Source organism: Apus apus, chromosome 12 (assembly GCF_020740795.1).
Source record: "Apus apus isolate bApuApu2 chromosome 12, bApuApu2.pri.cur, whole genome shotgun sequence".
Lineage (NCBI taxonomy): Eukaryota > Metazoa > Chordata > Aves > Apodiformes > Apodidae > Apus > Apus apus.
In genome coordinates this window covers 14,597,659-14,886,016 of record NC_067293.1, presented here as the reverse complement: position 1 = coordinate 14,886,016, position 288,358 = coordinate 14,597,659, and the positions used below count along the sequence as shown (strand labels likewise).

The window sequence follows — 288,358 nt, the reverse complement described above, 5'->3', positions numbered from 1 at the left end:
AGTAAGTTCCCTCTTATCACAATAACATCACATTTCCTCTTAATTCTATGGAGAGTTGAACAAATGCATTGTTAAAAAAGCAAGATTAAGAACAGTGTATCTATTTGCTTTCAGAGGCCTGTAAGTCTTCTTGAGTGATCTGCATGGATTCATCCCCTCCAAGACCTAGCTTAAGCAACACAAGGCCCTACTGATAGGTCCAACTCTCCCTCTTTGATTGCAGGCTCTAGAAGCAATTTAAGATATTACAATATTTATTAAGAAACACACTACTAGAAAACAAATACAAGAATTAAGCAATCTACCTAATAAATACAGAGAATGCTGTCATTTTTTGCAGTAACACACAGTTATAAAGTTATGTGTCATTCTTTAATGTTACACATCACACACAACTCCTATGGAATTACGTCTTGTCACTCCTTAGGTGCTGCTCACAGCCGTGAATGGTTGAGCATGTTGCCATTTAGCCTTTGTAATAGAGAACTGACAAGTGCTGGCAATGAAACAAGAAACCAGAACAAACTACCTGGCTTAGCTGCTTAATAAACTTGAGACTCACACCAAGACTTGGTCCTTTCATAGGCCAAGACAAAGCCTCTGTACTCTCTGCATGAAACCTCTGCTGAGAGCAACAGTATTACCTGTCTAGGGCACAGACTGCTGCCGTGTGGCAAAGGAGCAAAGGGCTCCTTTTCCAAATTGGAACACTGGAAGGTCAGACTGGCAGCTGCTGCTGCTAACAGGGAAGGCTCAGGGTGCTGTAGGGGTGGCCACTACTGCTGGGAAAAAATGACTTTTGTAGACAGCAATCAGCACTCAGTCTGTGTGGGGCAGCAAAGCAGAAATCTCTCTCCACAGCTTTTTTCCTTCCCTTGCAGTTCCCTACCCAGCTTTGACATTTCTCATCCTTACACTTTCATAGCAAGGTTTTATGCACCTGACCCTCTTCTTCCAGAACAATCAAATTCTGCATGTACTGCTGGAAATTCTTGCAACTAGTGTCACACCAAACTAGAACAGCTTGGAGAGGAGTAGCATCCTCTAACAAGATAGAAGCTGAAGCAGGTTCTTGCCAAGAACATCCTAGTTTCAAGATTATGTACTAAGTTGGCCAAAAACCCTAAGAGTGTTTCAAAGCATTTGTAACAGAAAAAAACCATTCCCACTCAGTACATATTTTTAATTTATTTCACAATTCTGCCACAACACACCCTGAGGAATTTATTTCTTCTCTCCATTCTGACTCCAACCTACTATGCAGTGAGGCCAGGCTCTCCCTCTGGACAGTATCTTTCCTCTTAGAAGAGAAAATGATTCATCTTACATTGCTGTTTGTCTAATATGTTTAGGTAGTTGCAAAATATTTTTTCTTAAAAATACATGTCCAATATATGATCACTGTCATTTGTTACATACTGATTTGTCCACTGCTTATTTTTTAACAGCATCTTAAATTTAAGATGGACTAAACAAGTTCTGTTTGTCCTGAGTATCTGTGTTATGTTCCAGAAAAACCTCTGGGTGTTCCATAAGTGTTCCTGGGAAACAACTGAATAATAAGATGCCAGAAACTATGTGGTGTACTGAGAAAGAAAGTCACAGCATGGTGACGCTGAGAAGCCAGAACTCCAGAAGTGACCATGCCTTCCCCTTCCTGGCAAAAGTAGGGGAAAACACATTTCTCAGCAGGAACAAGGAAAATTCCCCCATACCTATACAAGGATGTGTGGAGTTGGCAGGAGAGGAAGCAAGAGGGGACAGACAGATTTATACATCTGTTTCAGTTGTGCTCTATCTCACCTATATATAATGCACTTAAAGAGTCAGGTAATTCAAACTTGACTCGAATAAATCTGGGTTTTTCATTTAAAAACCTCTTGATTTTTTAAGGCCTTCCTATAAGGAAAGGCCTGAATGCACTCACCTCACCGTTCTGGCCACATCATATGGGCACTGCCAAGACTGAATGGTGACAACAGCAGCATCTTCATGCTTCTAATCCAAGGTTACAAATATAGACTGGTCTTATTTCAGCCTTCCATCCAACTATGGAGGAATTGATGAAGTGTTCACAGTAAAGGACTGTAGTTTGAATACTGTCCCACTGGATTTATTGCAATGACTCCTACTGAAGTATCATTTGTCACTAGTTCAATTGAACAGAACATTGTATCAATGACTACTGTTACACCTGTTTGGTCCCTACCCTCAAAGGCAAAAAGCTTTGGCTTGCACATTTTTCTCCTCTTCCATCTATATATGTGTAACAACTACAATTGTGATAAAGCTTGGTCATAGTTCTCATGTCGCTCAAAGCAATTAGACAGTGAAATAGAAAGTTTCTGTATATGCATTAAGAAACAAGGCCACAAAAGACATTTTCTACATGTGCTTTTTTACACAATAAACAGCATTTTCCTGCCAGATACTAATGATTATGTTCATTGCAGTTGCTTTCTGAAATAATAATATGAATCTGTGAGTCACAACTAGTTCATATTTTCTAGTAATCCCATACATTAAAGTCTCCCTGCCCTGTAAATAAGTTCTTACTTATTGCATTATTTTTTCTCTTAAATGGTAGAATCAGTGAAAGGCTACTCAGGGGGCATCACCTACATGAACACCACAGACCCTTGCTCCAAAAAAGGTTTATGTAAGGCCTTGCTTTGGGTACAGTACATTTTTATTTCATTATCATGGTAAAAAGAGGCACACACAGGACCATTTCTGGGGTTTCTGCCTAGAGATAGTACTGGAGTACTGTTGATAAAACTGAAGAAAGATTTATTTCATAATTAATGCATTAAAAAAGTTTTTCAGCCAGGAATAAGAGGAGGAATACTCTGCATACACTACCTTGAATAACAAATTCATCTTAGAAACAATGGACTGCTCTACACCCAGAACTTCCACTGGCCAAAATGTCTCACTATGCAACTATAAGACTAATGGCATCCTTTCATATACTGGAATTGGTTATCTTATCTTCTCACAGGATTAATCTAATTAAGCTTTTAATCTGTTGGGTTGGTATTTTTCCTTTTCTCCAAGGTTCCAAACCTCTAGCAATTGCCTTTTCACCCACTGCTTTCATTCAGCAGCCACATTTTTCACCTGTGGTTCTGTTTATTGGCAGGTTTAGGAATGTGTCTGGAAAGCATTTTGCAGACAAAAGCAGTCTTTATTCCAAATAAACTGGAAGCTGCATGGATTAAGTTAGCACAAAACAGAAATCAAGTCAATAAACCTACTGAAAGGCAAGCTAACATTAACTTAAATTCTGTTTCATATTGCTCATACTGCCACAGCTTCTGGTTGGCTCAGTGCTGTCCTGGCAGACATTCCTGTCTGCCTGAAAAACGCAGGAGACCAGATTTATCTTCTGTTCAGTACCTACGTTCTCCAGAATCTGTTGGTAACAGACTTGTGAGACCAAAAAATGTGAAGATGGAAAAAAAAATATATATCCTAAAAACATTTACTTAAAATACATATTCTTCATATTATGGGTGTGTTCACCTTACCATTTCCATTTGTATGAGAAGCACATTTCTGAAGCAAATCTCCTGATTAGACTACAGCTTATTGGCAGTGCACTGTCCTTAGCACCAGGTTCTAGTCTATGTATTCACTCACACTGCTTGCTAATTGACCCAGTCATTTGTTCTCAGGAGGCTGAAAACTCACCTCTGGTAGAGCCCCCTAGAAAAGAAATCTGTTTTATTATGTCACTATTTATTTATGCCACTACTGAGCAATTTGTTTCTATTACATATTTGGACAAAGGTCTTTCAGCAGCAGTATTGAGGGAAACTTGTTTTTTTTTTTAAAAAAAGTAATATTTTCAGTTGCCATAACCATTTCAAATGTCTAAGTAGCATTTTGTCCATCCCAGCAATTTTTTTTTGCACAAGCTGAATTGGAGAGCTTGAGAAAAAGAAGGGGTTGAACTAAAAGGGGAAAGAAACTCCCAAATATCATTTGTGGCTTCAAGTCTTAGGTCCAAATCTCTACATCACCAAAACCATTGACCAGTACAAGCCTCACATTCCAAACGCCTATCAAGCATTTGCTTACATGGAATCAGTCTCTTCCATCATGCACCCAAAAGCATATTTAGAAGAAAGGAAGGCTGTCAATTAAAAGACCTAATAAATAATAATAAAGTTACAATTCTCTAAGTAACTATTTGACCTCATCCAACCAGTTACAAAAGTGTTCACTAACTTACACATTTAATTCTTCAATTATCTAAAAGCAGCTCCTCATACAAAAAAATTCTCAGATTTTTATTTTCTTTGCATTTATTATTAACATAATTTTACAGTTCCAGGGAAGGCTCAATAATCAGGCAGTAGAACCTTCCTCCATTTCTCCACTACATGACCTCATGATTTTGTTTGTCTTCTTGGTGTAACCACCACCCCCTCACCCTGAGTGGCCCTGCACTGTGTGCTGATATTGAGCCTTTGTTTAAAGGTCAGAGACAGATTCAAAGGCATAGTTATTAAAACAAAGAGAAGATGGCCTAATTTCCATTATCTGAATTATTTTATTTACTATTATTTTGCAGATAAAAGGGCAGAATTATTCATGATAATGGAGAACATTAGGGAAGTCATCTTTCAATTGGTTAAACTAATTTAAGCTTAATTCATTTTCTCACAACAGTTTGCACAGACTCCAAGAAAACATTAACTGTGAATTTCCATTTATTATTTCTTTGTCATTGTTCAGGAATTGGTGTTTTCCTATGAATAACATCATTCCTGATTCTTACAACCAATCTCAGATATGATTCTGATATACGTAATACACTTCTTGCTCACTCTGAAGAGAAGCCCTATGTCTTGAATGGAAAAGAATTAACACAATTTCTCATATATTTAGGACTAACATAGTATCTATATATAGCAACACTCTCAGTATTATTATAACTTCTAAAATTACATATATAGATTATATGCTGTACTCCCTGTACTAGCAAATATTTCCTCTAAACTGCATATCTATATTTTGAAACTATTGACAATACAGTACTCTCACTGAACAACTGATATTATGCCCAAAAATGACCAATGAGTAATACTGCTGTGCACTTACATTTAAACATAATTTATAAAGTCAGAAAATATTACGTAAAAGCTCACTGGGGACTCAGAGCTTCACTCCTGCTCTAGTTGTCTAGCTATGAAATGGTTCTTCTCTGGTATGGTTTGGTCCCTGCTACATGAAGCAGTGTACAGAAACGTATCCTGAGACAGGAGCAGTCAGAACAGGCACTGAAGTCTTGCATGACTGAGAAGGGGAGGCATTTAGAAGCACATTTTCTTCAACACATTCCACCTTGACCTTCAAAGTGAATTCCCACTGACCCAACACTGAGTGCCTCATTTCCCTGTATTCTACTGGGGTTGGAGTCTCTCAATTTGACATACAAGAACTCACCACTACAGAGTATTAAAAGCTTGAAAAACATATATTAAGATAATTAGGTATCAAAACCCCATACTCAGGTCTTTATTAGTTCACTATGTAGAAGAGGGTAGAATCAGATATTAGGAATAATTTTTTTACAATGAGGGTGGTGAAACACTGGCACAGGTTGCCGAGAGAGGTGGTAGATGTCCCATCCCTGGAAACATTCAAGGTGAGGTTGGACTGGGATGTGAGCAACCTGATCTAGTTGAAGATGTCCCTGCCCACTGCAGAGCAGGTTGCCACTAGGTGACCTTTAAAGGCTCCTTCCAACACAAACCATTCTACGATTGCTAGAACAATGTTATAGCAGGCAAGAATATACACTTATTTACCTGGAACTAGATTTTGGTGTTACTTGGACCATTCACCCCTCTCCAAATCAACCCAAACTTGAGAAGATTCTCTTGAAAAACAACTGAAAAAAAACCAACATCATCATTCTTTATGTGGTCAATAAAGTCACTACAGAGAACAAGCACACAAATGGAAGTGAACTCTTACAGAATGTCCCTTTCCTCTGAAAGCAAGCTCAGGAAAGTAACTCTGTTCAGGATGGAAGATGGATTTTTTAAGGCCTTTACAGATGGGGAAGTATGAAAAAATAATTTGTGATGCCAATAATGTTTTGTCTGTGGATATTTTCAACCTTTCTTGTAATGAATCAAAAAAATGACACTCTCAGGACTTGTAAGCTAGTGATAGTGGTAGAAAAGGTGGCACAATACAGCAAAAGTGCTCCAGAGCTGAAGACCAGACTACTGGCCAATAAAAGCCTGTATGCATATTTTAAAAAAAAATGGTGGCCAGATAATAAACCAAGTGATATCTGTGTACATGTTTTATTTTGAGGTCCCTCTACCATGCAGTGCAGATACTCTACCTGTCAAGATCAAGTCCATTCATATGGAGACATCATAATCAGTTTCCCTAGTTACCAAGCCCAGATGTAGAGCTGTTCCAATGCTCATCACACCACTTCTGAATCAGCTAGCTATGGCAAATCTTGATGAAAGATCAAATATAGCATGCATGGTAGTGGTGGGGAAGTCTTTCACAACACTTTTCTCCCTCCTCTTGACAAAATTCAGTGCCTGCCTGTCGTAATACCAGCATAAAAAGAATAAACTTTTCACACTAGGTTTTGGAACATTTTTACTTTGGCAAGACATCAAATGCTTTCATGTCTCACAGTTTCAAAAAGTCAAGTGTTGTGGGATGCATAGGTTACAGTTTCATCAACATTGCCAACTCTGGGCAAATAGATCCAACACAGTAAGACAGAACTGGCAGCATTTTACAAACTGTGTGCCAAAATGACAACGTCAGCCAGTGAGTCAGCTGTACTCTGCTGTGTTCCCTGGCACACAAGAAAAAAAACCCATTATCAGTGCTACTACATGGGGACCAATAATGATATTACTGACACTGCTTTCATGCTCAAAGTCACAGCAGTAGGATCTGTAGCCTTGTATTAGCTTCCCTGTGTTTTCTTACTTCACCCACTGCTGTGCAAGGCAGAGACAAAGGAAGTTGCAGCACATATTATATATTCATCACAGCTAGTGCAGCCTAATACAATAAAGTCAGTGCCACAGTGTCACTTGTCACTTTCAGAGCCTGAGATGAAGTGATGCCATCTGTGAGAGAAAATAAAATGGGGGAGTGACTCACAGCATACTCTGATAAAATGGCACAACCACTTTGGAACTGGAGAGAAAATGGAGGAAGGGCAAAGAGCCACAGTACTAGTGATTACCTCAACTCATAGAAAGACATACTTGGTTGTAGTCTACAGAAGTGTCACTTGATAAACCTATGTACACCTGCACTTTTACCCTAGTTGCATTAGATCTGCTAAACACATGTGCATTTTTCTGACTGTGCTTTTCTGAAGGGCCAAGGAATTAAAAAGTTAGAGTATCATTAAGCAAATTCAAAATCATGTGAACAATCAATAGATCACTAATTAAAATTTAATTAATTAAAAAATATATTTTATAGTTTATGAAACTAATCAAGTACTTACAGCTAGCAAACTTTCAGCATCTGAATTTCCCTTTAGGTAGCTCTCTGACCAAAATGAAAAATTTAGCACAATGTCCATCCTCAAATTAGGCTTTCAAGTGAAAATACGAAGTCTTTATCACTCTGCTTTAACAATTCTACTTTATACAATTCTACAACACCTCTAAGCATACTACAGGTAAAATAGGCCTAAAATTTCAAATACACATAAGCTTTTAAAAAGTGAAAGTGCATTTTTCCATAAATGCAGGGGTTTTTAAATGCTGTAAAAAATGTTTTGTGATATCCAACAACATCTGATATAAAACATGCTTTGTGACTATAGAGGCCAGTGTGCATTTTCTTTATTAACTGACAAAAAAATTATGTTGCCAAATAGGCTTCAGCTTGACCACAGACACTGAACTGGCAAGGTACTAATCCTATCTTTGTTTATAACCAAGAGAAGGCTGCAGCTTTGACCTTCAACTACCAGGTATTCCAGATCTCTAAAGGCAGTATCTCACTGTTTTTCACTGCTGTGCACATCACTAAGAATTTCTGATCCACCTAGTCCCAACAGAAGATCAAATGTGTAGCTTTTTAAGGATACAATTGGTGTAGTGAGAAACATGGACTCCATTGGTTATCTTTGCTAGTCATAGGTAATAGTCAATTTTATCATACTTCATTAGGCTGCTAAAGGACACATTGTTGATCTATTTAGTAACAGACGGTTATTTCTAGAGGTGATGATTTAGATTCCCACATCATTCACCACCAGCAAACTGCAAAAAACCCCACAAACAGCATGTTTTTCTAAAACCTTACCAGCTACTAGCAACTCAATAGAAACAAGTTTGTACAAATATCACTCAACTATATTACACATATGCATTCATGTCAGGTGGTCAGATACTGTAAAATTAATTACTGCTTGTTGCCTGGGTATTTGTTGAGTTCTTCAATACCATGGACACAGAGCAGATTGCTAAACTCTTGCTTGATGTTATGAAAATATTTCTTTTCCCCTGTATGTCAGATGGCATTATTGATTTAGCTTACTAACTTCTTTCAGAAGCACCAAAAAAGGGCTTCCATTCATCCCGATAAAGCCACAGGTCTGCAATTATAGATCTCTTAGAGATACTCAATGTTTCTACCATGACAATGAACACATAACTGAAAAATGGATAACCTGTTTGGCTGCTTTAATAATATTTAATGGTATCCATTTTTATGTCTGCTTATAAGCAGCATAATGACTATCTTTTTTTTCATTCTTGTATCTTATAATTTACAATAATGAAACTACAGATTCTTCATATCTGAATAGAACCATTAAGGTGGTCTAATGATTTGGTCACCTATGGTAAAGTCACCTCAGTCAGAAGAGTTGCTGATCTCAACTAAGCCTATACCAGTGCCCTGAGTGCTCCACATTCAAAATTAAGAGCCCTGGCCAAAGTGCCCCTGCAGTGGAAGGCACATACTTGTTACCTTACAGATCATGTCATTTCTGATTGATGTCAGATCCCTTTCAACTTCCACAAAAGCCAGCTACTGATATCTTTATCCAGTAATAGTGAACTTCAGCAAGTTCAAACTTGGACAAAAGCTACCAGTTCAGCCAAGTAAGCTAGCTGAAAATCCTGCAAGCTGTGGGAAGTAGAAAGGCCCTTACTGAACAGCAAATTTTAAGACACTGAAATCACTACTGTAATTCAGGCTCTCATGCCCCAGTGGGTTTGCTGTATAGCAGTACTTCAGGGTAATATCATTTTTATGTGTCTGCAAAGAACAAGGTTGTCTACCAGTGCTGAACATACAGAGAGAATCAGGAACACCATGCCTGCTGTCCCTCCGCAGGACAAGTCTGTCTTATAGTCACTACTCCTGCCTTGCTGCCTCCCTCTGCCCAAGTCTGTTAATAACTTTCCAAGCAGATGGCTGCTGCTGAAAATTGATAAATTATAGCCAGCAGAAAGCATGAAGCTTGGGATCAGTACCATGGTGAAAAATTGAATCCTCAGGAAACAATATCATATATAGCTAGACACAACACCTAAAAAAATGTAACCTAAATTTTTAGAGCCCAGTATGCTTCACAAAGCTGCTGATTTCCTTACTTATGCCTGAAGCTTTGCAGTCACTGGGTTTTTGCACTCTATTTTTTTCATTAGTCTTATGCTTCCAAATATAATCTATTATTTGGCAGCAAAGGCAGCAAAACATTTGTTCCCTCTCAGTACAGCTGCAACCAATTGGATTTTAAAAAATGGTATCCAAGATCCAACAGTTCTCTATCATCTTGATTTCTCCATGGTAACAAGGTCACACTTTTTTCCTTGGGGAGTAGGGTGGGAACAGGATGAAGAAATGCATTTCCTGTGTTCTCTGCTTTTCCAATTCTGATCCCCCACAGACACTGATAGAAGGGATTAGGCTAGACTCCAGAACTGCATACTGTGAAACTTTTTTAAAGGCGTATTTGTATAAAACAATCTTTAGTTTTCCTCTGAGGCATGCAAATATAAAGACATTCCAAACTATGTCGTTATATGTAAACATGAAGATACATTGGAGAGTTAACTGTGGCCTTTTACTTAGAATCTCTGAAGAGAAACCATGCAAACATGCTCCCCTTTCCTGGACATGACAATATGGTAAGGTTGTACTGCATGTGGGTTACAGTAGTATTTACTTGAGAGAAATTAATTAACAAAAACTTGCTATAAATGACATAAGGACTGATAATGGTGCTAGGCTGGAGTGCTGGCATTGCAAAAACTGTGGACACTGAATTATATGGTCTAATATTTTAAAACAGAAGGTTGTAATTTTTTTACTGTATACAAAATAGAAAAGCCAGCATAGTAGATAGATTAATACAGAGATATGGCATAGTGCCTGCATAACTTAATACATTCAAGTTCTGGCAGAAAACACAAGAAAGCCAGAAATCAGCTGAAAATCTCATTTTCTCAGAAGATGCTAGAGCCAGACCTAGCCTACACTTGCACCTCAGACCAACAGCTGCCCTGTCACATGGCCACCAGCCGCACCAGCCTGAGATCTGTTAAAGGATCCTTCACTTGTCACTCTTACTCCACCAGGCATGGAAGGTTTACCAGCTCAGTCCGACCTGTTTGAAAAACAGAGTTAAGTAAAACCAGAACACAGTCCAGCTGCCTGGTGACTAGTCTTAACACTATAGCCCTTAAACATACTAATACCTGCAATGGCAAATTCATGCTTTATTTCAAATTTGGATTTTCCTATCAGGTATTACTGAGTAAAAAAAATAAAAATCCCAAAGCAGTAGGTAGGTGAGCTGAAAAGCCCCAGATAGGTATATGGGGGAATGAGGAGGCAATTCCTTCACTTCCAAAATACAATTTACCTCTGCAAAACATGCAAGGAAAAACAACAAAAAATCCCTAAGCACACAAAATGCAATATTGGAGAGAATCAAATACAAGGACATTCATTGGAGCCAAGTGCTTCAGCGCAGTAGAATTCATCTATCAAATACAACAGCTGACTTCTGGTTTAATGCAAAACTTAATGTGAAAAAAGCTCTACCCAGTCAAAGCCACAAGAAGCCTGAGTGGCAAACATAATTGCCTTTGATAACACTTCACATGAGGACCAGAAGGGTTAGAAGAGTTGATCTCAAGTGTACAACTAATCAGGGATGCTGTGACAGACCTGTGACCTCTCAGAAAAATGAACGGACAAACTAAAGGTTCTCAACAATTTGTGAATTTTGTGACATGTACTAGATGCATGTTTGGAGCGCAATATATTAGAATTAGTTACATGATTTATTTACGAAGTGAGAGAGAAATGAAATTGTAGTCTGCTGCTTAAAAACCATCCCAGGTCCTAACACTGACTCTTCTGTTTGATTTGATCAATATTTAAACTTAAGATATTTCATAATGTAGTTTCTGGCAATTGTTATCCTTCTCTAGAATAAAATTTCCTTCATATTTTAGTTTGATTAGCTATCCAGAGTACCCTACCAACTGAAAATCAGTAAGACAAGCAGCATTTGACACCAAAATAAGCAAAGACAACATTAGATTTGCAGCCTTCATCACCTATTAGCACTGCAAGTCAGCAGACTCTTTTCATGTGAAAGTAGACCCGTTTCCTAAATTTCAAGCAGCTAGACCAGGACAAACACTGAAAGCATGAGTTTTGCATTAATGCAATTACAGCTTATCTTTCAGTGCTTGACAATAACGTCTTACCAGTCATTTCTTCATTGACTTTTCAAGGGAGGAAATTGAAAGAGTACTAAAAAACCCCAAGAATTAAAAAAAACCCAACCCCCCCCCCCCCAAACAAACAAACAAAAAACAACTCAGCACACTAGATAGTTTTTTTAGTCACTGTATCACATCCATGGAAGCCTATAATAGCATTTTTAAAGTCATTTTGAGGAGCACAAGCTCATAGTAAACAGTGTCATATTCCATGTTTACTAGAGCAAGGGGGATTCACAGCAGATGCCTCATAACTGAGTCTGGGCAAAACACTGCTGGGTCTGGATGTGCCCCGTTAGTATTTTTAAGGAGTTTAAAGCATAAAATACTACAAGGTAAAATTATACAGATAGACAGCATATGATCAATACTGTTACAATAATACATAATCACTTTATTATCTCAGTTGTAACTACTAACTTCAACATGCACAGCAGATCTCATAGCATGTTAAGTGTTTATTCTGCAAAAAAACATCTGACAGCTTGCATTGCAGCCGAAGTCTGAACTTCAATATCCCTGCATTTTTAAAAAAAAACCCTCAGAGCCATCCAAGCACATGCTTATACTCCTGTGAAGTAAAAGCTAAGGTATAAGAGAACGGACATTTGCACAAGTCATGGCATGGATTCACAGGCTTCACTGTTGAGCTACTTGTTTTCAGGTGTAACTAACTCATTTCAGTTGTTTTGAACCCTACATGAAACAATATATACAATGCCACTCAACTTCCTTGAAGAAACATCTACAGATATTAAAACACCAATTTAGCATGACTGTCTTAGTGTAATGCACCATCACATGAAATATATAATTTATAAGAAACTACTAAAAATGTGAGTTTTTGAGGTAAATGTTGAAAAACAAAACTCAAAAAATACCTCTACTTACAAATTAAGCAAACATTTTTTAATAACTTGTCCCCCATCTTCATTTGTTAAAAGTTTATATTTGTTTGTCTTTAAAAATGAGCTTCAGCAATCTTTTGCTATATGGTCATATTTCAGCATAATCTTTGTAAACAGGCTATTCTGAAGGAAAAAAAAGAAACAAAACCAAGGGCTGATGAAAAAAAAAAAAACACAACAAAACACCAAACAAACCCATAAATCAACAAAGGGGGAAGTAAATTTCAGCCACTTTTTGAAGTTGACCAAATGATTCAGTTGTGGCTATGAGACAAAAATGTAGAGATTAAACAGAAACAAGGAACATAATTACATCTTTCAGTCAGAAATCAGAATGTTACAAGTTATCAATATAAAAGGAAAAACTATTGACAATTCTATTCTCCATTTTATTGCTAGAGAAACACTCTAATTAAAGTATGCATAGCTTGCCAAACTTGTAAATAAATGCTTCCTTGGTTATTTATTACATCCTATCTGATGAGAGTTCACTTTGTATGGCAGTAACTTAATGTTTTAAGATTTCAGTTTTGACACACCAGTGAATTATAGAGAGCAATTCCTTCTTCACAGCTGCATCGTAGCACCAGATATACTAAACAAGCACCAAAACCCAATTTTGCCAAAACTAATGCCCCCTACTCTTCAAATTCTGTAATTCAGTATATTAGCATATCTGGCCAAAGGGTATTTGGATGTAATTCACTTGATTCATTCCCCTGCCCTTTTGCTTGGGGTCTCATTGACAAGAGATGTAGAGCATCACATAAACCTGAATTTCTGCTTGTATTAATTTAAAGTCACAGAAGCCTTACATGACTTGCACACACTTAGCAGGTACTCTGATTAGCACCATGGAATTTCACAATTTTTCACATTTCATGAACATCTGACAATCTGACAGTTTCCATAGTACAAGGAATGAAGGACTTTCCCATCTAGAGTAGATATGAGCTATGTACTGCTTATTCACCCATCAGTTAAATGCCTTTATTTCAGGGGTTTGCCTTTTTTGTTTGTTTGTTCTGTTTTTAACCAAATTGTAGCTGGATGCTACAAAAAGTAGAAATCATAGTTGCTTTTGCATAACACTGCATCCCTATTCTGTAGCCTCACCACATCATTAGTGTACTCCAGGACAGAATGGTATTGCTACTAAGACACATCATGTATTATAGATAAATGAAGAAAATCTAACTTTACAACAAAACCTGCAACCTTTAGAACTTCATTAATTGGACACTAGTTACTTGATTATACATCACCCTCTGCAGGGTCTTCTTGTTTCATTAAAATTACATTATTCTACTGTTTGACAACTTAATACAGTTAAGAAGATACAGTCACAATCTTTTCCCTGGTCTCTTCAATTACCATATTTGATGCTCTGTGTCACAACATATTTCTCAGAATCACTGCCTAATTTGCTCAGTTCAAATCACCCTGCTTTTTGACCTTGCTCCATGGTAGGAGCATACTTTAATTCCTAATAATGATGCTGTATTTATATTCTTAAGTGACAAAACTTAAACACAAATGGCAATCAAATCCTTACAGAGTTTTTGAAACTACACAATTTCCTAAGTGCTTTCCCTTCTTTGCTTGCACTCCTCATGCTTCACCAGCCTCTGCCCTCCAGCAGCAGGTATATTCCTATGACCCAATCTCCCAGTACACTATGAGGTACCTAATGAGGTGGCAGGGTCAGCGCTCATCCAATTTTCCTCCCCCTAACCATGTTGTCAACAAGATAAGTAAGTGTTACTGAACAAGTAAGCAAGCAGTTTTTCATTATTCCAGGCCCTCAAAATTAAATTTAGTCGGTCACAGATGCAATTTCTACAGAAAACCCCCATGGTCCCAGCAACAGCCTGCTGCATCCTCCATATAGAAGTTCCTTATGGCTATTATTACTGACAGCTTGTTTGCAATCGCAGCTGTGGCTCTTATCTTCAGAAACATTCTCTTGTTTACTTACACTTTTATGTTACATCCTCTGTATTGACTTCATATATGCAAATCAAAAGGAGCAGTTTCTACCTTCTGTCCAAATTTGCATGCCATAATGTACCAGATGTATTGAAACATGATACATTTTTATACTGAAAAAGTAGCAATTTATTTTCAGATATCATGCTCTAATTTCTATACTGCAGGAATATATCCACAAGACTGATACTTTCCACTTAGGAATAGTGAAACCAGAGTATCTACTGCAAGGACTTTTATGCAGACAAACTAATAATTAGAATTAAAGGTCAGGAACTCAGACTACAAAAACTGGGTATGTTCTCTAATCTCGTAGTGGTGGCCCATCACAACAGTAACCAACATCTCCCTCAAAAGCAGACAAAGTTTAGAATTATTCTAAAGACTGGAATAATACCTCTTATGGCACACAACTATAAGAAACACTTCATTGTAGTTTTGCAATGATTCCGGTTTTACTACATGAAATGCCAAAGCAATGCATGTCATGAGCAATCTGACCATACTTGGGGTGGGGGGAGAACAGCATCTTGACAACTAGAGTTTAGTCACACTTATAAAATACAGCACTCCAGTCTATTACACAACATTCCTTCATTAAAAAGCAATGATAGTTAAGTCTGTTCAAACTATGGCTATATTTAGCAGTTGTTAACAAATCAGTTAGCATAACTACACAAAAGAAAAGCTCTTTTCAAGATATTACTACTTCAAGCTCAGTTCTCAATACAATTACTACATGATTGTACAGTGCTGCAAGCTGCTTGATATTTGTGTGTTCTGGTTGTTTGGGGTTTTTTGATTGATTTTTTAATTAAATTTATAGGATGACTAGCTAAGGAGTAAATATTGTTACCTACATAAGCCAACAGAAAACAAAGTAAGTAATAAACTTCATGCTTACCCTACCACCAGTCCTATACCCATTATTTCTACAGACTACTTGAAATTTTCACCAACACAAATTATTGAACGGGTATTAGAGTATGAAATGCAGCCATATCACTAAAAAGAAAATCCTGCTTCTTGTCTTCCTGTAAAGCTCTAAGTATTCTAGAAATCGCCACACCATGACAAGAAGGGTCCCTAATTCTCAAAACATTGGTACCAAACCAATGAAAGATGTTTGAAGAAAGAAAAAAAAAAAGCTCTAAGATTTCCTCTCCTGGTATCTTATTATTCACATATCTATGAGGCACTTCCCAACATTATTTTAGAAACACAATTCAGCTAAATAGGGGTCCAGTCTAATGACTATGAGAACAGTTCAAGGAGCAGCTTAACTTCTGTTAATGTGTACATTTTTTTCCTAGACTGTCCTATGGAATTTCATTTAAGCATTATTGAACTCGACTTAAAATAGCAGTATTCAAATAATTTACCTTATTTCAGTAGGAAAAAAAAAAATATCAATACTGTTCCTCTTTTTATAAGGCAGTAACTTTCAGAAATCTAAGCTATGCACAGCTGCAAGCAATCCCAGGGATATACTCAAGCACATGATCTGTCTCTGTTGAATAACAAGCTCCATAGAGATTGTTATTAGTCACAGATCATTATTCCCACTGTTACAAAAATCTGAGCTCAAAATAGTACCTCCCAAGGGAAAAAAAAATCATTGTAAAGGCAGTAAGATGACAATCCTCAAGTTGGAGAATAAGGAAGAAAAATTGAGCGCTTGCCCCAAATCATCTGATATTTCAGGAAAAGCAGCAAAGCAATCAAAACTATTTTCTAAATTATGTTGCACATAAGTGACTACAGCAGAGGAGAAATACCCATGTATACTACAGAAAAATGAGTATATTTACCATATTATGATAATTCAACTATGAAAGTTTTGTTTTAAACTCAAAATATTCATGTGCCCTAGATTTTCATCCTAATATGTTAGAAAACAATTTTATGGCTTAAATTTCATAAAACTTGACCAGGATACATTTACAGAAGAAAAATCAGCACATTAGATAGCAATCACTTCCTAGCAAGAGGAACAACTTGAGATGTACGATCTTTGCTGAACTGTGCTTGTATCAAGTATGCCTTAGTGTGTGAAATCTCATTAGCAAGGAATAACTACATGCTTCCCAGAGAGAAACAGGCACTTTTTGTATTTGCTACACAACAAACAAGAACATCCATTGCTGGTACTTCTTAACTTGCCTAACTGAAGAAAAAAGGTACAGAAAAGGTTGATGGCACCATCATCATCAGGACAGATGTTACTTACTTTATAAGGGAATACACAGGAGCATCTCAGCTCTCAGTTTCCAAGCTAGGTTAGCACCAAAGATTTGAGACTAGCCACACTGAATAAAACTAGTAAGGGAAACAAAAACAAAAAAAGGAACATCTTTATTCATGTTTTCTTCCTTTAAGCCCAAAAAACCAAAAGGAGAACACGGTCTCTGCACAAGGTAAATACCTGCTATGAAAATGGTATTAAGATGTATCCATGGCCAATTCTTTCACAGAACTCCACATGATCCATTTAGAAACTCTCTTTCAACAGAAAAAGCAAGCAACCACATACCAAGTTAATCTTGCTAACAAAACAGCTAGTAAGCACACGGACTTGATGGACTAGGATGATTTCTGAAATGTCATCATGTGTACATGATTACTTTGCGGGGCTAGATTAAACAGTGCTTGGTTAAGCAAGATCACTTCGAGAAGACATTGTCCATAATATTTTTGTCAAAACAAATACACCTAGAACAAGTGACGCTTTTACTTGAACTATTATGACAGCAAATGTACCATTCACAAACCCTAAATGACAAGATCTAGAGCCTAAAATTATCCATGCTGTTGTCACAGCATAGAATGGACAAGTACAGCTTGAACAACTGCATTAAACATTCATGACTTTAACTGCAGAAAGACGTGTCTCAGACACCAGAGCTACCTGTGTGTTTACTAGATTGGTGTATCCACATTCCCATTTAGCTCACAGTAGTAAGAAATGTACCTCTTGATCATTCCCACTAGTGGACAGACATTAGTTCACATCTTGAAATTCCAGGTGTATTATTCTGGATTCCTTTTGGATTAAATTAAACAAAAAGGTGTGTTCAAGTAACACAACTTATGTATCCTAATCACTATAAGGTTTTTGAACTTACTGGACCACACCACAATTAGTTCCAAATACACATTCCAACCTCAAATGCAAGGATTATCATCTGCACTGTTTTACTTCACAGAGCTACATCTACTTGACCACAAGAGCTGCTAATGCTCACATCGTCAAAGTTTGATTGTGTTCTGGAACATCTCCAGGACTGAATTTACTTGAGAATCCTGGCACACTTTCTGCAGAAAGCAAGCCTGCTCCAGCAGAACACTAAGCACAAGGTTCAGCTGTCTGGGTGGACTGCAGCAGTACATTGACAATTGATGCCAACGTAGTTACAAGTAAGTATAACGCTTCTGATTGATCATCTTCATTCACTAATCTTGTGTTGCTAAGAGAAGTTATTCTACTGTTCCACACTTACTGCATAAAAAAGATATTTACAGGAAGGGTCATCCAAAGTAGAGGAACTGTTGTGCACCTTTGAGCTAGCATACAGGTGCTTTACAACTCCACAGTTAACTGTCTTACACTAATATGGCTCTTAAAATTACTAAAACACCTTCAGCATTTCAAAGGTAAGCAACCAGCTCCTTTTCCTAGTGCTTTCAGGAAATTACTACATACTTTACTTAAATTAGGTCAAATAAGCTGAATGTTTTTTTTTTTTTATTGCGGCCAAAAAATCCCATGTTGAAACTTTGATCCAATTTAAATCTCATCCTTCTCATCTGAAAATAGATATATTTTTAATTGATCATGACAAAAGTCTACACTACAGCATCCTTCATCTGTAGTTATGTAAACACCCACTGCTCCTGCCTCAAGCCATGTTGGTCATGACTAGACAGAACTTAAAAAAGCATACCCTACTTAATTATTTAATTATCTAGCTGAGATCCACCTATCATGCCTCTTGCCTTCAGACTGCTGGCAGCACTGTTGTTGCTAGGATTGACATCCTGCAGTTCCCTGGCAGTTCACAGCATTTGGATGATAACTTAAAAGCCCCATTATGTTAGAAAAATGAAGAGCTTGAAGTTCTCCTTCACTCTATATGCTCAGAAGAAAACTTGCTACACAGTAACAAAAACCAACCAACCAAGAGAAAACCAGAGACTTTTGGTCTGAGCACATATTAATAGTCATTTATATATAGTTTTGATTCCTTTTGATTTCTCAGTAAATAATAGCAAGCACTGAAAAATACCTACAAAAGACAGAAAAATATGAGTTTCAAGAAGGGGAAAGAAGCAGCAATAGGTTAGTGGAACTAATGTTTTAAAGCTCCTCATGGTAAATTTATTGCCGGAAAAAAGGCTGCTTCCAGCTGAAAAGATCTGTATTGTGACACAAATTACTATATATACATACCAATGAGCCAACGTTTTATGACTCTAGTTCTTAATATTTTTAAAACATTTCCTCAAATACGGTATTCAAACTGAACCATCTTACTGTAATGTGTAAAGTTACCTGTCTGTTTATAATTTACAATTTTATAACTGTCTAGCTTTACAACTCCACTGCTTACATGCAAATATAAGGTAACAGGTTCAGTTTCATGCAACTTTTGGAAGCAGCATGTAATCTCAGTCAGTTTGGAATCTCCATATTTCATCTTCCTCTATTTGCAGCATTGTTTAGTATTTTTTCCAGATTGCTTAGTATCTTGCCTCTGCCAAGTACTACTTTGTGTGTTTGGAAGAACTGCAAGCCCCAAGAAACGGGCAGGCTTTAACAATGCTTTAAGCTTTGCCTTTCTGAATTATTGCAGTTTTTTTCACTAATCTTTTTTAAACAGAAAAATATTGCACAAAAGAGGTGAGAAAAGTACTTTCATTAAAGCCCATATTTTGTGTCTTTTACTTAATGCTTCAAAATCATTTAAAATACTTCAATTATTTCAATGTACTTAATGAAAAGAAACAATTCCCTTAATTTTGCTACTTTTCTCTCCATAAAATAAGTATTTTTATTAGTGTGCTGAAGATCTGCCTCTAAATGTAAATTAAACTCAAAGCCAATCATATTTATTAACCACACAGTATTTTGTTAATATTTCTAGCCTCATTTGTTTTCCGATTTGTTCTTATCAAGTTTTTTGGAATATCAGACTAACTCCAAGGATGTTTTTCTCTTCCACCATTTATGCAGCTCTGTATCCCCAAAAACACAAGAAAAAAATATCCAGACCACAATAGTTGGTAATTCACTCTCATATATATATAAAATGCATAAAAGCATTATGCAAAGCTACCCAAATACATTGACCTTTTCCACTTTTCTCCCTTAATAACATCCTCAGCAGGCTTCCACTGATGTTGCCTTTTCTCTTTTTTTATTCAGTTACCCCTCACTTTGAAGAGTCTGTGTCTGTACCCTAACATATCCCCCCCACATACTTAACACCTTTTTTCATTTTTTTACATCGAAATTCTTATGCAAATAATGACTGAAACTCCTTATCCTACTTCCATAATCACACAAGAGGTATCTCAAGGATCCTGTAAGGACTTCAAAACTATTTACTCTTCTGGTATATGGTAGAACAAGGCACAAGTTTAACAACCACCTCTGCAGTCACACAAGCATCAAGCAACATAGAAGCATTTCTCCTGCAAAAATGCTGAGAAAACACATCTTATTACTCATGTGTCATTTGGATTGTATTCCAAGAAAGATAAGTCAATAAAGTATATAACAACTGCCGAAATTAATGTGACTGCTGCTTACTCTTGTGCATTATAGACAAAAATGGGCTAAACCGCAGCAGGGGATTTTCCATTGACACATTGGGAAACATCTTCCCATGCTAAGGATAATCCAGCCCTACAGAACCTACAAGTGCCTCAACTTTCACTGGATATCTGCATAGCCCCTCAAAGAAAAAGCTGTTATTTTGGCGATTGTTCATTGAAATTCATTTCTGGATGTACATTGCATTGTTCTAAGAATAGCAGCCTGAAATGTAGCCACAAATACATAGTCAGTAATTGAAGTGTCTTCTTATAGGAATAATAAAATGTAAGAAAAACACAATAAAACTAATTCATAACTTTGTGAATGTCTCATCTCAGCATAATAATGAAAACAAGAAAATCAATCAACTTTCAGTCTAAGCCCAACTGGCTGTCCAGCAATGAGTCCATCACTAGGAAAAGAAAACCTTCCAGTTTGCAACAAATCGTTTAGTTGTGCTATCTTGCTTGTCATGTATACTCTCTAATCACATTAATTATAATAATCACCACTTGTGATGGTTCTCACTTTACTGAACTTGCTTTCAAACTGAGCTGCATTATTTTGAGTTAAAATGCTAAGCACCAACAATCAGGATCAAAGACAGCATAGAAATTTACAGTAAGAACACTTCAACATAAATATGATTAAAATAGAATGAGAGCGATTTACCAAGCTTACTGCAGCAGTCATTAAAAGTCATAACTGTATGTACAGGCAATGATTTGAAAGGATTCTTTCTGTTAAATGCATTTTTTAAGAGGATACCCTTTATAATTTGTTGAAAAACCTGGAAAGGGAAGTAAGACTTGGGAGCTTTTTTATAGGCCACGCTGATTCTTTTTTTGCTCTTTAAGTGTATGAGTAATTTTTCAGCAATATGCCTTCAAAGTTAAAAGGATGAACATTAAATTCTGCGCAGAACAATTCAGCAAAGACTGCTCAAGCAGCACACAGGAATAAGAATCTACATTCAGAATTTTATTTAATCGCTGGATTTTAAATTGTGGCAAATAATCTATTGGCTCCTAAATCTGTAGGTGCTCTGCTGCTAAGTGCTTCATTTAATGCCCTTTCCACAGACACTCCCCTTTTTCAGATTTCCATTTAAGAGTTTAAAGAAAATTAAGCTCTACAGGTTCTTGTCAGATAATTTTAAATCCTAGACAGAACCAGCTTCCATATCAAGCATGTGGTCATTTATAAGTCCACAGAGAAAAAAGTCTGTGCAGTTTTCCACTGCTGCCCTCATTCTATCACTGAAGCACAAATCCACTTCAGGGCTTAAATCAAAGAGGAATAGTGATAATTTAACAGTTGGAAACAGAAGAATGAAATCACTCTACCTTAACAAAAAAGATACAGCATTATAAGTGTTTCGGGGATACTAAGACATAATCCTGAATGTAGATGTACTGGGAGACAGTGCAGGTTTTATACATGATGCCATGAGGCTCCTCAAAAATACTGAAATAACGACACTGACTTGTGTGCAGTAGCAGAATGTAAGTCGTCTTACAACAGATAAGAGGTTGGTCTTTGACAGGGTTTTGAAAAGCTGCTCACTCACAAAACACAAAACTCTGCTTCTTGTATACCAACTGCTACAGAAAAGTGGTGACAGTGCCAACATCACAATGTAACCTGAATGGAAGTACAGAACAGCAAGATCAGTCTCAGCCATGAAGTGCACATTGGTTAAGTGAAAAAGAGACCTCTCAGTCAATGTGTAAGTCTGGCAAGGCAGTCTGGCTGTCCATCCAAACAGAGGTATAACAGAAAATGGCAATTATCAGGGATGGTCTCTCCTTAAGATTATTAAAAGGGAGAAAGAATTACAAGTATTCATTCAGTATGGAAAAAAGTTCCTATTTTGAACCTTTGCAGTGAAAGTTGATGAAAATCTATAATGTAAAGATTTTTTTTTTAATAAGGGTGAAAAATTGGAGTTGTACATATTTAGTGGCAAGTCACTTAATAATAGGTGCTGGTTTAAGTGGCCAGTTAACACTGATCTTAAGACAGTAGAGCTCTTTCATTCATACTCTATCAGGGGTCATTATAATAATGTTATAATGAGCCATGGGCAAACTTTCTGAAACTTCCCCTTTTCTAGATATACTTAAGAGCCTATTAACTCCAAGGAGCCTGAAACCCGAAAATTGCAGGAGGATAACAATCACAGAGCTTCTCATTTCTATAAAACTAGCTGTACAGTCACACCATTACTAGAAGTGACAGGAGGTCATTACGAAGTCCGGATGTTCCACTGATCTACACAAAACCTCTTTGGTGGTCTCAGTCTACTTTCTTCCATCATCTGTAACACTAATTGGCTCCTGTCTTGGCAGAATCAAACGAATAAGAGAAATGGAGGCTGAACTGCATTTCACTCATTTCAGAGGCAGAACATTTAAGCCTTTACAACTAGCTCTGAAAATTCCTTTGCAGTTTCCAATTTAAAAGAACAAATCTGAAAAACCTTACATTGATGAATCATACAAGTTCATCTTACTAGCTCTTGCATAAATTGATATTCACAGAGTTTTACCTTGTGCATCCCCCTCCTCTTTTCCTTTATTAGAGAAATTATTTTGGAAGACTAATGGGAATACATCAAACTACTCTTGTGTCTGCAGGGCAAGGGTGGGGTTGGGTACTTTAGGAGCAGCCAGAAAAGGGTTATATTCACACACAGAGAAAAGATGCTGCAGGAGTTTTTATGCTTTGAGAGAAAAAAAACCCAGTCATCCACAGCAGTCCCAAAGTGCAAAGTGAGCTACCTCAGGGCTTTGGTAAGAGGAGAGAAAAAAGCCCCACCAAGAATGCATTTGAGTTAGTTCAGTGTCATGAATGCCATTCTACGACAAACAGTGACAATTACAGTAGTTTGAGAGGCCTGCACTTCTTCCATATGTAACAGCACTAAAAACAGTAAATATATTACAACAGTACATCTACAAAAGCAAATGTGATGCAAAAAAAAATTTAAAAATGAAGTTTTGCCTTTACTGGCAGGTCTTTGTGTGATCATTTCAGAGGAAGGACACAGCAGATCCCTTCAGATGATCAGAATGAACATGACAAAGACTTACAATATTCTCAAGCTGACAAACTTTAGGCTGCTATATTCTAATAATTGATGCAAAGAAGAAGAGCTGAAGTTCCCTGCTCTTCTCTTTTGCCATATTGGAAGATGAACAATTTTATTTGCGATAAAATTCCAGTTTTCACAGGAGGAAAGGGAAAAAAATAAACAACTCAAATCAAAGGAAGAATAAATATTCAGTCAAATCCGTTAATCAGGTAATAGGCTTGAAAGTATCTGAGGCTCTTTTACAACTTATCTAACATTCCCCTGAACCACCATAAAAAACTTCAACACCAACAATTACATAGGATTTTTATAACAATCAAACACACATTTTAAAAGACAAAACAGCACTGTATCAGTGGTTGGTATTTATTGACCACATTTCTCACTAAGCCTAACTTGAAATAGTTTTACTTGAAAGTTTTGAAAGACTTCATGTTCTGCATCATTCCACAAGGCACTCACCTCATTCTCTAAACACTCATTCTGACTTGTTCTCAACTGTTCCCTTCCAAATGGTCAACTTCCCACTGAATAAACACCTGTATGTTTCACAGAGTGTCTTTCTTAATTTATTTTTTCTGGTGAATACCTTGCCATTGAGCTACAGAAGATTATCTGTGACAGCATTACAGTCTTTTCATTTAACAGGAATCATACTCAAAGACTGAATCCAAAAAATGATGTGGCCCTCCATTCAGGTCAACTGTGAGGAGATATTTGTATCACCTTACTCAGTATATATGTTGGAAGCAGAGGAAAAAAAAAAAAAGGAAAGAATAAAAGTCAGCAGGAGGTACAAGAAGCAAGACTACATTAACACCTACATAGGAGTTGGCAGCTAACCTAGCCAGTCCTACACTGTTCCACTTTGTCTGCATTTCCAAGGGGTTCATACTGTGCAAAATAACAGCTCCCACCTTCTCTAACACCCACTTAAGTTTGAAAATGAAAGAAAAGAAATTTTTAATAACTTGCAATTTTGATGAATCATACTGTGCATCTACCTACTATAAAGAAGTTACTTTATGATGCATCCTACAGGAGTAGCTTCACATTATTCTAATGTAAGTTCATGGCAAATAACAATATTCAGATAGTCTCTCTAGGAAAGATTGAAAATATGAGGATCTCTTTGCAAGTCTAAGCCTTCATTTCCACATTATGTTGCACTTGGTAAGTATGGAAGCTGTACAAATAATTTTCAATGTTCTCATTTTCAAAATGAGACCAAGTATCTTCAGCTTAATTAAATTGCAATAAAATTGCTGGGATTCCCTAACTGAAGTCAGTGCATTTACATGTTTTATGTATTTATAATTCTTAAACATTTTTCTTTTAAATTTAAAAGTAGTTCTATTTAATTGGAAGAGTAAATAAAAATTAATAGAGTTTAGGAACCTTCATCTTTTGAGTTCTCTACATGATAGTTCAGAAGGAACATGTGAAAACCAACCTTTTTACAAGACACCTAAAGTAAGATTCAATGAAATACTGCAGAACACAAGAGAAAAGAAACAGACAAAAGCAGCTGAGTGCAAATCTTCTCATGTGTTTTGAATGAAAAGGAAGCATATTTAACAGTACTTGTTTCTTAAACAAACAGCAATGACAGCACAGGACAACGCAGGGGGGCTGTCAGGTACTTGCTGCCCAACAATCTAACACCCCAGATATCACAGAATTGATAATTTCTCTTCTACACTTCTTATCTGATTCAAGGCTGAGGCAGCACCTCTTTCTAAAGCCATTTTGAAATTGAAGATCTCTCTTCCACTGGAACTGCAAAGGATGCAAATATGCAAAACCCTTACTTCAACATTCTATTATACACTTTTTTTTTGCTAGAAGTCTTCTAGAAGAGGAATTATAAAACGTGATTGAGTAAGGTATGTTCAAGACAAAACTCAATTCAAAGGTACTTATTTTACAATAACAAATCAGATCATTTCTGATTTATTTTTTCAACACTGCATGCAAAAATTCCATTTCTAACTATACTGCTAAAACACTTCATGCTCTATTTTGTGAGATTTTAGTAACTGATATTCCTTTCTGTTCCATTCTGCAATTTCCTCCTACCATTCTGCAGTCCTCCCTAAATGACCAGCAGCCAGATAACTATGAAATTCCTTTAAATTGCTGGTAGTTCCTTTACTACCAGCAGTTGGGAGTCACAGTGTCATTTTATAAAATAACAACTAAGATGAACTAGACTGAAACACAAAAGGACTCCTTATATACATATTTTAACAGTAGAATTACTATAGTGTATGTCTGCATAATCTGGAAATCACCTAATTATCTCACCAGGTTTGTCATTTTCTCAAAGGCTTCTTATTCACCCCAACACGGCTGTTCTGCTTATTGTCTGAGCCATTGAAAATCCTACTGAAGCTTCCAGTTTTGCTACACAGCAAAATTGCTACCAATAGGCACTGTAAATACTGAGTGTTTGTCTGGGCAGCCCAGTTCAGACAAAGTTTCCAAGTTTAGTCCCGTATTTTCACAGGTAAAAACAATAGTAATATATAGCCAAGGTACGAAAAACTTTCTGTGAAACAAAGTGGAGACATGTGAGTTTTGCTTGTGTCCCATTCTGGATCAACACCCTGCTTGCTCCCCAACAAGATCCCAAGAAAAAGAACATATTTTCTCAGGTTCAGACTGAAGTAGTCACAGGATACAAATATCAAAGGATCAATTTTGCAATCTGTGTAAAGGACTGATACAATAAAACTACTAAAAGAACTAACTGTCATCTTACCCTTGCCCATCCTCAAGTCAGCCTGACAATTTTTACCCCATGTACTATGCATTTTTCGCATAAGTTCTCTCTCCTCTTTCCTTTAGAGTTTGAGTAAAAATTCCAGATTTTTGCTCCCCCAAATTTTGACTATAAAGAAGTACAAAATTACTCCAAACTGCACTCAAGCGTGATTTTGGCAGTTGCATTAGGAACAATTGCCTCTTAGTTAAAAAAAAAATACCACGATAAAATTGCCTCTGTATTTTCTTTTTAATTCCAGCTTAGACTGCTTCCTGCAGAGAGCACAGTAAGTATTTGCAGAACTAGAAAATCAGTATCGATGATCTGTTAACTTTATCAGTTTTCCAGAGTTTCAAAGACCAGATTAATCACTTTATTTACACACAATTAGTAACCTTGTGCTCTAGCTCAGTAATTTAACTGCATCTGATCAGCTTTCTGGTGTTTCACTTTTGCTTTTTCAGTCAAGTTGGGAGGATATTGTTTCTAGCCTGGAATGATCACCATATAAAGAACATAAAAATGCTTGATTATTAGGATGTTTTTCAGCAAAATTTGCCTGATATTCTAGTAACTAATAAGAAAAGTAGCTTATTGCTGGGCATTCCCAATTTGTACAGAAAAATAACAGGATGCCAAACCCATTAGATATATTCAAGTGAACAAACAAATCTTATAAAAGGCAATCAATCATCAACAGTGCACTGTTGTTAGCAAGGCATAATATCAAAGATCGTATATTGCTTACATGTACTCAATACTAACTGTTGTTATGCAGCTTATAACTGTTGTTTTGAACATTTTTGCAAGGAGGAAGACCAAAACTTCAAGAAACTTACTGGAAATGCATAACTGGAGGTCCAGCATAATTAACTCAGGGCTGTAGAACTAGAATCCAATTAGAGCTGATAAATACCTAAACAAACCAGCTAGCTAGTCATGAATACAGGAACTGGATCTCCAGATTATAACTTTGGATATAGAAACAACAAATATTCTCTACATTACCCGCATCAACTTCATTAAGCAAAGCTGGTGAAAGGAAGGAATAACAATTCATCACCTCAAGCTATATCTGCTCTCATTATGGCAGAACTTCTTAAACATCACAAAGAAATGTAGTTATTCTTTAACAGTTTTAAATCCATGGGTTTCTTCCTTGTCTCATCTTCGAAGCTTGATAATAGAAGCTCTTGCTGCAGTATTAGCTCTAACAGTATTTACCAAATACTAGCCTGTGAGAAATTGAGAAATAAATTTGGAGTTTCACAAAAAAACCCCACACCAACCCACACCTACATTAATTTTATACCTGGATAACATTTTATTCACTACATAAAATTATTTTGATGCATTTATCTGCAGTCTTAGTTGATCGTTTCGGAAGGATCCCTAGACAGAAAATGAAATTATTCCAGGGCAATATTATTTTCCATTTCACAAAGTGATTTGGATTCCTGTCTTTTTTTGCTTCCCTCATTGCTTTAGATAAGATTAAGTATCCAGAAATATAGTTAACCCCAGGGTTGAAGTATTTAGTTCAGAGAAACTCTGATGCTATCAATCAAGTTTTGAACATAGGGAAGCAGGCAAAGGGGAAAGTTTATTTATCATCAGTCAGAAAAACAGTTCTGATACACAATTTGATCGCCTTGTGCATAAAAATCCCTTGATATTTCAAATTCATTACAAAGATAATTGAATTAAATTTCTGCCTGTTGGTATTACACATCCTACATAAGTTAGCTATTTCAAAATACCACTACACCACAACCCTTTACAATTACTTTTGTTAGTTTGCCAGTAAGACAGGTAGACAAACACGTATCTGTGCTATAACCATAAGATAAAAAAACCTGACATTTTTATAAGAAAAACCTGACGTTAATAAGTCTGTATTTCATGAACAAGCCAGTTGAGTTACAGCTGCCAAGAAAATTTTGATCCTGAAACGAAGGAGATTTCAACAAATCAGTTCTGTTCTATAATACTCAGAACAAAGACAATTCTTGTTCTTTAGTGGCGTTTAAAACAAACAAGCAAATATATCCCTAGAACTCATAACCTAGCACAATCCAACTAAAATCAGGTTTCTCACAGCCCAGGAAGTCTCCTCAGCATTCAGTTATTCTCCTGCTCAGAAATTACCCTTCTGACTGAAAAGAAATTCCAACTCACATATCAAAACCATATTTTGCAGCATTCATCTAACTCCTACGTATACAAAATGCTACCATGACAACATGAATGCTGAAATGACATTAAGTAGATCATACTCAGCAGCTAGATACACTGTTCTGGCACACGTGTACGAGTATTTCAGCTTCTATCTAGTGACAACTTTGCAATCCAGTGGAAAAAAGAAATATGTAAGCATAAGAATGCTCTCTTCATGACACACCAGACTCAGTCTTGAGTGTGCTCATTGATGTCACTTACTCGATTAAACAAAGTGAACTATTAGTTTTTACAGGCACAAGTAAACAGTCAACATATTACAAAGAATGATTCAGGCAGTTAGACCCTGGGAGTCACCTGACAGAAGCAAAAAAAAATATATACATATAAAAAAAGGTGAAATTTTACATCCCTGCTATTCCAAAACATGAGAATTATGGACGGAAAAAACTGGAACTAATGGAAGTTGGAATCCCATTCTTTGTCATGACCTGCTGACAGCTTTGAGGAACAATGAACCATATGAGGTACTTCTCACCAGGGGTTCCCGCTGGCTACACACCAGCTACATTCCACCCGTATTGAAAGACCATTGTTTAGGAAACAGGGGGAAAGATCTTGAAACACAGCTGTCACTGATGGCTAAAGCCATCAGATTTCTCACATCCGTACACTGAGGCTTTAATCTCATCCCATCTTCTTTCTAATTTGGCTCAATCAAGAGAAAATAAGTCTCCGTCCACATTGATTTACAAAACTGCAGCAGATTAACCTCTACAAACAAAACTTGAAGGTTGATTTATTGTAGTTCAATAAGGAATAATGCTCAGCTGAGGTTTACTCATCTAAGCAATAATTGCATCATACCATAAATGTTAACAGCTTCTGATTGCTAATGGCTTCCAAATTGCTTTGTAGGAAACGTGTGTTTAAGAATATGTAACTTGCCACCTTGCTTTGATATTGTAGATCATATTTTGTGGTGGAGTTCTGGAAAAGACAAATAGCTACTGATGGCTGCTACCCAACACAGATCAATTTGGTTTTTAGAAAACACAGATTTGGAAGGTACCCTAAGGCAATAATTTAGTCTTATCCCATTCCTTAAGGGACAAGTTTTCTGACAGATAGTTGTGCAACATTTTAAACTCTGGTGAGAGTGCTTCTGATGTTTGCTTTCTTAGGTCCTTCCTGCAAATATTCTCTTGACTACACTATTTAAGACACGTAGAATTATTTCTAATGCTCCAAAACAAGCTACACACATTCCCACTGGCCTTGTATTCATTATCCATTGTTAATTGTTGTTATTATTAAGAAAAGATCAGTCTTAACATCTGTGAAACCCAATTCACTGCATCAGTTGGAAATTCTAGGACACACCAAGTACTCAGTTTTTCTACAATTAGTGGATTCCCATTCCTATTTAACTGGTATTCAAAGTATCATTGTCATGAGCACAGAAGTACTTCCATTGCTGTCTAGTGGAAAAGGGCATTGAACACACTGATCAAACAATGGTGAGCAAAGTAACCAATTATGTGTAAAATGCCCGAGTGCCTTGGAATCTCTGGATGAGTAGCTACAACAGACAGTCAGTGGTAATACGATTAAAATCTGAGCTGCAAGACCATCTGACTAAGCTTTAGATCCTTAGCAGTGTATCTCCAGATTAACAGTAAGAACTATATCCATAACAAGGTCATTTCCCACAGCATGTAGATATTAGCAGTCTGGTATATAATACCTCTCCCACATAGCAAGAACAAAACCCAGCATTTTCTTACTGAGGCTTACTACCACATGAAATATGGAGATATTACCGTTTTCATTGCACAGACTATTGAAAGATAATACAAATTTTTGTATTTATTACCAATTCAGAGACTTAATAATAAGAGGAAATAAATAACTTTGCTATTCACATTTTAGAATAGATAGGAAAGCACAAGATGCTTCAGTGAAACCTTGATACATTTACCAGATCCTATATTTTTATCCCTTTCAAAAACATTTAAGTTCATCTATATTCTCTTCAGTTAGAGAAGAGCCAGCTACACTGGCAAACACACAGCAAAAAATTAGAGTATAACATGCATCTTTATGTTATCATCTTGCCTTTTATATATTTGACATTCAGATCTACTAGTTTAGAAAGTCACTTCTTTACTCACTTCCTCTCCTTCTAGTTTAAATTAGGACATAGACAGTAGTCTGAAGCTATTGCAGATGATGAACTGAAGCACTGCTGCAACACCAGCTATCTACAATTAGAATATACTTCTTCGTTTCCCTTAACTCCTCATTACCAATGGTCAGAGGAAAGCTGGACCATCAGATATCACACGACATTAAAATCTTTTCTGATGCTACTGATGAGATGGGAGAAAAAGCTCCATCCTGCTCCAACAAGAAAGTCATTGATGATCAGTAGCTACTGCACTTGTTACTTGTTTGAGTACCCGCATGGATGTACTCAAAAGAATTAACACCACAACACCCTTTGAACTTCATTCCATATGGCTACTCCCACCATAGCAGATGGTGTAGCTGTTTGTTTTCAGAGTATTCCTGTTGTACTCTTTTCTGTCTTCTGTCAAAGCAACTGTGGCTAAACAGTAAAAATGACAGCTGCCCATTCCTGTTGTCCTTTACTTGCAGCTTGTTATCTTCAAGCTCAAGGAGAACCCTGCTGAAGGAGGAGATTGCTCATAAGCTGCAGGCTCTCCAACTGCTGTTTTTCCTGCCTTCCACTCCTCCACATTGAAGCAGCTTTCTGCTACTCAGTTAGTACAAGACTCCTGAGAGGAGCCAGGGACTTACTGCAGAAGTGATAAGGATGAAATTAATAAATACGTTGGTTTGAAGAACTTTTGCAGTCGTTTTTACCTCAGACAAAAAACTGCATGTACCTCAGTGTGTATATAGCAGGCTTCAGTGACCTTTGTCCTGCTACTTCTCTTCCCTCCATTGCCCAGGACACATCTATTTTTTTATAATCATATAAAAAATTCCATTCCCATTTTTTATAAGTTTTTTAAAACTCCAGTTAGATATATGGGGGGTTTCAAATATATCACCCACATACATTCAAACGATTTCATGTCAACATTATTTGACCTAAGTGTTAATTTTAATACACTTCTCTATTGTGCTCTCTACATGTGTCTGACTGAAGTAACACTATCCGAGATTGCTTTGTAAAAGACCTCAGGTCAGAGCTCTGTGTTTGGTAGGTCACCACTGCTCATATTCACCTCAGTTCCACAAGGTTATGAGTAAATGAGAGAAAAGCAAAACAAAACCAACCAGCCAGACTCCTCACAATTTTGGCATTTCCTCCACAGATGGCTATTCCTGGGGAATCAAGAAAAAACAAACAAACCACAAAAAAAAAAACCCTCTCCTGCCAGTATTCCACACAGAAGCGAGAAACTAATTCACCAGTCACACAATAATCCCTCTTTCCACCCAAACAGAAATGACTACATATTTACCTCTAAGTCACTAGATATTGACCATCAAAACTGATTAACTTTTCCATTGAAAACACATCTTTTCCATTAAAAAATGCCAGTATTCTTGCTTACATTATAACAAAGATAGAATAAGTCTTGAGAAGAGCAGGCAGCATATAGGTCATTAGAATTTATATCAGTTCTCATCTAAAATACAAAAAAAATCTTGTATCATCAGCATTTGACACAAGAGGGCCAAGTCAGTGGCATAAAGAAATAATAAACCTGGGAAAGGATTTTCATGTAATGATAACAGGAATTTTTTAATTTGTTCCCCATAGCAGAAAGTACAGCATTGCAGGCCATAAAATACACCTAAGCCATATAACACAAACAGGAAATTCTAAGGAATCCAAGGAGTAAAAAAAAGGGAGAAAATGGAAAAAAAGGATAAATAGGATACTTTAAGAAAAACAGACAAACACCAAAGAAAAAACAAATCAAAACCAAAAATACTGTCTAGCATAATAAAATTGGATTTTCCTCTCCAGCATACACCTAAAAATGTGCATGCAGACATCCAGAAACTGTAACTAAATACAATACTGAGTGAACATAACAAAGGATGTACTAAACTTCCTCTATTATGAAATAAATGCAAATGAAAAAAAGTTATTAAAAATTTTAAGGGATGCCAGTATCATATTTTCCATGAAGAACTGCTTCTAAACATTTTGAAGTTACTTGAATTTGCTGTTATTCACAACACTTCTTTCGTTGTTCCAGATCAGATACAAATCCAATTGAAAAATCATTTCATTAATGACCTCACAGATTCAAATTTTCTATGGATATTAAATAAATTACTTAAACATGATTTCAGAGAACTGGGCCACTATGTACTGTTGGTATTTTCTCTTTTTCTTACGAACTCCCCTAACAGCAAATCATATGGCCATAGCAGAAGATGAATCCCCACTATTACTTGTCCACATTAGCATCACTGCATTGAAAGAGAAGGGGCTGCCTGGGCTGCCTAGAGGGGCACAGACAAAAAGGTGTCACAGGCAGATCTCTCCACTGAAAGTCAAGGAAGACTTACAAATAATTTTGCAAATAATTCCCAAGTTAAAATAAACAAATACCTCTACACCAATTACATCAAATAAATCAGGTTTGTCTTTTAGAAAAAGCTAGTACCCAAATTTTAACTTTAAACTAAACTTCACTTAACTCAGCTTTACTCTTATTTTTGTTTTTAAAAGTGAACCTCTTAAGTTTAGTCTAAAACTTCATTTCAAGCTTCTGATAAAAAACAAGCTCTGAAATATTTTTTTTTGGATCGGTATAAAAATGCTTTTCATAAAATAATATTACATAAATAACATAATCATATGTTTAACTTTGATTCTTTGTACTACTTTCATTGTTAATTAGCTCTCTAATCAGCTCTCTTAAAAAGCCAAAAGAAAGTGCAGATTTCAATTCTGTACAATAACACACATGCCTGTCTCCACATCCAATTGCATGCACTGAAGATTTTTTCAAGTATGATCCATGGAAAACCAGAAAAAAACACAACAACTGGGAAGTGATTGAACTTTCTGCTTGCTCCACAAAAAGATAAATGATGATGCTTGCATTAGAGAAGGTATGACAACTATTCAAGGATTTACTTGCAATCATTTAACTGTACAGCTATCTTTTTTAATGTTTCCATCACCAAGATATCAATACCCAGGCCATAAGCACTGGATAAAAGCGAACAGTTAGTATGGAACATTTACATAAAATCCCTAGTTAAAAGTCCAAAATTATTGTGTATTTTATTTGCCAGTATAAAAACATCATCAAAAACCACATCGATGCTTGACTGAACTTATACCACTTGCATTTGATAACTTCAGACAAAGTTGAGGTTTTCCAAATAACTTAGTTCGAGCTAGATTGTGTGCCTCAGGAAAAGCTTTATGTGATTTCAATCTCTTCCTGACTCCTCCTCCATAAAGATGAGGTTCATATTTAATTCAAGCCATTCTCAGTCACTTCTCTCTCTGCCTTAGAAATTAGTTGGGCTGCAGAATAGCATAGTAACATGGCAGCAAGCACGAGCTGTGATCAGTTTCCAAGTTGTATGGGGAAAATGGATTCATATTTCACACAGATTACAAAACAGGGAGGTCTTCACTCAATTTTCACTATATTTATAAAACAGAAATGAGCCTAGAAAGCAGGGCAAAAAACCCCAATCATTTACATAAGATAATGACAACAGCATGCATTAATTTACAATGTAAAAAGACATCTTCGGGGATTATTTCAGCCACTGTTCAATTAAGTCATTAGTGTTCCTTTCCTACTAAGACCTATTTAAAAATCATCCAAATGCCAACATCCAAATTAAGTAAGAATTATATACAACTAAATTATAAGACAATCTCCTTAATGTAGAAAAATCTATTCTGCAAGCAAGGTGAAATCTGTGCAAATGCCTATTTAGCAAGAAATAACCATTATTCACTCTTTTAAATATTTCTCAAGAGAACTTGAATTTATATATCATCAACGTACTTGATATCATATAAGTAAGACTGCAGACACATGACCTCTGTAGAACTCTATAGCTCTGTACTATACATAGGTTTTTGGTACTTGCTCAGAATTAAGTGTCTTGCCTGCCTGGGCAGTACTAGGGAGGGCTCAACCACCTAGATCCCCAGATCCTGTGCAGGTGCTGCACTCAAGCACTTGACCAAAAAAGTCATTACAGCCATGGCAGTGCTGTGAGCTGTCTGTATTTCACTGCTTTTAGAGTCACAGTTACAGCAGCCTCACTGTGAAATCCAAGTTTTCAAAGACATTTTTTCCTCAGCTGTAACCTGTGCTAGAAGTTGTTCACAATCTCACATGATATGGCACTCTTCGAGGAGACTCAAGTATGTTCTAACTTTATATTAAAGCTTCCAATATCACTTTGGGTCTAAGCATTCTTTTTCATAAACAAAGTTCTGTGTAGATTAAGTCAGCTTGAATCATTTACAGCACTAAGGAACACAGAGTTGGGAATCCCTGCCTTTCTGCATTTCTTTTTTTTTTTTAAGAATGTAACCATTCCACAGACCCAACTATTTATTTTGGTATAGGATCTATTTTGGTGATTGTGCATTGCCAGCTCTTACTTCTTATTTATATAATTTGATACCTTGTACTAATATTTATAATGTATGAATTCATTATTTTTCAAATAGATTGTGGCTATTTCCCAAGTTGATCACTAGACTTGCACCATATTTGAACATGAAACTTCTTCCATTCAAGACTCCTATTCACTCTAAGGCAGGAAAAATAAAAGAAGTTCATGCTGCATTAGCTACAGAAGTACAGAGATTTCAACATGCTCAAACTAAAGGACACTAAGCACTACAAAAACTTCTGCTGCTATTCGATTGTCTAGGTTGAACACACACATTCTGTACTGCATCAATATGTAGCATAAACATAATCAACTTTTTAGTCAGTAGGAGCCTCTATGTTCTCAAAAATACCCCATGGTTGGCCAAGGCTGCCCAGCCAGACACACACCCTCTGGCCCCTTTCACTGCAAAGTGACAAGATTTAATTAGGAAAACCTGATATCCTGCTTTTGGTTTAAATCTATTTGCAACAATAAATATGAAATACTATCAGTTCAGCACATATACTGGCTACTAATAATCTTGCTGGATGTAAATACTTTTGCAGTTTTTGCAGAGGCTGAAGAAACAATCAGGATGCTGAAGTGGATCATTCTCAAGAGTTCCTTCAGTTACTCACTATGAGCACTGCATACTGCCACTGGGATGTTTGTTGCCTTGGCAACTATCAAATACATTGTTAATGTCCCTGAAGAGTTTTTAGTCAATAATTGCTTCAGTCCTTCAAAGCTTAGTTTTTAAATTAACTTTTTGGTTAGTTTAACCCTACCTCTGGATTGAGTATTTTACTGATTATCAGGTAGCTGCACATTTTTTGAAGAAAAGGTTTTAACATATAGTTTAGTTCTCTTCAGTGATTTAGAGTAGCACATTCAAAAAAAATCAGAGATGTCAATGAGAAATAAGAACTTGCAAGGAACCTACTCCATCTTTCACACCATACACCTGGAATCAAACTGAATTAAGGTGAGCACTGAAATGACATGACAAACACTAATTCCCATGTATGTGTTTTTCTCTCAGATAACTACTTCATTGAAGACATGAAAAGCATATGTGGTTTTGTTACAGAAATAAAGGCAATGACTGCAAATACTTAAAGTAGAATGATAAAAAACAGCTTTAAATTCAGCTGGTCACCAAGAAGTTTTCAACACCCCTGAGGCTACTATAGACTACATCCAACTGAAAATTAAGATTTTGTTCTTAATTAAAAATTCCAGGTTCCATGCTTAACTTAGCACAACAAGGAACACGCAAAAAAACTCTGCGAAACTCTAGAAAAGGACATTTTATCTATCCTCTAACTTACTCTACATGGGCTTTACGGGTAGTAAGTTTCTATATGCAGAAATTATTCTTGATTAGAGATTACAACATTGTTCCTAGATTCAAATCTGCAATTTAGCTGTACTAGTCACCAGTGCTGAGTAGGGAAACAGGGGGAATCACCTTGATATTAACAGCCTGTGAATCGGCATGAATTCAAAGTATTTTTTTTCCTAATGTTATAAATGTCTAGTGATGTCTTCCATTGTGTCAGAAAACCACATTCAAATTTTTACCTGGAGCAGAATTGACTTTTCTTTTCCATTTCCAATTTAAGTTTTTACAAAGATATGTAAAAACTTCTAAATGGTCCCTAAACAATTGGGCTACTAGTACTGTGGGCTACTGGCCAAAAGCTAGTTTACATGTTTATTTCACAGTTCTCCATCTATTACGTTACCATCAAACAAAAAGCACCTATAAATGAAAAGAATCATTCCAAAGAACAGCTCTTCAACTGTACCACCACATTATCACAGAAAACTGCCTTTCATTTAACCCCCAAAGAAGCCTGCACACTAAAGCTGACAATGCCCTGCTGTAATTTAATTGTTTTGTTTTAATGTCACTGCACAGCAAATAGCACTAAGACCTTTGCATATGTAATTATGGTATTTCTAGAATTTAATTTGAATCTGAGAGAAAAGTATAAATGTTTTGTTGTTTTTTTTCTTCACAATAAGAATTTTCAAAAACATTTCAACTCTAGGACTGAAGATGAGAGCATTTCTGTGATGTTCTGATTTCAGGTTATAATTTAACATGTCATTTCTGCTATACCATGCTAATAGAAAATTATTTTCCACTCTCTAAGTTTCAGTGTCTGAAGAGAAACAAAATACCTCATAGAAGGTTACACAAAGTTGGGAAGAATAATGATGATAATGATAGTTTGATTTCTATTAACTCAAAATGAAGATGAACTACAAGAGTCACCAGGAGAATATAACTACAACATATATTCTCTGTATCTACGTTTAAGTCAGTATCTGGCAAAAGATACAACTATTTACAGAGATCTTGATGTTTTCTACTGACAAGTGGCAACTATAGCAGAAGTGTGCAATACTGTTTTACATAGTTGCTACAGCAACAACGAAATTTACTAATGAGTCCAGTTGTTAATGCAAAACACTCAAATCCCCTACACATTACAATATGAATGTTTCACTAGATTTATATAAACTGTTCTATTGCTGGTGTTTAATAACAATTTTTTTAAGTTTTACTAATATATTACTTTCCTCAGTATTTTCTTACCTGGAAGTTTTTAAACTATCCTAGTATTCAAATCAATGGTTCTGCTGTCATGTATCTTTCCACTAGAAGGCAGTCCAGTTATATTCTTCAGAGCTGATATTTTCCCTCTCAACGAAAGCTTTGCTGTACAAAAATCTCAGCCAAAAAACAGTTTATGGGAAAAGGAAGTCAATTAGTTTTGTAAGCTATAAAGGTCAAAATACTTATGTGAAATATTCCCTTTGGAAAACTTAGAAACAACCTTTTTATCCAAAAGTTTATGACAGCTGGTAAAACAAGAAAACATATGCTTTTTTGTATTGCCTAAATAAAAATGACTGATCTGAATTATTAACACTGATTCTCTCAAGACAAAAACAAGGGTTTCCAGCAGTATTATCCAGTTGTTACCATATATTAGCAACATCTGCTTTTACATGAGCAGTATTTATCCTAAACTTCTGATTGCAGGATCAGTTAAAGGATTGAGAAGTTATGCTTCCAAATCTACTAGCTTACATGGAAACTGTTTTTCAGTCTATTGAGAATGATTAACTGAAGCTTTTCAGGCTACAGAAATAAAAACAAGCAGTAAAGTCTGATAAACGTCATGCCTGTGATAATCTGATTAATAAACCTGGGGAGCTCAGTAGCTTGTATTTTGAAAAAGATTTTCATTTTCTTTTACATACACTTAGACTTCAAAACCAAGTAAGAAACTAAATTATGATAATAAAAAGTAAATTTTAGTAGATAAAATTAAAAAAAAGACTACATAAAGTAACACAGACATGTGAAAACAGTAGACATACATCTTCCAAAATAGATAACAAATAAGCATAACAAGAATTAATCAGAAAAAACACAAATAACTGGAAATCTTTTCAATAGTCTGCCCATTAAAACCCACTTGGATTCCCTAAAATAAAGAGATATAGATCTTTCGATTTATATAGTAATCCTCCTTGTTCTAGATAGAAATTGAAGAGCAGCAATTGAAAAGCAGTCTTCACTGTGTCAATCATGTTATTTATGGTGTAACCTTCCAATTGTGGACACAAGAACAGTTGAGAGGCAGGGGGATGCTGGCTACATTCAGCAATGTATCTACACAGATGTACATATGCAAGAGTATTCACCTAGAAGGCAGAAAGGTGTCCAGGCACTCACCATTATCACATACTTTTTTCAGCAATCAGCTTAAATCCCTGTTGAGTACAGGCCAGACTTGCAAGAACCCTGAGAAAAGGAACTAGAGGCCAACAAGTTTTATGCAATGCTTTACAAGCTCCCTGTCAACATTCAGAGAAAACACTAAAATTATGTGCATATAAAGTCTGCTTGGCTTAAAACATACAGTAAATGAGAACTGAAATGTCATTAATAGCTTTAATAATAGAAGCTGTTGAACAGTTATGCTATTTGTGTTCCTCATACAGACTGCCCCACTTCCTCACTTGTTATATATATATAATGACTCTACTACAGTATTATCACTTACATGTTTAAGCACATAATTTTTATTATTTTTCCCCAGGGACCTCTTTCGTACTTCTTAACATAATCCAGGGTACATAATGCTGGGATGCTCTCCCTATCATGAAGCAGCACAACAAAGACTTCTGAACTTATTCAATAAACAAACATTTTAGTGCCAAGAATTCACTGGTCATAAAACATAAAACAATTTTGATGCAATTATTGTAAGCCAGCTCTCAGATTACAAGTTGGTTTTGCATTAGCTCATTTAGCCGTTGCAGTAGGACTCCCAGCCGACCAGTGCCTGAAGTAAAGCTACTTCCCCTTTGCTTTCCACCAGCACACTACACTAAGAAATCTATTATAATAAAAAAATAAAATAAAGGCCTAGAAAGAGAAAATTCTAAATATACAGAAGCTTGGAAACCAAAGCTCAAAGTCTGAGGAAATAGCAGGGTACATAGTTTCCTCCAGTCCAGAAAACCTCAAAGGCTTTAAAAAGGTTCCACTCGGTACTTTTTAATCCCTCTCTCCTGTTACATGTGTCCCAAACAGCCACTTCCCAATATGAACTTCGTATTTACCAGCTTGTCCTAGTCTCTTGCCAAAAGGACACACACATTTTGTCCAGTTAGTCTTAAATGAGGTGCAATCTCCCTCTCCTTCCCAGCAGGCTTGGTCACAACCTAGAGTGCATGCACAGCCCAACATAAACTAGATTTCATCCTTGTTGAACTACAACAGCTCTTTTAAAGATTACAGGTAACCATTAGCAAGTTCAGCAGCTTTAGCACAGAAGCTCAAATACTGGTAGTCTCATCCAGTTAGTCTCAAGGCACAAAAAAACCTGCTCTCAAAGGAAGAGCAATGTGCTGAACTACACACATCAAGTCCTCCTAACAGTTCAACAGCTACTTCCCTATGTTACTTTTGAGTATCCCTGATTTCTTCCTGAAGAATTTCCTGCCCTCTAAATGCTAGCAGAGATCAAGTATTACATTAATGTCAGTGTTACCTTGCCATAGTTTCTCAGCTTTCCTTAAAGAATGTCTAGCACCACAGCACAAACCACATGCAATGCTCTGACAATTTTGTGCTTTGGCAGACAGCAGAACTTCATGCACAGCTTCATGGTATATGGAATTAATAACGTATGAAATTGACATTTGATGGTATAGGAAACAGACTAAGCTATGTAAAAAAGAGGAGAGGAACTTATTTACCACCCTCAAAAGTTAAGGGCATCTTTATTTGACTGAAAATTAAATTGGCAAATATATACATGACTGCAGGCTCCCCCAAAACTCTCATTAGTTAGATCAAATATTCTATCCAGAGTGCTCTCTTCGCTGCTTCACCTGCTCAGGCCACCAAAAACTCAAAAAAAACCAATGGGACTAAAGGAAATACATATCTGGTTTTTACACTGCATAGGGAGAGGGGAGTAAATATTTTGCAGTTTATTGCTAGAATAGCAAAGTTAGGATTCTACCTTTGATTTATTGGGTTGGGAAGAAAAATATCAGATATTAGTAAATAACCAGTTATGTCCTCACTTCCTCCATCTCCTATAAAGTTATTGATTTAAACTGGAAGCAAAACCAGGTCTCGATATTTAGTATTGAGTGCACTTCATTAAACTTTAGTAACCATATCTGTCAGATATGTATTATGTACTAAATTTGGTATCTCTTGCAACCCAATTTTAGACTCAAAATTGTGGGGGGGAAATATCTCCATTAAGCAAGTCACTTCAAAGCAGTCACCATGGTAACTTTCAAATGATGTGATATCACCAATAATGTTATATTATGCCTTATTCTTCTTTGCCTCAGCACTAACACAAAAAAAATTCAAAATATATTCCCAGCAAGCGATGTCTTTTCATGTCAGAAAGCATTTAGAAGTCACATGTCTACATTACCCCTCCCTTCTCTCAGTTATTTTCACAAAACTTATTTCCACAAATATTCTTCCTAGTTCCCTCTTAATTTCCATCTTCCTTTCTGATGGTACTGCTAGGAATGATGCATAGAATTTGTCATCCAGATGATGACAGAATCATTTCTACAAAAATAAACAAAAGAACACAGCTTTCTAAGGTTATTACTTTTATTGGTTCTTATTTCAATGAGAGTACACATAAAAGGGGAAGGCAAAAGAAACTCTCTATATGCTGGTGAGAACCATACCATTAAAAACTACTGAGCAGCAAGTCAATCGAGACAGGGGGATATTTACAAAGATGTACCTGTACAAAAAGTATTTCATACAGCATTAACTTCTTTCAAAAGGGTGGATAAGGGAAGGTAATGTCTTTTCTGTATTCCTATACTTAGCCTTAAAGCACAAAAGAATAAGCAATCTTCATTGTGAAACACTGCAGAGATTGAAAATATATCCACAACACAGGGATTTATAACAACATAATTCCTCTGTAAAAACAATTACAATAAAACAAGTTATCCTTGGTTCATCAGCTGATAAACCTAGCAACTCATGAGCTGACTTTCTCAAAAAGAAAATTACGTGCGATTCCCTGTTGTCAAACTAATCCATATCCAACAAATACCAGCTTTTTTGTATGAATTTAAATAATCAAGTACACTACTTTTCTAGAGTTCCTGTCATAACAGCCAAATGATTTACTTGTTTCTCTAGAGAACTCACCTCTATATATTCAGGACAATGCATTTAATGTTTCTTACGTCTGCTTATTTACACCCTGGAAACTCTTTAAATTACTGTTCTTCCTTCTTTTTGATCTCTGGATCAGTAATTAATGCTGAACTGTAATACCACCTTTTGGGACCATAATCTGTTGCCAAGGTTACCAGGGATAAAATTATGATTTTATGGTAGACTAACTGAAAGGCTTCTCCCTGTTGAGAGTGCAATTCAGACTCACCTACTGGTAACTGCACCTACACATCTCCTTTCATCAAGATGTTGTGGAGTCCTATGAAAAGTATATACCAGCACTCCTGTGACTCACTCAGCTTCTATTAAATGGACAGGGAAACTACAGAACAATGGCTCTGAATTACTTGCTGAAGTTCAAAACTTTGACTGGAGATGAAATCAGCTATCACCCTATTTCTGGCTGCTGACTCCAAGAGGTAGCACTGTGCATATTTTCCTGGCCAAAGACAGCCCTCTTACTTTGTGTGAGTTCAGCTATATATTTGTGAAAGACCCCTGCATTCCTCAATACTATCAACTTACTATTGTATCTGACCAAGCAGAGAAACTACTGTAATACAAGTCTTGTCATTCCTCATCAGCCTGCTGCAGATATTACCTTTCTTGCCAGAACTGCCAGCCCTTGGGAGGAAACAACACTTAATTAGCATAGGTTACACTCCTAAAAGCACAGAACTTGAAAGAAAAATAAGCCAACACACCAAGAATTGTTGCAACTGTAGTGATAAAAATGCTAGGGAAACTTAATACTGTGAGGGTGTTTTTACTTCCCTTTTAAAAAAAAAAAAAAATCACAGTATTTTTATGGAAGAATGGAATATTCTCCTTCATACAGGAAAAGCTCTGAAGGGGATAGGGGTGATAATAAAAAAGTATCTTCAAGAAAAGAAGGAAAAAGTGTACACTTCACAAAGGTGGAATTACACTCAAATGCATCTATCAAATACTAAGAAAGACCAAAACTATCACATCACAAAGGGAGAAAAGAAAATATTAAAGGGTTAAAAGAGTTTGAAGAATTTTAAGCAAGTGTTTAAAATTCAGATTTACTGCTACAGGAATTCGATGTCACAGTTCAAGAGTATTTCTCTGTAACTGGCCTTGCATGCACTTCCAGTTAACAGAACTTGAGCAGTTCATTGGAACTGGGACAGCTGTGTCATATTTCAATCGATATGTATCCTGTTCTATGGGGTTTGACATGTCTTGATGGCACATAGATTTAGATAAAGCAGAAGTATTATGAAATAGCTTTAACCTTCTATGAACTGTCTCCAAACAAAACTTCTTAGTGAACTAACTTCATGTTTTCCATGTTGAGGAATAATAATCTGGCACTAGGAAAACTCTGTATTTTCAGATAACTTCCACACATGACACAGACCAAGCCTTCACAAATATATGCATTTATTCTTTTTTTTTTCCCTAACATTTATTACTGCTTAAATGATGCTATTTTCTCTTTCATGCCTTGGAAACTTTGAGGAGTCATCAGTGCAGTACTCCCACATAAGAAAAATGAAGTCTACAAAAAACCCCACCCTAGTATTTATGAGAATTTGTTCAGTAGCATTTCGGGGAAATTCTCATAAATAGCTAAATAAATCAATCTTCAGCTGATAACAACCCTCACCTGAAATTTCATATACAGGCTACTACATTTATTGAGATTTAATTATTTAAATACATGACCACATGTTTAAGTAAATTTCTGGTCTCTTAGCTAGTTTGGTTAAAACCCAACCAAACCAACCCCACCAGAGTTGTGCTATTAGCATTATAGTTTTGAAAGATAACTCTGAAGAAGCCACAACATTAAATTCTTATTTTTAATCTACACATCATAGGTATTTTGGTTTGCTTTTTCACTCTTAAACATCCAGTTTAATGCATCTACTACACAAGGGACTAAAACTCCAGGCCTAAGATACTCTACTCTGGACTGGTTTTCCAATTGTGTGTTGCCAGCTGCTTTTCTCTGATGAGTCTACTAACTGCTGTGATTAGGTCACTCCAACACCTAACTGAAGACAGCAGAATTCAAATTAGATTAGAATAATAGATTCTTATTTTTCATCTCAAGTAGGGCATGAAATATTCATTTTCACGGCAATTACAATTTTAGGCTTATTCCTTCTCAGCAAGTAGTTTAAAGAAAGGCCTTAATAGCCATTTGGATTTTACCAATACTAATATTTTGACCAAAAAATTGCTCAGAAAGACCACTGCAAACTTGGGAATGCGGAGAAGGTAAGTTCCTCTTTGTCACAAGACTATTTTTTCTCTGAAGGAAAGCAAACAAAAACCCAAACAAAACTACCCATTTCTTGGACAATTTTCTTGAAAGCAGCAAGATAAGGAAAACATCCTTGAAGTAATTTGAAATCCTGAACTCCTCCCTTTATGAGAGGAGAATATGGCCTTCTACAATATGAAGATGCTCCTTGTAGCTCTTTGGGCACACAGGACACTTCTGTAACAACCATACAGTTTTACAAAACACATTTTGTCTGTGTCTCCAGCAATATTTGACACAAAACCTGTTAAATTGTGTACATGAGATCTTGTGGCCTCTTCTGTGATTCTTAGTGATGCTTTGCTGACACAACCAGAATAAACTGTCAGATCTGGAATGACAAACGAGTCACTGCATCCTTGTAGCTTTCCCCCCCCCCATCAGATAAGCAAGAACTTGGCTCAGTTACTCTTCTATAAGAAGAGCAACTCCTGAGCCCTATGGCTTGTTTCAACTTCCTATCACTATAATGGCTTTTATTTTTTGTTATACCATTTTTAACCAACTATTCTCCACCTTTGATGTTTAACTAAAACAAGTTACTACTTTCAACCTTAAGAGACTGAAAAAAAAAAAATTAAACTTCAGCAAACATTTTGGGGAAAGTCAAATTAACCTGCAAGATTTCAAGGATTACAGAAGAGGATCTAGCAGACTATCTGAATAGCAACTTTGTGGAAATATAGAAGGATGCTTTTGGTGGGAGAACTTCGTTTTGACTCATAGTAGCAAACTGATGCATACAAGGCATAGGATCTGAGCTTTCTCAGGGAGCATCGTAAAATCACCCAGAGGAAAAAAAAAACACACAAAACTAAAAAAGAAAAAACAAAGAAAGTAACACTCAAAACATTCTTCTCCTCCTTTGGCAGAGATAGGAATTACAAGTATCCTAAGTACCCTAAAGGAGTAAGGATTTGGTTTTCTGAAAAGTATTTCCTCTTATTTCAAAGTCCAAGGTAAGTGTTGTTACAGTTTCAGTATTTACCAGTTCTTATTCTGTAAAGAAATCCACACTAGTTTTGTAAAATAAATGTATTAATGTACCTACTTTAATAAATCCATCACCATCAGTACCTATTTATCGAGACATCGCCACCATGGAATATTTGACTGGTAGTCAGTCTCAGTGGCTAAGAGAGCCACAAGTGTGTCAAAGCGTTTAACAAGTTGTGACTGATAGAAAGCAAAGAAAATGTGTGCACATTTTATAGGTATTGCCATCCTAAGCTTTGTAGCTTATTTTCAGCTGTCAAAATAAAATGTCTTTGTAGAAACTTATCTGTCATTTACTAGACCTTTTCACATGAGCCTACTAGTTCTGGACAGCAAAAAAACCCTCAATGCAGTATCATTTTGATTCCTGTTGGGGCCTTAGTTTGATTACAACAATGTTAAAAAATTTAAGCATTACTTCATTTCAGAGTTCTTACACCATCATAACAACTGGTAAAGTAGTTCAGGTCGAAATCTGTGGGCCAGCTAGTAAACTTTTTTGAAGGCCATTTCAGAGAGATTGCTTCTGAATGGTTTCTAATCCACAGTTGTTCCAGTTAAACTTCCATATAAGCTTATTCCCTTAGCTCTTTTACAGCATACCTGCTAGGCTGCCCCAAAGTCAAGTGCCTCTGACTTTGAAGAGTCTATACAGATGTTGAATAGAGCCTTATCCTTTTTTAAGAAACTCTCCTATCAATTGATCAGAACCGGAACCCAATCCCCTTTTGAAGTGTTCAAATATTTCACTGAAAATTATTTTCTACCATTCACTTGGAGCAATTAGGTCACATTTCTTTGGCAAAGAGACTGTACCCAAACCTCCTGTGGTTTGTCCAATGTCATTCATCACTTTACACATCTGCTTTCATATGAGAAAGCCCCCCTGTATTTTAAGACTTTGTACAAATTTCACTACTGTTCAAGCTTCTCCTTTCTAGCAAAATTTTACAGCCAGATAAATCTTATTACACAATTTTGCCTGCCACCTGGGAAAGAACTACTCTTCCTGACACCCATATGGATGGGCTGTTCAGGATTTCCTCTTCCTGACAAAGTGCTTTTTCTTAGCTTTCAGCTAATTCCATTCAAAAAACATATTAAGCCAAGTCTAGAAATTCAGAGGTATTCAAACTCTACCATAAATGCATGTTAACACTAGCTTTGCATTTTTGCACAATCAAATGAAAGTCTAAAAAAGACTAAGCTGCAGGAACCATAGGATTCTCCTGCATATCTTACAGAGACTCAATGCTGAAAAGCATTTTAAAGAAATATTAGTATTCAGTTATAAAACACTGGAACAGAGTTGATGACTCGTACTACACAGTTTCAGATTAGGTTATTACCAGCCTTCTGCTGAAAATACACTTTTTTAGTTCTAATGTCACTGTCCCCATTTTGTAATGCAAGTTCATTTGGGAAGGTGTTTAAAAACAACAGTTGGATCACATTTTAGAAAGCTGTTTCTTAGCTGTTAACCCATTTGTAGTTTGGGTCCAGATTCACAAATTTCCTTGTAAGGGGCACTATGACTAGTGCTCAGTATCAAAATGACACATAAAGGCCATACAAATGCCTGCTACTGAGTCCTGAAAAATTCACGAGACAACCAGAGCAGAAGTTAATTTAAGTATCAACTATTTAAAAACCCAATTTCAGGAGGAAATATCATTCAGATTACACATGTAAAAACTGACACACGAAGAACCTAAACTCAGCCAAATAAATTGTCATTTTGCTCACTGTTAGGGAGTGACAAGTTTTCAGAAGACAATTTCTGTCTTTGTCCCTATCTTGCACCTGCTAGCAAGAAAGTGGAATTCTGTGCACTTAAAAACTAAGTGGAAACCCACCACAAGAGATACTAATCTCCATGGCAAGTCCTGGCAAATTAAGTGTCCACTCACAACACCAGCAGCAATAATCCTTCTGTCTGTCACTACAGAATAACAGCCACACAAAGGGAAGTGCAGAGGATCCAGCTGAACAAACTTAGTCCTTAGTGAAGACCTTCAGTCTGTGGATCTCAGGGTGGCCAACTTCAGCAGCCTCTCAATAGCTAGGACCAATTTAACATAAGAACTTTTAGATTAAAGAGGAAAAATGTCTCTCAGTGAGCTGTTCATCTCTAGCTACAAAGGTGAAGAATCTGCAACATTATACGTTATAGAGTCAAAGTGGCATCACTTAATAGAGGAAGAAATTGAGATCTAGAAGTCTCCAGATCACTTGAAAGAGCACCTTATGATATGCAAGTGTTTTGACAGCATCAGGTTGTTATACACAGAGCAGTCTGAAACTGTCCTGAGCATCTTAGAATGCTCATGTTAAGAAGAATATTGCCATCACTGGTAATTCATTTCATGGAAAATGCACTGCAACCAATATCAAAGCATTTTTTCTTATTATCTTAGATAATGTAAGTGACCAGGAAATTTATGTGGGTTTTGCATCAACTCACAAAATGAGATGTATGCATAACTTCTCATCTGACATTAAAGCAGCATTTAAACTCTTGAAGTTAAGCACAAAGATAAGTCAATTTTAAGTATCAGTCACAGGTTCCACACTGGATGAAAGTCTTCCTTGCAAAACGTAAGTATTCATTATGTGATCTTTGTAATGTACTGCAAATGCTTAGCATTAGTGTTACCAGTAGACATGAAGTGGCTTAAGATCTGAGCATACTTCTCTTTCCCAAAACTGACTGATGTAATTTTAGTCACTTTACAATATAAAGCTGTTTGGTGATGCAGGTAAAGGATTAAATTCTTCCTGTGTAAGAGACTGCAACGACAATCCTCTTACCTCAGTCCTAAGAATAGGCTGCTCTTTATGAAATATCTGTGCTTTGCTTCACCAGATAATAAAACTTAGTATCTGTGGGTCGGCCAGTAGAGGGAAGCATCACATTCCCAAATCTAATACAATACAACCGTAATTCACGACCTAAGTTTGAACGTTTTATCCCTCAGCTCAAAAATAAGTACTTTCCGATTAATCGTTTTAAAGATATGGCTGACTTGTACTGCATAGGTGCTAAAGCTACTCAAGAAAGCTGAAGTTCTCTCCTTATATGATGCTGTTGGATTCCATTCAAGTACTGCTGCATGAGGAAGGATACACATACGGCTACATTCTGTGAGGATGAGTGTAATTTCTCTACCAATATTTTATTTGGAATCTGAGCTTGGTTTGTGGTTGGCTTTTTGGGATTTGTGTCCCTGATAACGGTGGCAGTTAAAAACACATGGCAAAACAAATCCCTAACTATGTTTCCCATTTTCATCTTAATTAAGTTTCCACATTTCAAGCTTGAGGGACACACATTTCTATAAAACAAACTGAAGCAATAAATTCTGCTCAGAAATCACATGAAGGTAAGAATTAGTAGAACATGTCCCACAATACATGTGTTTGCTAAACCAATAGCTGACATTTAACACTGAATTGACTGCTACAATAGTGCTTCTCTCAGATTTGTTAAGATCCTTTCTGCTCCTAGCATATTGATTTTGGTTTGTTATTGCATCCTTGATGAGGCAACATGAAGGCTTCATGACCTCCCTTCTTTAAGGGGGAGCCTCCATTTACTTACCATTCTACCAGTAAAGCCAAGAAGTCGCATGCACCTCTGTGTCTCCACAGAGGAATTATAATGCAAAAAGGAATTCTTGTTAAGTAAGGAGGTCCTTTTCTGCTGGATAGATATCCAGCCACTCTCCCCCAGGGAATAAAAAAATAAAATTTAAACAAACAGAATAGAAATCCTGGGTAGCACAGATACACATTTTTCTGAGTTCTGAAAAACTTGAACAATTCAGCTGATACTCAAACCCAAAAATATTTTTAAATGCAACTGCAATCAAGTTCTAGTGATGACAAATAGTTGTTTTCAGTTTCTGAACTCCTACAATTTCAGGACAAAACTTGTTACAACAAAGTTATACAGATTAGTATATGGGGAAAAAGCTATCTTCATCTCTGCTGATGATTTATGCACCACAATCATCCTGTGAACTCACACCTATGCAAAACTTAAATCGAATTGCTACAGAGCTGGGGGGGGAGAGGGAAAACGTGGCAAGATTAACATCAAATTAGTAAACAGCTCACAACTGTGCAGGTAGCTCTACTGAAAGACACAGTTAGGTAATAAAGCAATGTACCAAATGTCTGTATTCTTAGTTCAGTTTCTTTCCTCCCTAAAAATAAAAGGAGATGTACTGTCCTTTGGATCATCACAACGTACCATACATGAAACGCTACATAACAGTATTACCAACACTTTCTTTAAAGGTGGCTTGTGATTACAAGATACCGACACCTCTGGACCTGTTGTGAAGCACACAGTTTTTACTGTAGTCTTGCATTTAAGCACATACTCTGTTGTAAAGTCCTGGAAGGCTGCGGAAAGATGCAAGACAGAGTAGAATAGAAGAACACATTCACACAACGTAGAATATTAAATACTGCAAATACTAGTCGCAGACTGGACAGTAGAAGTGATCATCTTCCAGACTCTGAATGTACCTCAGTGGGATGTGTCTCACAGAATTTTATGCTAGAACAGCACCAGACTGTGCTAGTATATTTTCTATAACCAGATAGTGAGGATAAACTTACTTCCTGAAGACTTCATTTTCACACAATCTCAGGTTAATAAAACTTAACTATAGCCTTCAAAGCTTATGGTACCAGACAAATAAGAATTAACCTTGATTTCTTAAGAGTTAACAGCAACTTGGTAATTTATTTTGACATCTATGTGCATTTAGTAGGTTCAATGAAATAAGTTAGCTTTAGATCAAGGTCATTTATTATCAACAATTACAGTACTCACTTGTGCAAAAGAAGTATTTATTTTAAATAAGTATACAGCAATATCTCCCTTAAATTATTTTTACAGCTTTTTCCTCTAACTACATACTTATGGATGTTTTAATACAATGCCTGGTTTCCTGTTTCATCAGCACTTCCTATCTAATGACTCTCCAGATGACATAAATCACAATGTTATTCATGAATCAGTGTTAAACCTACTGTCTTCTCTGTAGACTCAGGAAACAGTGGAGTGGTTTGATAACACTAATATGTATGATAGCGAAAGTTTGACATGATAAAGCAACACATCACTTAAATTGAAGATGAAATAATGTTTATCACATTTAATTATGTTCAGATAATTTAATTATTTCAGAGAAAGCATCTTTCTGAAATGACTTCACTAAGATCCTTCTGTTAGAAGCCATCTAAATCTCAGGTGGTTTTTTTTAAATTTAAAGTACATTAATCTCACTCTATTTTGCCTTCTAGTAAAAATTTTAAGAACCAGGAAGCATTTGGTGCTTTTGAGCATTCTCATGAAGACAGGTTCATTTCAAATTGTATTTCACAGAATTACTAGTCAACAGTGATGATACCCCATTCCCATTTAATGTTTATTTCCAGAGCAACAAGTAATAACATGAAATAAAACTGAAAAGTCTGGCAAGCAACAAAGCTGAGTGAAAATAATTAGCAAACATTCAACTGTGAATTGTTTTTTATCTGGAGAAATTTAAAATTACAATTCTTGTCAAATCTCCACAAATAAATCTTGGTCAAGGAAACGTAAGCAAACTTTGTAGACAGCAGAGGCATTAGAAAGCTGAAGTAATTTTTGTATGCTTTTCAGGAGCAGCTTCAGTAGCCTATTTAAAGGTTAGCCTTGTTCTGTGCAAAAATCAGCCTTTTGCACTGTTAACTTCTTCCATTTCTGAAGAATTACCTTGTACCTCACTGCCACAACTGCAGGACTTGTTCCAGCCTGGAGGTGGTGGAGGGAGCAGGGGAACTGTGCCTTTCACAGTATCAGGCAATACTTCAAGTTCAGAAGTTAAGCTGTTTCATATCTAAGATAATGATTAAGATGTCTAACACAGCTTGAGCCCTTGTTAACTTTCACCTGGAAAATCCATAGCCCTTATCTTACATCATTCTTGTCCTATGTAAACTTAAGAAGAACCTCAATATATTAACATGCTGGGAAATAACTCACAGTTCATAACTGCAGAAGTATTTTTACTTACTACTTGAAGTCAGATATAAAGCTGCTTTGTAGGAGATTTAACCGCATTTAATTGTGGTTGCTTAATGTAATTGGTTGCTCCGTACCACGGGATTATTCTGTTGTGCACTAAACTTGTAATTTACATTTCCATATGGTTGAGAGATCTGTTTTGGAAAATTACAGCACCTGAGAATTTTTTCTATACTTCAAATTATAAATGCACGATACTTAAGTATAAATCTGCTACGTCTAATTTGAATTAAAGTTAGTGATCCAATGACTGAGTGCAATCATAAATGCTAATTTTTATATATTTTTTCAATTTTGCCCTTTTACATGTCATTACAGTAATTTTATCCCAAAAATATACATGCAAATACAAGCCAGCATTAGAAATTATTTAATCAGCTGGGGAGGAAAAGAAACTATTTCAAACAAAATGAGATAGCCCACAAGTGCCACCAATAACTTAAGCAGACATCGTATGCTATCCAGTTTCTGTCAAAAGTAATGGCTCATATTTAAAGTAGCCAATTGAGATGCTATCTTATTCAGTGGTGCTTTAAACAACTCTGAAACTACTGCCTACAAAACAGATATTAATCACTACACCAGAAATCACATGAGGGACCTTGCAATAGCTTGAGGAGTTGGGTTTTTCAGTACTTAAAATTACAAATGAAGCATCTATACACAGCATCTGTCCTTCAACATACTTTTTTCTCACAGAGAATAAACTGTCACAGTACATAAAGTTTTTCAGTAGTGAAATCCATCCTTGTTAATTTCCATCTTATTCAAACAAGCGATATGCAATTTTATTTTGGGGTGCAGGAGGAAAGACATCACAAAACAACCTTGCCAACACTGCTTACAGTCTAACTTGCTTTGAGTAAGCAGATTTTCTTTTTCATTATGTGACTACTTAACAGTTATAAAGAACTAGATATAGTCCAGAAGTAATTTATATTCAGAACCTGAGCAGATAAGAAACACCTTAATTATTTCCAGTCATAATTGCAAATATGTTTATGCAAATTAATTGTAAAAGAAAATCAATATGGTTTATCTGGTGTAGCAATTCTCACCTTCATTTATTAGGCCAAGGCAGTTCACTCTTTCTACTGATTTAAAAATGAATGCACACCACTAAGTGGGACAGTACCTCATAGCAACACTGATCAACTTGATGGTAAATGCAGAGATGATCCCCTTTCTCTTTATGTAATATGGGATTCCCTCCCTGCCCAATGCATTATGTGCCATTAAGCCATTGTACTTCAGAATATTTTTTATAATATCACATATGTTGACTAGTCACTACCCTACTCAAAGAAACAGGACTAACTTTCCAGCAATTGTACATGCTTTTATTTCTATGTCCTCATTTTTTGAGATAATAACCTACAAAGTGATGTTTTCCTATGGCTGCCTGCTTCAGTTTGGCAAACAAACTATATACTGCATAGGCAGAAAGTGAGTCAGGAGCCACACCCATTATTTTTGGTTGCAACACTGGAAAATTTTAGAAGAACTTAATTGAAATTAAACATTTCCCCAAATAACTGAACTTAAAATAAATATTTCTGAACATGAAAGTCCTGACTGGTGGAAAGGTTCAGGTATCTGATATTTCAAAATATGCCATGTACTCAACAGTCGCTAGAGACAGCAATTAACATTGCAAGGGTGGTGCATAGCTAAGTAATATCATTCAGGGGGAAAAAACATGCAATTCCAACATTCAGTTAGTAGTGTGGAACAATTACATATGAAATTAAATGGTTTGGGATCCCTTAATACAAATCCTGTGAAAAGGTACCCAAGTTAAATTAGGATTGTATGCCTAACCCCTCCCTCCCAAATCATAAGCAAAAGGAGAGGATGGAAAACAGAGGGTGGGAGGGAAAAGATGGGGGTGCCTCTGAATTAAAAAAAACTCAAAAACATTCTTATGGTTTACTTGGTACATTCAGTAGTGTTCATGAGAGAGAATACAGGGGAAATTGAGTTCTTGGATCACTAAGAAAAACAATTACATGTGGAAAGCCTGGTTCCAGTAGCAGCATGGACACCGATGGAAGATCAGATCATAATCATCCCTTACGTCAGGTACTACTGTGTTAGCACTGCTTATTTAATGTATCACAAGTCACTTAGTATGGAAAACAAGTTACCCTTAATCATTTAGGGAACAGCAATATAAGCAGATAACAGTTAAGAAGACAGTTAAAACTTGACCCAGTTCATGTTAAAAATCCTTTGCGAATTCAGCCAAAGCAGAAAGCCTTCAGATTACTTTCAGCAAGAGCTTTCTTCCAGAAGTTTCTGAACTACCAGTGTTATAAATAAAGAGCTTGTTTTACTTGTTTAAACCCCATTTTAACCAAATGTCACAAAGAAACCTCAGAAGACAGCTTTTACAACCTCTCTGAAGATAGTCAGCAATATAGAGAAAAGATCTATGATAAACTCTGAATTGAAAGAAAAAAGCAACAGCATAAAATTATCCCTTACACATCAGAGAACCTGTATGGGAGACAGGTAAGCATCTGCTCTGCTAGACTAATTCAAGAATTTATTCCTTAGATATGAGAACATGAACAAGACAATTAAGGAAGTCAGGCTTCAAACACTCCACTGCACACAGGATTAATTGTCCTTTTACAGCCTTTGTTTTGTTTTTCTTTTTATGATCTTTTATAACTCCCAATGCATGAATTATTTGCATCTAAACTTACTTATATCTGAATAACTGTAACCCAAGCTTGGAGAAATCCAGGCAACTTTCGCAGTGTTATCTATGCATCATAGCAACAACCTAGAATGTTGCAAACCAAGAACTTCATATGTGTGTAAATTTGATTAACACAACACAACTTGATTTTCAAAAAACATCTTTCTGGAAACTTACTGCCTACTCATATTCCATTCAGGCATAAGTACCTCAAAAGGAGACACTTTTTTTTTTTTCAGAAAAGGCTAAGATGCTCTTAGATGGCAGACAAGGCTAAATGCAGAAAACAGAACTGCCTCATCTAGTAACCCAGATCTACCCTATCACGTTGCTATCACTAGTAGACAAGTTATTTACTTGCTGCCTTTATTTGTAATATAAATGATACTATGCTATTTAAGTGCTCAGCATTTCAGTATCTCATAATCTTGTTGTAGTTACATGGACTAAGTATCCATTACCACTTGTAACACTTCATTTAGCCTGCTCAACTGACTGCTTAATGAGGTCTGGAAAGCAAAAGACTTATCTGCAAAAAAACAATGTAGAAAGAAGCATGTGTATGCTTTAAAAAAAAAGCATTTTTTCAATCTTAATGTGAAAAGAAGTTAAATTAAGGACAGCATTCAGAAAAAAATAAATAGCAAAGTAAATGTCTGTAATGCAAACAATACTCTTTTCCATTTGTTAATTATTGTATTGTTCCAATTTTATTTAGTTATCAAGTACAATTAGGCTTTCAAAATCTCTCCTAGAAACTATGCATTCTCCCACACACCCACCAAACAAGTTCTTAAAGAATTCCAGGCAGCAGCAGTTCTAGTGCAGCTCCCTTTATTTTTTGTAGTGTTTGAGTCTGACTGGTCTATCTTTCAGCTTCAAAAAACACATAATTAGCTGCATTCACTGTCGGTAAATGCTGGCTACTTCCCTTTCACTCATTACTCATTTCTAGCTCATGTCAAGACCCACAAAGGAAACCTGTTGCTGCTAATCATTGCTATACCACTGCTGACAATGCAAGTTCAAATTAAATCCCTCACTTGAAAGAGGGATACAAATAATGGAAATTTCAAATTTCTATCTGATACAGAAGTCATACAAACTGTTTATTACCAGGTATCTGAAGCAAACATGCATGTCTCTAAGAAAAAGGTCCTCAGCTACAAGTATTTCCCATCTAAAACATTTCAAATAGAAGCATAGACTCTACATTGCCAAAAAATGTGTTCACTGATGACAGAAATATAGGTTTCTTTTCAGAAGCATTTAATGAACTTGTCTATCAACTAGAAAACAGTTTAAAGTAGAATATTTAATAAAAAGTCATTCAAACTTTTCAAGTTTATACTCGACAACTTATTTTCCTGCTTATCCACCTCCATTTGTATTAAATATATATCTTTAGATTTTTAATCTAAAGCAAAAGGTTAAGTGCTCCATTTCTCATAAGGCATCATTGTCCACAAATATTGTATATTGCAATTTTTACAACTGTAGAAAGATTCTTGGCACTACCAAAAGCTTCCTTTTAGTTCCTGTACATGCAAGAGATACTGAATAGTTGCTCAATTATGCTGATGGAAAAAACATTATTTGTTGTTCTATCAACCAAAACTGATTTTCTTGTACCCACTTTCTTCAGTGTGCAATACTGGGCGTCTCCCAGAGCTGGCAAATTAACAGATAATTTTGAGTAGTGTCATGATGAAGCATTCCCCCAAAAAGGAAGTATGACAAAAAGCTGTTTCCTGTTTTCTGCAAACTCTGTGGTCACATTATTCATAATGTAACTAACACCAGCTTAAGTTTGTCTACTGAGAAAGCACTAATTTTCACATACTGATATGCTCAATCATAAGTAAAAACACAAACAACAAGGTTACCAAAACCCCCAGGAAAATGCCAATGTAAAATCCATATACTTTCCCTATATACTTGTTCTTTATTGTTTACATAACGTGCTTATGAAACTTTTTGCAAAGCAAAGGGGTGAGTGGGAAGGCCACATATTCCCAGGATCCCCAAGTCTTCAAAGATGAAAATTTTTCCTTCTGTTATTCCTTCCCTCATCTTTCATCACTTATGGAAATGCAGCTGCTGTGAACTAGACACACAATAGAACCAACAGCACTGAAGGATGGGGCAGTGCTGCCCTGTGATGAGTCAGCACACACTTACTTCTGAAGTGACATAACTTACTTCACATTGGGGAAATTTAAACAGCCCTTGAAAGAATCAGGTCAGTACAACTCAGACAAGCATCAACTCTGAGATTAAAACACCCTTGAAACAGGATATCGATGCAATGGTAAAGCATTTCTCATTATCACTTATCGCTCAGGCTGAGGTAGCTTAGTCATGACTACAGATCATGAACTACACAGGAAAATAAGGGCTAGAACATTCACTAGATCAGTCACCATTGCAGTTGTATGTTAAGACCAAGCAACTACTTTTTTTTTTCCCCAGAATACCTGCCCTAATCAACTGCTTATAGCTCAAAGAATCTGAGGATGTAGCAACAATGCTCCATTTACTAGTTAAGAGACTTGTAAATGAACTAGCCATTTATCAACATAATTAATAATTCTAAGTTTTTATTAGTGTTTTATGTTGCTCTAAATTGTACACAGTTCAATGCTGAGAGTTGCTGAACTGGAAACTTAGTCAAGTTTTAAGTGCAGACAAGCAAAACAAACACCCTAGGTGTCCAAATATCACTTGCAGTCGAAGATAAATTAAAAAACAAAGTATTTTATTGATCCCAGTAGCTTCATGTGCAACAATAAAAAAGGTCAACTAGTTAACAGATATCTGTGTCAAGGAGAGGAATCATGACAACCAGGAGTTTTGACACATAAGCTCATTTAAAATGCAGAAATGCAAACATCAACCCAGAAATTCCCCCCTCCAATTTACTGAGCTTCCAAATTTGGACTGGGGAAGGAAGAAGGGCTATTATTCTTTTTAATTAATTTAACCCAATTACATTTTTTAACTAAACCATGTTGCCCTTAAACTACAAAAATCCCTTTTTTTTTTACCATTTTTCTAACTTCCTACTGTATATTATGTTAAAAAAGCAGGCATGGTAAACTTTTGAGATAACAGTTCCCAGATGAAAAGGCAATCCACTTTTTGAAATAGACCTTTCTCCCTCTCTCTCTCTTTTTTTTTTTTTTAAATGCCATCTATGTCTAAGCCTCTTTTTATGTCTGCTGTTTTGCCCTCAGTCAGTAACTGAGAGAATCTGAGGTCTTTGGAATGTGAGCTCTGCCAGTGAAGGAGGACTGCTCCATGACCTTACATTTATTAAAGTATTTTCCTTTTTACAACAGAAATACATTAGAATTTTCTCTGGTGAACTGACTGTGCATTCAGAAAGTACATCTGTGTTCTGTAATTTTTAACTTCTGTCCCTTTGGTCCGTTTCATTTTTCTTCCCTCCACAATCTGAAGAGCACAATATGTGACTAGGTATAAACAATTTCACTGCTGGAGAAAGGGCTAAAAATAAAGCCACGCTTGTAAAAAAGGTGAGATAATATGATGAAGTGCTCTACTTTTAAAATATATGGTTCCTCCTACAAAGCAAATTTTCTAGCATGTAATCTATAAGCCAACAATGATCCATTCTTTATTTTTTTTAAAACATCTAGAAGTCGATGCATATTGGTAGAAGATATTAACGAGGTCAAGGAAATACAAGGTCTGAAGCTCTGGTTTTAAACTGTCAAGCATTAGAACTCTCAAATTCATCATCAAAATTTAGAGCTACAAAAACAAGCTGACACAGACAAACAGTACTGCAAACTAAATACCTAAATCTTGACATGTATTAATATTAAAAATGGAATTACAAATATTGCATATAAAATTTTGAATATGGCTTGATTAGGAGTTACATTACACAGTATATTGCAGTAGGTAAATTGGATTAATCTAATATAAAGAAAAGGACTAGGTATGCTACTCACAAGACACAATAAACTCACCACTTCCACTAACTTTAGCAATCTATGAACAGCTACTGTGACAGAAGTAAAATTCATGAGGCTATGGCATATTTTGCCAAAGGTGCACAACACAAAGAAGCAGATTCAAAACAGCCTCAACACCTCTAAGATATGATACTAACTTCCCAACAATCACCACTCCATTGGAATCACATCTTAATTTCCAAAGAGGACAACACGTAAGCACAATATAGTAGTTTATGTAGACATTTCTACAACAAAAAATATTCCAAAAGATGTCCTGTATGCTCACTGCCTTGACCACATTTTTCTTCAAGATGATTCTACCACAAAATAGGTTTTATGTTTTTAATAATAAATGTACATGTTCAAAAGCGACATTTCATTTTAGGCTAATTTTTGAATTATTTTTTAAAACATCTTCTCATGCAAAATAGCAAAAGAAACTGCCAAGATAGGAATGTGTTTTAAGCAACCTTTAATGCTTTTAACATATTTAATTTTAGCGAATCAAACACTCCTCCATTCCTTTGTTCAGCTGTCTGAATAGGATACTGGATTTTAAAAAAGCTCTAAAATTCTCCTGTTCATGTCACTAAAACCAGATTAGCATAATCTTGGCTGCTGTGATTCACTTTAACAGCTCCTTAGCTTCAGTTCTAAGTAAGAATATATAAGTCCAGGAACTAATGTTAAGTTTGTGTATTCTGCCAGCTCAAATAGTTATTCAATTATGTTTCTGACACTTTATTAGTAAATAGAATATGCAGAAACCAAAAGGCATTGAATTCCACGTTTGAACAACAAATGTGAAGCTAAACAGAGAACATAGTGAATTATCAATGAACATTCTGCCTTATTGGTTTGAAGTGGGAAGAGAAGCGTGGACATAACCAACACTTTCTAGACCGCGGAAGGGCAAAGTGCTGTGCTAAGTAGTCACCTTCCCCATAGCAGTGTTAACTCATAGTGCTGACAGATCGCCAACAGGAGCCTGAACTGGGAAGAGCATTAGCCAAAGCACAGCAGCACAAACACTACCCGGAACAGCAGGGGATATAAAAGCCAGGCACAGGCTTTGGAGAAAGTACATCAGTATCAGAAAAACCTTTCCCATGTCCAGAATGGCAGTACCTGCTATCCCTGCAATAAAAGCACTCATCCAGGCACTGAAAGGCCAGTTCTGGCATGCTTCTCAACTGATCTTGGCATTTTAATCTGTCAGGTAGTGCTCTGGAACAGAATTTATAAAAAATATGCCAATCACTTCTGATTTCCTTATTATTTCTATGAAAATATTACTAGCTTAATATAACCCCTCTGCCAGGGCAGTAACATTGTGAAAGCCAGACAGTCAAGCAATTGGTCAGAACAAACAAAATTTGTTTCCTCTATCTCAGTCAAGTGTACAGCCGCTTAGTCACCGAGTACTCTTGATTCGCTAAGCTGACATGATAACAAGCTTCTTATTATGATAGCTTATTTTAAATACAAAAATATTTATACAGAAATAACTGTAAACATTGGACATACTTGGGTGATCAATTGCCTTTCAAAGCTGGTATTAAATTTAAGGAATTCTAACAAGTTGCAGGAGAGGCAGTTCCTTTTGTGTTTTATTCATTATATTGAAAGATGAAAAGATGATAGGAGACATGAGCTTTTCCCAAACTATTGTTACAAGGGGAACTTAATTTCAGTGTCTCTATAAAGTGGTTAATTATTATTCATATTATATAGTCCCTTACTTACAAATGGGATTTTGCAGTGCACTTTTTCCACCTAAAAAATTGCAACATTAGAAGACTTTCAAAACTGCCAAAAATGATGTCATTATAGTTTAATTTATCACTGTGTTTATTCAATCACTTGCCCTTAACTGCTGGGGCAGTTTCCTTTCTATATGGAAATTAGACTAATGAACATTTGAAAGCCTAGTTACCAGTTAAACATGTGTGTCTTATATCACACATGATATAACATTGTTAACTTCTGAGCTTACTGTGTCTTCAGAATGATTGTGTAATGAAGTTGTTTTTTTCTAGCTCTTTACAAGCATAAGCTTACTACAGTGAACACTGAAAACATTGCTTACTGGTATGTGACAAATAAGAGCCAAGAAGTTGGTATTTGTTCATACAATAAACATTACAACTTAGCAGTAAAGTTTTCACTGATATGCAACAGAATTATCTGCCAGTCCTGACTCATAAGCAGCTTGCTGGCTGTACTTAGCAGCAGAGGAATGTTTAGTTGATTAGCTCTTCTATAAACAAATATTATTGTAGTCTGTGGGAAGAACTGCTGAGGACTCCAAAGAGTGCAACATAATTGATCTAAAGCTGGAGACACCCACTTAACTGAAGAACCCAGTATGAAACTTAAAATGGTTCAGTTGTTAAAAACTGGGAGTGGTTCACAATTATGTCATCTCCCTTATCTAAACATTCATATGGTTAAAATATTTTAACTTTAGTCTGTACATGTGACTATGTAATTACATGAAGTGATTTAGCCATCTCTCATAAATGGCTGATCTCATAAAAACTACACAGGAAGGATACTGTGCTCTGATGCCTAGTTTTACTGAATTACTTTTCAGTCACAAAGCAAATCTATATAACAAGACTTTAAAAAAATAATTAAAAAATAAACAGTGTGCTAGAGGAAGTATTCCAAAGGAAGCATTGAAAAAGGCTCCTACAGCATAATCCATTACCATGTTGGCTTGTTTAAGCATGTCTCAGTACTAAGAGCCACCACCAGAATGCAGACTAAACAGTTCAGAGTCTAAGCAACGTGATGCCATTACTCTCAGTATATGCTGACTAATGTTTTATTCAGTAAGACAAAGGAACACTATTGTTCATCAAGATATATATTCTGTGTTAGTCTGAGCACACTTACAGCCAGTGCTTGTGTAACAAGCTTGCAAAGAGAAATAAGTATAGTTCTTTATTGCTAGAAAAAAGCCCAGGAAACACAATGCTTTGAACATTCCAGAAAAGCCATCATGTTCTGCTATCCATCTACACAGAAGATTAAGAAACCTGTTCCCAGAAAATAAACAGCTTCAACACATTTTCAATATATGAATTATCAAACCTACTCATGTCTGCCTATACTTCATTCAAGACCTAACATGAAAATACCAGCATTACATTGCACCTTTAAGAGAGATTAGAAAGCTACCAATACTTTTTCATCTTTCTTCTGAAAAAAAGACTGTTTCACAGTACTTTCAGATAACTACACATTCCTTCAATTGCAATGTTGTACTAATGCTGTTTCAGGACAGAACTTAAACATAGTAAGTCAAGCTTTACTGTTTGGGGTTTTTTTGTTCATTTTTTTTTGGTTTGTGGGTTGTTGGTTTCTTTGTTTGTTTTTACTTGGTGTCTTAGCTCAGTGTTGCAGTCTCTCAAAAAGCTTTAAGTAAACTCTTATGTATAGATACCATTTTGGGACAGGTATTTATTGAATAGAAATAGAGGAAAAGAAACAGCTTTGTTAAAGTGGAGATTTACTTTGGAGAAATAATTTTAGGAGTCAATTTATCTAATCATTACTAGTAAAACTATATTAAGATTAGGTCAGCAGATCACAAAGTATAAAAAAGAAAATCCAAGTCATACTAAGACTCTAGTGTTTCATGAATTACTTAGAAGCTTTCAAGATAATTAAGTATTTTTGTAGCTATATTATGTTTATTAAATAGGGGTAAAGATATTAACTAACAAATACCACCTAGAACTCACAGGATAACCTACAAACATACACTGATTTAAAATACCACATTAAGATAGAGAAAGGTCCAGAAAAAGCAAAAAAAACTTTATCACAATATAAACTGATTTATCTAAAAGGAATTAAACCCAGAAAAAACTTTTCTGTTGTCATAAAACTAGAAGTACATTATCTTGATACTTTCTAAAAAAGTGAGTCAAAACATCCCTTTTTACAGTTACACATTGGAAGTCAACAGCACTACTGAAAGTACACACTCCATCGCTAGTTGAGTCACTTTTTTAGGCACCTTCAACCACAAACAAAACACATAAACAGCTTAGAATTATAAAGCAGCAATTTCAGAAATTAGCACATATAACACATTGTTTAGATTTAACAAGTTACTTCTTTAAGAACAAAACACTCACCGTGCTCAAAAAAAACCCTAAAGAATCCTCACTGGCCAAACAAGCAAAAGCCCGGAAATAAAAACTCACTTTCGCTAGCCACAATAACACAATCTTACCACCACTACATGACTCTCCTGAAGTCCCTAGTCTTTTCAGTAGTGATTTCAGGTGTTTCCACTTTAGAATTTTCCTTTTTTAGTCTTTAAACAATCAAAAAGCCAACCTCAGTCTGTAATTTTGCCTTTTTCACCTCACATGGATCTATTTTACAAACCTTCTCACAGCTGTTCCTCAAGATGTAGCCATTTCCCCAGTAGCCTGAGCCAAGACGATGCAGCTGGGACAGATCAGAGCAAGATTCCTGAAATCAGCGGGACCGATAAATGCTGAAGGGGATTTCACTTCAAACTTGTCTTTTCTCTTGTACTAGTGCAGGCATTTCTGTGACCACATGATAGGCAAGATCAAGGAACTGAATTTCAATTAAAGCAAGTAATTTTAAAATAAGGTAAATTTTAACCCAGATTACTTTTGCAATGCACTTAACAACAATCATGTGAATGCTGTATGTAAAAGGGAGCACCAGGAGATGAGAAATGGTAACAGGCAGAAACAACATATTCTTTTTACAACAATGCTAACTTTTAAAAAGTGAAACGACAGTTTGACAAGAACTTGGAACAACTCCAAACTAATAACTTCACATTAGTAGACCTAGAAGAACTATAGATGGAAAAGGCAAAATAAAGCAAGACCTTCACAGCAAAGGCTTTACAACTGACACACTACTGCACAGAAGCAGTCCTCCACCAGCGTATACTTCCCATGCCCTCAGATTGCTAAAATGATTTCCTTAATGAGGGAATGAGTAGCTCAAGAGTCTTGAGAGCATTTTAAGAGACACACTCCCCCAAGGAATAAGCATGATTTAGACCACAGATTCCCAAATTTCAGCAGAAACAGTGGCTCTGGAGCTCTATGCCACTTCTACTAATTAGTTAAGTTGCAGTGAAACTACTTCCACTAAAGTCTGGAATGACTTTCTAGCCAAATTGGGAAACCCTGACCTTTCTTGTGCCATTAGACACCTCGAGCAGCTGACTACAAGACTACCTCATTGCGTTCTCTTTGCTTCTTCCTCTTATTGCCTCTGGTTCTCTTCCAGATACTCTCTTGTATAGCTTCACCTTCTCTCTCCAGCTCTGTACGAAGATGACAGAACCCTTTCCTCCTGCTGTCTTCTCCCAGGACAATTTCATGCCCAGATCTCCATACCATTTCTATTCTGAAATTGTAAAATTGTCAGAGAAAATAAGTTGGGTTGTGTTTTTGTTTGTTTGTTGTCTTTGGTTTTGTTTTGTTGTTGTTTTTTAACTGCTAACTGTTTTTTAACTGTTTTTTAATTATTCCTATAAATTGAGCCTATGTTTTTCTGTCACTGTAGCATGGTGTCACCTCCCTATATATGCATCATATGAATATATTGCTATAGAACATGCATCTTGTTAGACTCTTATGCTCATGTTCTTCCAGAGAGGTACATGTAGGACAGTGGGTTTTTTTGTAGCTTTGTCTTCACACTCCCATCACTGAAGATCCAACAGAGAACACAATTACAAAGTGTTCTGACCCAGAAATGGGCAATAATAACACTGATCTGGCTGACAAGCTTAACTTGCCCTCAGCCTACACACCTCTATCCTTTTGCACTATTTCAATTGATTTTAAATCACATGTCTGTGAACTGTGACAGCCTAAGTGCAGACAGTATTCTGCCCTAAGTAGAGAATGTGGTAGACAGGAAAGGATAAAAATCTTGCTCATTGTTGCAGTATAAACTGTCACATCTCATGAATCAGAGCTTTTTAGTGGAAAGTTAAAGGTGAGAGTAATAAGAATTTGGTATTAAATTACTGTTAGTCTGGTAATCTCCTGCTGCCTTCTTTGTCCCCTATTCCTTATGCCAGAGCAAGAGATACTACAGATATGTGAATTTAAACACTAGAAAAGATAAACTCAAAAAACATATTGATATTTTGATTAATAAGTATTAAAGGAGGCTGTTCTGGAGTAAATTAAAATGACTAAAGATCTTTTTCAGATTAAAATCGTTATTCAGTTTATTTCTGGATTTATAGCAATTGCTTTAATGAAGGAAGTGCCTTGACACAAGTAGACTACATAATTTTAATGTATCATTTAGTAATGATACACCTCATCTAGCTCCAGTGATTTAGGTTTTAAATTAGAACTAGACATAATCAGTAAAAACTAGGTCTTCTGTGATTACAGAGATCATTATCTGGCTAACATATGCAATGCAAAAACGTTTTTTAAACAATAGGTGGGAAGCTGTCAGCTTCCTTTTCCTGTAAGTACAGGCAAAATGTGTAAATTCACTTAAAATTGAAAAGTATACCAACTAATCAGTGAACTGTTCTGCAGGCCATCTCACAGGTGATTAAAAACAAAATGTAGTTGCAGCCATAGAAAATTAACCTTGCTGAAGCAGTATTCCTTACCATGTATAGAAATGTTTATGATTAGCTATGCTTTCAATTAACATTTGTGATAATGTTAATGATTGTGACATGAAACGTCACTTTGTTTTAACGTTAATACAGAATGTCTTACTGTACCTTTACATCACTAACATAAATTTTGTATAAATAACAGTAACTTCTTGTGACTTAATTTACAGAAGCACAGCAGAATGTACAAATATTGCCTCTAACAGGACAGCAAATTATTGTTTTAGACTAAATAAAGCTTTAGCAAACAGGTATTTCTTGGAATTATCTTATAAGTGAGTGGATTTTCTCTGGATTTAGGTTTGCAAATAAATAATATTTATTAAGTACAGAGTATTTTTTAGAAAGTGAGATTATGATATCAATAGGGGATATCTATTCATAAGCAAATAATGCTCTTCATTGATTTTTATTGCTTAGCAGCTAATATTTCCAATCCTGTTTTCCTACCTGTTAAGATAAGCTATATACACTGTGATTTTCTTTTCATTATTTACCACATTCTCAACAACCTTAGACTGACTCCCTTCTGAAGATAAATTTGGGGATTTTTTTAAATCTTAAATGAAAATGGATTCCAACTAAAACTGCAAAAAGGAGGAAGGCGTAGGAAAGTAAAAACTGACTGCAGTGATGATACTCATCAGGAACAGAGGCAAAACAATCTGAAGAAAGTATACAGCTTGACAGGAGTAGTGGAAGGATTGTGGTATGTTTTCTGTGGCAGAGTGGTTGTGCTAATGATACAGAATTTTTGGATGAAAAGCAGGGGAATGTACTACATGGTGACTTAGCAGCATGCTTCCTGTTTGTGGTTAAGTTAAATACTGTGTGTTTTCTCTTGCTCTAGGCAAATCCTGCTTTGGCAGGGGAGCTGGATCTCTAGAAGTCCTTTCCAACTCTGACAACTGTGATAATTGTGATTCTGTGATTCCCCTCAGTGCATTTAGGACAAAACTTTCAACATTGTTAACTTTCTTCTTCATTACTAGAAACCTGAATAATACACAATTTCTCAAGGACTGAAATCTGAACAGCTGGTTTAATGATTGGTTTAGAACTCCTGTTTTTAGGCAGAAGTCTATGCCTTCTCTGGCAAATGGAAATTCTATCACTGAATTTATAAAAATGCATAAACCCAGAACCTTTTTTTTTTTTTTTTTTTTTTTAAGATATGCTCAGGGGATTTGTCTTCTGATCCCTGTATGATTGTATTTTTATATGTTTAGAGGGATGGTGACAGAGGGGTAAGTTCTTATACTGCTGGGTCAGCCAGTCGTCTTCAAAGACCTACTTTGTTCAAATTCAGATATAAAATAATACATGATTTGGGCAGGCTCAAAATATCTCATGCTTATGAGTTTATGATAATTTTGCTGTAAGATAGTTCTGTGAGGTTTTTCTTTTGCTTTCTTTTGTTTGTTTTTGTTTTGTGGGTGTGGGGTTTTTTTGTTTGGTTGGTTGGTTTTGTTTGCTTGGTTTTTGTTTGTTTATTTTTTACAGCTGTACATTTGCAGCCTTCTGCCATGGTTAGCTGTTGTGGTTATGTGACTGCATGTGACATGTGAAACCACAAGGAGGAATGTTAACATCAAGATGTCAGTGCCCTTTCACAGTTATGCTTCTTTTACGCTGTGAAATTATTTGTGTAAAATGCATAGTTTTATAACACATTTTCTTCAGAGATGAGACCAAGAAAAGTTTGTATAACTACTAGTTTCCACCCTCAGGCTACATTGTGTGCTCTCGGAAACAGGCCAAAATACAGCATTGCAAACTGACTGCCAAAATGATCTGAGGTTGGTTGCCTTAAGCAGAGTTGTGGTTTTCTGGTTTTTTTTTGGTTTGGTTTGCAGAGGCATTTCAATTTAAATTTTTCTAATTGGATATTTACATTATTTCACCTCACTTTTTTTGCTTAGAATTGCCTGCAGAGTTTATATGCTCATAACTCCTTGGCTCATGCATGTAATATTTGTTTCCCAGTCCTGGAAACTGGGAAAAAAAATAAAAGGAATACTAAAATGCTGGAGTACAACTAAAAAACATTGTCAAAAATAACAAGGTAGGCCCTAACTTCTGCTGAGGTGGTTGTGAAGCAGAAATGATGCTTGATTTATAGTCAACTACTCAAAAGCAGGTCTCCAGAAAACCCTGTAGCAATGTTTTGTACAACTCAACAATTTTTTAAGACATAGTTCAGCACCCTGTGCAGACTTGCTAAAAAAAAAAGGTGACAGTAACTGTGCTAACCAACCAGCCACTTGTCAGAGGGGAGCAGGCGACAGCAGGAGGAACTGGGGGTACTTGTGGGCAGCTCTTCCACCACATGATGTAACTACAGCCTGGCGGTTGCTCATCCTCCTCGGCGTCACTTGCACACGGCTGCAGCTCTTGCACATCCTGAGAGACCTCCCGTTTATATCGCCAGGCTCAGCCAAAGGGAGGCGGCCCAAACAATTTATTGAATTGTTGTGAACCACGAACACGTGTAGATGACTCAGATATCGGGGCGTGGAGTTGGCAAATTTCAAAGACAAAAAAAAAACCAAGCCTTTTGTTTGTGGCAACAACAGCTCGCTTTTAGTTCAAGCATCGCTGTTAGCCCTCGACTCTCGTGTGTTTCCAAAACAAAACCGCAGAATGAATGAGAATCAGAGCCACGCTAAGAGCCCCTCCGTGGGGTCCCGCCTCAGCTCTCGGGGCAGCCTGCTCCGGCTGAGGGGAACGGCCCCGCTCCAGCCCCGGCCTCTCCTCCCGGCAACCTGCTTCTGGGGCACGAGGCAGCTGGGAGCCCTGGGCACCCATCCATCCATCCACCCGCCCGCCAGGCGGGCGCGGCCCCGGCGGGGCCCGTCCGGCTGTTTCGCACTTCACCTTTTCCGGCGGGCGCTGCTCTGGGAACCCCCCCCGCGCCGCCATTTCCTGGGCAGGCGCCGCCGCCCCGCCCCGGGACCCGCCTCGCGGCGCACGCGCGGCCAGCCAGAGCATGCGCGGTGGGGGCGGGCGGGCGCGGCGCGTGCGCGGAGGCGGGCGGCGGCTGAGGCGGCGGGTCGGGAGGGGGAGGCGGCGGCGCCGGGAGCTCCGCCCGCCCCGCACCAGGAACTGCTCCCGCCGCGGCGGCGACGAGGGGACGGGGAGACGCCCGGTGCTGCGCGTCCGCCCGATGGGGCCTTGAGGATCCAGCCCCCCTGAGAGAGGCGGTTTGTGCTGGGGCGCAGAGCCGGTGGGAGGATGGAGGATCAGGCAGCGCTGGGCGGCGGCGGCGGCGGCGGCGGCGAGGAGCCGCTGGGCTTGGGCAAGATGAACCCGAAGCGGAGCGGGCGCGCCGCGGAAGAGGAGAGCCGGAACAAGCTGAAGCTGGTGAGCAAGCTGTGGGGCTGGGAGGTGGGCAGGGGGCGGCCCGGAGGCCGGGAGGAAGGCGGGGGAGGAGGAGGCTGGGATGCCGTTCGGGTGTTCCTTCCCGAGGGGAGAGGCTGGGGCGGAGGGACGTGCGGCCGCGCCCGAGGGGTGCCGGGCTTTCGGGAATTAAAGGGTATTTAAAAATAAATAAATAAATAAATAAAAAATCCCGTGAGCTTCTGTGAGGGTTTTTGGGTGCTCCTTGAGAGAGGGAGGTGACAAGTGGCGGGGGGCGTGCGGAGGGCCTGGCAGTGCCAGCGCGCCGGGGGCGGCATCCAGCAGGAACCGGGAATTCCCATGTTTTCCTGAGGGGTGTGAGCCGGAGAGGCTGCTCTTCTTTCTTGGGCCGTCCTTTTGGGGCTGTTCCCTCTTGTTCTGTTAGCAGGACCTGTTAGTGTAACCTGTGTTCTTCTCACTTTTTGACTGAAACATCATCGTTTTGTGCGGCTTTTTTCTCTTTGCATTGAAGCGTCCGGAATACTGGCGGTTGTGATGTAAATGATGTGCTTCCCAAGTGTGTTTCTGAGTTCATGTGGAAATAATTACAAAAATTTGGAATTGTCTAGTCTTTTTGGAAATAGCTGACAAGCTTTTGAGCACACGAGCCCTCTTTAGGACTCTGGAGTTTGCTCATTACGGCCGTGCTTGTTGATTTGAAAGAAGATATTCTTAATTACAGACCTGATAACTTGAAACAGACACATTGCAAAGCCCACAGCACTGGATTGTATCTCGCTCTGTCACTGCTAGCAGCAAGCCCAGTTTATATAACAGTGTTTGCTTTTGTTAACTTCGTTACTTACGCTTGTTGCAACTTTGAATCAATTTATTTTAGCTTATTTCTGGGATGGATTTTGAAGAGCAACAGTATAGCGACTGCTTAAAACTTACCTGACTTACTGAATTGACTAACTAGTTACAAGCTTTATTTAACTTTTGCAAGGTTGTTCATACCTAGGGGTAGTAGGAAGTCAGTATGTGAGTGTTCCCGCCTTGTGTTCCTTTCACCGAGTGCAGCAGAACCTTGGGCCGATCAGCCTGAGAAGCGTGTGGGTTCTTGTCACTGCTAACTAAGTCAGAAAGCATGTGGGGAAGATGTTACATTCGTACTGTATGAGGCATCAAAAAGTTACTGAAAGTGACAGTTATTTAAAAGCATGACAGAAAGCTGAAGTACCCGAGGACTTGAAATGTGTTTATGTTAAAAGTAACCATATGTATCTTGGCAAAAGGTAACTAAAGATGATGTTTTATTTTGTTTTAGGTTGTTATTGGAAACAAATACACTTCCTTTCACAGGATATAAACTTCTTCGTATAACCAAGGTGTTTGTTTATGTTTATGGTACCTTCACTGTTTCCTAGCTGAAGTAGCTAGGAAGGCTGCTTGAAGTTTCCTGCAGGGAAGTGATTTAAAAATGACAGGAAAGTGCTTCTGTTGGAAGCTGGGGACACAAATTTGAATTTTGCTCTAGTGGAGAAGAACACTTTGTTCTGAAAGAAATGCATAATTTAAAATAAATAAATAAATTGAAATGAGCTCAAAATGGGATTGAACAGCCAACTATTTCTATTGCATGTTCTTTTCAGTTGTTCTGTAGTCACTAGGGTAGACTTTTTTCCTGTTACATTTAGTGAAAAAGTACATTATGTTAATATTTGATCTCTTATGCAGTCATATGCTTTTATTTTTTGAGGGGGTTATTAAAGTCCAGCAGCACCATGGATCAGAACAGTGATATATTGCTTGCACCACATACCTTCTAAAAGATAGTCTTGCCCTGAGATAAAGTGACTAGCCTCTGGCAAGATAATTGAGTGAATGAGTAGAATGAGAAGGGAGATTGTTTTCATTCTGGACATGACACAGACAAATGTTGTGTGAAACTGACATGAAGAGGGATTTACCTCTGAGGAAGGGATGGTGTTCAGGTGTGTTTCAAGTTGAGGCAGTGTGAGCTGATAGCCAGATTTATCACTTACTGCCATGGTTTTGCAAGGAAAGAACAAGAGTGTAATCAGGAAAAGGTTTCATCCATTATATAGGATGATAATATTACTAAATTTTGCTGGCTTGAATTTTGAATGAGGAATTGGTTCTGCTGAGGCTAGCAGTATCCTTAGATACTCAGGAAGTAACCTTACTTGCACCTCATAGCCATTCTCCACTGTGCAAGCTGTGTTTGGGACTTCTCTAAGAAAAGCCAAAATCTCTGTGCAAGGGTCAGGTTGTGGCTGAGTTTGTATATACAGCTTGTCAGACCTTGGTGTGGATATTTTCTTGGTTCAGCTTCACAACTTAAAATTCATCAAGTTTCAGTAGTACAAGAGTTGAATCAAGCTGCACCCTGGCAGTTTGTTGCATATAATTCAAAGAAGCCGATAGGAGCATATCTCTTTTCTGGAACTTACTTCACACATCAAGTAGAGTGCTGAACAAGGGCTTGGTAGGAGAGGGTGTGCAACTACATCAAGCAGGAAATTTATTTTTAGTTCCTGGCATAGCAGCTGAAATTAGGTAAGTCATTGGGAAGAAGTCTAGGGGAGTGATTTTTATATGATAGACTAAAAATGGCTCTGGATGACAGGGAGCTGGGAAACCTGAAGTGTAATTTTTTTGTAGGAAGGGAGACTCCTGTAAGAAGGTGGAAGTTTTTCGTTTCTCCATCTGAAAGTATATGGGCAATGGTGCTTTGATGGGAGAAACATACTTTGGGTTTTCTGTTTGGTTTGTTTATTTGTTTTCACGGACTGAAGCCTGATGAATGGCATTTATTCCTGATTGACAGGAAATAAGACTAAGCTATCAAGAGAGGATCAGTGCTAGAAAATAAAAAGATGGTATAAATAATTTTTTCTGGAAGATAATTGATGGATATGTACACATGCAAATAATTGAAGATGAACTATATTAGAACTACTAATCCCAATTTTTATTTTCTGCTTTGGGTAATTTTGAGAGTCATTCAAGTTTCATGTAGTTCATTGATTATTACAGAAGTGCACAATGAGAATTTATTTCCAGTTTTTATACAAGTGGTGTAAACTGGGGTATTTTTCTAAAATTTAATTACTGTCTTATAAGCACCTTGACATATCACAGCTGCTAAATGAGCTCTGATATGATAATTATTTTTTTTTTCCTCATTTTTTGCTGGCACAAGGACTAGAGGTGGGAATGAGTGCCTGGTGGTTTTGTAATTATTTTTGTTTACAATGAAACGGGCAGAAAAAAAATTAAATTGTTTTGGCAAACAATCATCTGATCTCTTGCCAGCCCTGAGAATAGGCTGGCATGAGATGGCAATAAGCAGTTACATTCTTAACTGGTTTTGGCAATGTGCTTGTTTTGCTTGTTTAAAAGTATGCTTGTTGTACTAGGGGAAACAGGCTAAGTTAGGGTTGTAAGGGAGATTTCTGGGATTCCTGTGTTTGTTAATCCTTAACTTAGGTATTGTTTGCTCAGCTTAACACTTCAGTATCACATGGGAAGTATATGATTCTGTTGGCTACCTAGGAAATCAATAAGTGGTTGAAAGTGTCAAGTCAGATTTTACGTAGCCATTGCAGCTTAGCTGAACCAGAAGTCTTATCAAGTTGTTCATCTTTTAGCTGAGAAGTTGAAGCCATGCTTTTTACTGAAGTTTATGGCAGAAAAATGAGACAGAGGCCACAAAATGAGCCAGAGAGGTCTCTGGAGAGGAAACTAAGTATAAAGGGAAAAAATAATTTGAAGGATAGTTAGGTATTGGTTGACCGGACACATGGTAATCCCTGTCTTTGAGGTTTTCAAGACCTGGAAACCTGGACAAAGCCTGTAGTGGCCTGGTTTGAGTTCAGTGTTGACCCTGCTTTTTGGGCAGGAGTTTGGATTAAACTGAGAAAGTAATGAGATCTGTGATTCTGTGAATCAGTACTTGAAAAAGAAGTGTTATAATAGCATTTGTGGTGCTTCCTGACTACTAGAGCTCTGGTGACTAGAAGTTAATATGGCCAGTGTTTTTTTTAATTAAAGCTTGTCTGTTAGTATTAGCATAAGTTTAAATATTTCTGTGCAGGCAGTGGCTAGTGCCATGCCAAAAGCATGCTCCATTACCCCGAAGTTCACTTCAGGTTTGGCTGGTACTTGCTGAGGGAGAGATACTCCACTTAGCTACAAATTAAAGTTCTGAAAGGAACTGTCTTCTAAGTGTGATTCTGCCTTTAAAAGTAGATTAGGAGATTGGAGAGCAAGTGGGGTTGGTGATTCATCCAACAAGGAGCAATTGATTCTTTGTTTTAAAGCAGAAATTGTTTATGCTTATAGTGAAGTCTTTTAAATCCCGTGAACTTTGCGTTGGATTTAAAGCTATGAACTCCACATTCTGACTAATGTGCTATAAACTAGCATCAGTGGAATGAACTGAGTGTGCTCGGGAGGTTTCCCAGCAATGCTGCTCCACCCTTATCAGTGCAGGAGTTAAGGAGTGCTTTAAACTGCGTGTGTCAGACCCTGTCAGACAGGCTGTGTGCTACACATAGGACCTACATTGCCCTGTCACCTTTGACTTCTCAGTTTGTTTGATGACCTTCTCCTATTGAGAGATAATGTGCTCTTTACACATGACTTGTTTAGACATTTGTATACTGCATACATGAACTATGAGTCAGGCTGTGCAGAGATTTTTGGCAAATGAATAAAATGTGTTACGTTTGAGATCACAGTGTCTCTGCGTAAAATCAGTGCCTGCCTGCAGAGGATTCTTACTTCAAGTGGATGCTTGAGGAAAATATGAACTGAAAGGCTTGTGTTTTAGAAGACTCTTGGCCTTATTAGGTCAAAGTTAAGATGTCTGAGCAAGTGAAGTTAGTCAGGGTGCAGCTATTACTAAAAAGTAAAATCGGTATCTTCGGAAAATTTGTTCTGTTGCTGAAAGGTATACTGGTGAGGCACTGCTTTTAATAGGGTAATGTAGGGCATGCTTGGTGCAGATGTTTAGGTAGATGCTTTAGCTTTTAATGTAAATTGATATTGATGCTTTAAATGAGGTGATAGATACAGTGATAAGCCAATATCCTTGTGGTAATTAAACTTCCTCAACTGCTACTTGTAAGACAAAAATGCAGAGCTGTTCTGTACAAGACAGGAAGCTTTGCAAACAAAGCATGTTCAACCTAGACAATGCGAGAGGCTTTGACAGGGAGAACTGACAGTAATCATGCCAAATAGAAGTAATGCTTCTGGTGGTTTTAAGCACAGTGGTGCTGAATATCCAAATTATTAAGGATGAGCTTTTTTTTATTACAAATACCCTTCAAAGTATTTTAATGATACTGTGGTTGCTGGTGACCCAAAAAGTTGGGGAGGTTACCAGATGGCAGTCTTTTCTCCATCAATTGGTGCAATTGAAGTTGGCAATAATACCTAATAACTTTCCTCTAATTCTTTTCATCCCCCACAAAATTTAGAGGTCAAGTAGAACAAGAGATGGCAGTTGCTGCTGAAGCAACTGACAATTTCAGTTGGTTATTCATCAGTTTACTTGTTCAATCTTAAAACCACAAGAAGTTAGGAAATTACTAAAATGAATGTTTTTACATAATTCCTTACAACTGGTATATAATGGCCATTCTTTAATCACAGTATTTTATTTCCTTTTAATAATCCAGTAGCTGTATTTTGGAAGAAATAAGTTTTGTTATAAAGGCCGGTGGTGGTGGTTGTGGTGGTGGTAGTTACTTTTGAGAGAAGATAAACAGTTGAAACAGTTACTTTGGTATTTTTGTAGCAATGTATAAAGTTGCAGTTAGACAAAGCTAACTTGTCTTAGAGTTGTATGTTATTTTTGTACCAAATTAATCTTTAAGGTCCTGTGAATCAAGTAACTTTTTACTACATTATTGGTGGAGTGAGCACTTAGATGCTTCCCACTTTCAAGAGTAACTTCCTAATAAGTAGGTAAGCTGAATCTTGCTTGACAAAAGTAGTACTAATGCAGCCTGTAAAGTTAGTATATTCCACCTGTTAACTGTTTATTAATTGTGTGGGAGAAAGGGATTACAATGAAAGAATCAGCATTTTTGAGGCTGTGGTATGAGGGCTTAAGCAGTCTGCGTACCCACTGTTGGACTCTGCTGATTTAAAGCTTTTGTGTTGCAGTGGGACAAACAAGATAATAAAACTGAACCAGTTCAAACCCCTCTTTTATTGTTGTTCATTCTTTGATTGTTTACTTGAACAAATAAAATTGGTGTTAGAGCACTCTGAATTTCCTCCTTTTCATAGAATCATATAATGGTTTGGGTTGGAAGAGGCCTTAAAGATCATGTGGTTCCAACCCCCCTGCATGAGCAGGGACACCTGCTAGACCAGGTTGTTCCAAGCCAAATCCAACTTGGCCTTTAATACTTCTAGGAATGGGGCTTCCAGAGCCTTCTGGAGCAACCTGTTTCCAATCTTTTTCATTAATTTGTCAAAAGTTCATCCATTAGTAGTATTATGATACTATGGTCATACCTGCTTTTCAGCCATCTTCTCATGGTAGCTGTGTAATTTGATGTGGTGTGAAAGCAGCATGTTGTATGCACATGGGCAGATCTGAAAATGATCTGCTATGGCAATTAACTTATATTGTAGCCTGCATTGTGATAGAAACCATAAACTCACCTGATTTATAGAAATAGAGAAATACCTTGTAAGTTCAATTCTGGAACAAGCCCACACATGGAAAATGTTTTATACTTTGATACAGCTGCTAAAGGTATTTGGTCCACCTGGGTGTGGTAATATTTGGCCTTAAGGTGTAGTGCATACTGTAGTATCACCACACCTTCTCTATTACGTAAAGCAAAAATGTTCTGAAGAGTTTCTAATACATATGAGCTCTTCCTATGTGAATGAGAAACTGGAGTTTGGAATTGATTTCAGGCTGTTGTGGGTGAGAGTGAGAATAGAGGAAGTTCAAGGTGATGCATGTGACAGGTGGCTTTCTTGTAAGGCTGCTGCCTTGGTCCTTTCAGTGATCCTCAGAGTAAATTGTTGGAGACAAGAGGAGAAAACCACAGACCTTCAATGGTTTTGACATTTCTGTTATGCCACAGCTAGTTAGTTATGTGTTTACAAGTGGCTCTGTAGAAATTCATGTTGGTCTCAGGGATGGTTTGGTTGGGAAACGTTAGTTCTGCAGTCTATTATTCTTTCATACTGCTCATGATTGTGGTTTGAATATGTCCTTCGTAATGGAACTGTGCTGGATGTTAACATTTGTAATTGTGTGAGTGCATGGGTAGATGAGAACTTGACAGTTACTAGAAGTTGAGACGTTACTTCCAGTGTTCCAGTTGCATTAAAACAGGTAAATATTAGCATTAAGAAGAAAAAAAATTACAATGTATCAGACTAAGCATCTACACTGTGGCTATTTGCTTTTTAATTCTTGTGCTGGCCACATTTAATGGGTACATTAAAAACAAAAGCTTAAAATACAAAATTGGAAACCTAAAGGGTAATAAATACACGTCAGCTGGCCAAGTTAAAGAATTAGCACATGAACTCAAATTAACTGAGATCCTTCAGACTGAGTCTGTCCCTCTTTGTAAGCTATGCAGTAGAATTTAAATCTAATTTTGTATATGCTGAAGTGTTTCCATAATAATTGCAAATCTTTGCTTATAAAAGCCTTAGTGACAAACAGATGGAGTGAACTAAAGAGTGTGATAGGGGAGTAGAAGGTAGTTTATAACCAGACTTGAGACAGAAGTTGCAACCAAAGCTTTATTGTAGAAGCACCTAGTAACTGATTTTGTCTTGACTTTGGTGTCAATACAGTGCTTTGTTTCTAGTACTTCAGTCTTGTTTTCATTCTCCAGTTGGAGAATGGTGGAGCCTACAGCTTGGTGAAGGCATTCCCAAACTAGAAAGGTAAAGAGTACAGCAGTAGGCTTTGATGAAATTTCCATCTGTAAATGAGATATACAATTTTCATATTTTACAAATATGAGTTCACATTTGAACTTCAGACAAAGCTGGGGGGTGGGTAAGACATGCTTCCTAAATCCAGTAAGGTTAGTTTGCAGTATTCTGTAATTCACACTAATTCCTGAACAATTTATAAAATAAGCAGTAGTCCCATCAGTTAACATTTTAATTAAAAAAGAAAATAAAATGTGAATTTATGGGAAAACCTTTGTGAAACTCATTTAGGGGTTCATGAGTGACCCATGCACATATTGCACTTCTATATTATGAGAAACCAACTTTTTTGCATACTTTCTCCTTTAGCAAAAGATAACAGATTGTCTGTAACCTGTTATGAGCAGCTGTAATCCTCCTGAGTTCCTCTTATATTTTAACACCTGTACTGTAGTCAAATGTTACCATTGGCTTCCTCCTTATTATGTACAATATACTTCCTCTCTATTCACATGCTGCTTCATTTCCTACTTCTCTAAAGGACAAATAAACTTCTCAGGAAGCTAGTATAAACAGGAAATAATAGGCAAAGGACCAGATAGTGCTTGTGTTTATTACAGCAGCTGTAAATGCAGATTGACCCAATATGCTTTGACTATTGTTTTATGTTACTGTCCATGAATGCAGAAATTACTTGATCTAGAGTTTCTGCTCTTCGAGGAAAAGCCTAAATTCCTTGCTATGGCAGCAGCATTGCTCAGTTTTTCCAAGTTGTAGTATCACATTTTTTATTATTAGGGGAGAAGAAAAGTAACTTTACCATCAACTATTTCCGTGAAGGATTCACATGCTGCTCTGTACTTGCTCTTTGCTAGAAGTCTGTGTCTTGGAAGACAGACAACATTATTCTAAGTTGTTGACGTGATCCCTGTGACCGTATGTTCTAAGACTGCTGGGTACAGACAAAATGAGTAATGTTCACAACTAATTTCTGCTTCTTTGGCTCACTGCATCCATTCCACTGCCAGTTCCTTTGTGGGTTTTTGGTTGGTTGGATTTTGTGAGGATTTTCTTACTATTTAAAAAAGAACCCAAACAAAGCAAATTCACATGTCCTCACTTCCTCAAAGTCTGTCAAAAGTAGCAGAAAAAAATTCAAATGAACTGTGATACTTATTTCAGTGTTTACTGTACCCACAAAAGCAAGAGCTGTTCCACAAAACAAACAGCATAGTCAGTTAAGAATCTTCCCCAAAACTATCTCTGCATATAACAGGTAGAAAAGTTGTCACTTGTACTGGGGCATTTGGTGAAACTTGCATGGACTGTGAAATAGCAAGCAAGTAAGCTTGGAAAGGAAAAAAAAGAAGTGCATAAGTACTGAAGTTTCTGCTTCATTTTTCTGATGATTTTGAAAGAACTCTGACTATCAAGTTAACTGGTCCTTGTTTACCTTGAGAGAAAAACCTAGGTTTCAACAAAAGGTTAATCCCAGGTTCAAATCATATACTTGTAGTTAAAAGGGCTGCATGTGTGTAAAATGGTAAAAAGCAAACTAAGACTGCACGGTAAGAGTGAAGGTGAACACAGTGAAAAAGTGTCTCTCTTTAGGAAGTAAGGTGTAAAAGGAGGAGGCCTATTTTCACTTCTCCTAATTGACCAAACTCAGCAGCTTTATAATAGCTTTCACTCAGTTTGAGCAGCTCCACAATGTCTGAATGAAAATACCACTCACTTGCACTTATGAGAGCCTGGAACAAGGAAGATGAGCAGCTGTTTGAGGCACACCAAGTATTGCAGTTTGATGCACATCAAGTATTGCTGTGTAGCTGAACTGGCTTCATTCTGCTGCTGCATTGAGAGCAAATAGCTCAAATCCCCTGCTTGTATCTAAGCATAAAATTGAGATAAAGTTTCCACTTGATATGTCAAGAATTGTTTTGACATATTTTTTTCAGTTTAACTGTTCCAGAATGTTTCAAAAGCACTTTGCAATGTTATACCAAAAAGGCAAAAGCCAAGTTGCCTAAAAATTCAAAGCTCAGAAGTCAAACAATTGCATTTTTGAAAAAGCAGCAGCAGAGATACAGGGCTGAATATGGTACTGACAGACACAGTTGGCAGGAAAGCAACAGGCATGCACCCAGTACAGGGAGCATCTAAACAATCCATTTACTGCACTAGGGGCTGTTACATGTTCATTCGTAATTAAGTCCTGGAAGTTGATCCAATGACTATTCAAGTGACTGTTTTAGCAAGTGATCTCAGCTGATTTTCCTAGGAAAAAAACATTTTCTAATCTTATTACTAACCAACTGATTTGTTTGCTGTAGGTGAAACTGACAATCCAGTACAATAACAACCACTTCTAATCTACTAGCATTTTACGAAAGGAAGCTTAGGAGGTGCAGCTTTTGGAATAAGCTTTCTTATCAAGCGAAGCAAGAAATGTATTTGGCACTCAACTGTATGAATCCTACTTGTTTAAAATACAATGTTCTTTAAGAAAGACAATTGAAGTACGCATTACCAAGATTATTAGATTTGAGAGTGGAATTATTTAAGCCCAAAATAAACTCTAGACTAGTCTGCAGGTGATGCAAAAATTAAAAAGTCAATGGCAACTGTGTGAATGCTTAGCCTGGTAGTTCAAGTACATGAAAAAGCAGAATTCCCTTAGTTGTTTTCCCCATTTATGCTGCTGACAATTGGTTCAGTCCCATATGTTGTCTCAATATTGTCAGTTACTACTATTGTGAGTTACTACTTTATGCAAATATTTACCTGTTACAGTGCAACTGAGACTACCTGTAAGGTAAGGTTGTCCTGGAGGTGCCTGTAGTTTCTATGCAGAAACTTTATATCAATTTCTGTTGCTACACCCAATTCATAGGGATTTGCCAGGCTGCCCAGAATCCTTGAAAGGAAAGATTATTAGTTGCACCTTACTTGGCCTCAGGGACATGTAGCTACAGAGCTTTGTACCTATATGTGGGCTGTGGTCACTGATTTTTGCTTGTTGGTTTGTGTGTTCAGTTTGTTGGTAGTTTGTTCTTGTCGTGTGTTTTGTGTTAATTATTTTTTTTTTTCGTAACATGTGCCCTATAAATGCTGTTTCTAAATTACCTAATAAAACCAGAGGTAAAAGTTGAGAATAAAATTGGAAACTTCAAACTAGAATATTTTAAATCTTGGTTGTAAGAACACGGTTAGCCATGTCTTTGGATGTTTGTTAAGATCTTCATTATTAAATATGAACATGAAACCTGCATATTGAGACTAGTATGCACTACATATAAGCAGTATTGAAATGCCTATCTGCTGTGAAATTTATGGAGTTATGACTTGACTCTTTCAAAAGTCTACTTTGTAAAAATTTTAACTAGCAAACTGTGTCCTGACAGTTTTGAGTGAGGAATTTAAAAGCTGTAGAGCGTCCTGAAGAGAGACAGTTCGTTCAGCTATACTGAAAAGCATAGTATACTGTCACATGTGTCTTGCATGATCACTAGATATCAAAAGAGGAGACAGATTCTGGCTGTATAATGAACTAATCAGTTATGCAGCATCACTGCTATAAACTCTGCTAATCCTGGGCTGTGATAACTTATCTGATGTGGATGATGCAGAGACTTGATGGAAAATGTTTATTCTCTAGCAGAAGCCCTGGAAAATGTCAAAATTTACTATATTTGCCACTGCACTGGCTAGCAAAATCCTGCCTCTTCCAACAGGCTTTCTGGAATAGTTTCTACAGGTGGTCTAAGCTGAATTGACTGCCAGCTGTCCTAGTAACACACTTGCCCTTTTGTCTCACAACCAACAATTTTGTTGGCTTAGACTGCTATGGAACTGCAGTTTTTGAAAGAAGCATTTCATTTTTTTCAGATTGTAAGGTTTACTTATCAATGAACTCCAATAAATTATTGTCTGAAGCAAACTTTTCAAAATAGTAGTGGTGGCTTGAGCTATATATAAAAAAAAAGTAGTTGAATATTTTTCCTTGACTACTTTGTATCTTCAGTTACAAAACTGTTGAAATTAAGTAATCTAAGTTTGTTTGCAGTTATTTTTTTCTCAACTTCTGAATAAACTTGCTTTTTGGTAAAAACTTCTTTGAAGTCTTATGGAAAAAATGCAGTTTCTCAAACACTGACTTTGCTTTTGGGGTGTAACAGTGTTGTTTCTGCCAATCAGACAAAAATTACAAAGCTGTCTCAGTTTCTCTCAACCTCCGTTTTAGGTTAGATCAGACAGCTGTTTAGGGTTTCTGTCTTCCCGTTGCATAGAGACATAGTGTAGAGGTGCCCCTTTCCTTCATGCCCTGATCATTAGACAGTGGCATATGCCCCTGGCCTGTTTTCCCCTCCCTCCTATTTGGAGTGGTGCTGAGGCAGTCTTTCAGCAATATCATTGAATAATTAGTGCCCTCTGCTGTTAATAATGACTAACCCTCTGGCTTTATTTAGCACAACGAGTTGTCTTCTTTTCTTAGTATTGCTTGTTTCTGGATGATCTCTTGGGGAAAATAATTGGGGAAAACCAGTTGGCTTCATGGCTGGAAGATGTCTGCCATTCTCCAGACTAACAGGTCTGACTCTCTGTGTGCCACCTTGGTGCTGGCAACATGAACTTTGCAGCTTCATTTTAGCAACTTAATGTAAGGTGTTCACAAGGTCCTTGGTCTCTCTTTGCTCCAGGTTATACGTTAGGTCTTAGTTTAATAATTTAAATAGTACATGTTTAAAGAATCTGTGAGATCAACAGCTGCAAAGCAAGAATTTTCTGTGTGGTATCATAGAGAGCAAATGCAAATATGTAGTGTTGCTGACTCCATCAGGTATCTCAAAGATAGTTGGATTACAACAGTAATTTCAAGCTGTTTTTGAAACCATGGTGAATACTGCCAAAGTGCAAAAAAACCCACAACAGATTAACTTCAAAGGAAACATTTTGTGAATTATACTTGAACTGATTTTAAATAGCAATACTAGGTATTCTTTTTTGAATAAGATATTGATAGGCCTAAATGAGTGTGCAGTTCTAGTTTCTGCACATCTGCTAATGTGACTCTGATATTGTCTCACAATTTCCTAGGAACCTCTTTAACATTTAATTGCAAAATTGAATATGTTAACAGATGGTTAAATTTGTCTCATGGGAACATTACTCATTCTCTGTACTGAAGAACAGAGGCTGTAGGAGTGAATTCTATTTTGTGGCTGTAAGGCCTAGACTCAAATTGCACACAGCTTTCTGTATGTCAGATATAAACCATTTTTCAGTTTTGTCCCTTTAGACTGCCTTGGTTCAGGTACTCATAGGGTGTATGCAGATTTACTTGCAGCCAGTAAAAAAACCCTTATTCTTGAGCTGAGTTCTACAAAGTCTTTTGCAGGTGTTGTAGTGCAGGAAAATTGTAGAAAAAAGTAATATCATCTTATTTTAAATCCAAGAAAGTTAAGTTTCTTTCTGTTACTTGTATAACACTAGGATTGCTAGTAGCAATTGGAGATGTTAATTGAAGGTGTAGCCTGTGTGCTGAAGTGTTGCAGCACACCATGATTTGCCTGAGCTATGTCCTGTGGAGTGAAAAAGCTGTTAAGCTGTAAGTTATCCAGCTGATCACTGATTCATTGTACATGTGGTAAACTGTGAGTTGCTTTTGTTTTTTTTTTTTTTTTGTGGTGGAAGTGAGAGTCTTGAGTGTAACAACTAAGAACATGGCAAAGTGATACTTATAATAGATATGGATAATATAATGGAAAGTTCAATCAACTTATTTTGAGACACCTTAATTTACAGCTCATGGCCAGCTCAAGTGATCTGCATGGTTTTAATAATGCAGAAGTTAGAAAAACATTTGAGAAAGTAGACTTGCGAGTTTTGCATTAAAAGCTAATGCAGTCATTTCATGTCATTTAGTTATTTGAATATTGACATAGTTACTGCAGTAGCCTGAACTGAGCTCAGATGAAGAAAAAGTGATTCTTATACCAATAAATGTAGTGAACTATGGTGAAAATCTGTTGTTTTTATTTGCGAGATTTCAATTACTCTGAACCTTAGCATGGCTGAGACTGACCTTTTAAGATAAAAGAATAATGTGATTCAGTTGCATTAGTATGTGCTGTGATTTCTGTGTGCTTTGTTGTTGTGACCTGTCAGTACTTATGCAAGTAGTGAGAAACAGTAAACTAAATAGAAAGTGATATTTTTAACTGTTGATAGACTGGGAAGATTACATTTGAATGGGATAAGCTCTGTCACTTAAGTCTTCTGGTTGAAGAAATAGTTCTTTGATATAGGAGTTGATGAAGTTCTGTGGCTTGTGTTGCTATTGAAATCTGAGAGATGATATGCTGCTGTCTTAAATGTTACGGTTTTTTATATATATCTAAATATTAATTGTATATTTCATATCAGCAAATGTTTTGGCATGCGGATTTTTTAAAAACCTTTGCCTTTGGGCTGTTTCTAAACTCGGGGAGTTAGTGTATTTAACGAGCTAGGGAAAAGAGTTGATTTCATCCTGGGATGTTCTGGCTGTCTTTATAGAAGGCTGAAAGAATAATGCTGGAGGTCTGACTACAAAAATGGTGATATCTTTAACTTCTTCCTTGTGAGGTAAACTACTTGTATTTTATGTTCTTAAATCAGGCTGGAAGTGTGATTTATTTATTAGTATAAGAGACTGTCAAAATTGTGTCAATGAGAATCTTCAGGTGTGTAACTACCTTGCCTCTGCCTCCAGCTATTTGCGGTTTCTCTTCTACCTGTTAAATGTGTTGCTTATCTTGAGTAGCTACTGGCAGCAGTGTAGCTATGCACCAGAAGGATATCTGGGAAGTGTGCTTGAGATGTCTGAAAAAATGCTGTGTGGTATCTTGCTTTAGAATTCGGTATTTTGCCCAGAGGAGCTTGAGTGACAAATGCAATATAAATGTAGAGATGGAGTAGATTATCCTGTTCCAGGTTCTCTGAGAGACTGACAGTACTTAAATGAGAATATTTCTAGTTCAAGTGACTGCTAAAAGGGATACAGAGTTTTAAAAGTTTGCTTACATAGCTTTCTCTGGGTTGAAGTCGTGGTTAAGTTTTACTTTATTTGCACTTTTTGCTCAATAATCTTCATTAAAAATAAAATGTCTGTTTACCAGAGTAAGGACATCTTAGATTTGATTTAAAGATTAGAGTATTACTTCCTCTTTTAATTCCATACTAAGTCCAGGTGAAGTAAATACAGGAGAGATGTATCTGCAGGGAAGAGGATTGAAATATGGCAGTTAGGAAGGTGAATGGTTGATGTTAGCATCTGGAATAGTAAGAGAAAAACACTTGATCCTAGCTGTCTGTAGTGGATCAGGATGCGATGGAGTTAATTTTCTTCCTAGCGCGTGTATAGTGCTGTGTTCTAGATTTGTGACCAAAACAGTGTTGATAAAATGCCAGTGTGAAAGCAGGGCTTACCCAGTTACAAGGCTTACTGTTTCCTAGTGTGCCCCTCTCTAGGAGCAGGATAGGGTGGGCGAAAGGTTGGGAGGGGACACAGCCAGGACGGCTGCTCCAAACTGACAAGTATATATCCCATACCATATAATGTCATGATCAGCTAGAAAAACAGGGGTGGTGGAGTGGGGAGGAGGAGTTTTTTTCCAAAGGACCAGTTGCTCAGAGGCTGGATAGGTATTGAGTTGTTGGTGCGGACTTCTGACTTTTGCATTATTTCTTTCTTTCTTTTTTCCCCTTCACTTGTTAAAATGCCTTTGTGACAACCCATGGATTTTTCTAGATTTTGCACCTCTGAATCTGTCCCTGACCCTGCTGTGAGGGAATGAGCAAGTGGCTGGGTGGAGACTGACCTGTCAGCCAGGATCATGTCCTGGATACCTCTGAATGCTTGTTGTCTTTATACTTTCAGAGTGGGAACACATTTTCCCTCCTTCCCACTTTGATGCCTCCCCCACTATTTGTATAGTCTTGCAAATGTTTTTGTTCAGAAATAGAATATTGACAATTGTCTGCCAAGAGGCAGAAAGTAGAATTAGGAGGAGCATGGTGTGTTACTGTCTTTCAAGGGCAAGTAATACATTGTGTGGTGTATGTTGAACAGTTATAGGTTAATTTCCAGTAACATTGAATTCATCCACTGTGTGAGCGATACACAGTGGTATGGGATGTTGACTAGAAGCATCCTGATAGTTTTGGCTGGTGGGAGCCTAACCAAGGAATCTGTAACCTTACCCTCCAAGAAGATAGGATTGCAGTTTCCTAACCAATGAATGGCAGGGATGTGTCATGATGGATTAACAACCACACTTTTTCATATACAGCTGTTCTTCTTGTCCCAGATTCCTCCTCCCTACCAAAGTTCTAGACCTTATTTGCCTGTTTGTGACTGCTTGGCATAAACTGAGCAATGTGTATTAACTGAATGCTTCCTCAAGATGATTATTGATACTCTAGGCTGCATAGATTGCATTTTTGGCCATGAATAAAATGTGGTGTTGCTCATGTTTGTCAGCAGGTTTTACTGTCATTAGGGAAAAAGTGAGAAGGCATTAGAGAGGGAGAGATACTAGGAACTCGTTTGTGCATTATCAGTACACTGGCTTTACTCAGTTCATCTGACAATTTACATTACTCGGTGTTAAGGTGAATTTAGGAAGTGAAGCAGTGGGAAACTGGCAGAAGGCTCAAGAGGAAGTGAGAGCACAGGAAATTCTCAACCCTCTGAGTCTCAAACACTCTGTTGAAACACAATGTCATATAGCTGTCTGCTGACTCAGTTTGAAGTCCGAAAGTCCATGTTTGTTTCAGAAAGCTTTCCAAAAGGTCATCCTGCATTAAATGGGGCTGCTAGACTGTGCAGGTTTCAGGTTCATGAGTAGAATAGTCAAATGGCAAGGTGAAATGGGATACAAGCCTACTTTTCCACACAAAACACAGTGGATTCCATGTTTATTTAGCTGTAGCCTTTTTAGAACACAGTGAAGTTTCAACTGCTTGTTAATGTTAAAATACATGAAATACAGACTTGTTTATTCTGAAACAGTAGGTAATATTGTCTTTTTTTCTTTGATTTGTCTGTGTGTTTTTTTTTTTTTGTTTTAATAGAATATTCAAATAAAAACTTTGGCAGATGATATGGTAAGGTCTTTGTAACATCTTAATTTGCAATGGTAACTCCACACTGCATGCTACTTAACTTGAAATGTTGTGGACAATAGAACATGTTCTTATAAGGATATTAAGGATTAGATTTTGGAAAATTGAGTTAATATTCCTAAAGATCATCTTTTGTAACTTCAGTTGCCAAAGGGTAATTAATAGTATCTTTTTTGAGGAGCTTCCTTTACCATATTCTAAATACTTCAGTAATACTGTGGGTATGTTGAAACTGTTATTCAGCAGTTCAAGTATTATTTCTCTTGAGCTTTTTAACATTAAAGGATCTGCAGTGGTTCTTCAAAGTTAGCTGCCACATGATTCAAGTGGAACCATTTTGGGTAATAAGTGTGTGCTGCATGTCAAACAAGTTGGTATTCAGTATTTCTGAATATTTTGAAACATTTTGCAAGGTATTTTAACAAACTTGCATCAAAATTGATTTCAGTAAAATTATAAACTTTTATTTTCTCTATATAATAGTTAAGCCACACTGGCCTGTTAATCATCACTTACATGTTTGAAATGAAGAAATTATACCTGGTTATCCGGCATTCATTTATGATTTTAAACTGATCTCACTGTTGCAATCTGATTAAGCAATTTTGTTGTTAAGAAGGTATGATTGAAATGGATCACAGTGTGGTGAAACTGATCTTAAATGGCTTTTATTTGTAACTGCTGAACAGGCATTTTAATTTCAGCATTTGATGTATATGGGCTAATTTTGGATACACTGTGTAATGTCTTTGGCCTTTTCACTGACTATGCCCTAATTTTTGTTTCAAAAATTGTAATGTAAACTATTTTAATAAGGAAAAAATTAGTTTAATTTAAAATTATTGCCTTGTTTAAAGACATTACTAGTATCCTTGTAGGTAATGTGTTTCTGTCCACAAATGTAAAACTTCTAAGGAGGAAGAAAACATATACCCAACCCCCCCCTCCCCTCAAAAGCACAAACAAAATCCCCTTCAAAAATATTCAGAGGGTGTGCAGCTTATCTAGGGATACTTTCCCTTCAAAATTTGGAGTTTGTCGTGTTAGGATCTCAAAAAAATCCTAAGCAAACCAAACCAGCAACAAAACTACCCCAAGAACAAAAACAACAACAAAAGAACCTTTCTTTCCTGTGTTACATAGCACCTGGTCAAATTTCTCTACTTCTAAGCAGACTAATCTAAAATTAAGCCACATTTTCTACCAATTAAATACTCCATTAAACTTTTCACACTTCACAGAGGTGGTTTAATTATAGAAAATATAAATTTTGGTTTATGGGTCCTCATAGAGACAGCAATAATTGCTATGAATGGTACTGGTAGCCCTACATAAGCTGCTATTAGATGGAAGCACATCTTCATAAGGCTGTTCAGTGCCTGAAACAAATACACTAGTATTTGTTGATTTAGACAATTGATTTAGAAAAAAAGCTATCGATGTAACATTCTCAAAATTTCCATATGTATATGGTTAGACAGTATTATAAAATAAAAAAGAAAAAACCCACAACTAATTCTGACACTGTTCAGAATTGACTTCTGTATTGATAATGCATTTATAAATGGCCTTATAAGGAAGGTGCCCTTGTTGGTTGTTTCCAATATTAACAAATTAACAGAGTAAGCATGTTTTAAAAAAAAAAAAAAAAAGAAAAGGTGGGGGGTTTGGTGCAAGGCATAAAACAAGTCAGCCTTAACCAGTAAAATGTCATTGCAGACTGTATGATATGCTTTCACTAATGTCTGTTATGTATATTTAACTCTGAATGGCTGCTCCTATGCAAATAATCCATTACCTGGCTTTTTAAAATGATGCACTAATTTCAGGAGTCCTTACTCAAAAACGCTTCAAGGAATTGTGAACTATACTCAGAGCATTAATTCCTCTACAAACTTTATTTTGCTTTAGCAGGATATTTTTATAAGCCTGATGAACTTGTGAGTACTTCCTTCCCAACCCTGGCTTTTTCAGTTGTCCTCCAAAGACTTATAGCTCTTCAGGTGAAGGAACTCTTGGACAGTACCTTTGTGGTACCATATTTATTCACTATCGGGATAATTAGGGACTAATGTGAGAGGAATATATTCAAGACTTGGAAACACTAAGAGTTTAAAATTGCTGATATACTTTTGAAACTGTGAGACATAGTTATATCTCTCTTGCATGTGACTTGTCACGAATTTACCTTAAATGTTACCTTTCTATGAAAACAATATTAAGTATCTTTACTTACAGTTCAGTTTGAGTTTTAACTCTGCTGCTTGGATTTACTAAAAATCTGTTTTACTGCCGTGTAATTGGCTGCTTTCCTATATTTTATATTTATATGTTTGCTTATTTTAAAATGAATGTCTTTTCAGCGTGACAGAATAACAAGCTTCAGAAGATCGGCAGTGAAAAAAGAGAAGCCTCTCATTCAGCATCCTATTGACTCTCAGCCTCCTATAAGTGAAATTCCACTTGCCCAGGCACTTGGTGATGAGCGTTGCATGAACTTATCAGAGAAAGAAGTTATGGATCTCTTTGAAAAAATGATGGTAAGATGATGGGCTGTATCATTTTGTGAGGTGATAATCTGTTTTCATCTTGGCATTTATTATGTAGTAGTGATTTTCAAATGTCATTTTGGGAGTATTAACTACCTGGGAGGATGTAGCATAGTACAGGCCTGTTAGACCTGTCTGAATTAGCACAGAAATAGCCAAATAACTCTGAGTGCTAGTATTATATATGTTTAAATAACTTGGTCTACTTTTACACAGAAAGAAAAGGTAAAAAGCCAAAAAGAAAAATCTTAGGCCGTTGAGTGCTTAATTAACCTCTATAGACCCTAGTTGCAGTAGTTAAAAACTGCTGTTGAAGAATAGTTATTAGTAAACTTGACTAGGCATTTACTTATTTCTATTAATAAAATCTTGATGTATAGAAAGCTGAATTTTTGTATGGTCTCGTATATTTTCTGTCTTAGGTTCAATTGTCAAGGCTTGTGATTCTACTTGCAAGCAAGCTTTTCTGTTAGTAATACAGAAACAAACTTTTAACGTGTGTATATTAATTTTGTCATGCACATGGATGTCAATATGTGAAATATCAGGAAATGCAGGCTTTTGAGTTTTGTTAGAAATAATATTGTTGTCTAAAATTGTAGTAGACTTCCACACAGTCTGCATGGCTGTCCTGTTCCACGGTGCAGCACTACTCTATTCAGTAGAGCTGTGAATCTTTTGAAAGATAGGATAAATGTTAATTAGTACTTGTTCGATTTGTCTGTTAGACTAAGGGATTAATTTTTTGCTTTTCCAGTAATGCTAACCGAAGCAGACAATACATCTGTCTTCTGGAGACTAAGAATTATTGAAAAAGCTGTTAGCTAGCAAGTTTTACTGTAACATTTACTGCTCTTAGTTGCTAATCTGAAGCTACTTCAACTAGTAATGACTAGTTATGACAACATGTTGTATTTAATCAGTTGTTAAGTTGAAGCAGGCATATTTAGATTTAATCTGGCAGAATATTTGCATGTTTAGTTTTGCTTTAAATACATAAGTTTGAACACATTCTCAGTTACCCCTGTCACAAGCTAATAACCTGTGTAAGAACATCCTTCTGATGAGATAGTGCAGAAATAGTGTCCATTCTGATAAGATTTCAGAAAAGACACATGAACTTCACAAGAGTTAACACTTGTGTGATCAACTTCAGGAGTAGAATTGTTGGTTTTGTCCTCGATTTTTATTTCTTGAAACAAATATAACTAATGTTAACTACCTTTGATGCAATTACAATTTTGGATAAATCTTGAAAACAATGAAGACTTGAATGGAGAAAATTCAGTGGGAAAATTGGGTAACTCAGGATTAAACAAACTGAAATGCAGATAAGCTGGAAAAAGCTGCTCTGTTTAAAAATGAGCTGTTCATTTAAGAAAAGGATATTAAAATGACAAAACCTAATAACAACCAGGAAATAGAATCTTGATGTTGTGTGCTCTGTTTCTTTACAGGAAGACATGAATCTAAATGAAGAACGTAAAGCTCCTTTAAGAGATAAAGACTTGGCCACAAAGCGTGAGATGGTTGTCCAATACATTTCTGCTACTGCCAAATCGGTAAGTAGTCACCTCTCCAAGATAGATGAAAGTAAGAAGCTCAGCTTCAGGAGAGTTATGCATTTCAAACTTGATCCTCTTCATTTCTTTGTTTGTATTTATTTTCTTGGTGTGGTAGGGAACAAAATAATAAAACTGTACTTTCTAATGTACTTTTAAATGCTTGCAGCTGCAGTCTGAGGGGTTTATTTCCATTTCGGGCAAGGTCAAAACTTGATGCATTCTTGTAAACCATAAGAAATTGCAAATTCAATGGTGTAGAGTAACGGGTGGAACCTGAGCATATTTCTGTGCAATTCATCTTGTGTGTTTTCGGCAGCAAAAGGTTTTGGAAGGGATAGCATGACTATTGTTTCAGTACTCATATACCCACTAGATGTACAATTTCCAATGTTAAAAACAAGGAAACAAATATCGGAAGTATTTAAAATTGAAGTAAAGTTGGTATTTTAGCTTAGTTTGAACATGTTGAGTACTGTAGCTTTTGAAGACTGTTAAATACTCTGCTAAGAAGTGATCGGAAGGTAAATAAAATTATTCCTTTAGTAAAATGATAGTCTTAAAATGAGTTTCAGAGTACATTTTGAGTAGAAAAAAATATATTCAGACTTTCCATGTTGATCATTCTCTACTGAAGTCGATTGATAAACCCTTAGTTGATGGATCTTTCATGCAGAATTGTTTAAGTCTGTCTGTTTTGAGGTGCCAGAAATGGAAGAGAACACCTGGATGCCCCAACATTTTTTGGAGGGGAAAAATACATTTTTAGATAGTAAAGAGTTGCAATATATTTTCTGCAGTGGGATCAATAGTAGTGGGACTATTAGTACTAATTAGTTAAAAAAGTGCAAAAGTAATGCTTTTTGTGTGTTAAAAATTGACTATGACAATTATAGCTTTTGTCATATAAAAATATGCCACAAAATTTAATGAATGCTGGATAAAAAAGGTAGGTAGATATATATGTTGTGATTTCTCTAGAAATAGGTTTTGTCTTGTTTTGTGCCACTGTTTGTTGTATAAAGAATTTTAAAGAAGGTAGTGGGGTAGTATGCTGATTGCAAATTTTATCAATGTAATTAGGTAATGCATATGATTTCATCTGGAAATTAGGATGAATCTATTATTTTTCTTACACTTAAGTTATTGTGTGCAAGAAAAGGTTACTGGAAATGAAGACTGGAATAATTTATTCCAAGATATGATGACAACACTGCTGTCAGTTCTACAGAACCAAGTCGGACTGCTAATTAAAAGTAGCATGAAATAATCACCTGTTTCTTAGTGAAATAAACTGGTAAATACAGGTGTTGTCTGCCTAGAGAATCTATAAAGATCAACTGCAAGCAGTACAGTTGACTTTCTTTTAACCTTTAAAATCAGCTTTGCAGAGTTAAATTTCAAAAAATCAAAACTGCAATGAGAGGGAATTACTAAATTCCAATACTTTGCTCTAAACATTAGAAACTTAAGTGAGGAAAAGCTTGCATTAACATGTGAAAATGGTGATTTATATTTCTGAGCGAAGTAATGTGTCCGCGTGAGTTTCTGTTAAACAAAATCCTTAGTCCTTTAGTTGTGAATCCAGTGCTTAAAATGTGGTCTAGATGAAAAGACACGTTATTGGAGAACTATTCATGGTTATGCGGTGAATATTATGAAATTTCGTATTTCTCTTTGGCCAAACTGCCTTTGGGAACTATTCATTATATATTGTAAATTTTTTGTCTTCACCTGATGATCAATGTTAAACCTTAAACTTTTCTTAGGAAGCAAAATATTTTATTGAAGCAGTAGAAGTACTTGCAATTCTTTCCCAAAAAGTAGTTGACCCATGGTGATCTCTTTTATATGTACTGGTATTGAAATGCAGCTGCCTCAGGTACCACAGTTTTGTAGCTGAATAAGAAAAGCATGGCTACCATTGCATGTCTAACTGCTGAAAATGTTAACAGCTTGCATTACTGCCACCATATGTGCTGCAGCATGGGAAGCTTCATAGAACTGGGGATTTGTTTGCCAAAAAAGCACTAACAATTGCAAAACAAATCTCAAACTGTCTTCATGCATGAATGTGCACTTTGAACTTAAGTCAGCATCGTTGAACTTAAGTCAGCATCATCATGCATGTTTTATATATATGTAAAATGATTTTCTTATGAAAGAAGACTTTTCTCAAAGTTTGTGTGCTTCATTAAGTCCTTCTTGCAATTGAATCGCAGCATTTGAATGGAATAACTTAAAGTTGTTCAGAAATATGAATTACCTTTCTGTAGTGTGTTATCCTAATTTAGACCTTAAATAACTATCATCTTAATTGATTTAAAAATAGATAAAGTAGAGTTCAGTAGTAAAATCTTGGTTGAGATTTATTTACACTAAAGAAAACCTCATTTTCACTGTTAATTTTGTCTTCTGTTTAGTTAAACTACTATTCTGCTTAGTTGAATTCCAGTCCTAACCAATTACTGCATCATTAATTGTCAAACTTCTTTTCTTCAGGCCTCTTCAGGCTTATCTTCCATGAAAATGCTGATCGCATTCAGAATATATCTTAAAATTTTCTACCTTTTTCTTTGGTCACAGATAATTGTTCATCCGTCCTTTTATACTGAAAATACCTCGGCCTTTTCTTCTGCTTAGAGCTGATGAGTACACTTAACAGTTGATGTGACTTTTCTTTCAGTTCTTAGAATGCTTTTTTTAGTTAGGCTTTTGTGCTCTCTCAATTTGAAAATATATTTGAATTTCGTGCTTAATTTTCTCTGCCTTGTGTGCCATCTGCAGCATGTTGACCATGCTTTTCTGAAACTATTGTCTTCAGTAGCTCTGAGTGAGAAAGCAGCCTTGATTTTCAGTAGGTGAAAAAAAGCTTTCCTTTTCCACAGGGATGGAGGAAGGATAGAAGCTAATAAGCTGGATGCTTTCATGTGATGTGATTATCTGCACTTCTGACTTCTTCTCTCATTCAAAGGGATGATTGTTGTCCATGGAAATAGTATTTGGAAAATGGTGAATGCTCAGAATTCAGTTTGAGTTGAACTTGGTAGCATGTCATACTGAGTGAGTTGAACATTGGTGAGAGGAGAAGGTAGTAAATTAGGAAAGAGAGATTGTCTGGTGATAGCAGTCCATCCTGTGCTTGTGCTCCTAGGAGAAACCTCACCAGGAAGAGAAGAGGTGATTGTGAAAGACTTGTAGGGACTTGTGTCTTCTGAAAGACTTCGTAAAAGAATAGTTGCAGAGATGGGAGTCGAAAATAAAGCAGGTAGAGGCTAAACAGACAAAATAAAATTCCAGTCTCAGAACAAAATGGTATGGTCTCAGGCTTTTAATTATATAGAAATGGTTATTCAATAAACTGGCTGCTGTCAGATTGCAGCAAATAGCTGACAAGGAAGGGCCTACATTGTTTATGCTGAAGTCTGTAGTCCTGGTGTTCACAGGAACATGGCCATTTGTGCAAAGTGATAGAACAGGGCAGAGGTGTGCTGCCTTTCTACTGAGTTTTCTTCAATGGGAAGTCAACTTCTTGTTCATATATGTGCAGAGATGCTGCTCTGGGGTGAAAAGCAAAGATGTCATTCTGTAAATCACTGTTTAATTATCCATGTAATTAAAGGCATCCGTACTGAGCAGTTGAAGAAAAATGCCACACGAGATTTTCTGAAATGCAAGTTAGATTTATAACTGTAGGCTATGCTTTTGATTATGAAAACTTAATTAAATTCAGTGATTACATCATCTAAATAGATAAAAAGCTGCATAATAAATTAAGCTGTTAAATGTACAAGAAGGGCAGCATGCCATTAGTTTATTTGTAGTTTTCTGAGTGTCATGTATAAATTATCTGACCTGATAATTTTAACAAAATGGCATATATCTTAATCATTCAAGATATAGATGTCAAGCTAGGTATTTAGTTATTTGTTTGTAGGTGTGTAAAATACTGATTACTTAGCAGCCAAACACAGGGATTTCAGATTATTTCTCCTGCACTAGAACTGTTTTCCTGTTGAGAAGCTGTACCTCTTAAACAGTTTGATAAAATAATAAAAAAATGTAACTACTACTAATGATTAAAAGTTGAAAGATTTGTGTGATGCTACATCCTACTAAGTACTTTGCTGTGTTTATTTATGCATTATTATTATTATCTTTTTTACACAATAACCTCTCTTGGCTGACCACTGCATGCAGATAGTCGGAAGTAAAGTTCCGGTGAGTATGAACATGATAGTTTTGTTTTTTCTTAATGAATACACTTCCATTTTTGGAGATTAGGCTGCAATATTTGGACTTTTATCTTGGATTACCAATTCAGTGGGCATAACGCAATCCTTGTTTAATCAAAATAATTGTCAACTACCTCCATCATGTTTATCTTATCAGTATGAAATAATTGATTACACTTTTGAGGGATCTGGTTTTAAATTTACAGGAATCTATTTCCAACTACTCAAGACTCACTGAAAGCTCATCTGTTCATCGTGAGCAAAAATATAATTTAGACTTGTCTTATGTTTTTTTGAAGGCAATCACTCAAAACTTTTCAGTGTTTGATTTACTTAATTCTGTTTAGAGGTGGCTTTTTTAATGTCTTAATTGTTAGCTTTTGTAATTTATGCAACAGCTGACACTGCCACGGCATCACTGTGAGAGTATTAACATAACAGATTAAGAAGGTCAACTAATAAGCATAAGAGGAGGTCACTCACAGCATAACTTTTCCCTTATTAAGTGCCTAGCTACATTTTATGTTAAGTCATGTTTGAATTTAGTGATTTAATTAAAAAAACAACCAAATGAGTATTTTGGACTGAATTTGTTGGACAGCATTCAACGATTTTTTATTTCCAAGAAAAACATTATTTGGGGAATAATTACATGTACATTTTAAATGGTAGCTGAAAGCAAAGATGTACTTTTTAATTATGGATGGACATTATTTTTGATTGCAGTGATAACAGGCTTTTCAGGTATTGCCAGCTTTTCTAATTAGGTTGTATTCAGTACTTTTTTTTTAGTGAAGGGAATAAAGAACAACCTGTGACTTAACACTGCCTAATTATTACCTCAGATGTACTTAAATACATGGTGTATAGCACATAGGGATAAAGAAATGGCTGTTAGCTTTGCTTTACTCAAAGTGGTCTTTAAACAGACTTGTCTGTCTGTATTCACCAGTACATTTTAGTTTTGTACACAGTACTGGTTTGTATTCTGACTGAGAAAATATGTTACAAGGTATTTGATTTTTGAGGGGATAAATTAACTCTCCAGTTCTGTGCATTAAAACCAGTTTCAAAGAATTGCTGGTGACATGTAATTTCCTTATGATAGGAATTAGCCTGAACAACTGCTTTGAGAAGAGATTATTTTATAAAGGAAGCCGGTGTGTGTAAAATGGGTGGTGGGGAAACTCTGTACTATGTTTTCTTCCCCATGCCTTTTTGAGTCTGATGGAGAAGAACAGCTATGCATTAAATGCACGTTTTTCCAGATAACTTAAAAGATAAGAAATGCCCCTCACTGAATATGGCTTCTGCATAATATTACTTAAATAATGCATTCATCTGGGTTTGCTTCTTGTCAGTATATATTTTTAGAAGATTCACCCACTGGGAATTAATTGCATCTGATGTCATCAGTCCTGAAGATTTACAGATTTACTGTGGCTAGGAAGGAGAACAGTTTTGGATTGTTAATGCTGGTACTACTGGGGTGTAGTGGCAAAAGCAGAGAGGAGTTTTGCCTATAAAAGGGGTGTATAAGAGCTTTAAGTTATTTGAATTTTACTTGTAATCTCAAGCACTGGTGCCCACTTGTCATTTTAACTGCCTGTGAGGTATATAGACAATGCTAATTGCATTCAAGTGGCAGGTTAGCATCTTCTGTTGGCATTGATGTAGATGTCTAAAGTAGAATTAGCTTGTTAGTTGTGGTTTTAATGGGTTAAATTAGTGTGTTTGACTGATATCTACAGGGTGAAGTGGGTATCAGCTGTGTAAACTTCAGATTGCTGGCTCAAGCTGAGAGTGTTCTCACAGCTAGAGCAAGGACACTGCCTTTCCAAGAACGAGTATATGTAGTTTTATAAAACACTTTGAAAATGCTTGTATTGCTTTCCTTAAAAAAAAACAGAACAGTTAGCCACCTGCACCCCCCAAAGAACTTGTCTGACTTTGTTGTTATATTCTAGTTAAAATACAGTGGTTTCTTTGCTTGAGGTAGAAACAGAATTGTATTAGTAGAGAGTAAGCAAAAAAACTTGTTAGTTATCAACTAGGTGGAAAATGTAATTTACTGCTCCCACTTGATTAATAGTTATGCTGGTATCAGTTACTTGTTTCTGTCTAAAGAGTGATTTATTTTCCGAATCAAGGAGCAGGTATAGCGAGTTGGATAGAAGCAACCATCTCTTCAGTGTACTGGCTGCCAGCATTCTCACTGAAGTCAGCACTGTCTCATGGGAGCAATATACTTGTAACTTCAGCTGAACTCGGCTTTAGCTTGAGACCTAATGAGGTCTGAATTGGCTGGTGCCTCAAAGAGGAATAGTTTTTTCAGGTTTTTCTGATCATGTATTTTAGCTATTACATCCCATCCATTTGGTTCAGGTGTGCTCCACAGCTCTCTACCTCCAAGAAGACAGAATATCTTATTTCCCCACAGGAGCCAAAATGCTCTTTCTTTCTAATTTTGTTAGATACTGGTTCTGAAGCTTGTTAACAGGCCTCTGGTGGCTCATCTGAGTAGTGTATGAAGCTGGACATTTGCTGAGTCCTGGGTGAGCAATTTCTTTGTCTAGCTAACAATTTAGAAAGGACCTGCAGGCTAAGTACAGTAAGATGAAGAGAAACAAATCTCAAAATATGTAGTTGTTGCCTAGTTTTCTAAATAAATAAAAAAAGGTGTAGAGAGAAAACTATGCTTACTTTTGTTTTTCACTATATCCTGCGCTGTAAGGTCTGTTCTGTCTCTGTCACTGTTGATCCTTAATCCCTGAAATGTATCCACACAGATTGGACTGGATTAGATTTATCCCCTTCATGGGAAAGTAAAGTAGGTTTTCTTTTATGTACTGTTTTGGTTTTTTTTTAGAGCAGAGTTTTGAAATTTGTGGTCCAGGCTTTCATTTGAGTTGTCATGAATTCTATGCCTTAATTGTAGTATTATGAAAGTAACCGTCCTGAAGTAATTTCTAAGATTTTTATTAATTTTTTTGTATGCATTAGTTTAATCTCTGAAAATTCTGGTGTGGGACCTAGCTCTCTGAGTTTCTTTGTACTTTGCTTTTGCCTTCGTCTTTACTAGATGCTCTCACATAATGCATATCTTTAATGAGATCCTGTACTTCAAAGTCCATTACAAGAATATATATTAAAAACTCTGATCCACATAAAAGCTTCGCATTACTTGAAAACAATGTTCAACTCCAACTGTCTTTAAATAGGGAAACTAAGGAAATAGCACCTGGATGTGGCACTCCAATTAGCATGTCTAGAGGTAAGAGACTGAAAAATTGGTTGTAGAAAATAACAAAGTAATCCTGTTAAGCTGAGAATTCTCTAGCATGAACTGGAGTATTTGGGTGAAAGGTTTTGAGAATGGATTTTCCTGAGCTGTCTTTAGTGATGATCTGTTTTGAAGAGGAGAAAAAAGGAAGAGGTGATGGTTCCTTATTGCTCTGCAGTTAAAGGTGTTTAGTCATAGAAAGATGGAGAAGTATGTCTGTCCTCCAGAACTCGGTAAGGAGCCTTAGGAGATGCTGCTGCATGTTCTTTTAACTTGCGACATAACTGTTCTTGAGGGAGTCATAGGTCTTCTGAAAACAAGGGGCTAGACAGAGGCAAAGAGGTCTTGCTACTGTCTTTGAAGCATAGAAAAAGGAGGCAGTGAGAGCACACCTTGGTCTAAATATGGAAGAAAGTAGCAAAGACCTTAAATGTCTCATCTGAATAGGAATCTCCTTTGGAGCTTGCTGCAGACTGCAGGGGAAGGGCTAAACACAAGAAAGAATATTTTTTGAAAAACAGATAATCTTGCTTTCTACCATGTTTTTCAGGGTCTAGCTTAATATGTAACAGTGTTTGATTGAAGTCTGTCTAGATTTTGTACTTTACAGCAGTGCTTCTATTAGTTTCTTTTATTCTTATGGTTTGGGGAACAGCTGTTGTCTGAAATGACAAAACCAGTATCCAGTGTTGTGTAGCTGGTGTGCATTAAGTTACTCATATCATCTTTTTCGGTTTCCATCCAATGCAATGAACAACATAAAGCTATTCCTGTTTTCTAGTTCTTTATCTTAGGGTCTTTCAAAGCAATATTTTTTTCTGAAATATGATGATTTTTAATATGTAGTGCTAATATACTTACCTCATTTAAAGTCAGTTTCTTCTCTTGTAAAGATAACCTCCACCAGTTTCTTTCTGTTTCCTTCCCTGAAGAGCATCCACCTCTTTGCTTAGGAGATCTATAGTGAGATTCTTTCTCTTGGTCCTTTGATGTCTAACTGGCATGCTTGCATAGCACCTTTAGCTAGACATGTCAGCAAGAAACATCTTCTAACTAAACATAATTCAGAGAACACTACTGTTGTCTTAATGCATTCACAGTCTATGTCAGATTTTTGTTTTGTTGAGGTAAGGAGAAACAATCTGAAAGTATGCTGTGAGTAATTACCTAGTTCTGTTCTGTGTGTTAACACTGGAATGTATGTGGGTCAGAATTATTAACTGAAATGTAGACAAGTCATTTTGTTGTCAGCCATACTTAGTGTCACTTTTGGAAAATGAACAGTAAGAATTTGAGTAAAGCAAATGAGAACTTAATAAGAAGTGTAGCTTTTTGAAAAGGAGACAATTAGGAGATTACAGTAGTCAAGAGAAGTTCTCGATGCAATTAAAAGGAAATATGTATAAATCCTGTTCTAGGTCAGGTACTTTTCATACTGCCTTTACACCCATGACATCTTTATCAGGTTGTCTTCAACAGGCCATTTAGAGCTAAGGAGCTTTAGGAACTGCATATTAATCATAATGACTCTTCTGAGCTCAGCTTACTTTTCTGCCACTTGTCAGAGCTGTACAAAAGATGAGTAGCTCCCTTTAGTAAAATGTTTTGTATATGCTTCATGGTTTTGAATACTATAGCTTTGATTATCAGGTATTTTAATACTGAAATACCTTGTAGGTAGTTATTCTTCTATTATGACACTTCAGCAGGGAGACGAGCTCTTTGTTAAATCTTCCACGTGTTTCTTTTGTAGATCCTCTAGAGATCTGTTAGTGACCAAACAGGGAGTTACGGTACAGGAAGAAATCTTTGTTGTGCAGCTTTATGATTTTAAAAGCACTGATTTAACATTTGGTGGATACCAGCTCCTTTCCAGAGTAATGTTTAGTGGCTTATCTTCTTCCTTCTGGAGAAGAGTGAATTAATTTTTAAGTCATGATATGTCCATCGTGATCATGCACAGCTTTTTGAAATGGAAGGCACATACAGTGAGAATTAGAAGACAAGCTTCATAAAAAGCATTTGGGGGGTTTGTGTCTCTCTGTTCATGATTGTTTCTACTAAAGTCTTGTGAAGTAGATACTAAATGAGTGTGTTGCAATTAAACATGTTAATACAGACAAATGGTCCAAGATGTGGTACATGGACTTTGCTTAAAGAAATTAAGATCCCAGAGGAAAAAAAAAAAAAAGCTTGTGATGCAAAACCTCTGAAGTATTAAACACTATTAGACACAAATCAAAGTTAACAGTCTTAAGCAGTTGTACAGGGGAAAATGTGATTTTAAGATTCATTTGTAAATACTGACCTTACATGTTATCATCTAAATGCTACTATGAGCACTGTAACATTCAACATGATTCTGTCTTCTGTGATAGGGTGGTCTGAAAAACAGTAAGCATGAATGCACGCTGTCCTCGCAAGAGTACATTCATGAACTGCGATCTGGAATTTCAGAGGAAAAGCTGCTTAATTGCCTAGAGTCTTTGAGAGTGTCTCTAACTAGCAATCCAGTCAGGTAAGTAATAATTTCTGCTGCTGTTTTCATCATGCTATTTTTGCTAAGCAATAAGGAGTTGTGGGATTTTTTTTTCTGAAACCAGAGTAATTATGCTAATGTTTTTTGGCATGAGAAAGATAAGTGAAATGTTTGCAGCTGTCTGCAGTATCTTCTCACCTTTCACTGGGGTTTTCAACAACTTCTAGTTGTTGGAACTTAGCATTTATCCTAATGGTTGATCAGCTTTTTCTGGGGAATGAGACTTTAAAGAAATCTCTATGAAGAGATGAACAAGCAGTATTTGAGACATAACTTTGCAAGTTCTACATTTGATTAAGAAATAATTAAAAACATTTTTCTTCCTTTTCCTAGCTGGGTTAACAATTTCGGACATGAAGGTCTCGGACTTCTGTTGGATTTATTGGAAAAGCTTCTGGACAAGAAACAGTAAGGACGTGGATCATTTGAAGGAGGGGTAGGGGAGCTTGTGAACATTGTTCATACTCATGTTATTGTCCTCCTTTTCAAGGCAGGAAAGTATTGATAAGAAGAATCAATATAAACTTATCCAGTGCCTCAAAGCATTTATGAACAACAAGGTAAGAAATATTTTAAGTTTGAATACTTCTAGCATGACTCTTCTTTTGTTGGCTTCAAGACCTATGTAGCATGTTGAAGCTCAGAAAAGGAAGGAAGGCTTGCTTCTCAGAAAGGAAGGGAAGTCAACTGACTCTTTGGAAATGTAGATCTTAGTGTAACTTTCTGAAAAAGCATTTAGCCTTAGTTTTGTTTAATAGCTACTGATTTTTGGAAGTAAAATATTTGTCAAACAGAGGATAGTAATACAGATTTAAGATAAGAGAATTTGGAGGGTAATTGCTTGTGAAACTGAAAATAAACTATATATTTCTAAATTCAGATTTCAATACATTATTTTCATGTACTTTCAATCTGATTTTAAATTGAGTATTATCTAATATCTTTTCAGCTGCAGTTTTTAAGTTGATACATAGTGGGTAAAGGATAAAATATCCTGTCTGATGAAGTGGGAAAAGTCATCTTAAATGGTCACATCCCTCCCCCCCTTATACTCTCCACTATTCCTACAGTTACAGTGTAACTTCAAACATTTATATCTGATCTACCAACTAACCTGTAGTTAATGAAGAATAATGCTACTTTTAAATAAATGCTCATGTGTAAGTTTTTTTATTTATCTGCACAGAAAGTGATATAGAATATATAATAAATGAAAGAAGGCAGTTATTTAAAGAAATAATTGCAGCCTCTGTTGGTCATTGTGTTCAAAAATAATTTTGACTTGTGAGGAGCTGTTACAGGAAAATAGAGAAGGAATTTTTCATACTGTTAAGGTGTTTCAGATGTAGTCAGAAAATAAAAACTGCTTGGTCTTTGGGTAGATATCTGATTGTACAAAATGAGGTGTGTTCCTTAGGAGCTGACTCCCTTTCTTGGGAGAAAGCCCCAAATATGAGATTGGGAAGAATATCTTGTGTCCCCAAGCAGTAATAGCCAGAAAGTTTTAGGAGACTTTCACCAAACTTCCTATGAGGGAGGAGGGGATGTGTGTGGGTGAGGATTCCTAAGGATCTAAAGCCCAAAGATAATGAGTATTGGAGGCAAATCTTCACTAAGCTTTTTGTATCTTTAAGTACGGATTGCAAAGGATTCTAGGAGATGAAAGAGGTCTCTACCTGTTATCGAGAGCAATTGATCCAAAGCAGCCACACATGATGACGGAAACAGTGAAAATCCTTTCTGCTCTCTGCATTGTTGGAGAAGAAAATATGTAAGTAAGATATTAAACCAAAGTTTTGTGTTTTTTTTTTAATGCTTCTGAGTTGTCAGTTTGGACAGAGATAAGAGAACTTGTCAGTGAAATAAATGTGACCTGTGAAGTCTTCTATTTCTTAGTGTAGTTTAAATCAAAAGACACTTTCACCTGTTCTGATGCATTAATCCAATATTGAATCAGACAAAAGCAAATGAGCAGGGATCTACAAACCGTGGCTTAAGTGGATGGTCTGAAAGGACTGTGGTTGCTCATTATAGGGAAGACCTAATGAGCCATAAGTGTTCATAAATGGCTGCTTGACAAAAAAAGATCTACAAGTTATTTCAAATATCCCTGACTAGTATAATCAGAAGTTGTGAACTTTTAATTGCCACAAGGGAAGCTGTTGGATTTGAAGACAAGGTGGAGCTATGTGTCTTAGCAGAGGGCACTACTGAGCCTGTTAATTGTGGGGAAGGTTGAGATTGGAACATCTCCCCCAGTGAAGGGAGATGAACTTATTATATTTGAAAATTACTGATTTGACACCACATGTTAAGATTTTTCATTAGTTTAGAAGATAGCTTTAATAATACAGAAAGAAACATACTTACGGATTTTGTTAAAATGCCACCTCTATGTAAATATAACAAATTTGACTGGTAAAAATTTATAGCTGAAGTTCTCAATAGTAATGGAGTAATGTAGCATAAGTACATCAGCTTTTTAAAACAAGGATAATAAGTTGGCACACATTTATTTTGAATTATTGAGTATCTTAGTTTACTGAGGGTTAAAAACAGCAAACTCCATGTCTTGTATGCAATAAATGAAGACATTTCACTTTCTGAAAAGGCAGTTTATTACAATTCCTGTATGTTGAGCATGTCAGCTAATACCCAGTGCACAGTGTGATAAAGGTAGTAATTTTTTTTGTCATTCGTCATTTCTTAGCTGAATATCACAATTTGTTCACCTGTTTTTTAATTCAATATTAATCTTGTAGATATTTTAACACTTGGTTCTCTGTTTTCAGTTTTATGTAGATAAGTGCATTCAGATTATCTGTCAGTGCACTGAAGTCTTGAGCTGTGTAAATAGTGGGCTACATGTCTTTAAAATGAGGATTGAGTGTTGTACCTTTTTTAACAGTATGTACTTCTCTTAGTCTGGACAGGCTTTTAGGTGCTATAACTACTGCTGCTGAAAGACACAACAGGGAGCGGTTTTCTCAGATTGTTGAAGGACTGAAAAACCATGAATTCTTACAACTGCAGGTGGGTTCACTTTATGTGCTTACTAATACCTCAGAAACAATCTAAAATACTAGAAAACAGTTTTATTATTTTATTATCTTGAAATTACTTACCAGCAAAAACTTTTAGTGCTATTACTCTAGGATCAGTAAAAGAAAACAAGTAGAAGTGGCCTGCTGATAGTAGTTTTTCTAATTGTTAATGGTGTGAAACCAATAAACTCCCTCATCCCAAAAGCAGGATTAAGAAGTCTTGACCTTAATAAAAAGGGAGTAATTAGTAATACTCCTTTTCTTAGATGCCAGGTGTAATGCTCTGGCATAATAAGTCTATGAAAGCATTTTATTGTCTTTGTTGCTTAAATCTTTGTGACAGCAAATTTTGTGTGGTTTAATGGACCAATAAAAATCCATCTCTCATTCTCTCCTCTAAAATATTTTAGTTATTGTTACTGGAGCCCTGAGGAGGCTGGAATGGAAGGAGCCTGGAAGCAGTGCTCCCTTTATGTCTTTTGGGTTTAGGGAAGGAACATGGCTACTCTGAACCTGCATTTCTTACTTAAACACCCTCTTCCTCCCCTCCCATCTTGCCCAGCCCAAATTAAACAAAACCTCCTGTACTTATTATGGCTTGGAACTTAGTCCAGCGACGTACGTATTTGTAAAAAGATGGAGCAGGTTTGTTTTGTGGTCTTAAAGTGGGTATTTGATATAGAATCACAACTGGAATGCCGTAACTGAGCAGACACTTCAAGTGTCTTACTGTTTCAAGTACTTGTGGCAGGAACATATATTTCTTATCTTGTGCACTTATTTTGTAATACTACTGAATGAAGAAATACATCAGCATCTGTCTTTTTAAAATATTTAAGTATTTTGAAGGAGTTTTTTTCTGAAATTTTCCAGGAAGTACAGTAAAAAGTTTCTTTTGACTAAGAAGGAATTTGATAACTTGTTATCATTCTTCCTGGTAATGACAACTTAGGTTAAATTCTAGCCTATCTATGGTAAATTGAATGGTTAACCTCTTTGTTTTTGAAAAACTAATGACATGAGGACAATGACAATTAACTTAGTAATATGCTAAGTAAATTGAGCAGCAGTAAAACTAGTTTTAGATATTTTAAGGTCAATGTCATTCAGCACAGCCATCCTCTTAACACAAGCATACAGTAGTTAAAGAGAAATAAGCCACAGTCAAAACTGAGTGGTGTCAAGTATACTTTTTATTGCTTTCATTCTCAGTATACTGGCTTTATAGTTATCTGAAGATAGATGTATATTTTAATGTCACCGTGTTTGTGCAGAGGGTCCACAGATTTCATACAAAGTCACCTATTGTAAAAAATTGCTTCAGGAGCTATTGCCCTGTGAGTAGACTGCAGTAATTTACTTTTTAAACTGACTTTTCCCTTAGAGTCCTTTTGTTATAAAATGTAACAGTTTCCTAACGTTACTCATGCAGATTGCTTTCATTGTGAAGAAATTGGTGAGATGTACATGCAGCTGTAATGTTACTGCTGGGATTTTTGGCAGCAGTGTATGCAGCCTCTTAAAGATTCAGATACATCATGTAACTATGCCAGATGTGGATAGGCTGTGTCCATTTTTGGCAGGGTACCTTTTGGGATTGGTAGTGTGCTGCAGGACATCACTGCTACTTCTGTCAACAAGAACTGTGCATTCCTTGGTGTGTTTGACATCTTGCCCTTATCAGCCACTGGTGCATCTCTGGGAATAGTATATAGTGAGTTTTAAAAATTATTTTTCTAAAATAATATTAAAAAATCTTATGTGCCAGTGATCTTTACTGAGTTATGTCCTATGTCCCATGTTCTCTGCTGCTTATGTGTCAGTAGAGTTTTTTATTCACTGTATGCACCTGAGTAGTCCAAGAGTTTTGGTTGCTACTAAAATGCCATCTTTTTAGATTGATTTTTCTTTTTTGTAGCTGCAAGTGTTTGTATAGAGACCAAGTGGCTGAATATCCTGGTAAAGGATGACTTTATTTCCTTCTCATAATACAGTTTTTATACAAATTTTGTATTGCTAATGTAACATGGCTGAAAGATGTGGAAATGTAGAATACAGGCAGAGCAGGTGTACTTGCATGGAAAGTATAACTCTTTTTCCATTAGTAGATCATATATATGTCAGATCCAGTTGATTTTACACTGTTTACACCTTCAGTAGTTCTTGTTTCAGAGCTGTGGAGTTAATGATGCTCAATAAGTTTCTATAAGTTATATTCCAATATTAATAATGGTAGCACAAAAGAATTAATTTTGGAGTGATCTCCTACTTGAGGACCTTGTTGATTTACAACAAGGAAAACCAACCACACAACAGACCTGCTCCCCTGCCATTGACACCTCACTTATACATCAGTGAAGGTACAATTGCAAGACTCATTAATTTGTTTCTTACAAAATTGTTCTCTACTTGTAATGTATTAGCACAAGCCATTAAGCCAGTGTTTCTTCTGGCAAAAGCAATCATAGCAGATGGAACCTCTTCTCTCTATTAATTTCAGATTGGACATGTACTTTGGCTTGTTAAGTCATGTCATAGTAGTAAAATAACAAGTCATTCAAGCGAGCACGATGACACTACATTATCTGAAGATACAGGGGTATTAAGGGAGTGCCTTTCAAAAGTGTTTTAATAGAAATTCAAGACTCTGTGAGGTGTTATGTTAGAACTAAATAGTGAATGTAAATAAAACAGGAAGGGTGCTTTTACCTGACTTTTTTTCTCTGCAGCTATTGATATTTTTTTAATTTATTTTTTTGTACTCTAATGCTAATTCTATTTGCAGTTAACATCTTTTAGCAAACTTGGTATTTCCCTGGAGTCCCATTTTAGTCTTTTAACGTGTATCAGCACTTCTGGCATTATGCTATTGTCTACCTGTTTTAAAGTAAATCAATTAAAGTGCACAGCTGTTCAATTAAGCATTAGCCAGTATCCTGAGACTTCAGGCATTCTGTAGAAGTGCTGTGCGGGAGTAGAAAAGACACCTGGTGATGGGGATTATCTTGTCTATGGGTTGTTTTGATTTTTTGAGTTTGTATTTTTAATTTTTGATTACTGTAAGTGTGCTGTTTTTCTCAAATTGGCAAATACTGAGGAGAAAGAGGAGTTCCAATGTGGAACTGTAGTGTGGGAAAAACTGTAAAATAAAGTATCAACCCTTATGTAATAAGATTTTGACATAGCAAGAGCACTCACTATATGAAAATAGATGGGTTTTTTTGCTTAAATTAAGCAACAAAAGTCTAATTTTAAGTCAAGTGTTGCATGTGTACCACATACTAAATAATATCTATCTCTTGATATTTGGTTTGATAATTAAAACAAAATAGTCAAAGACAGTATTTATTTTCATTTTATACATATTAATAGTTTTTGCCTGGTTTTCCAACAACAGGTAGCATGTATGCAGCTCATCAATGCCCTCGTTACATCGCCTGATGATCTCGATTTCAGGATACACCTGAGAAATGAGTTTTTACGTTGTGGCCTGAAGAAAATATTGCCTGTAAGTAATTTCTGTCTAGGAGTTGACCGCAATCACCTGTTTGTGATGCTTTTAGGAGAACCAAATTGTTTTACTGAGAGTAGCAGTTGTGAAAGATTGTGGGTGGGGAAGGTCAGACCTGGAAAGGACAGTCAATTCAAAACTGCTTTCATTCTGCATAGTTGCAAATTTGGCTTCTCAAGAGCTATTTAAACCAGAACGGTAGATGAAATAAGTCAATTTATTACAGATTAAATTTGGGTAGTCATCAAACTTAGCATAATGACATCAAAGCACATGGAGTGACCATGAGTCTATCTGTGGAATCAATCTTGGATCAACTTTCTTTGTAGGTGCTGTTCCTGTTGTTTTCTGTGAAATCTGTTTTTCTTTAGTCTGCCTTCTCAAAACACTTTTGCAGTTTTTGAGGGGAAAATAATCAAATTGACTCCTTCATTCTCTTTGAGACTGCATATCTTCATGCAACTGCACAGAAATACCCTTTTATGGGTAGTCATGTGTGACTATGTATGACTTATGGGTAGATTGATAGCTCTTAACCAAGAAACCATTCTGATGCGTACTTAAATCCAGAATATATATAATTAAGCTACTCATTGGTTTCTCACAAAAGATGAGAGAAATTAAAGCCTACCTGCTCTTATTTGTCTGAAACAGAATTTATTTTGCTATAACTTTTCAGCTGTGAAGTTTTGAATCATCAACATTTGTCAGGAATAAAAACCTTCAGTTTTTAGCACATTCAGCTTTGAAACTGTTACTAATGTGTGTAGGTTAATTTTTCTTAGGTTTGTATTTAGGTTTTATATAATGTAGACATTACTATGATCTGTTGTCTTCATTTGCTGTAGAACATCTGAAAGTCTGAAGAACTTTTAGGGTTGTTTTTTTAATCTACTGAAAGTTAGTTTACACAACAGATGCTTAAAACTCTAACGAATTGGGGGTTAGGTGGCAATTAAATGAAATTGTAATAAATAATGATAGAAAACTTGGTAGAGTGTATTGATATACAGATATCTGAGTTTAAAAGCAATTAACTGGTCATACACTTTTTTTGGGAACATACATGGTTGCCATTCAGTCTGTGCATATCCGGGTATGACAATTCCAGACCAGTTTGTATTAGAAGTACTGAGTGCTTTTTAACTAGTTTCCTGGTTTGTGATTTGCCTAGTAGGAAGCTAAACCTGGTTAACTGTATCAAAGAAAAACAAATTTTTCTTTACTCCCAAGTACCAATTATTGTGTTGATTTTTTTATTTCTTTTGTATTTTTCAATGTATTATAAATGTTTTTATGCAGTGATCTACATTAACATAATAACAGAAGTTGTTAGCATACCTTCTCTATACTACTTTAGGCTTTTTAAGTGCACTTCCATTAATGTTTTGAAATACCCTTATGGCATTTTTTTAAAGAAACTCTACATTAACAAGCATAAATTGCTGCCTATGTCCCATTAAGAGAACTCAACTCAATTAGGTTTAATGCTTGTTCTGCAGCCCATACCTGCTATATGTGCTGATAATTTGCCTTCATTTTTCTCTGCTGTGCCATTGTAAGGCTCTGAGTTACAGGCTACTCCCATTACAAAGGTTAACATCTTCTATTTTGTCATGATATAAACTTTAAAGGGTGGGAAATCTTGTAAAAAAGGAAAATTAAGATGTTCTATGCCTTGAAAAATAGGGCTTGAAAGACAAGGAAAATGACGAGCTTGATATTCAGCTAAAAGTGTTTGATGAGAACAAAGAAGATGACTTAATTGAACTGTCACATCGTCTCAATGATATCAGAGCTGAAATGGAATATCCTTTGAAGAGGTGGTGTTGTAACTTACATCACTTGGTAACTTTATTATATGTGATCCTCCAATGGCAGTTTATTTATCAGAGTTGTGTATTTTACCAGAGACTTGATTAAGCAGATTTCTTTCCAGTTTTTTGTTAATATTTTTTTTGTTTTTAGAAAATTAGTACTTAAATTTGTGTGTCAAATGTAAGGAATTTGGAACAGAGCTAATTTTTCATAAATAACATTTACAAAGCTAAACTCTGGGTTGTAGTATATGAAGATATGGCGTTACACCCGTGGAAGACGATAAGGTTAGAGAAAAAATATTTTTAATAACTAAGTTGGAATCAGATTTGTAGTAGGTTCTGAAGCACTTGAGATGCATGTCTTCTCTAGTTGTGACACAGTCAATTTAGATTTATTTAAGTTCAGAATGGTTACCTGCAGTTTTTTCAGAGTAGTAGCTGATACTGAAGAAGCAGAGGAAGGTAGATGCAACCAATGAGAGGAACATAAAATCACCTCCAAATTATGCTGTTGTGTCACAGAACAGGTAATTTTCTTCTTTAAGAAATTAATGCAATTGCCTGGAGTATATTTGCCAATAGTCTGGCTCACTTCAGAAAGAAAATGAAAGCTTGTGTGAAATGTTTACAGGATTCTATCACAATAAGTCTGTCTTAGAATGTTTCTGAGTAGTAATGTAAAATGTTTTAATTGTTAAACAGTTTCTGTGGATATTGTTAGAGGAAAAAGGTTATTTACTAATAGGGATGGCAGTTGACAGTAAAGGCTTTATATGAACAATATGGACAATATCTGGGGAACCGGGTTTGAGGTTGGGTGGGTGTCACGTGTTTTTCTTTTTCTTATTTTTTTAAAAAAATCCTAATATTTCCTTAACAATGTTGGCACTGATGTGAATGAAGTATTTCATCTGCTGTATAATATGTTAAAAGATACTGCTTCTGAAAATTACTTCTTGTCAATTCTCCAACACTTCCTGCTCATTAGGAGTGATTACTATGTCAGGTAAGTGTCAGCTGTCAGGTTTCATTTTTTGGAGGGGGTGGAGGGAAGAATAGAAATCAAGGCTCTGGTAAACTGAGTAGCTCATAATCACACATGAATAGTTGCTCTGTAACAGATGTGTTATGTCCTTCTACTCAATGTTAATATTGAAAAAGAATGTGTTAAATATAATAATGCTTAATTCAAAGACTTGAACCTCATCCTAACACCTTCATCCCAGATGCCTCTTAACTCATTGAGCACTTTTTATTCAAGTTTGATAGATTCATGACTTCAAAGAACTTGAAAGGTAGTTGTAAAAATTAAAAGTAGTTCCATGGTGCCTTATATTTTGTCTTTTTGGTGTAAGCTTCTCTTATATGTGCACTTCATAGTTTCTTAGCAGTGTTAAAGTAGCCCGTACAAAGTCTTGTTAAAAGAAGTAATATTTTTTGTAAAGGCATGATAAAAACAATTGCTATGCAAGGTGATAAAGTTAAGAAGAGAAATATAACCTAGGATTTCTTAATAGTGGTGTTTTTTGTTTTTTTTTTTTTTTAATTTGGACTTTTGGAATATCATCAGTTTAGGTTTGGGGGTTTCCTGCTTTGAGAGCTCTAGGGTGTGTGACATTGAGATGTAATCCCTTGCACTGCTAAGAACTAATAATTTTGAGCACAGAATCCCCTAATCTTAAGAGATTCCCAGTGTTGTGTGGAGATTTGTATCAAGCAATTAAGTTAATAATTACCTCAATTTTAAAGTAATTAAATACTGGGACTGTTACCAGTGTTGGAATTCACTGTGTTGTGAATGTGCTAATTAATTCTTGCAACATCTATTGAAAATACTGAGGATGTTTGTTTTATTGATTATTGCCTGACAAAGGATAACTTAAACGTGCACAGTATTTTGCAGAGTGCTGAAGTTCTTCAGATACCTTTCAGAGAAGCTTACAAGAATGCTTTATTAGCCAGAGTACAAATAAGAATTTAACTTTATCTGTTTACTGGCAATTGTTTAATTCATGGTTAAGTATGGTGGTTCGTGTTCTTCTTATCTTGCAAAATGTGTTCTCTATTAGACCTCAGTATTACAAGATCATAGAAGAATGTGTATCACAGATAGTGCTGCACTGCAGTGGTGTAGACCCGGATTTTAAATGCAGAGGAAGGATGGATGTGGATTTTTCTCACCTTGTTGGTTAGTATACCTTGTTTTACTGGAGTGCATGTTTTTCTCTGTGTGCTTCTGTCTAAACTGAAATTGACTGTGTGAATTGTTTCAGTTGTCTGGAGATAACAATGTAAGCTACAGGTGTGCTTGTGGAGAAGGCCAGATGAAGCTTTGCAGCCTTGAATAAAATGACATTTATAAAGTTTGTTTCTCCAAATTTATCTTGATCTAAATATGAATACAATAGTGTTAATAACTGAAAAATTCTTGTTGAGAAATACTGTTATTTTGAAATCTGTTACAAAAAAAATACATTAGCATTCATTTTTAGCATATTTGGTTCATTTTAACAATATTTTCTGTAGTGTTTTTCCAAGTATTTGAGGATAGATTAAGGTGAACTAATCATCATTGGGGAACTGGGTATTTGTGTCATGTGGAAAGAAGCAGCTGAATAAATGCTATGTAATTGAAATGGCAGTTATTGGCATTTAGATGTGTTGTTATATGCTTTTTGGTGGGGTAGATTGTATTCTTGAAATAAAAGGACATCTCTGGAGTAAATAATTCATAGGTGGAAGTAATAACTTCTGAAGTATGCATTCATTTGGGAATGTTTTTTGGTGAAGTGATGAAGCAAAGATAAAATGTTGTACAGGTTGTTTGGGGGCCTGGAGAGAGGGGGAGGAAACTGATTTGTAAAAGGTATTCTGCATATCTAAGAAGTATTCCTGTGTTTACTATCCACTCATAACTCTAGGATCACGATCACTTTATCTTACCTAACATTTACTTCACCTTGCCTTCTCTTCCCACTGACCTGCTAGTTTTAGGAATAATTGTTTTGTTTCTCCATGCCAGTTCCTACCTATGATATATAGTTAATTGAGTTTATCTCACTTATAAAATGTTTTAGTTTTACACTGCATGAAAAGTCCATAGAAGTGCTTTGTACCATTGTTGAGTCAAGAGATCTGTGCTTCAAAGTCTGTCCAAATTTTCCTTGTCTACAAAATAATTTTACTGAAGGAAGGTAATGCCTGATTTTGGATTTCTATTCTGAAAGGGCGACTTTCTGATTTGAAACCTCAGAAGTTATTATTACTTCATATTAGTGTAAAAATCCTTTTTAATTTTTTAGTGGTAGATTCACATAAAAGAGAAGGGCATGCAAACTCTGTATTAAAGACAAAAGAACTATGACCATTGATATTCAGTTTTCTTGGTCATATGTCCTCACTACTTTTTATATTTGTGGATTTTGCTTATTGAAATAATTCACCAAATGTTTGGTCAGATCAACTTAGTAATTAATTTTATTTTTTGGCTGCTGCATTGTGGTGTGGGGTCATGGAGTAATTATGGCTGGAAGGCACCTCACACCTGTGTTATGTTTTAAGTGACTTCTGTGTGATATTTAAATTTTAGATGCTTGTGTGGACAAAGCTAAAGTAGAAGAGAGTGAAAAGAAAGCAGCAGAATTTTCCAGAAAGGTAAGTCCTGAATCATTGCTCTTTTTAAGATATGGAACAGAAGCCTGGAAAAAACACTATAGGCTTTTGTTTCACAGTAGAGACTTAGTGGAAAGGGGGAAATGGTGTCTCTCACAGGCAGGATGTTCTTTCACGTCTAATAGCTCTGTGTGTGTGTTTAAGGCTCAGATTCCATCTTACTCTGAATTCAAAAGCAGAGGAGGGGTATTAACTATATATATCTTCAGTTGTGTTACTCTGTATATACCTGATGGAAAAAAAACCCAGATGCTGCTGTATTGTCCTGAAATACTTAGTCTAAGTTAAGTATCTGAAGTGCAGGCATATGCAAAAAAAAAAAAGGGTGAAGGGGAAATGTCAATAATTCTTTATCCAGCTTTGTTTTAGAAGCTGAAGAAACTTATTGAAAAGCAGCATCATTCTATGTTTGGAAAAGCATCCACTCTTTAGGCATAGAGATGTTAACATTAAAATAACTGCTTTATTTCCCCATAGTGCCCATGATAAATTACTATGCTATGAGGGAGAGTAATTTATTTCCTTATTATATACATTTAGGAATTTACAGTGCATGTTGGAGCCTGGTTTGCTAACAGGTTTTATTCTTCTGTTCTGGTTGTTTATTTGGATCTTGATTAACTATGTCCTATTTCAGTCATGAGTAGGTTTCATTTTTTTACTGGATACAAGGAAGGTTAGACTTTCAGTGGAAAGTATTGCAGCTCAGTGTATTTCTTGTAAATTTTTTTGGTATTTCTAAAGAAATTGGCACGTCTACTTTATCATTATTGGTGTTTGTGAATGTATCTCGCTACAGAATGTTTTCTCAAGTTGGTTAAATTCTTCCTATATTATGTTAATGGATAATTAGTTAATCTTAGCTAATTACATCCTGTCTAAAGACATGAAATGCTGAATGTACTATATGAGCTGCAGTAGTACTAGAGGTCATATACTATGATGTGTATTAAAAGCATTTAAAATTTTGATTTTTGCTGACCTGGTGTAAGATGCGTTTTGTAGGCCAAAAGACAGCTCATGTTCTTGAACATGACTATTACAAATATCAAATGAAGAGATCAATGAAGCCTTTGGCTTTTCTCTCTTCAGTGTTAAAAGTGGGTGCATTTTTAATAGGAGTTAGTGTCTGAGCTTTACAGAAAGCAAGTCGTTGTGATGCTTCCTGGCAGAGTTATTTATCATAATGTTCTTGGTTAGTGGCAGCCAACACATGCTCTTCCTAGTGTTAAGTCACTTTGTCCTGTGGCAGAATGAATAACAGAAGCTTTAACAGATGTTAACAACCTCTTAAGCCTAGCAGGATAAAAATAGACAGTAAATGTCTTAGAATCATGTTGTAAACTGGACTTGGATTGTGTACGGGGACATCAGGACTAAAGGGATTGCTAACACTTTATGGATGGTTCTGCTGAAGCTGCCCACATCTCTTCAGATTTGAGCCCTCTGCATGACAGATGTACTCTTGTCTTTAGTGTTCTGTTGGGGTTGGAAAAAACCCATAGAAGTTATAGCTGCGATAAGTAGCTGGGTCTGATGGTTCTGTGTCATGGCTTTGTGATGGAAGAAATTATGTGGTACTATTAGAAGAACACACACTGGAAAAATACTTTATTAAAAAAAAGCTAAAAGTGCATCTATTGCTCTAGTCGTGATATTGTCCAAACAATTCCTGAAAGTATGATATCTGGTATGGACACAAATGGACAAACACTTCTGTGTTGGTTAATCATTACAGTTTGATGAAGAGTTCACAGCTCGACAAGAGGCACAAACAGAGCTACAGAAACGAGAAGAGAAAATCAAAGAACTTGAAATAGAAATCAAACAGCTACGAGCCCAGGTAATAAAACTAAATCACAGAAAGTTCCACAATTGAATTTTATTTTTTGTTCTTTTTAAAGAATTGAAAAGAAATTGCCCAAGAGTGTATTGTGTCTATGGAGTTTGAAATATGGTTTTATTGATTTGTTCTTAAGCCGGCATAAACTACTAAGGAAAGTTACTGGAGGTAACATTTTTCAGATAGTAGTGTATTCAACATCTGCCACAGATATTTGTTTTATTGAGGAAAAACATACCTTAGCCTATGAAAAGTTTGAATTCAGCCGAAGTTTTCTTTCTCCAAGTGCTTGTTTATGCTTTAACATAAGTACTTCTGTCTGTTTTGCAGAAAGTGTTTGTTTTCTGTATGTTTTGCAGAAAGTGTTTGTTTCGGAAGGCTTTATACTTGGATTGCAAAGGTGGAAATCATGAGAGCTGTGCGTGCACAATATGCATACCTTTCAGCATGTGCATGCCATCACAGTATACAGACCTTTCAGCATGTGCATGCAACTGATTATTTTTTTTCTTAAACTCTGAATATCAGACTGTACCCATTTCTAAAATGAATATTACACCATCTTTATACAATCTCATCAGTAAATATAACAGAAAATGCAAGACCTTATGAAAGTGGAAGGGGATACTTAATTTCAGCAAGCTGATTTTACTTGCATTAATTTCCTCACAAATCTTACTCACAAGCATCAAAATTTATCTCCAAGTGATCTGTCCAGGATCACTAGTGAAGCAGAGAGGACAAGAATTGCTGCCTGTTGAGTTCTCACAACATCTCTTGGATTTATTTTGTTTAATGACAATGAATTGGGCATTAGACAGGTCTCTTATACCCTTTAGGAACTAACAGATACTATGGTTTGATTTCTTTCCACCAGCCTGGTTTATTTCCTATTCCTTCATTGCTAGGCAAGGTCTTCCTGTTGCCTTCTTTCCTTACTGTAAATATCTTAATGCTTATGGTCTCACTTCCTCATTGGATAATAAAAGGAAGAACAGCATGTGATGTGCTATCACCTGGATGCCATCGTCCTGCTTTCAGGATACTGGTCTGCTGACACGTTGTCTGTGCTATAGTCTTGTTAGAGCACTGACCTTCTCATCTTAATGTAAGCATGTTACACTGCATTTAATAGTCAAATTGCTGTTCCTTTTGTCCTTCTCTGTCAGTACAAGTTATTCTTGTAACCTGTGGTGTTGTATGGTTTCTTACTGTTTTACACATGCAGACACCTCTGTTCATAATTCAGTCTTACAGATTTCAATGTTTGTAACGAATCTCTATAAGATGATGTTACACTGAAATTTGGTTATGTTTTAATGAGTTCACCAATTGTTGCATTACAAGTTGTGTAGTAGTTTGTGGGCTAAAGAAACACATGCCTTGTGCAAAGCCAAAAATTTATTTTTAGTCTAATCAATTATTAATCCTTTTATATTATAACATGCTTCAGATTATCCAGACATTACAGCTCATTCACAATAATGGTGCAGCTAAAAGTGACAAAAATTAATTTTCTAGTAACAATACCTTTTTTCTCTAGTCTTATGCTCCCCATATGGCACTTATTGTTTAAATGCACTCAAATTTTTCTCAGCTTGATCTTTTTTTTTTTTTTTGAATAAGCTCTTGCTTCCTTTAAACTAGAAACAGTACATAAATGTGTGGGGAAATACTATACAAATCAGATTCAATGAACAGCCTATATTAATAATTTCATAATGAAAAATGAGTTGAGGGAGTAGAATATGAGCTCATATGGTGATTTGTGCATAGATGCTTTTTAACAGATAATCTTGAAGAATCTGTAAGGCATTCATACTGGGCTAGGAACACTATCAATATAGAAACCTCTTTGATGGTTTAATATGCTGCTGTCTCTTCATTGTCTCTTCATCTTCATTATTGCACACGTTGTTTATTCCTAATGACACAGAGATAACTGCAGATAGATTTAAAAGAAAACATTATTGTTTTCTTGTTCCCTCTCTCCTCTCAACAAGATGTCAGGATTGGTGTGAACAACTGTGGTTCCATAACCTCTTGTACTGCAATAGCTGCTTCAGTGATTTCTGTGGAAAAATTTCCACCAGCAAATTAATGTTGTTAAAATCCACTGTTGTTATTACCATCTCTGATGCCCCAGCTTGCCGGGGTATCCTAAGTGGGATAAATGTTTTGTGCATTGGTATGAAATAAAGTGCTATTCTGTTTGCTTTAATGTTACTGCTACTATTAAATTTTCTGTGAAATGGAAACAATTTGTTTTTATGAAAAGGCTACGTTATTCAGTTTACTTGGCAGTTTTATGGTACATGGTATAATCTATTGATACTGATGCTTATTTAAATACAGAATGGTTGCATTTCTCACTTCCTAGAGGTACACTTGACTACAAGGCATCCTAGTTGGTTCAACTTCATATTAAACCTCCTTCCTACCTTGCTGAAAATAATTCCTCTTTTGTATTTCAGGGTTCAGGCCAGACAGGTCAACGGGCAGAAGTAGCACCAACCCTACCAAGTGAGAATGCGGCAACTCCAATGCCTCCGCCACCTAGTGGAGCAATACCTCCTCCTCCTCCGTTGCCTGGTGGAGCAGTACCTCCTCCTCCACCACCCCCTCCACTGCCTGGTGGAGTGGTACCTCCTCCTCCTCCACCACCACCTCCGCTGCCTGGTGGAGCAATACCGCCTCCACCTCCTCTGCCTGGTGGGGCAATACCACCTCCACCTCCTCTGCCTGGTGGAGCAATACCACCTCCACCTCCTCTGCCTGGTGGGGCAATACCACCTCCACCTCCTCCTCTACCTGGTGGAGCAATACCACCTCCACCTCCTCCTCTACCTGGTGGAGCAATACCACCTCCACCTCCTCCTCTGCCTGGTGGGGCAATACCACCTCCACCTCCTCCTCTACCTGGTGGAGCGATACCACCTCCACCTCCTCCTCTACCTGGTGGAGCGATACCACCTCCACCACCACCACCTTTTGGTGGACCTCCAATGCCACCACCTCTTGGAGGTGTTCCTTTTGCTCCATTTCCAGTGATACCAGCATTACCACATGGGATGAAGGAGAAGAAAAAGTATCAGTTGGAAGTCTCAATGAAGAGAATCAACTGGTCAAAGGTATTATGATTGTTTTTATTCCCATTGATAAAAAGTGGCTTTTGAGGAAGAAGGAGTTAACGTGCTAGGGACTACACTGCATAGTTAAATAGTACTCATGAAGTTCGGGGAATTTATTCCATATTATCGTAATTCACTGGGTATTGGTTTTCAAAGACACCTCATGCTGTGTGGTAGGCACCAAGCGTTTATTGCTGCCAAGAGGCCTTAACACCCCATATCCTGGGGATATCTGTGGCTAACAGCTCTCAAAATTTGGTCTGATTATGTATAGATTTGTATTCTACATGTGTTCAGCTCTAATTGATGCTTGTCTTGCCAAGTGAGCGCTCCAAAGGTCAAATGTCTTTTTTAGAGCAGGTTTACATTATCAAACAATTAAAATGTTCCCTTCGTAAATCTTGCTACTAATTTTTTTCCAAAGAAGTTGAGTTATTTAAAGTATTGCTGGGTTTTAGGATGGGGAAAAGGAATCTTGAAGTGGTGAACTGTTAGGAAGACTGCCATTTAGCAACTTTGACAGTCTGGCAGTCGACAGAAGGATCTTGAGACAAGGGATTCAAGGGGATAACTGCAACTGTTTGCTAGATTGACGTAGCTGTAAGAAATGAGAGAATGTTGAGAAAGGAGATGTATTAAGCGAGTTTACTGGGTTCTGTAGATATAAAATAAACTAAAACTTGGGATGATTTGGTACATGGAATTTGGGAAAACAGTGCCAAGCAGGATTCTGATTTTAGTTTTGTCTTCTTTGTGTTAAGCAAGCTGTGGGAGTTATAAATTGTGTTTTGTTAGTTTTTTTTGAGGAAAGATTTAAAGTGGATCAGACTTTGAAAGACTGATTTTATAGCTTTGATACCTTCCAGACAGAAGGGTGCATGATTGCTTTGCTTATGTCTGCAAATGAATTTTTTTTGAAAAAATGAAGTATGAGTGAAACCACTATGGTGGCAATTCATTGAGTTATCTAGTTTAATTTTTAAAGCCTTGTGTGAAACTTGAAAACTTGACTAGCCTTATAAAAAAAGGATGGAAAGGCATTGGTGAAAGAATTTTTTCTAATTAAAAGAAATAACTCTACACTTCCTATGATACTATGTATACAAATTAAACTACTAAAATTTTCAGTTAAGGACAGATTTCTTTCTGTGAGTTAAAAATCACTTTAGGGTCAGTTTTCAGAATAAACACAGTAATTTACCATAAATTAAAGCATCTAATTAAGAAATTAGGCCAATTATGTTGTGTTCACATTTCTTTTGTTTTTGTAATATATTCTGGCAGTTTGAAAGGAAATTTGACTTCAGTTGCCTTACCTGCCTGCCAGTGATAGTTGTGTTACAAACCACACTTTAACAGCGTTTTCCTTCCTCTAAGAAAGGCAGGTGTTTACCCTGTTTAGAGAGTTGCGAAATTTATCAGAAGGTTCTAAAGGCAAGTGTCATAAAATATCAGGTTTTATTCTAAGCATTGAAGAATTTTTTATTAAATTCTGATGTTCCTCCTGCCTCCTTTGCTTTGCAAATGGAGTCAATACTGTGTAATACAGTGAGTTTTTAAATTACTTTCTTGTTGACAGAACTTAGTGTTTGATATTTGACAGATGAGTATCCCAGGAAGCTTGCTTAGCTCCAGTACAAAATTCTTTTCAAGTTTGTGGGTTGCACATTAAGGGAGATCTCCTTCCATGAGAGCTTTCAGAGAAACGTGCGCTAAACTCAGCGAATGTGTGTAACGGCAGCAGGAGATGGCAGTAGATGCTGTGTTTTCTTTTGGCCTCATCATGAGGGCAGGTCTGAGCAGACAGCTGTGACTCCTGAGCAGTGTGGATTATAATCAGAGGGTGAATGCTCACTGAATTTCATAATTCTTCAAAGTTCTTCACAGAACTGCTTCTAATGTAGGTCTGTATCAAAGCAGAGAGAGAACCTGTGATGAGCCAAATGAGAAAATGAGGCACCATTTGTTAGGTACAGTGAACGTGAGTTGTGGGTCTGCACTGAGTTATATACATGCATCCAAACCACTGAGAGTTGTTCTAAAGCACCTTTCAGATAAGTGTGCTATTTAATGCAGAAACCTTCCAAGTCTGTGATGCCTTATACAGTTCAGAGAATGCTGGTATCTACGCTGTAATGGTACCTGTAAGTTACTAATCTCGGAGATGTCAGTTAATTGTTTCAAATTAATCAAGTGTTTGTGCAGAGCTATGGCCACTGGGAGGAGCTATGGGACTGCTCAAGTGAAGTGTTTGGGCACCATTAACTTCTGGTGAATGTGAGCTTCTGCGCAGTCCTAGCTGGGTTATACTTAATCAAATATCATTTTTAAAACATATGAAAACGTAAACATTTACTGGAGCACTAAACTGTGAGCACAATCTCTGATTTGCAAACTAACCTGTAAGAGCTTTTGCTACTTATGTCTCAGTGTAATTGGTAATTTTGTGATAATTAAAGTTATGCCAGTATCCAGGTGTGTGTTTGTATATGTGTTGCTTGAAAATCTCCCTTTGATCAGTATAGCCACTGTTCCTTCCATGTAAAGGAAATTATTTTTGTGGTGCTACAGGGCTAAACCACCACATCTTAAAATGCAGTTTCTGGTTGGCAGTTTTCCTAGTGCTATAAAACATGGCAGATGTATTGGGGGTTGCTGTTGAAAAAATAAGCAGATCACAAATTCATGAAGACAAATCAAAATCAAAGGGGGACTTTTATTACATGCTATCTGATTTGAGCACTAGCCTGGAAGTCATTGTAGTTTGGCTGGATATCTGCTACTTGTTTGTCAAGGTACTAGCTCTTTGTACTACCGTCTAGTGTCTTGACACTGTTCTTGCAAAACATATTTTAACTTAGTAGTGTACTGATACCAAGAACTTAGTAAAATCAAGTAAACTAAGTGACTACAGATGATCATTGCTGACCTTAAGTTGTGATTCCACATTGAACAACTGTTGAACATATAATTATATCTCACTCTGAAATAGTGTAGGTCTTCTTTGGGATGTTTCATAGCTGGTAAAACTGTTGTGAAATTCAAATAGATGTAGATAAGCATCTCTCTGTTGAGTGTAATCATGTCCTGGATGGAGCTGGATGACATGAGATGCCAGATGTTGCTCCTGGCTGAAGATGCTTTATCTTTTCAGTATGAAGCCTCTGAAAACATCACACCGCTATGTAGCAAGAAGTCCTTTGTAGGCTGTTACCACAATACTGCTAGGGCACAGGATCATACGGTCTTCCAGTTCTTACATAGCAGACCTACCCTGTTAGACACAATGGAATTTCAGTTTTCAGAGTGTATGTAATGGTCTTAGGGCAACAGCACTGGACTGTGTTTGGAAATAGTTCTAGCTTTTCCCCCCACATGTTTTTTTAGGTGATTCAAGGTATGTTGCTGTGTAAATTTCTGAATATATGCCATCACTATTTCAAGCAAAACCTTTCAAGAACTAGTAATGGCAGAAGTTAGTTGTTGGAAGAGGAACTAAACTTATCCTCTGATGTTTGTGAATAAGTGATCTTAATTGTCCTTCTCAACAAGAAGTAAGCTTAAGTTTTAGTTCCCTCTGAATTCTGAACTGTTGAATGGTGAAATGGCTTGCTCTTTGGATTACCAAATAGCAGCAGTACCATGAATAATTAATCCCACTAACTTGGGAAGTAGGAATCTAGATGGTTGAGATAAAACCCATGTGGAAATGCCTGACATGTCAGCTAATATTTTCTTTTAGGAATAATTAATGCTTAGAACTTATCTTTAGTATTTTTTCTACTGGATTTAATGATATTTGGAGATCTACCAAAATAATCTGATAGTGTTTCTAGCAGTAGTAGTTTAAAACCAGGCTTTCAAAATATTAAAGTAGAAGAATATTCAAAAGAGTAAAACATGGTTTTCGTGTATTTAATAAATGTTAAAATAAATTTGAAAATAAATTCTAAAATAATCTACATATAAGGATAGATGACATCTTTCTTCTCTCTTGTGAGAGGAGGAATTCAAGGTATCTAGTGGGAAAAAAACATTAAATCCTTGGTTAACATGCATCAGTGTGAATTCTTAGTGTGACAGGGCAGTAAGAAAGTGCTGGAAACTTCAGGCTTATGCTTTCTACACTCAGTTGTCCTTGTCAAGTCATATCTGAATTGTAGAGTCAGTTGCACTGGTTTTGTAACGGTGTAATATACTCAGGCTTCTATTGTGTAAACACAGAGAAAAAAATCAACTTTTTAGTTGATAATACATATTTGTCACTGCAGCCAATTTCATTGTGATCAATTATGTTAGTGTGTTTATAGAAATACTTTTATAAAGTGTACATCTGAACACTCTATATGACAGTGGAAAGTAACTGCAGATGGACACTTTGCTTAAGTGCTCTGGGAACAGTGCCAAAGATCTCCTGCATACTGAAAAAGAGGAAAGTCTATTTGATCATCACTTATAAGAAGCTATCATTCTGGGAATAAAATTCTTACTGTTCAATGTGTTTTGTTGTAACTGTCTTCACCACTAGTGTTGAAGTAAGGTAGTTTTAAAAAATGCCTTATCTGCAGCTGGTGGTAAAGCAGCTACACATAATCACATTGATCATAGGCTAAAAGGTGGAAGACCAGTGTGTTCCAGTGAAATCCTAGTGGGGCTTAAAAGCATAGTATTGATAATTTCCCCTGTATCATGTTGAAGTTAAATAGTCCTTCAAAATTAATTGGCATTTAAACCAACTTGTTAACAAGAATGGATACATCTGAAAAAAATGGAAGAGGGACATATTTTGACATAAAAATAGCTGCTCTGGCTTGTACATGAAAAGTAAAATTGGCTTTCAGTCTCTATACTACTTTGTTCTTATATTATAGCCAGTATTAAATAAAGTGTAATTAAATCTGTGTCTACATTTGAAAAATGGAAACTTTGAAAAAAGTTATATTAAGCCTTTATATTGAGTTACTGAAAGGTCCACATTGACATATCTTGTGCAAACAAGATATTCCATACTCAGGCAGCCTAAGACAGACTATTCCTTCTATGGTTCTCAAGTTTCAGTGGTGAAGAGCAAACTTTGGAAAATTTTGTCTAGAAAGTAGTAGAGAGAAAGCCAGAACACTTTGAAACCCAGATGCTAATATGTTATCAAACGTGTTTGAATAACTTTTTTACAGGGCAGAAATGTAATAAAAATAGTTGTGCAGACTAAGGGCATTTTGTTGGATTGTTTTGTTTAGGAATCATCTTTAAGAGAATATAATACCCAGAACATACCTAAACTTAATTCAGTCCGATCATTATGAAAGTCCAGAAGCATTGGCTTCAACTGAAAAGTTACTGAAAGTGTTCATTGAAAATATTCAACTGTGCTAATTGTCAACTTTCAAATCACTTTTTTGTTTTAGATTGAGCCTCAAGAGATAGGAGAAAATAGCTTTTGGGTAAAAGCTGAAGAAGATAAATTTGAAAATCCAGAACTCTTTGCAAAATTGGCACTTACGTTTGGAACACAAATGAAAGGTACATTCTTCTTTTACTGTGTACTATACATTCATTAAGTTTAAAACTGTGCAATGACAGCCTCTTTTATGCTTTGTGCAATACCGTGGAATTCATAGAATTGTCTTACAGCAGGAAGATAATGTAAAATATATGTTTTTATTAAGTATAGTAGTCTGTTACAAGAATTGCTCCTCCTTCACTCTACATGGGGAGGAGGAGCATTTTGTAACAATACCTCTTTAAAGTGCAGCCTATGTTGCAGACAGATGTGTCTTTTCAAATGAAGTTATAATTAAACTTAAACTCTAATCCAAAAATCTTGTTAAACTGCATTAATATTCCTAGCTACAAGAACTGTAAGTTGTCAGGTTCTTTTAGATATTCCACATGTGGAGGTTTTCATGTGTAGCAAAAATTTGCTTGTATAAATCTGCTAAATCAAAGACCTGTACAAGTAAGACTTGGAATATGGCAATAACAATATGCAGTCAAATCATAAAATCACAACTCTATAATATGGCTGCTGTCATGAGTCTGGCGTATATGGGTTGAAAAGACTAATGTTTTGGTTTTGTCCATAGTCTTAGTTTGTGGTTTGTTGTTTTTTTTTAATACTATATGCAACTATATTTTTAAAAAAGTGTTTAAATATACTCCTTTAATTACTATTTAAATTTGTATTGTATAATCTAAGAAGCATCTCCCCAAAAGGTTATATACAGTTAAACTGCATTGTTACTGTCGTCAGTGAATCATGTAAGCTAGTTTTCAGAGGATTGTGTGTGCGAGTCCAGACTCTTTTAAACTGTTTACATAGTACCATGAGAAAGTGTCAGCTAGTCTACCAGTTTGTGTTGGAACACTGTGAAATGGGTTTGTTTGACTACTAGAGAGAACAAAACAGAGAGAATAAAAACTGTGTTGGAGCTTTCTGTGTTGTTTAAGTGAGGCTACTTAGTATGTCATGTAAATAGCTCTTTTGCTGTTGGCTTTAGATGAAAAACATTTCTCAATTTCTTCTGTAGGAGATAGGATGATAATGTTTTTAACCTGAGTTGAGAATGCAATTACTTAGAAGTGCATATTGGTTACGATTTTGACAATTTAATACCATCCTCAGCTCTTTGTGGCTTTCAGACGGTCTTTGAGTACTTCTGATGCTACATTACAGCATCTTCAGGTCTATTCATTAATATCCATGCTTAATGGTCAATTGATCAGTATTTCATATGTGGCCATTTACTAGTAATTTGTTTCAAGCACTGAAAAGAAGCAAGTACTGTTAAAGTATGGTTCAATAATAACTTAGTCAGAGGCTAATGAGGAAGCCCAAGAAATTAAAGTCCAGGAAGTGGTAGATTACTGAAAGAATGGATTCCTGATCTAGCTACAAAGCTTCTGTCATTTAACAAAATACTTTGGGGATGTGCAGTTCTTGAAGGTGGATGAAGTCCAATATATCAAGGGTTCATAGGCTAAATCTGAAGCAACAAACACACTTACGATTTTGAAGTGTTTACTGACTCTAAGCATTTTTTGGGCAGCTGTCTTTTTTGCTTTATCTTTCTGGCTTTTGAGAATAAGCAGGTCATGTCATGCTTTGTATTTTAACCATAGGGAGCACCATAACTTTCCTGAACTCCATGCTCTTTTGAAACCCTTTCACAGAGTTAGTCATAGCTGTGTTTTTCATAAGATAAATACACAAGTCTTCCACTCAGAGCTCTTGCTCTTTTCAGTAGTCAGTGAATCTGATCCATTAGTATTCTGCTTTTACCGTGCTTCTCACTCTCTGCTCTGAATGTTCAGATACTGCATGTAGTAAAACAAAAGCATCATCTGCAGGAATTTAACATTTTTTCCATACAAAGATAGGTTTTCAGTTTGCAGCGTTGCAGTGAGGTTAAAAGGATATGGAGTTAGTAGCTGATTTCAGTGTGAACAGCACGACAGGAAAACTTTTAAGGGAAAGATCACCTACTAGCAGGTAACACACTGGAATGAGACCCTTAATGAAAATGACAAGCTTCTGCCTCGAGCTGAATTCTTTCAGGATTCTGAAGAAATGTTTCTGAATTCCTGAAAAGCTTCTTCATTAAAAATGCTGAAAAAACCCTCTCAAAATTTTGGCAGATGTTTCAGATGAGAAGAAATTCCTGTTGACATAGTTGCACAGTTCCAAAACTGCAAACAACAGGAATTCACTAAATAGCTTACTGTGATGATAGCCTTGCAGGTATTTTTCCAGTTCTTCCTTATATTGTTCTCAGTTAATGGATGTAGAAAATAACATGCCATAACAAAAAATGGCAAGACTGTTGAAAATGCTACTATATATTACCCAGGATATTAAAATCTTACTTGTTTGATTGGTAGAGAAAGTCAGCGTTGTCTTTCTTTAAGTTCAAGTTTTCTTTAAAACCTTAGCAGAAGTCAAGAAGTCTTGGATCATTTAGTTGCAGCACAGGCTCAAATAATTGCGTTCCGTAAGCAACTTTTTCCTGGACCTGCTGTCTGCAAAGGGAAACATTAAATGATATTCACCACTCTTCTTCAACTTAGCAGCCACAGGCAACTCATTAATCCCCAGAATACTTACTTCAAGCATAATCTAGAATGAAATTTCTCTTCTGCTTTAATCTCATTCTTTGGTGTGGTCTCCTAATATGTTACAGGAGAATGACAGAAAGACAAATAAAAATGTGTTTTATGTTCTCTTGAGAGCACAGTGAGCATGTAAAACAAATAAATGGATGAGTAGGAGAAAACTGACAATTGCCAAAAGCAATTGTGATGACTTAGTGTTTACTATCTTGTTTTTCGTGGCATTTCAGAATGCCAGTGGGAATAGTAAGTGAAGTAAAACAAATGATAGTATAAACACTTATTAAAAAATTGTAGTTCCATATAGGCTGCAGCATTCAAGTTTGATTAAACCTCTGTATTCTATTACTGATTTTCTGACACACCGATAATGAAATTTGAGGCTTTTTCCTCATTTAACATAGTATTGTTTAAAGATGCTCCAAGAATAACTTCATGTTGGTTGTCACTGAACTGTGCTGCCTTGCAGCAAGTACCGTGTTTTCAAGGTAGGAAGCCAAAGCTGCAGAGAAGCGCTGCTTTTGGAGACCAAAACCGTGTGTGTGTAAGTCATAATCACAAACTTCTAAGGCACAATTTTCATTAGTTAATTAATACGTTGGTCTCTTAACTGCACCAGGAACAAAAGGGAGTCTTCCCTCAATGGTAAAATCATTTTACTTCAAATATGCTTACATCCATGTTTTATTTTTAATAGTAGATATAAGGTTAAATCTTTATTTGCTACTCTAACATTACGTATTTAATACAGATGCCTTGTGCATGTGTAGAATGTATTTAGTTGGGCTCAAATCAGTTTTAACAAATCACAGTATTTGATCTGTGAAGTCAGTTATTGTGCCCACCTATGAAAACATGTGTTGAACAGGGGAGCAATGGGATCATTACAATGTATTCCCGATCAGCCTTCATAGGATTTTGAGAAGTTGGGATTTGAACTGAGTCAGCTGAGGTATAATTATCACAGTGTCAGGACAGTCTGGAAGGATTTTCTCAACTTTTATTGAAAAGAAATACAGTTGATCTGAATATGTTTTAAGGGCCTCTGACAGATGGACTCCATGGCTTCAAATTTTCATTAAAGATCTTAGATGAGTATTTTGAGATTGGAATTGTGGTTCCAGATGCAGAAGCAGAAACAATGATTATAGGCTCACAGAGCACTTGGGCAAGTGAATGATATTCCAGATCAGACACTGGAAAATGAATGGGCAGCTCTGGTGTCTGTTAATGAGTTGAGCAGTATTATGATGTGGGACAGTTACTGCTTTGTGGGTGGCAATGAAACCCATAGATGGATGTTGCCTTGTGTAGCTACATAGAATAAAATAATAAATATTGGTATTGTATTCCAGACAATTACTTGTTTTCTTTTGACCTCTCTAAGAGAGAATATGATATAATCCAGAATATTATTTTTTTTGTGAATCGTTGCTTATTAGTGAAAGCAGTGATTTTTCTGGTGAAAACATGCATCATTCTTTTGCAGTTTTAAAGTCATGACTTGAAAATTTCAGGCTCAGTAGTATTTGGTTTGCAAAACAATCATACTGCATTGATTTGTGTTTTGATATTTAAATAGTAAGAGGAAGAAATTTAAGGACGTTGTTAGCTCTACCTTATCTTATTTTTAAAATGGTTAAGTCAGCAGCAGTCTCTTCAGACAAGTTTTTTTAAACAAGGAAGATAACTTTTATATGGGCAAGTTTTCTTCCTCTTTAAAACTGCTGTGATGAATTTTAAGATTTGTGTGATGACATAAATGTTTTCTTAATTAAAAAAAATAACCAAACTTACCAGTTTATGGAGTGTAAGTAAAATGCTAAATAAACAAATGAGAAATTCTCCTTAGCTGGGTTACATGGTATTAGCCCTCCAGTATTTCTTCATAACTTGAGAGAGGATCCAAGTAATCAGATAAATGCATCTAGTCCTTGTGAAACTATTAAGTGATTTTAAGTCATTATTGCTCTTAATGCACAGTGTAATAATAAGGTGCATTGTCAATAGGAATGTGTTATTTTTGTCCCACTATCAAAATTCTAGAAATAAAAATAATGCACATTTTTTATTAAATACATAATACTTATTTTCTAGTGAGAGAAATACTGTAGTGACATTCATCGAGAATTTATGGTTAGTATATTAATCCAGCCTGGTTATAAATTTCTGGAAGCTTGGACTACTGCTTTTTGGTGGTTTGGGAATGTGTGTGTAATTCTGTAGAGTGTCTTAGAAAAACTACAATGAAGAGTTTAAAATGTTAGTGTTCTTGTCAAGAACCTGCTTAATAGCAAATGTTTCAAATCTAAGCAGGTTACATGATGTAGTGCAGCTAGAACATTTTTTTTTTCTTAATTCTGCTTTTGTCACTTAACTGATATAAAATTGTATTTTTTGGCTACTGGGTAAGGGATAAGAAGCTCAGCAGCAGCAGCATCATGTCTGGTGTTTTGTGGAATGTGATCTCAGAAACTCCCTACGTTGGTATTTAATTTTGTGACTATTAAATACATATATAAGTGTATGGTGAAATGTGTTCTGGCATGTAAATTAAAGGATTAAAATGTTCTGGCTCTGTGGATAGGTCATGATACATGATATGCTTGGGGCCTCAGATAACTTTGCAATGATGTGACAATACTTGGTGTATCTGGCCTGCTGCTATCAACATCACTTTTCACTGTTTGATTGATAGTCTAATTGCAAAACACCACAAAGCAAGTTAATGTCTTCTCCCTAAAGGATCATGTTAATTTCTGGCTCTAGTAATTTAGGTTGTGTATTTTGCCAGTCAAGAATGATAGTGTGCTCTGAAGAAATTAATTATGTGTACAGTAGATCTGTAAAGGTAGTAATTAGTACATAATAGTCTGTAACTATTGGGATTGTTCCAGTACAGAATTCATTATCCATCCAACTTGCCTCAAGGGAAAACTTCTTGATCAGACTTCTCTTGTCTCTTTTTGATTAGACCTTAAAAATATTTAACCATTATTTTGGAATATATTTTCAAAAATGAAGTAAGGTTTTAATAGATGAGTTCTATTTTTCACATTATGGAAGTTATATGGGTGAGACCAGACAAAAAACCCACAAACTTGTATGATAACTATAATTGAACAAAACACGAACAAAATGTATAAATGAATGTGTACAGCATTATAAAACATAAGTAACAAAATATATTAAATAGCATATTTTCATGAAGTCTTGTTTTTGTAATTGCAATATGAAAATAGGTGGGTGTCCAGTCCTAGCTTTGATATCTCCCCCTGTGAACAACTTTTAGGACCCATCTATAGCTCAAACTTAAAATATTAATAAAAATGAAGAATTAGTAAAAAGTTGCTAGGATTAACTAAAATTTAGTTTTAACTTGTTCATGTCTTGGGACAGTATCAGGATTTTAGTATTTAAACTTGTTGGTTGAGGGAGAGCAGAGTTTAAATGGGCAACTGAATGTAGTGTGAAAAGGTTGTTGGAAAAAATGTAAGAGCATAACAAACAAATGAAAAAAGCTGAGGAACAGGCCAGGGAGACAATATTACTTCTGAGGAGGTCACAAATCTGACATGATGAAGTTAAGAAAAAAGTGATGTTTACATAAGACTCACTACAGTGATGATATCAACATCCTCTCATGTCAACCTTATTAACAATACTTACTTGAATGTGGTAGTTTCCTTTTTAGGCTATAAAGATTAGATTAGAAACAGTTCAGGAAAATGTACAGAACTAAGCAGACAACAGTTTATAATAAATATTATAAGATAAATTATAATAAATATTATAAGATAAATGTTCTTTTAAAATTGGTCAGAAATAGTGAGGTGACTGGCTCTAAAAACAGAGAATTTGCACTATTGGCTATTTCTCTACATAAGTGGTGTGCATAGTTGTATGCACGTGTTACACTCAATGTTTTCATGAAGAAAAAGTATACAACCCTGGCATGGAGATTTGAACACTTACTGATACTTTATAGAAGTGTTAAGTGTAATAAAAATACACTTATCATTATTCCAGTTACACTGATCCTAGCACCCAATCTTCTTATGATCCACCCCTTCTTTTTTCTGATGTTGTGCTCACCTAGCCTGTGTTGCCCTGAAGGGTGAAAGTCACATGATGCTTCAACAATTCATCAGCACCTCAAATTCTTCACCACAATTTCTTGATCTGTATTCCTGTGCCAATGATCTTACAGTGGGGACTTTTTCGTCCTTTTTAACTTGGGGTTGTTCGAGGTTCCTGATAAAATACTATTGAAAAGATACTGCAGTTGTCTTTCTGCTAGCAGATGATTGACTAGGGTCTTCTGTAATTGTTGGCTGGGGTAGCATAACAAGACTTCCTTCAGTCCTAGTAAAATTTCTGTACTTCATTCTTCATAGCCTTAAAGTACTTGCATGACTACATTCTAATTAAAATGAATTATTAACACTTGAGCTGAGGAAGTCTTTTGATTACCTCTTGTTTTCCGTGGGTATGTGTCATTTGAGGTCTAAATATCAGTGTTCTAGGATCAGTGAAATAAAGGCCAGAATGTGGGTGAGCTGCTGTTCCCCCCCTCTTCAACTTTTATTTTCCCTTGCTTACACCATCCACAGGAACACCTTAATATCCCTTAGATTTATATTTTTCCATTGTTAAGAAAACATGCTGGGAAGTTTGAACAACTTAGCTACTTTCAGTATTTGAAATGATTATTCTTCTCCAACAAGCGGCATAATACAGCAGTATGAAAGACAAATCTGTATTAAATTTCTTCATGTGTGTCAAACAAACTACATCATTGAAACCAGGAAGATGCAGTGTCCTTAATATGTTTTATCAGGCTTTAATTAAAACAACCCTTCTGGTTTGAACACATTTTGTTGATGCTATTAACATGTCATTTCTCTAATAATCATGTGCAAGTAAATAGCATAGTCTGACTTGTTAGCATTATGCAGGAGATGTTCACGTTTTGGTTGTATGTGGATTGCCCACCTCAAGCATTCAGTGAATTTTCTTGAGGGCCCTTTTGCTGCTACTTGTTGAGCCGTTCTCTTCACAATAGTTTGTCTTTTGAACTTTGTTGTACCTTCTAATTTCAGTTGTGCAAGATGCCTTTAGGTGAGAAGGGAATCTAGAACTGGGTTCCAAATCACCTAGTCAAAAAGGGCTCTTTAAAGCTCTCATTTTTATGTTCTGCATCTGATATAAAGCAGGTTGGTTTTTTTGTCTCCTGTGGATACTAGTGTGTAATTTTTTTTCCTCTGTGAAACTATGTATTCGTAAAGAATAGAGTGATCTTTTGCAGGTTTTAAATGAAGTTTTTAGAGTAACTCGGACTCTTTTTGTATTGACACCTCTGCCAGGTATTGAGGAGAGGGAGGAAGAAAATAAGACACACTAGTTTCAAAATAAGTCAGTAGATACTGTTGCTCCTTCCCCTTTGCACCCCAAGTTAACAGATATGCCTTTCTGACATGAATTTAACTATTTTTAACACCCTCTGTGCCCAGGTACTTTCCTGAAGCAGGCAGTGTTCCTTCTTTGAGCAGAATGAATGTTTTAGCTTCAACATCCTAACTGAAATACTTAGGTTGGCATGCATTAAGTGCAGTTTAAAAGTTTTTATTCTGTCATTTAAGTGATGTAGTATTTCAAGATTCATTATACTTGTGTGCAGTGTTCCTCTGTGAATATTATGTTCAAATATTTTGTTCACTGTTATTCTTGATTGACAAGTGGCAGGATGAAACGTATCTTTCATCAGCTCTTCTTTTTTGCTTGACGTAATGAAAACTTTTCAGTGGGGAGAAACAAGTTTTGGTTAGATTACTTACCAGCTACTTCTTAGTGAGGAGATAAGTAGCAGCCAAAGAAATAGGTTGCTACATCCTTATACTTTAAGGCAAACTGTTTGCATTCATTTACATTTGGTACTTATAAATAAAAGGGGTTAATGCTTCTAAAAAATGGATGTGAATTTGATGTGCAAAGAAGCCTGGATCAAATTTACCAGAGAACAGAGACTTTTATAAGGTTTGAGTGGCCACAGTTTTGTCCCAAGTTCATTTAACACAGCTGTATTTATAGGTGTGAGACAGCAAGCTTTAATTTAACACAGGAATCTCTAGTATTAAGCACAGTTATGTTAAACTAGCTCAACTACATGCATTGTTTTGGTGAAATAAAAAGAGAGGAAAAATCCACAAACTCGTAAAGTATGTTTCTGGATTGCAAACTGCAGGTGGCTCCCTTAGTCTTCTGATTAATTCAGCATGTGGATGTTTGTTTCCTTTCCTTCCTTGCTTTCTCCTTATTAGAAGTGTGTGAATCCAAACCCAAGCGTGATAGTGCTTTGCAGTGTAGGGTAACCAACTGCTTCTGTGTCTTACAGGAGTTTTAGTTAGACTGCATGCTTAGGTAATCAGTCTTCCTAAACAGGCCAGTTTTTTTCATCTTTCAGTGTATTAGAATTATTTTCTTATTCAATAACAGAATTAAGTTCAAGTACCATTAAGTACTTGAACTTATGAGTGAGTTATTAGTTTGCCATTTTTCATCTTTTCTATTTCTTCTCAACTGGATTTATCCAATAAGCAAAATTTCAAACTCACAGGTAGAAAAAAACCCCACAAGCTTTACATTGTTTAAATAAAATGTTGCCTGAAATTATTAGCAGTTTGTGTCTCTGTATTTGTATATTTTATATATTTATGTTTTTTGATTCTTAAATTATATTAGAGTTATTTAAACAATGATCACAAGACGTTCATAAGAAAATAACTCTTGATTAAGGAAAAACATTATTTTATGTAGTTAACAATAAGATAAAAGCTTTTCTGTACAGAAAGTGTCAGGGGGAATTTGTACCAGAAAATGATAGCCAGTCTTGCTATGTTTAAAGTATAAAGGAAAAACGAAGGGGAGGAAAAAGGGCACATGTGTTCTTTGTATGCAGTTTTGTATCAGGTAGTAAGGCTTAACTGCAGAAGCTGACTCCTTAATAGTTACACTTTATGAATAAAACTTTCAATAGCTGCACAGAGAAGCTGGGTTTCCAAGTTTACCCTAGGAATGATGCATGTAGTTTTGCTGCAGCTGGGCTATTGTTCAAGAGAATCACAAATGAGGCCTCCCAAGAATTCCTGTGTCAATTTTTTGGTATGAGGAAGCCTCTGTGCAAGTGGTAGCACCTGCTCCTGTTGAAGGGAGTGTGTGTCTTTTATTTCAAGAGCATTGGTAACCTTTTAATTCATCATAGTATGAAAGGACTAAAATGAGAATAGCATTCTGAAGGGGCCAAAGCAAACAAAGCTTCCAGTTGGGAGATGGTGTTTGTAATTTTTAGTTCTTAATATTTTATTTCTAATAGCATTCTAGCACACTTATCTTTCAATAAGCTAAATGGTTCCTTTTCGATGTAGAAGGTAATTTCAAATGAGTCACAAAGAATGTCAATTTTATTTAAAACATCACACTAAAATACAAGTACTGTTGGTATGATCTACTAGCAATTATACTAATAATTTGCTACGAGTAGATCAGAAGTTGGATATTCACTCCAATTGTTGTTACAGTGGTTTTAAAATACAGAAGTCTTTTACTCGTTTTACGTAGGAGAGCCTGACAGCTATGGTGGTTGTATTTAACACTAATTCTGTATCATAAAACAGTGTTGGGTGATGCACTGGACAGAGACACATTTTTGCAAGTATTACTGAGATCAAATTAAGGGTTTCTTTTAATAAATGACTTTGCTTGTATTTTTTTTGCTAATATTTTGACCAAGTTTCTTCTGTGGACTAGTTTGAGGGAACACATTTTGTTATTGACATTTTATGAGGAATTTCTTCTGAAACATAAAGGAAGCTTGATATATATTTTCCCCCTTAACCCTCCACTCCTCCTCTGGACTGTTGAAGTTGTTTTCATAATGTGAGAGTGCATGAAGAATACCCCAGATTTAAAAAAAAAAAGTCTATGTATAGACTTTCTCAGAAGTTAAGATTAATCTCAATTGTATTATTTTGTCTCGTGTTTATCATAGGCTTTGGTTAGGAAGAGGCCTTAAAGATCATCTAGTTACACCTTGCACTAGACCAGGTTGCTCAAGGCACTACAGGAAGTAGTTTGTATGTGAATTAACCTGTCTTCAGATTAAGAGACAGATAGGAAATAGGTTAAGGTCTGGGATATTTGAAAGTTACTAGCTCTTTTCATTGATTGCTTTGAGATGTATCATAATGTATTCTGCACAATTCATATAGAAATGGATTTTCTGTTGATTTTTAAAATCAATATTCTGTATTTTCTGAAGCTGGGTCAAGTGCTCTAATGTGGAGGTGATTCATTCAGTTTTAGTTTTATTAGCACTGCTCAATCCTTTTGAAATGTTGCTAGAACAAGTTGGTCTTCCCCACTGAAGACTCGAAGAGCAAGGGTACAAAATGAGTAATGCTGCTCATTACTGCCTGACTATATTACTTCTACAGTTACACACTGATTATCTGCCTTTTTTAGAGCTAAACATGAAGCTGAGGTTGTAGAGGATGTCAGGTGTGCATCTGATTGCTCTAAGACCATCATTTGGTTGCTGTGAAACTGAAAGTGTTTCTAAAGAGTATTTTAAAAACCAACCCTACTGCTCGGCTTTACTACAAGTTTAAATTAGTAATTTGTTCAAAAAGCTTCAGCAGTAGAATTTAAGGAAGGCTGTTTCCCATTTTCCTGAAGTATGACGGTTTTACTATGATAGTTTCCTCTCTAAAGTGTGATAGTTTTACTGCTTGAATAATTTTAGGTATGTGTTTGATATTCCTTCAGTGAACACTGGCAACTGTTTGATAATTTAAAATATGTAATACATTAATGAACCTCTGTATCTCATTTATAAAAATCTGATCTGGCAAATGCTAAGAACTGATGTTCAGAAAGTGTAGATGGTGTTGGGTTTATGGTGAACTTATACAGCAGTATTTTGTGTTCAAGTCTTGAAAGGAAAAACACTGGAGAGATAGCAGTTGTGTCTTGTCTTAAAAGCTCTCTTGCATGTGTTTTTAAAAATGTAACTGAGTTATCTTGGTTATAATATCATAATTTTTAGGTGGTAACTTACAGGATTCAGATATTAATTTGTTATACTCAGGTTCTCAGAATTTAAAAATGACAGTCTTCAAGTGGGAAGGTGGATGAGTCAGTTTCTGACTGTAAAGAAAAGTCAAGGGAAGGAAAGCTCTCAAAGGCACACTTTTTCTTCCTACGTTTAGTATCTCAGAGTCCCCATTAGAAAAGACTAAGGATCCCTACTTGCCATTCCCAGACAAGTGTTATGTTGCCCATGTATGTGTATTCAACAAGTTGGGGATTCCAGCCTACTGTGTGATACCTCTGTTAGCAGTTAGTACATTCTATACCTACTATTTGCCTTGTTGTTCTAAGGGAAATAGAGCTTTTGTTTGTAGCACCTTGATAAAATACAGCAGAGGAAGAAAGGCAGTTTTGTTGTTCTGAAATGTCTATTTCAGTCTCAGTGATGCAGTGCTCAAATAAACTATAGCACATTTAATGAGCAGTTGAAGACAGAGATGCATGTACTAGGCACAGCAGGGAGAAGGATTGTGTAAAAAGTCTAATTAGCATGAAATATGAATACATTCATGAAGTAGTCTTGATCTATAATGCTCTTACAGAGAAGATTTTTTTCTATGAATTTGACAAAAAAGAAATTCAGAAGTTGAATTGGAAAAAAAAGTGTTGAACTGAAAAAAGAAGTGGGATTTGTTTTTTTAAAGAAAAATCCGTATTCGTGGTATACAACACATTATGTATTAACAGGTAAAAAGATTAGATTGAAAAGAAAGCTCTCTCAAAAGATGTTCCTCTTCAAGTACTTTTTTCAGCTTTTTTCCTTCCCCCCCCCCCGCCCCGGGATTTTGAGTTAGGTACTAGACACATCTATTTAATATTAAGTTAGCTGGTCAAAACATGATTAAATGGCCCGTTCTATGGATTTCACAGCAGCTGTTTGTTAAATAATCTGTTAGTTATCTGTTGCAAAAATGTCCTTAAAATGTGGGTTATCTTTCTTGAATAATAATTTATATCTGTATTTGTACGCTTGTCTCTTCTAGGTCTGTGTTCTATAATTCTATGCAGGATAGTTTTTAAACTGTGTGTTTTGTCTTCTGATGTATTATTTGTAGCTGGTTTTTCTGTGAACTTTCTCTATACTGAGAAAGGAAGCTGCCTGTCTAGCTACTGCTGGAAAGCTGTGTGTTGTAATGCAGGTTCTTCAGCTGAAGCAAAGCCATGCAGTAGGCTGTGAGTTTGTGACCCAAGGGAAGGTGGAAGGGGGAAAAAATAGAAAAGTCTGGAGGAAAGGATGGAAAACAGATCAGTTACTTACCAGGAAAGTTTGTGCTGTTAAATAGACTATGCACCTGGATTTTAATAATTTGAAAGCTTCCAGCAGAGTTTCTGGAATAGCAGTGTGATTGTTTAAATAAATAAAAACCTACCATAAACAAAGACATAGTTAAAAGCAAAATTTATGGCCTTACTTGTAAAATAATTTTTCTAAGTCTGTATTAAAGAGGTGGTCCCTCCATCTTTCAGCAGAACCATAGGTAGTACATACTGTGTTATTTCCTAAATGTATTTTCTCTCAGATTTTTCCTATATGAAGTACAATGGGGTGTGTTTTTCTGTAAAAGTGTAAACTGAAAAAATGGGATTTGATTCACAGTCTAGTTCCAGTTGTGTCGTGCTGACCTGCAAGGAGGTATTTACAACTGCTCTCCTCCCCATGCCTGTTGGCTTTATGTGCAAATTGGTTTTTCTTCTTTTTGTACTGACCAAAAAAACTAGAAATTAATCCTTATCTCCTTTTGAGATTGCAACTTTCTGATTGCTAGTTTTTTTAACTGTACTGCTATTAGGAGATGCTTTGAACAGAGTTTTTGCCATTGTATGAATTTCTGCCATATATACAGAGTAAAGATAGACCTGTTATCTAAATGAATTCAGGTTCTTTGCAGAAAGAAACATTAAAGATCTATCTAAAGGATTAAAAGGTAACAATCATGCTATTAAGCTTCTGCATTCATTGAAAAATTGAAAATACTAGGTACATGTGCATTAACACAGATTAAAAGCTGATTGTTTTGTTGAGCTAATGAATTACTTGTTAATGATGTCTAAAGATGTAGAATTTACATTTTTGCATATAAGCCAAATGTGTGTTTTTTGCAGTTGTGGGACGCAGAAACTTTTCTGACACTTAATTCTTTCAGATAACTTGTTCTATTCTGCAAGGTGAGAATATAATTATTTTGGAATGCTAATACAGAATAATTTCCCAATGTGAAGAGGCAAGTAAATAAGACATTTGTGGCCTAAAGGCTTTCTTAAAGCAAAAACCCCACATGATAAATGGATTGATTATTACATTCCCAATGGTAGTGCAGGTGGCATAAGTTTTTGACAATTTTTGCATTTAACACATTTGGATCATAAGTGCTGAGATGTTGCTGCTTTAATTAATTGTTTTAGCCGAATTTTGCTTATGTTGATAATAGAAAGGTGAGCAGTGCATAGGTTTCATCTGCTAAATTTAGACTACACTGTGGATTCTGTACACGTATATGCTTAAAATGTGCTGAGGTGAATAGTGAAACCTGACTGTTGGTGAAGGTGAGACTGGTAGCTGTGTCTTTCAGGACTATTTTTAGTCTGCTATAGTGAAGGTGGCTTAATTTAGTACTTTGGTAGGTCCCCTAGGACTAATCCTGTAATGTGGAAGCAATTTATCTTTTACCTCTTGAAGGCAGTTAATCATTGCACATGCTTTCAGTGAGCACCTGGGTGTTTTCAACACGCTTTGATATATTTGGACCCCAAGAAAGCTTCTTCAAGGTAAATCTGTTAGAAGCCAGTGATAACATATACAACCATACAGTGTTGGCTTCAGGGTGGTTAATCCTGGTATTTTGTCTTCAGCAGGTGACTAAGAGCAGATGCTTAGCAGAGGACTAAATGTGTTAATATATATTAAATGTTTGTCTTTTATGTACATAGAATAAGCTACATAGTGATACTTCCCAGCTTCCAACAGCTGACAGTTTTTTCTAATCCAGAGGTCACATCTCTATACTTAGCAAATCTTCAGAGAACTCACTTTTAGCATTCATGCCTAGTGACATTTTTTCTCTATTCCAAACAAATGTGTAGTTTTCCAGTGATTTAATCCTGCTGCTTGTTAATAGTCCTGGTTTGTTTCCTCCTTTTTCTGTCATTGTCAGTAATTCATCATTTGGTGATAGCAATTAGATAATCAGTTTCTCTAACCCAGTTATTTGGAGACAACCTCACCATTTTGGTTTTCTTAGTATGAAATCATCAAATGCCATTTGTTTTTCACAGAGCTCCGTCATGATGCCAGAAACCTTGCACTGTCACAGTGTCTTGAAACTCTTGGGATGACCTTAGTTAGAGTGATCATTAGTCAGAATGATTGTAATGTGGAAAGATGCAACACATCTTCCTTGTGACACCGTGTGGTGTGGCAGTTCCTGCTCCATGCTGGAACAGCCACTGTTGACTGATCTGTCTGGTTAAAACTGCAAGGAATTCTGATCTAAAGGTTGCAATAGCTTGTGTTCTTCTCACTGACATAGCAAAAATGTTTGCGCATGTGTATGCTTGTTATAGATTACATGCAGCTAATTAGATTTATTTGGTACTGCCCACCACAAGACCACAATTTCAAATATTTGTTTATGGAAAACTACTTTCTCAACATGTAATAAATAAAGATAAAAGCTGCTATTCATATTTATCAACTATCAAAGCTGTCATACCAGTCAGTTCCACGTGGCACTGCTTACTGGTTATAGAACTTAATGGAATCGACAAAACCAGATAATTTCCCAATTATTTTTAGTATTATCCTTTTCCCCTGTGAAGTTATACTTTAGACCTGATGCTTATGAAAGCATCCCTTTGAGTTATGCTGACTTGATAAATCCATAAATACCAGCTAATTACCAATTTTTTAAAACGATCAGTTAGTAGGAGAACAGAATTCTTTTTATTAACATTAGATCAAATTTAGTAAGTATTAAATAAATAAAAATATAACTGAATTTTACAATGTAGACCAATATATAACCAGGACGTACCACATGACACTAAAAAAACTACAGTAGATCTTGAAGGTAAATAAGCTGAGCGTTTGAGGATTTAGATACATACAAGTGAAACAGTGTGTCATGCATGCTTGCTTAAAATCTTGATTGTGGAGAAATACTTAAAAAAGGAAGAGTTTATTGGAATATGCATTTGGAAATGTGTATTTTACTTAGTGTTTAAATATTTAGCCTGGAGCTTTATATGTCAAATATCACAGTGAAAGAAGGAAGGAAATCCATGTAGCGTTTCATTTTTACTACAATTTTGGTCTGTTTCCTCAAACACCAATATCCATGGAACTTGACTGTATAAAGGGGGGTTTAGATCTTGGAATCTTTTTTCCGTAGAATGGTTTGAGTTGGAAGGCACCTTAAAGATCATCTAGTTCCAACCCCTCTGTATGGGCAGGGACACCTCCCACTAGATCAGGTTGCTCCAAGCCCCATCCAGCCTGCCCTTGAACACTTCCAAGGATGGGGCAGCCACAGCTTCCCAGATCAACCTGTGCCAGTGTCTCACCACCCTCACACTGTATTTCTTCCTCATGTCTAACATAAAGCTACTCTCTTTTAGCTTCATTATTTCTAAAATTGCTTTGGAAAATGTGATTCCTTTGTGTCTTTCTTTGGGAAAAATGAAGCTTTTAAAAACCATGTCAAGAGCAACAATAACCAAACTATTCGTATAAAGTATTTTTATTTACTAGGCTTGTCATAGTAGTAACAGAAAGTAAGTTTATTAAAATCTTGATAGTGTATGATAGCAGTTTTCTGCCCTTTTCTTTTACCTTGAGTTTTGGGTTTTTTTTGGTCTGAATCTTGATGTTCTTTCAGTTTTGGGGCTTGTATGGGTAACAGGTGTACCAGTGAGCTATGATAGTTTTTCAGATTCTATCCCGTTTGCAGTTCTGAGGTGATGATGACCTGATATCAGAGGAAAAAATATAACTGGGACATGCAACTGTCTAAATTAGAAATACCATTATAGGCTACATTTTATTTTTATAAGCAGATTTCTTCTTTGACCCACATAAAGACTTAAAATTGCACTTCTAATTGCATAGACTGATGTTTTTATGCCTTAGTCAAATAGTAATATATAGGCAGCAAAGACATGTCATGGCTCACCAAGGAGAAGCATGTCTTTGGAGCAAGAGCCAGCACGTTCAGGTTAAGTATTGCAGATGATGAATCAGTGGCAGAAGCAAAAGAAGTGGGGTGGACAGCCCTGAGGCTTTATTATATTTATCCATATTTATATGGATAAATGTCCATGGAGGGAATGAGAGAGGACAAGGTTACTAGCTTTTATTCCAGCTTCTTACAGCACATGGTACAACACAGTTAAGTAGGCCCATGGAGGATATTTTCAGTTTAACCATTGTTTGCCTGCTGTTGCTTGATTTCTAATGTTCAGTACTCGCCTGTCTTTCTGGGATGAATTGTTAATATTTGCTTAGGGTCTTTCAACACAAGCAGCATCTTTTTCATTCATCTTTAGCAGGGTAAGTAGAAGGGGGCAAAATCAGTTGTGTGTGGCTTTGTTTTTTTAAGACAAAAATATTTGTGGCCCAGACATCTACTTGATTTCAAGATGCTGAAAAAAGCTGAAAGCAACTGAGATATGGAGTGGTTAATTAAGTACACTTTAACTGTAAAACTTTACTGCACAAGTTCCTGATGCAGATTTTCAAATTGCACTTGAAAATTAGAGCAATTACAACCATTTTAGGGCAATTTGAATAGAACAAGAAATGTTTCTTATAGTCATTAAATGTGGAGGTCAAATATAATATCAATCAACTTTACTATAAGAACAAATAATAAGAATATAGATCCCCTGTTATTTTTGGACAAAAGTTGTTTGCAGAACTAAGTAATGATTTTTTTTTTTTCCCATAGATCATAATCTGTTGGGTAGATGCCACTTTCTTCAGCTTGATTACATTAATTAGGCAAAAAAAAAAAAGAGATTGTGAGAGGTTCCATGTTTTTTCCCCCTGTGTTTTTTTTTTTTATCTTGAAAGCTCAAACTAAGGTCTACTTGGACAACAATTGCTTGCTTTCTTTGTAAGAAGGTTGTTTTCTTTTTTTTATATATATTTAGATGCTGTACAGATATTTAGCTCTTCTGATTGTAGAAAGGACAGTCTGACAGCAGGAGTGCTTGATTAATTTTGCTTCAGGAATTGATAACTGAGTGATTTTAGGTGAACTGCAGAATGCCAAGTGGCATTGGGAGTAAACAGGAGATCACAGCTGCTGACTGAATTGACAAGAGGGTGTGGCTAGAAGCTGATAGTGCTCTGGCATTTATCTCCAGATGTTTGGAGAAGTGGTTTGCTCTTTATTGAAGTTTAAGACCAAATGATAGTGTGGAGACTGTACATGGATATGGATACCAAACCACTTTAATCTGAGTTGACATAGTTAAAAATTTCATGATGTAAACGTTCTGCAGGAGACATGATGTGGTTCATAGGAGAAGCTGTGGCTTCAGCTGTGGGAACCATGGCATCTACCAGAGTCTTTTCTCTGGGATCCATTGAATAGTCTCTAGTTTCATTGGTTATAGGATTGGGTAGAGAATACCTGCTTGGTCACTGGTCTATTTAGCTTGCACCATCGTTTTCTGACTTGCTGGTGTTGTCAGGGCTCTGCTTGCTCAGGATGCTTCTCTACACATTTGCACTTGTTGATGATCAACAGGTTGTTTACATAGTTTGACTATCTGTTTCCTTGGGTGTCCAGAACTTGCCCAAGTTCATTCTGCTGTCTGGAACAAGAGGTTTGTCATATTTCGTCTAATTTCCTGAATGAAGGTTGGTGGAAGTTCGCAGGCTTGTGCTAACTAGGCCTGAGTGGTGTGAACTGCTGCACTGTGTCACTGAGTGTGGAAAGTACGGGGTTAGACAAATGGGAAGGCTCAGTATATTGGTGAGGGGAGAGAACAACAAGTGCACATTGGAGAATACCCTGTGTTTGATATTCCTTCCTCTCCTCCTTTCTTGGACTTTTGTTTCCATTGTGTTGGGTGCCTCTAGAGGTAACACAGAAATAGAGGAACTGTTAGTACCTTCCCAGTATAATGAATTTAGCCAGGCTTAAAGAAGTTTTATTCTGTTGCAGTAGAACTTACATGTTGTGCTACAAAATCTTTCAGTGGCATTCCTAGCTACTTATTTCACATGGGTTTTCTTTTGAGTGAACTTCTCCATATAGTTAATAGTTTGAGCTGTTCATGCTACTGCATGGATAGTCTACTTCCTTGTAGCTGTATGTACAGTTGTTTTTTTTTTGCTGTTTGTTTGTTTTTCCTCCTAGCAATCATTTTTTCTTCTAGATTTACTTTTTCCACCGAATACTAGCAAATGCAATTGTTAAGCCACTTGGCAGATGGAAATAAGGTGAAATTACTCATTCATTTCCCATGACAATATAAGGGCATTTGTTCACTGTGGGTGCAGACTTGATAGAAACTGGAGATTAAAGGTTCAGGTTTGGATAGGCTGAATTTCACCTAAATCTCTGCTTTCTCCACACTGTAATTCAGTGTTCTCCTTTTTGTCTCCCTTTAGTTTTCAGCCTCATCATATTAATGACTGACAGTTTTTCTGTCAATTATTTAATAAAATTATTCACTGCCTATTTCAAAAAAGAAAGGAGGTTAATATGAACTGGACATTGCAACTCAGAGTAAAATGCTTTAACAGCGACAATAGCATTAAATAAAGTTGTATGCATTTCTAAGAATTTGTTATGAGGACTTTTAATGCCATTCAGTAGCTACGTTAACAAGTGTAGAATGGTAACTTTCAAGAGCCATGTGTGCTAAGTTTTTTTTCTGCAAGAAGTACTGGTGGTAGAATGTTCTTAGAAATTATATCTCTGAAGTATATAAACATGTTTGTGTTTGTTCTTTGCCATGATTATTGTTAGCCTTGTTTAATGTAATTTCAAATTAAATAACATTTTGTATAGCATTGTCATTAAACCCTGAATGGGTTTCAGGAAATGCACTTTCAGTGGGATTAGTAGTTCCCAGCAGAAGGTATCACTATAGGTACAACACTTGAGCAGCACGTGCATTGCATAATGTAAGGTAAATGGAAAACAATCCCTTGCAGCATGTTGCATCAGCTTTTTTCCTTCAATGCTGGTAAACAAATGTGTTGTTATTAACAAAATAGAACTCTAAATTGAAAAGGAAAAAAAAAATAGGTTGTGTAATGCAGGCATTGACACCTGTGTTTTCTGGTCTTCAAAGAGACTTTGGTGCCTGCCAGTATGCCAAAACTCCCTTTTTGTTTTCCTTTTTTTTTTTTTCTTTATTATGTTGGCTCTTCCTCTTTCCCTCTCTTGTTTGCTTGAGGAAGACAGTAAAGAAAAGTCAACCAAAACTTTTTGTAGGTGTAACCAGTGTGTGGTAATGATGCATTAGTGGGTATTTTGGTGATCTGAAATATAAGAGGAAAACTCAACAGGCCCTTTGCAATCTGCACTGTACTCTGCTGGTACATAGCTTCTTTAATGTGGTGACAAACTACTTGGGCTTCTCTACTTGCAAGGGAGTTATTTGTCACGTTAGCAGAGAGTGCTTTGCTAGAGTACATGGATAGGCTTAACCACTTATTGGAGGGTTCTGCCACCATTCCAGGGCTGTTAATGTGAACAACTGACATAAACTTGATTAGTGAGTATGTTCTGGGAAGTGAAACTCGTGAGTCATATATTTGGAAGGCTGAATTTGGATCAAGCCTCCTTTAAGGTGGGAAAAAGCTGATTATGTTCTGCAATAGAAGAGGAAAACTTACGCAAGGTTCTCAGAGGGGGATGGCTAGCTCATCAGGGAGTTGGGTGGGAGATGGATCCTGTGGAATAAAGCTTCAGACTTGGAGAGCAGACCTGTTTCTTGCAGTATCAGACTGATTTTTCATCTTGCCTTTTTAGCTAACCTGTGTTGATTGCTATAAAATCCTTTTTTAGTCTCTTCCTCTGGTTCTGTGGCATCAAACAAAAAGATGTCATCTTTAAACAGGCACTCTTGAAGGGAGTACCTGGGAAAGGCTTGGGAGGTTGGTCAGCAATAGTATACAGATTCTGAAATCTATCAATTATCTTTTATTTATGTAATTATTTTTTAAAATTCATAACCCCTAGAGTCCAGTCTGGGGGAGAGAGCCACTAATAGAAGAGGGAAAAGCAGGGCTTTTGATGCTCCCTGATGCTTCATGTAATCTTAAGCATGGATGAAATTGTGTTGGAGAAATTAGAATAATTTAATAACTCTGCCTGTGAGTCCTAAGTTGGTAAGGCTGGTGTTAATGCTGGACTGTGACTTGAGTGCAGTCTCATAAGCATCTGATTGGAGTATTTCTCCATGCTTTCTGTGAACTGGCATAAAGGTAACTTAGTGTTTGTAGTTTCATGCTTGAAAAGATAAGAACCTTTGGAAAGACCATGGTCTTTTTCAAATGGAAAAGTTTTAAGATTTATAACATGGATGATTTATAAGTGGTGGTGTTACAGTTCTTCAGTTCTTACCTGCTTAAGCAGGTAAGAGTAGCCATGGTTTGTTATGTCAGTGTGTGTTCTTTTGTGTTCTAAATGTGGTTACTAGTTTCCCAGCTGCTAAGGGAATGTGATCTGGGAAGAGGTGAGAAAGGATAATAGTAAAAGTTGGTTGGTTCCCCTGTATGGGCAGAGGTTACCCCTGTGAATTCTGACTCGGCCCATCCAGTATGTGTGTTTCTTTCTATAAAATATTGTACCTTAAAAACTCAACCCCCAAAACCGCTTTTCCTGTTTTAATTCTGTAGTAGCTGAGTAAGTTCATGCATTTTTTGAGTTGGGCTCATCTAACAGCTTTGCTCTTGAACTCTTGCTCACAGAGGTGTTTCTCTCACTTGCTGTGTCTGATCAGGTGTATGTGAATTAACATTGTAGGAAAGTAGTTACCTTTGTGTGGAGTGACAATTGGCAACAACATTTGTTTCTCTAGTTTTCTTTTACTACATACTATTTTTGTTACCTCTGCAGTTTTGCAAGCCACAGGACTGAAATGATTACACACTGAGATGTGTGTGCATAATCTTAGTTTGGTACAGACCAAGTTGGTCTTCAGTGTTCACAACAATTATGAGTTTAGTACACGGTGAGTGGATTGTGAGGGTGTGTGTTGTTCAAAACTTTGAAGACCGAATCATGTATGGAAATCTGGAGGGTTTAATTCTCAAACAGATCAAGTTTGGAATAGGTCACTCATCCTCTTGAATCAATTCCCGCACCTGTTTCAACTAATACAAATTTAGGCTTTTCAATAGCTTTGGTTCATGTAACAGAACTCAATGTTTATTGCCTTCTCATGGGACAACTGATTTTTAACTTTTGGGGTGCATTTTCTTTGTTTTGTTGAGCATCTGGTTTTATTTCCTTGTTTAATTGAGAACAATTATTCATGAGGGTGTGATTATTTCTTGGAGTGTCACTTCAGGATTTTCAATGGCAGTTCATTATACTGAAGGGGTCAGGGCTGGTAGGAATTTTCAGTATTTGTGTGTTATCAAGTTGATGTGTGTCTCTGTCCTTTTACAAATAGGAAGCAAGCTGGTCATATTACATAGTTAGGCTTGCAGAATAATGACAGGGCAAGGGGAGAGCAAGCAGTGCATGTTGTCTTCTGTTTTAGCTTTTTCTGCTTTAGATTTTTAGAGGTAGCTGAGGATGCAGGAACTGTCTCGTACTAGCTTAGATGATGCTGTTATGAAAATGCCCAAGGTAAACTAATTATTGAAGTGGTATAAACCTCATAGAATTATTTTATGCTAGATGTTTTCCTACTGGTGATGTGCATAAAGAGAATTTTATTTTTTTTTTCTGTTTTGTGAAATATTAAAACTGAGGTTTTGGTGTTATTCTTCTTGCTAAAAATTAGCCTACTTTCTTAGGAGCTACCTGTTATGAAACCCATGCTGATGAAATTAGTACAGCAAAAAAAAAAAAAAAATGCTCAGAGAGAAAAGGCATAGTGTGATTAAAACTTCCTCTTATTTTGACTTTCAAGTTTTTCCGTTACTTTTGAAGGACATAAAATGTTCATTAAGTTTAATTAATGTTAAGCACATTAAGTTTCTATTCCTTCAGTGCCAAATATGTTCTCTGATATTTAAAACAAAATCTATCCTTGTTGATGGGTTTACTTAATTAATACTTTAGGAAATTCTGAGGAAATGAAGTATGTTAAGTTATGCAAAAAATCAGCATATATTTTAAGTATTTCAATACCATGTTACTTTCTCTGTAATTTTAAGTACTGAATATAATGCTAGCAATCCTTGCTAATTAAAAATAAATCAATTTAAAATATATGTTATTTTCTTATTGATTTCATTCTTTACCAGTGGCAACACAAATAAATAATAAGACCTACCTTTGTGTAGTATGATTTATCTTATTTATCTTCTTGGTTTAGAATTAAGAACTTCAAATGTTATTTGAGTTGTTAATGTGTCAACAGAGGGCACTCATGTGCTTTGAGGTAGCACCAAACCACTGTATTTTAAAAAGTGCTTGGAATAAACTGGAGCTGAAGATAATAAATTTAGTGGGTTAAAATGTATAAATATAATTTGATAGTGCTTAGGAAAATTGGTCAATGTCATATAAACATTTTTATTTAGTGTTCCGCCTAAGTTGTAAATTTGCAGTGTTTCTTTGTACATTTTACAGGACGTTGAGACAGTGCTTAGATTTTGCCTTGAGCTGATTCCAGTAGATGCATTACTGTGGCTTTTTAGCTGAGTTGTTGTTTGTTGCTTAAGATGGAACAGTTGTAATAATGAATCAAAATTAATAAATCCATTCTTTCCAGCTAAAAAGGCAGTAGAAGATTCAGAAGAAAAGAAGACAGTTCAGTCGAAGAAAAGGATCAAAGAATTAAGAATTTTGGATGGAAAAACTGCACAAAATTTATGTAAGTGATGTCAAATACATTTGTTGAATATATAATTACCATGTACACACATGGCTGTTCTTCAGTGTTCTTTTTGTTTACAGGTGCAATATTCTTTTCCTAAAACTGGCTAATGTGAACATTAGTTGAGAAGTGTTTTAAATACATATTATTTGATCCACTATACAACTTGGGAAAACTTAAAAAAAAATAACATGGAAAAATGGTGTAGACTCAGATGTTAACGAACTATATTGTTTTGTAACAAAAAATTGAGTCTTTCATTAATTGCTTCAGACTGGAAGTGTGATTAAATGATAATCACTTGTTCAGAGAAAGCACAGTGTTGTTAGGTTTTGTGGTTTGGGGTTGAGAGGCCATTCCTCATGATTCCTCCTGGTTAGAGCAATGGAAAAATATAGCTTGAATCTTCAAGTTTTAAAAATAAGGGTGAAGGAAAATCAGCCATAGTACTTAGGTTGAATACCTAACTACTTTATTACTTTATTAAAACGATATGCTGATCCATCTGTGCTAGGAATAATTTGTAGTTTACTGAATGGGGCTCTGTTGACATGGTATAACATTCAGAGTTAAAATTGATTTGATAACTTAATTTCTGAAGGGTATGCAATATACACTGTCTCTCGTGTTAGTTTGTTACCCTAAAAAACAGTAGAGTTAGGGTATTTATTTATTTTTTTGTCTTTGCCCAGTTCCTTAAGGTTGTTACCAGCAAGAGGCTTGCTAGGCCCTTTGCTTTCTCATGGGAATCTTTCCACTCCAGGCCTGGGCCTGCAAAACTGAGAGACAAAAGCAATTGAATCATAGAGGGAAACCAAGGCAGGCATATAGAGAGATGGAGTGTCCTGCTACACTTAGTCTTTTGACATGGAGTTTTATCTAGATGTTGTGCAGATACCATTCAGCTAATTGTAAATGCAGTACAGCTATTCATACATGGTTACGAAAGGAAAAAATAATAAAGCCTTCTAGTGGCTAAAGTCTTTTTAAGTACTAATGCAGATGTTGCCATTCACAAAAACAGGATTTTATTGCTAGAAATAAGTAACTGCTAGAGAGCAATTGAGGCAGAGTAAACAGTTCAGTATTGTCATAATTTCATCTCTTAGAAACTCATCATTAGCCCAATGGCAATAGTGTGCCTCATCTAGCATTTGTTTTACATAGAAAAATTCCTAGTTGTGAATATCTTCATTTGGATCAAGATGAATTTTCAGTTGCCAGAAATTAAGTTTGCTGCTTTAGATCTATCTTTTCTTACCTTTTTGATTCTAATTATTTGTTGTTGAATTTCAGCAATATTTTTGGGTTCTTTCCGTTTGCCTTATGAAGAAATAAAAAATATCATTTTAGAGGTTGATGAAGAGAAGCTGAGTGAATCCTTGATTCAGGTATGTGAAAATATCTCTGGTTTTATTTAGAGCTTGTTTTCAATGTCAAAAGGTTGCAAAGGGTTAAGAATTCAAATATAAGAGTAGCATAGAGTGTCCTGGATATCAGCTACAAATGTATCAATTGTGCTTACTGTTTTGTTCATTTCACTTCTACTTTTCAGTACTGTCACACATACCAGTAAAACTGTTCTCAAAAGACACTTAACAAAACTGCTTCTGAATCTGTTGTTTTATGAATTTTCCCTTTCTGGAGGAAGCGTCTGAAAATTCCAGATTTTCAGTTTTGAAGACAAGCATTTATCAGTTTTCAGCTGCTGGGTAATGAAGTTTCATCAGGCTTCTTTTGGAAGCAACTGTTTGTCACTAGTGATAACCCCTGAATGTTTCAGGTTACTGCTACAACCCCAAAACCTGTAAATCTAACCTGGTCTCCAGCTGGTCTGGGCTTATTTTGAACCTAAAATCTGTCAGCTGGAAGAAAGAAAGAGTGCAGCTTCTTTTTATCCCTGTCTGATTTCCTCACAGTAGGAGCAGAGCTCTTGTGTACACTGCCTCATTATCTCCAGGGAGTGCAACAGAGATACATACAAACCGAAAATGTTCTACAGATGTAGCAAACCAATGATATTGGTGTTAAATTGGTTTAGTTTAAACTCATGCACAGATTCAGATTCCATCTGACACAACAGGCCTCACTTTATCCCTCCATCCTTCTCTATCTCCTGCTTGCACCTCTGTCCCATTCCCCTCAAGGCTTTTAAAATTAATTTCTTCTTCCTTTCTTGGACCTGAAGAATGGTTATTCCAGGGATACAGGACTAAACTGAGTTGCCTGGTCTTTTCCTAGTTACTTATATAATTCACAACTTCAAATTTGAACATAAATTATTTTCAATAAAATCACTATGCTGCATTAAGTACAGTGTAAATGGAATTAAATGTATCAAATTAAATTTGTCCTTTTCTGCAGTTATTTTTGTCACCAAGGCCCTTTTTATTTTCTTGAGGCTCTAAAGGAAGGACTGCTGTTTTCTAATACACCTGCAACTACTCCGCTCAACAGCACTTCCTAGTGTTGTATTTTCTTAGTGTCATATTCTGAGACTTACACTGCCTAATGTGTTTTGATGTCCAGAATTCTCATTTATGTTTCATTTGGGAAATCCTTGAATAATGGCAAACTGATGTTCCTTCATTTGCTTGGAAGCTATTTTCAGTCTGATTTAAGCTGATGTGTTTCACAATGGTGTCCTGCTTCACACCATGTGGATGTGAAATTGATTAGCATTTCTAATATGTGTTTACATGGCTAAAAATAGTATATTCGACTGAGTATCCTTCTCACAAGAAGCTTATGCACGTGATCCATAGTGCTTGGAAATAAGTAATAAATGCTACGTTTGTTTATTGATCAGGGATATCAGATCATTTGAGTGAGAAGCATTGAGTGAGGATTAGTAGAAGAAAAAATCAACAGGGAGGAAGAAACCTCCACCTTGAATATCTCAATCGCAGAATTGTTTGATATCGGGGTAGTTACCTCTACAACAAGTGTAGAGATTCCTCAAGACCTGGATTAATAGAAATAGGATGCAGTATCTATAGGTCATGAAGTATAAGGTCATGCTCTTACATGGTAATTGTAAAATGCTGGAAGCTAATGTTGTAATGGTTGCTTATCAGTTGGAAATGACTGAGAAGTGATAGCGAGTCTCTGCTCACCAGGACAAGTGTGGCTACCAGAGGGGTGCAGGTGTCTGTGGAGCAGCTGAGCCCTCACCCAGCCCCAGCCACTTGCCCTGCACAAGTAGTTGGGGCAGAGGGCACAGATTGCCTCTTTTCTACCTACAGAATGAGAAACAGAGACAGCCACCAAGCTGCACAAGCACTGCTCAGTAGCAGCTGAAACACTGTGTTGGCAACACTGTTTTTGTCCCAAGTCAAAGCAGCATCTTATGGGCTGTCCTGAAGAAAATTAACTTCATCCCAGCCAGACCCAGCACACCATAAGAAAAGGCAAATGGGTTTGCAAGGTGTATCAGGTCAAGTTTTTCCACTGGAGGGAATAATTATTATGCTTTTGAATAATGCACTTCTAAGACTTTCTCTAAAATACTTGATACATTTGAGAAAAATGAATTGAAAATGGAGAAGCTGAACTTAAAAACTACTGAAGATGATTGAGGGATGGAGAAGCAGTCTACAGAAGGAAGCTAGAAAAGATTGGCTTGATTAGATTAGCAATATACATAGCTGAGAGGGGATATGACTACATTATAACTATATAGGGAGATGAGTGATGTGCATAAGGACCAGGGAGAAAAATGAAGTTGCATAAGTAAAAGGCAATATTAACACCAGAATAAATGTATATGAATTCATCATGAATGCAACTATCTAGGAACTTGGCTGCCTGTAACCTTCAAAAACCTGAGGCTTTAGAGATTGGTCCATTTCTAAAGGGAATGGTGTGGCAGAGTTACTTCTAGTAACAGGGAGGTTTAGCTGATAACCCAGAAGAGCTTCCTTCTGTGTTTCTAAACATATTCTTAGAAATGTATTTGGGACAATGGACTGTATCATCTATTTCATGTTCAGTCTTTTCTGGTTTATTTTTAGTCAAATTTTCAGACAGAGTTACTAACTCATTTGCCAGTTTAACAGTTTTCAGTAGTACTGATTGGAAAAATTTGACAGAACAAACCTTGCTTTCTTTCATGCTTAGCAAAACTTGCATGTTAAGAAAAACAAATGTAGAAACTGCTTTGTTCTAAGAGTCAAAGTAGTGAGAGCTAAATTGGTATAACAGAACTGAGCATATATTAGTTGTGCTTCTCAAGTCCTTATTTCTGGCTGCTGTTCAGACTTATATTTTAATACTTAAATTAATTGGATTGATCAGTTTGAGTACATAGTAGACTATATGCTATTGTAACTTCCTTGAGGGGGGAAAAAATACTTTCAGTTCCCAGTGTGTCTTTGAGAGAGTTAAGATCTTGTGAACTTAAGAATTGTCAAACACTGTGCTTAGGACATTGACATTGTGACTTTGAGGAGTGAATGATAGTTTCAGCCTCTTAATGACAGCCTTAGATTTCTACCTCTTTTTGTGTTTATATCAATCAGTTTTATTTACCCTATTTTTATTTAAACCCACATAATCATTAATACAGTATGAAACTCTGTTTCCCAAAGTACTGACAAGGATTTGAGTGTGTGATCAGTGAATGCTTTAGCTTCATTGTCAGTTACTCACTATGTCTATATAGAAACATGACTGGGCTGCAGAGCTAGTAGAGCCAAACTTCTCCTCTTAGAAGCAGAGGGTAAAATAGGATGATGTGTTAGCTCTAGATCCTAAAAGGGTGTGGATGAGCAAAAAGAAATGATCAGGCATGCTAGCATGTTTTTTTGTTTTGGTTTGGTTTTTTGTGTGTTTTTTTTTTTTTAAAGGCAGTTTTAGTCATAGAAACTTTTATTCCTGTATAGGTGGAAAAAATAGTGTGTCACAGTAAGTTTATTAATGTGTAATGGAATATACATTTCTGACAAATGCTGTGAAATTACTCATGACAGCATTTGGTAAATAGTCTTGCCTAATGAAAATAGGTTTTTTAAAAATTACATTATTAGTTCATGTCTTTGATCTTTACCGGCATTAACCTGTCAATCAAATGTGCAAGAATGTTGTACAGATCCTTAATTTGTTTGAATTAGGAATTTATGAGAGATGGGTTTGGGTTAATAGGAAAGGAGGCATGCTTATATTTAAACCCAAAGCCATAGCTTAATTGTATGGCATCCAGGAGACTGATACTTATTGCTGTCAAGTGTATTGAACTCTGCTCACTGAAACACTCAGTAGCTCCCTGGTGTAAGTGTAAAAATCTTTCAGTAACAGGGATGCTTTGTGTGAGACTGTTGTAATTTTCAGTTTTCCTTATTAAGATGGATAAATGTTTGATTCTTTCAGGTTGGAAAATTAATTAGCTATCCCTTACAAATTTGACAAATTAGACTCTTGCCTTTCTGAGAGTTGTACCTTATTGTCTACTTCATCAAGCCTGGCAGTGTGATCAGTAATGAAATTCTCCTAACAAAAAAGAATATTGCAAGAGTGATGGCAAGATTGGTGTGTTCTAAAAATAAGACCTGTACCTCTAATAATACAGTTTTTCTCCAATTAAGTATTTTATATCTGGAAAAAATGTTATTCTGCAGTGCTGGTTGCTTTTCTGATTTTAAAAAGCTCATAACGTTTGTTCATATTGGTCATCTTATGACATAGACCTAAACAGTCATTATTGGTTCTCTGATAGTGTCACTGTGCATGTCCCTTCTCTTTTATTTGTTTCTTAATTTTCCCTGTCATAAGTCTTTAATATGAGCAGAGGTGGTTTGTGGTGGTACTCTCTGTGTCTGGACAGCAGTAATGTTTTAATTCACTTGGGTTTTTTGATCTTAATATTTATGAGCCTTTTTGAACAAACAAGGCCTATTGACTCTTGCTTGCTTGAATGTAAATGTATACTTTTTTCTCTTGAAGAATTAGGTTACTGTTTTGTTTCAACTAACATGTATATCAAAATTTAAATACAATCTGCACTTTCACTGTGTATCTCTAAAACAAATTTTTCTTCAGCTTTAATAATAATACTTTATACATGTAGCATATCTGTATTTTGAGATGTGAAAATCATATAAAAAATAACACAATTTTCTTTGTGGACAAGGTTAAGATTTCAAGCAAGTTCTACCTTTTGCTGAGTTCCAGTATATTGGCCATCCAGAAGATCTATAAGATTCTGAGATGTTGCTTTTCTTTTTGTGCAAGGAGTTTGTTATATTTGTGCACAGATGTTTTGCATAATGTCTAAAGATAGGGTTTTTTAGGTAGTTATGTCTTGCTTTACACAGACCAGCTTTCCTGATTAATACTTAATGAGCAAGATGGAATCATGAGGGCAAAAGAAGGTTGTAGATGGAATGTAATTCTTCAGGGTCTGATAGCATCAAGAATTTTGTCTATCTTCTTAATACTGAGAAGGCACTCTTCAAATTAGAGATTGTCACAGAGGTGCTGATGTCTGTATTAAATAATTACTGGTTTGATTTGATGTTTATATAATGTTAAAGCTGTGTAAATAAGCTTCCCATAATTTCCTCACGCATTTCCATGTTGTGGTATTTAAGCATGTTATTTTAAGATCTCTGCTAGTTTAATATAACAAATTTAATATAATGCCTTGTTTGTTTTAGAACCTAGTGAAGAATCTTCCTGAGCAGAAAGAACTCAATGCCTTAGCTGAATTAAAGGATGAATATAATGATCTTGCTGAACCAGAACAATTTGGAGTTGTGGTATGTATTTGTGCATTTATTAACTGAAGAGTTTTATTTTGTCAAATAGATGGAAAAGTAAAATTTGAGGTTTAAATTATTTTGCCTAGTGTTTTTGCAAGTTGTGCCACAGGGAAAATTTACCATCTATTTATTGATGAGTAATAATCTAAAAATCTTTGTAAATAGATGTATGATGTTTTTATAATAGTAATATTCATATATTATAATATCAATATATTGAAACTTAGCCATATATATACATATATACAGTTCTGTGATTCCGTAGTATGGATGGATATATATCCTTACATGCATATATTCTATATTTTGTGTAGCAATAAATACATGCATGTGTATTAAAAATCTGTTTGAAAGCACAGGATGAATACTTTGTTCTCTATTTGTCATATAACAAACACAGTTGCTAAAACAATGTGATAAAATGATAGTAGTATTGCCAGCCCTACAACAAGACAGGCTGTTGATACTTGGGAAGGAAGGAAGGTCAAAATAATTGTCCTGTTTACACTCTGCCTATTTTTTAAATGGCAGTGAGCAAAACATGCCAGGGAGTGTATAAATGACATTTACATCACATGTGAAGTACTGAGATACTACAAAACTTAAGTATGTGAGAACACTTGAATGTTTTTATTTTCATGTACTGAAGACTTACCTCCAATTACCACAGCTTTGAAGGAATAGATCTTTTGCTTTGTCTCCATGTAGTGATAAAACAGAAGCATTTAATGAAGTTGCCAATATATAGGTCTAGTACTTTTTCTTTTTTCCTCTTTCTTTTTTATGTAGTAGTATGATTTTTTTTTTTCTTTCTTGTAGTTTTTCATCCTGCTTTTCTTGACATTTTCTTTCCCAGTAAACTTTTCAACTATAGGCTAAAGTCACTTGGGAAACTGTATAATCTCTATAGGTTGTCTTACATACCTGAGGAACACGCATTTATTGATTTTATTATTAGTATTGGACTGAACCTAAATATTTGGTCCTTGCTTTTTCACTCAATTGTATTGAAGAAGTCATGGAAGTGTCCTTATTTTCTGACAGTACTGATACAGTCATGACCACACTTTTGTTGATGCATTCTTTTGAGGAATGACTGACTACAAAATGTTAAAGAATTTAGAAGTATTCAATGGCACATTAATTAGAAAAAACTGCTTAATCAAGCACCTCCAAATGGTGGTGTTTTCCTCATGAAGGAACTAAGTTTCACAAAGCTTGTTTGTTTGTTCAGCTTCACCATCTGGTTTAATAAAAAAATACTCCCATTTCCTTATGGGTAGTGATTCTGTCTTAGAGTCCTTTAACTACATTAATGCTACTAAAATGCTGGGTTTGTTTCCAATTTTTACTTAATTGAACAGTTCATTAAAGTGGAAGTGCCACTAAACTTCAGCTACTTAAATGGATTCCTTTTTTGCTGTGTGTTGAATTAATTTTCTAGTTTTGCATTAATAATAATATTAACATCGATGTTAGAAGTTGGTTTGGGAATAAAAGCTGACAGGCTATGTTAAGTAATTTTTAAAATGCATGCTCTAGTATATACATACTATTATATACATACTAATAGTACATACTAATAGGTAAATTTAGGTATGCTAATTGCTAAGACGTTCATCAGATAATGCCATCAAATTTAGTGAAGATTGGAATAGTTGCTTAGATTTTTTTGTAAAAAAACCATACCTTGTAAATTGTAAACTTATTAGAAGGGACTGTTTAACTTACTGTTCAGTTGATTTTTAAATTAAAATTAGAATTTTTCATTTATGTGAGAGGTTCAATTTAATTGTGTATTCAGATTAGTTGTTGGAACTGTTCTTGAACTTATATCCTGGGATCAAAAAGGCAACAGAACTTCATACAAAGAACAGTTAGCTTTGATGGAGAGCAAGAAAAATAGATTAACTGCACTAGTTGTGTAACATTAAATATTCTAGGTAGAATATTATCTGATTTTTAAAGGTAAAGAGTGCTTAGGAGTTCATTTTTTGTGTCATGGGAATAGCTGCAACTTCAGTAAGGATATTTGCCTTCAATTTCAGTTATAATTTAAATTTGGACAGTTAAAGTATTATAAAAGCAGAAGCCTCATCTGTTCTATCAAGTGGGAGTACCAACCTTTTCCTGTCAACTCAGAGGACAGGCTAAAATAAATAAAACTTTTTGCAGTGTTAGTGGTATTTTAACTCAGGAAAACTTTACCCACTTTAGCACCAACTCTGAGTTTTTAAGTGGAGTTAAGAAGAATATTACCACATTTTAAAAATCACCCCACAATTATATGTGGTGCAAGTTTCAGTTAACTCTTCAGTCAACTAATAAACAAGTGGCTGGAGCTGATGAAAACATTCCGTTTCTAGTGTGTGTTCTGGAAAAGTGGGAGGGTTTTTTGCTGGTGAGGCAAGACTGACTTGGCTGCTGAGAGCTGGGATGTCAGGACTGTCACTGCCAGTGCAAGGGGGGAACTTGCACTGAGTCATTGTAGAGACTTGCAGATCTGTGGCCCCATTTGCTGTGTAACAAGGAGTTGCTGTCCTGGACAGTCCTTGCTGAGAGGTAGATGAACCAAGAAGAATTGTACAAATTTATTGACCTGTGTTGCTTTAGAGTCATTCAGTCATTTTAATTTAATTTATTTGCCACCTGTTTGGCCTCATTATGATTTCTAGAACTGTGGAAGAATTTATATTTCTAGATTATTAATAGAAAGAAAAAAAGCAGCTGTTTAATATATTACATTTAAGAGCCTAAATTGCCTGAGTAAGTTGACAGGTTTGTATTTCAGGCTTGTCAGCTTTTTTCCTTAGGAAGTGAGGCAGATTTAATAGTGCTTTTTGCCTCTTTTTCCAATAACCTTTGATCCTAGTTTTAATATAGGGCTGTAGAACTGAATGATGATAAAAAGAATAAAGAACTGAATAAATAACATGATTAGATGGAGAATTCAGACAAAGACCCTTACAAAAGTCCAGAAGGGGAAGTAATGACAGGGAGTCCAGTGCTCTCAGTGAGCTGGAAAAGAAATACCCATTTTCTTGCTTCTTTAACTTTTATTAATGGAAGCTAATGCTTCCTATTGCATGCACCTATTTAAATATGCCTTTGACTCTAATTTTGTAGAACTACAAACAATTTGACCTTTTCCAAAAGATCACTGTAAGTTCAATGTGTTTATGAGCCATGTGTAATTAGCAATGTGTATGAAAGAGAAACCAGGGCAGGGTGTGGAAGGAGGAAATAAAATAGCATTTGTTATTGATACATAAAGAGCTCAACATATATTCAAATGTTTGAAATGCGAAGGAAACAACCCCCTTGAAACAGCTCTCATGACATTGTCAAGATACTTTTAAAATGGTTGGAATCAGTGACCTTAAAGGTCTATTTTAACCAGAACAGTTCTGTGATTCTCTAAATATTATGCAGATCAGTGAATGAAATGAAAACTTGCTAGTTTTTGGTAGCCAAACTATCTTGCAAAATAAATGGTCAGTGTTCCATGACACTCAGAGCAATAAAAAAGAAAGCTTACATTGGCCGAAGTGTTGTAAATGATTATTTTTCACAAGTTTTTAAGTTGCACTGTTCTTTTGGCTAATACAAGTTTTGTTGCAGTCTTGGTTTCAGGATCTAAAGCTTTTAACATCTTTTTCTGTGCCATTTTGAGTAAAATCAGTGATTGGAGACTATTCTACAAAAGTTAAAGCAAATTGTGATTAATTTCTATTTCCATCTTCTGCAGCTCAGTGATGGTAGACCCTTTCAAGGCAGATGTTTTCAGTATGATATTTCTGAAGTACAGAATCATTAGAAGCATTTCAGGACTTTGCATGATGTTAGCTTATAGGGGCTCACAGAGAAATTTGTAACAGGGGAGATGTATGAAAAAAGATAGCAAGTTATGCTGAAACACTTCTTTTATGATCCTTTCCCTTTCATCCTTCCAGTCGTATCATAAGAATTGTTTGAGACCATCTGGAGTGCCTTCATATTTATGTTCATTTTAGTATGAATTCATTATTATTCAGGCCACCCAGGTCTATCCTGTGGAAGTTGTTTCTGCTGTTTCTAGTAGATAGCTGTCTGTGATAACACCAGTAGAAACATCATGGTTCCTCAAGGAGCCATGGTGAAGATTGGTGCAACAGAGACATAAGCACATAAAATTATTTCTGTTTTGATAGCCAAGATATGTGATTTGTCACATAACAAAGCTTTTCTTTCAGGGGAAAAAGTGCTTCAGGAGCACTACTGATAGTGAATACGTTGGGGGAGAAATCTTTCTGTATTCTGCTAATTAAAATTAGAAGTTAGATTTGGAAGGTAATCATCCTTGCATTTAAATGAAAATTTTTAAGCAGATTAAAAATTTTCAGTACGTATTTTTCTCTCAAGTTTAAATGTCTCATGTGAATGATGGTCTACTGCTGACTGGAAGGAAATATTGCTGATCACTAGTGCAAAATGTGAAGGACGTGGACATACTGTAGTAGTTAGTATGAAGACATTGGTCTTGGGGATTTAAACTAATGAATCCCTATTGTAGATACTTTTCAATATCTCTGTCATTTACCATGTTACAATGCTGGGATTTGTAACCTTCTATCTTTATCAGATCAGGAAGGAATTAGGCCTGTCCTTCCTCTTGGAAAGTGTCTGAAACATAAATGCAATAGTATCTTGGGCAGTAGTTTTACAACATTTTTTAAAAAGACAAAAAGAGCTGTAAAAGCAGACAGTACATTGTCTACCAAGTACAATGTCATTAGATCAGAACTGAAAAACATAGTATCTCTGGGTATAGTGTTTTTTCATATAGAACTTACTTTCATGGTTTTCATCCAAAGCCTCTTTATCCACCTTCTGAATCTGTGTGTCTTTGGGTTCCATAGATGGGAGCTTTCTGATGGCATGGACTTGAAAAGTCATATATCATGGTCTATCTGTAGAATGCCTTTGAGCTCCTTTAGTAGCTATCAATACTGGTAGAATTAACAGTATTTATTATAGGACTTGCTTACAAGAGTAGTTAGTAACTGAACAAAAATCAGTTGGGTTTTCTTTTTAAATAAAAATGCAAAAATACCCATTGTTAGGTGTAGCACTGATACCTTCTGTAAATATCACAATTAACATATCACATCAGTACAATAGCAGAAAATATTAACTGTAGTACTAATCTGGTCTGGCTTTATCTAAATATTTGACTAGTGAAGCTTGATTTCCTGTGTCACAAACTCGCTTATATATTCCTGTGTCCTTTTTTAAGGGTCCCTAAAAATTCATTGTCTCTCTCCCCAATTGCTCTGCCAGGACCAAGAGCAAGTTGAGAGCTCTGCATCAGATCAGTAAGAGCCTAGAAATGGAAAACTTAATTCTTCAGCTTAGTCGGACTGAAGTGCAGCTGTTTGCATGTGTGCTGATACCAGCATGCACACTTGAGAGATTTTTTGGTCCCATTTCTGAAGGAGGAAAAACTGAGAATCTTAATTTTAGGGAAGTGGTAAACATGAAAGTTCAAGGGTAACTTCACTGGAGGTGTGATGAAATATTTGCCACATGTACACTCAGGTTGGTCTTCAGTTCTTGTTAGCTGGTGGAAATGGCTTGTGTTTCCTCTGCTGGGAGGAAGGGGTTTGGCAGCCTGCATTTATTGCTAGGGAGTTTGGAACTGACAAGTTAAATAGTTTGGTAACACGAAGCACCCTCTCATTTTCAAAATGTTGCTTCACTGAATTGTTTTCAGGTGAAGTGTATGGTTGGGGAAAAATACCTGTAGGCAGGTACAGACTCCTGGAAATCCCAGGTAGGCAATGCAAGCATACAGGAACTATAGTCTCACTGGCTGCACAATATTGTATTCATAAGATAAGCTATTTTGTGTAGATAAGCTTTTATGTTCTGATTTTGTCTCTTATTTTGTAGATGAGTTCAGTGAAAATGTTGCGGTCACGTCTCAATGGGATCCTTTTCAAGCTTATGTTTGAAGAGCACGTGAACAATATCAAACCTGACATTATGGCAGTTACTTTGGCTTGTGAAGAGCTGAAGAAGAGCGAAAGCTTCAGTAAGCTTTTAGAGTTAGTGCTGTTCCTTGGAAACTACATGAACTCTGGCTCCAGAAATGCACAGTCTCTTGGTTTTAATATCAGTTTTCTTTGCAAGGTAAGATGAAGCTATAAAACGTTTAAGTGCAGATTCATGAAACTCAAAACATGTGAGAAAGTATCCAAAACAGAGAAAAACATTTGCTCAGTGTAGTTTACTGGCTGCATCTCCTTGTTTTAATGACAGATAAACAAATACAGAGTTAACATTTCTAGGATGGTCCCCTGCTAGAGCTGTTTTTCTCACTGCAATGGTGATTTCAGGCAGTTGTTTGTTCTGACTCTGCAGAGTATAAAAGCAGAACTGTGTTTTCAATCTGAGTTTATTCTTGTCAATAGCATAATACATAGAGCTCTGAACGGCTTCTACCCAGCCATTTCTCAAGCAGTGTCACAGAAATAAGTATTTGGGATTAGAGGTGGAAACTGTTATCCAAGGTTTTACTTCCAGGTGTGGTGGCAAAATGTGGGATGCAATGAGAACTTGGAATCTATAGCAGTCAGAGTTTAATGTGCAGTGATTGTTTGTTTATATGGCCAAACGTGTAAGGCATTGATCTGAAATGGACCATCTTAGCTTGTAAAGTATCTTTGAAAGTATCTTGAAAATAAAGGGATACAACATTTGTCAATACATACAAAACAAAAATCAAAAAGCATAAATCTTGCAGATAATTTTATTATTTATTTATTTATTTCCTAATTGGGGGATCCAGGTTTCAAGTCCCTTTTTTGGACACCATGAGGAAATCTGTTGGCTAACTGAAGGAAGTTGAACCTTGGCAGAAAAGAGAATTTCAAATACACAGCAAGTTTGATCTGACATAATTGCAGGTCTTATCTGACATATTTTAGTAGACAAGGGCTGTACTTGCTGTAGTTTAATATAAAAATATTGCTAACTTCTGGTAAAGTAGCAACCATCACCTGAGAAATACTTTCATTCTTTAATAGCTTTTTTAAAGAGAGGTGAAGGTGAAGCAATTTTTTCTTACATCTAGTGCTGGGCTTTCTTTTTGGTAGCAGTGAAATCCAAAGGGAAATAAATGTTTTAAGTACAAAAATTATTTGTTAAGGATGGGGAGAGGAAATGATGACTGTGCATGAATGGTGCTCTAGCATAGCTTAGATTTGAGAAGATGTTCTTGCACTTCAGGTGATAGATTTATGAATTGCTGTCAATGCAAATCCCACAGATGTTGACCCAGCTAATGTAGATTGACTTATCCTGCAAATTGTTCTCTACTGAACTGAATAATTGCTGAAGCATAGCTATCTGTGCTTACACCTAAAAGCCATTTAAAAGAATGGAAACAAAAATCTGACTATTTTATTCATCCTTGCTCTCAGAAACAAAATCTATTTGTTAACGTTCTTCTTTTGTTTTCAAGATAGATATTTCTGAGGAATATGTATTTTTATTTTTTTTTTCCCCAGTCCCTCTGAGTTTTAGAGCAAGTACTTTAACATTCTGTGTAATGTTGACTGTGCTGCTGCATTTAGGTATGAGGTATTTTTTGTTATAATGTGATGTTTAAAAATAAAATAATCACTAAGGCAGTGATAGTTGGTAGAACAAAAAAGGTAGTCTTGCAAAATTCTTGACAAGTAATTGTATCATTAATAGCTCTACATATTGATACAGCACTGTGAATTATCATTCATAAGTTCCAAACTCAGATGAAGTCACTTAAGCTAATGGAAATGTGGGTAAGTTTCTCTGGACAGAGTGACGTGCATTATCTGCAATTTAAATTTATTGATATTCAAGTTAAAAGGTATTTTCTGCTATATAAAGCTCTGGTTTTTGTTGCTTTTCTGTTGTCTTTCTAAGCTGAATTAGATTAGTATGATAATGCGCTTTTGCAATAGCTATTTTTTCTAACTTCATTTTGTACCTTATGCTGTAGCACTGTATCTAGAAAAGTAACCTTCTACTTCACTGATGTTTAATTTTATAAATAAGAGGTGAGTGCATGGTTATTATTCACCATGTTTTGTTTTTTTCTTTAAATTATTTTTTCTTTGGTTTCTTTGTTTAATTGCTTTCAATTTCTGCCCTTCCACTGTCCACCCAAAATAGTAAGATGGCTTTATTGGCTTTGTGTTATTAACTAAGAGTGAAGCTTGACAGGCCTTTGTCACCTTTTGGGAATAGTACAAAATACTAAACTATATCAGGTGGTAGCTTTTATGAGCACCAGGTTTAATATCTGTCTCCAGCCACTTACCAGATTTATTACATTATTCAAACAGTCTCAGGATTTCCACTTGGCCAATAATTGGTGTTCACTGTGAACATCAAAACTTCTTTGTGTGTAAGCATAGAGTGTGTTGTGCTGCTTACTGAAATCTTGCTGCGTATTAAAATCCCTAATTTATATTTCTTGGCTGAACAAGGCAGTAAGAGAAATAAGTGGCATCTTAACAGCAAGCACAAGGTGGCAGTCTGTTGTTGCCAGGTGGCTAACAGGGTTTTGCTCTGTGGGCCATCTAAATGCTACTGCATTTGGAAGGCTGAATGTTGGAAGATTGTGTGTGTGGTGGCAGTTTGAGAAGCCATGGTTCCCCTATTAGATGTCTTCCTTGAAAAAAAAATTGAAATGTCTCATTTCTTCCCCAAGGCCATGAATTTCAGTCCCCAAGCTTTTCTAGAGGAATTTGGGGGCCTTTATTTTGCATTTTGAAAGAATACCCATAAAGCTGAAAAATAACTATCTTAATCTTTTGTGAAATATCTTGTGCCCTGTTTTTGTATATGGAACCATGACGAGCAGTAGCATATTGCAATTTACAAGTCACTCTAGCCTTAGGTAGTACATTGTTAGATTAGAAGTCAGATATAACTTGCCAAACTTTGTCCCAAGGTTTGTTTTGCTTGCCATAAAACCTGCTACTTTTTTTTTTTTTTTTTAAGCAGCTTTAAAACAAGTAGAAGGATTTCTTAGTAGTTTTAAACACTACTTGCCTAAAATAAAAACTGCTTCAGTAGGAGTTTTAAATCAAACATGACCATCTGGCTTAATGTTTTAAAATGCTGGTCATTTCTTTATCTAATCTTTTTACTTTTTTCCCCCCCCTGTATCTCACTGTAAGAGATACTTGATGGGACAATGTAAGATATAAGCTAAAAACCAATATTATCCTCTGAATATTGTTGTTCTGGAAAGACTTCCCCTGTTAGGGAACAGAATTTATAATCAATCTAGCTAACTGTGAGTTCTGTTTAAGTTTTTAGCTGTTTTTTGACTGTAGGTCGATGTTTTGCCCAAAGACAAGGATTTAAGTCTCAGAAAAAAAAAAAAAAAACAGAAAACATTTTGGGATAAGGGGAATCAAACCAGTGGATATTTGATCAGACTTTTACAAGTCTTCATGTTTAAGTTTTTAGTTTGAGGTTTTGCGGGTTTTTTCTATTTTAGATAAGTGATTTAAACTATCTTTAATGTCAGTGGACTTTGGGTCCATAAAAGAGAGATTTAAATTTTGAGCCAGCTGTCATCAAGGTAGAACTCATGTCTGTGTACATTTCTATGAGCAGAATACACAGAGTTGTTTTAATGATGAGATACCCTAATGTGAAGAATTTTTCAGTAAAAACTGATTTGCTAATTGATTTTTTTCTGTCATCCTTGAACAATCTTAGGATTAATTGTCTGTTTAGTAGATGGTAGTGCTTATGTTCTGTGATCTGAAAAAAAAAAAAAAAAAGAAAAAAGACAGGTATTGAATTGGGATAAATGTTTGGGGGTTTTTGCAAAATAAATGTTTTTAAAATAGAGCTGATAATGTTATACACAGGAATCTGTTATTGTGTAACAAAAAAACCTAAGAAAACTGGACTTAAAACCTGTCTGGTCATAGCTAAGAAGCTAATTCCTGTATAGTAATTGGAAATCCTTAAAAACAGATTATCTTTCTGGATGTTATATTGCAGTCTATGATGTTATTGAAGAAAAAAATGATTTGTAAACAACCTTTGGCAGAAGACAGAGAACTTAATTTTGTTCAAATAAGAGAGATCAATATTAGAATTCATGTGCTGTATCAAGGCTGGCAAGCAGAAGCAGCTACTCTGATGTATGCACTAGAGCATTCATGATTGCCTAAATGTTAAGTGCTCTGTGAAAATATTGATATGGCAGCAAAAGTCAAGTTCAGGGAGGCTGCTGTAGTAATTTGCTAAAGGTATATCTTTTTACCAGTTGTTGCATCTTAAACTTGCCCTTTGCCAGAGATTTTGTTTATAAAAGGACAATGTAGCTTTGTGCTGAAGGGCAATCATGCTATTGTAAATATGATATTAGTGTTGCTGACAAAGCATGTTCCTGGTGTAATCTGAAGGCAAAACAATTTTGTCCATTTGGAAAAAAAATAATAATAATGCTTGTCCACTTGATGATGTCAGAGAGATCAAAGACAGGAAATCCTACAGTTCTTGTTCACAGACAAATTGAAATGCAGTTTCTTTTACCATGCAGATGTTGAGCCACTAAATCTACATATTTTTTTTTCAAGTTGGAAAAACTTCTATGTATGTAACACATTAAAACCTTTTAACTGCAAACCATTACTGAGCATTGTTTAGTCCTTAATCACCGAATCGGTATGATTTAAATTGCATTCTTAATTGCCTAAATACCTTATATTTTTAAAAGCCTGTTTTTCGACTGCACTCATTTGTTCTTAACAGGGTAATCCCTAAAGCTGAAAGGCCTGTATTAAATTGAACATCGATGGCAAGCCTGTCATGAGGATTATAGAATTAGAACTTCTAGTGATTTAGAGAATGGGAAAACAAATAGGAGATTTTACACACACATTTATGTATTCTTCTTAAATCCTTAATTTCATTTGTTGTGTATGTTGTAGCTTAGTTCTGTATAAGAACTGTACTAAATGTTTTAGTAAAATGGAGTTAAAAAAATCTTTACAGGTATACTTGTAATACTGATTCTTTATAAAAAGTGAAGTATGCCCATCTTGAACTCTTGCATACCCCTATTTGGTCTGTTGCCTTTATACAGAAGACATAATCTCTACTTCCAATGAATCTTCAAAGAACTCATACATTGTTTCTTTATATCTGCATAAAAATGGAGTAACTAAATTTAGGCTTAATTAATTTTCACCTTCTCTTAAGTTCATGACGTTCCTTTGCATAAACACATGCACTCTGCCATCGCATTTAACCGTAACTATAAAAGTTTACTTGGAAATTTGCTTGTAGCCCTGTATTTTAACTATTAGTTCAGAACTATTTTTAAAAATAATAAACTGATTCTAGCAGTTGAAACATTAAGGTTAATGGGAACAGAGTCTTACCACCTTCAAGATGACCTTTATTTCAGATCACTAAAAATTGCCTCTGCAGTTCAAAGGATAGTGAAACGGTGCAGTTACCCATTGCTTCCCTCTGTGGGCAGTTTTCATGCAGCTTTTCATAAATAAACCTGAACGTACTGAGGTTTCTTTACTGGCAGTTAGGATTACTTTGGCTTTCCTATTGTCATTTTGTATTCCAGAAGGGTGGGATGCATTTATTTCATGTATCTGTATAGAATTTGTCTGAATGTCTTTAGGATAAAGCAGTATGCTTTAGATTCTGCTTCAGTAAAAAAATGTGGATTTATGACTAGGAGTTTCTTTAACTTGGTCAGTAAAAGATCAAAATCTGACTTTTAGTGTGCTGTCCAGCTGTACAGCATTTCAAAGAGGTTCTTTTACCAATCTGGCAGTGGGGGGCATTGAAGGAATGAACTACATTCTGTTCTGTTTAATCTCTGTTCACAGCTATTTTTTTAATCACAGTGAGCATTCAGAACTGGCATGGCTAAACTTGATGACTGGATGGACTATTTTCAGATTTTTTTTCTCAGCATAATTAATTATTATTTAAAAATACAGCATAAAGATAGATGCCCTTTTTAGTCCTAAATTATTAAGAATTGCAGAATTTTCATTTTTTAAGAATTTGTTTCATTTGCAGGCAACCAGTGTAGGCGACTTTTTCCTATCAAGTTTACATCTACAATATTCACTTTATTAAAGCATCTTATGAAAAAAAAGTGATTTAAATTTTTTTGTTTTTTCTTTTCTTTCTCCTGTCTTCACTTTGTAGATTCGAGACACTAAATCATCAGACCAGAAAACAACCCTATTGCATTTTCTGGCAGAAATTTGTGAGGAGAATTACCGTGACATCTTAAAATTTCCAGATGAATTGCAGCATGTTGAGAGTGCAAGTAAAGGTAAGCAAATAGATAAACACCTAAAGATAATATCTCTTTGCTTTGACAGTAAATACTCCCAGCATTTAATTTTAGGTTGTAGGATTATGTAACCTGTAAGCATTGATAATCCACTTGGATTTTGATTTTCTGGTATATATTGACATGAGAAAAAGCAAGGAGGGGGAAAACAGTAATACAGTAACTTTTCTTCTTCTGAAGTAGTTTATGGAAATAATACAGCATATTTCAGCTAAGTACTTTAAAAAAATCATGTATCAGGAGTTGTGTAAGCAGGGTAATGCTGATGTTTATTTTACCATTAAGTCTTTGAAGTCTTGTTGCTTGAGAGTGAACAACCATGTGTGTCTGCGCCTACGTGCACAGTATGTTTTTCATTTCAGCACTTGATTTAACACCTGATTGGAGAATAACAAATAAGCTTCCTCAAGTTCCCAGACTGCTTATGAAGTATGTAGTTAAATTATACTGTACAGTCAATGATTAATAGTTATTTTATTCTTGGTTAGTCAGCAGTGTAGCCTGGTGAATCTGATAGAAAACTGCGTTCATTTGCTGTTGGATATATTTTTCTGTGAAACATACTCTGCTGCTTGGCACCCTTAGCTATGGAAAGGGAAGGCTGTGACAAGGCTGATCAAGAGATTCCAAGCTGTTTCATTTTGACTGGCCACATGTAAAGGTCTCTTAAGTTTCTCCTGTGGCTCACATTGTACCTTGCAGGTCTGAGATTTTTGTGGTTTTGATTCAAAGTCTCTGATGTTCAGTAAGTGGACTTGAGGAATTAAACCATAAGAGTTAGTAAAATTAAGTTCAGCTACAGCATCCAGAATATGGAAAGCGTACTAACAGGAGCCAAATCACTAACAATCCTGATCCTTAGAATATGTATGGAAAAGGTTTTATTGCAGTTAAATTTGTCTAATTCTCGAAGATAAAGGCTCATTACGTTTCCCTTAAACAGAAGCATAAATTATAGTTCCTTTTTCATGGCCAAACGTTTCCTTCAGACCTTCTTTGCTCTCTGTAACAAAGCTGATTTTTGCAACTTGCTTCAACTATTCCCCATGCTACTTTTTGTGTAATTATTATGTTCATCCACTCTCGTCACATGCCATCACTTGTGCTCTGTAGGTAGTTAACATGGATTGTGTGGATGAGAAGATTGTCAAGTCCTGTTTATTGTTTCATGGTTTATAAACCAGTGGTTTCAGGTTAATGTTTCCTGTAGGAGACTTCATTTGGAATAGTTTGCTACAGATATGAGGGCACTGGCATCAGATAGTTATGCATAAAATAGAAGCAAATCTACCAGCAGGTGTTATCTTTGTATGAACTTTAAATAAGTAAATAAGAGCAAAACAGGTGACAGTCTCTTTTCTTGAGCTCGACGCTGCTTACTTTTTAGGCAGAAGGCAACCTCGTAATTTGAACTACACATAAAATTCCAAATGAAAAACTTCCATGTTCAACTTCTTAAAATCATGGGTGTATTTTCTCTTTGTATTTCCACACAAATAAAAAGGAAGTCTTGTTCTGCTTTAATTTTTGCATAAGAAAAAAGAACAAGCATCTGAACAATGGATGAATGATTCTCTTTTTAACAAATAGCAGATTAAGCATAAAACTGGATTTTAATATGGCAAGGTCAATGGGATTAGATGAACTGCCCAGGCATGTAGTAAAATCTTCAATAATCTGATATTGGGTATTATGAAATATTTGATCTTTTTAAAGGTGGGAGATCAACTTAGAGGTTTATGAAAAGCAAAAATAATTTAGAAAACAGTTTTATTCTGGAAAGTAGAAGCGAAGGTCAAACTGATAACCAGGAGAAGACTGTAAAATCATTCCTTCTCATATGAAGCAGACTATGAAAATAAAACCAATTAAAAAATCTCAAGATTTTGACAAACTGGATTATGTGATGGAAGTGATTCTCATTTACCTTACCCCAGTTTGCAGTGTTTCCCTCTTGTTCCTCTACAGCTGAAACTATGCAAAGCCTTTAATCATACTTCTATCTTGTTCGCTTGTTATTCCAGTTGATGCTTTTCATGGTATTAGCTCTTACTATTTTATAGTCTGGGATTTTATTAAACACCTGACAATCTCCCAACACTTTCTGCAGGTTCAGTCAACCAAAAACTAAACAACAAAAACAAGAGGTACCTTCCACAAGTCAGATAACGTCTGGAATTTCTAAACAGTTATATTGTTAAAAATATAATTTGAAATTACTTAGAAAAGATACATGCTTTTTGACCTGAAACTCCTGATTGTCAAGTCTCCCAGAAATCATAAAAAGAAATCTATAACACATAAAATTAAGGGGAAAAGGGTTGCCCATATATTTTATAATAACAACTTAACTGTTGCTCTTAAAATAAAAAATTGTAACATCGCAGTTCATGGTTTAAACATTATTCCTATATTTAAAATACAAGTAGCCATTTCTTTTTCAGTTGTCCTGTTTCTCTTAAGTTGGACAGTTCTTGACGTGCTTGTTACTTGCTTGCATTGTCTGTCAAGAGTGGGAGTTCCTAGGCTGTGTTGAGTGAAGTTATTGAGCTTGTGCTGTCCCACTGGTGGTTACTTCAGAAACGGGTGGAATAGAGAATGCTGTTGTCTGTGCTTGGCCGTGTGCTCTCCTGACATGTTGGACAAGGGGAAGTGATACCTCCTGTGTATAGACGGGGTATGGATTTTGAGGTTAGCTGAGCAGTTACACAGGACTCCCAAGAAGAGCTAAAATCGAAGTGAAGGGCTGAGCTGAACTGTGAATGCAGTATAGATAATAAAGTCTCTTTCAGAAATAATGAGTGTTCTTCCTAGTGCTTAACATACAGAATTCTGTGTCTGCTATGAAGGTTTACCACTTAATTCTTTTACAGTATTGTTAAAATAAAGCATTCTGAGTAAAATCAAGTGAAAGATGCCTTAGGGGAGATGAATTATGTCTTTGCAGTAGATTAGAAAGTACTAATAACAGGAGCACAGATTTCTCACTCACATCGACACAGAAACTTTATTTCTTTAATTTGCAAGCATATGGTTCTGACAGTTGTGGCATCTCTCTAGAAAGGACATAAGCAATCAGAAGCACCATGGATTGCAAATACGTATTACTTGGTATATGGTTAATATACTGTTAAAATACCAAGTTTTAAATTCTGTACAGGTACTTCACTGTGACTTCATGTCATAATTTTAGAGAGGGGAAATTATTTTAAAATGTTCTGTGCCATTGTTGCTTTAAAGCATATCAGTTTAAAACATGTTCATAAGTAGTAGTCATTTTTCTGTCAAACAAAAGTTTTATAGTTTGTTGCAGCAAACAAAACTGTTTTTACAGAGAGCTCTGCAGTGTTTTCCACCTTGCGCAGTTTAAATTGCTGGAACAGATTTTGCCCAATCTGGCACATTAGTGGATATAAAAGAGACAATGCCTTCTGGCATGAGAAATTTAATGCCTGCATCTGTGGCTTTTTTCCCCATAATAGAATCTGAAGTTGGCATTTTGCATCATAATCAAAAGTCAATCTTGCACTGTATTGTGACTTATATAATTCTTTTCATTCACATAAACTCCAATATTGAAATATCAGAAACTCTCTCGGTGTGTTTTCCTGAGTATAGTAAATACACAGTTAGGTACATCAAATACTAGAGGATTGTTTCGCTAGTAACAGTCCTGTACTTGCATATAGCTTTGCCATATTGGTGGCAGCTTATGCATCATCTCATTAAAAGTTTTTCAACAGACATGTTGTTCTTCATTGACAGGCATCAGAGGAAGACAGGGAAGCAAAAACTTCACTGTTAATTTTTGCTTTGGTTCCAACGTGCAATTTCTTAAAGAGATCCTGTTGGAGACTCAGTAGGATTCTGGATTGGCTTACACTCTGCATAATTGCTTACTAAATTTTCACAGTCTGCAAATATTTTGAGGTTTTATTTAATTTCTATTTTCTAATGTGTGATAAATGGTATGCAAAATTGTAGTTCTTAATTCTGAAGCTATATTTTGAGGCTACAGTTTGGATTCTACATGAAACTAAGTCCTTTTGTGTGGCATACATTCTAAGAATCTGCTTCTCTTCCTGAAGTGTAAATATCAAGGGCAAAATGAAAGAATAGTTCCAATTACTCTCATGGGCTATTTAAGAAATTAAAGCATTTAAGAATTTCTAACTGTAGTTAAACCAATTCAGATTTGAAGACTGCTTTAAATGACTTCTCAAATTATGTAATCCATTTAGAATTCCTTAATACCAGCCACAAGAGAGATGAAAGCTACAAAACAGCACCTACTGTTTTTTTTTTTCCTTTTTTTTTTTTCCCCATTAAATTTTAATTCTGCTTATCTGTGCTTGAATTTGCACTTACGCTGAGGTGATAAATGTTGTTATACTCCTGGAAGCATGGCTTGCACTTCAGTTAACAGGAGAGACCAAACTCCTGTTACAAGTTGAGAGCCTGAAGGATGATCTGTTGGATGAAATTGCTCAACACCTTTTCTAGTGAGTTTTTACTAACAACAGATAGTTTATGTTAAAAAACTTTGATCCCTCTCTTTGTTTGTTTTCCCTGCTTTTTGCAGTTTCTGCACATGTGCAGAACTGAAAATAATGCCATAGCTGCTTCACCATGAGTTCCAGCATGTGAATACCAGTTTGGTGTACAAACCAAGTAAAATTGAACTATGGAGAAATAGTGACAGTCCAAAATACGGGCTTTTGAAATAAACACAGCAGAATTTAGCATGTTCAGTTAGCACTTTGGAATCTGGATGTAGTGAGAAAAAAATAAACATAAGTCCAGTTGCTTCCTTCCCTTTCCTCAGTTATAATTTGCCTGACACCTTTGCCAAGAAGTGTTGCTTCAGTTTGATAATTTATAATAGATACTGATTTTGTACTTTTATAAGCTCTATTTTCAAAATCACCTCAGCTTGTGAGAGCTTGAAAGACATTTGTAATTAAATTAACATCAAAGGTGAATTTCTGGAGAAGATATCAATATTGCCAGAAGAATGCTACTGAACACAGTGCTCTTCTCACTGATCACCTCTAATACTTGCAGTTATGTTTCTGAAGTTGGGATATATTTTCTACAAGATTTTTATTGGTAATAATAAAAGTAAGTTCACATTCAACTGATAAAGCATATACTCCACAATGTACTGTTTTTGCAGTTTACTCAGTAAGGTAAACATGAGAAGTTACGTGAAAAAGCTGGTAGTGACAAGAGAGGTCAGAAGTTGAAGGCTGGCACAGACTGAGAACTTACGACAGTCACAAAAATAAGAGCAACACAGATTCAACCAGAAGGAATCTTATGGGCTCAGAGATTATTTTTTTTCTGTTTTAGAAAACTGGTTGGATAATGTGACCTGTCCAAAGCAAACAAGATAATTCATGTTCCAATATGTCATTTAGGAGGTCTATGACTTTGTATTGTGCTGTGCTTTGGAAAGGAATTTTAACGACAGGTTTATGTCCATCATGACAGCATGAAGGCATTTTGGGCTCCTGAGGCACTGTTTGTCATTTATAATTGATTCTTAATGTCTGAATAAGTTGTGTTATGAGCTTCAGAATTATTCTTTTATTCTTAAAACACGTACATAAGCACGTAATTGCTGGAACAGAGACAAGCAGAATCATTCCATAAACAAGAGTACAGTACCGTTCTGTACATACGCTGATATTAAACATAAGCTGCCCATTGAAATGTCTCTTTGTTCTGTGGATATATTGAGTGTTTCAGGATCATAAGCACTGTGAATTCTGCAGCTCCAGAGGAGAGAAGACATGCTGCTTGTGACAAATCTCATTTTAGGCCTAACAGGCAATGTTGGTGGTTTGTTTTTGACTTTTTTTTTCCTCCTCTCACTATCTCACTTGTCAAGGCAAGCTTGTTAATGGCATTTGCACTTCAGTGCGTGTAATATTTAAATTAAATTTCCTCACTTTAGATGGAAGATATTGTTGTTCTGAAAAGCTGAAAATCTGTTCAGTTTGTACCCAAAATTTGTGATTTATAACTTTTTAGCTTGTGTGATATAGTTTTTTCCAGATGTGTTTAAAATCTATCATCCTTTTCTTAAATTTTATCAGCTGTATCTGTTTTCTTTCTGTGTTGACATGAAAATATTGAATACATTTGTAAGCATTTGATGGGGGTGATTTTAGGTCTTGATCCCTGTTAAGATATTTTTTGGATAATGATAAGTCTCCTTCCTTTCTATAGATGGAGAAAAATATTGCAATCTAGAGCTTCTGAACATGTCTCATTAAACATAATCTCCAGCTGAAAGACAATTAGTGTCTTAAATGTAATCTCTCATTAAACTCTAAAGGCAAGAGTTACTTGGAACTGGACAAAGTGCTCTTAACCTTAAAATTGTAGTTCACCTCAGCTTGCAAATGGACAGAACAACAGAATCAATGCACAATGGCTTTATATTTGGTTAATTAGGATAATGATTTTACTGTAGATGTATGAAATTATAAAGCATAGCTCTGTCATTGCCTCCCTTTACCATTCTGTATCAATGTTGTGATAAGGCAACGAGAATGCAGAGAGCCTGCTAGTGAATGAAAACCTAGCATGCAAATTGGAAATACAAATGCACATCTATGTGTGATATGTATCTGTTAAAAATTCTGTTTTAAAGCTTTTGCAAATTACATGTTTTCATTTACAGTACATTGTCATAATATATAAACAAAACATTACCATTTGGACAGAGTTGGTGTTTTTCCTCAACTCCAAAAGATAGTGAGAAAAGTCTGTGGGAGATTTACAGAAAAAAAGTCTATTATGTGTGATGTATTGACTGTTAAGCATAAGTAGTGTCAGAATATTTACCCTTTTATGGAGAAAGAGGATAATGATGCGCCCTAGTTAGTTAAGATGCTGTTGGATTTTTCCCTTTGATCCCAAGGTGTTTAAACCTCCACTCCTAAGCATTTCTAAAACTTCGAGCCTATGAACTTAATATTATTTTGTTTTCCGTACGTGGGGTTCTGCTTTGAAATTTAGACACTAGTTGGCCTGAGTATGTGCTTTTCAATACTTTTCTGGAAGGAGGAGTGTGTGCTTGTAGGAGGCTTGACTGGATGTAATATTAAGAGTTTGTCTAATGTCACCTGTCTTGACTGTTTATCTAGTTTCTTCTTCAGAACTCCTAATATTTGAGTTTGGTTTCCCATTTTTCATGGGAAAGATATTTCAATGTAGAGTTATTTTTACTGTTGAAGTTTGTTCTAAGTCGATATGCCAGAGGGACGGGTGCCATCCAGAGGGACCTGGGCAAGCTAGAGAAGTGGGCCCAGGTGAACTTCATGAAGTTCAACAAGGTCAAGTGCAGGGTCCTGCATCTGGGCTGAGGTAACCTAAGATATGAATACAGGCTGAGGATGGTCATGCTTGAGAGCAGCCCTGTGGAAAAAGACCTGGAGATACTAGTGGATCAACTAGTGGGCCAACAGCATCCTGGGCTGTATAAAAAAAAGCGTGGCCTGGCAGATGGAGAGAGGTGATTCTGCCCCTCTGCTCTGCCCGGGTCACACCTCACCTGGAGTACTGCATCCAGCGCTGGTGCCCCCAGCACAAGAAAGATGTGGGCCTGTTGGAATGTGTCCAGAGAAGGGACACAAAAATGATCTGAGGGCTGGAGCAGCTCTCTTATGAGGGACAGGCTGAGGGAGTTGGGGCTGTTTAGCTTGAAGAAGAGAAGGCTCCAGGGGGACCTCAGAGTGGCCTTCCAGTACCTGAAGGGGGCCTACAGGAAAGCTGGGGAGGGCCTTTTTACAGGGGCTTGCAGTGAGAAGACTCGGGGTAATGGTTTTAAACTGAAAGAAGAGAGATTTAGGTTAGAGATCAGGTGGAAATTCTTCAGTGTAAGGGTGGTGAGACAACTGGGACAGGCTGCCCAGAGATGTTGTGGGGGTTCCATCCCTGGAGGTGTTCAAGGGCAGGTTGGATGGGGCTCTGAGCAGCCTGTTCTAGTGTGAGGTATCCCTGCCCACGTAGGCGAGTTAGAACTCTGTGATCTTTAAGGTCCCTTCCAACTCAAAAAAATTCTGTGATTCTGAGATGCACACACTGTGGTACTCAGAATCCTTGAGCAGGCTGCAGCAGCAGTCTTCACCTAACTCCAAGAGAACATTAATTCTCTTAATAAATATAAACTAACTTGGTGGTATGAATTGAGTAGTCAATGGTTGTAATTCCTGCAAATTGGTACTTGCTCACCCATTTCCCTTTAAACTGCTTTTTCGACTTCTGTGAAAGGCTACTTCCATCTGCCTTCAGGCAATAAGAAATAAATAATGATTAGTATGCTCAGAATGGAGCTATGGCCCAAAAACTGTCTAAATTTACAAATCCACTAGTTCACTTGCTTCGCATAGACTTGCCTTTGCTTACTGAAGTCATTGGCTCCTCTCACTTTGGAGTTTTTAGTAAACATGGCCATGGCCATCCCTCATTTGCATCATGATCAGAGACCCTTTGAATTAATGATGCAAGAGACACTGCATCTAATCAACATATATCATTTCACCTATTATTACAGGGAAAGACTCTTAGTCTAGTACAATCTTATATGGAAAAGATTAGTCTGTCCTTTGGTACTATTACTTGATTACTGTATATATAAAATGCTTAGCGTGACTGTGGGGACTAGCTAGCATTTGACATTAACATGAAATTAACTGCTTGTAGCATTTTTCTAGGGCTAAAGTGGTCTACTAGATACTCATTAAGCCTTCCTTAGCATGCAGCCTGTGCAACTGCTGTCTCCAAAATAAGTGGATGGGATTGTTTTTTTTCCACAGAGCAGAAATTAATGCAGTGAAAATATTACAGTGAAGAAAAAAAAATACCATCTTTCATGTCAAAATGGCATTGTGCATTCTCTTCAATGACTGGAGGTTTCTATTATAAATAATAATAGGAAAAATAATCTTTTAATCAGTTGTAGATTTAATGATGCTTGATTAACTGAGCTATGTTCAGTTTTAGTGCACAGAGAATATGGGGAAATCAAGGTGCTTATATTAGTCTTCCACTAACATGAGAGTCTGGCGATATATTCATGTACATGACTGCATTGTTCACCTTGCTTATATTAATCCTACATGTTAATAGTAATGCTGTGGGGTAATGATTTAGTTAGTTGAAATATAAATGTTTAATTTGAGATACTGGATTTTTCCTGTGTCTCATAAATCCCTTTATTATAGTGATTTAAGGTACAGATGTTAAAGATGCTGTATTTCTTTCAATCTTGGAGTTGCAGCAGCTATTACAGGGAAATGTCCAGGCTTCTTGCAGGCTGTTTCCTTTTTTAGGGTGGGACTGCTCATTCTAGAGTGTTTGGGCATTTTGGAGGGTGTTTTTTTTCTAGTTGTTGCTGATTGTTTTTTCTTCTTTTTCCTGTTTATTAGTATTTGCCTCATTGTTCCTATCTTGATATCAGATATTTGTCCATTGAGTTTAGTTGTTTTCTTTCTCCTGCTGCAACACTAAAACTAAACAGTTGTAGAATCATGGAATGGAACCTGATGCAGTAACATTAAATGGAATATTTTTGTAATTACTGTGTCAGAGAGGTCTTCCCAGTAACAGTTCTTGAGCAGTTGCTTGAGTGCCACTGAAGACCAGATGCTATCTTTCATGTGAATTTTGAGAACAGTTCTATTAGGATGTGTAACTTTCATGTGGAGTGATGGGCAAATTGAAGGTGCAGGAGGCTTTGCCTTGCCATTGCCATCTTTAGGAATATAGTGACAGAGACAGTCTGTTTAGTGTGTGCATTTAGGGAATGGTTTCAAAGAAACGGCATTTTGCTTCCAGCAGAGTTCATACTTCCATAAATTAAAACCTTCAAAACCTTGAAAGAAATTAACATGCTTTTCTCTGAAAGAGTAAAAGGTATTCATGCTGCCCCCTCTTCACATTACTTTAGTAGTAAATCTCTAGTAAACCAGTTTTATGGGAGGAAATGCAGGTATTTTATTGTAATATATATATATATGTTTCCTATTACATAGTCTTTTTTAAGTTAGTCTTGCAGAACAACAGCTTCACAAATTATTTGAACAGAAACTTGTACATTTACCTGGGATAGGAAAAAAAGTGAATGAAAATGAATGTTCTGCAATACTTTTTGAAAATTCAGAGTGAATGTAGAAGTTAGTTGTGGGAAACACAGCTTTTGAATGCAGCCTTCATGCTTGGCTAGGGTTCCTTCAGGCTTTCAGTCAGTATGCACTTAATCTAAACTATTTTTTAAGCTTAGCTTTGTAAAACAGTTACTGCAAATGCTTTTCTTACTTTTTAATCACAAAGGTTAGGATTTCTTATTTGTCATTGCTTGCTGAATTTCTTTGCACTTTTGAATTTTGGACAGAAATAACTACTCTTGCTATGCAGTCATGCATTTAAATATTTTCGAATTGCTGAAAACAGTTAAATTTTATCTGTTACATCCCCTATTTATTTACCAGCTGCTATTCTTTTTACCGACAAAATCAGCATTTGCTTCCTCCAAATTTATTTTTCAGTTGTAGCCTTTTATTTCAGTGCTGCTTGCCTTCCTATCCAGCTACATAACAGCCTATAAAAATGTTTCAGTAATTCAAGTTCTTCAGTCCAAGCAAAAATCTGTGCTCCTTTTCTGACAATAATATCAAATGATTAAACTAATGCATCTGTAACCTAAAAGCTTTGATAATGTTTATTCCTCAGACGGCTTTAGTGGTTCATTCAAGGTTAACTCTTTCATGTGAAGTTAATAGCCACAAGGATGCTGTGATCAGTATAGATTTTGTTTGGTTGGTTTTTTCCCTCAAAGTTAAATTAAGCTCAAAAAGCTATTTTGCTATTTTAAGATTATTTGATTTAAAGTTCCTTTGGTACCTGGTATAAAATGGATAAATCTGGAAATGGAGTCATGATGAAGATAGCTGTATTGGTGCCTTGTGTACTTGAACATGCTTATGAATAGTAAAGTCAGTGGTGTTATGGCTGATATGAGGCAAGACTTAGAAAGAAGACAGGAAGCAGTTTCCAGAACAGAAATATTTGTTTACAAGATTTTTATTAACAGTATACTGTTTTTCAAACTGTCTTCAGTCAATTTTTGGCTACTATTTAATATCACATAGTTCACAGCACAATTTCTTACACTACAAGGAAACAGAAAAAGAAACATTTTGGAAAAACGATGTATGCAACTTCTAGACAAAGGGCTTACGGCCAAAAAAACTGCAAAAACCCCCTTTTTTAAAAAAAAAAAAGTCGTGCTTATCTGGACTACACAAAGAATCCTTGGGTTAGCTGGGAAGGAAATCTACATTTACCTTTATAGAGCAACTGCCTGCAATTAATAAGGAGCATTGACTTGGCCAGTCCCTGAAGAGTAGATACCCCACTGGATGTTCTCATCTCTGATTCCACGTACCAGCAGTTGTTTGTGGCACTGGCTTTTTGAGAACTGACCAGGATTATATGCACTGTCACTAAAGATTATGTAGTTTGTAGAGTCTAAATTGTCTCTGAAACAGGATATGCTTGAAATACTCTGTACTCTCTCTAGAGGAAGGACATAAAATAGTGCAAATGTTACAGTGCTAGTCGGGGAAAGGTCGTGTTGAGATTGACTGCCTGGTCTTGAAGGCTCGTACTTGTAAACTATGCGAGAGGAGACAGAGAAAAGAAAATAGAATTTGGTTTTAAAATGCATCTTCAGATTGAGAGAAGGGGCTTGTCAAACTGTTATCATTGACAATGGGAAGCAGATTTTGTGGATTGTGTTATAAAACTCAGTATTACACGTTCAGTTTGTTTTTAATATTGCAATTTGACCGAAAGCTTCTTTGTATAGAAGATTCTGTAGTCACTTTTCATCTTGTTCTGGAGTTTCTTTGTGGTATGGTATTGCCTCATATTCAGAATTGTGATGTCATGAGTTCCAATGGAGTTTTCTCTCATGAGGTATCTATTAGTGTTGTTTAATACAAATTACAGTAATAGTGGTTTCCATTAGACTAGCGTATGATGGTGTTTCTTTCGAGTAGCCTCTCTTTTGTACTGTACTATCTTTAACTTTTTAGAATTATCAGTAGCTTTTATTATTCAAATGAACCTTTGATGTTGACAGAGGGTTTCATAGATATTGGTTTCTAGAAATCAGTTTAATTTCAATAAAAGAAAAATATTTGATCTTTTCTCTGTGTCTGTTCCTTAAATCATTTCTGTAACTGAGTATGCACACTAATAAGATCATTTAACCAAGTACATGCATTAATAAGGTAAAATCTCTTTGAACTTCAGTTACTTTTTACTCTTTGAATTAGATTTAAAAGAATGAAATATTAGAATTTTTACCAATAAATTCAAATAGAAATTGAATAATTTGAGCTAATGGTAGAATTAAGTGGTGACATTTCAACATAAAATATGATGATTTGGTATATTACATTAGATATTTTCACTTAATTTTTATGAAGAGTAGAATTTTTATGAGCAGTAATTCATAAAAATATGAGTCCACTTAATGGAATAATTCTCCTTTAAGACAATTTATACTGCCATTGTTTTTTCCCCTTCTGATACCCTTTCTGGAACCTGGAAGCTTTGTACTCATTGTCTTTTTCTTTTTTTTTTCTCTCTCTTTAGTTTCAGCCCAGACTCTCAAGAGCAACCTTGATTCCATGAACAGTCAGATCCAGCGTCTAGAAAATGACATTAAGAATTTCCCTAAAACACAAGATGAACATGATAAGTTTGTAGAAAAGATGAGCATATCCTTTTTGCATGTCGTCGTTCCTGGTGTGAACATTGTGGTAGTCTGGTTAAGTATTTACAGCACTTGACATTGAGCTTTAAGTCTCTTCTTCCATACTTTTATTCACAGAGAAAAGCATAAAAGAACAGGTTGAAAAACTTACGAGTATAACTTAAAGCATTTATAATCAGACTTGAAAGGAGAAAAGCAGATAGCTTTCTTGAAAGGTAATAGTTATGGTGACCAGTCATATAATAGTAGTATGGGTTTTTTTCTCTTAAAGAAACAGTAATTAATGATAATTGTTAAATCTTTTCAATCTAGAAAGCAATCAGCAGTAGACTTGAGAGTATTTAATATTTTAGCTTCAAGTGTGTTCTTATTTGAAGGGGAGAGTAATAATTTTGTTAATGGTTGTTATTTAAGGGATCCTTTCAGAGGAAAAAAAAAAACTTTCCTTTGTACTCAAGAGTGATTTGTCCTTTTATTTCTGTAGGAAATAGGCTTCTATAAGCACTGGTAAGGAAAATCTGTTTGAGAATACCAAATGATACCTGTCTGGCCTGTTTTCTTTCAAAAATTTTCATCTATCCAGTGTCAGTTTTGCTCAAAACTATAAATAGGTGCGCTATAGATATGAAAAGCTCACAAAAGTGAGAAAGACCAAGCAGAAGTCAGTGTTTTAAAAAAAGTAAATTTTGTACAAAGTTTTTTTCTGTATATGTGGAAGCATTTGGAGTATGATACATGGCATTTTGTGCATTTCTAGGTGCTTGTATAGTTTGTGTGTTATTTATTCTTATTGCAACTAGACAGAAGTCTTGGATTTATGGTTTTTCAAAGGAAGAAAAATAGAATAGGATTGATGTGTCGAGCCTCTCGTTGTTGCTCATCGTATTTAGTAGGTAGATGTAATGAAAAAATTCTCCTAACTGCTCTGTATTTGGAAGCTAAGTTTTAGTAGGATTAACCATATGAATGGATTCAGTGACAGAAATTCACAGGAAGATGTTTAATATCTTCTCTATATGGATTTATTATAAGTTTCTGACAAGACTGCAGAAAAGCAGCTTAAGGGAGACAACTCATGATTAAGTGGAAAATTGTTTCTTGTTGCTTATGTGTTCTCTTCCACAGTGTTTTATTTGCAAGGTTAGTTCTACTATTAAAAAAAACCCACCAGTTTTTATTTTCCTGAGGTACATTCACATGAGAATTTTTTACAATCTAGCTTTGTAATTGTCCTTTGCCTTCTCATCATGTGTGCAGGCTGAATGCTGTCAAGCAAGCCCTGTTTTTGTTCATAAATGAAACCGACATTGAAATGCACCTTTTGCAACCATGTTTTCTTGTTTAGTTTGACAGCTTTGTTTTACAGGTTCTATACATTATTTTTCAGCTGTGTTAAGTGCTTTGCCATTTGTTGTTTTGCTACCTGGGTATTTATTGTACTTGTAAAAGGTGTTTTGCATCACTCGAGTGATTTGGTGGAGAAAAAAGAGCCAAGTAGATAATGTTTACCTTGTTCTGAATTTAATAAAGAATAATGATAATTTGACAACGCAAAACAGTTTAAAAAAATACTAATTTTTAATTTTTTATTTTTATTTTTTTTTTACAAGCAAAAACCTGAGAATTCTATGAGATTTTTTAAAAATTGTTAGAAGTTTCCTGGGCAGCCTTGCTTCAGTGCACATCCACTGATGTCACAGCTAGATTACCAATTCTTGGTAATTAAAGCAGGCACCCTGAACTTGAGATGTCTGACAGCTTTTATTATACTAGTGGATTTGGTGGCTTGACAAAATAGATAAGACTGTAAGAAATGAACTGATTCTGCCTAAGGATTTCTGTTTTCATAATTAATAGATGACCCGATAAAGGGTGTTTTTCTATTTTAGAAAGTCATCTCCATTTGTGTCAAGTGATCAAACTTGTTTCTGCTTCTCATTGAACATTCAGATTTTCTACACGCCTGTATTTTGTTGGGTTTTTTTAGTCTGAAGGATAAATGTTAAGGGGTGTGGGGGGGCAATTGCATCTTAATCTTCAGTAGGTGTTTCTGTTGCTTCTGTCAGATTGTTAAAGAATTGTTGCTGATAATGCATACTGATATTAGAAAGTTAGAGAGTTTCAGGGTAAACATCTCTGATGTGTCTGAACATAATCTCTCACAGGAATTATACTGTAATTAAAGGCATGGTTTCTCTTTTCCATTCCTGCTAATAAAAAAAAGCTGTTTACTGGTAATTGGGGTGAGATTTTCTTCAGAGAATATGAAAGAAATATTTTTTGGTTTCCTACTAAGGTAGGACATAAATTACAATAAAAATACCATTCATAATATTAATTGATCATAACAATATTAATTAATATTCGTAATATAGAAGCAAATGCTATGAAAGAAATTTATTTGGCAAATAAGGCCAGTTTTTGGTACCATGAGTGAAATCTGAATAGAAATTTTACTTTTTCATCTAGGATTTTTTTCTTAATCTATTTCTAAGCAGGCTAATTTGTGATGTCACTTAATCAGTTTTTTTATTTAGCTCATACAGTTGCTCATGATGTAGCTCTTGAACGCTTAAAAATAATTTAATACTACTTTAGGAATTAAATACAAAGACAGGAAGAGTAGTACGTAACTGTTGCACAATCTGTTTAAAATATTGCAGTATAATGCAGGAGTAATTTATTCAGGTAAATATAACCCATCGATTTAAAAATGTTAATTAAAGCTTTTAAAATTAAGATATATTTTACTGCAATTTGCTAGACTGATACTTATCAAATGGTTACTAAAACTTTTTTCTGTACAATCTGAGGAAAATGGGTTAATATTTTCTGAGTAGTTTATATTTAAAGTAAGACTATAGTAAGACTAAATGAAATGATCTGATAACAAGTACATTCAGTTTTACCATCACTTCAGAGCTGCGCAGATATTCACCTGAATTGTTTCTCTAATTGAATCAGTGTGACTTGCTGCTTAAGAGTGTCTTCTTTTTTCCACTTATGAGCATAAGGCTCAATTAATACATTAAAAAATATTATTTATGTAGCCATAGGTTGATTGCCATCTTTCATAATAACTAAGATGCAGTTTGGTTATCAGATTTCAAGCTTAATGGAACAGTCTCAGTGAATAATGCCACTAACAACTTTATATCTTATTTTATTTTGCTAAGAGCAGATATTTCATGACCATATACAATCTTGACTTTAAACATTCAACTAGTATAAATTTTGCTGTGTCTTTATTAGATGGTACCAGTGATTTGTTTCTCAAATATACATCCTGATAATGGTTTGACTCCTCCTGATTTCAGTTTGTAGTCATCATGACACTTCAAAAACTGTTCAAGTCTTTTGGGACCTGTTTGTTAATAGGTATCTTTTCCTCCAGGTGGGAATTGTTGTATTGTGATCAGGTTACTTAATTGTACCTGCGAAAGCAAAGTAGATTAAGTAGTTTAGGACTCTTGTTTCCCAGTATTCACTGGTATTTTTTTCATATGCATTTGAAATACTGATTCCAGTTAAATGCAGTATTTCAATACCTTTGTAGCTTCTTAGTCTAGGTTATTTGTAATGAGCACTGTGGACATTTTGAGGCAGCTAGATGAAAATACTGCTGTGGGATTCTGAAGTGATTTTTATAGTTTAGTTTGTCTGCCTTGTATTGGGTTTTTCAATAAGTATTTAACTGCCTAAGTTTTGAGAAATTCTCATAGCATTCTGAAGCCTTTTTGATAATGAAGCTGACTCGTATGGTTGGCCACCAGAAACAGTTGATTTCAAACTGTGGATTCCATCTGTGTTACAACAGAAGTTAGAATATAGTATGGTTAAGCAAAAAGTGAAAAAAAAAAAACACAACACAAGCTATTAAAACATTCTTTCTGTGAATTTCATGCTGTATTAAATAACTTGTGATTCTTGAGACATCCTTTTCATGGCCTGATCCATGGCCAGAATTGTACATTTCTTCAGGATTAATTTTAAATATTTTAACTTTCAATGTTAGAGTTTTCTTTTATAATTAGCCTAGCTTCATGCAGCACTGAGTCTGATTTAACAGTTTAGAAGCCTCATTGTGACTATGACAAATCTAGCACTCAGTTCTTGTTTTATTTTAGTGTTTGTGCCTCTAATTGGATATATATATAATTTTTTGAAAAACTGAATTTTGCACTTATTTGCCATACGTGTAATACACTTTTCTTTTTAGTGATATCAAAACATGAGTTTCTAGTTGGCATTTGAGGAAGATATTCAGATTGATGGGGTTTAAATGTTATTAAGAAAGATAGATTGAAGACAACAGAATGAAAAGCTCTTTCAGAGGGAGTGATGGAAAGTTGCATGAAGTTAATTTATTAATCTTGACTTAGCACTATTGCTACAGAAATAACAAATACCACCTCTTCCCCTCTCCCCAACATGCTCATGCACCTCCACTGACAAAGATTTAATCTTCTAGAAAATGTTCAGGAGGAGAAAAGAGTAGTGGCAGAGCGAGGGTGGCAGGAGGGCACGCTGTTGGATCACAGACCATTAGGTTAATTCTTTGTTATCCTGCTAGTTGGAGATGCTGACTTTGCTTTTGGATGATTATATAGTTTTTAAACAATGTTACCTTAATTTATATAATGTATCCTAGGTGTTTTGGTATGTCCTTAAATGCAGATTTTGTCTAGCTTTTCAATTTTTTAGCTGTGATCTACCCTAGTGAGAGATACTAACATGCCTAATCTCATTAGAATCTTTTGCCTACCAGAGCAATAAATAGTGCCACTTGTTTTTTCTAACTGATTGCTTACATGTGGAGAATTCAGAGCTTTTTTTTTGTTTTTAAGAATTGCAAAATTAAGGGAATCATGACTGGATGAACAAAAATTACTGAGGAGAAAAAAATTCAAAGCAGTGTGTATTCATCTTATCATAGAACATAGAACAACAGAGATTTGTGAACCAATTTTAATTTTCTGAAAGAAACACCATTCATTAAAACAGAATCCTTCTTACTAAATAAAAAGCTGCCTGCTTGAAAAGCATATATTCTAACTTGATATGTATTTATGCTTATAATTCTATCTAATAATGAGTACTGACTCACAACTAAATATGAGTTTTAATGGTTCCTTGATGTACTTCAGTGGTAGTGAAATGGTCTGGGGAGAAGTCTACTGTAAGTATGAGGGGGGCTTTTTTGCACTGAGAATATTAAAAAAATATATAATGTGCCCTAAGTACCAACTGATAATTCCCCTGTACAGCCACTTTACTACAGAATATCTTCTAGCACAACACTAGGGAAGAAGCAAGTACATTCTGAATCAGAATCGCAGCATCTGGAAATGGCTGTGAACCTTTTTTCCTCTCTCAAAGTGACTGAGCAGCAGGACATCATTTACATACTGACATGGAGTGCTGAGAGAATGTTAATGGCATTAACACTCTTGTCATCTCTTAGCACTTGGGATTTCCTCCTAGCTTGTTGTGGAAAAATAATTTACTTGAAGCGTTTTGACATGTCATTGTTAGGAAAGCCTGTTTTTGTTTTTCAGACAACTTGCAATGCATTATGTGCATTAATATATGAATTTAGTCATTGCCTGGGGCTTCTGAAAAATAACCCAGAATGGAGAAAATTTCCGTTAGCTTTCGTATATGTCCTTAGATTTGAAGTTACCATCTTTTGCTTGAGTGTATTTTAATATGGCTTTTACTGTAGGGGCATTTTTCAATACATTTGCAACTGGAGAAGAAAAGCATTCAGTGATTTTTCAAATTACAGGTCATGTGTAATCCTTAAGACATTCAATACATGTGTCTTTTGGTACGATATCTGTGTAAGGTTTTTGTTCTTGCTGTCTACAAAAATCACATTTGAAAACACCTTCATTAGAAAGTGCAGTTCTTGACTAAAAGAGCTACCATGGGAAAAAAATTATTATTTCTCCAGATAAAATACTTTACCAGAATAGTGTCTAGGGAATGAAGGTCTACCTTACTGAGGTGGGCACATCAATAAGATTTTTTCAGTGTTTTTTGGGCCTCTCAAAGACCCTGGTTCTTATCCTGTCCCTGCTTTTTCTCTCTCTTTTCATTCCCCCAGCCAAGACAGAAAAGCAACATTGTCCAAAACAGGCAGTGAAAAAGCACTTACTGCAGTTTCAAAGTTATGAAGTTTAAGTTATGTGATGAATAATAAAGAAACAGCAAGACCTAGATGTAGCATGGCTGTTGTATTTTTTTTTCCAGTTATGGTTACATTATAGGAATATAATAAAGATGTTTTGTTACTTTGTCTTGAGCATTTGTTTATAGTTAAAGTGGCTTCTTACAGTAAATACAAATGCCAAGGAACAGTCAGCAGAAAGCACATGTCTTAAGATGTGCTAGTACCAGGGAATAGAGTCTTGTTTAGAAGACTTATGAGTGCAGGCAGTGGAAGGAAATAAAACGGGGGTGATTTATTCTAGTTGGAGATCAAAATGTCATCTGTTCTCTGCAAGTCTTACCTCAGAAAAAAAAAATACTATTTTAAGTGCTTAATCAAGCAATTTTTTGTTTTCAGCCATCAAGTGTTAGACTTTCTTGCAAATACAGAGAAAATAGAACAAATAGCACTGAATTTATGTTATTGATACTGTTTGTAAACAAGGAAAGGATAGAAAAAAATGGAACTTTAAGAAATATGTATATTTATATTTTTTTTAGTGGGGAAATATGGACTACTTAAAGCTTCACTCAACTCTTTTTAACTGTGATTTATCTCCTTTTTAAGAGGACAGGCTGAGGCCATCGTATGGTCTATTTTATTATCACTCATGAAACAATTCTGGGCTTGCTGATACTTTAGCATCTTGCTTAATAACAACAAATTATAATGAGCATCTAGTAGTAGTGCTAATATTGCAACATTTAATGAGACTCCTATTTGGTATTGATTAATTTGAAATATATACTGTTTCTGGTTGCATTTAAGTATGAGTTAAATAATTTGTTCATAGTAAACTTGTGATTAAGTTTTTATTAGCAACACAAAAGAAAAAACCCTGCTTTAAGCAGTCAATATTGGTCTTGCTATACCCTCTGCCTTTTGCTTTACAATTAATTTTATACTTAAGGTGGGATTTTAACAGTTTTTTGCTTGTGTCTCTTTAGGACTGTAGTTTTACATATTAATGTTTAGGCCTGATTTTGAGCATAAGCAACTTTTTCTTCTGTTTGATGTTCAAGTTCTCTGTATTTCTGTTATCCTAGTGCTCTCCCAAGTGTATAAATTGTTCATGTTTCACGGAACTTTCTTAAGTAGAATGTATATTTAAAGGAGAACCATTCCCCCCTCACTTCCAGACTTGAGTCCATTTGAATTTGCTGTTAATTGAGATATTAAAATGCTCTTAAGAACTTCCACCTTCTATTATGTAGTCTGTAGGCTTTTTTTTCCTCAAATTTGTTTACTTGATATGATGAGCAAAAAAAAAACCCAACCCATGTGGCTGGTGTACATTACGTTTTGCATCCAGGATGCTCTGTTCTAAGTTCATGTACCTCTAAGAAATCTAAATTTGTGACTTGAGTATCAGATCTGAGATTTCAGGGAGCTCTGTGGCTGCTTGACAGCCACCAGATGTGTATTCCCCAAATTGACATGAGTTCGTGTTGCCCCAAATGCAGGAAAAGAATCACTAAAATGCAGTTTTTCAAAAGAAATCAGCAGTATATCATTTTTTGAGAGGTTACATTTAAAAACCTTTTCTCTCTGAACACTTGCATCGTATTTAAATGGATATGCTAAAGCAGCCAAGACACACTTGATTAAACCGATCGTGCTTGTAATTCTTAGAAGTACATCTGAAGGCCTGACGTATTTCATCAGCACAGGCAGAAAATCCCACTTCTGAAAGCACTCTGATCGAAGATAGGAAGAATTAGTACATACATATAATCTGCTTTTCTTCTCCAAACTAGCAGCTTTTTTAGAGAATTCAGGGCATCTGTGAATAAACAGTGGTGGGGTTTTTTCCATGTTTGCATTGCTAATTGTTGGAGCTCATAGCATCTCAGCATTTTGAATCTTATTGAAGAAGTGACCCTGCCGAGTTCAGTATCAGATTACCAGCAATTTAGGCTGTGTTTAGTTATTTCTATTCAATTTACATTATTAAGCTCTAGGGGAGGAAAAATAGAAGCTTGCTATTGATATTATTGATCTCAAATGTACTTGTTTACATAGTTTTTAGGGAGAGTGTCTTCCCAGTATATGAAATGATCTGCTTGTGCAGACCACCCTTTTCATAGGTGCCAGGTTAAAAATTAGATAAACAGCAGGTCAGAAATAAAGCTGGCACCTTTTGCAATTAGAAGGCACAAAATCATAAACATGTTCTGAAGATCTCAGTCCTGAGCAGCACAGCAGCACTCCCACCAAAAAAAAAAAAGCAGAGAAGCTGTGACTCTGTTTTATTTTTTTTAGGAGATCCTGTTATTCAGTGACAGTTAGGATATAATTGTTGCTATTCAATTCCATTTCTAGTGAGAAATGTCAGAATGGCCTTGTGGCATTTACTAATCCTTTCACTTACCTATTTTTTCAACCTGGAAAAAAAATAATCCCCCACTAAAATTGGTTTTAAATACTTGCATGATACATTTGCATGCCACAGTTTGTATGACTAGATATTTGTCATGAAGGTCAATAGGCATAAATGAATTAATATAAGGTTAAATATACTGTTTCTGCTGCGTGTCAGTATTCTAGACCTGCAGCAATTTTCCCTTTGTGTTTGCTTTAATATGCAGCAGTTGAAAGTTGTGAATCTTCATAGCAAGTTAATTTATAAAGACATTTCTGAAACAAAGCAAATTATTTTACTGTCCTAATAAAATGAGTCTTCTTGTTTGGCCATGACTGAAAACTAGGTTTGGTTTGTTACTTAAGACAGTAAATGATGGTAGTGTTAGTTGTTCTCCCAAATGCACATCTTACTAAATTTGTGGGGAAATCCATCAGTTTGTCATGATACTGTTAAAATTCTTATGGGATTTCTGGGAAGTATTGTATTTTACAATTTCAGAATTGCTATACGGGTTTTTATCCTAACCATTTGAAATGAAACATGGTTTTTGTTAATTTACTAATGTGCTTGGAGCATCCCTGGTTACTGAGCTACGACACTTGCAATTAAAGATTATTTTAACCCTGTAGAAAAAAAACCCTATATCTTCCTGCTTGGTCAAGTCTAGCCTTTCTTCTGAGAGACAGTATAACATGAAGTCTATGTTCCTTAAAATGTTTCTTTGACAGAAGGGGGTTGAGGAATGAAGGAGGTTTGAGCATAATTTTAGCCTTTGTATATATGTTCTCTGCTTTATTCTTCTGAGTAAATGTTTTACTAAGAGATAGGTGAGAAATAGTGGTGGAAGAATCTGTTTTTCTGTCTTTCACATGGAATCTGTACATTTCAACAGCCAGTGTAGAATTGCAAGGGTTTCTTGTAGAGCATGTGGAGTAGCAGGTTTATCCTGAGCCATAGTGGACATGCTATCAGATGCAAATCTAAAACCATCTCTGTTTCTCTCAACTTTAATAAGGCAAACTGAAGCTTTCTGGAATAAATGTGGGTGATTTTCTGTGTGGGTTTTTTTAATCACACAAAGTATGAAGTTTTCCTTAAGGTATGCTGAAATCTGTGTTTTCCTCTGTGGTGCACTCTGCCTCAAAAGAATTGCTAGTCTGTTTTTATTACATTCCATCATATAATGATACTGGAGAGCTATTTGTGTTGAATTATTTAATGTTAATTGTTAATTTGGTACAGTCTTACTCAGTGAAATAGAATTTGGAAAACTTAAAATTGGGGAAGTCTAATGTGGCAAGATTCCAGATTTTTATTTTTGTCCTAATACGTTTTTTAATTATACTTTGCTTTACTTTTGCTGGGTACCTGGCTTAATTAACTTTTAAAGTATTCCTGTGTTTTAATATCTTTTATGTTCCTTGATGAAAAAAGAATTCTATACAGGCCTGCATAAATGGTTGTGAGATGTTCCATTATTTTATGAGCAACACATGATAGAGGCCAACAGAGATACTAGTAAATCATTGTTTCAGTGCTTGACCAGTTATGTGAAAATTGTTGATTTGCTTTGAGACAAGATCAGCCTCACAGACAAGAGTGCCTGAAGGGCTTAAACAATGGATGATGATATGTAGCAATAGATTTGGTGGAGTATGGTATTAGGTTCTTCTGGGACTTACGTCAAGTCCACTGTTATGTAATAGTTTCAGGAAGAGTCCGAAGGCAAAGAGCGTATCAGCTAGATTTTCAGATAACGAGCCAGTAAATGATGCCAGGGAGAGAAATACCAAAGGACCCTGGGAGAGGGATGAGGACATAATAGTGTGAGAATAACTCTGGAAAAATGTGTGGTACTTTATTTGGGAAAAACAGTAGTAGACACATTCATGTGGGTACAGTATGTTGATAAGAGAATTTGTATACTACCTTCTCATTTTTAGAAGGTAAAAAACTTCCAAGAAGCAAACAGTTGGAAATGCAGTAGAGATCATATGTTCACAGTGGCTCATAGAGGGAAATTAATTATTTTGAATTTTATTAAGTTTGTTCTTTATTCCGTTCCTTAGAAATAGTGTTTTAAGTGTGTTGCCTTTGGGTTTTTGGTTATTGTTGTGTAGATAGTGCATACTGAGAAGTGAGGTAAGTTTGCCAGTTGTTTTATGTGGAGCTGAAAGTCAGGCTGTCAGGCTTGGGATGTGGGTATCACAGCAAGAGATGAGGCTGGGCCTGGAGGAGAGGGGAGCAAAAGAAGAAGCATATAGGGCAAAAAAATATTAAACAAATTTGTTATTAACTCATCTTTCTTTCACGTAGAAGTGTTCAGTGTGTGAATTAAATTAAAAATTTGTGCTTAAATGTGCCTGAGTATGTCCATTAGAAGGTTTTTAGAATAATTTTTCTTCCCAGATGGTGAATTTATCCAGTTCATCTGGATTATCAGTTGACACTCATTTTATGTTAGCTTAGTGTTGCTTGTTAAAGAGCTCTTCTCTTTCCTTCTTTTTTCCCCATCTTTTTTCAGATGTATGTAGGAGGACTTGAATCATCTGCAAAATGTTTATCTGCCAGAATCAACACACAACACTTAGAAGAGCTTTCCACTTCCTTTATTATCATCCATTTTTAATGTGGTTCTTTGTTTTCCTGTTTGATTCATCTCTCTTAAAGGAAACAAAAAATGCCCACTGTGTTCAGGTGGTAACTACAGGATAATGCAGGTGTAATTGTTACTTAGATTGAACTTGAAAATCACCTAAATGTGGGATGTTTTAATGCATTATTTTAATTTCTCTTACAACTATTTGATATCAGTAAAAGAAATGGCAAATCCTGTTGGAGAATGATCATTTGTATTTTAAGAGGTCTGGGCTAACGTACAGTTTTCATAGAGTTAATATATAAAACCAGAAGATCTATGGAACATTATAAATGAAAATGGTGTTACAAAGCAGATTATAAAATTTCTTTCCAACCATGTACTTCTGCCTGCAGTTTTTAATTTCTTTTTAAGAAGGAAACATCATCCTTGACGTGACGGGATGTAAGATCACATTGATTTCTTTTGTATTGGGTTATACTATAAATCCTATGAACAGGAGTGTACAATCTGTAGGTTCATTATAGCATGAATAAAGGAAGAAATTGGACAACTGTTACAAATGGGGAGGCATAATCATGTGCAACAGGAGCTATGTAGCAATTAAGAACTTCAAAGAAGTTATTTTTCTGGGGTTTTTTATTTATTGAAAATATATATATTCTGTAGATTGTATGGTACAAACTTTTGCAGGTTATCTGTTTTAAGTCTAGACATTGGACTATAGATTTCTGTTGAGTTTTTTGCTTAATCCCTGAGATCATTTGCCACATGAGGGAGCTCTATTCTATTCTGCACCTAGAAGACTGTATCTAGAATTGTGCTTCGAAGCTAGTGCTGAATTATATTGAGAAGTTTTATACAAGAATCTTCCCTGACTTTTATTTCCAGTCTTTTGGGTCAAAGCTATTTATGTGCATACATTGATGAATTCCTAGCAAATAATTGCCCAATAGTTTATGGTTATGTATTTTTTAATTAATATTTGAAGAGAAAAAAATGAGAAGAGGGCATGCACCATTTTACCCCAATGATATATGATGTGTGGTTTTAATCATGCAACTGGTATTCAGAAAACTTTTTGGGTGCAAAACAGACTCATTTTAGTGTAGTCCTTCGTTCTCATTTTTTTCTGTGCTTGAGTTTGTGAACACTTCGTTACAGCAGTTGTTTGCTCCAAACAAATTTCAATTTTAATGCATTTATTTTATGCTTTTTCATCAGGTGACATCAAATAATTTGTTTTTCTTCTTGGTATTGAACTTCTAGACTCTTGAAACATTATATGATCTGAAATTTTTCAGATTTCTAAAAACAAGAAAATGAGGATTCTGACATTGCTGCATTGAAAGAAACCTAAAAGTATAAGGAGTCACTTCTCTTTTTCTTCCCCACACTTTTCCAAAAACTTTATCTAGATGAAGTAACATCACATCTACTGATGGAAGCTGTTAAAACAAGGTACAACTGACAGCTCAAATGTACCTCTCTTAATTAAATCCAGATGAAGTGAGCAAAAACTGCATGATCAAAGAGAAAGTGAATGTGGTTGCAGTTGCTCTGAAAGATTTAGGGCAAACAAAGCTGTAATTATTGTTTAAGGCATCTCACTGTGTGTTCCAAAGCTAATATAGTATTTCTAGGAGTGGCTGCCTTACCATTGCTTTGCTGTAATAGTTATCAGCAACTAATGTTTGTGTTGTTAGAATGTTCGTTGATGTTTTATGTTACTTGAAAACAATCACTTTTAATTAATTTGAATATAATATGCAAAACAAATTTTGCAGTGTAATTTTTGGTATTAGCTACATTTTAGTTGTTTGGGTTTTTTTATTTATTCATCTAAACAGATTTTTATGTAATTGCTCTCTGGGGAACATATGCTGGAAATCAATTACTCTTCACACATTTTCTGTTTGATATATTCTTGACTGTCATATCTTCTGTGTTGCTTTCTAATTAGTGCATGAATAGTCATTAAAATTATTTTTTTGCCACCCTAAAAAATGGGACAGATTTGATTTTAAAAAAGCTACCAAATACCATTCTTTGTATTATTTCAAATAATATTTAAATCCAAATATCACAAATGAGATTTAAGAACTGGATTATTTTTATTGTAAAAGGTACTGAAAACACCTCCATAAATTATCTCAGGAGTGGCTACTTCTCATACTTCATAGTATGGGATTCCAGGAAAAAATGGGATTCGTGACTGTGAAGGATCTGTGCAAAGATCTATGAATTTTGTACAGCTATAATAAAATAACCTGTAAAGCATTACCCAGCTGGAATAGTAACGTAAAGAATTCTTTATGTTCTTCTGTAATTTTATAAGACTCTTTTTGCATTTCTTTTGTCCTCTCATGTCAATTGTTCTGGCAGTCCCATCAGCCACCCCCTTGTTATGTCATGGTTGCGTTGAAGTACTTGCTCTAGATCTAAAAAGGCTTCAGAATGAGAGGGAAGATGATAAAACGTGTAACTAAGACACATTGAATGTGAAGTTCTGTCTCTACCTGTATCTGTCTAACTCTTCATCCGATATAATCTTCGTTTTCCTTATTTTTAGCAGCTCTCACAACTTCCATTTCAGACCAAGTGTTTCTGAATAGTCCACCTCTATCATTCATGAATGGCATTTTGCCATTCCCTTAAAAGGATGTTTTTCACCTGTCAGACAGTGTCAGTAAATTCATTTGTTCTCAGTATGTTTTTGCAAAAGCAGTTTCAAAATTCTGGTGACTTCATCAGTGGAAATAAAACTTTGTTATTGTCAAGATAAAAGATTTGTTGTTTTGCTTTCAGGAGTTCCAGAGCTTTTAGAAATTGCTTTGGTATTTCTGTCTTCTGTTTAAGATGGGAGTGTGGACATTGGGCATTATTTTCCTGTTACAGCTATGGAAAAACCCCTTCACTTCTGAGGTCATCAACAGTTTTTTTCTATGAAGAAAAAAAAATAGTGGTTTTCGGTTAATTTTGGTTAATACCTAGCTCTATTTTTGTATTTTTTCTGCTTTAAAAAAATATTTTTATTCAAGATAGGCAAGGTCTTCCCTTTTCCCTAGCCTATGGCTTTATAAATGCTGCCTTTCATGTGTTCTGTTTGAGGAGCCAAGTGCTTTTATTTACTTCCAAAATGTTGTTAATGCTACCGCAGGAAATTCCTAAATTGACAGTGTAAGTCTTTGAGCAGACTTTTCCAATAGAAACCAAATTAAGAAACAGCCTGTGGAGCTTTTTTCCTTTGGCTGAATATTTTATAGGCCCTTGTTTATCAGTTTTTGCCTACAGAATTCCTAGGGGACTTTAGAGAAATTAGTGCTGATCTTTGTCTCCTGATTAACAGAAGTATAAATAAAAAAACAGTATTGAAATTATGTTGACAAAAGCTTTCTCCTGTGAATACTAAAGTGTGGAGTATGTAGAATGGAAATAGTCTTTTCATTATTGAGAAGTTTGAATGCAGAAACATTAGGAGTTGAGTGAAAATTAGGAGTAAATAAAGTGACATATGTTTCTAGTCTTCATTATGATGAACGTTTTATGGCCATTTAGGGAGAAGTCAGAAAGCCCCATCTTAATGAACGTGAGCTTAAGCCCGATTCTGCAGTTTGGGGAGAAGGAGCAGGTCACAGCCAGCACTGCTATGAGATGGTTGTGATCTTTCTGTCCTTCTTTTTTACGAACACAAACACTGAAATAATGTCTCCGTACACAGAGAATGTGATTCTTTGAAATAATTCTGATCACTAATGAAAGTAGGAAGAGGAGCAGACCTCTCTTCTGTATGGTAACTGAGGAGCAACTGTTCTTTTGTATTTATTTTTTTCTGGAATATCCTGTCAAATGTGGAATGCTGAGATAATTGCTTGGTAATGAGAGAGACATTCTCCCACTGAGCTTTTAATGGCTGTTTTATTAGTGGATCTTTAAGCTCTTTCAAAATACATGATCTTGTGTAAACAGATAACATGGGGCTCCTTCTATGGGTCTTTAGTTTCTTTGGATTCTGATTTGGGTAAGATGAAATGTATTGTAATGAAGATTTCTGCAGTTTTTTTAAATTGTATTTTATTTTTTGGCGGAAAACCAAGGCTTTTACACAGGAAGAAAAGATAAGGTATGTAATTGTGATTTGTAATGATCTGTGTATGCTCCAGAAGTCTTCTCTTCTGTGTAGTCACAGAGATACATTATGTATGTAGTGTGAATGATAAAATGATTAGCATCTGTTTACATACTGATAGCAGGTGAAAATAAAGCTATCAGTGTAAATTACTTAGTGTTATTAAAGCTGAATTTCTGTCTCCAGCTAATAGGTTTTGTTTGTGTTTCTGTAGTTCAATACAAAGACTGCTCCATTATGAATGAGCTTGGAGATGAGGAACCAAGAGCACTGGTACATCCTTCATTAGAGATGATGACACTGTTGAATCAAACTTTCTCCCCTGGTTACATAAAACATACTTTTTGTCTAGTTTGGCAGTTCCTTGGTCCAGAACACTCCTGTGAAATGGCAGGCTAGGGTTGTGAAAGGAGAGAATGCAGTTTGTGTGGCTGAAATAATTTTAGTAAATTTTCACACTTAGTGGTAGTTGCTTGGAAATAATTACAAAAGTATTTGTTTTCTTGTGGAAGTGTATTTCTTTAATATTGTAGATACGTGTATCCATGGGAAAAAAACAACAGTGTTTTGCTCTTTGAACAGTGTATGGCAATAGATGAGCCAGCAGGCTGCTTAATGGTTTTAATTTCAGGTGATTGTGTCAAGTGATTGCGTTATTTTCACAGATGAGTTTGAATCATGGGCTTGGGTTGTTTTGGTCAAGTCAGACAATGAGTTGCCTTAAGTGCAGAGAGGGAGCTAAAGCAATCCCAATGCAGATAAATAAACTCAATTATTTGGTCCTTATAGTTTATCTGAATTGTTAGTATCTTGTGAAATCCTGATGATGGTGAGAAGAATCCATTTTATTGAAAAAAACAAGTTTAAATTATAAAGACCACTTCGTTTCTTGAAAGAATGAATTATTCAGCAAGGTAATTTTATAAGTGGGTGTTTATAGTTAGCAGTGAAGATTCTGACAGCTGGTTTGTTTTTAGTGTTTCATGTTTCTCTTCAACAGTTCTCATAATCTGATTTCATATTGGCACACGTGGACTGGGAAGAGATACATTTGGGTAAAGTACAGCCTGTAAAACTTACTTGCAAATTTGCCATTTCTTCTAATGGAATTAAATGGCATTATATATCCAGCTGAGAAATTATTTGAGATGCTGTATATTGAAGTTGAAATTGTGTATAATTGTTGTCTGAGCCTTATTCATTTAGATTTCCCAGAGACACAGAATGGTTGAGATTGGAAGGAACATGTGGATGTGGAGGTCATCTTGTCCAATCCCCCTGCTCAGGTAGGGCCATCTAGAGCAGGCATCCAGACCCATGTCCAGATGGCTTCCGAGTATGTCCAAAATTCCCTAGCCTATCTGGACAACCTGTTCCAGTGTTCAGTCACCCAGTTAAGCTCAGCCTGGCTGTTAGTCAACACTTGATTCAGACCCAGACATGTAGAAGGCCAAATATGAATTAGGTTGTGAATATTAATTAAAGGACCTTTAGTTGTAAATGCAGACCCCTCTGTGGAAGCAGTCTCTTCTAATTGTTCTCTGATTTCTTGCCTAGTGCACACTTAATTTCCTTTTGTTGCTGATTTCTTACTGCTGAGGACTTAAGTGCCACCTGTGAACAAGGTTAATTTGCAAGCAGATCTGATGATCCACACATTGGGATTAGTAAAGTGCAACATTTATGATCACTGGTGTCACAAATGTTTTTTAATCCCAGTGTTGTATGCTTTATCTAATACATCATAAAGGCATGCAAACAAAACTCAGCTGTTGTGTGATTATTTACATAATTCTTTCTGCCTAATTAGTTCTCCACCAACTATGTAATTTGGGGCTCCTACAATTTTACTTCCAAGCTTTTTGAATAGGCAGTTTTTCAGCACATTTATTTATTTTCCCACGGTGTCTGCACTAACATGTTGTGGATTGAGCTGACAATTACTGGAAGTAAAAGTAACATATGTTTCTTCCAAATATAAGAATAGGAGTAAAAGATAATAGACTGGTTTTACATCATAAAAACTTCTATACTCTGCGTTGGATTAATAATGAAGTTGTAATTTAAACAAAACTTCTACTAATTGATATGTTAGTTGTTCCAGATGTATCTGTCCCTTTAAAGACTTGCAGTGTGGAGTGGCATTATAATCTGTGCCTGCTTTCCCTCCTGCTTCAAGTGTTCCTGACATTAATTCCATAGTTCTGCTCAGGATGGGAGAGAAACATTCAAACGTATAATTTGTCATGGAAATTTTAATAAGCCAGTTTTAATTAGCCTGTATTATTTGAGACACAAAACATTCTGATGGAAGTTGTAAATTTTCAGAACGGTAAATGGGTGCTCAAGTATTTGAAATAGCTAACAGAATAATGAATTATTTCAAATTGTAAATTTAGTAAAGCCTGAAAGAATACATGTTGACAAAGATTTTCTCGCAGTATTTAGGATTATGAAGGCTCAGAGCTTTATCTTTGTGAAATGATACAGTTCACTGGCATTTTGCACTCCTTAGTGCAGATTTATCAATCTGCAACTTAAAGCTAACACTGTGTTTTTCAAAAATGCTTTATTTTAAGAAAAAATATTATGAAATAGTCCATGGATTCCCAGCTTTCCTAATGTAAATTATAAAATATTTACTAGAATGTTTATCTAAAACCAGTGTGTCATATAAAATGTAAATGTAGAAGCAAACAAATGCACCTAATAATACTGGTGTGGTCAAATTTCAAGGAAATCATATGGAGATTTATAATGAAGCCATGGTTCTGATTTTTAGTGATGCTGTGCTGTCTTTTGAGAACAGATTTGGTGCGTAATGAGTGTTAGGATCAGTGTGTTCAGTAGAATAAGAAACTTTGATACACTGAGTAAAACTCAAGTTAACTGGAAAATAAGTAGCTCAAATATTTAAATAAGTTCAGGTAGCTTTACTTTCCAGACTCCTAGAAAATCCCAGGCTGATATTTTTTTACCTCCTCATTATAGTGCTAATTTATATAAATGTGCTAAATCCATTGATTCTTTCCCTTCAGGTTGAGTATATTTAGAAATGAGAACATCTTCCATCTCTAGTGCCAGTGGGCCTTTGTTTTCTTTTGCCCTAATCTTTTTGCCATCTCTAGCATAATGGCAGCTGTCTCTTCGTTAAATGAGTTTTTCGGAGTCAGCCCAAACTCGAGAATCAAGCATCACATGGAAAACTTTCAGTGGAATGCTGCTTTCACCAGTTTTCAGCTTCCTGTTGCCAGGAGCTGGAAGGACATATCACAAGAACCTGTACTCACTTTCTGAAATGCTTTTGGGGAGTGTTTAGAAGTTTCTGGCAGGTATCTCCTTTCTCTTTTGCTGTGCCTTCTTTCTTCTTCTGAAGGTATCAAAGACATCAACTCTGTCGTTTGTGTGTTTTGCTGTTTCAGACCTCTGGTCAACCTCCATTGAATTCCATTTCTATAGTGACTCAGTGCCCTGGAGAGGGCCTCTTTAGGTGCTGGAACACCAGTGCATTTATTATCGTTAAATTATCAATGTCTTGTTCTACCGTGGCATATTCATTATTGATGAATGCCAAGCTGCCCATGTTGGCTTTCATTTTCTTTGTGAATGCAGTAATAGGTCTTGCCTTTGAGCAAGTGAGGTTTTTTTGTGTCTTCAGGTACTTTATTAACCTTATTATTCAAGTTATTGATATATTGATAGGAAACCATAGCGGCTGTTATAGTAGAAGTGATGACTTTTCCTCCAGCAGATTTGGAGTCTTTAATGTTGATTTATCTCACCTTTTTTTCTCATGGAAGAAACCTGAAGAAAGCATGGAAATACCATTGTAGTGGTTCTAACATGGACATAAATAATTTAATTCTACTGCTGATGATAGTTGGTGATTTTTTTCTCTGACATATTGTGGTAGCATAGTGTCATGGTAACATTTGCATCCGTTGCTTGCTTAATTAAGAGAATTAATTTAGGCATCACACTGAAATGCCAGCAAACTGTGGTCATCTGGTCATATTTCAAAGTGCAAAAAACCAGAAAAGATATTTGTAGTCATTACGGCTGACTTTATACAGCCGTACTAATATTTACTTGTCTTCTGATAATGACACTGCATTTAATATTCTCACTGCAGAAATCATTGTACATCTTGGTATCTAAACATGCCCTCCCCCCTCCCCCTTCCTGGTGTTGGTTATTGTAAACAAACCACAGAACTGGATGGAAACTTCAGCTGGCAGCTGTAATGCAAACACAAAATATGTGGGTTTTTTTTTAAAAAAAAAAAGCTTGGAAGTTTCCCAGTCTCTTTCACCATGAGGCAAACAGGAAAAAATGGAATTACTACATAAATGAAATTTGGCAACAAAAGTTAATGAAGTAAAAAGGATAATGAGAGTTAATCATCCACATTTACCTGGATCTTTGTCATGAAGTTTATTTTACTTGTTTACATTTTAATCTTCTTTAGAGTTCTTTAGCAACCTGGCGTACAGAGAGTTCTAGTGGATTGCAAGATAAAGCATATAGTAACTTTCTGATACCAGTTAGTGCACATTTTTCTTAGTTACTTATTAATCTCAAGATGCTGTGTTGAGACCAGTGAAATAGGATAGCATTTTTGGAAGACAGGTGAAAATTGTAAACTGCACTTCTGCAGAGATACAATTAGAAAATCTTAGAGTAATTTTGAGTAGTTGCCATCTGCAGTAGCATTCAAAGGAAGAACAGAAAATGGGTTAGAGGGCATAAACTGTCCTTTACCTTTCCTTTTCCTGGCTCAAACCAGGACATTAGTAACCATTATTAATACTAATAATAGTATTTCAAAACTCGGGATTATCGTACAGAGTTGCCTACATAGTGACTAGATAATGTGGAAGAACCTTAGAGAAGGTTCTGTTCTTGTTGCAGTGGTGTGCTTCTTGATCTTAGTAAAGCAGTGACTCTTCATCTATTCAGATTTACGAACCCATTTCTCTTGGTTTATATGGAAATTTGGGAGATAGGTATGTTTCCAATTGTTGATTTATTTGGTTTTAATTTTTCAAATACTAGTTTTTGCAGTGAAGTCTTGGCTTAGAATTTTCTTATGATTTTGAAAAATATTTGTGGAACAACAAGCTTGTGAATTGTTATTTATCTTAGTTGAACAAGCATCTTTACACTTGGTAGTTCTGTGATTTTTATTTTGGTTCAAAATAGTAAGGATGAAACCTTGCCTACAGTTTTTAAATAAGCACTCATTAAAGCTTCAGTCTATATTAATGCAAACTGTTGCAAGTAAATATTTTCATACTGCAAAGTTGAAGACTGAACTTTGCCAAATTTGTGGTCTGTTAGGATGAGCAATTCAACAGTGCAAGTTTGATATTCTAACCAAGCACATTAGACCTCATTTCCATAAATGGAAAATATAGTTATTAGTACTGTGTTTGCAATGGTATGAAACTAGCTAGCTAGATATTACCATTTCAAAATCCTGAAATGTATTAATTAAGATACATCACATTGTTGGTTTCTTTCTTTTGCTATTCTAGATGAGTAGTAAGTACAGCTTTCCTGTTATGCTACTGAGGCTTTAACAAAGAAGGGTTTACTTGGAAAGTAATTTTTTACAAAAAAGTTTACATCATATAAAGTTTTCAATCATACTTTTAAAAAATCAGCTTTTAAGTGACCATTTACATACCATCTCTTTAGTCAGAGCAGGATAAGGCTGGTGAAATGCTGAGCCTCTTTCTAATGGAAGATATTTTCAGTTTAGTTGGGTTTGTATGTAGCTTCTGAAATGACAGCCTTTGAAGTACTCAACAGTATCCAAACATTATGGAAAGGTTGTGAATAGAATATCCACCTGAATTTAATTTCTTTATCCTGCAATTTGTTGACTATTTTATGAAGAATCAGTTTTGGGTTTAGTCTAAGCTCAAAAATAAATGGTTTATACAATTACTTTGTATGTTTCTTTCTCCTGTATAGTTTCCAGGTTGTTTGTTATTCGGCAGAGAGAGATGGGGATCTCAAAAATATGGAGTCATTAGAAATGTTATATTAGAGTCTTAAATTAGAGTATGGGAAAAGGCGGAATCGTGAGCTCCACTGTATTAAGAATCAGAATCCACATGGAAGAGTTGTTAAAGTAAAAGCCACAGGCAGCCAGGCTGTGTGATTTTTGTCATTCAGGGAATAACTTGTGTTTTTTCTTCTTGGGTTTGATATGTACAGCACACCACTTTCATCAGCTACACTTCAGTATCAGCAGGACCAGTTTAATCGTGCACTAGCTGTTTGTTTTTTGTTTTTTGGTTTTTTTTACCAGTGACTTGAGACTTTGTATCTTTGTGGATATAAACAACCAGGACAGAAGAAAACTGCAGACTAAAACTTACTTGCTTCAAAGTAAACTAATATTTCCCTTAGTCGATTTCACCACTCCTGTATTTGCAAGTAAATGGTTGTGAGTTTTTTCCTTCCCTCCTCCCCACCCCCCCCCCATATAGGGGAAAAGATGCCATATTTTTCTATTTTATAAGGGTTATGCCAAACTTCTAACGACCACTGCTGGCATAGAAGCAAATACCAGTTTCTTTTCTAGGTTTCCATACTTCTTAGTAAATAAACTTCTGTTGTTCCATGGTGGTTTTCTTACTCATAATTTTTCAAAGCTGTTTATTGGTTTACTGGGGCAGGTGGGTGGGTATTCCATTTTTTTTATGTTCAATGAAATCACATAGTTGAGAGAACCCCAGATAATAGTACCTAGTACAGGAAGCCTGAGGTATGAGCTGAGCTGTGTGGTGAGGCATTTCAGAATCCACAAAGACAACACATCTATTCAAGGTAATTAAAAGGTAAAGAAAATTAGATGTCATACTATATATAATTTTGTCATTGGTAGTTAAGCACATTGCCAATTTTATGTACATGAGATGGAGGATGTGACATCACTTTAACAAAGTCTCATAGCATACTAATTTTCAGTATATCTTTTCATAGACTGTATTAAAAAAAATAATTTATTAGAAGAAAAAATATCCAAGATGCCTGGGAATTTTCAAGTCAGCTGTTATAATTGTATAAATTTGTATTAATGGCAAGTCTTTACTATAGGAAAGGGATCGTTTAATGGAAAAGTGTGCCACCACATTATGTTGGTATGACCTTGCAGACAGGTAAATGTCACGGACCATGATGCAAACGGAACATCATGGAACAACATGGAAATGTCATATTTGAAAACAGGACAGCACTGCTGGTTCTTCCAGTTCTAACCTTTGTACTGTTTTCTTTACTTTTTAAATTTTCTTTTAGATTTTATAATATTTGAATAATTTTCCTTAACAAAACCTTACAGCTTTGCTGAGAGTGCCCGAGAGCAGTATGAAAAATTGTCCAACATGCACAACAACATGACTAAATTGTATGAAAATCTGGGAGAATATTTTACCTTTGATCCCAAAGCAATAACCATAGAAGAATTTTTCGGTGATCTGAGCAACTTCAGGACTCTGTTTTTGGTGAGTAGTGTCTACAAAACATATGTATTCTTATTTTTTCTTTATCCAATTTTAATTGTTTCTTCTTCTCTCTATTTCTCTTGTTATTGTATTAGGCAGGAAATGGGTTGAGTGTTTCCAGAGTTTTTTAAGATTTAATATTTAAGATTTAAGAGCTACAATCCTCCAGTTTGTAAATTGCAGCTCAACTGTCAATGTGGTTGAGACATATGGATAACTAGAAAATATTGTTCCTCTTTTAAAAAAATTGCCTGTTGGTTGACATAGAACACACAGGCATGATACTGAAAAATATGTAAAATCAAAACCTGAATGGACTTGTCTACGTGCATGTTGTATTGCAAACTGATGGTGCCTTAATGATGCTGTGATGTTAAGGCTGAGACTTTTAAATGAGCTCTGTATTGCTGACAGAACTCATGAAGTTTACTTAGATGCTTAGGTTATTTCCAGTCATCCAGTGTGGTTGATGGCAGGGTGTGGCTATTTTTTATGAAGGAATTTAATAATTGCACTTGAAATAGTTAAGGTTTTTAATGGGTTTCAGGTAATCTTTCCTAGTGGCTGTCTGGGAGCCATAATGAGCTACACCACAGGAAGTGTACAAGGAGAACAGGTGCCTGGAATGTCATGTTGTGTCTCTAGAGAATATTTGCTTCACTTGGAAATACCACCGTTTACCATACAGCTGTGGCTCACTGAAATGTCTGTTGCCAGTCACTGAGTTAATTTTTCACATCATCATAAGGACTTTCATTTTCACTGTGATGAAAACTTTTACTGCAATATATTGAACTACTGATTTTAGAAATGGCTGAAATTGTTCTTTCTTGTTTTGTTTGTTTGGTTTTTTTTCTTCCCATAAGCAAATATCCAATTCTTTATCATTAGTAAATAAGCCAACACATCTGCCAAAAGACTTGTCAGGAGCAGGGTTAGTTACCATGAGATATTTCTGTGCATTTACTGTTTCATAAATTCAGTGTGTACATTTTTGGATGTGGATATCTGAATTTGAAAAACTACTCTGTTGTAACTCCTTGGAACAGACTTCAGCCATAGCATCATCCAAGTATGTGATGAAAATCTGTCCTCATGTATTTAAACTGCTGTGAAGGTGATGGGAGCTAGAAGGCAAATGCGTTCTAGAAGGTATATTAGAAAGAAAATACATCCAATTGCTTTCTTTTATTTTCCTTTCTTTTGACTTCCTAAAAGTCCAGCTGATGGTCTGTTGGTCTTTAATGATTATTACTGAATTTCCAGGTAGAATTTTTATAAGAGATTGACATATTGCTGTGGACTGACTGAGTAATACTGGAGGTTTTCAGTGGGAAAATAAGATACATTAATTCTGAAGTGCAATAACTCTTCTAATAAAAAAGCTGGAATATTTTTGTCGACTTTCCAAATGAACCCAAAGTGGAGAGGAAACTACTATATGTACATCATGGTTGCAGGAAGAGTTGAAATTGTCATTGTTTCAGGTTTAGAATGAGTTTCGAAGTAATTCTGTAGGAGTAGTGTTGAATTCAAGCATGACTGTGTTACTGATTCATAAGTAATGTATCTTGTTTTTGCAGCAAAAAGCTGTACTTAAGACTTGAAAAAATGATAGTGATAATAATTTGACTATTGACTTTTCTCAGCGTCTTGAACTCTGGACTGTATGTAGGATTACTGCTACATGTTTTCATATTATTTCACTAACACTTGTTCTTTCGAGTGTCTTTGGGTATGACTGATCAGGTGTTGGTGATAAAATAATTAGCAAATAAGGTGAAATGCAATCTGACTACATTTTATCCATGTTTATTAATTTATAGTTAAGAGCAAAGGAATTCTGTGAGATTTAGATGTGTACCTTCATACAGAGGGCAAATCTGAGTTTCAAGATATAACAGTTTTATATATTATACAACATTCTTCTATAGAAAGAGTTGTTCCAATTTTTAGCCTTTAGTATAATGGCTGTGATGTATGATTGTCAGAGTGCTTTTGCCAAATTTTGGTAACTTGAAGAACAAAGGGACAACTGAAGAGAAATCTGGGATTAAATGTACTGATTGTGAAGGCATCATCACAAGACTTGTGGTGGCAACATTGCCCATGTTTGGACATGCAGTGCATCTGCTGATGATTTAAGTTCCACTGTCTGCAAAGACACAGTCTGGGTTATTTTATGAAGTTTTTATTTTTATACTTTCAGTACAATAGCAACACTATGTTGCTGGCAATCCATGTCTAAATTAATGGAGTTATGTTGGTTGGACGAAATAGATTGTGTCTGTTAATTTTCTGCTCGAAGCCAGATCAAGTTAGAACAGGTTGCACAAGGGCCTTGATCAACCCTTCTGGGTTAGTTTTTCAGTGTTTGATCGCACTTGTGGTGGGAAAATAAATAGCTGGATAAAATTTTGTGTGTTCCAAATTTGTCCATTGCTTGTTCTACCACTGTGCACCTCTGAGAAGAATCTAGTTTAATCTTCTCTACTACTGTGATTTTTTTTTTCCCCAAGGTAATCCATCTTTTGTATTCTATTTATATGCTATATCAGTTTTAATGGACTTGCCTTCTTTTTAAAATTTTGACACAAGGAGTAGCTATGGACAGTTCAAGAGTAAAGCCTACTTCTAGTAGGCACAATGTAGTCGTGAGCTATGGCCTCTTGTTACTGAGGGTCACAATAACCTCACTCATATGTTCTTATAATCCTTGATATGACACTGTCATGTTCTAGTAACAACTCATCAAAACCCTTCCACTCGTGGTGTAAATACACTCAGTCAATGCCTTGCAAGACACAATTGTTCTATTACCTAATTGACATAAAATACCTTCTGTGTTAAGGGGAAATATTTATAGATGCAAACTTCTGTACTCCTGATAAAGGTGACAAATCCACCAGGTGTTTCAGGCATTAGGGGGTCTTTCTGCTTTTGGACTTTCTACAAACCTATGTATGGTCAACTTCTTAGGAGAGTCATATATTTATATTCTACTTAATAACAACAAACCGTGAGGTGAAAAATTATCTGAAGGAGTAAGTCCGTGTAAATTAATCTAGTTGATCAAGATAGAACTATCAAGTTCTGCCTTCTGGTTTGGAATGTTCAACTTGCATTCCAAATAGAAAAGACATATTACAAATAGTTTTTTCTGAGTTTCTGGAAAAGTAGAGCTAATTTCTTGCATTGCTTTGTAATTTAGAAAGTGGACAAAATAATTTGCTAGGATACTGTTCTAATGCTACATGTTGGTCTAAATAGTTAATTAGTACATCCATCTAATGTTATGGTCTTTTTATCTGTCCTTTTCTCTTCGAAGCCATTTTAAAAAAAGTTATTTAATAAGGACATTAACCTGGACCATAAGTATGATGCATACTAATTTAAATAGTAATGCTTCAACATAAAAAAGTGAAATCTGAGGCTTATGTTGCTTAAGGAGACACTTTCTTTCCTTAACATCTTTTGTGCTTCAGTCAGTTCACTTGTTCAGATACGTACAGTAGTAGTAGTACTTGTAATTAGGTCTTTTGAGAATTTCTTGACTTATTTCATCCACTAGAGCAGAACCTTGTAGACTTTAGTGGCATAAAGATTCTTGTTTAGGGATTTAATTTTTTTCCAGACACTTGAGAAAGGCCTGGGGCAAACACTGGAAGTTCACAGTACAGTAATTTATTTATTTTTTTATAAGGAAAAGAATAGCTAAAGAATGTAGGATTTTTTGCAGCATTTTGATCTATCAAATGGAAAATGTCTGTTTTTGAATACTAAAAAAAGATATGCATGCATCATGTTTTCTAATAGCTTGCCTTTTGCAAGTTGGACAGAAACAGTCTTGAATAAAAGCATCTCCGCATGGTTTGAGCATTCAGAAGTAGTTAGGCTGAATGACAAGATCTGGAGTATATGAGAATAAAAAATTCTGGAACAGTCAAAGTTGTTTTTTCACCTTTCATTTTCCTGATCCAAGTGTATCAGTAATACAGTGATTCTCCTTTGTGTCCACTAGTTTCTCTTCAAATAATTTTCCAACAAAATTTTCCATATAAATAAGTTGTTATTCTGCCATCCCTAACTAACAGGAGGAAAGGAAATTTTCAGTAGACAGTATGGGCTGCTCCAGCAGCTGACCTTTCTCAGGGTCTGTGTGAGATTTATCAATTGCTGTTGAAACATTTTCTGTCCTTTTCCCAGCAATAGACAGTTACCCCAGAAATTGACTCACTTGTGGAAATTTTGTTGTTTATTGTCCAGATATAAAGTTTCCAGTCAAGTACCAAATTAATATTTTGTACTTAGTTTTTATCAACCTCTGTCTACCTTCACCTGAGAAAGAATGAGTACTTTTTGGCTTGTTCTGTGATGTTGGGAGGAGGAAACCACCCTGTGTAGTTAGGAATTCACAGTCCAAGTTACACCATAACATGATTGCAAATAGCCAAAGAAACTTACAGCACCTCTGACCAGTAATCTAACCAAAAACTCCTTGTCATTTCAGGTCATTTAGCTGCAATATAGTGACTCAGCCTAGAGATGCAGGTAGAAGAAACAGAGTTGGTTTATTTATCTCATATTTTATATCTGCTCCCACTTTATCCCCAGCTTTCTCTAACCATTTTTGCAGGTAACATAATTAGAGCCAAGGGTGTAGTGAGACAACAAAATAAAGTTTGCATCACTTTACCCCTCTGCCTCTTACAGTTAGAAAACTTGTCCCTCCTGGTCCCTCATGGCTGTACTGCTTTCTGCTCACCTTTTTTGTGTGTGTTTTTTTCTTGGTGGTAATGTTAGTGTTTTTTTTCTTTCCCCCCCCTAAAATTAGGTAAAATATTTAAACCTTTGGAGTGAGTTTGTAATTAGATGTTTTCCTGATACTTCTGACGTCTATCTATATTTACTGCATTGATTTTGTGCTTGAGTTGGTCTTCGTAACCTCATTGTATCCAAGACATCACAAGAAAGAAGTTAAACAATTCGGCATGACTTTCCTTTGCAAACCAAACTTGATTCAAAATCAAGCTTGGAGGGAGTAAAAAACGGTGTATTCAGGCTTCTCTTGGAGCTGATGATTACAGAGAAATTGAATCACAAGTAGTACTAAGTTTTAGTGGGGTTTTTTGGTTTGTTCTGATGTGTTTTTTTTCACTTTGCAGTTAAAATAGTAGATCCACTAAACAATAATATGCCTCCTATATTTAGGACTATTTTGAAAAGGAAATGTTTTTATTTTTTATTGATTTTAGTCCTCTTTTCCATTGAAAGTAAACACATTTATATTGTCCTTGAGGACAACAGCAACCGGATACATTTTGGTTTGTTTTGGTTTCAGGCTCTTATTGAATAATGATGAACAAGTTGCCTGAAGCAAGATGCCAGTTTGTTCTTTTCTGTTTTGTTTCTTCACTTTAACCTGATGTCTCAGAGTTTCTGTCAAGTTACCTGGAGTATTTTTAATCTATCACTTCCTGAATATACATTTCTATTGGTGCTAGAGTATGTAAAAATAGCCACCAAATCTGTCGTGCCTGTATGGACATAAACTTCCTTTTAATCAGATTGTGTGCTTCGTGGAAGTTGTATGTAATACATAAGCTAGCATTAGATGGGAAATTTTCTTTTTTTCTTGTACAGTTCTTAAATGATTCAGATTTTTGCTTGCTGTATGGCCTCCCATTTTAAGGCAAATAGTCTTAAAGCGGAATTTTGAGTCTAAAAAAACAATGTTGCAATAATGCCTTTAAGAATTAGTTGGATAAAATTTGAAGCTGTAACAGCAGACATTTATGGGCATAGTTGTTAAGAAATGTAGAGAAACTTTTTCTTTAAGTGAAGGGATTTCTTTTTTTTTCTTCATATCTGTTTTATCAGTGGGATTGCTTCTCTTGCCTGGAAAACATTTGTGTAAATGCAGATAATTGAATAAAGAGTTAAATCTTTAAATTACATTATAAACGTAGTTAGGGAGAAAAGGTTGTATTCCAGTATAAGTCAATATTCAAGCAGATGTGAGTAAGTCGTCAACTGGCAGTATGAGGGATGGGTTCTTGTAAAAGACCCATGAAATAAACTGCCCTTTTATATCAGCACTGACTGTTGATTGATCGTTACTGTGTGGTTGGGATCTTTTACAGTAACCCTGTAATAGAAGATCCAGAAAACTAAAATCCCCCCAAATGATATGATACATTCAATGATCAGTAAATGAACACTTTTTATTGGTGACCACTACCCTGGTCTTTCAACGTTTTGTAAGATTGATGCCCTGTACCATGCAGGAAATCAAACATCTGTTATGTTGCCTTCATAAGAAAAAGTTTCACCACAGTGGATTCAGCATCTTAAGTATGAATGTACCTGGTAAGACCTTTTCTTCTTTCTAGTATATGTTTGCTTGTAACTTGCTTCCAAGTAAATTTAAAGATTCATGACTCAGGAACACTTTTTCTGTGGCTTTTTTGAAGTGTCCCTTGAAAATGGCAGGGTCTTGGCTACAATAATATAAATCAATGCATATACAATACATGAATTAAGACATAATAAATAAGATTTATGATGAAATACAATACGTAGTTAAGCTAAATTTCTAGCTTCCAAACTATTTATGAGTTTGTAATTCCAGAGTGGTTTAAAAGAAAGGCTGTATTTATTCATTGGTTTCCCTAGTTTTTTGTCTGGGAATACAGTTTCTTCCCTCTGTCTAAAAAAGTAACAGTTCTTTAATGTAGTCTGAAAGAAAGATAACAGTTCCTAGCTAGTGGGAAGCTATGAAAAAAAGAAAGAATAATGAGCAAGAAGTATTTTCTCCAGTGAAGTTTCCCAAGAGGTGATATCAAAAGTGAAACATTGTCCTTATTAACAGCCAGTATGTAGCAAACCCTTCCTCTCCCTGAAAACTCACACCAAGACCCTTTTTAAAGTTGTCTAAATTGTCACTTCAGTGTGTACATCCAGCCAGTGCTGAGGATAACTTTTTTTAACATTGTATTGAACAAATCATGAATTAGGTCTAAACTAGGAGAGTTTATAAGTAATGGAATCAGAAGCAAAGGAATTCACATGGGAGTGATAACTCATGTCTACAACAAGCTGGTAGTACTGCTAAATAAATAGCTGTACATAAGAGGTAAGGGTGGCATTTCTCTTGGGAGATATCCAAAATACATAAAAATCATGATAAAATAAATTAAACTGAATTAGAGAACACTGGATCTGCAAGCAAGCAGTTAAAGACAGGCAAGTGTAGAAATAACAGGCAGCAAAGATGGGCTTATATTTGTTTCCTGGAAGTCTTAACTTTTCTGTGGCAATGGGATTGCCCTTGTGGATGGGTTAAAAGGAGGAATCCTAAAAGAAGGAATATGACTTGTCTCAAATCTCCACAAGGGTCGTCCATGTACTTATAGCCTCATTATTCTGTTTGTTCATGTATCATTAAGATAATTTGATAATTTGGATTCTTGTTTCTCTTAATTGTGATTTCAGATTGATCCCTGCATTATTGCATATTTAATTAGCTTGCTCATTCACTTCCTTAAGTTTATATTTGCTTGCTTATCACATTTAGCAAAATCCAAGGCAAGCTAATAGAATTGGATTGTCAAAATATAGTATAAAGCATGAAGTGGAAGTTGTAAGGAACCTCAAGAAAAAAATTGGAGTTGAAAAAGCTTATCTCCTCAAAGTTGGTGAGGTTTTTTCAATATTTGTATTTTCTTTGGTGTGTAATACCATACAACCTTTAGAACACTTTCTTCTGATATTCCATCAGCCTTGTCTGGAAGGAAGCATGCAAAATCTTTCAAACTCAGGCAGTTTTATTTTCTTATTCAAGTGCTTTATATCAATATACACTCTATTGTGTGTAATTCTGATAGCCTCTATTAGAATTTGCTGACAATTTCTACCCAGAAACTTTAAAATCTTTTAGCAAATCATATTCAAGGTCCTGCTGTTTAAAAATAATTTAAAAATTCACAGTCCCTACTGAATTTAGGCTTTTGTAGGAACAGAATTTACGGATTTACCTTAGAAAATATAAACTCTATTATAGAATCTCAAGGGTTGTACCTGTATGATGCTGCAAGGCTTCGTTTGCCAACCTATTGACTTCTCTTTCTTGATCCAGAAAGAATACTTTTTGAACAAAGCAATAATTCATATGCTATAAGCCCTGCTTTCTCTTACCAGATTGTACCCAAAATAGCTAGTGTGTTTTGCTGTTAGGTTTTTTTTTGGTTTGGTGTTTGCTGTTGGGTTGTTTTGTTTGTTTGGGTGGGGTTTTTTGTTGGTTTTGATTTTTTTGTGTGTTGTGTTTGTTTGGGTTTTTTAATGACAATATTAAGTTTTGTTTCTGTATATGTGTATTTCAGCTCTCTCAGGAATAATCTGAAAGACTTGCATGTTTTTATTCTGCTATATTGACTCAAAGGAACTATTAAAACAGTCCCAAATCAGTTCATTTGGGGGCTATTTAGTAATTATTCAAACATATACTGTTAAGTAATTAAGGCATGCAAGATCGTTTTTCATTGGTAGCCTTCAACTGGGTTCGGTAAACAGTGAAAACCTCTTCTACCTCTCACTGTCAGGCAGTTTTGCAACACAGCTGATAAGCCAGCAGCAAAACCTTTTTCCCTATTTGAATGTGCACCAGCAGCTACACTTGCCAAAAATCTTAATCTGTCGTGGCATGCTAAAGACATTTTGTATTGGATGAAATGGCCCTGGTGCATGAACCATGGGGCAGTATCCCAAACGTAATCTTTTCTACTTACTGTTTCATGCCTTCCCATCAGAAAATTCAGTCTGTCTGCTCTTGTTTAATACCAGCTCGTTACATCTCTTTTCCATTATTTTCACTAGGATAACAATGTATTTTAATGTGTTATCTTCCAAGGAGTGCTTGTAAGAGATCTTTCTTTTACATGTAAACCGATTGCTCAATCCACTGGTTTTTAACTCCGTTTCTGTAGATTAACTTCCAGTTAATCCAAGTTCATTGTTCCTAATGAATTATGACTGAAAAAGATCATTTTATTTTATGGGGTTTTTTTGCTTGAAGTTCAGTTCACATATTTTGCAGTTGCAAAGCAAATTTAGGGAATGCCTGAGAGATTACAGGCAGTTTTCATCATTGGTGCATGGCTGCTTTGTAGCCAACTACATCTTTAATATCCAAGGAAATCTGTGCATTAGTTTGTTTTTCTCCTTGTTTTTAATAATTTACCTTAGAGAGTCTGTTTACAACCTTGTTGGTGTGTGAGTATCTGCTCATCTGTCAAAACTTAAGATGTGTTCAGAATGCAAGAGATACATTAATTTTTTATTTGCTGAATAAAGCAAACCAAGCTATAAACTGGCAGTCCTGAGTGCAAGAGCCTTACTTCAATGAATCCAAATAATCACAAGGGGGAACATCAAGCTCTGTGTCCCTTCAGTTAGCTCACTTAACAATGAGATAATATTCCTTGCTCCATCTGTTTCTCTGCTAGGAGACAGAATAATTTGGTTTGATTTTTATTTTTTTATTTTAAAACAAAGCGTACTCAAACTTTAACTTTAATTAGCAGTGGAATTAGCAAAACTGCCCGCTGTTAGGCACCATCCAAAAAATACTGAGGGTCATGACCCAAAAGAAGGAGTTATATATGTTAAAATCTTTGTCTGTTGAGATTCACTTGAAAATTATTTCAGTTTTTGTATTAATTTATATGTTTTGCAAGTCCAGTATCTAGATGAATATTTTCTTCAAGCATTTTCCAAAGCTGTTGTGAAGGGTTTTATTCTGAACTGTGGATTGCTTCTTGCTTTGTGATGTTTGTGTGATTTGTAATTGTAACCTTAGTTTAGTTTTATTAGGGAATAAATGTAGTTATGTAGTGTTCGTGTATCTATGAACACTAGTATGTACTTTGTTACTGTCGAGCTACGTTGCAGTAAGAAATCTGCTGATTTTTTTCCTTTTAAAAGCAATGCCAATTACAGAGCTGCTTTTTTTCTGTATTAAAACTGATCTCTACCTTTTTAGGTAATTGAGCCTGCAGACCTACACAGAAAGGATGTCACTGCCATTTGATACTTAAAACTAACATGATAACTAAAAATTATGTATTAAAAAAAATTCCAATGAAACTCAGGAGTTTGGAAGAGAACAGATATAGAGGAGCGTGAAAGTAGGCCAAAGAAAAAAAGAGGTGAAAGCATGAGATTGTATCTGGATTTCTTTTAACTTAAGTCTTAACTTTACATTAGGTGGGGCTCAAATCACACTGCTAAGGAAGGTGCAGAATCACATTGCCTTTGTTGTAGAATTTGTTAGGTTTGTCCACAGTCTAGAGGTCTACAAAGCAAGGAAGTAGTAAATAATGAAGAAATCAAAGCCACATGAGAAAGAGAGAAAAAAACCCCACACCTTTGCAGTAGAACTTTAGTCAAGGAAATTTAAAGGATCGATGGTGTAATTAAAGCAGAGCAAACGCAGTAGAAACCATTCTACATCTGACTAAAAATCCTCTTTACCTTTATTTACAGGCATCATCATCTTTGAAAAACTATTATTAAATCTGTAGCAATATTAACTCAAATATAAAGTATGTTTATAAATACAGATGAATATAAATACTTTGCTTTCAGCACATAACTTGAAAATAACTGGGAGTATGTTCTTGCAAATTATTTATTTCAGGCTTTCATCAGACTAAATATATGGCAGTAGATGAGATAAAAAATATGAAATGGTTAAGAGTCAGGCTGCCTGATGGAGAGTTAATAACCATTACATTCCAGGTGGTTTGGTTCTGAGATACTTTATGATTGCATGTACTAAACAATGGTGATGATTTGAGTAGATAATCCTTGTTGTTTTGTTTTGGTGTGTTTGTGTTTTTTTCTGGTGCGTTGTTTGTGTTGTGTTTTGTTTGTTTTTTTTTCTGGCATAAGGAATGTGGTATAAAATTCTTTGTGTGGGTAGGAGGTTCAAGAGAATTGGGGACAGGAGGAAAGAATCCACTAAAATAATGAGAAATACTAGCGCTGTTACCAAGGAGTTTCCAGAGTGCTATAGCAAAGCTAAGAGCAGAGAAGACACTTCGTTCTCCAGATAAATCCTTTTTTGTTATGAAAATACTTCTAAAGCTGTCTTTGTGCAGTGCTGTATTGCACTGTTAGCTCTGAAACAGCCATCCTGGGGACCAAGAGCTGTAGAGGTGTGTTGGTCTGAAGCCCTGCTGGGCTTTCTCTCTCCTACTTTGCAGAGTGACCTGTTTGACCACTGCAGAAAGCACCAGGTGTTAATGCCCCTTATCCTGTTGTAGCAACAGGTTGTTTTGACAAGCTCTGGTATTTTAGGTTAGTGCTTAGTGCATTTTTACTTCCTATCCCCGACTCTTCCATTATAGTCTCTGGAAAGAGACTGTGGATGAAGATACTCCAAAAACATTTACATCCTGGAAGAAAATAAAATAGTAGGAAATGTACATTTAGAAGAAAAATGGGCAGGCCTGTCCGACCTCTTTGTGTTTCCTATGCTGCATATGTTGGAATGATGAGGTTTGTTTATTTTTGCTTGTATGTACATATTTATGTATATGAAAAGATGGGTATAGGTAGATAATGAAAGGCACTCTCACATACAGTTATCAGTATTTTGTTTTCTTACTGTTCTTCTGGAAAATGAAACCTTGATTTTGAATGGCTTTTGTTTGACTCGTTGGTAACCAGGTTATTTTATGAACTTCAATCTCTACTTTAATATAATCTCCCTTCAGCCAGGACTTGTAGAGTGTTGCTCCAAGTGAATTTCAGATGCAATAATTTTAGAGCTTGTTTAGTTCAGTCTGCGGTAGTCTTCCTCTTAGAAAATATGACAGAATCTATGATCCAATCATAGTATATTAGTGGCTAGTGGGCTACTAGTTCAGCCATGACTTTTCTGATTTGCTTTCTCCCATAAGGTTGTGGGCATTTACTTTCATTACAGCTTATGAAGTTGCAGTAAAATGAAATCTCTGTCAAGTGTGATTGAATGTGCAGAGACAGAACTGTCCAAAACCAAAAAGGATAAAACATTGATTTTTCTCCTTTAATTCTCTTGTCTCTTTTCTAAAAGAAAAGGTGTTTCTCAGTGCAATTGGTTATGTGATGGTACAGCAAATGGAGTTCTTGGTCCAATTTTCAAGTGCGTCCACAAGGAACATCACTGGTAACTGTGATAATCCAGCATCTCTGCAAAACAGTATCAACTATTGAGAAAGGGGCTGTATGGAGTGTTTTACCTCAGTAAACTCTTGAAATGGCATATGCACACTGCATGTTGTTGTCCCTTGCTTGAGTGACTATTCTGTATTTGGGAGGCATTTGAGAGTCTTGGATGACATTTGAAATGTTATTTCTGAGGAATATATAGAACTATGTAATTTGTGAACGTGTGATTTTTCTAATTTTTAAGTCATTATTAAATTCTATAAGGAAACAAAATAAACATTGACATGGAAAGCATTTATCTTATGCCCTGTGCTTAGTAAGTATTTACTGTTCATTTTTTTAAGATGAAATGTCATTAATTAGCATGTACTATGTTAATTCTGGACATATTTTGAGCCAGTTTATTCTTTACTGTTATTACTATTTGCTGGATATTAAGTGTTGGGACTCCCAAAGTCACCTGGAGCCCAAACCTACAGTACTTGTAGATAGAGGATGTTAGCATGCTGTGAGTTGGAGACAAAAGGGAGCAATAAATTTGTAGCTGTTGTGAATATAAATAAGAAAATTATCTCAAAGATTTATCATGTCTGTCTGTGACATTCGGTGAAATTCCATCCTGATGGATTTCAGTGAATTTCTTCGCGATAAACGTATCCTGGAGAAGGCGAAACTAAGGAGAAATGTAGGATCTTGGGGAGCAGCTTATGGGAATTCAAAAAAAATTTATTTTTTTTTGAGAGGGCAGGCAATGTAAAAGGAGTGATTTAGGTATTTGTGAAGAGAAGTGCTGACCAAGTGTGAAGGGTTTACATGTCTGGGTGCTGGCAGAGAGGCCGGCAGGGGCCTCCTTTGTCAGGAGAGGCGGGAGCTGCCCTGTGCCGGGCACAGCCGGTTCTGGCCCGCTCTGCCGCGGCCGCACCTCAGGGCGCAGCCCAGCCTGGCGGTGAAGCTGGTGCTGCTTATGTGGAAACCTTTTTAAGAAAGGGCAAAATGTTACACAGGAGTGAGGGGAAAAAGTGTGAGAAACAGCCCTGTGAGCAGCAGGGCCAGAGAAAAAAGTTGGGAAGGAGGTTCTCGCCGGAGCAGGGATTCCCACGCAGGCTGTGGGAAACGCCTTCAGTGGAGCTGGTTTACCCATCCGGAGCGACTATAGCCTGTAGGGATGACCCAGAGTGGAGCAAGTGAAAAGTCTGAGGGGGAAAGAGTGGCAGAGAAGGAACTGTTCAGGACTGACTGCAGCCCCTCAACACCTCATCCCTGCTGCATCACCTGGGGGGGCATAGAGGAGTAGGGAATGAAGGAGAGAAGTTGAGCCTGAGAAGGAATAAGGGGTAGACGTGTTCTCTTTTGTCTTTGCTTCACACTATCCAACTATATTTTAATTGGCATTAAATTAAATTAACCTTCCTTGAGTGTTTTGCCCATGACGGTAACTGGTGAGCAATCTCCCTGTCTCACCCCATGATCTTACTCTCTCCCCATCCTGTTGAGGAAGGTGAGTGATGAGAGGTGGATTGGTGGGTGTCTCGTGGCCAGCCATGGTCTGCCCGCCACAGCAAGAAATTGAGATAAACCTCTGGTGGAAAAGGTGGATATCTTCTAGACTGGATGGAGACAAGATTATGGGTAGTAGTTGTTTGGGGTTTGAATTTGTTTGGTTTGATTTTAATCCAGAGATGTTCTCTTACATTTCTGGTTTTCATTTTGGTAGTTTGTGTAAGCTGTTGACTTTGGATTTAGAGTTCTAATCTATAAATTCACCTGTTTTCCATTACTTTTGATGTGGTTTGTCTATTTAAGTGATCTGACTGCTCTGGATATTTTAACAAAAATATCTGAGGAATTATAGCTTAAGTTTTAGTCAACAAGTTTCAGTTACTTGTAATAAAAGTACATGATAGTGGGAACTTGGCTTCATCCCCACTTATCCCTCCTAACAGCAAGATACGAGTTCAAGCTAGACTTAGGGTCTTCTGAGAAAAAAAATGCAGACATGTTATTGCTGAAAAATTTAGAGCTGTTTCATTAATCATAAATGCAAAGCTACTTCAGTTTTCATTCTTCTGATTATCTAATAATGCTGATGTGTACAAATAGTATTGCAAGTTATGTTCCCTCCAAGATTTCTGAAGATGCTTTAAGTATTAGGTACTAGTCCCTGGTTTCCCCCCATCGTTGGATGTAAATACAATAACCCTGTGCAAACAGGGTTATTTTTTGTTTTCTTTCTTGTTTCCCTCAGTTTATAGACACTCATGTTCATTCTGTCTAATGCAGGAGGCGTTAAAAGAAAACTACAAAAGAAGAGAATTGGAGGAGAAAACAAAGAGAGCCAAATTGGCAAAAGAGAAGGCTGAACGAGAGAAACTGGAGCGGCAGAAGAAGAAGCAGCAGTTGATTGATATGAACAAAGGTAAGATATCATTTCTAGTAGAGATTTGTTAAAAGAAAAACAAGGTAAGGAGTAACAAACTGAGTGCAGTTTCTCATCAATATGAAAAATACTGGCTGTCTGATTTGAAAGTTGGAAAAGGTTACCTTTTCAGTGAAAATTGTTTTGTTTTAGCCTACCTGATCATATCATTCTCTATCTGCCACTTAATGTTCCTTTCAAAGCGTTTTGATGTGAATTACTGGCTTGTTTTCATTTGTAGCAGTTAATTGATTTTTTGTATGGATTTACCTCCAAGAAGTAGCATCGTACTTGCTTTGTTGTTAATTTCATTCTGCAAACATCTCTATAATCAAGGTAGTGTGGCAATTAACATCTTTCTTTTTGGGCTTGGAGGCTCCATATTATAATGTATGTTCTCCCAAAAGTACTATTAGGAGCAGGAAAATCTGGTTGAGCTTGGAGCCTGAGTACAGAGTGACATTTCAACATGATAAAAAACAATGTGTTGTGCTTGTCAGCTGTGAGATGATTGTATTTTGCATGAGGCCACCCTAGGAAAGAGGAAAGTAAGAAAGCAGGAGGAATCTGATGGTCTTGATATTGAATATACTGTGGCAGTTTTAGTGAACAATGCTGTTGCTTTGTATAGGTGACAAGATCCTTCTAATAATTTCACTTTAACTATAAACAAAATATGAAGATTAAATGGCGCATAAATACATTTTCTCACAGAGGTGTCTAATGAGACTTTTCTAATCCGTTCTTTCAGCATTTGATTCATCTTTCTTTAGTATCTGTCACCTGACCAAAAATAGTTCTTTGCAAAATGAACAGGCACTTTTCTGTGAGAGGGGTAAGAACCACCTTAATATCACATCATCACCCTCCCTCCTACCAGCATGCATGAAGTCCTACTCTATTCTAAGAGAGAGCTTAGTTTAAGCTACCACTTGAGGCATTGTAAGCTGAAATGTTTTATTAGCAATTGAAAAGTACAAGAAGCCCACTTAGATACTATTGGCAGTTAATTGGTCTTTGTTGAGGGTTGTAGCTAACAGTTGAAAGTTACACCTTCTTAAATTGCTTCAGCTCAGTCAGTGGCAGCATACCTGTCTACATTGGTCATTTTTTAAGCAGATGAGGAGTACACCAGGCTTAGCAGTGACATAAATGCCTCAGTACAGCGATAACATTTTGGTTTTTGTCATGAAATATGTTCCCTGTCAACAAGTACAACTAAAGTTTATTTTTGCATTAATGTATTTTTTTTAAACTGAAATTGCAAATATGCAAATAACTGTCCATGGCCAAATGCACCAAAACAGCCATAACTCAAAGCTAGTTTTAATACTTCTAAAATATTTTTCCAATACACTGTAATATCTGATTCACATACTACAGCTCTATGGCTGTGCTAGGAGGTGGGGGGATAGCTCCCTTGCCACTGGATTTCACAACATTGGTATTCATTGAAGTGTTTTTGCCAAGTAACTTTTTTTTCTTACACATCTACTTCTGTCTGCTCATTGCTGCTTATATAAATAGTTTGCAAATTTGTCTAAGTGAAGGTGACGCAGAAGACTTAGAGGAAGGAGACAGATGTCCTCTCAAGCTGTCACTTTGACAAGGTGTTTTTCACCCAAAGGGTGTTTTAACCTAACTCTCTCAAATATTTCTCTGGCTATATCTTCAAAAATAAAATATTAATGCATTGCTACAGCCTTTCAGGTCAGAGCTATAGGGTTCCCATCTTTTCCAGCCTTTTAGTGGATAATTCTGTACTAAGCAATTTTTTGCTGTTACCTGGTTACATAGCTACAGTTTTGGGGTTTTTTGTGGCCACTGGAGAATCCAGATTAGAAATAATTAGAATTCATTAAATACTACAATTAGCATCTTTTTTATCTGGTGTAACTGAGAGCAGAAAACTGCGATGGAGCCAGAATCAAGGACTGTTCTGTATAAGTCCTAGTTTATAAAGTAACCTCAGAATTGCCAATATTTTAAAGACCAACTTACACAGTTTGGTGATTTGTGCTTCATGTAACTGAGAAGCTATGTAAATACTATGTGTAAACTGATACAAATCCTGCTAAATATTCCAAAATGTGTAAGGATGAATATAAAAATATAGGAAAGCTCTTAACTGCATAGGAACTTCGAAGCTGTTTACCCTGGAACAGCATCGTACAAACTTCAGTAATTCTAAATCTTAAAACACATCCACTTTTGAAAAAACTGTTTGTGTGTGAAACAGAGTGGGCTGATAGGTGACAAAATCAACATACATCTTCTAAAGTAAAGATGTACAGTAGGAACTTAACCAACATGTATGCTTCTCTAATACATGCAGAAAGGTTAAGTGGTTTTCAGTTAAACTAAAATAAGTCTTAAAGGAGATGAAGGTATTTTGGGCCTGTGGTTTATCTTTACATCAGTTCTACTGGAAGGTGTTTCATGAGTTGTAGTGACTGGATTTAAAGTGTTCTCAGTGAAAAAGTGTATTTCACATATTGTTGATTTAAAACTACACCTTAACACAATTTATAGTGAGACCTGTTGTTTAATATTAAAACCTCCATTTTGACAATTCTTACTACACTTTTCAAGATGTAGTGCCTGAACGTCTCACTGATCTGTGGTGCAGTCAATCTGTGATGCAGTCACATCCCATAGCAAGACCTTCTTGCAGTTACTGCACTGTTCTTCCAGACACTACTCTTATGGGATGGTCAGCTCCACCTCCTCAGTTGTAGCTGTAGTGCTTAGGAATATTTGGTCCTTTCTGGTGCTCTTTTCACACTCCTATTATTTATGCATCTGTGTTGAATTTCCTGGAGTAGTAAGGTACTTCTGTATGCCTGTTTTCCTGGTGAAGAATGGAGACACAGAAATACTGAAGTTACCACATACCTAGAGACGCCAAATTTCAGAGTCTAAATCAAGAACCTTTCTTTCTTGTTGCAGGAGAGGAATTCTGTAGGAAAAGAGCTTAATGGTCTGTTCTCTTTAGCATTCACTAGCTCTATGGAAAGAGAACATTCTTTATAGCTGTTTTTCAGCAGTGTTTCCTATTTTTTGAGGGATGTAGCAGACTGCACTATGATACATTTATACATAGTCTTTCATAATTTCCATCTGATACAACATCTGCAAAATTCTTGCAGCATTGCTTCCATGTGCATATCTGAAAAAGAGAGAGAGAGAAAAAAAAGGAACTGAAGACAGCTTTCTAGGAGCTGAAAAACATATAAAAGCAATTCTGATGCAAATGTTATTTAATCAGAAACAGTTTTGCTCTTCATTATATCTGATTACTATGGCAATTAAAATCACCTTTTAACTACCAGTATTAGGATAAAAGATAGAATGAGCTTCCTCAGTCCCAATTAGTATTGAATTAATTGTATTGAAGACATATTAACATTCTCCCCTAATGCAGATGAAGATAATGGAAATGAAGGTCTGTGCTAGCTTTCCCTTTTCAAGTACACTTACATAAGAATTCATACGCTATTTATTCAAGCTGCTTTGTACTAGTTTCAACAGTAATTCTGTTTCCTTGAATTATTGTTACACTTGCATTGACTGTTGAAGATGCAATTCAAGAAGATTATGCAAGAGTTTGAAGCCGTCTTGAGAATGAGGAGGGGGGAATGTGAATATTTCTGTGAATTTTATTAACGTGGGCCAAAAACAGCTCAAGAGAAATACAAATAGATGTGAGCATTGATGGGGAAGATAGGAAGAAATTACAACTTAAAATTTCACTTCATCTTGCAAAATTTTGCAATGGAAAAATTTATGTATGTGGCACATGGTACCTTCCAAGTAAACAGACTTCATGAACAGTTTGTAGGGGGAGAAACTTACTGGACTCTGTGAAATCTGAGGTTGGCATAATTACAGGTGAAGAAAGGCAGAACGATTGGGTTCTTTTTTCTTAAAAGTAGGTTTCTTGGGGGAGTATTTACCTGAACAGTAACAAGTGTAAACTTTGAATATTGTCTAAGCAAATTCAACCTCACTTTTCATTGGAGAAATTATTTGTGTTTGGAAGATACATTTTTATTGAAAGCAGAAAGTAGAAATATGGTTGTTGGTTTTTTTATAGGCATTGCCAGATGGGCAATAAAGGTGAAAGTGTGACACTGCAGGTGTGGAAGTTTAGATTTTAAATCTAGAGAGACATCATTTTGTGTCAGCTTCCATAAGGTGAAAGCCATAATGTAGTAACATTTTTCTTGAGAGGACAGAACTTTACCCCATAAAAGATCATTTTAAGAGAGGCATCAAAAGCTAAAACAAAATATCTCTTTAGACAGTGAAATACTGTAGTAATGAGAAAACTGTCATCTGGAAACATTGCTGAAAAGTCAAAGAGCTAATAGTTTGTCTATACCAGTATAATAAGCAAGTAACTGTATTAATGAAGAAATGTATATTCAGTGTTGAGTTCTATATTATAAATGGATTCTGAAACAATGTGCAGTTTCTGCTGAGTTCTTCATTTTTGTAACAATATACTCTGTAATAATTATGGACCAAAGTTTTCTGTGGTTGCAGTAGGGCTTGGCTAGTCAGTAGATTCCAGATAAAACCTATCTGGACATGTCAGGGTCAGCAGTAAATTTCGTGTTAGAAACATCTTGGGCTACACATTCTGAATTCTGTTTGCTGTCTGTGTTATATTCAGATTCCATACTTGTCCAGTCCACCTGAAATTGGTTAATGATCATGGAAAACAATGTAGGTTTCAGAGCCACTTTGGAATCTCTGTAAGAGGGATTCAGAAACTTGAATAAGTTATAGCTTGATGTTTGCCCTGTCACTTTTTTAGGTACACATTTTTAGTAGGAAACGGTCCTAAAATAGCCTGCTTGACTTTCCAGTGCCTACTGAAAAAAGCTAACTCACAAGTATTAAGTTTGATAAAGATCCTTTGAAGGATTTTTTTTTTCTTTTTTTAAACTATGTATTATGAGGTATCATGGTAAGAAATGAGGTTTAGCAGTTTAGTTTGAACTAATTGCTTCCCTCTATATTTTTTGCAATTAAATATGTGAAGAAAGTGAAGGTTTAGTGATCGTACAGGTAACATTGGTCACTTCTGGTTCTGACACTGAAATCTGATACTTTTTGTGACATCAACTAGTACAACTGGCTAAAATTGTTTTAGTACATAAAAATATAAATTTAAATAGAAATTGAATATTGTCACAAGATTACAGATTAATAGGGTTTTTTAAGCCCTATACAGAATATGGAAGAAATCCCCTTTCCTCAAATAAGAGTTCCTAAGACTGGTTTCTTCCCTGAACTATTGGAGCAGTCATTCAACTATTAGCAATTTTTACAAGAAAATTATGTTCTAATGCTAAAAGCGTTGATTTTGTGCTGCTTTATGTATCTGCTAATCACAGAAATGAAAAGTTGCATACTACTGTAACTGAAGCAGAGCCTTCAAACAGTAGCAGAACTTGATTATAGATGCACGTAATTGTTTAGATATCATATGGTCATTTTTATTTCATTTGATTGGGCAGCACAATCTTTTCCTTCCCATGTAGAGGCCATGTCTTCTCATTTCTTCCAAGTAATCCACATTAAGGCCTATTGAAAAAAAAAAAAAAAAAATTAGTGGAAGTTTTCCATACAAAGGGTTTAAGTCCATTCAGAATGAGGCCCCAGGGGCCATGTTGATGCATTGGATAAAATACTTTCCTGCTTAAGTAGACATTGAACATTGTGACATTTTCTGAAAATGAGTCATGTGCACACTTCAAAAATTGTTTTCAGTAACCTGCTGGTACAACAAAGCACATTCTTTATCTTTCTGTTATCTTTCTATAAGGCTGAGATCAGGTTATCATAAACAATGAGCTTAATTGGTATGTAAGCAAGGATTTGCCTTGTTAACTGACATGAGGTATAGGTTCACTTATCAGTTACTGTCCTGACTTGTTCTCCTTTAATTAAAAAATGTGAACAGTCATGAAATTGTATTCTAGTGCAAAACAAAGAGGAAGGCTGCTTCCTGAAGGTATTTATTATGCATGCAAAATGCATTTAGCAAATCAATAACATGCAAATATATGAGAACGCAAAAATGCGCTTTCTGAAAGACACTGAAAACTAACCTTTTGTTTAATATCTTGAAATTTAAAATTAAAAAAGTAATGATAAAAAGTTTGTAGAGGACATTTATTAGACTTATGAAAAGTACTTAAGTTCACAGCAAAATAGGGTAGTGCAAGGTCTGACTAGAAGTATAATTTTGAAACCATTTGGAGAAGCAGGCAGGTAGACAGCATGTGTGACCTATTGGTATCTGGCCCAACTCTTTCAGTAAGAGCTCAAATTTTTGAAATAATTCCTGGGAAGCTCCTGTAAACTTCTGCCCAAATGGCTGTGCAGTACTTATGCTTTTTATTAACTTAGAGTAGCTTACAATGTGTGTATTTATAATATTAAGAGTACAAGATGTTTTGCAATGTACATGAGAGGATTGCCTTTTCCGGCAAATGGAAATGCAGTAAATTTATGGTTATGTTGTAATCTTCATCTAGTCAGTGCAGACAAATAAAAGGGAAGGCAGCAAAACACTCCAGAAACAAGAGCATGTTCCCAGGGCCTCTGGGAGCCTTAGCTGAAGAAACCAAATAGATAGGAGCAGATGATATTTTGGATGCATCATGGGCTGAACTTCATAGGGGCTTCAAGTGAATTGCAGTTTCTGAAATCCATTTTCCTGAGTTAATCAAGTAACTTTAAAAGCCTAAGCTATTTTGTGTCATTCAACCATTAATAGTGCAACTTCATTTCTTGTATTTCATTTCAGAACAGTAGTTGTTATTGGGGTTTTTTTGGGTTCTAATAAAAGTAGACTCCTTTCTACTGTAAACTGAAAAAGCAGTCATCATGAGAGTCCTGAAAAAATCTACTAGAAGATAGATTATCTTCTAGGAGATTGGAGTGTACCTTTTCAATAGATAATAATATGCTGATGGCTAACGTAAAAATGTGTGCAGTAAATGCCATAAAAAGAAATTTAAATTGGTCTCACCAAGTTTCTAGTTCTTCCAACCTAAATCAGAAAGTTACATTTTTGAATGCCTTGTCCAGTATGTACTGAACATTTTGAGCTGGGGAAACTTGTGACTGTTTAACAGTTGGAAATATAGCTGACATTTGGAGGCAATGTTTAGATGAAACCTTTTTCAAATATACTTTAAGACCTTTCTTAAATCTATTCTTTCTTTGTGTTCTGTAATGAGGAGGAGGGAAATTAAAATATTTCAATACTTTTACTAAAACAAAAAATCAATCAAGAAGTTTATTTTAACAGTTCTTTTAAAAATAGCTCATCAGAAGTGAGCTTGGCTTCATGGAAGTTGATACTTGTCTTTTTGAAGATAAAAACCTATTTTCAGGACAAATCAGTATCACTGTTCAGAGCAGAGAAATTAAGAACTCCCATGAAGTTGAAATCAGACCTAGCCCCTACCACAGAAGTGAGTACAAGAATGCCTCTTGAATCAGAGGCAACCCAAGAAGTCAAATAATCCCATTTTTATGCAAAGTCTGTGAAAGAGCTCTGGTCTTAGGCACATTTTCCATTCATGGTTCAGGTTAGTCCCTAAACGGAGCATTACTACTACGTGTGTTTCAGCATTGCTCCTTTAACTGGAAGAATGACTTTAAAAGCCACGTAGGCTACAACAGACTCAACACATTTCAGTTTCCAATATAAAAATTTAGAAGCAATTATGTAAAAAAATAACATAAGACAGTAAAATGTGTTGTTAGGTTTTCCACTAATTCATCCTAAATGTTTTCCTGTTTGCTGCCATACCAATGCAGCCCTTTCCTGGGGAAGTTATGTGTTGGGATGAGTTTTGTCTCATGGGATTTTACAGATTCTAAGCACAGAAAGAAGTTGTCATACTTCTTTTCAGGGGCTGCTTTATGTAGTCTAAAAAAATTGTGCTGCCTTAAGCATTTCTTGTTAGAATTTACTCCCCTGGTTATTGTAAAGGCTTTTCCACTTGTGATTAGTCTTCTGTGAATGCTGTAATCAAGCTTGTGTGCCACTGCTGCTGGAAACAAGATGAGATTGGTAATCATCATTTTTTCTTTGGTCATCTCTTTATATTGGAGTCTCTTGGGTCATTTCCCACTAAAGAGCTCCTGGCTTGCAGCTGAAGTGACACATGCCCATTCTATTTCTATTAGTTTCGTTTGTTTCCAAATCTTATGCATGTTCTGATCTTGTCTTCCAAAATGGTTTTATTTCCTGTTTGTATGTCAGCTGTTGTTATGCCAAATCCACTAATCGGATTTTCAGAAAAACTCATCTGATAAGCTCTCAAATTTTCAAGTTTCCTATCTATAAACAGCTTTTTGTTGTTACTTAGCCAGATATTTTACTAATGACCTTTTTTTGCACCTTCCACTAATGAATTAAGCGGCCATTGTATCAAATGCTGAAGACCAGATAAATGAGAGAACTTTTCTAGCCAAATTCAAACCAGACTCCATGCACGTGCTAAACTATACCTGCAATAGAATATTAGCAGGGCTTCTGGTTAACGGAGTTAATAATGATAAAGAAATTTTGCTTGTTGAGTTCTGTTTAATTCTTACAGTGAAACTGGGTCTTTGCTAAGACTAATCAAAGGCTTGCAGAGCCAGTCACGAGATGGAAACAGCCTGCAATTTATTTTTTTTTTACATGCATGTGTACATTTGCTGTCTCTTTAATGTTTGGGACCAACTTGGAACAGAAAGAATGAGGAAGAAAATTACTTGTTCCAGCTGAAACCCCTATCCTTTTGTACAAAGAAAGGTATCTAAAATTAAAAAAGGATTATGTATTTTATTTCCACTGACAATTCCTTTTGGAAATTATTTTCTCAGTTTAGAAACTTCTGATTTTTTTTGTCTTTGTTTCATATTTGTGTCTGCAAGTTGCTATAGGTAGTATTAAAACAAGGCAAATCAAGGAGATAAGTGAAGTACCTCAGCAGTAACTGTGGGGAAAGGCTGAAATTTCTATTGAATGTCATTTATGAATTTTAATGAAGGCTAACTAAAAATGCAGTTCTTTGTCCAGTTCACACTTAAATCACTTGACAACTCTGATTAATACACAGTGCTCAGATCAGACCTGGCACAATTTTTACTTTGAGCTAAAAATCTCACTGCTATTTTCTATAGCTTCCGTAATTCATGTCTTTATATTGTATGTTTTGATATTCCCAAAATAGTGGGGTTTAGCAGTTGCAGTAATTATCAGGTAGAGTAGCATATTCAGCAGAAAAGAAGTGGAAGACTACATAAACATTTATGAACTATTGAAGGATTTTTGCCTTTGAATAAACTCGCACAACTTTTAATGAAGATAAAATTATTTTAATTTTTCTATGCATAAAATATTCTAACATTAACTATTTCTGTCAATTACAGTCACATTCATTAAATGTTTCAGACCAACTTGGTGTGTATTAGTTTGGTGAAAGCGTATTCACAGACCTTAGATTTAGAAAATAAATTTAATACAAAGCCAAGAATAAATCAATGAGTAAGCATGTGTAGGATAAGGAGCACAAATAAAAATAATTGTTATATGCTTTAGACAAGATTCCTGCCTTGTATACTTGAGTGTGAATTGAGAGAGGCTAATTTACTTATTTAGCAGAAGCTTAATTTTTTTAATAATTTCAAATGGAATGTAATTAAAACATATTTCAGCGTCTTCTGCTGGTTGCTATTCTTGCTCTGTTCCCTTTCATCTACTACTGGAGAGAACTTTATATATGTGTTTTATATTATACATAATGACTTGAATTACATTGATGTATAATTTAAATTTATAAAGTAGTTAAACTGATCATCACAATGTAGAAATTTGAATCAGGTACTGGTTTAGGATTGGTGTGCTCTTATGTCAGGTCTGGATTTTGTCTAACAACTCTAAATGTAATAGAGAACCAGGGCCAAATACCTTTTGTATCAATAAGCTGCTTTTAAACTTGAACCTGTGGAAGCTGGAATGTACATTTAACCTCCTACACTTTGTGTGAGTCAGAAGTATTTTATGGTAATGTAAATCTTTTCCATAAAGTAATTATCTTCCCACTCTGTGATGGGGAAATTTATATTAACTTGAAGTCTGGGAGATCTGAATAAAATATAGACCTACCTGTGGAGTCTGTATTTTAGTTTTAACACAGATGGGAACAGAAAAAGGGCATCCATCAGTAGTTCTGTGACATTGCAGTTCTTCAGCCTCTAGTTTTTTGTGCTGTTAAATGCTGTTATCAACTATTGCTAACAGACTGAAATGCAAAGGAAGTTCAAGATTTATATATGTAAAAAGGAAGTAATTCTTCTTCCTGATTTGCATTCCTGCACAATCAAGTCCAGGAATTTAAAGGCTACAGGTTAGCTTGGATATTATAGAAACAATTGAAAAATAAAATTCAGTTTTTAAGGGATGTTTTGCCACTTTCACTTTCTGAGTCTATCCTCTTTATTATTTTCTTCCCCTACCCTAAGATCATCCACTTTATACTGTTACATGTGTAGTTTATGGCATATATATCCTTGCATGTCATCTAGATAATTTGTTTTTTCAAGGGTTTATTACATAATAAAGAAAGGAGGCAACCTATAGTTGTAGTACGACAACATTTAACGTTGTCGCATTCAATCTCATCAGGTTTTCCATGTGCATTGATTAAACCAAGAAGAGATGACCTGTTTCTACTTCAGGAAAGTCTTAAAAGAATTTAGCAATGAAACAGCAGTCATTCAGCAGCACTTGTCTATCTGCATGCTGAAGGTGTCATCAATAAAGCACAAGATAACATCTCTAAGTTGAAAGAGCAGCTGAATTGGCGTCAGTTTTGCTTAATAGAGCATCATAAGCAAACTAAACATTGATACCTGAAGTGTGACAGCATCTGCTACATTAAAATGTGTATGTCTTATGTGGAAGTGTTACGTAAACTTGACAACCCTTTTTCTTATTTTCTTTATTCTAAAGTCTGATTTCAATTGCACTGAGATTGGTTTTGTCCTATTCTCTCAGAGGGTGATGAGACGGGAGTGATGGATAGTCTGCTTGAAGCCTTGCAGTCAGGAGCAGCATTCAGAGATCGCAGGAAACGAACACCAAGAGCACAAGGTAAGATGCTTTTTAAAAACTTATTTATGAACTGAATGGGCAAGTCTTTTTGCAAAGATCTACCAACAGTTTTCACTGAGCTGCTGCAAAAACTCAGTGTACTCTTTGTGATCACTCATTTTTTTTTATGTGTTAGCTCTGTCTTCAGATAATGATGGGCTCCAAGACATGACAAGAATTCCTGTTGTGTTTGAAATGGCATTTAACACATTGCTGCACAAATGATGTTTGTCTTAATCTTTAAAATGACAAATATAATTAATATAGGTGGCGCTGTGAAAAATAGTAGCTTCTTACAGCACTAAGAGTTTGGGCATACAGGCAGTAGACTTTTTCAAGCACTTGTCTTAGATGGCTTGGTGGGAAGTTATAGCATGTCATCATAAAAGTCAAATTATATTAAAGTAGCTTCACTTTCTCAAGTGACACAATAACGTTGTACTGAATTGAGTCTGATTTACTGTTTTGGCTGAGCAATTATTGTCTGCTGCAAATTTGGTTTTGAGAAAATTTGAGAAAAAGCTAAGCAACTGCACTGTTTTCTCTAGTCACTTCTCTGCTTAAGATATGCCAGTTGCATATAGTTTCTGAGCTGCATTTACATTTCATCAAATTTCATGGTAGTATATTGTATTTTGTAATTTTTTATTTAAAATGTCTTACAGTTAAAAATATAGTCTTAAAAGTTTACAGAATTAAAAATTATTTGGCATAAAATCAAAAGCTTATGTTGGGTATGTGCTGCTAAAGGTTTGGCAAAATGGAGTTATTTTATAGATGAATCATTTATATCTACCTCATTCTCAATTAGTCTAGGCTTAGATTGATGTTGGCTGTATATTTTTTTAGAGGAACAGAAGAGTAAAGGCAAATTCAACTACCAGCTTTCATTTAGCTAGCAAAGGCAGTATATATCCATTTTTTTATTTGCCATATGCTTGATCTTATGGAAAAAATAAAAATAAGTAACATAATTTGTTCACACTAGAAAATAAATTCTGTTACAGTTCGAGTATAATTCTTAATTGAGAGCTTGTTTCTGCTCTTAGACCAGAATTGAAAGAACTCCTCAATCAAAATATATTTTTATCTATAGCTTGAGAAATAACAATGGGAGAGATGGTCTCTTTGTGTTGTGGCTTGAGGAAAGATTTGTCACCCAGAGGTGACAAAGAAAAGTTTCACAGGGACCAGAGGAGATGTCACGAAATCTGCTACAGCTGAGAAAGCCAACAAGATGACAGAACCCAGGCCCAAAACCAGTGTCTCCTGCAAAAATAGTGGACAGAGCTACCTAAAACTTCATTTTATTTCTCTTCTGTTTCATATAGTCACTTGACTTCTGTGTGTTTGAAGTTTCATTGTATCAGTTGAGATTCTAGTGGGGTGTGACTCTTAAGGAGTTGATTGACTTTGGGGAGATTTCTGGAAGAAGAGATCTAGGCAATCCATTTCCAAGCTCTGGACAACTGTAACTCTTATCAGAAGACCATTATGTAAAGTTTTAAGGGGATAGCTAAAAATTTAGACAAGAGGTGAGAAATGTTAGTCCCAGGCTTTGACATCTCTAAGCAGTGACCTAGATAATTAAAAAAAGCAGGGACCATATTTACAAACTTCCATATCTCTCCTTCAAAAATTGAAGGGTCAGTGACAGTTTTGTCATAGGTACCATCAATAGACTCTTGAGTGTTATGCAGAGTTGCATCCCGTGTGATTTTAGCAGTTAACTCCATGCCTCCTATAGTTCAGTGGAAGGAAGAAAAAGTAAATACAAGCTATGGAAAGAAATAATTGAGGTATTTCTGGACTTGCTGGATAACTTGGTTGTGATTGGCAAACACACAGAAATGGTGAAGTGCTGTCTATACAATGTGCACAATGTAGGAGTTTTTTGCACATTTTTGATAGTTTGCTGCACTGTCTCTGTAGTCAGCATGTATTCCTAACATAGGGGGAAAAATAAGGTGTTGTTGTTTTGAAAGTTACATTTACACAGCAGTTTTTAGCTTCAAGTTTGCTTCATAGTCATAGTGGTCTGAAAAGAAAAATTGTTTGCTGCCTATTTCAGCACAGATTTCATTTTTTGTGTGTCATTTGTGGCTGGTAGTTTAAATCTGGTGAGGAGAAAAAACTATTTTGGCTTGTTCACTATTTGTGATTTTATTACTTGATAACGGGTAACCCCTAGAGAAAGCCTAGAACCAAAACAAACTAAAAATCTACCAACTTCTCAGAAAATACTCCAGAAAACAGCTCAGCAATACACTTAGTTCACCTGTAGTACGTTTTCCTGTATGTGCTCTAGATCTGCCTTGTTGCAGACTTGCTTATTCAGTTTGCACCTACTGAGGGTGAAAATGAAAACTATAGGAAGTTACAACCCTGTCAATGATTACAACCAGTAGACCATGAAAGCTTGGTGCTTTTTTATTTTTTTCTTCCTGTGATTTCACAGAGGAAATTTTAAGTCCAAGGAGCAAACTGTAGCATCACTACTAGTGGCATTCTAGATCAGTTTGGCTAAAAAGAAAAAAAAACAACCCTCAATTGTCTGAAAGAAAAAGCTCTGCAATGGCATGTTCACTGCTAGCTGTAGCTGAGAAGGTTGGACCTAGGAGGGATTGTTTCATTTGGATAACAGAGCTCCAATTACTATAGGCCTACAGGTAACCTGGAAGAGTGTCATTCTACCCAATTAGCCTTTTTTACAGAGGTCACTGGTATACCTTGTAGCATATATTTGTGCTCACATGCTCAAGTCTATAAATAGTTGAAGACAAAGAGACTGACTGGTTGAGAGATGGATCAGGAAAGGAATGGTGCTCTGCTGGCCTAGAATAGCAGCCCTACACAGGGGGCACTACTCAATATTGCACTTTTCCTATGGGGGAAAAAAAAAAAATTGATGAAATGTACAGACAGATTTGGAAAAGTAAAACTCATTTAAAAGGTGTTTAACTGCATTGGGTTTTGTTGGTTTGCTAAGCCTGTAAATGAAAAGCTACATTTCAATGGGTTGCATTATAACTAAAGATTTTTCCAGTAAAAACTTTTTTGTTATCAGTTCATGGAAGTAATAATGAAAAGTTCCTGTCCTCCTACCCCAGTTTTTCATTTTGTTGTACTCTGATGTATTCATTGTTATGTAAACTTCCCAATGTAAAAGAAGTTTGTGCTTAGCTGAGCTTATTATTTCTAACTACTGGATTTTAGGTATAAAGTTCATCCTTTCAGTAGATTGCTTTGCTTATAGAGGTTATTAGGTGACAATTAGAAAAGAGTTTCTAAACTGTTACTTCATCTTCCAAAAATATACTTGCTTTTTTTGCAAGTTTGCTGATATTAGAATGAGAGTATCATAAAGAATGGTGTTAGGTGACATTCATCACAGGACACCACTTTAAAATGTGTGTCCAGCACTACTGTTTTACCAATTATCTCTGACCTTTTTTTCTGGCCCTGGGGTATGATATTATTCAAGATGACTGATTCAGGAATATTTTCTTTCTAGTTTTGAGTTTAAGCAAATTTCTGCACAGAGCTAACTATTCTGTTAGAGTTCTTTCTTCTAAGTTGCTAATTTATTCACCATGGAATTTAATTTTTTTTTTTCAGAAATGTTAATCACTAGGGTCTTCTATACATTCAAACAATTTCAACTGTAGTAGCAATATGTGCTATTGTTTCTTTAGTCTTTCAGCACTGGGATAGCATTGCTCTAAGACACATGCATGCAGCTTCTTTCTGTTTTAGATTGCAGAGTGAAGTATTTAATGTAGTTTGTTAGTACATGTGTTTTGAGTTTTTTACTCCATGCATCAAAATCAAATCAGAACAGTGAGATGGTTAGTAAATGCAATTTAGGAACTTTTCAATTTACTTTATTGAGAGTTGCTACACTGTCATTACTATATCCATATTAGCAGTACACCTTGAGAATGAAAGGGAGAGAATGAACCTCCCGTGTTGAGTTTCAATCTGTAATTTAAGTATTTTATGTAAGCCATCTGAAGGGCTGCCACCACTTGTTTAACTTCTGTAAGATAAAAAGGAATTGAGGCAATGGAATATTACCGCTTTTCAGTGACTTCTGGTAATTTTCAGATGATTCAGATGCTTCCTTAAAAACATGTTTTGTTTTAAAAAATTGAAAAGTAGGTGCATATTTTGCATTGAAGTTTATCAGAATTTTAGTAAAAATGGTTGTAGTTTTAGGAATTTTGTGTCTTCCACTTGAAGACATATCTATGCTTACAATTAAATGTTGACTTCTATGCTTACCTTTGCATTAATTGTATTAAATAAATTATTGAGAGTTCAGTTTCTGGGTGCACGATCCTTATTTACCTGAAACACATTCCAATAAAAATCTTCTAAGAGTATCTCCTCTACTGAAAGCATCATGAATGATTTTGTATGTGGCAGTTTTGTAAATAAATTGATATTTGACATGTTTATATGTCTGTCAATTAATGAGAAGGTTTATCAGTGTTAAAATCCAAAAATATGCTAAGTACACTTCTAAGACATCATTTGTGCTCAGCTAAAATGGTGCTTGAGTAGCCTTGTTTGCTGTCTTTCAGTTGGACAGCATGTCATTGCCTTTATTATTAAGGATCTTTTATGAAGGTATAAATATTCATAATTAACTACAAAAATTCTAGTCTCAAGTTGAAAAAACATTATGTATTTTAAGTGCATTTGGTCATCTTTTTAAATATCCTGTGGTAAAGAACTAATATTCCTATTGTGTTCAGCTAGCATCTCTTTATTTTTTGGTATTGCACTTATAGAAGCTGACTGTTTAAAAGCATGCTTTGCTACCTCAGTTATATAATAGGAGTTTTTTGAAAGTCACGAATGTTGGATTAATGACACGTATGATCCAAGTGCTTCAAAATTATCAAAACTGTAGTAGGAAGAGCTAAACAAGGATCACCAATAATAAATTTACTAGGTTTGCCATCAAGCATTGTTGTGCAGTTTGTTTGCTTTTATTGCCAAATATAATACAGGTTGTATAAGGAAAGTCTATTTATAGTACCATTCAAATTGCATCTCAGCAAATTACTTAAGTCCAGAAAGTCCCCAAGCTATTTAAAAATAGCTATTTGTGCCATAGTCTGTTTTTACTGTGTGTGCATTTTTGGCTTATGATTTTTGTAATTAAAGGAGTAATATTAGATAATATATCATTCTGGTGGCTTAGCATGAAAGCAACAGCTATAGTATGTGGAGGTTTCACTTGCCATTTCAGAGGAATTCTACTTAAAAGCAGGGTGAAGAATAGTGGGGGAAGAGGAACTAAAGCATACTTCAACCTCCAACCACCTTAAAGTGGTTTATCCAGGTTTCTAGACGTATAATAGCAGTACCCTTAAGCAAGAAGGGACTAAAAAGGCTCTGGAAACACATCTTATGACCAATAAATGCATAGACATACAGACAAAAATTTGAGAATTGTATGCATTTGAATTGTTGGTTTCACTTGTGTTATTGTGTTAATTACCTTTCTCTGGAACAAGTATTGGAAGATTCTGTCTTTCAAATTAATTCTCTGTTCTTTGTATGCATTAGATTGTTCTCCTGTTGACAGAATGTGTCAAGTACTTACCAATGTTTGGTAAACTAGATGGAGGTAGAGAAGTGCTCTTGTGGACTTTGCATATATACTGTTGCTCTGCTTAATTCTAAGTTGTTACTTGTCATTTTATTTCATTTTTTTTCTGAGGCAAGGATTTTATGTGAATAAATGAAAAAGTACCATGAGATGGCAACGGCATAAACACGTTTCAAAAAAATGTCCAAAAAATGGTGCAATATAATTGTTACTACTTGCATCCCAGTCTGTAATTCATTTAAAGCCTTTATTGCCTTACAGAAAGGTAGGGAGGGATACGTGCCCCTGGCTTTTAATAGGGTAAGCGCTTCAAAATGTGCTTCAGTGTAGCATGAAAAGTCTTGTGTGTAAATCCTTCTGGAAAAGTGTTAGGTAAAATGATCCACTGAAAGTGTCAGAAGAGCTTTCAAGTTTTAGCATCTTTTAAAAATCAGCACTGCTGTTACTCATCGAATTGTCCTAAGATCTCAAAATATAAAGTTCAAATTATTTTGTGATACAAGACACAGCAGAGTGTCTGTTTCCTTTTGAAGTAAAAACACATTGTCTATGAATTATGAGAATTACATGGAAATTCTGAGGATTATTCTGCAGCCTTGTGGTATTTGGAAGTTACGTCATATATAGTATCTGGGCTTATGCCAGCCAGCTGAAAGACTGGGACAGTTGCTTCAGACAGTGAAACTGTTATATTTCTTTCTTTAAAGTTGTTTTTGACTGTTTCATCATAGGACCTAGAATCACAGAATTATAGAATGGTTTGGATTGGAAGGGACCTTAAAGATCATCTAGTTCCAACCTGTCTGCCATGGGCAGGGACACCTCCCACTAGACCAGGTTGCTCCAAGCCCCATCCCACCTGGCCTTGAACACTTCCAAGGATGGGGCAGCCACAGCTTCCCTGGGCAACCTGGGCCAGGCTCTCACCACCCTCATCGGAAATAATTTCTTCCTAATATCTAACCTAAATCTACCCTATTTCAGTTTGAAACCTGCCCCTCAAGTACTGGCAGGCTGCCACAAAGCCCTCCTGGAGAGGACAGCTATAGAGTTCATACAGAGTGTATATTATGGAGTTTCTTTTTCATGGAGTTTATTTGACACAGTCACATCTGAAACTCTTAGAAGCCTTTTTGAATTCCAAAAGCCTTTTTAAATGTCATACATTGTGAAATGGATTTTTAGAACTAGAATAAAGCTTTTCTGAGAAACAGAGAATTGTTCAGAGTAACGAGCCTCTCAAAAAGAGTAATCCAGGAGGAGTCTGCCAAGCTCACATGATTTGCATTTTTTGCATGATTTGGAAGTCACCCCTAATTCTGGTGGGTTTTTTTGTGTGTTTTTTTTATTTCTGTGTTTTTTGGTTTTGTGGGGGTTTTTTGTTTGTTGTGTTGTTTTGTTTTTTAATTCACACTGAATCTGAAAACTGTTCTGTTTTAATGAGATATGTCTTGCTGGATGGTGAGGCCTACAATTCTAGAGATGGATAGCTGAGTTGGCTATATGTGTATGCAATAGCTGAAGTTAGAGAAACTACTTTTACACAAAGAAAGGAAATTCATGCATTCATTTACCAACTGCATGGGTAGTAATGAACGATATGCAAGGGTAACTTAATTTGCATGTGGTCATTTGGATTTTCTTTGTCAGCACTGACACTGTTAACATGCAATTATTGTGAAACACTTCCATTTGAAAAATTTTCTAGTGCAGTACTGTTTACTGAGGTAGTGCACATTGGCTTTAACATTTTAATATATGTACATAATGAATGTGAAGGAAAGGAAAAATATCAAAATCACTGTTGCAATGTATGACTTGGTAGCAGATTAATGTAACTGACATTTGGTCAAAATGGTTATTTTGCAGATAGGGATGCTTTCTGTTCCATCCTGTTCTAGGCATGTAGTGTAGAACTGACAGTCCTCTGACCTCAGCACAGAGAGAGTCTCCCCAGGTTTTTTGCTAGTGGTTGTTGTCCTGACTGGAACAACTTAATTAGTTTATTTTCTGCCAAGACAATATTCACCCTACCTGGTTATAACTTAACAGAACAAATAATGGAAATTCTGATTTTCTTCTTGCATTATCAAGAGAAAATTAGATTCTCTGCTTACCATACCCAAATAATAGCATTTAGTTACGAAGTACTGATACTGTCTCCGCAATAGACATATTAGTAGTTAGGCAGTTATGCTGTTGTGTGTAAAGCCAGAATCTCAGTTGCTGTATGTGACTGTAACTCTTTACTTCAGTGGTGATTTTAGTTTAGTGATCAGTGACAGGTTAATTAAGGATCTAAGCCAGGGCGATGGACTTGAAAATGCAGCCCACTAACTTTGCTAGTTTGTTTGTTTTTTTAATACTGTTCTCTGTTTACTTTTATATTTTAAGTCCCCAGTTCTCAAAATAAAAAAATAAATCAAAGTGACTTGAACATCTTAGGACAACACAGCTGGTGAAGGGCCTAGAGAATCAATCTTATGAAGAACTCTTGAAGGAGCTGGGAATATTTAGTTTGACAAAGAGGAGGCTGAGGGGAGACATCAGTCTCTACAACTCCCTGAAAGGTCATTGTAGAGATTGGTGCTGGTCTCAAAGGTAATTAGTGACAGAACAATAGGGAATGGCTTCAAGCTGCAACAGGAGAGGTTTACCCTGTACATTAGGAACAATTTTTTCACAGTGGTTAGACACTGGAATAGGCTGCCCAGGGAGGTGATTGAGTTCACCATCCCTGGATGTGTTTAAGGGTTGTTTGGATGTGGTGTTGGTGGATATGGTTTAGGGGAGAACTTGGTAGAGGAGGGATGATTGTTGGACTCAGTGATCCCAAGGGGCTTTTCCAAACTGAATAGTTCTATGATTCTATGATCTTTTCCTTAACCTCTTTCTCCAGCAATTTGTTCATAAATTTTTACATTACTTTTTCTGAAGTACTTTTGCCCTTTCAATTACAGTATGTTCTCAATGTTTTACACTTCTTATCTGGGGAAAGGTTTGTTAATAGCAGCATAATGGATTCCTGCCCCACTTTCCTGTATTTTATTGTAAAGTCAATGATGGGTTTTAAAGGAGGGTTTGGGGGGTATTATTCTGTATTAATTGTCTTGTCTTTATCTGAAAGCTCTCTTTAGAAGTGGTCATTACTCCCTCTTCCATCATTTAATAGCTGAGTAAACAAATACCTTGGTTCTGCTGTCTTTTGGAGCTAGCTGCCCTGGCACTAGTGCTGAAAGAGCAGTCTTGCTCTGGCAGCTTTTTTTTTTTTTAAGCTTGTCATAAATTCAATGATTCAGTTACACTTTGAGGCTAGCCCAAACCTTTATTTGACTCTCTAGAGTATCTGGTCTTTATGCAACAAGCTGTACCTAAGTCCAGATTCTACTGCAGGTAAAAATAGGCTGAACAGCCAGCCAGTCTGAAGCCAGCCACCTACCAGTCAGTTTTATAAATGCTGTTTAGATTTGGCAAAGGCAGTGCTGGTCCCAGCCCAGCAAAGATCTTTGGTGGCTCTGGAACAATGCCCTGACACAGCTGTGTTGCCTTCTCGGTGACCTGCAGTGTCACAAAAGCAAGTTTATCTGTCTGCAAAAGATTCAATAGCAATTTTTTCATTTTCTTTATAGCAGGTAAAGGAGTAAAAAATATCTTGTATGTGTATCGAGAAATTAAGTTTAAAAGCATGAGGTGAAGTAGTATCCTTTTTTATAGATCTTTTAGGAATCCTGAAATTACATTTGCATATAAGTTTTATTATGGCTTCTTAGCATGGAACGATGCATTGTAATAATAATGCACTGTAATATACTACAGTGAACTATAAAAAAAATTCAGCAGTATTCCTAGTTTAATGCATTTTTGTATAGAGAAATACCTAGAATAAAAATACTGAAATATTCTAGCTAGATAAAACTGTGTGGTTCTTGGCTATCTAGGGAAACATTCAAAGTACTGATATGTTTGGGGACAGACTTTTTAGTTGGGGTTGTTGCAGTAGAGCAAGAGATAATGGTTTCAAACTAAAAATTAGATTCATACTAGAGATAAGGAAGATTTTTTTTACAATGAGGATGGTGAAGCACTGGTACAGGTTGTCCAGGGAGGTGGTAGATGCCCCAATCCTGGAAATATTTTTGATCAGATTGGACAGGGCTCTGAGCATCCTGATCTAGGATATGTCCCTGCTCTCTGCAAGGGCATTAGACTAGGTGACCTTTAAATGTCCCTTCCAACCCAAACTATTCTATGAGAATACAGCATCATTTTCAATTTAGGAAAAGGCCATATGCAACCTACAACATTCTGACAAAATTTCATGCTGTGCTCTTAAGAAGGTTACGTGTATGTGGGCAATTGCTGCATATTGCATCCTTTGCCCGTCTGCAGTAGACCGTGTTTCTCTCTCCTTATAGCTTAAGTATCTTTCTTATTTTTTGCAGAGAATTTTTTTTTTTTTTTTATGTTCAGCTTGTTCCTTGCATACATTGTTGAGATTCACTGCAGGATGGGTTTGGTGATGTCTTTGGAATGGCTGCCTTCAGCAGTTGACTGAATGCCTTTTTTATTTAAGTCAGCTGAGGCTGATTTGAGGGTGTTACTGTTTTTCTTATCAAAAGTCTCACCAACAGGGAAGAAATTAAGTTTTGTTTTGGTTGTTGTTGTTGTTTTACATACCATTCAGTAAGTTCGTATTTGGGAGAGCAGAGCCGTTTAGGTGTGTTAATTGATCCTTTATAAACATTGGTCTGTCTGTTCTGTTCACTGACTTGTGTAATTCTCATTTAACTTTATTTTTACAGAAGACTGTTTCTAGACATAATTTCTGATGGAAATATGCTGTATATTTTACAATACTGGTCAAGTTTCAATGTCACTACTAAGTTTTTCATGCAAAAGAGCAAGTTCTAATGTATTTTTACTGTAGTGCAATAAATGATTAAGCTACTGAAGAGTACTGTTGCAAATACAAGATCAAAGAATGGAAGTTGATAGACAACAGAAAATATCATGAAACAGGACAATTTGCCTGTGAAAAAGCTGAAGAGTTAAGCTGAGGAAGCAAGCTAGTCTTAATTAGAGTTATAGATAAGGTTTTAGATGATCTGTGTTATTTTTTTTCTATGCTTAAACTTTTGCTATTTCTATGAAAGTAATTAGAGGCATGTTACTAAAACCCATACTTTGATCTTTATAGGTTATTACTAGTAGATGATTTTACCCATTTTGGGGCATAGCTTTTGTAGTAAGAGCTCAGTCTGAATTCTAGGTACTTCTATGCTTCTAGGAATTTTGGAGAAGAGAGTTTTAGGAAGTTATTTAGTGTATTGGCAAGTTGTTGGCTGGCTTTATACTATGATTTTTTGCATCATTCTACAAAGCATCTTCAGCCATTCACTCTTGATATATTGGCCTTAAGAAACTCCAGGTCTGACTTTGCATAGCAGTGCACTTTGACTGATTACATTTCCTGCTGTTGTACTGCAGGCAAGTTTAAATTTCAGGCAGCATATTGAGACCTGGTCAATCGACATTTTTAACAGAACTTTGTCAGTATCCCTATTACATTTTTGAAACTGTAGTGCAGGTGGTTCCTCTAATTATTGCTCATTACCACTTCCACATAATGTAGCTGAGTTGTTACATTTGTAATGTGTGTAGTTTCAAAATTGCTCTCTCATCCTAAAAACTGTCAGTGCTAGTTAATTATAAATACATTTCTATTTCTAGGTTGTTTCAATTTGAGTGTTGTTACATTTTAAAGGGTGCTACAAGTAGCGTGATGTTATTTTTAATGAAGAATAAAACCAGTTGTGAGATATTGATGTAGGTTAATAATAATTTTAATACTCATATTTTTTGAGTAACTAATTCCAAATCATAGAATTCTCCATATTTTATTAAAAAAAACAAAAAGAAGACACCAACCTTGAAACAGGTAGTATTGTTTAGTCCTCTTCAAAACATACCAGCGAAGATAATCTTTGATGTGATTTGTTGTGTTTGTCTCAGTAGAAGATCTCTGCATATTACATTTGTGTTTTCTTTTTTGGAGAAAAAAGTGAGATAGGCTGTAAGATTTTGTGAAAATTTTATAACTAGTATATCTATCAGTGTGTGCATTAGCTCATCATTCTTTACCCTCTCATGAAAGTATATAAAATAATAATACTTGATTTTTAATACAGTATACATACTGTAAAGTGTCTTCCAGATGGATGTCTAAAAATAAGCAAGGTACTGGAGTTCTCAGTTAGATCTATATTATGTTTATTTTCTCAGTGTTTGTTGTGTATTTTTTCTTTCATTTTCTGCTAATGCACTAAACATTTCTTCTGTTGTTGTATAGGGTTCTATATAACAGTTAGGTCAGGTGTGTAAAATTGTCCAACAGTGTCTATGTGCCTGTAACTCCACAAATGTATTACTAGAGTGCAATGTCAGCCTTTCTGCTTTTTCTCCTACAAAGTCACAAAGAAAAAGAGACATGGCACAGTGAAATACGGAAAATGTTCTGTTATTATGAGGATTATGGGGTTTTTTTCATTTAAAATGAACAGATTTCCAAAGTAACATAACAGGGAAAAAAAGTAAACCTTACTGACAGCATTTCTGCTGAAGTTTATCTTCCACAAGTGTTTACAGTGAGATTCTTTTGGAGACCTTGGAACTACAATAATGTTATTGGTGGCTTATGACACAGTGCCCAAAGTAAAACTGGAGTTCATAATTTCTCAGGGGATGTGTGAATGCTATGGAAGCTGTCAGTCAGACTAAGCACAAAAGAGAATGTATTTGGGTTTTTTTTTCCTCAGTAGAAGAGGGAGAAATAATCCAACTTTAAGGGAATATAGCTTTTTCCTTCTATAAATTGTCACCTTAAGTAGCTTTAAACTCTTGCAAAAATTATGGATAAAACAGAATTGGATGGAGGACGCAAAATGTCCTTATGACTTCACAGAGCATAGTTTGAGTTTGAATTAAGTTGGTCTGACAACAAAACCAAATTTCACCAGTATGAGTGGCTGATTAAAATCTAGCAAGATGTTGAATCAACTGTTTTGAAATTAATTAATGCTTTCCCTACCAAGAAAATGGAATGGTAACTGATGGTTCACTCCTGAAAAAAATGTATCACTTTTGTCAGACATATCTAAGATGCTTCATGACCAGGTAGATTTGTCAAGAGTATATTTTATTTTTAAATCCTTTTTACTATATGTATAGTAAGAGATATACTACAAGTGTCATTTCTAATGGATAATCACACTGAAGAAACTTAGAATTATGTTTTACATAAGTATTACTAGAGAATATGTATATATATATTTGAATATACATTTCAGAAAAATATATTTGTTCACTGAAGGCAACCATCATTGTTTTTTTAAAGCTGTAGGAATATATAATCTGAGTGAACAGAGTTTTAATCTTTGTGTTGTGCTTAAGCTTAGGAAAATCAGTTATTTGTAGTTTTGTAGCAGTGAGGGAGAGAATTTAGGGGTATATATAAGCTTTTAAAAAGCTTTTTTAGCAGTTTGCTGCAATTGCTTTTCTGTTACAGCTCTTATTGTTAGAAAAGTAGTTGAAAGGATGAAAGATTCTAAGACAAAGCAATCCAATGGAACATAAAACCTTTAGAGAAATTGTTCAATCATTGTATGGAGATACAGTCCAAGGTCTGCAAATTTTTCTGTAATTCTGGCCATGTAAAGTATAATGGAGTACAAAATTATATTATGAGAGAGAGAAAACCATTTTATACTTGATTTGAGTAGCAGTTGTCAGGTATTGAAGACTTATTAGGAAGACATGATGTACCACACAAATACATGTATGGGTAAGCCTGTAGATAGGGACTGATGTGAATGCATAGCTGACCTTGTCATTTGTTATTAAGGCCACACTTTCGCAAACAGCACCTGGGAATTTAAATATCCACTGAAACATTTATCTCTTGCCATATGGAGGTAAGATGGTGTGTGTGAGGGAGTGCACATGCACATATGTACAGATCTGCTGGTAAAAATATCCTATGCAGCTTCAATACACTATAATCTGGTGGGTTTTTGTTTGTCTTCCAGAATAGCAGAAGTGGTGTGGGTTTTTGCATTTCAGGCGTGTCACAGGAAGATTTAATGTTCAGAGGGCTTTCTGAAATTGTCTATATGACTTTTTTTTTTTTTTTTCACTGAAGCTTTCCATACTACTAAGATTGTTTCTGAACTGTCACTGCTTTCTCAATGCAGGTTATTAGGTGCCATCCTTTGTATATTTTGTTGTCCTCCGCAACTTGGAAAATAATGCTCTGTCATTCCTGTGATTATTTCATACTTGCTTTGTCTTCATACCTGCAGTATTGTTTTCCTTGCAGGATGGATACAACAAGCACCACTAAATAAAAATAAACATTAACATTAAACAAATTATTATAGGGCAGGGGAGATGACTAATAAATCATAAAGCACCTTGTGTTTCATGCTGTGCAATTACTCTTGAAGCCTCTTAGAGCACCACATTTATTATACTGACTTATAGGCAATTCTTCTCTTTCTTGTAGTAAAGTGACTGATTTTGGAGGGCATTGTGCCCTCCAGATGTCAGGGGTAACATTTTCAACATAATTTTCGGTTCTCTTGTGTGGCTAGAATCTCTGACTTAGAAAAATCTGCTGGCATTTTCAGGAAAGCAAAGCTTTAAATTGTGAGAATAGTCTCCACAAGTGGAGATAAAATTTGACAATTTTTATTTTAAAAAGCAAGCAAACAAACAACAAAGGCACAAAAAAATCTGTGAAGGGCCTTCAGCTCCTGGAGGTGTTGTCTTGCCCATGTAGTCATTAGCAAACCCAATAATTGCAACATGACAAAAATAGTCCAGAATTTGTTCAAGTTTTGATGTGCCTTAGAATTTTCCATGTTACCAAAGCATCTCTCCAATGTAGTTTCTTTACAGTTCATTTGTATTGAGAAGCAGAAAGATCAGTGTAAGCTTGGATAGTCATGTCTTTTGTTTTGGAGATGCTCATATAGTCTGGAAAAATGCAAAAAGTTTACTCCATATTACCCCATATTGTTTACACAGTAAGTGTTTTTAACTTGTTCTTTTTTTAATTATGTACACTGGAGAAATTATCCTCATGTTGCTAAAAAGATCAAAACATTTCAGAAGGAAAATTATGGAAAAGGATTCTTAAAGTATCACTAAAACATCAATCTGAGAGGAAATTTTCTGAAAAATATTGATAAGAAGACAATGTTACTCCAAGAAATATCACAGAAGCATAATGTTTCGGGACCTTAAAGATTATTTAGTTCCAACCTCCATGGAGTTGCAGCTCCAGCTATTAACAGCTTGCATTTAATACAGAAACAAGTACCACAGTAGTTCAGATATGATATAAAATTGTTTCAAGGTTATGAGAACATGCAAAAGTAGTTAAAATCCTGACGTGAATTACTTGATTCCAAAACCAGTGACAGAGTGACTGAATCTGAACAGAAGTTCTGTATATATATAAAAAAAAAGCTAATCTTTTATCTACAAACCAAATTAGCAGCTGGTGTTCTATAAAGATCATATCAGAAACGGAAAGACAGAGTACTTCGGTTTGTCTCGTTAAAATGAGCTAGATAAACAGCTCTGCTGTGGTTACCAAGCACAGATTTCTGTTCCTTCTTTAGCATTTGTTGTGTTTAACCTCTTCCAATATGAACACTTCCATGCCACTGTAAAGTGAAAGATAAACATGTTGCTGTTTCTTAAAAATATATATTTTATTTTCCAGAAGTGTTTCTGCAGTTTTTAAATTTTTTTTCTTCACCAGATTGATCTTACAGATGTGAATATTTTTATAATGTACTTCAAGTGAAATTCCTGTCCCAAATATTTTTTCATTAATTGAAACTTGATATAAAATACAGAAAGTACTGTAGAGTAAGATGGGTATAACACTGCATAACCTTTTGAATTCCACTTTCAAGTCTAGTGGAATAAGCTTTTTTTGTGTACCTCTTTATATGTATGCATCTTTCTAGATGTTTATAAAGGTTATTGTTTTTGGAAAGGGATTAATCTCAAACAATTATGATTAAAAGGTTGCATTTGCTGTTTTTTCCTGTTGATTTGAGAAATCTCTCATATAATAGCTTGCTTTTACTATCAATGTTTCAAGTTAAGTAGAATAGGCTCTGGATTTAGCCTTTTGAAAATTATTCAATATGAATGTACTGTAATGATGGGCTAATTAGTTAAAGTTCACTGAGTTTAGCTAAACATACAGTGTTTGATTCAGAGAGATAAATCTGCGGTCTGTCAACCTTGTCAGACGTAATCCTACTTTCGACATTATCTGACAGGTAGTCAGCCCATCAGGCCTGAGGTTGTGCTCTGAAGCAGCTCATCTCTTCACTCTTGACTAGTTATTTATCTTATGAAGCATAATTCACTACTGGCATATGGAGAGTGGGGAGGACCAAAGGAAATGTTCCAAGCCTTCCTTACCTTCTTTCATGCAGTATGAAATGGTTTGTAGATGTGTCTGCAATTCACATTCCTCTGTGTCAGGATTCTGTTTCCATGACAAAACACACCCAAACATTGTGTTTTGGTTACTCTAAACTAACTTCAAGCAAGTATATTTTTGATATATGTATATTTAGCCATGCTCTGTTATAAATAAAATCCTGCAAGAAAATTTTGTTACAAGCTTTTTTTAATATTTTCTGCTTAGCAGGATATTGCGTAATTCCAGAAGATAATCTTTAAAATGTCTTCAAAAGAGAAGTATTCACACTCTTTAACTAAATAAGTTAATTTGATTCAGTTAGTGATTTAATGAATCTGTGGGGTTTATTTTATTTGAAAGGAAAATGATGACTTGTTTCTAAATATCTGTTGTTGCTGCAGGCATACAGACGAATGAGTTTAAATCATTTACTGAAGACTGTCTCTCTGTCAGTTTGTAGATATCAGTCATTGAAACCAGGGTACTTGGTCTTCAAATTCACATGCTGTTGAAAGGAACATGCTCACTTGGTGAAAGCAGCTTTCTTGAGAGAGCATTAAAGTACCCAGCAGCAAACCTGTTTCTCAGTAAGGTGCTCAAGAGGTTTGATCCAGAAAGAACTTGCTCTTTGGCATAAAAGAGAACTAGTTGTTTAAAAAAAAAAAAAAAAAAAGTCATATTTAAATTTGCAGCGTTTTCTAATAGTGATTTAAACTACTTTTAGTGGATCTAAGAGACTGGTGCTGTAGGTGTTTTAGTACAGGTGAAGTTACTTCTTACTTATCTGTTCTTTTAATGACAATATTAAGTGTTCTTTTTGAAGTGCTGTGGTTTGTTATTAAAATAATGAATGTAAGGTCTCATCCCATTTTCAGCACTAAACTTCTGGATCAGTTCAGTATGAATATAGTGGGGTGTTATACAGTTATAAGTTTGCATGCAGGTATGCAGTCTTTATATGCAGAGAAGTGCAAGCTACTTGGTAATGTTGTGTCTGGGGTGGAAAAAAAGGGAGTTTGTTTTTCTTTTAAATGGCAATCACTAGAAGAATCCTGTCCTGCTAGAATAATCTTGGTCTTTCATGAAGTCTTGTTTCCAGATGTATTTCCAAATACTACAAAACTTCATTTTACTGTAGCCTCATGCCTTTTAGAGGCATAGCCTTTTAAAGGTCAAGGTAATAATAGCATGTATGAAAAAAAAAAATGAAATAGAATTGCCTTTTTGGAAATCAGCTATAGTTTGTTTTTCATAATAGGATTTTAATACTGTGCAGGAATAAAAAGCATAATTGCTTTCCTTGAGTAGAGTTTTTCAAGGTGCTAAAATTGCAAAGGCATCTGAGTTCAGGGTCCAAGTCATGTCTTAGCAGTTCTGGGGTTTGGCAGAAAAGTCTAGGAAGCTTTCATAGCTCGTGTCCATATGATGGCCACTTGGTCCATATGTCCATGGATACCACTAGGTGGTACCATTAAGCCTCCCTTTCTACTATATTAAAAATTACTTGGAATCAAGGAGTTTTAAAAGAACGTCAATACAGGTTTATTTAATAATTTTGTGTGTGTGTGTGTGACTGCAGAAATCAATTGCTATGTGCTTCATTGAAATTGTTCTCACTAAAATAGTAGTTGTATAGAAAAGACTGTATTGCCTAAGATTATATATATTAGCAATAATGCAAACTTCCAGGTGTATTCACTCTGGGATTTTTTGGCTGGGTGTCCCAGTTACTGTGTAAAATCCATTTTCATAGTATGTAATCAGTTCTCAGAAAAATAATTCAGGCTTTTAATATAAATTGCAGGTTTTGTAGATTTTTTTGACCAATTACTTCAATGAAGGAAAGCACTGGAAGTGCATTTGTTAAAAATCACTTTTTATATTTTGTCGCTTAATTATCTTCTTAACAAAACAACAAATGATTCTCCACTGGAACAAATTTCAAACTATAATTGTGAATAACAGATAAGACCTCTTCTTTTTTTCCTAGTTTATTGTGTTTGCTTGCCTTGTCTTAAATTTTAGGTATTATACATCGATGCTTTTATGCAGTAATTAATCTTTTAGTGGTGTCATCAAGCCATTCTAATTCTAACTGCAAAAACCTGCAACATTACTGTAAATGGAGATCTGTTGTGAAATGATGCAACAGCAGAAAAACAATTGCATCTTGATTAATTATGGAACTCCTGATAATGCAAACAAGTACAGTTTTTCATTGACAAAATTGACTGCAGTAAAAGATTAGAAAAAAACTTGTATATTGATGTTTCCCTGTATCATATTTTCTTTTGTGTCTTTGACTTAGCAAAGATGAAACTTTTCTTCTTCAGATCTACACAATACAGCTGCAGACAGCAGGGGGAAGAGTTGGATCAAATTGCCACTATAACAAACATCTATAAAACTAAACAAAAAAATTTACATAACCAATGACAAATCAAAGCTGAAAGTTCGCCTTGCCTGTTGTCATTCATTGCCATTCATATTTAGAAAGCAGACTGCTGTGATAATTGATTTGATGGTCCAGCTTGAGTGGAAGCACTTCTGGGCATAGCAGGCCTCAGAGATGCCAAAAAAGAAGAAAAGGTGGGAATGAAATAATGCACTGCTTTCTCCTCAGAGGCATGTGGCCCAGTTTTTCAGAACAGAAAAACATGCTTTAGAAGAAGGAAGAAAAAAAACTTACTAACTCAGTAATAAATACAAAAATGACCATATAGCTTCAGTCAGATAAAAATAGGCATTCAAACAGAGACAATGAGTGTACATATTTTGCTGGCAGGTGAATAATGGGAGAATGCTGTGGAAATAATCTGATTTTTAACGGACTCTGTCCAAGGGAGTACTTCTTTTTGCTGCTTTTTTGTTTAACAGCAAAAAAGGTTCTCTTTCTTAAAAAAAAAAGAAGGAAAAAGAAAAGAAATCCAAACAACAAAAAAACCAAACAACGCAGAATACAACACTTATTTTATTTTTTTTAACTTTTCAAAGAGATATTGATAGTTAAGAGGACAGAAAAGAAAGCAGTTACTGAATTTGAAAGGCAATGTATATGCTTGGATTATCTGAACTCCTGTTGAGTTTATTTACTCAAAGCAATAGGTGATAATGAAGCTTGTCTCTCTATTTTTGACTAGGGGATAGTGTTCACCCATTGCTTCCTGCTGATATGAATAACTTAGGACACTAATGTGCTAGTTGAGGGGAAAAAAGTAGATTAGAAAACTTTTGAATTCAATGCTTGACCTCTTAATCGGGACTGCCAGCTCAACTGTGCACCCTGTCATCAATTTAAAGAACCAGAGAAAACCAGATAAAAGACATGAGCTATCGAAACACAAAACTCTAATCAGAACTGGTTTGTCTTTTGAGTGATGCTTATTTACATGCAAAAATCAGTGTGGTCCTTCAGTTTTGCTGGAGTCTTTGTGTTCATAGTATTAAATTTTTTGTACACAGCAAAGCAGAAGTAACTGAAATTTATAAGTAAAGGTTTAAAAAGAGGAGCTTAATGAAGTAGCAGGAGGTTGTTAAGTATGTTGTTCTGGGTAATAATAATCGTATATGATTATTACCATCTCTGATTTTCAGTTTTAGGAAATATCTTGCCTGCCTTAAAAAGATAATAAGCATGGTGTAAGCATGCAAAATATTCTAGACATATAAAGGCAAGTCTGTAAAAGCTACACTAATTTAGGAGACTATTCCAAATTTTCTTATTTATCTGTTAGACTTTAATTCATTTTTTAAACTTTGGAAGCAGAAGCTTAGAGTTAGATAATCTATTAAGCATCCAAAACTGGAATAACCCCTAAGTCAGTATTCCTTTGAATTCTTTCTGGCTTTCTATCTACTTATCTATAAAACTTCCTTTTAAGCATCAAAACACTACATTCAATGTGTGGATAGGAAGCTTAAGCATCACATGTGGCCTGAAACATTGAGTTATCTACACAGCTGCTTTGAGATCCTTACTTTTTGTTTGAGGAGAGGTAGCAAAATGCAACAAATGCATCAGAAAATCTGGCACTTTATGAAGATTTAATAAAGAATTGACTGGTCTTATTCTCTATGTGACTTTCTTCCTGTGCACATGCAGAAACAGAGTTTAGGGCACTATGAAATAGTCTACATATCAAATAAACAGATTTCAAAATTCATCCCTTTATTATGATCCAATTTCCATCTCCCTCCCCTGGTGCAAAGAAATGAAGATGTTATCTGACCCTTATAAGGAATAATCACTGTACAAATGTAAAAATTTCTGTCCAGAACCCGTGAACCTTTCTGGCTCTAGTGGAGTATTGGCTTGCAGTGCCAATTCTGTGCCAAATTCATTATCTTTCATCAGTATGTAAGTTATTCTTCGGCAGGTTTTTCTCCTTTTCCTGTACTTGTACTCACATTTGTACATTTTTCCCTTTTCTTTCCTAGTTGTATGTTGTCTGGCTGAGAAGAAAAGAAAATCGGGTCTAGCTCAGGCAAGCTGAGCTTTTTCAACTTTATTCTTTTATCTCTCTCATATTTGTCTTGTGAACATCTGTAGTTGTTTTTGCTTGGTTGAAGAGTGATGGTGACGAAAGATTTAAGTTTTTGCAAGGCAGTGTTTTTAAGCAGGATCCAGCCATGCTGGGATCACTACACAAATTAAATTGGTCACCTGTGATCTCTCTGAAATCCTGCCTATGTAATTTGTATGTGAAATATTTTAATAAATATGTATTTTTGCCTGCAAGAAACCTAATTTTTTGAGAAACTTAGTGTCTGTGTTGAGATACTTTTAATTGTTTTTTAATGATAGGACCACCCCAGTTTAAGGGTCGCACACTTCTGCAGCCAGTCAGTCTTTTAAGATTTGTTCTCCTACTCTGGTTTTCACTTCTGTTTTTCTTTCCCTGCTGTGTTATCCAGCTGATGGCTGGAAAGGCTTTCACTGCTCTGTAGAAAGCTGTGGGATTTCAAGCGTGGTATCTGTTCTGTCTCCAGAATTTTTGGAAAGTTTCAAAACCAATGACAGAAGGACTCTGGTGGTATCTTTGCCTTAGTGCAGCCTTAGTGCCCTATTCTGCTGCTGTTGAACTCGCTCATTCCACTCTGATTTGTCTGGAGTTGAGTAAGCTCACAAGATGCAAATTATGCAAATGTATTTCTACCTATATAAGCACACAAATTCTGCATTATGTGATAGAATAGAGTTGTTGTCATATTTGGAAGATGATCACATTTTCCACAGACAGAAGTTTCCTAGACAGAAATTAGTGGTCTAAAGCATAGCTGCATTTCAACACTAAAACCCTTGCAATCTGGATATGCTGTCAACTAGTTGGTGACTAAATGCTTATTAGCATTTTATCCCAAATGGGAAAACTATCCTTTCTGAAGACTTGTGAAATACTTTAAATTTGGGTTTTTTGTCCAAGTCTCCCTCTTTAGCTTTCATGCTAAAGAAATTTGAAGATAATGTTTCATATTTTTGAGGAAGGAAGAAGGGAAGACTTCACAGGAAGTCTAGTTTTTGACAGCTGTTAAAAATTCTTGTATTCTCTGTTAACAGTAAGCAAGAGAATATTCTGTATAGAAAAAATGCTGTATATAGTAGTTGTTTTTTTTTACTATATTCAGTATCACTTTAAAGGGGTGTAGGTATTTGAACTGTAGTATATAACTATTTAATTGTTGTTCTCATGAAGATAAATACCCAGTTCAGAGAAATACTGGCACATCAGACAAGAAGTGAAAACTATATCTGCCATTATATCTGCCCACTTAGGTTTGAAGTAAGTGTTGTTTATCTTCTCAGAAGAAAACTCTGAGAAGTCTCAGTTTGAAGGCAGTGGTAAAGTTCAGTGGCAGATGAGATGCTTGTATTTTCACAGTGAACTAGAGATGATGTAGCAAGGAAGGTGGGACTAGTGGGAATTGAGAAGTTCTGTTTTAGTTATGAAAAATTCATACAGACAGCTAGAAGGTGAAGGCAAGGAAGAACACTCAGCTAGTGCAGGGAAGTTGCCTGGATTAACCTAGCTCTGGATCATTTGTACATCAGTGCTGAGTTACTCTGGATCTGAACCCCCGATAAATTTTACGTTATTCCAGAATTTTTGCATTCTCCTTTGCGTTCGTGGGAAAGTGTGTGCTTTCAATGTTTTTGGAGACATTTGTGACAAATTACTGTATTTCTTAAGCATTCAGAACTTGGCCAATTTATTTGAGCTGAAACTAGGAAAGTGCTTCCTGCTGAGCACACCATAGTAAGTATTAGCAGACCTTGATTAAAATATATTTTGAGCAATTTAGATTTTTACTGCAAATTCTGTACGAGCTATTGTATTAATAATGATTTCTGGGCCAAGTGTTTATAGGAATGTCTAATTTTTTATTATTTTTTTTCAAATTTTAAACTGGTCAGCATTACCATCCTTCACTAATTGCATGTGCCTACCTCTTGGGAGTATCTGTTCAGCCCTTGACCTGCACATAGCTTAAGGCCTGAGAAAATCCAGGGAATGGCCCATGCTCAGTATCCCAGCTGGAGAGCACTGTCTGTAAATGGAAGATTGTATCAACTGCTGCATTACTTGGCTTATATGCACATAAATAGTTATGCAGGCCCTGTCAGGTAGCCCGACATGAGAAGCCCTGCACACTAGCACTAGTAATCAAGAGACCTTTTCACCGTGTTTCCATGGAGCTGCTCCCTCTGTATTACCTACTTTATACATACAGTAAAAGTCACTGAAAGTGTATAGATAAAATCCCCTTCATCCTATTAAGTACTTTTCTGGCCAAAATCCTCCAACCAGTAATACAGAAAGGGGAGAGAATTACAGTGGTGGTAGTTAGTGTAGCCTGATGCATGTGTTCACAGTGTCATAGAAAAGTCTAGTGTAGAAAGAACCTCTGCAAGTCATGTGATCCAACCTTCTGTTGAAAGAGGAGCCATAGATCAGGTTGTGCTTCCATGTCTTGAGTGTTTCTAGCAAAAAAGTATCCAACACTTGTCAGGAAAGCCTGATATGAAATTGTCACAGTGGAGTTGGGTTGCTTTTCCTTACATAAAGAAGGTATTCACCCTGAATGAACTGTTGCTTTCTACCCCTTGTCCCATCACTGTGCACCCTTGCAATGATAGTGCCATGGTCTTCTCTGTCGCTACGATTTATGCATTCAAATAAATTTTCATCTGTGTTAGGAAAAAACTAGTCTAATTGCCAGATGACATAACGTTTCAGAGAAGAGCTGTGTGTTCTGTAACTGGTTAAATGTGCTTTCCATACTGTCACATCATTTTAAATAGTCATATGGAATTGCTAAATCATAAAAACAACCAGTCCAAAGCTTTTCTCAAAGCAAAGGAGAGATCAGCATAAAAACACCTTATTTAAAAAGGAAGAAAGCTATTGGAAGGTGACAGCTGGAATTTCAGTGCTTAATCTATGTAATTAAATCTTTTCTAAAGAGCAGGAAAAGCAGGTTGGACTTGAGGTAGTTTTAGGAGTTAATTAGCAAGGTCTTTTTGAATACTAAGGATGCCTTTGAAGGATAAAGTTTTGAAAACTAGTTCAGGGCTTTCAAACAGCATAAATTAAGGCAGAAACTTCTTTTTACACATCCTCAAGATGCAGACAGAATCATCCTCTCTAACCGTGTCGTGTGTCTGTGTACATGTTAAATTTATGTAAATGTTTGTTTCTATAAAGACAAACATACATGTACAAAAATTCTATGCTGGCATAAATATTAATCTATAAAAATTTATAGTGTCCCTAAGGAGTTATGAGTTCAGAAGTTTCTTTACATGCAGAAATAAACCAAAATGCCAAACTATTTGTGTGAGAAAGCTAAAATCTAGCTTCAGTTTATTAGTTTCTAAGTTTTACCTGACTTGTAAATATTCATTTTGTGATAATCCATGCTAACTCTTAATTTTAGTGTCACTTCCCCCTTTACTTATGATTGTCACACTTTGAAGAAAATGTTAAAATGACAAAATAATTGTAGTTACTTCTTTAAATATTAGTTCACTTTGTCTTTATTCCTCATTTTCGATACAAAAAGGATTCTGGTGCTACCTCTGTATTTTGCTGTGAAATTTCTTGAGCAGAAGTGTTCAATATGTGTATTTTTCCCTTGTTAAGGTTCTGTACATGAACAGTACCATACTCTGAAGTAAAAATATAGCTTGTTTCTATGTAATGTATAGAACCTTCTGCCACAGCAGTCTGTGACTACTAGCAAGCTGTCTTCTCACATTGCATTAAGATTTTTTTTTTTTGTTAAAGGAGTTTTTAAGCATAAGGTGACCAGTTTAGCCAGCTTGCCTTCCAAATTGTTTTTGACAAACTAGTTATGTTACTTGAATATTTTCAGCTAGGCGTATAAGACACAAGTGTGCCAAGCATGGGTAAGAATATGTCTATTAGCTTCACAGAACAGTGGATCTAAGTAAGTGCACTAAGACTGAAGTTGGAGTCACTTCATCATTATACCTGATCTAGAACTGTGTCTTTGCATTAAGACCTGGAAGAGAACAGGAAAGCTCTCTGCATTCCACAAGTTTGTTCACTGAGATATTTGCAACACTTTCAAGGAAAGAGTATTCAAATTATATCAGGTCTCTCTAATCAGTCCCCTGTGCCCTGACAGAAAGCAGTAGCTGTTCAGCATACTGTATATTGCTGTATTCCTGATTTTAGGTTTTCTTAACTGTGCATTTTCTAAGCTATTGGTGAAAGACTTAATGATCTATCAATATTTTCAGCGAAAGCTATTTCCCATGCTTAGTAACCTAATTCCATCTTAATCTCCAGGTTAATTGTAGATTTTATCCAGATTTAGGTGAGTGCATAAGAGTCATTGGCCCTATGAAAAAAACCCACAAAAAAACAAAACAAAACAAAAAAACCCTCATGAACTCCAAGAAAATACTTTTTACATTTTTTCTTGTTGTTGAGTTTATTTCTAATATGACATGCCCCTTAAGTAGTCAGTGCTCATTAAGAAATAATATTTAACAGCAATGGAAAGATGATTTATTGGTCTTAGAGTTGGAAATTAGAGTTAATTTTAAATGCTTTTTTTACTTTCTTGATCTTTAAAATGTATTTTATTTCCCAACTGACTTGGTATAGATAACCATTCCGATCTTATCTAGCATACTGAATCAAACCCCATGCTCCAAGCTCTAAAGCCAGTTTTTCAACAAAGGGTGTTGACAGGTGATAGCAACCCTTTCATTGATGAGATTTACTTTTCCTATGATAGGCTTCTGGTGACAAGTTAGGATCCTACAGTTGCTTTAAAATGGGTGTGATTGTGCTGAGAAAAGTGCCATCAGGGAAACAGCTTTTTATTTAGAGTTAATACAAGTTGGTTTTCTTCACATTTTCTGACTTTAAAAGCTTTAAAATCACCACTACCATAGAACTAAACCCCTCAGAAGGTGAATGTAACAGTAATGAGGTATTTATTTTTACACCAGAGGAGAAAACACACTCTTAAAGTAAGAAAATGGTTTTATCATAATGAAAATAATTGTGTTCGATTTCACACAGCTTGAATTTAATTGGTGTTCTTTCGTGAAGATTTTTTGTTGATTTATTTTTTTTTTTAAGTGTGGCAGAGCAGTCTAAATTTCAGTTTATCGTCAGTTCTTTTTTGACAAAGTAAGAGAAATAAGAGTTCACGTCAGTATTTGTCTGTGGAATAGTTTCCACAGCAGTAATTCCTCCTTTTCCCTATTATATATGAAAACATATATTATTATCCACAAACAATATATTTTTATATATATAAGTAGAAATATATATACGTTATAAATAACAAAGGATAACTTTAAGTTATTTTACTCTTCTGATAGTTTTGATTTGTCACTCTCCATCTTCCTCTGAAGTTTAGAAACAGCCAAAATAATGTTTTACTGCTTCATCCTTTCATGTAGTTTGTTCTGAAATAGTATCTGTGTAGTGGTGTTGAATTATGTCTGTAATTCCATCGGACCGTAAATCTGAATGTAAATACATAATATCTAACAAGATCCACATTACACAGACCAGCAGAATACTTGTCACCAGCACTAGAAGAAAACTCTCCAAATCAATTCATAATACTTTTCAATAGTAAACTAGAATTCATTATAACAACCAAAGGAAAAGAAAAATACTTGCATGTTAGAGTTTGTTGTTTTTGAAGGACAGGATGTGAAGTTACCTTTTTTGGTGGGTCTGCAGAGTATGTAAAGTGGTGTCCAGTTTTGTATTTGGCTGTACATAATGCAAGTAAAGAGTGAATTAGTGTAGATTTTAGACATTCTGTGAGGAAGTTTGGTCGTGAATTCCATGTAAATAAAACTATAGTCATCTTTTGATATGTGTAATTTTATTCTATCAGAAATTACATTATGTAAAATACAAGTTGTCTTTAAGGCACTGTTTATTTTAAAAGTATAACCTCAAAATTAGTAAGCTGAAATACACTAGTTGGCTTTTCATGTAACTTTGAATATATTCTGATTCTTAAAAGATTTTTAAGTAAAATATGATTGCAACCATAGTGAACTCCATATTACAGTTCTGAAATAAAGGAGGCATTTATGGCTTTTGAGAGAGAGAGGTGAAATAGCAATATGAATGTCATGAAACAACATTTGGCTGTGAAGTTGTATAGTGTCTGCTTCCTGCTTTCAGCAGAAATGTGGTATAGTCAAGGTGACTTTCCATAGCAAAACCCATGAGCGCCTTGATTTTCACATCCTCTCGCTGGGTTATGTACAAATGAAAATAGACAGGAACATGGACTTACGTTTTACAAGACTAAGTGCTTAAAAACATCTTCATAAACTTACCAGGAAAGCAGTGCTGCACACTAGTTGCATTAGCATGACAGTGTCTCTGGAAATGTTTCTGATACTGTGGCTTAGAGCTGTGATACTTCTAAGATTATACTGACATTTGCAGCCTTTGCACTGCACATTATTGGCCAATATTTGTGATATGTGACATTCTTGCTAAGTACAGTTGTGTGTAATCAGTCATCAAGCAATCCTTTACAATCTACAATCTTTCTGCAGGGACCCACATCCTTAGGGAGATGATATTCTCAGTTAAAAATCATCTGTGCCCTAGAGAATTAAAGTTTTGGGGAAAATCCGTATTATTGGCCAGAGGAAGACATCTTGCATTACCAAATTAGAAAATCTAACTTCAGATGCAATACTAGCAGTTGAAAATTAGCCACATAGCTCAGGACAGCAAATTTCTTAAGTGATTTCATGCATGACAGGTCTTTTCCAAGCAGCTGTAGTAAAACCACTTAAATTATTCTAAGGATCTTCAGACAAAAGTGTTCTGAAGGCCTCCACTGGGTGAACTGAGTACCTTCCAATCTGCTGAAGCTTTGGGGACTGGTGCAAAAATGTTTAGGTTAATTCAGACTATTGTTTTTCAGCAACATGGGCATGGATTTCATTTATCTTCTGTGCCCTCTAGGATCTCAGCCTTTGCCCTTGAAATAGAGGGTTTTTTCCTAGGAAGTTAACTTAGGCAAGTAATATGTGGTAAGCATTTTAATTAAAATATTCAAGATGGTAGGATTTTTTGGACCAGGCTACTGTAAAAGTTTTAGGGAATGTTAATCTAGAGGGAAATTTTTTGTGTGTAGTTAATTTAAAACCATAACAACATAATTTTTAGCATCATTCATCATTATCACTTCCATTTACTGCATGGAAGGCAGCAACTGGAACAATTCCATAAATGCCAGCATCTGCATTTTTTTTATGTTACAACTTTGGCATTTAAATTTGCAGACAGCAACTCTTTGGGGTGAAGGGAGGGAAGCTAGGAGGGGAGTCAGTGATTGGCCTGTGAAGTTTAAAGCTCCTCAGGAGCTGGACAGTGGCTCTTGTTTAAGAGAGCTGTTAGGGGAGCTGTTCCACAGCAAAGATGGCAGTGCATAGCCTCTTAGTGCTTTGTGCTGAAATAAGGATTCTTCTGCCTGTATCCCCATGAGATGAACAGCCGTGGATTAAGCACTGCTCTCCTGAGCAGCTGCCAAAATGTACAATAAATATCAAAACTTATTTCCTGTTCATTTTCTAATAGTCTTGACATGAACTGCTAGCAATTATAAGTTAAAGATGTATATGCTCAAACAGGAAAGGTGGTATCAAAGAATTTTAAAAGCATCTTTCAAATGAAGTTTCTTGTCCAAACTCTTACTAGTGTTCATTAATCTATGCAGAATACCTTCTGCATAAAAGCTTAGATTAACTGCATGAAGTTTTTAACATGCTGTTTATTTTTACATTTAAAAAAACCATGAAAGCAGCTTGTACATAAAACATGATCATCCAACAAGGTTGGTGTAAACTTGAGACTTATTCCAACTTCATGTGTAAGATGTAGAACAGGGATATGCTGCCATGCAAAAGTATTTTTCATAATTGGTATAGATCAATGTTTGCATATAGAAAGAGTTTAGGGAAAAAATTAGCCTTTAAAAAAAAATGTCGAGAAACCCCCTGCTTTTCCTTTTCAGTAAATATTAAGTTGTTTTAAACAACAATATATAGGAACTTTAAGTTTGTCTAGTTCCTTATATAACTTTAATTATTGATATTTATCCTTTATGAAGGGAAAATATTACTCAAGGAAGTTATTTTGAGCAAGTTACTCCTTGGTGCCCGTGCATTGCTATTTAGTAGCAAAGATTACTGCATTCTCTTGAAGAAATACTTCCATTTATTTCTTTTTTTCACGGTGTTCACTCTGACATATATTCAGATTTTTTTTTGCATGTGCTGCCACTTCCCATCTTTATATTTTAACCTGTCTTTCCTCACTCACTGATGATATAAGAAGCTGTATTAAAAATGTCAATATTTTCTTATATCTTGCAACTGTTGTTTTCCTAAGAACTCAGGTTACCATCCAGTAGCATTACGGAAATGACTGTAGAGGATCGTAAATTTGGTTGGTTTTATAGTCTGAGTTCATGTTTGAGCTTTCATGTGTTTTTATATTCCTCACTAAACTTCCCAGGTACACATATTCAATGCAACCTGCATCACTTGTGTCCTTATATCATTGACTTGCAATGCCTCACATTTCTCCCCTACCATTTCCTCTACATGTACTTAGAAGTGGAAATACTGAACAAATGTTTGCTTAAACTTCTATATGAAATGCTGAGTTGCCCTGTATAGAAACTTTAGGGAGAATCACACACCTTATATCAACACTGTATGTTGAAGTGGATCTGTACTATGCAGCTGATAATAAATTATGCATTCCAATCTTTCAGGTATCCTAGAGAAAAGCTCTTCAAATAAAATAATTACCTTACTTTTTATAGCTTCATTTACAAATAAAATGCTTTGGATATTGAGGAATTAGTAGAGAAAGGCAGTAAGAACTTCACTGCCAAAATGGCCAATCAAATTCATGGTAAATACAGATATGGAAAGTGGTTATTCTTGCTGAAATCTGTCATATGACACGGACATTGAAACTTCTTCATATTATTTGGGAACAAAATCATGTTGCTTTCAGAAGTTCTTGTCTCTAAAACCTGTCTAACAGGATTTGTCTCCCTAGTCATCACAAATGTAGTAGATGCAGTAACCCTGATCTTTGTTATAAGTATGTGTATAGCTATGCTTTTTGTAGTAATTCTTAAAGGGGTATTTGATTAGTATGCAAATATGTTCAGATTATCATTCTAAAACACTTTCTGTTGGGTGTGTGTTGATTGACATTTTGTTATGAGTTTTCGTAGGAATTTCTTCCCCAAATTCTGTTTGCGTTTCAATCCAGTGCTCAGTGCCCATTGAAATGACATCATTCAGTTCAGAATGTTTGAGGACAGAGATGGAAGTAAGAAGTTTCAGGGAAAATTCTTAGGATTAGATCAAAAACATGTCATTCTCAAAATTCATACTTATCGGAAGACCTACCTAAAACCTAAATTAAAACAAAACACAACAAAAAACACCGGGGGGGGGGGGGGGGGGGGGGGTGGAAGGAAGGAAGGAAGGAGGGAAGAAAGGAAGGAGGGAAGGAAGGAAGGAGGGAAGGAAGACACAGACAGAAAGAAAGACACAGACAGAAAGAAAACAAATGGTTTATTAAAACAACTTTCATGTTGCTTTTATTGTAAGCCTTAAGTGAGATGTTGACACACATTGAACAGTAAATTCATTTAGGCATTCTTTTTTGGTGTGAGTACTTGGGTGACTGGTTTTTATCATTACTGTGGCTGCTTTTAAGGCTTCCTTCTTCCACTCTCTTTAATGGCCAGATGGTATCTCAAAATACTTTTTCAAATTGACAAAGCAGAATGGGAAGACAGAATAAGGGAGGGGTTTAAAGGCAAAGGAGATTTAATTACTTCCTGCAAGTCCCAAGTTCCTCATATACCGCTTAAGATATTCAGCACTTTTCAGCATGCCTTTTAAGTTTTATGTTTAAAATAGTAAAGAAATAGATTTTATAGATAAGAATGGCATCATTAGGGAACCCAGAAGTTACATAAAATTAAAATGAAGGACAACTGAATGAAGCTTTCACCTTTAGCTCAGCCTATGTTCTGCAATCCGCCTAATATTAGTGATGTGCACAAATCAGGAACTATATACAGATCAAAAAATTAAATGGATTAAATGCCCAGTGTTACTGTGTGGTCAATGTCATAAATATGGAAGCCCTTTGCCAATGTCAGAAGCATAATGTTAAAAATAAAACTACATTTAGGTGAAATACATGATGACTGGGCAAAAAATATTAAAGGATTAGAACTGCGATAAGGAAGAAGGAAATGCTGTTCTGTCTTTCATCTTCATCATTTTTGCAGATACTAAGAAAGTCTCCAAAATATTTTGTCAATAAAAAAAACCCACACAAAACCAGAACTATGACACTTCATAAAAGTTTGTATTTTGTAGGTATAGGTCTTAAGGTTTTATAAGAGGCAAAAATATGAGGTTTTGCCGTGGCTTTCCTTGGAGCAATCAACATTTCTTAACCACTTAATATATTAGTACCTGAAGGTTTCTGAGCTTTTTTTGTCTCACTCCCTCTCTCCGTGAGACATAACTTGGACTTGTAGAGTGGGGCATGCTCCCACCTCTCTTTCTTCATGTGTTGTGTATTGCTGCAATGGTCAAGGTAAAACAAATAGATTTGGCATCAGAAAGATTTTTATTTTTTTTTACAGGTCACATTAGTGAGAACCTCTAAATCCTGTTTCAAGTTTATACAACTAAAGGATTTCAGGGAAGCATCTGTCAGGATTTTTTATTACAGACAGAATGTACTGGAACTGCCTTTAGAGCTTGCTTTGGCTCTTAAATTTTCTGGTGTAATCTTTTACTCACTGCTAGACAGAATGTTGCCCTGGTTTATTTTTATATGTGTACATCACAACTTTGCATCAAGGAAAAACAGTCCACATACATTGGAGAGATGAAGTTTTAATTGCTTTCAAGTATAAATATCATTAAACAATATAAAAAATAAAAAATGAACACAGACATAAATTGCCTTGTACATTGTATTAAAGTGTTTTTCCTGGCAAAAAGAACTCTGGGGTAAAAACAAAGAAAAATCAATGCACATCTGTACAGTTTCTACATCATGCCACTGTTAGTTCTACTGTTACTTCCCTGCAGACATGACCTGAAAGCTAAAAATTTACCTAAAAATTATTTACAGCTTGTAATTTTTACTAAGTTTGAATCAGTTTCTCTATAAAATTGTCCAAAGGAAGTTGTTGGGTTTTTTTAAAATAATTTTTGCATGATGTTTTGGTGAATAGACTGCTTGATCTTGAAAGCAATATTGTCTTAAAGTAAGCATTATTATTGCAATAAAGGTCATTGGGTTAAAATTCTTTCATTCATCTTCCTATTGAAGGCTCTTTTGAAGATGTGTGCTTGAGGGTTCTGTTTGTCAATTTTATCTAAGTAGATGGTAACATGGTATAAGGTCCACAGTGATTATTAAAGGTGCCCTTTTTTGCTTGCAAACTTTTTACTGTACATATAAATTTTTTTTCTTAAAAAAAAAAAAAGTTACTGCCCCAAAAGAAATGCCTAAATGGACATTATGCATGATGTTTTTCTTATATATGTAAAATCATTTTATTTTGTCTGAATTATTATCTTAAGTTTATTTTGTAATTCCTAAGGGTTATCAGGTTGTCATTAAATCTTGATTTTCTGTCATGAAGAATTAATAATCCTGACTTCTGAGTAAATTTAGAACCAATAGGGGATTGGAGTAAAATATTTGAATATCATTTTGGTGTTAAATCAGTTATTCATGTATCAACTTAAGCTGCCTGGTAGATAAAAAATTCAATTTGTAAATCCTTCTTTCCCTCTCTGCTCACCCCTCAGCTAAGTTGCTCCTTGGGTGTCCTGTGTTTTGAACATCTTTTCATGCAAGTTCTAATAAAGAACTTATGTAGCCATATACAGATAGATCACATGTAAGTTAAAAAAATCAATTGAGTAGAATAAAGTAAGAATTGGCTTTAGGGTGAATTAGTCAACTTTATTTTGAAAGAAAGAACTGAAAGAATTCTGTATTCTAATACTACCTTACAAGAAACTGAACTTACCTTTGGAGCCTGTGTTTGTATTTATTACCCATTGTTGTATTTATTTTATGTAGCTGTGTTTTTATGAATTAGATATATTTTCACTCCTCGGTCACAGTCAAGGAAAAATCAATTTCACTGCAAACATTGAAGAGACATTTGTAGTCTATTTTTTGTATTTTTTGGTCTGAGATTTCAGTGAATATAGAGCCATATTGTCCCCACACCTTCTATTCTCTTGTACTGACATGCCAGACTGCTCTTTTTTTTACACAATATGTTCATCCATCATGTAGTGTGGGTTTATATGTACAAGATATGGGAGGTAGTTTTAATCTCCACTTTCTTTATTCTGTTTATTTAACTGGTGTGTGCTGCTTTACACCATTTAACGTCTTATCTGAACCTGTATGAAAATGTTTTCCTGAGCTATATTATTTCCCATTTTCTTACCTTGTTTTTCTTACTGTGACACATCTCTGATCAGCTTTCCCAAATCCCAAAATATTTATCCCATATATATGCATACAGTGCATGCACCATAAATGTACATGTATAGTACATATTATGTGTGTGGATATAGATTAGACTTAGAGTCTCTGCAGTATTTTCAACCCATATGTCACCCCGTCTGTCCTTTTAATAAAAAAAAAAAATGACTGGCCTATATTTTGTTGTTCCTTCTATGTTTAGTCTGAGCTTAAGGAAAAATATTCAGCCCTCGGTGATTCTAAGTTTTGCATATTTATATAATGTTTTCATTTCTGAAGTCTAGCTTAAAAAACCCTGAACTGCAATTAAAGGTGTGTTTGTGAATAAATCTGAGTAAATATTTTACATTCTAGACCTAATGACAGTGGAAATGTATCCTTTTGGGATGGCAAGCAGGTTTACTAAAAGCTACAGGAGAATATTTATTCAGAAGATTAAAACCACTCTTACTGCCATAAAAGTTAGTTGATCTTATTTTGCTTTCATGTTAAAAATGTGTAGCCTTTCTATATCAAATATTTTTACTTTCTAGAATAAAAGCTATTTTAAATAATGTTTTGTTAGTTTGGAGACTCTTTTTCCCGTTATGTCCTTCAAAGCGCACAAAATCTTCCTAGACAGATACTGTTTATGTGGGAGCTGGAGAATTTTGTGCAGTTTCACCTGAAATGGGTTTATTTGCATTCCAGATAGGACTCACTAGGGTTTTTACTTCAGTTCCCATGTATATTCCAACTTTGTGGACATATAAAATGACGGCATATTATTCTTTTGTACCTTTTGGTAATTCCTCTCTTTAGTCCTGTTTTGTAATTCCATCCTGAACAAGGGCTTTCTTGGCAGATGCAGTTTTCAGTGGTAACTGAAAGTTATACCACAACTCAAAGCAAAATGGAACAGAATATCAGTTTTAGACCAAGTAGTTTAAGTTGCCCTATAATTTTTAAAAAAATAAGTCTAACATATATTTAGAATAGAGTGAAGCTGAAATTGCTTGTACTTCATGTTTTCAGATCGTGCATACTGGAGGAACATCTGCCAATCACTCCTGTCTTCCAGATACAATCTTAGCTATAATAGGGCCACAAAAAGTAATGAAAATGCCACTAAAAAACCCCACCACACCAAAATCAGAAATCTGTTTTCTCATGATATTTCACAGAGAGCAGTCTTGTCTTTCCCTTTGGTTTCTTTTAACTTCTTAATTTTATTCTGTTTTTCATGTGGACTATTTTTTCAGTTTTATGACTTTTTCCTGTGGTACACCACATTCAGAAATGTCAGTGACAACTCAAGACTTCTATTTGTGAATTCAAAGCTTGCTTCTCAGTATATTCTTATTCTTTGCTATTCTTGAGCAGATTCTGTCAGTATTGTGTTTCTTTTGTGAAATCCACCAGAAATCTAGACATTTAAGTAAGGAAGGACAACTTCATTTTCTCCATCTTCCACTTCCCACAGTTCACCCTTCCTTTCACAATCTCCTCTCTGGGCATTTAGCTGAAGATGATGGGAGGCAATCTCAAAATCTCAAGAGCTTTTTATTTATTTACTTGTACATAATGCAAGGAGGCTGCTCTCCCCATCACAGTGCTGAGTAAAGTTCCTTTGGCTGTGTCTGTGGCATGGACATATGTTTGATGGCATGTTCAAGAGTCTTGGTCCATGTGTTCACTTGCATCTGCATCCTGATATATAGGGTTCCTCTGGGCAATTTGGAAGGAACCCCAGACACACAGAAGTGACCTGGCTTATTCTCTGCTGGGTCCCTCAAATGGAATCAGAAAGGTGCCCCGCCGAGGAACACACCTTCTCTGCAATTAGGATGTGTCCAGCACATGTACCACGGGTGCTGGATTATAAAACACTGTGGAAAAAACATAGCCAAAACCAAAGAACTCCTGCACCACCTCCATAGCAGGACTTCTTAAATGCCTCGTTATGGGTTCCCTCCTACCTGAGTATGGCTGTTGTAGTTATGAATGTATTAGTAATAATGTTTTAGATCTATTAAATTCTGAACCATTACTGGCAATTGCGTACTATCAGGAATTTATCAGACAGCTAGTCTGAATCTTAGTTCTACCATATCTTATCACTGAGTCTTCAGAGTGTTGAAGATCCCTTATCTATAACTTTTGTTTATTTTTTCAGTATATGCTTTAGCTTGTGGACATATGGTAACTATTTTAAGAATGAAACTAAATAATAGATGTTAATTTATTTTCATTATACACAGTTACTTATGAAGAAGTCTCACTGAAGAGTTCTGGCTTAAGCTTTGAACAGATTAGAAATGATATGTTGGCAAAAAAAACCAAAAACAACACACCAATCCTTTTCCTGTTTGAAAAATATTACTGAAACCAAAGCCTTGGCATGTAGAACTGCAAGGAGTATGGATGTAAATACTAATTGACAAGCCAAAAATAACTAGTGTTAATACTTATTATTTCTGAATCCCTGATATGTGCTTGCCAAGATTCTGGGAATTGATAGGGTGTGAGAAATGTTTGGAAGGGCTTTTTGAAATTGTCTAGTACAGTCTCCTGCTTGAAGCAGGATTATCACCCCACGAGGTGGAGTCAGCCGTGACTTGTCAAACCAAGTCCTGAAAACCTGCATAACCTCCTAGATAACTCATTCCAGTGCTGCCCTGCATAACTACTGTACCATTTGTTTCCTAACATTTAAGCTGCAAGTTTGGCCTGCTGTCTCTTGTTTTACCTTCTGTCATGACCAAAAAGGCATTTGACTTGGGATTTGTGATTGACTTTCAGGCAGCTGAAGGTTGCTGTTAGAGGCCTCCTTAGCCCTTCCCTTCAAAAGAGCAAACAAGCCCAACTCCTTTAGCCTCTTCGTAGTTCACGTGAACAGTCATCTCATAGATCATCTGAAAGAAAAACCAAGAAGAAACATATTAAGAAACTGAATTGTGTTCCTGTCATAAGGAAAAGATATGGAGGGTGTATGACACTAATCAATTTTGAGTTTTGCATAAAAGTAAATTTTGCAAAGGTGGGGGAATGGAAGTTTAAATCAAGGATTTTAGTGTATTATCTGACTATGGTCAATATTAGTCATATAAATACAAATTACATAGGATAAGAATTAGTATTTTGTTACGTCAGTTGTCAGTTACAAGCTAGTAGATTTTTAATTGCATGAAGCCAGACTGGATGATTAAGCCATTTTCAGACTGAAAGAAGGAAAGACAGCTTAACTGCTGGCTAAACTATTAGGATTAGACCCAGAATATCTGGGGCTAAGTGGTTTGCTTAAATACTGACTCTGTATTTGACCTTGGATTTTTCCAAGATACTTAGTGAGATTTTTCAGCACCATTTAGATGTATAGGAAATTCTCCTACTAGACATCTATCTGTTTTTTTGGGGAGGTTGAAAAACCTTTATGCTCATTTCCTTATTCATAAGCTACAGAGGAAATAGTAATGGAAATAGCATTATTATTTCTTATCAGAGTTTGTTTGTTTGTTGTTTGTTTTTTTTTGTATTGTCCTGTGTGCATGTATAATACCTAGTACTGGAGTCATGATGCAAAGATCATGCCTCTTTGTTTCATTATTTTAGACAAGATTTGAGCATTTGGAAGGATGCCTGCTTGTTTATAACAACTCTGTGTCCCACTGCATAATCACTCTTATTTTTTTCCTTGTGTCTTAAACCTATTGCTGTTACTTGGTATGTCTTTGCTGTTTATTTCTTAATAATGTATGTTTAAGTGCTATTCATGCCACCTGTAAAAGGTGTCTAATCTGTCCCTTAACTTTCCTATTTTTTGTTTGCTTGGTTTTTAAGGAGGTTTTTGCTTATTTTTATATAGGTCTTCATTTTCAAGTTGCATGCAATTAGTCATTTTTTGGTGTGGTTTTGTTCGTGCAAGGATGTTAAGTGACAGTACCACATGGTTACTGTTACAGGCTGGCCCTTGAACTAGGTCCTCTAAAAGCTATTGTGCACCAACCTAGAAGCTACCTTTCCTCTTTTGGGCTGCTCCATGGGATAGTCACTGATGGTGTTGAAAACTTTGGGCTCAATGTAGCAGTTGAATGTGACATTTAACCAGTTAGTGTGGGGTAGGTAAGAGCCACTCTGCTCCTGTTGTGTCCCATTCCCATTCTCTCCTCTCCTCATGTTGCAGCCAGCATCTCTATTTGCTTAGACTGTTAAGCAGTATAGCCCCACTGCTGCTATTTTATACACTTACCAGTCTTAAATATAGTACAGACTCTGTTTCTCCCATTAATCTCTTTTCCATATATTCTCTTTTCTTCTCTGGAGTGGCTAGATGGTGGTGTAGATGTAGCTTTTACTGCTCTACCGTTTAACTACTGTGTTAACTACTATTTTATTCACAGAATTTTGGGTGTGATGTGTATGTTAGAGATTTCAAGATGTAATATTGTGAGGAAATGGGCTTGGTGGGATGTAAATTATTTTTCTCAATGGTCAGTTAGTATGAATACTCCCTTTTTTGGGAGGAAGGGGGTTTTAGAAACCTATGTTGTTTTTGATGACAAAGTAATATGCAAAACAGTTTTTTCTGAGACATATCTCTATCATCAACCTTATCATTTAGTCCTTGGTAAACTGCAGGCTAAGATCCTGTCAAGTATCCTCATTCACATAAACACACCAAAATGCACCCCTCCTTGTTACTGTTGCTTTGTTTCAATTTTCACTAAGATTCTGAAACTTTGTCACATCTCCTTATTACTTTCTAAAGAGATGGGCATTTAGCAATGGACATAACAGTTTGTACTTCTTATGAAGTGGAAAGGAAGTAACAGAAATAAAATATTTTTTTTAAACAGTTCTATTACAAGGAATCTGAGAAGAAACTCGGAAGTATACCAATTTATCTGTAAATGTCATACATATTTCCTAATATAACCTAATAAAATGTTTATGTACACATGCATAAACATATACACTTATTTTAAAGCACATAAGTCGTTTATGTTTAAAGTTCAGAAGTTCCCTTCTGAGAACAGTCTGGTCATCATATGTGTTTGATAATGCAGAAGAAAGGGGATTGTCTTTTTAATAGGCCCTGTGTGACTTGAACTGTTTTAAACAGTTCTTTAGCTGGAGTGCTAAATGATTGCATCAGCCCCATCAAACAGCTGGAACTGATCACTGATTGCAATGCAAAGTGGCCTTTTCATTTGCTCATCATTACGCCTGTTAGATATTTCAGCCTGATGCAGATATTTTTTTCAAGGCACCCTACTGTACTTTCCCTGTTTAAACTCTTGAATCATTACCTATTTTAAGGATTTACTGTGCCCTGAAGGTACTGTGACATTTACTAATCCTTTCCACTGGACTTCCCAGACCTTATGTCTGTTTTGTGCTGTGCTGGACTTGAAGTACTTGAAGTTTGTTTTTTGAACTAAAACTCAAAACAAACACAACAAATCAAATTGCAGTAAGCACTTTGACTCTATTTTACTGTTCATACATCTGTGGAGTTTGAAGACGGAAGTATTCAAATGTGCTCTTGTCAGAAATAAAAAAGAGGGCAGGAAAATACTTTGCATACTTCAGAGCATTTCTCTTCCTCATTTTTTTCCGCTCTATATTATAGATATCATTTTCAACCCTTTGCAAGCATGCTGTTTTATGAAATACTTATTTGTCTTAAACTACAGTCAGTAGGGCACTTGGAATATAAGTGGCAGGATTTGCATACTTTATGAAAAACATCTCTAACAAATTTTGTATTAAAGCTTTGGAAAATTTTTCATTTACAATTTGTTTTTCCATTACTGCTGAGTAGAGTATTTCAAAATCACAGATGCAGATTTCATAAATTAAAAAAAAATAAATTAAAAAAATTCTGATCCTCTCAGAGGAAAGCCTGTAGGGATGGCTCTCTCTATCCAAAGCCTGGGTAACTTGCAGTTCAAGTTGTTAAGCTGAAATACAGGCTTTCTTGTATATGCTTTTAATTTTTTTTAAATTTTGTATGGAAATATTAGTTTGCTAATTTATTTTTTTTCATTCCTCATAAACATATGATAAAGTAGTTTACGAGCCTCAAAGCCAGAACTTGTTGTTTAATTTTACCTCATTGTTTCTTTGAGAGAAGTACTTGGACATCAACAAGAATTGTCATCAGTGTTCACTGAAGTCTCAGGCCGGTTTTGTAGAAAATGCTGTCTAGAACATCTAGTTAAAGAGAGTACCAAAAGATAAAGGTAACATGTCCTTTGATCAAAAGTGTAATTCAACAGTACAGGCAACACACACATTATGTGCTCTGAAATCTGATTCACTCTCTTCCTGGTGGACATTGGTTCATGATTTTTATTGCTTTGGCTTTAAAAGCAAGCAAAATTCCTTGGCTTTAGGAGTAATAAAAATAGTGTTTATTTTGTGGCATGAAACATGATTTTCAAGACCAGAAGTCATCTAAGAGATCTGGGACTCTGAAGTCACTTCCACATGAAGTAAAAAGGATTCCCCAACAACCCTTATCCTTATTTGCAAATCAAGTTCTGTGTTTAGAAAATGCTTTAAGGCCAAGGTTTGTCCCTGAATGACTCATTCACTTTTCTGCACTCTCAGCAGTGACCTATTCTGAGCCTCTTCTGCTACCTTATACACAGCCAAGCTACCCTTGCCCTAACCTTGCCTTCTGTTTCTTTAGTCTAGAGGTGGGTGATGTACAGAATTTAAATTCTAAAATCATGTAACTAAGTATTTTTATAAATGTGTAAGCAATATTAAGATTGTCTGACAAAACCAATGGCAATCAATGTTAACCTTGGCATTGCTTGCTCTAGAGCTTGTTTTGTGAGTAGTAAGTTATTTCATACAAGTTTATTGCTCTGGTATTGAGAGATTGAAAATTGCCAATTAGTTTTCCACTTTTGACATTTGTCCAGAGAGTTCAGCGCTTGTGACTTGTAGTAAAATATCAGCTGTTAATTGGTGACCCAAAGAGCATTTTGGTTAGAAATAGTGGGATGAAGAAATCTCACTCAGTTAGAAGAGCTTAACTTTTTTTCACTTTCTATTGTTTATTTTTCTTTTAAAATACAGTGTAATTGTTATTTAAAACTTCTGGAACTTGCACTGAGAACTTGCTACATATTCTTGTTACTAATAGAATGTGTTCTTTAGTGTCTATCAAGCCAGACCTGAGCTTGCTTTTATTACAGATGTTAACATTTTTATTGGGCCCATCTTCATAATGCATAACACAGGCTGCCAGCACTGTCACAGCTCATTGTTTAGTAAAGGAAGGGTTTGTATTTATGCATCTGGGAAAGGCTGAAGAGCTGGACCTTGGAAAGAAGTTATCATGTATATATATATATATATATATTTTGCTTTAAGAACAATTCTATCTATATGTATATAATTGCTTTTTTTTTTTTCTGATTAGGGATTAATTTAGGTGTAGTCAGTCTCGTTTGGAAGTAATATTTTGTTATATGGTCTTTAAAAGCCTTATTTTAAACCTGTTTTTAAAAAGCAGACAATAATAGTGCACCTAAACATCTTTGTCCCCTTAGTCTTTGCAAAAGGGCGGCTAAGGCAGTCCTGAAACACTCGCAAGTTCTTTGGAGCCATCTGAAGAACAGATGCACATGCTGTACTCACACACTGTCCCTGCCCTTCTTCCTCTGAGATCCTTGCTGTTACATCAGAATGAACTGAATTGGTTGGGAAGTGATACAGTGGCATATTTTCAAGGAAAATAGATGAGGATTATGGAGTGATCAGGTATTAATTTTGGGGTTCCACTCTCCATCTGGGAGAACTGGTACTAAAATGGCACAGGAAGCCTTAGAAAATTACACTCCTCAGATGCAAGTATTAATGAACAGCAACTATTTTGAGCTCTTTAATGAAAACTTGTTGCCCTCTCAGCATTAACTGCTTCTATGCTTCTATTTATATGAACACAGAGGATCAAATTCTGCCTTATGTAAGCACCAAGGTCTCACACTGAATCATAAAGGAATTGTTTGTGCTCAGCCAAGAAAGAAATTAAAGTCCTAAGTTCCTAGAAGCTGTCATATTTTACCTCAGTCTGTCATGTATAGTATAAATTACTTCCTCGTATAAGTTCTTCTAATAAGTGAAAGTTCACATTCACATAACATGCATACATCTTCATTGCAAATAATTTACAGTAAAAGTCACATGCAGAGCCTAGTTATTCTCAGTTGAGGTGTGTTACTTCCTTAAGTAACAGATAGTGATGAGATCATCTTGCAAGGCTCAGCCAGGAGCTTTTCTTTAATGTTATACAATGAAGATGCAGATGGGCACAGAAGACATCAGCCTGTGCCAGCCAGTCATACAGGAGTGATGTAGTTTTAAGTTTTCTCATAACATATTCAATTCATTTAAATATTGCAAAATGCTGAATTGTAAATGTTAACCTAGCCATGAATAAAAAATGTTGATATTTTATTTAATAAAAAAATAATTCTGGATAGTCTGCCTTTATTGTATTATTTAAAATACTTCATTTTACATGTAGACTACAAGTTATTGCAGAGTTGGGGTTTTTTATATATATAAAGAGAATTTGTTTCTGATGCATAAAAAATACAGGAGACAGACTTTTGCAGGCTACAAAGAAAATTGTTTGCTTTTGACGAAGGGTTGTCAATTGTCTGGGCATAGACAAAAACTGTGGTGGCCGGTTTACCTGAAACAGCAGGACATACTTGCTTTTAGGAGTGTTATCCAACTCCCATTCTGAAAGAAATTCCTTTACAGAAAAGAAACCTTTCTCTTTTTTCCCCTCTCTTTGAGTTCATTACTTTCATGTTCTATGCAAAGAATCAAGTGTCTATGCATGGAAAATGTAACTGCCAGTGTTTAAACTGCTAACTGATAGAAATGAGAAGTGGAGGTGAGCGTCATCCTACTGAGGGAGACACGTTCTTACACCACTCTTAAATAAAATATTGTAAGGAATAGCTAGAAAGCTTCCCCTTTGACTTTCATCTGGCAGGTTTTGATTGTAACTTTGTAAAGGAATCGGTATTGACTTCTATCAGGCAGTTTCAGAGAAGAGGTGCAGAGCCTTCTCTCTTGACTTTCTGTGTGTTTTGTCAGTTTGAATACTTCCATTTGAAGTGCCAAGTGAAGGCTGATGTCGAGAAATGCCTTCAGCACAAGCTGGTGCTGGTCTCTTGCGACTCTCTTCTTTCTTAAAAGTATCAGATTAGATGGTAAAATGATGGAAATCTAGCTGGACATAAACACGTTTATTGCAGCCTCAGCAGCCATTACATATCATTAGTGAAAGGGGGGAAGGGGCAAGGGGATCACTTGGATGTCAGTTTGATTCTTTTTAAGGACAAATGCATTCAGAAGGGAAGATGCTAACTTTAAGGTTGCCTGTATACTTGAAGCTCAGAACCTATTACTGTCTTTATTTCTTTGTCCTGTTGGTAACCTTGCTGTCAACTTCCTTTCAAAGTAAATACAAATTGTAAGAGCAGTAGTGTTAATAGGAGAGCTGGGAATAGGACATTTTTTAAACCGTTTTAAATTACATTATTTATTAAGATTATGGTTTATTGCCAGCACACCAAATCCGTTCAAAAGGTGAATACCTTTCCTTGCGATGCCCCACACTTTTCCTTAACAGTAAAGTAGTAGGCACAATTAAAACAGGGAAACACATCTTTTACATCAGCAAATCCATTCACTCTGATGTGAAATGTTTGGGTTTTCTTTCTTCAGAGGATCTAATTTTACTTCTGAAAAACCGCTAGTAGTGTGTGTGTAGTCATGAAACGAGAGAAGCATTTGCCGTGTTTGAGGTTTGGTTTTCTTTTCCTTACTGAAGCAGATCTAGTTTATTTACTGTCTGAAATTTGTTTTGTCATTCTGATTCATAAGATACACCCTTTTGCACTGTACGTGAGATGCAATAAAGGTTATAAATTAGAAGTTCAAGGGAAAATATCTGAAAAAAAATGTAATTCTGTTGCAGTGTATCTCTTTCTCTGTTTCTTTGTTACTGTTAACTTAGACATGACCTTCTTCCAGGATTTGACACATCACACCACACATTGTGGGGTTTTTTTGTGTTATTTTATGAAGTGCTTTCAATGTCTCATTTGGTTTAAAACAAATAATACATTCATGTCCTAAATGTTTCACTAGTCAGAATAACTAAGATGATCAGGTCTGGGAGCATTGGAAGGAAAATAATAGGGTCATTGAAGCATTCAAGCTCTAATGGGAACCTGAATTCACTCAGATATCAAATCTAATAATTGCTTTACACCTGTATACACAGTCCCTCTGAGCACGTTCACATTAAAGGTTTATCGATGTGGTTCCAATACTTTGTTTCAAGGGAATTTTAGTACTGTTTTTAAGACTAAATAGTTTTGGCTTTTTTCAACTTTGTTATTGTTGGGTTTGTGTATCAGTTGTAGTGTAGCTGATTATTCATCTTTATGCAGTGGAAAATATTTTCACATGAGAATATCTTACTAGAGGTATGATATGAGAATTGCATTACAATCATATCTAATTTCAGTCAGAAAAATAGGAAGGATATCATCTGAGTTTCACTGCTTTGAAACAATTTATTAACCAAGTTTAAATTTATTGTATACAATTTAACAGTATTTTAAGTGTGAAACTCTGAATTCGTACATGACTGTATGTTTACCACAGCATAAGGACTGTAGGGTACTCATAGTCGTGATTGCTGCTTGAAAAGGAATTTCATAAGGAGGAGGTAGAAATCAGCATTATTTTGTAAGATTGTATGAGAAATGAAGTAGTAGTTATAACTTTTCAGTTTTAACTAAATTCTGCGACAAATCTCCATAAATGCTGGTGGTACAGGCTGTCACAAAAAATCAAGTAAACTTTATCACAAGAATAAAAAAGTACAGTCTAGGAAGATGATAGCTATTCATGGCAGGTTTCTGTAAATTCCAGACTCACATGCTGGTCACAGGGCTGGTTTTTATTGGAGAGGATTTGAACTGGTGCAATCATTCCTCTTAATCTTCTCTTCTGTTTTCCCATCTTTGAAAGTTTAGTTCTCAGCAGAGCATTCAAACTGAAAAAGAAATGGAAAATGGCCGTGTGTGTGCCTGGGTTGTACGGACATGAAGGCCTATTTTCCTCTGTCATTTCAAAGGCCAATTACCCTTGGAGGAAAGGAGAAAAATAGATTGATTTGTCTTGTAACCCCTGAGGCAGGCGTGTGTTGTCTCAACCTAAGGCTTTTCCATTGCAACTCTCGTGGAAGAGCTTTCAATGTGTATCCCAAGTGGTACTATTAACAAAGAAAGCCCATTCACATTAAAATATTAAACAGATCATTTAAAGGTTTGAGGAATCTTAGCTTAGTGGGCCAATTCTCTTTTTTCTTTTTCTTTTCCTTTTTTTTTTTCAAATCTCTAAGGCTTGGAGTAAGCAATAGGAAAATTTATTTTGAACTTGAAAATAGGGTTTACAAATCCATTTCTGTTCTAGAAATACTTAACTTTATTCCATTTTCTTCAGCTCTTAATAGGATAAGTATTTATTTACTTAATGGAATTGTGACACAGATGGTCAACATCCTAGGTTTCGGTTGCAAAAGTGTTACTTCTATTGTGTTCCCATATTGTATCGACAGTGGTGACAACTGCATTGTGCTGAGCTGGTAAATGGCATCACACATGCCATTTAACATTAAAAGTTCTCACATTATTCATTTTTTAAGCAGTTTTATGTATAACACATAGAACATAAATGTTTTTTTCTCAGATTTTCTGCATTTCCACACAACTCAAAGGCTGCAATTAACAGCAAGCTCGGTCTGAGGGGCAGTGGTAAAATCAGATGTGTCTGTATTCCCTTTTAATCTGAGTGAAACCCCTTTGTGTCAGGACTTAGACTCATGGAATCACCAAGGTTGGAAAAGACCTTCAAGGTCATCAAGTCCATCAGTCTGCCCTACAACCCCTAACTGCTAAACCATCTCCTGAAACACCCTGTCTACCCATTTTTTTAACACCTCCAGGGATGCTGCCTGTACCACCTCCCTGGGTAGCTTATTCAATGCCTCACCACTCTTTATGTGAATTTTTCCTAATATCCAATCCGAACCTCCTGTGGTGCAACTTGACCCCATTTCCTCTTGTCCTATTGCTAGTCACTAGGGAGAAGAGGTCAACACCTGCCTCACTCCAGCCTCCTTTCTGGTAGTTGCAGAGAGCAATGAGGTCTCCCCTCTGCCTCCTCCAGGTTTAACAGCTTAAATAGTTCAGCTCTCCGTACTTTAAATGTGGCTCTGTACAACAATGCTTCTGGATATTAATGACTTTTATTTAGCAAGGTAAAAAGAATCCAAGCATCCACCCATCATCTCAGTGAGAGATATTGTCTCATTGGTCTGGAAACATTCATAAAATGAAGGTCCTATGTGCTATCTAATGACTATCATATCTGCATGCAAATCTGCTGGAGATTGGTGGGCTTCCCTGCTGTCTCACACTGTGGCAGTTCTGCTTCTGCCTTATGTTCAGTCAGTTCCAATTTGCAAAAATATTTACCTTTTATTGTTGGTAAGCTAAGCTGCTGAAAGAGCATGCAGTCAATGAGGAAAAATAATAAAGTTAATTGTTGTCATGAGTTGCTCTTTAAAGCAATTGATTATATGTCGTTACATAAATGACATTGGAACTTGGCTTTCAGTTTTCCCTGTGCATAGATGGCTCAGGGAGGTAACTAGAGGCTACCCAGGCTAAAGTGGTTGCAATTTATTCTTAGTTGTCCCAATTTTAATCAGTGATACTATATAGAAAAAATTAAGTTATCTCTGGCAGGAAAGAAGTGACACCTGTGAAGTGCAACTTGGTTTTCCACCTTTTTCTAAAAAAGAAATGCCGGTATCATCAATATGACAGGTGCAGTGTTTGCTCCTTTATCATCTGCTGAGCACCCAATGCTGTACATTACCCCTTCAACATTTTAAGCTCTTATTAGTGTTGTTTACACAGCATTTATTAACCAAGACATCCCTTGAAATAAGTATTGTTAAGTTCGAGGGTCCTGTGACCGCTGTCTGTGAAGAAGATAAAAAGAGTTCTGGTAGCACTAATTCTCGAATAACCCAGTTTATAATTTAAGGCATGTCAAAGAGTGAACTTTTTTTGTGGTTGTTACAGGATAATACAAATTCCAGTCAAGTACCTTTGAGGTATGGTTTTGTAGACTCTGCCTTTTTAGGTGTCGCAGTTCCATGACTAGTCTTTATGATTGCACATCTCTATTATTACTAGCATTGATTGCTCATAAAAAGTAAGGCTTATAATTAGGAGAGCTCAAAGTTACTACCTGGAAGAGAGGATAAGAAGAAAGCAAAATGGAAAAGTCTCTTCATCTTAGTATTGCAGTTCTACAGTGTATCGTCTATTTTTCTTCTAATATAACTGAGCTTTATGTTGATAACAAGCTACTGAGTTAATCTGTTGCAGCTATTGAGACTTCTCTTTTAATAACAGAACTAATGAAGGAGTATTAAGGAGAGGAAAAATACATTTTGCAGGGCATAATTTTTGCAGAATTATTTTCCCCTCCCCTTCCAGTGTGTTTTTAATGGAGTGTAACTTTTAAGGCTTTATATGTACAATATATAAGGGACAACATCTTAAGGGTTAAGTCGTCAAATTCCATAAAATAAAAATACCTTGCCTAAAAATAATGGTTCAGATTTTTGTTAACTTCATAGCATGTATTTATTCTATTTATCCACTAAGCTTTTTGCTGTTTTTTTTTGTTGGGTTTTTGTTTGTTTGTTGTTTTTTTTTTACATCAGTGGATTCATATTACTTAGAATCATGATGAATTATGAGTATGTATCAAAAGCACCTCAACAAATATCTTGCATGTTGTGGATACTAGGTAGTATGGTACTATATTGAGTGCAAGATGACTCGAGCAAGTACTTGTTTTTATAACAAAGTCCATATATTTCTGCCAGTAGAGGTGTAAAATTTGCTTGGTCAAGATTACATTTTAGTACTAAACTAAGAATGAGGTACCAATTTTATTTCTCAATATTTAATTGCCTATTTACTTCATATGTATTTGATTCAGCTAGCTCAAAGATGAAGATTGTTTTATGATCTAATAATATGCTTTGTTTTCCACTTTAATCCTTCATTGCTCTGCCTTTTACTGCTACAAGAAAAGGTCCATGCAGCTGATTGAGAGACCACTTTTAAGTTCATGCATTCATTTCTGAGACAGATTATAATGTCTGTAATATGAGCATTGTGGAAGCTTCTTAAATGCCCTACTTACAACAGAGGTGAACTTTTGACATTTAAGTAAGAAACAGTTTTCATCTACATAGGTAGATGGGTTACCCAGAAGGCATGACTGATGCACATAAAAACTATAATCATGTTTTCTCATCATTTTTACATGCTTCTAAAGGGTACACCTGAGCCTCTTGGCAACGATTTTTGGCTTAGTTTTAAATACTACTGCCTTTTATTTTCCCTCCCCACAAAAGAAGCAAATAGCTTCACCATTTATTGATGTTAGATGCAGTTTAGTAGCCATGGTCATGTTTATGAGCCGGTCTTGCTTTGTGTTGAATTCAGTATAGTCTGTAATGTAAAAAAATGTAAATTCAGCTGTTGGAGATAACTGAATGTGTGTGTTGACAAGTGCTAGAAATGTAACTTTTTTTAACATTTTTGCTTGAGTCACTGAAATGCCAGGCCAGTTTCAGATGCTAATATGAAACTGTTTTAACTTAACAAATATGTTTACACATACACAAGCACATTCTCCATCTAGTGAAGAAATGAGTGATTTCTTTGTGTGTATGTACATATGTACGTATACATAGTAATGCTGCCTTTTTTTAACCTGCTGTAAATATGCACACGCAGAGGTTTGCTTGCACTGTTGAGCAAAATAGATCTCTTTGTAAAGATCAAGGAATACTTTACATTTACCTCAAATCTTCAGATCCATTAAAGCTTTTATATTGATAGTGACAGACCTAATCTTCCCATCCCTGTTTTATACTAAGCTGAAAATTTTATCAAAGTGTAGTTTATATCCTACTTGACTTTGTTTTGGTTGAACCCACTGTAAGGTGCCCTAAGCATTGCAGAAAAAATATCTTGCAAATGCTGTCATTGTTTCTTAGTGGTAATAGCTGTAATTGTATCCCAGTTCCCTTGGTTAGAAGAACCTTGTAGTTCTTTCCAGCTTCTCTGGATTCTTTAAGATTTTCTATTCCTATCCCTAGAAAATACAATTCCTTCTATTTAAAAACTGGAAGTAATTTAAACGAATATGTTACTTCTAAAAATTGGGAAAATAATTTCTTTGTCATCAGCTGAAGAAGAAAATTATAATGCATCTACTTTTTACAGTTTTGTTTTATGTTTTATTTAAGACCCAGCTCAGCTGTGCAGTTACAGAAAATGTTTGTCTGTAACATGATGGGAAAAACAAACAAAAAAACCCAAACCGAAACAGAAAAGAGAAAAAAATGAAAAAAAACCAACAAGTATGAAGAAATTAACAGTTCTTAGACTCTCTTAATCTGTTTTTAACCTATGCAGTTGACAATCTTGAAATCATATCAAGGAATAGTCTGCTGGTGGAGGTGGTTCTCCCCATAGAGAGCAAGTGTCACTAGACTCTTTACTAGTCACTGTTCTAGAGGCGCAGCAGCACATTTGAGTTGATAACTCTCCTTCCTGGGTTTAATACAGCATTTTTGTGCTTTAATTTCCAGTGCCTAGTGACACTGCAACCAGTGTAGAGATTTATTCCCATGCAAAACAGATTGACTTAGGGTAATTTGAATACTTTATGCATGGATAGATTCATTAGGAAAAGGAGGCAAGGCAGAACTATAAAAAGAACTAATAATCTTGCTAAAGGAGCCGTTAATTCCCTATAGCATTGGAGACACTTTCATTGAACAGGGGCAAGGACAGCTGAGTTTGCAGAGCCGATGGAGTCTCCACAGGCATCCTCTGTTCTTTGTCCAGAAACAGATCACAGAGATTACTTTTCTTTGTGTTCTTCAGAACTTTATTTAATGTGTTTGGATCATTTCTGGCTTTGTTAGCATAGAACAGAATCACAAAATGGTTGGGGTTGAAAGGGGCCTTTGGAGGTCATATTCTCCAACCCCCCTGCTCAAGATGGGTCACCTAGAGCCAGTTGTTCAAGACCATGTCTAGACAGTTTTTTAAATATCTCTATGGATGGAGACTTCACAACCTCCCTGGGCAACCTATTCCAGTGCTCAGTCAGCCTCACTATAAATAAGTTTTCCCTGATGCTCAGAGGTAACCTCCAGTCTTCCAATTAGTGTCCATTTCCTCTAGTCCTTCAACTGGACATCACTGGAAAGCACCTGGCTCCAGCCTCCTTGCACCCTCCCTTCAGGTATTTATGTACAATAATGAGATGCCAGATTGATCTTTGCTCCAACCTTTCCCCTAGTCTCTGGAACACAGTAATTCAGTCAATAGTTTTTTTCCAAGGATATATTTCTACCCATCAGACATGTTGGGCTCTCATGCTTTATGCCTCAGCCTCCTGCCTTGGCCCAAGCTTAGCACACACAGCAGTACCCATGACATGCTTTTGTAGTCTGCTGCACTGGGGAAACAGCTAAATTGGCTCATTTGGATAAAAGCTGAGAAAACCTGCTTGCCTGCAGTTTCTCAGACTTTTTGCTTCTGAAGTGACTTGTATAATATTCCAGTACTAAATAGGAGCTCCAGCCATATATTGAGACACCCTGATGCTGTAGCAATGTAGATGCTCTGCTGATGCAAACAAAGAGCAACAACCTGTTATGAGAGAATGGAAAGGGCTAGGTCAAAAGCAAGCAGTCACCAAAAAAAAAAAGAAAAAGAAAAAAGAAACCAAGCATGGCAGGATCACATTTTAAAAAAGAAAGATCCAAACCTCCAGAAACTAAGTGAGGGTTAATTTTCTGCCCCTTTTTGTGTGTGTGCATGTGTATTCATTGCTTTAAAATTTTATTCTAAAGACATTTACGAATGTGGCTGGTACTTTCTGATTGTTTTGCTGTGATAGAGAGGTATTTATTATTCATTGCAATAATTACTGTGTAATATTTTATACTAGAAGTTGTTCACATTGCACAAGCAGGAAATGCTTAGGAAGTGGCTGATTTAACTGTTCTATATTTAACTATCTACCAAATTTTAGTGAACATTATTAGCACTTGCACTTGTAGGCTTTTCACCACCATGCTGGTCAGTACATTCTCATGAAACGTGAAATGTATATTTCCAGAGCTTCTGTGCATAAATAAAATAAGAATTTTACCCAGAATTTTGGTTATTGTGTGCTATTTCCAAAGGGACTGTGTTTCAGGATTCTCCTAATGCTTTTATCACCCAGCGTCTCTGATCAAGAAAGTAATTTATTGCTGATTGCAGAACTCTTGAACTCAGTCTGGCAGCTGCAGTGTGCAACTTCTCTGATCCAGTCTCCTAGTTACTTATTTACATATCATTTGAAATTATTTTCAGGGCTGTTTGAAAACCTCTTGACATTGCATTATCCATGTTTCAAATCTTATGGTGATTTGTTTTTTCTTCTCTTTGTGTTACAGATAACAGACGAGTAACTTTGGAAAGGTCTCGTTCTCGCCACAATGGAACAATTGCAGCTGTATGATTCTTCTGATGCCAAAGAATTAGTGGATTGATTTATTTACAAGTAAATGGATATACTTTGAAAAGAGTTTATCATACGAATTGGCAATGATCATAAAGGAATACTGATATTGATTACATGAGAAGGTGTATATTTTAAAAGCTGTTGCTAAATAATCCACATACTGTATCTTATTACCCCCAACTACCAAGATCTGTAAACAGTGTTAAACAGTAGGAATGGTATCTTATTTTCTTATGTTCTTTCTTTTTTTTCCTGTTTTGTTTTTTTGTTAAGCTGGCAACTTACATGGAAGGAGTTGGGGATTTCTAGGTTATGTTTTATATGGGTAAGAAAATACAAATTTGTTGAAAGAATACGACTGTGGATTCCATTTGCAGTTCTGATTTGGACATGGAAGGAAAAAACAATAAAATTGTATGTTAATAAATTCAGAGCTGAGCTGAGCTGGTCTACATTATCAGAATCTTTTTTGTAACCATAAAAAGCAACGCATAACCCCAGTCAGGTTGCTAAAATCTTATCTCAATATAAAGCCCGGTAGATTCAGCAGTTTTGGCTGCAAGTAGGTTATACCACATATCTACAGTTTTGGTGATATGATGATGTATAGTTACTTATCACTGCTAAAGAAAAATTTAAATAAAACAGAGCATAGGATTTTACCAAAATTAATTTTTTTCAAGGGCAGGATATGTTTTTAACTGTATTTAAGGAAGAATCTTTCTAATTATGCACTTAGATATATTCTTTATAGAGATATCTGGGGGAAATACAATTGTCCTATTTTAAGTATACTAAAAATACCTTTGTGTAGGTTTTGAGACAAGCTACATTATGAAATTATTCAGAACTGCCTCTTGAGTTTTTCCTCTGTTTCTCAGGTAAAATATGTAGCGGGATCTCCACTGGTGGATTTTAGTGCTGAGGGTTTAGCAGCTAAGAACAGATTTTCTACCTGGAGCACTATATAGCAGTGATCAATGATTGCAGCAGTCCTTTTATTCAGGAAGCTCCTCCCATTCTGCTTTGTATACAGGCCCCTGCACTGCAGTACCTCAGGTGAGCAGTCAGTTTAGTAGCTGACACTGTCTGTTTTCTGCCACTCTATGGGAAACTACAGTTCCCTTTTCTCCCTAGACTCTAGTTGAATGTACTGTCTGTTTGGTGTTCAGGTCAGTCTTCACCATCCTTTGTACTAAAGGTTTGTTGCTTATCTGGATGGGATGGAGGATTTTAAGTGGGAGTTCCAGTGGAACTACTCATATGTTGCTCAGCTATGATATTTTTAAAAGCAGGATACACTGTAGTAGATGATGGCACTTGTTCTCAATTTATTACTGCTTTTCACTGATTGATGAATTCTTATGAATATTTTCATTGCCTAATGTTATGGGGAACTTTTTTTTTAAAGTTATATAAAGAGTATGTTGAAGGTAAGGAGTCACATTGTTTTCTGTGCACAAACTGCTAGCTCTAGAGGAGCATTCAGTACTGGGGCAGTGTAACTTTGCACTACTGCTTGAGCCAAGCATCTTTGTACAGTAGGTTCTTTTTGCTTCTCTGGTAAAATACTCTTAAGACTATCTGACTAGTTTGGGATAAATCCTCACATTTTCAAAGTACAGTAATCAATATCCAATTATTGTAAGAAAAGATACAGCTACTTTTCAATCTACTATGGATTTTTTTTTTCATTGTCTTCAAAGGAAACAAGGGTTATGCCCATTTCTCTATCTCAAAACATAAGAATGCAGCTGAAGCCTAATGAAATGTGTGCTGTCAAGTAATGCTCCTCCTAGACGGGTTGGGGTTTTTTTTGTGCTTTTAGTAACAAACTAAAGAGTTATAAGGTACTTGAGGAAAAAATAAAAATCATGCAACACGATTCAGTCTCCCTGTTCATCAGGAAGATCCTGTTTTGTGGAAGGTGGACATCAACCTCATATGGAAGCATACCTTTTTAAAACAGCACTATTACTTTTACAGGTATGAAAATGTGCTTAAGGTACAAAGCCAGTTTAAAAGGATTAGGTTAATAATTTCAATGTAAATTTGTACTACAATCAATAGTGTATTAGAATTTAAATTTTAAAATTAGCATTTTTCTGGGATTTACAAGTATGGGTATAATCTTTATATGTGAAAACTCAACAGCTCACAACAGAGTCTTTATACTGTAGCAGTAGTTATTAGTGCAGGAGTTTTTCATTTCATTGGGCTGTAATTTTTTTCAAAGCTCTGTGAAAGCTGACTACAGATTTTCAAGAACCAAATCTTAGGAAAAGAAAAAAGCAAATCCAAAACATCATCATCATCTGATGCTTCTATTTTGCTACTATGTTTTTCATATTTGAAACATTTATATAATTTAATGGACATATCTGTTAGAACAAAAAGTGTCTTTCAAAGGAAAACTAGTTTAGAAGATAATTTATGTAAATATAGGGTGCTCGTATTTATGAAGTCTAAAATATTTTCTGAAATTGATGCTGGTCACTTTGTCTTTTGATAGTTTTTCAGTCTATATTAAATTGCAGATATTTTTAATGTTTTTATTATTGATCTAATTTTCAGAGGGTCACATGTTTATCTAGAAGTGTAGGAAGAGTAGCACCTTTTTCAGAAATGCACTTGCCTTATTTTCTAATTTTAAAATATGAAATATATCAGTTAAATTATATTTGTATTCAAAGTAATCCCAGAAAGAAAACTGCTGGAGGGTTCATACGTAAATTTCTTGCTAATTATGTTTCACTATATGTCCTCTGAGACATTACATTAACAATATACCAGCACATCTGTTTGAATCATATTTTACCAGTTACAAGTACTAAAGAGATATTTTTTTTTTATGATGTTACACTGTTTACATTTCTTAGTTTATTTAAGAGGAAGATAATCTTACCTTTGCAATGAATTGAGCTAAATTTGCATTTGACATGGGAATTAAATGTTTAAATCATATACAAATATACATCTCTGTTGCTTAACTACTGGCTGTACAGATCAGAAATGTAAAGACACTAGACATTTTTTGCTCAAGTTTTATGCAGTTTACTGAGAAAAAAGTGCAACACAGTTTGTCATGTATGTTTGTTTGTGATTCAACCAATATCCTTTCCCAGCGCATAAGTGATGTTTGGTTTGAGTGTTAATCATATTACGAGCTCATGCTAAAGCCAAAACAAAATTAGTGCCTCAGAGGGCATTGACTAACAGCTTCAGGAAGTATTCCCAGAAATACTATTACATAATTTGTTCTGGTTTTAGACAACCATGGTCAATACGAGAAATGTTATCTAAAATTATCTGTTTTCTTGAAAATTCAGATAAAAATGCAAGCATTCCCATAGTTCCTTTCTGTAATACACGGATAGCTACGAATATCTGTATATTTTTGCATTTTTGTGTGTGGTATATGTACTACCTCAGACAAATGCTGTAAAAAACATCATGTTTTCATGGTTTCTATCCAAACCACAATTCATCAGTGACTTACTTTATATTCATCCCACAATATACAAATGGTTTGCAAAACTCTGAGAATCTGGCTGAGTTTTAGGTTTGGCTCCGAAAATCCTTCTATAGCTTTCATTAAGAAAACTCTGCAGTGTTCTGCTTTTGCATCCCTCAGGCAAATCCTGCTGTGATGGGTGAATTTAGTACTTCTTATCTTGAGAATGACATCACTGGTAAATATTTAAAGCTGGTAATAGTTATGTGGGAGCAAACTTACCTATATATGTAAATTGCTTCTTATCCATTAAACAAAGGCTTGGCTGAATTATACTTTAATGTTTGCCTTCAAATTGCTGAGAGGTCAGGCATAACAAATGCGAAGCGATAAAGCAACAGTGGAAAGCCCACCTCTTATGTGCCATACTGTATTTGCAAGCTATTAATTTTAAAATAGGTATTGTAAGAAACCTCCACGCCTCTTCTGCAGTATCTACACACACACACACACACACACCCACGCATGCACACAAAATGTAAATAAATAAAATCAAAGCATATAAGGCCAAATCCCTCAGCTTCAGGTGTCTCTATTCCAGATCACATATTGCTTTTGTGCACAAGAAAGGGAGTTGTGTAAGGCTGTGAATTCTGCAGTCCTGCAAGCTGTCACTCAGCACCCACTGATGTCATTAGAAGAATGTTAAGAAGAAAGATTTGTTCCTGTAGTGCTTCTTTTAGCGCTGTTTGAGGTGGTACATATGCCACAGAATGTGAACAATTATCTATTACAGTTTAGTCAGTCTGCTGTCATGCACCATTTGGTTTTCCTTTTGGAAGTCAGATGACTCCTGATGCCAAAAAGTAAAAGAAAAAAAAAAAAAGTGACAAAACTCATGCATTTCTATTTTTTAAAGAGCTTTGTGTTTGTATGTAATGTTTAAAATAGGAATTTGATTAAATCACAGCCTGGCCATTGTTAATCCATGTATTCTGAAAACTGTAATAAAGATATACATAACGTGAGTTTGCTAGGTGCGCCGGTGCTTGACTTGTTTGTACTGATTGTTATCAACGGAGTACCATCACCTCCAATCTGGTTTTGTTCTCTAAAATTATGTTGAAATTACTTTCTGTTCTAGCTTAATGACATTTTCTGGAATTTTTTTAATGTTTTTTTTTCTCTAAGGTGTCAAGGATGTTTGATTTGAATTTGGGGAAAACAAACACCTTTTCCAATGGAGAAGGACTTGAAAACACAATCATCCGTAAAAGTATATAGTTTAAAAAAAACAACATTACATCACAGTGATACCATTTTATTTTTACAGAAATAACAATAAAAGGGAATCACTAAAAAATTACATGGGTCCATATTTATTTTAAGTGGCTGGATTCCAGTACAGACTTTTTAAGACAGACACATAGTCAGTGAGACAGCTCTTGTTGGAGTTTTCCAAATTATTTACTTCACCTGATCACAAAATAATCTTAATGAAATAGAAACTTTTACCTTACTGTATATTGCACCTAAACAACTTAATGATGTCACCATAACAGACTGAACTGCACAACAGTATAGAGAGAGAGCACTGAAATTCTGCAGTGAGTACTTAAGATTCTAACTAGATGGGATTCCAAGGAATATGATCAGCCATGTTGATATAGCACTCCTTAAATAACACTTATATGTGTAAAAGGTATGCCAAGGGATAGTGGAAAGCACCATTTTATTTTTAATTAACTGAACTATAGTTAGCATGCACTTTTTGATACATGGTGAAGCAGCAGAGGTTTAATTTCTTACAGGATTAACAAAAAAAGAAAAAAAAGAAAACTTGTAAGGGCAGCTATAAATGTAAATGCTGGGATTGTCGTGATTAAGAAAAATGTAGTGACGCTGTCCTACATACTGCGTATTCCTATTTCTTATTTTTAGGTAAATGTTCATGACTTTCTAGTTTGGGAGTCCATCATCCTCTCAGTTATTTTGCCTTTGGGAGACTGGCAGGCAGAATTTGTGCTGAAACAAGTAGCAGGTACATTAAGAATTATTTCTGTTGCTTCTTCACATGCTTAAGAAATCCTGTACGTGAACTTCAGAATGATGGCAAGATGTGGCACTATGCCATATAAATAGACTTCTTTCTTATATTTGGATACTTGCTGTAAATTGGGTTTACGCCTCCCCTCTATTATTTCTTTCAGTCATACCAAAATGGACCTTTCTGCATTTTGTTATGGAAGTCAATATTACTGGGCTGTAGTAAAAGCATAAAAACATTCAATTGATTTGCTCAGAAGTATTTGATAAGTACTTAATGGCCATAATCAATCCCTTTCAACAAATGTGAAACTAAGATTAAGAAGAAAAGTCCTAACAAGTTGCAATTTTTCCCTGTAGTCTGTGAGCAAACACTAATTTAGTCCACTTAAATTCGCAGGGTACTGAAAGCTGTTTATTTGTATTAGTGTAGAAATGAGGCCAGCCTAAGAAACCCATCTGAGAGGCAAAAGATATTATCTCAGGCTCCGTGCTAACAAAATCACAGCTTTTTGATTTTCACTGGCTCTCCCCTGCCTGCTCAGGGCACACGCAGAGCCAGCGTGCGCCAGCCCGCAGCGCGCTGCAGTACATGGCACTGTCTTCAGGCCAGGTTCTTGTAAGGGCACTGTGCCCGACTTTTTTCCATTGAAATCACTGATCTCTGAGTCTTAAGGGGTAAATTATCTGTGAGGCACAGATGACTGAAAAGCCCTGTGAGTGCTTATCTGCTTTTTAAAGTGCCTGAATCCTTAAGAAAAAAGACCTGGTCACAACAAGACCTTGGTCACATCTGGTGTAAACAAGGTGATTCTAATTCTCCACGGAGGTTACACCAAGCCCACATACCCCAGCCTCTGACCTGTAGAAGTTAATCCTGCAACGCTCGGAAATATATGTTTTAAGCAGTCTTTGAGAGTACAAGAATAACTTGAAGAAAACTCATCAGATTAGCAGTTCAGTGGTGTTAGAGATTCATGTCAGGCTGTTCTTGTTTTAGCACTTTGCCGATGCAGACAACCCAAGTGGCTCAGAAGATCATTCCATTTGTGGAAGAAATTGTTAATGAACACATTTATTTGCTGGAGTAGTAAAAAGGGAAAAAGGATTACTTTGAAGAGATAAGAACAAGTGGTAACCAAAGGTATATATATGGTATAAATTATAAAGTTGTAAATTTAAGGAAGTAACATTTTAAATGCAATACAACTTTATTCTGTACCTATTCAAGTCAAGTTCTTCTACTTCAGGTGCTTCAGGATTGGTCAACTTAAATAACAGCAGTATTTGCAAATTAAAAAGAAATACAGACTAAATTGAAAAAAATAATGAGCATTTAATGACTCAATTCACTGCCGGGAAGGGCAAGAAGATTACAAAGCCAAAAGGTAATGACAGACCTGTAAAAAGGCCTTTGCACTACATTTAAAGAGTAGAACTAAAACCAAACAGAAAAACAAGAGAGACAAATTTGCCTACATTCATTTGGCACAGTGCATAGCAGATTTTGAAACTGATCTGTTATACTGTAATGAAGACTGGTATTTTGAAAGCTGTGGTAACATAGAATGGTCAAATGAAAACTGCTCCAGAAATACTTCCAAATTCTGTTAGGCCAAGAAAGAGCTAATTTAATGTTTGGCAATGTATGTGTAAATGTAATGTGTATTTTACCTGAAACCAATTAAAATCTCTTCCTATAAGCTGTAGTTTTAATTCCAGTGAACGACAATTTGAGTAAGATTTAATGAGCTTCAAATAGTACCTAAAATGGAGTAACATGGTATTTTATGAAGCTTTTTTGTGTGTGTGTGTTTATGGGACTGGTTTTGAAACAGTCACTGCATCATTTTTTTAGGAGGAGATACACTTGCAAACATTAATAAAATAATTTTCTTCCAGATAGCATAAACAAGTCAAAGCTAAGAGGGTTCTTACGTTTCACCTGAATTTATTTCTCCGTGAGTATTTCGTTCTCCATTACATTTCACTGTCCAGAGTTGTGCTCAAATTCCTGAGTGCTAAGAGACTTAAGATTAGCCTTGCAGGCAGCCCAGCTGCAAAGGTCTGCCAATGGATTATTTATGGGAGAGAGAAGAATTTACATTCCAATTGATTATGTTTTTTACAAAGATTTTTGAACCACGAGAATAAACTGATAATTACTGAGATAGTGATCTTAATTTTTTTAGGCTTTGTTTGTTTTTTTTTGTTTTAATCAGACAATTTTAGCTCATCACAGGATATTTTTACCAGTTAGGAATGAAACTTAGAAGTAGTAGTAGTAGTAGTATTGCAATATAAGCCAGTAGTCATGGCATCATTAAGTCTGAAAAAATGTTTTTCTCTCTCTTCAAAAGTGTAAACTGGTGGGGTTAGACAGTTTCTACAGGAGTGGTGATGTTTTGTTTTGTTGTTTGTTTTTTTTTTTCAAGAAAGTCAGATTATTTTAAATGCTTTGAGCTCTGTGTCCTTTAGTTTTCATTTTTTGAGAAGAATTATTGATATGAAATATCTCAATACCAAATGAAAAGCAGGAAAAGCTGGCATTTAACTGTTCTAGCTGGGAAACATTCAAGAAAAAAATACAAGTAGTGAATGAGAAGGATGTGGAAAGAAGATCCTCATCAGTACAACAGTGAGTCTTATATTCTTTTGTTGTAGTTTTCAGTTTTTCGGTCTTACCCAAGCAAAGACCCAAACCACGGGAATAGCAGATAGGCTTGAACACGTGGCCACTGTGGGAGCAGTTTGAGCAGACAGATCAGGCAGGCTCTGCTTCTGGGAAGTCCTGTTAACCTGCCCTTGGAGCAGCGCAGGGGGCATGCATTGCATTTGGGTTGGTGGGTTTCAGAAAGGAGTTTTAGAAAGCAGGGTGCTGCTGTGGGCTAGTTCCCAGCAGGGCAGGAAGACGAAGCAGGAGGAAGAGGATGTTCTGGTGTCTTGGATACTCCCTGAAAAGCAAGGAGCTGTGGCTCAGACAGGCATTACTGCAGCCCTTTGCTGATGTTTCAGCTTGCTCTGCACCATAAAGGCTAAGAACCATTTAAGAGAAATTAAAGAGGTGATTTTTAGTTACACTTGAACAATGTGGAGCAATTCTGTGCAATACAAGAAAGAGCCGCAAGTATAGACAGCATAAAGCTGGTGATGATGGTCCTTTGATTCTGTTCTTTGCTCCACTACTAATCTAGAGCAAGTAACGCTGCCTTTAATTTCATCAGCTTTAAAGTAAAGGTAGATTAACAAAACTTGCAGAAGATTATGCTGTTATCAGCTTGATTTTTAAATGGTTGGCAAATAAATTGTTCCTTGCATTGACTAGATAAATTGGTCCAAATTAATGTTGTCTTCCCTCTCCTAGGTGAGACATTAGCAGATTTCTTAGAGTCTGCAAACCCGTTTACTTCTCCTCAGCACTAACACCTGTAGAATTCTGAACTGTGAGTTGCAGTGGAAAGAAAAAAAATACTGAAAATAGTGATGTACTCAGATGAATAACAACACATTTTGTTGTTATGAGTTGCATGTGTTATTTGAAACAGAAATTTGTATTGATTCACTTTAGACGCATAGGTTTATCATTGAGGTATTGCTGCTGTAATGATATGCAAGTGTCTCTATCACATACACATTATGTTGCACAATGTTAATGCTTTCTGTATTGATTGACTCAGACCACTGTTCCTCACGAGCAGCAGGGAAGTCTTACAGCCTGATGCAGATGCTGAAATGTGATTATGTTATAATGGAATGGAGCTTATTTAGCAATTCTGTGATTATTAAGGTAATGAGGGTAATTTACAGCCTTTTATGACCTACTGATACCAGAAGCTAAAATGGAGGTGTTGGAGGAAACAGAACACCTCCATTTTAGGAGCTGATAGACACAAAAGTACATCAATTTCTGTTCGGTGGTGATAAGATACAAAATGTAGTACATGTAACTCATATTTTGAATTTTAAATCTAATCTTAATTGTGGTTTCAGGTGCTTAAAAATGATTTTATGAATTCTTTATCACAAAACCTCACATAGATTATGTTGGGGAGAAAATCTCTCCAAGTATCAAGTTACTGTGAATTTAACTAAACTAAATAGAAATACCTTTTGAATAATCTACAGTATGTTTGCACGGTACAGTCAGTTAATAAAAATGAGTAATCTGCAGTCATTCGCAAAAACATAACTTAATAATTACTTTAGTGTAGCATTCCTACCCAACTTGATATTCAAAGTATAAATTGGTAGAAAAGAGTTATCTCCAGTTGAAGTGACTTGGAGACAAGCATTTAACTTCTTAATAGTGAAGGATCAACAAAAAAGGGAAGTGGGTTGGTGATAATCAGCTGTCAGGCTCAGCTCTCAATTATACTGGTAAAAATATCTCAAGAAACTTCATGATTTACACTGGAAAGCAACATTTGGTATAATGAATAATGCCAGAAAGGATAGGACAGAAATAATGAGGAAGAACGAAATATACATAAAATAGTGTTATAAAGTGATTTATGGAAGCTGGTGTTTCAAAAAGAAATGAAAATATGTAAATGCTTCAAAAAGAAAATTGCTAATTGGTAGCACAGAGAGAAAAGGTCTGCTATATTAGTGAAGAAAAGGAGCAAACTCACAACATATGGTTAGTTTTATCGTCTAACACAAGGTGTTGCTCAGCTCTCATCCTTCAGTTTGCAGTATAAAGCACCAGCATGTTTGTCCAGAAGGTTAATTCTGTCGCACAGCCTGTGAAAGGTGCCAGTGCTGGGGAGGGGCAATAGGTAGGGGTTAATTTGCTCAGTCAGCCAGAACTGGCTTCCAAGTGTCTACATTGCATTTTTTAAATAATAACTGTGGGTTTTTTTCTTGCCTGCTGAAATTTGGTGGTCATATTTAGGCATTACTGCCACAGTACCTCACTAGCAAAATTCAGCCCATGTCTCTGTAAAGCAGAGGATACACCAGCTATGAGTCATCTCTTAAGAAATCACTGAAGAAATGCCATAAACCAGCAGACATAGCTTGGGAAACAGGTTTCTCTACTGCCACTTTACAATATGTAAACCTAAATGTAATTTAAAGAAGAAGCTGCTTTGCCACTGAAATATGTCTGTAATGTAAGACTTCTGTACATGCTGAAGTAAGGTGACTTACTGCTCATTTAAACTGGAATTTTTCCAGAATATGTTAATCATAAATTGGAGTAGACAGAAATTACAATAGGGGACAAGAGCAAAGGTATGCTAAATAATTCAGCAAACAGTGTTTCAGGTGTTTGGGGGGCTTTTTACATCTGTTCTTGGATTTTCTTCCTAAATAATTTCATTTCTGTAATCTTACTTTTACAGCAGCAACCATTTAAAGAAGCACTAAATCATAGGCAGTATAATCCCTTTCACACAAAGGAACAATTTAAAAAGGATAAACTTCGTTTTTACGTGTTTCAGTGAACTGTATCAGGGAAGTGTTGTCTTTTCCCATTCATTTACTTATTGTGTGTGCCTTGAACTCACAGTGTGTTTAGCCCTGTAAAATCTTGAGTGTTCTTGATTCCTGCATTTGGCAAAGAACTGACATAGCCAATCAGAGGTCTCCCAGTCAGCTCCCTCATGTTGTCCAACAAGTGATTCAGACTTGCAGCTACTTATCTGTGAGCTACACAGACTCAAATATGAGGGTCAAGTGCAATTTCTTGGAAAGCAAAATTTAAATCAGTAAGTGGAGAGTAAATGGAACTTGGAAGGCAACAAAAATGCATCTGATTAACATGGTTTTTGATGTCTTTG

General features: G+C 35.7%; 1 protein-coding gene across 5 annotated transcripts; it reads left to right on the top strand.

Moving 5' to 3' along the window:
• The first annotated feature begins 67,719 nt into the window (after positions 1–67,719).
• DIAPH2 (diaphanous related formin 2) lies at positions 67,720–281,557 on the top strand. Of its 5 annotated transcripts, none has more exons than XM_051629989.1 (29): positions 67,720–68,021; positions 85,068–85,100; positions 87,482–87,658; positions 89,125–89,229; positions 93,430–93,450; positions 99,126–99,265; positions 99,620–99,694; positions 99,777–99,846; positions 100,921–101,057; positions 102,211–102,319; positions 105,728–105,838; positions 107,531–107,649; positions 108,551–108,667; positions 109,731–109,849; positions 111,251–111,315; positions 113,072–113,176; positions 115,651–115,876; positions 115,910–116,307; positions 121,713–121,827; positions 145,471–145,572; positions 146,872–146,966; positions 152,229–152,330; positions 158,265–158,504; positions 164,568–164,697; positions 177,394–177,519; positions 200,175–200,338; positions 214,832–214,967; positions 226,045–226,140; positions 277,008–281,557. In XM_051629989.1, the coding sequence occupies exons 1-29, from the start codon at positions 67,893–67,895 to the stop codon at positions 277,070–277,072; spliced, it is 3,627 nt and encodes a 1,208-aa protein (XP_051485949.1). In that variant the 5' UTR covers positions 67,720–67,892; the 3' UTR covers positions 277,073–281,557. The 5 variants fall into 5 exon arrangements, with proteins under 5 accessions (XP_051485949.1, XP_051485950.1, XP_051485945.1 ...); XM_051629990.1 differs by having other exon boundaries at positions 115,651–115,909; positions 116,012–116,307; XM_051629985.1 differs by having other exon boundaries at positions 115,651–116,307.
• The last annotated feature ends 6,801 nt before the right edge of the window (positions 281,558–288,358 follow it).

Coding starts and splice junctions, on each gene's coding strand:
- DIAPH2 (XM_051629985.1), top strand. CDS start 67,893: ATGGAGGATCAGGCAGCGCTGGGCGGCGGCGGCGGCGGCGGCGGCGAG. Junction 107,650..108,550: donor GATATCAGAGCTGAAATGGA/ATATCCTTTGAA, acceptor CAATGTTGGCAC/TGATGTGAATGAAGTATTTC. Junction 146,967..152,228: donor TGAGTGAATCCTTGATTCAG/GTATGTGAAAAT, acceptor TGTTTGTTTTAG/AACCTAGTGAAGAATCTTCC.